This window comes from Chaetodon auriga, chromosome 20 (genome assembly GCF_051107435.1).
Source record: "Chaetodon auriga isolate fChaAug3 chromosome 20, fChaAug3.hap1, whole genome shotgun sequence".
Lineage (NCBI taxonomy): Eukaryota > Metazoa > Chordata > Actinopteri > Chaetodontiformes > Chaetodontidae > Chaetodon > Chaetodon auriga.
In genome coordinates, this window is record NC_135093.1 from 3,668,025 (window position 1) to 3,889,680 (window position 221,656).

Sequence of the window (221,656 nt, forward strand, 5' to 3'; positions counted from 1 at the left end):
ATGTATGCATGCAGATACTTATCAGTGTTTGTGCATTTGAAATGTAGATTGTATCATATCGACATTTCAAGCCGCTGCACATCTGGATATATTTAGCTCCATTCATAAGCTTCTTCCATAAGTAAATATCTAACCTTGCATTAGTCTTCCTCACAAAACTGCAGAGGATGCTAAAGTGAAAATGTTGTTGCTTTCTCGCTGCTGTTGATCAGAAACAAATGCATTCTTGTGCTTACATTCTCACTGCGCTCATGATTCATGTGTAAAGAGTCTAAAAATTGGCACTGACAACAAAGAGCGCTGTAATGTTGATCAATTGCTGTGCATTGACCCTGGACGTATTTGAAAGCGTTTCCTTATTGACAGCGGCTCTGCTCTGTATCAGTTCGTGTATCCCGCTGTAGAGAACACCAGAGCTAACCCCCTCAGCGCTTTCCAACACACAGTTCTTTCCAAATCGTATCTGTGCACTGGCATATAATGAAAATAATTTATCACTGTTCAGCTGAACAATAATGCACGAGAATAAACACTCCCTCGTTTTCAAGCACCGGATTAGCTTTGACAAATGTGGGCACGAGAGGAAGAGAAGAAGGGAAGACACTAAAGGCTCAGGATGCTGCCTGTGATTTGTATTTTCAGTCTCTTGACTTCTCACTGAAAGTACAATTTGTTTGTCTGCTGGCAGCCCGCATGGGTTTCTTCAGCAGAGCAGGAGGTCAATGGGAGGTGACCGACTCCTCCAGCTGAGCTGAAGCCGAGACATGATAAGCCTTAAAGTCCAAAGTAGGATTTCTCTTCGACTCTGATCTTTTATGTGGTTTCCACGCATGAGAACAGGAGAGCTAACCCTGGCTGGCTGTTGTAAATCAGACTCCAGCCATTTCTATTGTTTGTCTTTCGGCTTTTCAGAGAATCATCAAAATAGAAAGTACGCCCATTGAAACAGCCTTGCAGCCAAGTAGTAGGAACTGTGGGAACCAGTCTGGCTGGACTTCAGAGACCACACTAAGCTGTTTGCTAACCACCCTGAGCCTCTCAGCACACCGCTCACCACCAGCACGCTGCCTGCCAGCCGGCCGCAGGTGCTATTCTTAGCAGTGAGAGAAATTACCCAACAAATTATTCACCACACAAAGTGGACGACTGTCTGACATACATGCATCCAGTGTGTTGTTTTGTACGAGCATCCGTGTGCTGTATACGTCATGTCTGTGTTTCAGCCCTCATGTAACACAGGATGTGTTTAGTTTAAGAAACTGGCCCAGTTAAAGCCAGGCAGCAAATACATTTTTGTATATTTAAATCATATGTAAATAAAGGTTAGCTCTGATCTTTTCTGATGTTGGTCAATGTATTTTTTAACTTCACAGAAAGTCAAGCTAGCTGCCTCCTCCTGCTGCCAGTCTCTGTGCTAAACTAAGCTAAGCTAATCACCTGCAGGTTCTGGCTAAATATTTAGCAAACAGACATGAGAGTGGTATCAATCATCTCATCTCAGTCTCAGCAAAAAAGCAAAAAAGTGGATTTTCCAAACACTGTGTACTTTAGCTTCATTTTAGCCCAAACTCTATAACTATCTGGACATCTAAATACCAGCATCTGAGGTGTAAATCAGACTGATTTCAGTGGTCAGAGCGAAAACTACAGCCTTCTGGTTTTGAAAACCACTGCAGGATCCTGTTTTATATAAATACCTCTACAGAAAAGATCAATGTTTGTACACAAGACGGTCGTCAACCAACCACAGGAACAAAATTCGTCTCTGCGGGATGAATTAGGTAAATAAAACTTGTGATTTATGCGTACAACAACAATGATACTGTGTTATATAAAGTTGCAGGTTTATAAGACTGTACTATTAGCGTCTGTCTTTGTTTCTGTCGAGGTGCCTCTAGCTAGCAGCTCTCTGCTGACTCAGGATCTCACATCTTCCTATGCTTCACGTACTGCACCTTCCCTTCAATCTGAGCTGTATATTGTCAAACAGCAGCGCCATAAAATGTCTAAATATAACCTGTGTAGCAGACATGGAAGCAAAGAGGGTAATTAACACTGTTGCTGAGGCCAAGCAGATAAAAGACTGCTGTCTGTTCTTTTCTTTTTTTTTTTGTCATAAACTCAATATAGAATTTGTAGATTAACTCTTACTAACCAGAAACACACGTACATCATATACACATACACTGTATATTGTGAGCTATTTGTAATGTGCTATACAGGCTATCCATTGTGTTTAAGACAAAGGGCCTCACTATGGTTTGGGCTCCTCTGTGACTGTGCACATGCAGGTTTTGTCTGTGATATTCAGTATCATCAAAGTACATCTCATCATGTGCCGGCACAAGTTTTGTGATTATTGTTTTAAATGTATAGTGGGAAATACAAATACAAATACAAATACAATACAAATACAAAGCCGGACTCTGCCAAAGTTTCAAAACTACATCTACTAACACCTCTAAAGCTCACATATTAGCTTGCTTCTTTAACCCGTAAATAAACAGAAATATAAAAAACAATGATCTGTGGTTTTATGGGATGGTACCTGTTACGCTTTAGCGCATCTGCTGGTTGCCTGCAGTCTTATTGTGACACTTAACACCCACCAGAATCACAAACTGTTATTTTCACATTGTGAAATAAAGAAACAAGTTAGCTTAAAGGTGTTGGTAGGCATATTTTTGATCATAGCAAAGCTAGCTGTGCCCCCCCGCTTTCAATCTTTATGCTACGCTAAGCTAACAGCCTCCCAGATCCGGCTTCATACTTAACGCAAAAACATGAGAGTGCTATCAATCTTCTTATTTCACTCTCAGCACCAAAGCAAATATGTGCACTTGCCAAAGTGTTGAACTATTCCAGTAAGAGCTCTGTAAATTAGAGTCAGATTTAAACTTTTAACTTCAATTTATAGAGAGCTCAAGTCATCATTCATGCATGCTGTAATGTATGCTTGTTACAGTATACATTTATAACACGGTCAGGTGCCAAGAAGTGACTGAAAAGTGTTTTTGCAAGCTACAGGAAAAAAAATCTCACTAAAGCACCAGCTTATGAAAATATCAGCAGAAGCGATCTGTGATATATGAAGGTGGTGAATGAAAAATCTGGTGCCACATAAGCCTGAAAGCTCCACATTCTCCTGACTGTCCAAATCTCCCAGAATACTTTGCAAGGTGTGCTAATTAAGCATGAAAGTACAAACAGGCTCAGCTGCCGTGCACACGAGAACTCATACCGGCACTTCGAGTGCGGAGCCGGTTCTTCTCGGGGTCCGAGAGTCACTCACAACTTTGATTTTCTTTTACAAGATTAATAAAACAAGATAACAAGCATGTGAGAATAATCCGCCGCTCTTGTATTTAATCCAGTAAAGGCTAATTAAAAGCAGAGGTTTTAAAAGAGGTCGTGCCTCAGCTCGTCACGTGAAGGTGCTGCAGCCTGCTGACAGTTCCAGGCCCACCCACTGTGCAGCTTCCTGAGAAAGCCCAGCCTTTGTTTTATGCACAAATGTTGCTTTCTTGCATCTTTTCACGTAGCGTAACCACACGTAGCATGTTTGGGACACAAATGATCGCACGCTTTGTGAATAGGAGCACTGTCATGGTACAGCTGAAGGAGAAAAGCTTCGCTGGCATGAGACACATTTCTACATAAACAGGGTGGATGCTTGTGCTGCCGCAGCATGCTAATACTGAACATGATGTAAGAATGCATAAGGTGTACTTAGCAAAAATCAGCTCAGGTTTATAAGTATGATTTCTCATGAACAGGATGTCGCCTCACTTCCTCTGAAACCTTAAAAGGTGCACACACACACACACACACACGTTTTTCTGGAAAAACACTGAAACCATGCCTTGAAGAAAAAACCAGTAACACTCTTATTAATGAAGTGTACACTGCTACAGTATAAAGCCTGAGTGGTTAGTGTGTTATGAATATGAGGCCGTTAACTTTGAGCAGGTGATGCTAATTGAGTGGTACAGCCCATCTGGAGCTGATTATATAAAATGCATCAGTCAAACACGATTCCTGTAACAGGACAGGAACAATCGCAAGGCCGCAGACTCAGTTTATTGTATTTGCATGCTCATAATGAACAGATATTTCATGGTAATGGTTTGGGGAATACTTAATTTTGTGAGGCTGTGCTTGCGCAGTCACATATTCTGGTGACAATGGGTTGATAATGTGCAGCCCTTTGCTATTAGTGCGGCTGCAAAACCTGTTTTAAGGCCGAAAACGAGGCCTGTGTTTCAACAACGTCACCGACTGCTTTCCACGAGTATTCAGTGTCGCTCTGCAGCTCCAGCAGCTCTCCGCGAGGATGTTTTGGTTCAAGGATAAGGTCATGACATTGTTCCTCACACAGCAATCAACTGGTTCCCATTAAGCATTTTTCCATCAGTATTAAAATCAAGCGTTCATGACGAGACATATAAAGTCTAAAGCACCGGCCTGACATGGCAGCTTTATCTTCATATCTGTGTGTGGGTTCGATGCATAAACACTGGACCCGCAGGATCAACATGCAGCGCAGCAAGTGCAGTAAAACTTGAGAGACAGAGATTAAACAAGCAACACTACCACGGGCACAGGCACTTGGAAGAGGATCTGAGGATCTCTCAGCTCCAAAGCTCATTCTCTCTTTCTCCCTTTTCCCTTGTTCTCAATATTTCCCAATAATTAGCGCTGCACCACAGATGTGCATGTCTCCCTCCTCACCCTGCTGCCTTTCCACCCTCTCCATCCTCCGAACTTGAATGTGGGATATTAGGATGTGGACTTAAAGAGAGCATCATGTGCTTTCTATTTGATATAGCCATTAAAACTGAGGATGAAGATGAAAGCTGAAGGGCCCATATGAGTAAAAAAAAGCTGTGGAGAATTATAGGCCAGCGTATTTAAGCACTGTAATCATATTTTAAGTAGTCTAATGAACCCAAACATATGGGAGGAAAGAAATGAAAAATGCAAGTGACTCTGGAAGTTTGAGAATCAACTCACTGGTGTTCACGCAGCCGGAGGATAAAATGAGTCAACGAGCAATAAAAGTTTCAAAGGCGACTGATAACTTTATTTAGTGAGATTATGGGAGAAAAATTCAAGTTCATCAAGGCCAAAACTGATTGGATATCCTCTTTCTCATCAATGAATCATTTCCCCCATAAACAAGTATCAAACACCAGCTTCCACCCAGATTATTCAAACACGATGAGTGGCTCTGAGCTCATGGGAGATGGTGTATGAACGAGACAGTGATTCATCCTTCAGAAAAAGTTTTCAGCTAAAACACGACTTTTTAATTCACTTTCATTTGAAATGTAATAACATCTAAAACAACCCCGAAACCAAATCCATCTTGAATTTAAACATCCTTCCTTTGAGTCACTAATTAAAGTGTCACCAGCGCATGTGACCGCACCGTTACTGAGCACAGGAACTCGTCTGCTTTGATTCCGGCTTCGGCTATAAACATTTCCACGCTGCGCATACCACCGCTGCACATAGCTGAAATAAATGGCACTTCATCACACAGGGCCCGGTGCTGTTATTGATGAGATTTTGGGGAAAAAGCATCCTGGATTCCTTCAAATAAGCAGCAGAGAGGGACCTATAACCTGCTGCAACACGTAATCCCTCCATTTTACTCCAGCTACTTCCTGAGCCGGTTCTCCCTGGTGGGTGCTGTACCTGGCACATTTCTCCCTCAGACATCCTGGATGTGGAGTCACGGATGAAGGCTAACAGGTCTCATTTAAGCAGCGGTCTCATTTTTATTTCTACAACAAATGATTCGATTGTCCATCTTTTTCCTTCAGCAGGAATGAAATGGCCCCTTTCCTTCTACATTGATTGAAATTCTCTGCTTGTTGCGATGAATTCAGCCGCAGCAGGGAGGAGGTCCCTGGTTTCCAGGGGCCCGTAAGGGACCACACAGCTGGTCTGCAGTAATTGCTTGTGCAGGGGAGCGTGGAGAGAAAAGACCAGTGCAGAAGGTAGAGAGAGGACCTCCACTCGGTCGGAGCCTCCTCAGTGACCCTGCTGTGTGACGAGTCCATCCCAGGTGTGTCGGTCCAGTCTTGTGAAACATAAAATAGCATTTGCATCAACACATGGAGCCTCGGACTTGGAAGGCTTCCTTTTGTTCTCTCTGTCATCTCGTTCCCACTCTTGATGTCATTTCCCCCCTGACTTTCATGCTTTCTCTCTCTGCGGATCTATTTTTGACATTTGTGGCTCGTTGCTGTGTTTCCGTTGGAGAGTGTGAACAGGGATCTGCCTCCACCTGCTGGTGAAAATGCGTCTCTGTGTCTGGCCTCAGTGACACTTTGAAAGATGTGAGCAGTTCAGAGATAAAGTCACATACTTGAAATGAATTTTGACTTTTGTTATTTTTACGCAACCATATTATACAGGTCATTATTTCAATATATTGATCAGATGTCTGTAGATTAAAGTTATTTAATCTTGAATGAAGGTGTACAAGTAAACATATGCTGAGCCAACAACAACATGGCCGGAAGCTTGTTTTTCTGAGCTAACGCTAGTAAGCTAACTGTTAGCTTGCTAGCTCCTGGAACTGATGTCTATATTATCTCCTCTCTCTCATTTCCTTTAGCTCAGTGAGCTTGCTATTAGCTCATTAGCTAGTGGGACAATAAATTCACAGTTTATTCGGCATGTTTGCATCAACTTGTCTCATAACTCACGGCAAACGATTCCTCCTTTGTGGAGCAGTTCATGCTCCAACAGAGGAGGGTAAATAAAAGGTGATGGTGCACACAGCTAATTAGCTACGATAGCTTCCCGTTTTTTGGCCTCTCTGTTCTCCGTCCCATCAAAGCCAGCAAAGTTCACCAGAACTGAACATTCATGTGGGTTAATGCCATCTCCCTCAGTGGATCCTCTGATTGATTCCACCAGAATGAACTGATTTTTGATTTCTTTTGTCACCTGACTTGCTCCTCCCTGCACACCTGCTCCTCGTTATCTAAGCCACACCTTTCCCTTACTCCTGTTTCCTGCTCCTGAAAACTACCTTTTTACCCATCTGTGACCTTCCTGTCACTTTGGACTTCAAGCAGGACACTAGCCAGTCCTTTAAAACTAATGATCTTTTCATGAAAATACTTTGATTCCAGATATTTTTACATTTTAAACCTCCTTCAAAAAACTGATTAAATTGCATTCGCTAACATTAATAAAATGGATACCACAGCAGACAGAGCTGCTGTTCAAAGTTTATACTATTCATGTTTTGGTGCCTGGCAACAGTGTTGTTATTGAGGAGGAACTCTTCTAATGTCTATTAAAAAAACAGACTAAAGTACAAATGTGTGTGTGAATGCCGTGTAGCACTGAACAGGAAATGGAAAACACAGACGGAGTAAACATACAGTACACGTCAGCTGTCTGAAAGAATAAGCCACTCATGATCAGATGTTAATACCTCAGCCATTTATTTCTTAAACATAAGAAAGAAGGGGCTTCTCCAAGGTAAGAAAAATAACATCGCAATTTAAAATCAAGTGCACTTCAACAATGTCTCGTTCTGTAAGGGGGCTGGCCCTTCCTGCGCTGTGAAGTGAGATACTCAAACTGAAAAACAATCTAAAGAATCGGTCTTTCCTGTAAGGCTTTGGGTGGGGTGCTGTGTCGTCACTGTTGTGGTGCGTTTGTTGAGATGTCAGTGGCGGTGACCGATGCGAATATACCCATAGACAGCCGATCCAACAGCACAGCGATGTCCTCTGTGACGTGTACATGAACGGAAATGCAGCTACGAGACAAGACTGTGGAGCGGACTCCAGGAGGAGTCAGGCAGTGGGCTCATTTGTGCTAAAACTCCTGCTTTAAGCCGGTAATCAGGATGGGAGCAAGAGGGAGACGATGACGGCTGTGGTGTCGGCACCTCACCTGGGCCAAACGGTATTTGCAAGTAATTTCCGGTGTTTGTTTGAACGCTCTCGAGAGAACCAGATGGATGGAGTTTACTGCGTCATGGACACAGAAGTTCAGCCAGATGAGTTTCCATGACGTAAGACATCAGCTGTCAGTCACGGACGGTTTAAACATGTCAGCGTTTTGCCTACGTCGGCGCAGATGGCGGAGCTTCGCCACATGGGACTGCAAATTTGAAGGAAAGTCAATTTAACGTACTTTTCTGTGATAAAAGACTACCTGGCTCTCTCTGAGTGATTTAACAAGCCTCCTCTCCTCTCTGGTCACTCGTGTGGTTTTCAACAAGCACTGCGGATGAATTACAATCAGAGTCTGTTCCAGGTCTGACTACCATTACATCCAAAAACAACACAGATCACGACATCCTGTATTTAGCTTAATGGCTGAGCTGGAGAAGCAGGTAACAATCAGGAACCTTTGAGAGTTTCCTACTGTACAAAATACTTTCTTCTTTATTAGCAAAGCAAAAAGAATGAACCCATAATAAACTTACGTCCTGGTAATCGGACAAATTTAAAATATTACTTGAAGGAGAAAAGAAATAAATTATGTTTCATCTACAACTTCAACTCACTCGATCCAATATCAAACAATGTCCTATCTATACAGTAGGCCAGTTAAGACAGTAAAATGCAGCAATTCACAATTGCCTTAGTGCGTGTTACATACTCAGGATATATAACAATATACATTAATGGCATTTCACATTTGACATTCTCGATAACACATGATGTTCTGTACCTGGAGTATAACCCACAAAATGATGCTGGTACCGTGTTTGCTTAATCTTGACGTTACAGGGTTTGACATTTAGGAAGAAAACAACAGACTTTGTGGTTATTTATGATTTTAAAAAGAACTTGAACTAGATTTGTTGGACAGCAGGTGGCAGTGTTTATCTGTTACTCAACGCATAAAAGAGCGGGAAGCCAGCGGTGCAGCCGTCATAGACGCTTTCTTTTATGCAAACTTTGTCACACCCAAAAAGTAAGAGTTTTGTCCTGTAAACTGTGGCTCCAAACGGTGACAGAAAACGGTGGCTAATTCGGCTAGCACAGAGTGTTGATCAGACCCTCGATGACTCAATCAATAAGCAGGTTGTTGCAGACAGTTGAGGCTATAAAGGACAGACCAGATGTGGGCGTGGGTCGCAAACAAGTCTCAAGTCTTAACCTGCAAGTCTCCAGTGAGTTACTGTGTGAGAATAAAGTAAGTCGAGCAAGTCACAAGTGGAGTCAATTCAGATGATTTCCACGTTTAAATCAGTTAAACGACAGCAGTCATGCAGCAACACGGGCAGCAGAATGATTGGAGCAGAGCGGCCACATGATTCAAATTAATTAGGATTAAAGAGCTTAAACCAACAGAGAAAGAGGACTGACCTGACACCTGGAGCCGTTTAGTCATGAGTAACGTGGTCGCAAAGTTCAGTGTTCAAACAACCGCAACCAGTCCCCCGACATAGCTTTAGCTTAGCATTGCTAACGTCACACATTTATGTCTCAGGTCTAGGTCAAGTCTCAAGTCAAGAAGCCTTTTATCAGTGTTAATCAAGCAAGTCTCAAGTCCTCAAGTCATGTGACTCAAGGCCCCCAACTCTGGTATATACCCTCATCCTGGACTGATCCAAATTTAAAGATATACGCTCTGTAAAACTCAGCTGTGTCGAGTCAGTTGTTGCTTTTTGTGTGGTCAGTACTGAGCAGACGACTGAAACATAAACACTTACAAATGGTCACTTGGCACGGACAGTCTGGGTGTGTGATGCGCACAGATGGGCACAGAGGTAAAGCCGTTCTCTGCCTGTAGACTCACAGCAAGCTTCACTGTTGGGGGTTTTGGGTTCAGGATGAGGAGGTGGGAAACTCCAGCGTGACACATGTGCTAAGTCACACCTGAAAATGGTCTCAGACTTGACCGCCTGCACCTGATTTATCTTGCCAGACACTTCAGGAATCCCACAATGGGAAGCAGTGTTTGCAAGAAGATTGCTTTACAGATCTGCAACATTTTCAAGCGTATGAGATGACCAGATGACGGGCCGGGAGTGGACAGGAACAACCTGCGTATGAACCAGCACCGAGAGCCAGAATCAGTGCAACCTTGTGACGCCCCCCAGGAGAGACATCACAACCGCGTTCATGTTCTCACTCAGCAAACTTTGAGACAGTTTGCCCTCGTTTCTAACTCCCCGTGATAATATTCCCTCCTCTGACTTGTCTTCCTGGCCAATAATGAGTCAGAGGCTACAACAACACTTGACGTTTCAATGCATGTTTCAAGATTTTATTTAAAAGTTGGATGTTGGATCGGATCGCTGTATAAACACATGGCCTAAAACTGCCTCTTCTGGCTGTATTTATTTAAATTGGAGTCTGCAGAACTTGACCAGTGACCCTTAAATCTTCACAGTGGTTAGACTCACATTTGACTGAATTACTTCCAAGTTATGTAAAGCTGAAATCACACCACAGTATGAGGAAGCAACTAATTTGATAATTATTTCCATTACTGATTGACCTAACGACTATTTCCATGACTAATCTATTAACATTTGGACTATAAAACCTCAGGAAATAGTGAAAATAAACAGAATATCCTGAGTCAAAGGTGATGTGGTGATTTCAAATTGCTTCCTTTTCCTGTAGGTGGCGCAGGTCCTCATGTGTAGAACTGGAGCTTCATAAAGACTCTGACTATGTCTTAGATCTAACAGTCAGATAAACGTCTGTATTCATCTGCTGCACAAATCTGTGCAGTTGACTGCTCTGAAGGAGCGCTGATATGCAGTGAATTCTGGGTAAATTAAGGCTTTTGTTACCATTGAAACACTGGTATTTTTTCCTTATAGTAAAATAAGTCTTTATTTTCTGTGAAACTAATCTGAGAGCAAAAGGACGACCGGCCTCACGCTGCAGACCCCTGGCCCAACAATGACTGAGCAGCTCCCCCTAGTGGAGAGTCTGCAGCCTGCTGAGCGTTCCATGGAGCGCTCTGCAGCTCGAAACATTGCATTGAAATGGAAAGTGCAGCTGGAGAATCAGTCCACCCTCGTCCGAAGAAACCCAGATACTGATCTTAACAGAAAGCGTCCAACTCCTGTCCAGAAAGGAAGCGATGAACGGGCGATGGGACGAGATGCACGTGGTGACATGAACGCAGAAAGGTCACATGCAGGATAATCCACATCCATCTGATAAGCTGCCACCTGCATCTTGCTGCATATGAATAAAGTACCATGGAAACTGTACAAAAACACTCAGAAACACGACGATTAGCATGCCTCAGTATTCCAGCTAAGCGTGGAAGAACCCTGCTATCATCAGCAACTTCTGCACAATTGTGATGAGAAATATCACAATTACACACACAACATTTTACATGTACATTATATTTGAATATGAATGTACATGTAATCAACTGTGGAACAGAAAGAATGGAGGAGCATATACAAATATAACATGATATATAAGGACTTAAGACAAACTGACGATACCTACACGTTATAGACACATTGCTCATACATTCATATATGTCAACACTTAAATATGTATATACAGTATACATGTATATATTCATATGTATACAGATATATCAAAGGAGGAGTAAATAGTGCCATTAATGAGGTGAGACAACCTAGTTTCCATGTTCCTCTCTAGTGAGACGACGTTCCCCCCCGGACTCGTGCTAACACGCCCCGGGCCGATCGTTCAGGAGGAGGATGCGGTCCGACGTTTGGGACACGGCGTCTGAGCTACGGACGCACGCTGAGGCCACGCTGGTGCTCATCCAGCTCAACAGCTCTGACTTTCCATCAAACCGCCTACACACACTTCTTGCATGGGAATGTGTCTCAGAAGCAGCTCTGTGGAGGAGTGACCTGGTGCAGGTTTTGAAAACACTCCATCAGCGTCCTTCCTGGCACTAGGTCTAGTTTACAGTATTATGCCCAGTAATAAATACTTTCAAAATGTATTGTTTAACTACTGCTGCCTATATGTAACAACTACAGCCTGAATAGTCATATTTAGATGTGGTTACATTCTATATATCTGATGGGGTATTGACATATATTGCAATGCTTTAGTACACAGAACCAAAACAGGCTTTGCGGTTCGACCCTGTGTGTGCAGAAAGCCCGGCGTGACAAATTCCTGGATGACACACACACTTTGGAGTGAGACGGGTGACATGTCGTGTATGGACCTCTGACAAACTGTGTTGATGAAACAGTGGAACTGGATCCTGGTCGAGTGGCTGTCAGGGAATTGGCAGTGGTCAACTCTCTGGCGTGATGACTGGAACGTTCTGTTGAAAGCGGGTGGCATCCGTCCCCGTCGACGCGTTTGGCCTCTAGTTTGACGAAGGTAAACTGGTGAAACCTAATTTGAAAATGAGTCTTTTTCCGTCCATTTTAGCCGTCTGTCCGCACGAACCTGCGGGTTTCCTCTTTTTGGAAAAGGTTGTTTGAGTGTGGATCAGGAAAGTAACAGCAAAAGTCAGAAAATTACTTTCTGGCACCTTAAATCTGCTCTGAGATCATTTTAAATCACACAGCACACCAGTGCAGGGCTGACAATAAAATTTCGATTAATGGTTTAATCTATTAAATGTGTATTAAATCATGTTATTTATTTCTATAATATATTATCATATATGCAAAAAAAGCATCAAATCAGTTGTGGTTGGTGAATATTTGGCATTTTTGCTTGAAAAATAACTAATCGATTACCAAAATAACTGCAGCTTAATTATCTGTTGATCAGCTAATCAATTAATTGTCTTGCTGTTGAGGGGAGATCTTCACAAGAAGACCTGAAAACATCGGTGTGTTCAGTGTGACAGAGAAGATTAAAGGAGAATTTAAACTGCTGAGGTTCAGCGTCTGCACGGGAGCAGCAGCTTCAGTGCTCCTTGTGTTGACATGATGATGCATTCAGGAACACTACTGAGCGTAGGACACCAGCGCTTTGGCAGCGCACGGGGCCCAACACATGCAGTTACACATGAAAAAACAGACCAGATAAACAGAAGAGTGAACCTGAAGCTGAGCGGCGGCCTGTGCAGACAGCTGCACTGACTGAAATGGATTTGAAGCTGTTCTGTCGATTAAAAACACGTCCAGCGAAGATGCGCCGCAAGTCTGTTCACTGAAAGCAGATCTTACAGGAATCACACAGATCTTAAAACTACAAACAGTGTAAAATTACCCACTAAGCTCTGCCTCTTGCCTTTAACACACAACCTGAACCAGCAGATTGTGTCTAGATTGAGAATATTCACCAAACGTAAACCTGATGGATGTTAACCAGGTGATGGAGGTCAGCTGCAGCTGTTCTCACCTCCAGCTGCCTTCATACAAAACAACTTCAAATGACCGACGCAGAGGGAACCTGAATGTGTAAATAAGCCTGTTTAGAGGTGAAATACTGGAAATGAGAGGAGATCTGCAGTGTGCAGCTCAGTGACAAACAGAAACAGCATTCATCTTTAACGAACATTCGTCAAATCAGCTGAACGCGGCGGCAGCGTGAACAACCCGCGCAGCTCATTATTTTTAATGAGCTCGACCTTTGCCGTCGCTGTTGGCGGCTTCGGGGATGCAGCTGCTCTGCGTCGACCGGCAAATTTAATGCTACCTGCAGTCAAACTAGAGGCCGGAGAGGGAGGATGCCGACTGAAACGCTACACAGAGCTACAGCTTGCATTCGAGAGTGTGAATAATGTGTGTTTGTGCATTAAATACAGGTAGAAGATTTTGAGGATTGAGTGGGCAAACGAAGGTTTTTTTCCTGTTTTATGGAATGTTTGGGATTCACTTTCTGTGTTAGTCGTCTGCGTCATGTGTGGCCATCGGCTTTTTAATATCGAGGAGGTGATGCTGGCGGAGACATCACGGACATTCCCGGCAGTGGAAAACTATGGAATGATTGTGCTATAATCTTCTATTTCATACAACTATTTAAGGAGGTCTTAAAAATCAGGGCAACGTTTTCAGCGTCTCAGCTTGGGGGGGGGGTTGAAGGAATGCTTTGAGTAGCTCGGCTGAAAAACGCTGGTAATTTAGAGCTGTCGGGCGCTAGCAGCGAGACATCTGCACATCTGTGTGGCGTGGAGTTAGAAAAGGGGGATGTTCGGATTCGGGATGTGAGATCGCCGGCGGAGGACCGATAAGACGTCCTCTCACAGAGCAGCAGTGACGGACGTGAACTGAGCATCAGAAAGCATGTGTGTCTGTGTGTGTGTGTGTGTGTGTGTGTGTGTGTGTGTGTGTGTGCATGAGGAGTAATCATCTACACAGATAAATGCATGTATGTTTGTGTTTCAGAATACCCCTGGTGTGTCAGATGGGTGCTGGTTTGGTCTGGGTGGGGTCAGCCTCCGAGAGCAGCTGAAGCCTGTGAAAGGCATGATGGGAGGAGACAGGGCAGAGGGTCTCTTCGCGTGTTCCCTCTCCTGCTCTCACTTGGTCTTTAGTTTGCCCGCCTCCCCGTTCAGCTTGCCCTCCTTTGCCAGCTTCTCGTTAAGTTGGCACAGTTGGCGAAGGAAGCCGTCGTTAGGACCGATTTCTCTCTTATGCCTCACGGTGGCCACCGCCAGCCGGGCATCCATTTTATGGCGCAGCATGAGGTAAGCGACGACCATGGTGGGCGAGCGGCTGTAGCCTTCTCTGCAGTGTACGTACACCTTCCCTGCAGGGTGCAAGCAGAGAAATAGAGCAAGAAGTTGAGTCACATGTGGTGCAAAGCTGCTTTTAATACACATTCGGTGCAGCACGGTGCACCAAATGATGAAGAAACACATTTTACAAAAATTGTTTTTAATAGTTTTTTCTATTTAAGTCACAATCAAACTTTAGCAACAGATTTCTGAGGATTGCTCAAATATGACCACGGCTTAACAAATAAGGAGCGATATCATAACACACATGTAATTTAGATGGCTGTCGGCATCAACACATCATTAGCTCACTTTGTTTACGCTGTTTGGTGGTGTAACCAAACTTTTTGTGCTTTGCTAACAGCTACGAGCTACGAGCTAACGGTTGAGTGTTGTTTTATATATGCTGGGTAGGGTTAGCGGGTCACCCCTTTCTGACATGACAAGAGATATCTGAACAACTAACAGAGAGAAGCATGATCAGAACTCATATCACACTGTCTGTAAAGGACCAGAAAAGTTAAGAAGACACACAGGATTTCTGTTTTATGGCGTCTTTTTGGTCCAAGACTGTGGAGTGGAGGAAGAAAAATGAGGTAAGAAAGAAGAAACAAATTAAGAAAGAAAACAAAAAGGAGTCGGAGTCGCTGGGGAACATGTGCTGCGCCCAAACTTGCCGAGCGAAGCATCTTCTGTGCCAGGAGATGCAAATACAAGACCTGACCTCTGCTGCAGACTCGGCAAAGTCAATCATCTTCACTGCAGCCGCATCCTACAGCGAACCCGCATCCTGCAAAGAATGTGTGTGCGGACAGAAGGCATGAATCATCTCCATCTCTGTGTTTTCATGTCTGTATACCTATTTATCTCCATCAGACTCACACTTTCATTACTGACAACCAGAACCCCGTGAGGAATCTAACTTGGCAACGTTCACAGAGCAGCTGATGTGCCGGGCTCAGGTCGGATCTGCAGACTCGGCACTTTATTTGAAACCCAACACCTCCTCTGTGTCCCTCTCCCACTATTATCCCCGACATCTCTCTCTCTCCTCCTCTCCTCTGTTGTATAATCTCCTTCTATCCACTCCTCCTCTGTACTCCACCCAGAGCAGGCCGCTGCCAATAAAAGGACCTCTTCAATACCTAATCACCCTGCCTGCCACAGATCAATGTTGATTCTGCTGTATGCTCTTGTTAGACACGTCCGATCTTCACTCGCTCCATCACTCTTTCACTAGTTGGGCTGTCATTCATATTTTTGCACAGATGTGGAAAATAAATTCTATATTCAAACTGTTTTGACATGTTCAAATTCACAATCTACAGCAGTTTGTCTTGTGGTCCAGCAGGGGGACCTGTTGTGCGCCCTATTGATCATCACTAAAACATGCTAATAAATAAAAACGGGGGAGAACGCCAGCAAGCAAAACCATGCTGAGAAGCAGCAGGTGGAAGTATTTCGATAATCAGTGTCGCATGAGTCTTTTTTGTAGTCTTTTAAAAACCTAAAACTCAACAGCAAACGTGAGAGGAAAGGATTAAACTTTGTCTTCATCTGCTCTAACATAAGCTGCAAATGTTAGCATGTTTGGCTAACTGGCTTACGACCTACAGGAGAAGCCAAGCGTTGCGTTCAAAGGCACTCTGTATGTTATTAGCTTTTTCACTTTTATTGCTTTTGGGTCAAACCAGCTATACACTGATATACACAAACAATGCTGCTCCCTTGTGTACATTGCATGAATCAACAGCTGGTGAGGATGCTTAGCTTGTAGCTTTAGCCTCTGTCTTTTAGCATTACAATCATGCACCCAGCCATCAAGTACATATTTAAGACCCTTTTACAGGGCTCACATTTTAAAATTTGTTGCATGGAGACATCATTTGGAGATGGACTTCCCAGCTGACACACAGTTTAAGCATTAGCTTGCTTTAGTTAGCCATACATGCTAGCGAGCGTTGTCATTGTAGCCACAGGCTAAACGAGCCCGAGCGCTGTTAGATCATGTAAGTTATGGTTTAAACGGCAGCTGTAGGTATCTGAAACTGAGACGTTAAAGAGGCTCTGTGGAGCTGTGAGTGTGTTAAAGACCGACACCTTTCACCACATTGATCCACTGTCAATATAGAAAATATTGATTAGCGCAGTGTGCTGGTAATTTTGTAGATAGTTTCCGCCTGTAGTATTTAGATGAAAGCATGTAATCACGACCACTTACTGCACACACACACATTGACCTCATGGCTGGTTCATTTCATACACACAGGAGCAAATCCATCGATGCAGCTCCTCATTAAAATCCATGACCTATGACCTTTTGCTTGCAGCTAAAGGACGCTAAGTGTCAGAGAAAATGATTCACAAAGTCAAACAAAGTCTCCTCTTTCTGCTCCTTCATCCCTTCTCCTCCTCCTCCTCCACTGTCCTCCTTACAGTAGCTGATTTAGCACGGCGTCGGCGCGCCTTTTGCCAAACTGCCTGGAAGTTTAAATGCTTTTCTGTGTCAAAGCTGACAATAAATCCATGCCATAAAACACAGGGTTCAGCACGCTAATTAAACACATCCCTCATGTGCAGTGACAAATTAACTAAATTTAGCTGCAGCTTTGGGAGAGCTGGGGGACGAGTTCTTTTTTTAGGTGGGGGAGGGCTGAGGCCTCCTGGGATTGATTGTTTCTTTAATCTGAATCTTCAGCTTTCCAACACGGCACACCTGACCTGGAACTGTACACTGTAGGTAAATCGAAAGGCTGATTTCAGACTTCCTGGAGATTTCTGCATTTTGACTATTTCTCAAACATCGTTTCTTTACTGTTATTCTGCTACCTACTCTAAAAGTGTCATATCGCCTCAAACAAATTAGGCAGACTGGTGCTACAGGTGTATCATGCATGGAAAATTTTGACAATGTTGACGTCCAGGGACACGATCTGATAAAGGAATATGGAGCAGGGCTCAGGAGTGTGTCAGATTTAGCCAGAGATGCTCGGGGCCGTCCCATTACCTCCCGTCTCCGCTTTAAGACCCACAGCGACGAAGCGCGTTGAGATCGAATCATTAAAAGACGCCTTAAATCTTGTATCTTTTGTTGGACAAGCAACAAGAGGAGCTTGTTTCCGTGTCTCGACTTGTGGAGACAAATTACTTTCAAGTGGGAGCTGCTGAAGTGAGAAAGACTCCTCTGGTCTTTGCCTTGGAGCGGTTTTGTTAAGAAATAAACTCGGTTCTCTTTGGTTTTCAGGTGCATTTGCATGTACTGATACGTGATATTAAATTTTCTGCAAAAATCTTAAAATGTTTATGCTCATTTTGGCTGCACTGACGCTGATATCATCATGAAAATTTGTCTAATTTCAGTGTTTACAAGTCAAACTGTAGAAGTGCACACTTCAGGTCGATATAGTGAACTTTTAGCAAACAGTTGCTTATTTACACACCTAGCAGTTACGGCGCAACATTAGCATTCATTTAGATTAGTGTTTGTGGTCACCTGGTCAAAGTAAGCTCAATATTCACTCACCTCTCACCTGTTTTTCATCTCCACCTCAACTCCTGAGAAACATATCTGGCTCTCTGGCGGTAATTCTCCACTACGCTCGCCTGCTAGTGGCCCACTTTGCCAGCTGCTTGGTGCTGAGCGGGTAGTGTTCAGAGGGTTTTTTGTTAAAGGAAAATCTGCCTGCTGCAGCTGATAATGATGCTGTGAGAGCGATGAGAGTGAAGCAAAGCAGAAGAGTGCAGAAAAACAAACAAACTGAGCTGAAAGACGCTAAATGCTCCGTCGATCTGAGGGGAACTGCAGAGTCGGGTGATCCAGCGTTTGTGTAGAAATATTGATTATATCCGCTTTTAGCATTGAGCCCAGTACCCTCAGCCAACACATCTCACATTTCACAGCTCAAAATAGACTCACCTTTGCCGTTATTGTGTGCGAGGGCCTTGTCGATAAAATCAGCCCCCTCCTCAAAGAAGGCACTGAGGTTGAACTGCTCGGTGTCGTTGGCCTGGATGCCGTGGTACGTGATGCCCGTGCCGGCGTAGAAATCCGCACTGGTGTTGACGTGCATGAAGGAGGTGCCCTCGGCCACGTTGAGGACGTGCGTCACTCCAAGCTTCTGCAGACGCATTGCATTCTGGGCCACGAACCTGGGAGGGCGGGATGAGATTCAGGATCAGGATCTCATTTAATCACTTTAGAGAGCTGCTGATGTCCGTGACGAGCAGTTCGCACCCAAAGTTTGAACACCAGTAAAAGCTTTGAGTGCCTGTTGATGGTGAAAGATTTCGCTCTCTCACAGCATAAAATGATGAGCGAACAGCAGCAGAGCAAGACAACTTCGACAAATCACAGCGCTGATGATGACACCTGACAGACTGAGCGCACGGTTTATTTTACAGTCTTATTCTGACAACGAGGGACTGTTTGACAAACGGTGACAAAATTGAGTCGCACCTGCAAATCCTCACATTTGAGAAGCTGGAACTCGAGCATGTTTGGCTGTTTTCGCTTGATAAATAACATTCTTAAAGACTAACGCATGATTGATGGATGAATCACGTCAAACAGGATTTTCTGGAGGGAATTTTATTTCACTGAATTAGCAGGTTTATTCCAGTTACACACTTTTATTCATACAGCTACCTTGTAGTGAAGCCACAGCAGTATCCACTGAGTTCATCAGCTGCCCCTTTCCTCTGCCCCCCCCCCCCCCCTTCACTGTGTACTTTTGGTCTGAGCCTGTTTCTCATGGTTTACTCCCAAATACAGGATATGCTACAGCACGCACCGATATTTTAGACAACCGGGCGCTTCCACTAGTTTGTGTTTGGTCATTTCCTGTTTAAACATGGCGGTGCGTGCACAAAGTCAGGTCCAGAAAGAGACAGCTTTCCCAGTTTGGCGTGGAATAACTTGAACCTGAGAGAACCTGGACCTCAGCCCCATCCAACACATCTGGGATGAAAGCCAACTGCAGAGCTTATCGCCCCACATCAGTGTTTATTAATGCTATTGTGGCTCAAAGGGAGCAAAATCCAGCAGCCAGGCTCCAAAATCTCATGTTAAGGTGTCCACGTTGTTTGTTTAACCATGCTGTAAATCATCTCCAGCCACATTTGAATGGTAGAATCATTCAGTCATGAGAGAGATCAGTCAGGAAGTAGCGCAGCATATGGAGCACAGCAAGCGTGCGTACCGGAGAGATCGGCCTTATATCCACTGGACCTCAAAGCCACAGCTGCTAGAACAAATGTACACACTCCTGTGACATTACGCTGGCAAGCCTGATTATACAACGCTAAAAGCTGTGTACAGAGAAAAGTCTGGTGCTCTAAAACGGAGAAACAATAGGCAGGAAGTCTGACTGGGAAGAAAAACAAGAACGTGAGCAGGAGAGAGAAGGAAAGTGAGTATAAACGACGTGCAGAGCCAGAATTTTACATCTTTGAGCCACAACCATTTCCAGGCAGGACTCCATTCATCTCGATCTCTGCATCCAGCTCCAGTTTCATCCATTCAACCCCCAGCAAACCATTAATCTGCTGCTCTGCTTTGATTGTAAGAGCTACAACTCTGCATATTAGGCCTACACACAGCAAACGAGCCCACACAGCTAACGGCACAACAAAGGGACACCGGGTTTTGGCTGCTCCTGCTCGGCCTGCCTGGCTCAATGCCTGCATCCACTGCTGCCGTCCAACCTGGCCAAAGGCTCTGGGCATTGATTCTGGATAAAATGCATCTCTTGTATGTTATTTTAGTTTTATGGAACAGTTAGTGTCACTAATTAGCTGCACAGAATTTATGTTGGGACAACAAAAGCTGCACCGTGCTGTTGCTCTGCAGCTAACAGAGGCAGAAAAAACTCGACATCTGTCAGCTTTTTCACTATTTAAAGGCATCAAAAAACTAGAAAATCGTTCATAAAAGACGAACATGACTGGAATCATGTCAAAGCTGTAGTTTCCTGGAAATGCAAAAAGCAGAGAAATGTTTTAAATTCCATGAAAGCAAAGTGTCTCATCTGTGTTTGCTTCACTTTTATCCAGAGCAACCATTCATAAATCTTCATGCTAACTGCTCACCCTGACAGCGCTGTGTGCTTACAGTCAATATGAGGCTGGCGAGGCGAGGCTAGGTGACCCTGGACAGCTCCCTAGAGGTGCCGGCTGCGAAGCCTCCGCCTGCAAGAACTAATAAAAAATCCTCCCTGCCACCATTTTGCTTTACGGCTACAGGAGGAGGGATGAAGCGGGCCATCTGCTCGCGTGTCAGCTGCAGGACGGAGACTCCTTCAGATGCGGGGACGCAAATCTGTGCAGGATTATTCAGAATATGTCTGCAAATGTTTAGACATGAGCTTGTGTGCACGTACAGCATGAGCACCCTCCGTGCAGCACGCAGCGTGTGTGTGTGCGCAGGAGGAAGTGACTGCGCTGGCGTGTGTGAGCAGCACTCTCATCACTTACTGTACTTCTACACAACACAATGCAGAGGCACAGGAGGTTCAAGTGAGTTTGCAGCCAGCGGCTCTCTGTTCTATTTACCTGGCCGGTCCCAGCCTCCTCACCCTGGGATCTGCAGTCCCACAACATCCATTATTAAAGAGCAGCTTCACAAAGAGCCAAAGAGTTCCTCAAAGCAAACAGCCACACCTTAAGTGAGTCCCTGAGCTGCACACGGCGGTTTCATAGTGCTGACTGCGACTGATCTGAGAGCAGCGCGAGGGTCGGAGTTCGGAAAATGATCCATTTAGAGGATGGGAACATTTTAGTGACTGGTTCATCAGAGTGCTGGGGGCTGTTAACATGGACCAGATGATCAATTTTAAAGCTCTATTGAATTACTGGAGTGCTGTTGTTTCCCTTCCCTCTCCCAGATTTCTGTTTCTGTTCAACTCTTCTGGATAATTCCATGAGTTCAAGGATTGGTTGTATCTCCGAGGAGAACATACACGTACGCTAGCACTGAGTGATACGACAAGTATTTTTATAGAACAGTTAAAGGTCCAGTGTGCAGGATTTAGTTTATGAGTTTTCAGACTGCAGACAAACGAAGGCCCCTATGGTGGGAAAAAGACGCATGAGTTTGGTTTGTCCGCTCTGGGCTACTGTAGAAACATTCTAAGGTAACGAACACACAACGATTCTTACGTTCAGGTGAAGACACACCAACGAAAACATACGTGTGAATTTGACTTTAGGTTTCTTTTTCTTCTGTGTTTCTCTCAGTGGTATGAAGTGGGTGGAGCTTACGCGGTTCCGTGCACCAATCAGGATTTAGCAACGTTTAAAATGGAATCTGACCACAGCTGCAGGCAACTGTCAGTCAAACCTCATGAAACCAGACCCACGCAGTCCTGATGAAGAGTTACTGTCTTCATGATGACGACTACAGGACGATGTTTTACCTTCAGCTGTTGCTTATTTAGTGATGAATATTTAATGTTATATAAAAACACATAAGTGAAGCTGTGAGTTAAACTTGTCAGGACTTTCAGCATCTTGCTATGAGTGACGGGTCTCACATAAACATGTTTTTCTGGACAGTTTTGCTTATTTGGTTGCGACAGACGTCGTAGCTGTCAATCAAAAGCACTCCCTCCCACACAGTCCTGATGAAGCCTGTGTCCTTCATCAGCAGCTGAACCGTCAGTAAACATCACAGGTTATGAGAATAATCTGATTGGTCCTTTATTAACTGAGCTGTAGTGTATTTTCACGAGTGCCAGAGGAACAATCCTTGATCCAATTTTGTCCTGAAAAAGTAGTTTTAAACTATAGATCGGGGCCTAAAATGGGTCATGGGCCCAATTCCCTTTAGGATCCCATGATAAGAGACATTAATGAATGTTTTCAAGGACAAACCCGTCGTTTCCACATGAACTGTGATGGAATATGTGTGTGAACGGCACCATATATATACAGACATATACTCTGTGGACTTGTTTGGATCTGAGCGACGGCACAATGTGAGTTTAAACAGAGTTCAACAAACAGGACGCGTCAGCAGAAAGGATTAGTGGGTCTCCGCGGTGGACAGAGTGGACAAGGTGCAGGCTTTCATCAACAATCAATACCACCTCGCCCTGCCTGAGCCGCCTCATATCACATGACACGACGCTGCCCTTCCTCTTATCTGCACTATCTTACACTTTAACGGTAAAATGAATCTGTTCTTCATAATCAGCGAGCGTCAGATCAGAAATCAGAATCTCCTCCTCAAAAGAGGCCGGAGCGTCCGCAGCCTCTCCTCCAGGCCGGCGGCTGATCGGCCGCGAGTGCCAGCACTCTGTTTGGAGACTTGGTCGGGCGGGTCGGCATATTCAGATTGATTTCGTTGTAGCGCTGAGGTACAGTAATGTGCTTGTATCCTCCACCGCTCTCCTGGCAGCGGCTGGAGCCAAATGATGGACTGCACGGAGACACCACCTCTCTCAGGGGCGTCCCGGAGTCGCTCCTCCACCATGAATCCATAAAAGTGAGATTAAGAGCTGCTCGGCAGAAGCTTCTGTGACTTTACAGCACAGCAAAGTACACTTGAAAATTGTGTTTCCTGTTTTGCTGTGCTGACACTTGAAACCTTCTATTTGTGCCATTTAGGATATTTCAGATGTAAGATCACTTTGCTGGGTGACTTGATTAAATTCGCTCAGTATTTGTGAACTCAGAAGCGGCTCGTCTGCTTTACTTTGGGGTGTTTTTCCTCATGTTTCCTCAAAATCCAACAGTTTGTTTTATTTAAATGTGCTAAAACACAAACAAAAGCAGAAACCTGATCAGGGAGGGATCAGATTAGACTGATTTTGTTAAAAATGTGATTGTATTAGCGCAGCGCTAATCTGTAGAAAATGAAGTCCATGAAGAAAGTGTTAACCCAATTACATCATTTGTCCACAAGAGGGTGTTGAAAATGTGTTTTTCCACTGTAATTGTCCACCTTTGTATGTGTATCATTATCAAAACTAAAATAAACAGAACTGTATCAAGACTGTTTGTTTATGTTGCATGTTTACACCATAATTATGTGTAACTTTGAGCCTAAATATAATCCAAACCAGTGAGTTATGTCAAAATTCACCCACGCACAGATGTTATGAACGGTGAGATTAGCCATAAATACCAAAAATGTTTTTCGCACCCGGCTGTAAACGTGTTTTTCTGCTTTAAAGTCGAGCATTTTAATATGGGGCTCTACTGAGCCTCAAGTGGCCGTTTGAGGAACTGCAGTTTTTGGACTCTGCTGTGTGCTGATGAGGCCTGTTGTTTGTTTGTTATTTGTTTGTGAAGCAGCCACGTCGTTCATCTCACACTCCATCGGCACATCAGTGCAGGAAATACCAGAAGCAGCTTTCCTGGAACAGCGAGCGGTAAATTCCTGAAGAGTCGGCACGTTCATCACAAAGCCAATAACATCGAGTCACCAGCAGCGACGGATTTACAGTCCGGCCTCTGCCCGGTTTCATATACATATTCAGTTCATACACCGTGTGTGTGTGTGTGTGTGTGTGTGTGTGTGAGAGAGGGAGCTCGACACATTTCACCGCTTCATACAGGAAACTGGAAAGAAATGACATTCCATAATGAGATTCTACGTTTTGTGTATTTGAGTGACTTTTTGTGTTCAGTCTTCGAAGCTCTGCAGTCAGTATTTTAAATTTTCAGGGAAAAATGTCTCTTAAATCCTGTAAATCGTCAGTATTTCCTCTTTTCCTTTAAGCGACAGGAAACTGAGGAACTCTGGGTTTATTTGAGGACGTCTCCTTTTATAAACGAAATGATTTACTGGTTTATAAAGAATCTGGTGATCAATATTAATGAAAATAATTGTCAACTGCAGCCTTAAATCTAAACTTTAAGATGAGATAAAACGTTATTGATCCCATGGCGGGGAAATTTAGTTGTTTATATTAAAAACTCCCAGCTGATAGATTATTAACAGATTTAAAGCTGATTGACAGAAAATGAATCTGCAGCTCTTTTATTCAATCCAGTAATTATTTCAGTAGTTTTTCAAGCAAAAATGGCGAAAATGTCGAGTTTCCAGCTTCTCAATTAGGAGAATTTGCTGCTTTCTTCATTAACATCATTGTAAATTGATTGTTTTTGGGTTTTGAATTGTGATTAATGAGGGCAGATGAACCAATAATCAAAGTAATCATTAGCTCCAGCTGTAATCGGATTTTCTTAAAATTACACATGTAGCAACTATTCATTAGTCTCATAATGTGATTACACGAAAACAACATCCTGTCCTATTTTAATGAAGTGTGGCTGCAGCTAACGATCACTTTGAGGTATTGATTAATCTGCCCATTATTTTCTCAATAATTTTTTGGTCCATAAAAAGACAGAAAACTGAGAGAAATGTCCTTCAGATTTTAAATGAACAAGAATAGTTTGTTTTGTTGGATCATGGCGGTCACACCATGTGCATCTGCTTATCTACGGTATTGATCTCTGTGTTTAAAATAATTAGTTTATATCGAGTTTCATGTCTGTCAGGACTTAATATTTTGGGAAATTTTAATTAAATGTTTATTCAACCCCCCAGAAAAGTCCAAAAACTTTCATTCTCTCATTGTGTTAAGACTCATTATAACTGATAATAATAAAGATAATTGTGTGATTCTGCCCTCGTGGCAAGAAAGAAGCAGAAAATGCTCGTAACTGAGGAGCTGAACGGTGTAATATTTGACATTTTTGCATGAAAATCAAATAAAACAGCCGATTAGTTTAGTTTCTTTGAGCTGCAGGTAGAACAACAGGTACATCCTCTGCTCTCTGGTTTCACGCGCGCTGTGAATGCGGCTCGTGAAGGCGTCTGAACGGGACGTGAAGTTCAGCCTCACCTCAGCTCATCTCTGCAGGTGACTGACAGCATCTTCCCACGCACAGCGCACGTGCGCCTGTTTGCTCTGCAGGAACGCACGAGACGCACGTCTTTTTTCATTAATTTATCTATTTATGTAATTTTCAGCTGGTTTCTGAATGAGAACCAACATGTTGTGGGGGTGATGCTCGCGGAGTCCCTGCAGCCCGGCTCGAGATGGGAGCGGCTCGATGGAGACGTGATTACACGGCAGTGATTGTGATGATGGAGGCGCTCATTGAGGAAAAGGCAGCTCTTTGTGCGCATCCGTCACATCTCCATCCAGGCGTGTTTATCCTCCTTAACCCGAAACAAGAATCGATCACGCCTCCAAATTCTATTATTCTGATTATTTTCCGCCGTTACACAACATCCACCTGTCCAGCTGAGGCACGCGGGCACGGGCTGCTCTTTCGAAGAACACCATTTGTTGACAACAACAGGCTGCCGCCGCGTCCCGAACGCAAGCCCGCCCTGCGCGCGTGCTGGCCGGCATGCGACACTGTTGTCATCGTCGCGTCTGGATGAAGAGTTGAAAAACCTGTCCTACCTGTCAGCGCCGAACACCGACACACACCGCCCGAAACGGCGCCTGTGATGAGCTGATAAATGACTCACGCGTTGCCGATGTAAATCCTGGGGAAGACCTCGTTGAAGTGCTGTGTGGGGAGGCTGTAGAAGCCGCTGCCGTTGGACAGCAGCTCGTTGAGTTGTTGGACGGTCACCTCGCCGCCTGGAGCCGGGACGTCAGCCGGCGGCGGCGGCGGCGGCGGCTGCTGCTGCTGTTGTTTGGTGGGACTCAGGTGTTTCTTCATGGCTCTTCTTCTTCTTCTGCTTCTTCCTCTCCTTCTCCTTCTCCCTAACTGATGTTAGATTCCAGGCAGCTCCAGACTCGTGAGCCTCGTCCGAGTATCCAGCTGCATTTTACCTGCGCACGTGAATCGTGCGCGCGCTGTCTTCTCGTCTACAAGGTGTCTGGTGAGGCGGGAGCTGTACTGTTTTTCCCATCAACGTCAAAGGACGGGAGTGTGATAGTGGAGTTCCGGTCCAAACTTTCAAAATAAAGAGATAGCTAGCTCGATAGATAGATAGATAGATAGATAGATAGATAGATAGATAGATAGTAGAGCTGCAACAAACAATCAATTACTTGTCAAATAGTTCGATAATCAACTAATCAGAGTAATTCCAGCCTCTTAAATGTGAATATATTCTTATTCTTCTCTTCTCGATGACAGTAAAGCTAAAATCTTCAGGCTGTGGACAAAACAAGACATTTTAGGACGTCGTCTCAGGCTTTGGGAAATGCTGATCAATGGTTTTCACCATTTTCTGACATGGATATATGATGATAAAAGCATGAAAATCAATCATTAGGGAATAGAATAGGTGCATTGCACATCTAATAATTGATACCAGTCATGTCTTCATGATGACTATCGAAAAGCTAAAGAAGAGAGATGAGTCTTATGACATTTATGAAAAAAAGACAATGGAGTCTAATAAGGAACCATGCGGTACTCCACAGGAAATGAGGTCAGAGGAAGAGGAAAGAAGAAGAAGAGCGTGTTTTCCATTCCAGTATCTTCAGGCAGTTTTTCCTTGTTGCCCATTGGCAGAGGAAATGACAGGCTTTTATTTGTAAGTTGAAATCCTTCAACTTCCGGTATCACTGTGTCTGTTTGCGGCTCACTTGACGCAGCTGCCTGTCGCCACCACTATCTCCATCAGACACACCCCATCGGCAGGCAGACACTCCGGAGACGGAGCTGGACGGAGGAGGACGGCGGTGACACGCGCCAGCAGGAGAGGGTGGCGTGCTGCCTTCAGGTGCTGCTCGGAAGGTCCTAAAATTAGTCCCACCAACGCCCTTTTTGGCTGGGTTTCATAACAAAATGGGCAGCCTTTCATGAGTACCCATAAGTCCCTGCTTTACAGATCAGCTGTTTGTGGATTTTGGTGAATATAAACCATATGAACACAGTTTGGAGTCAGATTCATGGTTTCTCTTAGCTGAGCCTCCAACAAGTGGTTATATTTCATGTGCTTTACTAGATCAGAAATTACACTTTAAACATTCAGCTTATTACCTAATTTTAGATCTCATTTATTGGTCTTTTTTTTTTTTTGCCAATCACATCCTTCTGCCCCCTTTCTCAAGTCTTAATAATCAACATATCAAGAAGGTTTGTCTTTTAAGAGACTCCCTACACTCATAATCCCCACAGAATTGAGATGGGGGCCCATTGTCGGTGCTAATTCTTGGGCCGGATGGAAATTTAAGAAGAAGAAGAAGAATGTTCAGTGTGTTGCTGTGTATGGAGGTGTGAGGACGGCAGTGTGTGAAGTGACAATGTGAGAGACAAACTCAAAAAATATAAACCAAAATAAATAAAGAATGATCAGATAAAAGCTGAAGAATAATACACCTGCTAGTTTATTGTTTGTCACACAGCTGGAGTGAATAATTTCTAGCTATTTTCGAGCATCTTGGTGGATGCGCAGACTCTGCTCACCCCTAGAGGTCAGCACAAGCCTTCAGTGGACAGTCTGTTTAGCCTTTTGGTGGTGATGTTACTGTATGCTGGCATGAAAATGCTATTTTTAGCTCTTGTCAAGTGGGTGTCATGTCACATTAATGCAGATCTGAAAACAGCTGAAGTTAATGTGATTTCAGATTTTGGATATTTGATCAAACTGAGGGTGAAGACGGTCGGTTTGATGACTCATGATGTGTTTTTCACCGAAGCTGCGATCTGCAGATCCTGTGCGGCGTGCTGCAGGACAAATGTGAATTCATGTTACTGTGATCAAAAACAGTCTTATCCTGCTCAACCGGCCTGCACTGAACTTACTGTAACACCTTCAACCACAAGATGGAGCCACATTTCCAGCAAATCAACACACTGGAAACACAATTAAACACATTAAACTGTCATTTTAAGAGGCACAACACGGGTCAGTTTAACCAAACAATAATTAAAACATTGCACACAGTGAAAAGTCAGTAATAAACAGTCATGCTGAGGTAATATTAGGTTCTCATATGGCAGTATGTTGGGGGCTTAACTGCTCTCCTCTGTAACCCCTGATGAGGGTTTATGAAGTAGGTTAATGAGTCCTAACAATTCAGGTGCATTCAGTCATGATTAGCCCAGAAAAGACTGATCCAATATAAGTTACATGAAGATGATGAAAGGGTTTTTATCTCATCTGTCTGTCTGCTTCACATTTTTCTGCACAAAATTAGTTTTACTTTGATTATTTTCGTCTGCTTCTTCTTCATTCTTCTTCTGACACGGCAGCTCTTTCAGTGGGTGCTTAGAGTTATTCAGAGTGGATCAGCTGGACAAATAGACCACCTGTATGCAGCCTTTTGCTTCCTGATGCGTTCAGGGACTTTGGGGGAGTTTTCTCAGTGTGCTCTCACAGATCCTGGACCAGGTCGGTTGAGCTGTTTGCTGGTGTTGACATGCGAAGCCCCCTGAGATATTTCATGTGATACTGGGCTGTACGAATAAATTTGGCTTGACTTGACTCCGATGCTCTTGACCCACTTCACTTAAAGCCCCATGCCAGTCATCATTTTTGTGTTTCCATGGCAATGTAAGGGGATGCAGTGCAATACCATGGCAACAACAGATCTTGTGGAACGAAATTTGAGCTCCCTGTTGTGCACACACCTGTGTGTGTGTGTGTGTGTGTGTGTGTGTGTGTGTGTGTGTGTGTTCATTGTAATACAGCCCTGCACTTGAGATTTCTCATGGTAAATCAATGGAACTTGACACTGATTCACTTCTGCACAAAAGATGTTTTAATCTCCAGCAATGAGCTGCTGTGAAGTGCTGCAGATGCATTCAGGGGAGAACAGTACCTGAGGTTCATGATTTCAGTCTCAAATTTACATTTACAAAAGTTAACCATTCACTAAACCCCTCAACTTGTCCAATCATAGTTTAGCAAACGTGACATGACCTGCCAAGCTTTGGATTTCAGGACAAGGTAATACAGTAATACACGTTACCCTATAATCGTTAGCATGTCAGGCTAACTAGCTAGCTACATTTAACCCAGTGTTACATCCAAGGCCAATGAGCAAACTGACTCTTCATCATGTGGGGTTACAGGTTATTGTCTAAAAAGCATGTTTACGGCAGGGGCATCCGCCGTACGTAGGCTATGTTCCTGTTGTGTGGAAGTCAATCCTCAGTGCTATCAGTGTTAAGCTAAAGTTAGCAGCTCTGCTCTGCTCTTTGCTGGATTTGGGTGATCCATAGAAGTATCATAAGTGACTGAACTGGTTTATGTCTGAACAGTCTGATTTTACAGCTTTACTTATCGTACTTATAATACTGGAGCTAACAAGCTCGACACCACAGTAAAGGAACAATACTGTGTCTCTATTCTTTATTCCTCTGAATGGATCATTAGCTGGTGAGGATGACATTTATACCTGGGGCATTTAGCTTCAGGCTTTTAGTACAAAATCATCCATGCAGCCATTAAGCACATATTTAGTTTTAGTTAAAAAACTATATTTAGTTTAGAGTTTTTACAGGATTTTAAACAAGTTAGCAGGAAACATTATAATGTCAGCCAGTGACAACATTTTCAACCAAACCATGATGCTAACATTAGCTTAATTAGCTAGCTAGCTAGGGCAGGGCTTCGTGATTGGCCAAGTTATTCTAATTCTATGTACGGATGGATGGATGTATCGCCATGAATTACATTTAGTAAACATTTGCATTTTTCTCATTTGCAGTTTTCTTTTACAATATGCCATTTTTAAAAAAAATCTTTTCAGTTGCTGTTTTGCATTACAATCTACATAATGAGTCCTTTTTTTATAGCCCATTCAAGAAAACAATGGACAGCAGCAGGCATTGCAGCAATAATGTAACAAGGACACAGAATAAAACAAAAACAGAATAAATTACGGTGCACCACGGGCCCCATCTGGATGAGAGAAGTCAGGACTTAACATTGATTTAGTGGCATTTTTATTGACAGTTTCTCCTTCCTCGTGCTGCATCATGATGCAGTTAATTGGATGACCACCACCTGAGTCCTTCTGCAAATCAGCCATCAATGACAAGCAGTGGAGTTACACTACACGCTCAGATCTGATTTCGAGTGACCCCATTCTGACTAATATGTGATATTAGCTTTGTTATCTTAATATGAAAAACCCACATGGAGTCTGTGAGTGGCTGATTAGAGCAGCAACATCTGAGTCCCACCTGTGCAATATGCATAGATGATCCACTTATTTAAAACATTTGCTTAAGAGTGATTGTTTTTGCAGGAGCTGACAGAATATATGATATTAGATCCTTGCTAATGTTTGTTAATGCTAATTTATAATTAGAATTTGAGGGTCATGCATGGTTTCATTTGATTTCATGCTGGTGGAAGAGATTGTCAGTGGCTTAATTTTGTTTTACCTGCTTGGATTTATAAGAAAAACATTAAATAGCCTGATTATCATTGTCAAATCTTCCTCCTCATAAGCTTCACGTGCTGCTCCTGCTGCAGATTGAATACAGGCCCGCAATCAGGTTTTATAATATGCATACACTTTTTAATGTGGGATATTCCTCTGCACGTGCACATCCAGTGGGCAGATGCATTTGCATTTCCTGTCACTCTCAATCCAAAGCCTGCAATCCTCTTCAAAACTTGCGTGGGTTTTTCCTTCCTAAGTCGTTATCTTCTCAAAATATACTAGATAGTATTCCCCATTTTATTCTCATCACTGTCCAGTGGAGATCTACATGTGAGCAAATAAAACTCCAGTTCTGGTGTTTTTCAGGATTGTAGTTGAGTTTCATCTTATTTATGACCAATGGGTGAAGAAAATATTCCCCTTTATACACTCAGCATCTACTTTACGAAAGCCAGTGTCTTTTAAATATTAAACAAAGTTCTCTTTCTTAAATCTGGATGGAAGATCTCACCCAGCAGCAGCCTTTTGCTGAATTATCCAGATGGCCTCTGCATGTGCTGTACTCTATCATTGAAAGCTGCCTCTCTACATGCTCTCTCCATTGTAATGCATATCTGCACGTGGTGCCTTTTAGCCCTGAGCTCTTTTCATACCAGAATCAGTTCGTCTCAATCAATCTGAGCTCCTTTTATTCACAGTGACCACTGCTCGGTCCAGCTTTAGCCAGAAGCTTTTGTAGCCAGTGAGTAGAAGGTTATTTGTCTTATGTCAGAGGATGTTTAACAAAAGGAGTTTCTGCAGGAGGGCAATGCAACAATTGAAAAGTGTGATTGATATAACCATCTGCCTGACTGGCCACCTTGATTAAACTTAAGGAGAGGAGTGTAATGTGAATGCTGATGCCCTGAGATCACAAAATAATTTGCAGCATGAGAGTAATGAAAGCACCATCACAGTGTACAGGGCGCAGTGTTGTTTATGAATTCACTGGGATGGCTTCCAGTGTTTAATCAGTGCAGACGGGCCTGTTCGGTGTGGTGGTTGGCGGTGAGTCCGGCCTTGCTGACCACTCTGTGCCTCTTCTGGGTGGTCACTCTGTGCCCACATTAATCTCACAGCTGAGAGATGAGGTCCTGACCTTGAGTGTTTTTCATTCAGGGGAGGTCACGTTCAGTCTGCTCGTTCCTGATGTGACTTGTAAATGCTGAGTTTGGTGAAGGAGAAGCCTTCAGTCTGGCTGTGTGTGTTTCCTCTGTGGTTAATTAAAACGAAGGCCTGCCGTCAACTGAAAATAAATTTTTTTTTTTTTTTTAAAAAAAGAGTGAAAAGCTCAGAAATTGAATAGATGCAGAACGCAAACAACAAGCTTTGAGATGCCGTCCATATATCGAACCAACAGACCTACAGTCCAGAATCCAAAGATACTACATTTACTGTCACATCAGACAGAAAAAAAAACAATGGATCCTCACAACTGAGCAGCTGGAACAAGGTGAAATTTGGCATCTTTGAGTGAAAAATTACTAAAACAATTTAGCAGTTATGAAAATACTTTTGTATAAATACTTAAAGATCAAGATTTTGCAACATGACGGCATCATGACAAGTAGAAGTGTGAATTAACATAAAATGGAAATACTTAAGTAAAGTACAAGTACCTCAGAATTACAATTAAATACATTACTTGAGTAAATGTACTTAGTTGCATCCCACCACTGGAAACAAGAGTCTACAGAGACTCAGCATATATCAGCATATGGTCACAGTGACAACGCTAACCCTTGTTAGCAGGTAATGTTTAACACGGTAACCATCTCAGTTTCATGTGTTAGCGTGCTAGCATTTGCTAGTTAGCACTAAACACAAAGTACAGCCGAGGCTGATGGGAGAGTCTTTGGTCTTTAGACCTTTGGATGGTGCCGGATGAACGATCGAAACGATATGACTATGATTTGTAACACTACACAAAGCAGCCATTTGATTCTCTATATGAGACACAGTGGGTAGCTGTCCATGGGGTACATGTCTTTCACTGAGACCAGTAAAACACTGTCGGAGACACTCAGCTGGACATTTACCTGTCCTCTGCTGTCTCTCCTGTGCTCATCCATAAATTAACAGCAGCAGTAATTCTGTGTTTGTGTGAAAGTTAATTCTCTGTTCTTCAATTCTAGACTTTTTCTACGATGGCTGAGCAACCACATTACCCGTCCTGCCTCATTCCAATCATCTAAATTATTAACATTATAAATTAAGGCACATGAATGCATTATTTAGTAAGGTCCTTCATATTATGCAGATACTCTATAAAACAGAGTAGAGCTAACCCTAAGTGCATCCTCCTCCCTCTTACGTACAGTTTCATAACCTACTTTGTTCCATAACTCGCTGAAATAGCGATTAAACGCTGCCCAGATCAAGTTTAGAGTGATTACAAGGCTCTGCTCAGAGCTTAACCCATTAACACCTGGGAAAACTGATAAGTCCTTCAACAACAAACACTTTCCACCACAAACAAACCTCAGTCTTAGAAGCAGAGTGGCATGTTTGAGCAAAGGATTTCTCCCATTTTCTGAAATGCGATTTACAGCCGGCGTGTTAGTGTTTGACTCACAATGGCTTCTTTGTCACGCCGTGATTAGGCTTAACGTTGTTTCTACAACCCAGTGATATTGTGATAACCGCAGCCACTCTGTGTTGTCTTAGGTAATCAGTGTTTGGACGGGATCGAATAATGACCCCCAGGAAAAGAGTCAGCGGGTATAAAGACATGGCGAGCTGTTTGTCTGAGCTGACTGGGCCGCGGTCACTAATCACTTTCATGGAGATCTGGAGGAAACCGAGTAGCGTCCTGTGATTTGTAACGCCAATTTGGTCATATAGAACTCATGTATAATGCTTTCCCATATGATTTGCTTATGCTGTCGACTCCTTTATGTGTTACGTTCGGCTGGCAGAGCTCTATAAGCTCATGTTATAGCACAAAGGCTGCATTGTCTTTTTACATTGAACAGCAGCTTTGTCATGGTTACATAGGAACATGTAAATCCACAATGTCATGACCTGCTTTTACAGCTGATGTGTTTGTTGCGTGCTTGCTTTGTTTGTGAGTCTGAATCTGAGCAAATGTTTTATTTTGCCTCCAAACGCAATAGATGGAGATTATGTTTTAACTTATTAAAGGAATGCTAGCACTGTCATGTCTGTAGGCTAACTATGAAGCTAGAGCCAGCGGGCGATTAGCTTAGCTTAGCAAAAAGACTGGAAGCAGGGGGAACAGTTAGCCTGTCTCTGTCCAGGAACAAAAAAGCTCAGTAGTTAAGACATTATATCTCTTTTGTGTAATTTATACAAAACATGAAAGGTTAAACCACATCTTGTTTTTATATTCCAGTTTTTGTCTGCCTTCAGCCTAAATTAAGCTAATTGCCTCCTGGTTCTAACTTTATATCTAACTGTCAGCACGAAAGCAAATTAACCTTCTTTCTGAAGTGTCAAACTTTTCCTTTTTAATTGACTTTAATTAAAGTAGCTTTTGTTTCAGCGGGTCTGTTAGTCTGTCCACACTTTGGTAGAAGAACAAGCTCTTGACACGTACCAGCCAGACTGTGATGAAATTTGGTTTGCATATTCCCAGAAGACAGTTTCTAATGACTCTGGTGACCCTGTGAGCTCCTTCATCATTAGTCCAGGATCAGATGCACACTTTACATTTGTGTCTTTTGCTTATGCTGTTTCTTGAAGGAGAGCCATGAGGGGCTACACGCTGGAACCAAAGCAGTCATGGCTTTCTGTTTTCCAGGATGTCCATGATGTACATGGTGTTGGTGGTCCAAACACCAGCTTCACTGCTCCACCTGACAGCACCAACAACCAAATTTACATATGTAATTAAAGTTTTATGGATGAGGCTGAACCTGGAAGCGTTGATCATCACTGGATGGTGAATCTTTTTCTTTTGAGTGACACACAACAATGCTGTCACAAGACAAGAAGGTCAATATTAGACGATTCTGCAAAATACCAACTTTCTGTGACATCCAATGCCATTTCTTAAAAGTCTCACTTTCTATAATGTCTGGCAAGGCAACTACAGTGTGGTTAAAGTTAGGGATGGATTGTGGCTATGTGAAATACATTATTGTTGAGTTTTGGTAACTAAAACACTCAGTGAAGGTTGGAAAACAATGGGCTCTCAGTGGGCAGATATTAATTGCAGCTCTGTGATGGAACTTGGAGATTTGCCTCCTGTGTGACAGTCAGACTTAACCACCCCTTAATTTCTGTCTTACTACATAAAGCCAACACTCATTACTGTATTATCGCTGAACATTGGCATTGGACGTAAATCACGAGGTGTGGAACTGTCCAACTCCAGGGATGCTGGGCTGGATTCATTTCAAGTTCCTGGTCTGAGCGTGATAATCATTCCTCTTTCACTTCACCTTGGGAACATTTTGACATGCTTGTCCTTTTGAAAGGACACTGCGAGGCGTCCCAGTTGTCTTCCACTATGACACAATACAAGCTCATTTTCGTCCCACGTCTGATCCCATTGTGTAGTCATGAGGCAGAAGTGAGCCAGAGCAGGCTGTGTTTCAACACTGGAGAGGGGTCACATATGAAGTGTGGGGTCTGGGAATCGTCACCCAGGAAATTTTCAGCATCAAACACTTCACTTCCTGCATTCTGGTGAAACTTTATGCACCAATTTGTACCTTTTCTCCATTAATTCAGGCCACAGAATTCAGGCGCCAGGTGATTATTCAAATTATAGTGGATTATAATGCAGTGAGACTCTCAGTCATTCTGTCCTGCTTTCAAATATATGTATTCTCCTGTAGATCAGCTTCTAACATCTATTATTTAACATATGTATGAATCCATAGACAGCTGCTGAGTAGCTAATGCTAATTTAGCTTGCCTGCTGCTAGCTTAACTGGCTAGCAGGGTTTAATAAGGGGCAGGCAACATTACTTTAAGATTAGCAAACTAGCAAACCCCACTCCTCCTCCTTTTCCCTTCTTGGCTCCTCCGTGATTATCAACCATCAGCCGTGCATAGTCTCTTCTTCTTCTTCTTCATGTTTTATGGCAGATTGCAACCATTGCTTTTGAGGTTGCATACAGCCACTGACTACTTTACTACTTTTTACTGCATCTATGAGTCTCGTTCTAGCAGTTTGTTAAAATAAGAGTCAACCTCGTCCAAGATACGTGAGCGTCTGAGCCCATTCCTAAATAAAGCTGGTTGTGAAGGCCACTGCGATCACAGAAAAGCCACAAATCTACGACCCGAAGCTCCTCGGAGACTTAAACCAGCCTGTATGATGGAGTTCATGGCTGCGTGCAGTCTTTTGGACAATGTCCATTAATTCAGTTCTATCTTTAGACCCAAGCTATTAGTGAGCTGGATGGAGTTGGCGAGACGTATTGACATTTGGCTGAAGGGAGGTAGATCAACGTGTCACTGCTGGTGCTGATGAAATCTCTAACTAATTAACCACTTAATGCTCAATCTTAGCAGAGTTTGGTGTGCCAAATGGGATAAATTAGAATCTTCTCACGGTGCCTCTTCTTTCAGGAACTATGAGGCCGGACGGGGGAAACATCTCAAGCCTCTAGATCATCAGCCCCCAATGGCAGATGAAGTCAGGCCACTGGACCAGTCGATTGCTGACCTGCATGCAGTGAGAAGCTCTAAATCCTGAGAAATCTCAGATTACAAACATGGTTGATGAAGATCTTGTGTCAAGATAAGTGTAACGTGAAATATAGTGCTGCCGCTACAGGGCTGACAGGCCCCCAGGCAGTCTGCCATGTTGTTGTTGTGGTCTGCAGCATCATGAGTCATAAGTTCAACATAAGTTTCCCACTTTTAAACAGGTTTACCCAAACAATTTGTCAAGTTTACTGTAATCTGAAATACAGCAATATCAGCTGTGCAGAGAGGCGACATTAAATGAGAGGAGAACAAATTCAGATGTTCACTGAGCGGTTTGATGAGTGAGAAAATGATGTGAATCACATGCTGTGGACTCCACAGTCACCGATCTCAACTCACCTGAGCAGCTATGTGAAATCTGGGAGCGCTGTGTTAGACGACGCTCTGCACCACCATCAAAACACCGAATGAGAGAGTATCTTTAAGGGGAATTGTGTTCATTCCTCCAGTAGAGTTCTGTAGATTTCAAGAAGCTTTGAAGCTGTTCTGAAGGCTCGTGGCGTCACTGATCTATAGTAGGTCAATTAATTAAACATAATGTCAAGGTAAATGAAATGGAAATTAATTAATGCTATTCAAGTGGAGTACTTTTAATTTTTTGTGGTCATTTTTGGGATTTTTTCCAGATGATAAATGTTCACAAATTGGCATTGCTTCCATAATGTCCGTGCTACATTCAATACCACCAATTTTGCAGAATATTAAACTCTGTTTTAAATCATCAATATTCATTTTGCACATTTCAGGAAGGTCTGATCCAAACATTAGTGTAATGCATTAAGGACAATATCACACATTACCCCAGAAACTCTTAATAACCTGCGTAGCTGTTGTATGTTTTCTGTTGAAAAAGGGCCTCTCATGCACTCTCAGGGCCTCGCTGTGGTCCTCTGTGTGTGTGTGTGTGTGTGTGTGTGTGTGTGTGTGTAACCTTGTCAGGGTAAGCTAAGCTTCATTGAGTGCCTGCAAGCACTGTGCTATCTTTAGCTTTTGTTGAAGCTTTTACCACTGGCCTCCTCCTACTCCTCCACTCCCCTCAGCCCACTCACTGTTGGCTGCACATGCTAACATGCACGCTTATGCATGCTTGCACACAACCGAACGCCACACACACTACTGTAACATACATATGCACAGTGCATAACTGTTACTGGGCAGATTAGAGGACGCAACCTACTTCTGGGATAAAAACATGAGCCTGATGTTTGCTTCTCTGTGCAGAGTGAAAGACTGACTCTTGTTCCCTGAGCGGCCCTGATTCCTGCCTGAAGGCAAGTTATAAGCTACGGGCCTCACAGGATACACACTTGTGTTACTGTTGGCTGGAAAAATGCATGAAATTCACTCAGTAGCACGCTCAGTATTAAAAAATGAATTTGCTCCAGACCAAACTGTGCTTACACCAGTTATCATTTGTGTGTAATGGCCCGGTGCCTCTGCATCTTATCGCACATTTATATTTCATATTATGCACGTGGGCTATTGTTGGTGGGAAATGCATTCCTGGTTGTCTGAGTGTTGATATTTCAGCTTTTAATTAGTCATCTACATGTTGGTTTAGAGCTTGTTGATTTTGCAGTATTACTGCCCAATATTATGGCTATTTTCCAAGAGAGGATTTCTGATTTTACAGTAACTGTGGCAAAAACAAACATGGCTCTTTGTGAGGGATTCATTAAAACAATACAGTCTAATTTTTCTAATCAAATGATCCCAAATTAGCTTGGTCAATCAAGCTGGTTAATCATGTTAAATGAAGCCATACTGAGGCTAAAGGGAACACAGGCAAACATTGTAAATTGTAAAGAGACTGCAGGAACACAGATATAATAATAAGAATATAATGCATTAACAATATGACACTGTAAGATTTGTTTTGTGTTTTCTTTTAATGTTTGCATGTATGTTTGAAACACTATTGTTGCTATCTTGGCCGGAGCTCCCTGGTTGAATAAATATTACCCCTTTGAATCTTATAATGTCAAATTTTTGTTGATAATGATTTATGCATTAGATAAATGAAGTTATGATGTGTCTTGAAAATTGAAAATCTGGTTTCTCTTCATTGGTTATATGTCCTTCCTGTCCGTTAAATATACAGCCAGGAGATGGTTAGCTTAGCTTAGCATTGAGACAGGGACCAAAGGGAAAACAGCAGGGATGAATTTTTCCACTTGTTACCCTTGTATAGATTAATCAAGATACAGCTTTATTTGCACATTACTGAGCTGTTTCCCTCTGTTTGCAGTTCTTATGCTAAGCTATGCTAATTGCCAGCTAGCACTAGCTTCACATTTAGCATTCAGATATGAGGGTGGTATCAAACTTTCCATCCAGCTCTCAGCAAGAAAACAAACAAGCATGCTTTCAAGAATGTCAGTGAATTCTGACACAACTGCACAAAAACCAGCAAACGATTCAGTTTGTGTCTTACATTTGTTTTCTGCCTCGTCCCTTTAATTCTTTGCAGCATGCACACACCTGTGCTGGTGATTTAATTGGCCGACCGAGTGTGATGGGCTCCTTTTCTGTCACTGATGCTCATGAATAGGCCACATGTTGCAAAAGTTCACCTTCACGCTCAGTCTGCATCAAGTCTGCAAAGAGTTACTGCAGTAAACGCATGAGGACTGTTCGGTTAAGCTCGCTTTTCCCCTTTAATTCAAGCTTAAAGTTCAGTATCATGCATATATTTTGTATCATTTAAACTCTTTGATGTTGACATTGTGTAAAATATTCAAACCAAAGTGTTTTTTACTCATTTTTTCATTTCCTCCTCATCTAGCCTGCTACCTTTACCATCAACGAATGAAATAAGAGCAGCCCTGAGAGTGCGAGACTTTTTTCCAGCATGTGAACAAACTGAAGATAATAATTTTAATTTTCAAACCTCTCTATTACTCATCACACTGTAACTTGTCATCAGCTGAACATCTCTCCTCCCAGTGTGTGAAAATTACCTGGGAACCAGTCATGCATTATTAATATCTATTCAATCATGTCAGTGTGAGATTGTCTAATAATAGTCATTTTGCACCGCAGAATGAGAGTTATTGGTGTCAGGGTGCACCTGTAATTGTGTCCTCCTCCCACCTCCCCTCTCTCTCTCTGCATTGCAGCATCTGAAGCTGTCAGGAGAGCACATGCACCGGCTGTCACCGCCGGCCTCGGCCTGTCATCGCTGCCCCTGTGCGCAGACCGCCAGGCAACACATCCAGGCGTACGACACACACTTCCTCCGTCCTCCCCTCCTTTCTGAGAGGTCGTCCCGTGACACATGCTGAGCTGTGAGCTTTCCACTGCAGCTGACAGCGAGGAGAAAGTCCTGCTTTTGCCTTCTTCTCTGCATCTAGGGAGAGAAAAGGTTCATGTGGCCCTCCATGTTTGAAGGAGCATTGAAAGGATGAAATCTGGGTGGAAAGAAAATGTAATTCTCCCTCTTCTTAACAAATGTTTAGATATGCAATGTGTTTCCCCGCTAACCTCCTGCTGGTTTCCACCCAGCTGTTCCAGGTCCCAGTATGTGTGCTTTAACACAGCTGGTGAATAATGAATGGAAAGACAAGCCGAGGCTTCTACTGCCTTAACAGAACTACATCCAAGTGAAAGCAAACGCCACGCTCTAGTCTCAAATCCTCTCTGCATTTCCCTAAAATTGCAGCGCGCCCTTGACAGAATGACAGGGTATTTAGTCGCATTCAACTGATGCCTGAGGCGTTGTTTTTTTTTTTTTTTTTATACTGTCACACTCTCCGAGTTTCCATTCAGGTTTAATAAGTTCCTAATGAAAGAGGGCAGGCGGAAGCTGTTTGAGTCAATCTCCTCTGCACAGTTACAGATCATTGGATGCCCCATTTAGGGTGATTTAAATGTGTGCCATGGGACATATTCCAAAAAGCATTCACACAATGGCTTTCCATTTACTTTCCTCCTTCTCCTCTGCTATTATAGTAATGGAAGTGGGGGTGTCTCAGGCAACAGACAATGGAGAGCGCGGCCGTGGTGCCCCCTCCTCCTCTGCTGGGAAATGGCATGATGGTTTCAAGTGTGCACCCGGGTGTCATTGTAAAACAAATAAATAAGGCTGCACGCTCAATCGAGTAAGACAAACACTGCTGCTGCCAACTCTGCATTTCACCACGTTGCACCATGTGAGAAAACAATGAGGGAAATGAAGGACATCGAGAATTTTTTCTGTTCTTGCAGCATCCTCACAAGCGTTCAACCAAGGAAGTCATCCTGTGAACTGTGAACTGCAGTTATTGAAAAAGTTACAGCAGAAAATTAATTATATGTTGCTGCAACTAAGGATTACTTTCATTATCAATTTATCACCCGATTAACTTTTCCAATGGATTGAATAAGTCTTAAGTCTGTAAAAATTGAGAAAACTGCACGTAACAGTCGCAAACCCAAAGATATTTAACAGAAAAAAACACCAAATCCTCAGATTTGAGAATGAATTTTCAAAATTGTTTCAATAATTACATTTTCTGCTGATCAATTAGTCAACAAATCGCTTCAGCAGCAAAAGAAACATTAAAAATACTTAAAAATGTGTCCCTCATCTGCAGCTCTGCCTCAAACAGTATTGATCCTTCTTTGAAAATCCTAAATTCCTGAACTGTGCTCTGATTTGCTCTGGTCCTCGTCGGTAAAGCAGTCTGACTCAGCACACTCATGCTGTTTTAATTGAACTGGAGCAAAAACATTTTCATCAAAAACCCATTTTAACCACTCTGCCTTTGCATGCCCACATGCTTGGAGCTGATGTGGAGATTTGTGCTCGTCTGTGCAGAACATTTTCCACACTCAGCTGCTGGCTTTGACTTTCCGTCGGCAAGTGTGACGCTATGAAATCTTTCACATTCATGTGCACAGCCGATGAAAAGGTGCATTAACTGACACCGTAGATTAAAATGTTCCTGTTGCACGAATCCGTATCTCCTGCTTGACTCCTTCACACATCATTTCTTAATCATCTGGCCGGGCATGTGTCTGCACATGCAGGGTGTTACCATCCATTAGCTCTCCTGTCTAGACGGGACTTAGGGTTATTTGTGACCCGCTGGTCTCATTCCACTGGTGATTCCTGGCAACGGTCCCAGTTTTAGGTCTGTCTAACAGGATTAAAGCAACACTGGAGGACTCTGTGTATGTCACCTATGCACATAGGGGGTCGGGATACATGTGGTTAAACAAACGGCTGCAGTGCCTTTGATGCTTTATGTACAGCAGCTTTAGATAAAGCCTGAATGAGAACTCTATTGTTGGTCTCTGTAATTTATAATTCTCCTCACACAGGAGAAACACTTAGTCATTAGTCCTTCCATCGTTTGTATTAAAGCAAATCCTTGTCTATATAAAGCTAGAGACCTTAGAAACATTAGTGTTACGGTTCGTGTGGCAAAAGCACGGCCAGGACCCGGGATGCAGAGATTGAGTAATGAAGTTTATTATCAAAACTCAAAGTTCAAACAAAAGAGCAACGAAAACCTCCACAATGTGGGGAAAAAGACAAAGTTGCCTATAAAAAGGCTGAACTGAAAACGCAATACTGCAGCCTAAGGGAATAACTATTGAAAAACACAAAATCACCAATGATGGGCAAAACCAGAGTTTCACTAGGAACAAAAAGTCACCTTAACAGGGAAAAAAAGATTAAATGAAAGAATAACTAAAGAACTCGACAGGCACTGGAGCTGGAAGCGAGGAAGGAGGCAAGGCAGACAGCGTGGCGAGACACGTGTGAGCAGACCAAGGAAATCTTCCGACACTGAGCAGGTGGAAGAGCTGGCTGAAGTAACCAGCGGCTGATGAGCTGATGCCGCTCAGGTGTGTCTCCAAAGTGGCCTGGAGATCGACCCCGCCTCCTTCCACACTGCAGCGCTGCAGAGAAGGAGAGCGAGAGGAGAAGGGAAGGGAACAGAGGGAGGAGGGCGAAATGCAGGCAGGGCAGGAGACAAAACCGTGCACAAAATCGAGACCACAACGATTAGTTAAGGTTAGCATGGAAACAGGGAGGAACAGCTAGCCTGACTCAGCCTAAAGGCGTTAACGGTGACGACAAACCCCCAGAAAGTCCCTCCACTCAGCCAAGAATAAGTCCCCCGAATAACATACTCCAGTTTCTGTGAATTAAATAAACTATAACTTGAGTTTTACAGCAGTTGGGAGACATATTTTGTTACCTTTGGGCAAAGCTAGGCTAGCTGTTTCGTCCTGTTTCCAGTCTTTATGCTAAGCTAAGCTAACAGTATAAAATGGACAGATATGAGTGTGGTGTCAATCTTCTCATCAAACTCTTGTCAAGGAAGTGAATAAGTGTATTTTCCAAAATGTTCAACTATTCCTGTTCAATATTGAGAATTAGCGTGAACCTTCAGTGTTACATGATAATGATGGATGATGGAGAAGATTTCCATTCTCATTTAGTGTAGCCGTTTAGCCGTTTTGTTTTAGCCCTCTTTTGGAGATTGTGTGCTTCAGGAACAGCAGGGATACACAGCACAAAGTGGGGCACCAGCCTCTGAGCTGACAAAGTGCAGATGAGGCCAAAATATGAGCAAATGGAAATTTCATTTTATGACCAGCTGCTCTTTGTGCATTAGAAACTAATTTTAATCCAGGTTTATATAGATTTAGTGGATGACCACATCTCCTTGTGGGAATGAACTCACTGCTGTCAAATCAGCACTTTTGATTGGGTTGTCCTGTGTAGTCATGGCCGCTGGAGGACTGGGATTTCACTGCTGATTCTCAAAGCACAGCCTTTATCCAAGCGTGATGCCTGTTCTGAAGCACTCCGGTTTGGAGCGGTGGCCCGGCCAACAGAGCCTCACACAGTGAAATCTTTGATAAAATAACATGAAAAAGCAACAAAAGGAAAGCTGTGATGGCTCGAGAGAGACCAGAGCGTGAGCTCGGATAAACAAAAAGGCCACTATGGGTGCCTCATTTGGGAGACCAAGCCCCAAATACCAGATCTGATCCGCATGGGTTCCCCTTCACAACCCTGGTCAAGAATCCTGGGTCCTTCTCCACAATATGGTTTTCAGTCCATTGCACCCACATAATGAGCGTTCATAACTGAGATATTCTTTAACTGAGTGAGTTTCACAATGTTAGACGAGCATTTTATTAGAAACAAGGCTGATAATTAGTAATATGCATTATTTGGCCTTTACACCAATTAAAATCAATTTATTTGACTTTAAATTTACTGTAATCAGAATCAGAATCGGCTTCATTGGCCAAGTGTGCGCCCATGCAACGAGGACAAAAAGACAAAAACAACAAAAGACTGAACAGAGTGAAGTATACTGCATTGAAAACTCCTCCTCACCTGGTTATATTTACTCTGCTTTATTCAGGTTATTTTTTCTGCTTCTGCTTTTCCCCTGCAGGGAGATTATCTTTCCTCCCAGTCTTAAACAAAGCTGCAATGCCAGTAGTTCCATGAAAAATTTGTTTTGCAAATATCTGTCTGTCCTCTTTTGTGTGAAGGAAAGTGATTTAGAAAGGGGGGGGGGGGACACTGATGTACACCAGCAACCACTTGTCCACAGCCGGGAGAAAAACCTTCCCACCACGACGCTCAGTCCAGGACGTCTGTTTGGCCATGAGCTCCGAGGCTCACGTGCGCTCTCGTTCCCACGTGTTCTTCCTGTCTGCACAAGGCCGAACAAGAACCCCGACCCCGGCCACCGCAGCTGCTCCTGCATCCAGTGGAGAGCCACGGCCCGGGGGTCCCGCACTTGATGGAGACCCGGTCTTGATCTGCCAGGCAGGACGCCGTGTCAACAAAAGCCACGTGGAGAGAGACGGGAGTGTGTGTTTGTGTTTGAGTCTTCTTCTCTGCAGACGCAGCTGTGGTTCAATGCATTCACGAGGCACAGAGTGTCCTTATAGCTCTTCCCTTATAAACACTAATACACAATAAGCATTGCATGCTTTACTCTCTAACAGTGGAAGGTAGCAAAGTCCTCAAGTGCTTTCCTCAAGTACAGTTTGAAGTACTTGTACTTTACTCTGCATGAGACGTTGCATTTAATACTTCACTTTTCTGTTGCTGCTGTTTTTGGAGCCACTGTCATTCCAGTATTCACTCTCTTTTAGCTCCGTTTTGGTCTCCACCAACTCCCGAGGAGAATATCTGGCTGTTTAGCTGCTAAATGCTTAGTTCACGAGCTAGTCGCTAACTGTGTCTGCTGCTTGGTGCTGAGTGGGTAGAACAACGGAGCTATGAGAGCAGTGAGAGTGAAACGAAACAGTAAATCTGTGGGATGAACAGCGAAACAATGAGCTGAAACAGATGATATATATCTGTGTGAAGCTGAGGGGGGCTGCTGATTCAGGTGGTAATTCTCCATGCATTCATCACTACAAGCAACTCCCTTCACGTTGTTCTTTGACACATAAAAATATGGATCATTAAATAAGCGTATTTTCATAGACTGCATGTAGTCTTATAAGCAGCTCTGACTGCTCGGTGCTGCAAGTTGTGATCTCTGAGTGCGTCTTTAACATGGCAATTATTCATGTCACCCTCCATCACATTAAATCATTCTCTTCTATTAAATCAAGCCACATAATTCCCAAGTCAGCACATTCCCAGATCCACCCACTGCCAGAGCGACACAAATAAACAGCTCTGATCTTGATATAGCACCTCACAGCACGTCTGCTCCACAGCAATCTGGGTTGCAGCTCAGAGGCCTGTCTGCTTTTAAACAGCAGTAACAGTCAGGATTAAGAGGAGCTGCTGTTTAGCGGCCGCTGGGCTCCGCTCATGTATGCCCTGCTAGCTGGCATGTGCCAGATGGGTTTGTGGGTAATCCTAGCGTGGGATCAGGGGTAGACCCAAGGTGTCGGTGTGGGTGTGTAGAATCCACACTGGATTAAACGCTGCCAAAGTAAAGCATCTGCAAGGAACGTTGATTTGTGTTGGTTTTGGTGGCCCCTGTGGACAAAGCCGTAGTGTTTCCACCGTTTCGTGATATAAAGATCTTGATCAAAAGTGAATGTTTTTAAAGGACCTTTTCAAGCCATCCTGTGATGGCTAAATCAGGGTTTTCTGGGGCTAAACCTAACCAGACCTTAACCACAGTGTCGTCACAATATACAACTGAAATTTAAAGAAACATTGAGTTTGAACATAAATGTTTTGCAGAAATGTACAATGCCAACGTTTATCCCGCTGATTGGTCTGGTAATAATTAATGCTGTGTAATAATCCCAAACACAACAGCAGCATGATTGGCCAGATGTTTTAAAATGACATCATCATGCATCACTTCATGAGAACTGAGCATCAACAGAGCCCAAGAAGTTCATGAAAAGTGATTTAATCCCGACCCTTTGAGAGTCACTGTGGAAGCATGAAATCATCCATGAAGTCATATTTATTTCCCCCCTGCAGTTGAAGAAGTTATGGAAAAGTTTGGCCATTAAATTTAAATCACAGTAAATACGTGGCCCATAATTTCCTCATGGCTCCCATGAGCAATGAATCATCCCTGACTCCGAGTCTGCAGGGAAAAAAGTGTGTTTATGAAGATGAATAAAAGCTCCCTGACCCCTGATGTGATACTCTTTATTCACAAATAAAATAAATATGATTGCCGTCTTTCTGCCGACGGCAAAGGCTGAATGAAGCAGATGATCATACCCATATGTTCTGCTGCAGGATCACCTCAGAGGTAACAGCTCCACTCACTGCGTCCTTTCTCCAGCTAAGAAACACAGACTCTGAACAAACACTGGGGGTGGGTGAAAGACAACACTACGTGGTGAAGTCAAGCTTCAGTTTCCCTCACAATCCCTTCCCATCCATTCAATCCTACAGGCTCTAAATGAAGGCCAAGTGGCAGCTTTACGACCTTTCGGGAATAAAAGCTGAAGCAACTAATCCGCCCCTCCCACCAACAGTGTCCCCCCTGAACCGCAAAAAGACCTTCACTCTGCAGCGTGTTCACCGCTAACAGGCAACTCTCCTCTGCACAACCAACCCCCTCCGTCCACTGCAATGTCAACAAGGTCCATTTCCTAGAAAGACGCAGCCTGTGTGAAATCCGAGATACTTTCACAGGGATTGACATCGATGGCAACACATACAGGGCACAGAGGAGTGAAAGAGCAAACAAAACAGGTTGTCAACAACTGTAAAACCGAAGAAGATTAAGTTCAGACAGACGGAGGGGGATAAAGACGTGAAAAAAAGACAAAGGGACGGACAGAGTGAGGTGGTGGTCTCAGGATTCCACTATTGATCTGAGCTTCTTTTTCTAATCTCCCTGCCCGCTCGGTAACCTCAGCCGGATTGGACATCCGACCACAAAAAGCAATCTGACCCCCACCGCTGCCCTCACAGGTCACCCTTTAGTGACTGCTGACTTCAGGTTGCCATGGTGACAGAAAATTATGTCTAGACCCGGGTCCTGGTTGGACGTGTTAAGAGGCTTGGATTCGTGCCCAGCGCCCTATTGCTTTTCATCACAGGGGCTATAAAGAAGCTGCAGCGGAGCGTTATCGCTCTGTTGTTATTTATCTGGTATTCTGTATGTGGTTTCAGCGGCTGCCCCCGTTCGCAGTCATCGCTTTATGTTTTTGAGAGGAGGAGGAAAAAGCTGTGACCTGATCTGCACTTGGATCAGTCCCTCGGATCAGACTGATCAAAACCTGTGTGTTTGTGCTCCTGTTTTTAGCCACGTTAGCAGCCTTGTCGGTCGGTCCACCCCTGTGTTCCACATTAAAATATCTCAACAACTACTGGAAGGATCTCCGTGAAAGGTTGCACAGGCTGATTCTTCATATGGTCCAATCACGAGGTCCACATTTGTGATTTTGACTGAAATGTCTCTACAGCTGTTGGATGGCACGTGATGAATTTTGCTGCTGACATTCCTGTTCCCTTCAAGATGAATTGCCATCATCAGGCCAAACTTTAAATTAGTCCAGAATGTAGCAGTGCTGTACTTTTAGCCCTGTTTCACATGTGCTGGCTTGGCTTGACTCAGTTTGGTATGGCGCATTTACCTGCATGAAGGTGTGCTTTAAATTGATGATGCCTCTTAAGCACTGTTTACTATTGCACTGTTAGCATTGTTGGTTGCTAGCTTGTTAGCATCATGGCTTTTCAGGCTGTTTTTATGATTTTTTTGGTCATCTATCACTCAGTGCTTAAAAAACAGAGACAGGATATCTGCTGCTACTGCCAGACAGCAGTTACAGAGGTTATGTGAACATGTTGCTGAATGATGACCAAATCCAGGCAGTCCACCTCAGGTGCCACTCGGCATGACTCGGCACAACTCGGTTAAACGGGTAATGGAATCAACACAACATGGTTTGACTCAGTATGGCCAAAAGCGCCAATGGAAAAGCCATATTTGTCTAGAGCTAATTAGCAAATGTTAGCATGCAACATTGTGATCATTATGTTAGCATGCTGACGTTAGCATTTGGCTTAAGTATAGCCTCGCAGAGCTGCTAGCCTTGTTTATATCTGTCGCACTCATTGCTGCATGTTTTTTGAGAACCAGAAGAAACATGAGGTTTGTTTATGTCCCTGGGTTGCTGATAGAAATTTGTGTTTTTGAAGCCCAGTGATAAACCTGTCTCTGATTTATGTCAGATGATTCCAGGGGAAGACCGAGCTGTGTGCGATTCCCTCGCCTAATCCCTGACACACAATCCCCGAGGCTTCCCTTTTTTCTGTGTTTCTTGTCAGTCACCATTACGACTAAAACAGAAGAGGCAAGCCAGAAACACAGAGACTACCAGTGAGACTGCACAGCATGTGACAGAAACATGCAAAAAGAGAAGCCAAAAACACAATGCACATGCAGCCCCCTCAGGTTTTCACCCCACTGGATGGATCACAGCTCCAAATCAGCAAGTCAGTAGAGGGTGCAGCATAGTGTCAGCAAAACAGCACCTCAGCTGCAATACAGCGTCTTTTACACCTTTAATTCTCAGTCACAGAATGTTTTCCGCTGGCTGACCGACGCTTCCACATGCCCACAGTGTGTCTCAGCTGTTGAAAACGCCACATCATGATGCTAATTTATTCAGGGACCAGCTGCTGTGTCAAGATGATTCTGCAGAAGACACCCTTGAAAGTTTTAATGAGCTCACCGCCGTTAATAACGGGGACGGCGAGGTCGCAGGAGTCAAGATGTGCGTGTGTGCTCGTGTGCTCACATCATATGCGCATGCATTTATGTATGTTTTGACATTCAGCATTTAAGAAGTCTCAACAGGAGGCATCTGAGTGGGTAACGAGTCAGTGTCTCATCATCTGGAGCAGGACAAATGTGCAGCAGGGGCAAACCCACACACACACACACACACACACACACACACACACTGACAGCATGCAGGTCAACAATGAGTGACCTTCTGTTTGTTGCATAATGTCGCATTTGAGTGGTAACAACGTAACGCTGAAAAATCAGAGGAGATTCTGTGTTTGTTTGCATTTCAAACACCAGAAATCCAGTGACAGTACTTCTTTGATCAGATGGTGATTATCTGAGGTCATCGAACGTATAAACATGTCTCAGCTCAAACCTGCTGCACTTCATTCTATTTTCGGTTTGGAGGTCAGTGCAGGAGAGGGACCGTAAAGCAGAACGTCTGCTGATGATGGCCTCAATCCCACATGATCACACATGAGGACTAAACCACCTCACCTCTGAACCACCTCACCACTAATTGATGCAATTAGAATGTCAGCAGCTGGTAGACTGGAAGGTGGAAATCAAAGTGAATGGATTGTCTGGGCTTGTGTGGGGGGAGGAGGAGGAGGAGGAGGAGGGGACTCCCCCTCTCTGACTGCCTCATTTGCTGATTCAGTCATGAATGTGGAGGAGGGTCGCAACTCCAAAATTTGGATGAAAGTCATTTTATAGCCAAATTAAAACCAAAAAAAGGAAACGAGCTTTGAAAACAACACTAACATATTACCTTTTCTGCTGATACAGTGAATTTGTTAGCAAATATTTGCACATTTACAGATGCAACAGATGTGGAGCAGCATTAACATTCATTTGGAGTCGTGTGTCTGGCCACCTGATAGATTTAAGTGTAATATTCACTCTCTTTTAAGCTCTGTTTTTGGTTTCCACCAGCTTTTGAGGGAACTATCTGGATCTTTAGCTGCTAAAAGCTCCATGAAATTCACCACTGGGCTATCCACAGTGCGTTTTTCACTAAAAACAGGCTCCTGCTGCAGTCGAGAGTGAACCAAAACAGCAAAGTTGTGGGCTGAAAAACCAAAACAATTAGCTAAAAAAATGCTAAATTGCTCTGAAGAGGAACTGCAGAGTGAAGTGATAATTCTGTTACGGGTGAGACCTTCCACATGCACGTCATCTTACAAACCTTTGCTTATATAAAAATATTAATTTCAGCAGCTTTGAGCTCAACTCTTGTTGTAGATGAAGCCTAAAACATGAAGCTGATCGTTCATTCACTTCCATTAACTACAAGGAAAGCAGTGACGTTCTGTACAGTGATTCGATTTATTAAGTCTTCAGTGTTACAAAAATGTACAATTTGTATAAACACTATAGTCATAGTAACTGAAACTTAACCTCTGTGACCATGAAGGGAAAGCACTTAGAGCAGGATTACTGGGTCTGCGGCAATGAAATTTAATATCATTTGGTGCTGCATCACTGCTGAACTCATTTCATATCATTTACAAAAAAAAGGCCCTCTGTCCGACACAAACACAAGAATGTGGAATAAATATTTTGGGAAAGCATCCGTGGAGCAGAAACAGCCATTTAGAGGGGAAGTAAAGGATTATGGGAACATTTCTGAACGTATTTCATATCTTTATTCACCACAAACCTGCCACATGGATGCGTGTGCTCATATATTAGTCCTACAGCTAACAGGCAAACGTCTTGTTAGAATTCTTCTTTAAAACAAGTGTAAAAAGCACTTAGTGAAGACTAACTGCTATCAAGGTTCCCTTTAAATCTATAACTTAATCTTTCAAAGGGCAGCTGCACATTTGCAGAACAAAGAATATGTCAATACTGCTTCAGTTGTTATGAGCAAATCCATTCCTCCTGACCCCGAGGCCGTGTGTAATTGTTGTTCTGTTGGCACAAATCGCTCTCCCATTAAAAGGGACCATTAGGTTTGGAAGTGTCTCCACAGTGGATAAATCTCCTCAGGAAATGTCCGCCGTGTGAGCCGAGGGTTCATCTCTTTCTGTTCCTGTTGTGCTTCACCATCTTCTTCCTCTTCAGGATCATCTCATAAAGTTTCTCCAGGCCCGGCTGGAGTCCCTGACCGTCCACCGCGCTGCAGCTCTGCACGTGATGCAGCGTGTACATGCTCAGTTCGTGGACGGAAAGCAGCTTCTCCACCTCACTGACGGACAAGGCTGAATCCAGGTCCTGTTTGTTGGCCAGGATGAGCACGGGGACCCCCTGGTTCTCCGAGGTGCGGGTGATCTTGTGGAGCTCCACTTTGGCCTCCTCCATCCTCTCGAGTTCAGTGGAGTCCACCACAAACACCATCCCGTCTGTCCGCCGGGTGTAAGACTTCCACAGCGGGCGCAGCTTCTCCTGACCGCCCACGTCCCACACCTGGAAGTTTATGGTCCGCGACGGCCCCACGGCCACCTTGATCTTCTCCGTGTTGAAGCCCTTGGTGGGAATCGTTTTCACAAACTCCTTCAGTTTGAGCCTGTAGAGCAGCGAGGTTTTGCCGGCCGAGTCGAGCCCGATAACCACCACGTGCAGAGACTGGAAGCTTGGCAGGAAGGACGGCGTGTTGGGAGCCATATCGGTCAGCTGGTTCCCCATGACTGCAGCCAGCAATTCACACCTACTCTGGTGAGGTGACAGATTCCTGATTTAATCCTGTTTCAATAGATTGGCATTTGCTCCCTGTCCTCAGAGGCAGATGGGAGGAGATGGTGCAGGAGACCTTATCATAAACACACACACAGTTAACCGTTAATGAGAAGACCATGGTGCTTAAGGAATGTGTGTTTGCAAGAATCTCACAGCGTCAGCTGAGGAATACAGAACAAGAGATACTGATAATTATCAGAGGCAGTGCTGAAGTTTCATCAGCGTGGTGCTTCTTGTTGTGTGAACTCTTATTCAGTCTGTTCCTGCATGCATACCTGAGTAACTTCTCTGAAACAGTAAATGTCTTGGGCTTTCAGTGCCACATTACAGAGCCAAGCAACAGCTAATTGGGTGGCTGAGGTTATCTAGAGCTTAATCCTCTTAAGACTGCTAAACCTGAGAGGCTTTTCTTGGAGCAGATTGATTTCGATGCAGTGGATGGATGATATGTATTCACTGTATTCACTCTGCCTACTGTCTATGAGGACTGCTGCAGCAGCACTAATCCGGTTGTTGTTGACATCCTGATGCCCATCAAACAGCTGCCTTTGGACGGAATACAGTCGTTGCATGTTTGCAGGAGGATATTTATGATTTTCTCATGAGCCTGATGCTGCATAGTAAAAGTCAATTATTCATCCATTATTGTTTATACGGAGGCAAAACGCACAGTCATGTTTGAAGGTTTTTTAACACTTGACTGCATTTGAAATGATTCCTCAGGGAATAAGACACGTTAGTTTTCTTCCGCTCTTGCACGAAAGATATTCATCTATAGTTTGTATTCTATGTTGATAAAATGAAGTGTGCAAATGAATTAAAAAACTTCAAAACAGCGAGCCGAGAGGTCAACTTTATCCCGTCCATAAGCAGCCAGAAGGAGAGCTACAGATATTAAAATGCATGCAGGTTTAACCTAAACCAAAGACTGAAATGACCGCAGTCAAAGCTGTCCTCCAGCACAGTCGTTCATACCTTTTAAATGTGCGTCATCCACACGCGCTAAACGCATCCATAGCTGACTTGTAAACAACTGATGTTTGTCCCGACGGTCACATCCGCTCCGGTCCTCCTCCAGCAGCACTGAGGAGCCCCGGAGAGGCTCGAGCGCACAGCACCTCCAGCCCGGTGACGTCACGACCACCTGGCTAAGCTTCTCCACGCCCCCTGCCGCTCCAAAGGCGAACTGCACGCGCCCAGCAGCTGCACCTGGCTGACGAGTTCACACGCACAGGAGGTATTCAGATCTTTCACGTGACTAGAAGTAATGAAAAATAAATAAATAAATAAAGTAAAAGTCTCAGCTGCAAATTGTTCTGAAAGTTTGAAAGTAAAAGTACTTCTTATGCAAAAGTTACATTTATCACACTGCCTTTTTATTCATCATGACAGAAGCAGCATCAGAGTGCTGTCGAGGTACAGCTAATCCTTACAACTGTGAATACTGTTATGCTATAATGATGCAGATTTCATAAACTAAACATTTATTTTGACAAATAAAATCTTGATTTGAAAAGTAATTTGTAATTACAGCTCTCAGATACATGTAGCGCAGTAAAAAGCACAACAATCCCTCTGAGATTTAGAGGAGTTGAAGTAGTACAACATGTAAATACTCAAGAAAAGTACTTAGTTACACTCCACTGAACCATTACTGCCTCTGTGGATTGACAGGTCTCATTTAATTCTCGTCTATGGATAAATTGTGTCTTTCATATCATTTAGTGAATAAATATAAGGATTAAAGCAAACATTGTCCTGGGTATATTTTGTACTTTGTATGTTCTTGAAAATAGTAATGCTGACAGGGTTTCTTGATCCAAAGAATCTTGTAATTTACCACAATAAACATCACCGGCAGTCGAACAAAGCCTTGGCTCCACCGTGTGTCCACACTCAAGAACTTCAACAACTGGAGCTGCTTAACGTCTTGTTTGAGGGTCCTAACCCAGATGGTTTTTTGTGCTCATGAGGTGACCTAAAAAGAATAATTAGAGGGTAATTTTGAGTATTGATTTCTGGAGTATTTAACTCCACAACTTGCCAGAATAAAATGCGTTTTCCATCCGAGCTGCGAACATGTGATCTGTCTGCACACCTCTCTGCTCTGCTGGAGTTTAATCCAGCGTCTGCACAGTTCAACCACCAGTTACAGAAGAAGTGCTCATAATACACAACATAAAAATACATATTTACAGGTAAAAGCCCTGCATTAAAAATGTTAGATGTACACAAGCATTCTCAGCAAAGTGTACTTCAAGTAAAAGTACTCCTTATTCTGCAGAATCACTCCTGTTATTTTAATGTAACACTGGATTATTATTACTGATGCATTAACATGTAGGCAGTATTTTAATGTTTCAATGGGTCAAGAGCTAACTATAATGACCTTTTATACTGTAGTGTACTTTAAGATACTGCAGTGATTCATGTTTTGTAAAGTAATTGTGAGAAAAGGAGTATAATTTGTCATTTGGGAGTAGTTACAAAATGTAAATATAAATTGTGACACATCTGGATGAATGATGGTAGTGACCATCATGAGGTTTTCATGGGTTATGAATTGAATGAATGATACATGAGAAAATGCAGCGGCCATTAATTCAGCACCGCTTTAACACAATGAGGATCAATTTTCCTCCACAATGTGCTGATGGAGGAGGATTCACGGTGTCAAAAAAAAAAAAAGAAAATTTAACACACAGAACCTAAAATGCCACAGTTTAATGAAGTGCAAATGACATCAGATCAGATCAGAGATTAACATCCCATTTACACAACAAATGTCAAATAATAGGCTGCTGTGAAATGAGTTAAAATTTTACTTTCCATACTTTGCATTTAGGGAATTGTGCATGTTTGCCTATTATACAGATTTACAGGTGAATTTCACACAAATAAGAGCAGAAAACATTCATACACATACAGTATAAGTATCTGAAGCATCAATAGTTTTAAACTATAACATTGTAGTGACTGATTACAGTCTTCAGGTATGCTAAAACAACATACAGAATAGATGCATTTTCACAGTAGTCATCATTCACAAATTCACATCCCATACAGAAGAGATAAGGGCGCGATGCAACCAGAATATGCATTATTTCACACTCCCACTCGGGTGTTTTTCAGATTGATTTCATCATCTCACAGGATGTGGGATTGTTGAATTGGTGCCACAGTCAATATATTCAAAGGTGTCCACAGACAGCTGCTCCGTGTGAGAGAGATAGGAAATATTCATGGTCATTCTGGGGGAGAAAAGAAGGAAGAACATTATCAGAGTCTGCATCCGCTTCGTCATGTTTCCATGTATTCCAAATATGAATGCTGTGTTCATAAGTTTCATAATCAATTTTTAAGGTGATAATATGTCAAAGTTGTGTTTTCATCTTATTCTGCTGCCCCCTAGTGGCCAAAAAAAAATCACTTTACACATTTTCAAGTTTCATAACAAGTTGACCTGTTCAACGAGGCATGCCATGTCACCCCCAGTGGTACAGTACATAACAAAAACAGGCTAGTTTGCAGCATGAAGGGCCAACTGTGTCATAAATTAATAATAATCTGTTAAATTTAATTCACGTTGTGGCCTCTGACAGGTCATACATGGCCAATATAAGCTGACTAGAGGTTGAATGTAAGGTCGTCACGTCTTTTTGATTTATTAAAAACACACATTTCAAATTTAAATATCTGACTTTGATGGATAAGACCGCTCTTTAAGAGATGCTGTCGTGCACCTGCGGTTTTTTAGCCCTGCACAAAGTGATGCCTTTCACACCCAGTGGGTTAGAGATATGCTAAAGTTCCTGCCACATTTTTAGATTGAGATCGACACTTACTGCAGCTCCAGAAACAACGTGTGAATCTTGATAGTGCTCGACTTGCAGTAAGAGCTGAAAGAGACAAAGCAGCTGATGTCTGGATATGTGCTGGCTTTGGACATATAAACACTAGTGATGGAAGTCGTATTGAATCATTTCAACATCCGAAAACTGAGGTTATTTTAAACTTACTTTAAGCCTTTATCAGTGATGGGCAGGGAAATTTTAATGGTATACTGCAAAAGTTTGAGAAAGACAGGTCAGAAATTCACCGCATGACAAATACAATATGTAAATAATGCCGCACATTCTGATGTGATTCATCCAGTTTGAAACTCACCGATTTTTTTGAGCGGGACTGGAGGGTGGTCATATTAGATATCTTGGTCTTGCCCACAATGGCATCAGAGACCAGACCCTGGACGTTAAACGCGGCAATCTGAACTGGGACAAAGTTGTCATTGCTGATGTTGATGAGATTCTAAGAGAGGAGACAAAGAAGCCATCAGGTGCGACAGACGATAGGACGATGAGCTCTGTCATTAAAAAGTCTCACGGACCTTTGGCCTTCACGCACAGCAGCTGTTTACAGCCTGTCATGTGAACGACATGTACATTAAAAATACGGTGTCTAAGCAAAGCTACAGTGCATGTAGTACACATATATCTATTAATTTTTTCAGCTAATATTTTACACTTTATTTTTACTGCAGTCAGAGGCTGACTGCTAAGCTAGGCTACTTTAGCAATGCTATGTAAATGTAGTTACGTAAAAACAAAACGTTTTGAGGGTAGTTAGCCAAACTATGTGCTGTGTATTGTACACTGCATTTGATATATTATTACATGTTATTTTATGAAATTCAAAAAATTTCCCGAAAAGAAAACAGACCTTAAGATCTAACGTTTACCTCAGGGAACATGCAGTAAATACAAAGAGAATCTGTTTTGTTAGCTTTCTTGTTCATGTGACTTACTATAACTAATTAATATAATAAATCCATAAATAGTTTAAGACATTTAAATATATGACTAAAAGCTAGCTTAACCACAACAAATCACATAAATTTCCCTTGAGTCAGAATGTGACTGCTTTGCTAGGAAAGTTAGCTTTTAGCAGTATTAGTTTAGCTATAACTTTAGCATACTAGCTATGTTACTTTTTTCCTCCATCGTGTTTGGATTTAGCTGTTACCCTATTTACGTGGTGAATTAAGTGAATCATTAGCATGTTGAATCATCAATTATTTTTTTATTTCAATTAGGAAAAAGCATATAAATGTATCTTTAGCTAAGGAGCTAGCTTTGAGTTCACATATGCTAGTTAGCTTCATTGTTTAAGCTGTTTGGGTGCAGTAACTGCGTTTTGCTTAGTTTTAAGATATGTTTTGTTGTTAATGATAATTCATTCATTCATTCATTCATCTTCTTTACCCGCGCATCCCATTTCGGGGTTGCGGGGGGCTGGAGCCTATCCCAGCTAGCAATGGGCGAGAGGCAGGGTACACCCTGAACCGGTCGCCAGCCGATCGCAGGGCAACATACACAGACACACAGACAGACAACACACACACTCACACTCACACCTACAGACAATTTAGAAACCAATTAACCTAATGAGCATGTTTTTGGTCTGTGGGAGGAAGCCGGAGTGCCCGGAGAGAACCCACGCATGCACGGGAAGAACATGCAAACTTCACACAGAAAGGCCCTGCCCGACCCCCGGGTTCGAACCAGCAACCTTCTTGCTGTGAGGCACGCGCACTACCTGCCACCGTGCCGCCCGTTAATGATAATTTTACAGCATTATTTTCTCATTAGTTACGCATTTATTAAGCATAATCATTTTTGGATCCATTTTTGGATTTTGGATGTGTACTATATATATATATATATATATATATATATATATATATATATATATATATATATATATATATATATATTTATTTTTTTTTTTTTATTATTATTTTTTTTTTTTTAGTATAGCTATATGCATTTAAACTTTGTGGTTCCTTTTGTTACTGTACCACAGACACCAAACGATCCCTGCACACGTGATTTTAATACAACACCGAGGCATCACAGATTTGCATTGCTTGTGTTCCTACTACTCACTGTGACCTCCATTTCAACTGCATCTGGGGTGAAGTAGACCATGACTGACAGCACAGACACAGGCGTCAGGGTGACACTCCGGGGGAAGAGGAAGAAGAGGATCAGACAGCAAAGGAGGAGACACACAGCCATGGAGACACACACATACAGCTTCCTGAAATGCAACACAAACAGGCAAAAATGCTGATATCAAATGATGTGATGCAGCCACTACAAACATAAGCATGTGCTGTAATATGTATATCAGTATATATATGGCATATATCACTTACGTGCGTCTGGGTTTCAGCCTTACATCATTACATGGGATTACAGCAACGAGCTGGTTTTCCTGGCCTGTCAATGCAAACAAGACAACCGGAAACAATGTCTTCACCATAAAAATGATGTGAAAGTGAATGTGGTTAAACACAAAAGTTCCCTTAGTTGTCAAATGTGAAGTGAAAGGATGAGGATTTTGAGATTGATGCAACATGGTCTCCATTGACTACCTTAAAATACAGTCAAAATTGAGAAAATAGACAGTCCAGATATCCCAAAAACAGATTTTACATGGGAGAAAACCAACCTCTGGGAATTCGCCCGATGCCACGACATGTCGGGCAGGTGTCTCCTGTTGAGTTTCCATTCATGGCTCCATATGAAGGGAAGCGCCTCAGTGTTTTCACCTTCTCCGTCTCATCTGTCAGCTCAGGTTCCTCTGAGGTTTTGCTGTTTTTCGCCGGTGTAACCATGACACTGAAAAAGAAAAGCAAGACACCAAAACAGCTGAAATCTGCACCTTAAACGCACACTCATCAAGTTCAACTTCCAAATTACAGTATGCAGAGCCAGCAGAGGGTTTGCACAGAAAGCCTCCTGAGTGACCTGTAATGCCAGTTTTCCTGTCACAAACCTTTAAATGGCCAATAAAAGCTCATTTCTGTGCTACTCGAGCAGAGTCCGCAGTGTGGGAGTGACGGAAAATCAACCCAGTGACATTATTTTATGGTTTTTAAGTTCAAATGTGACACAAGTTATGAAACGAAATGGAGATTCTTCTGTTAGATATTCTGAATTTGGGCTTTCAGTAGTCAAAAGTACAATTACATCACTGCAAGTTAGTCATAAATGTGGTAATAAACAAAGGGGACTTTATATTTGAGTATTTGAACTCATGCATTGACATCTTTGGAGTCTACGGGTCTCGAGATCCTTCACACTTGTTGCCTGAAGGTGAAGATAACAGGAGCCTTGGAGGAGTCTGATAGCGCTGAAGGAGAACAAACTTTGACCCAGAGTTTAGCCATGTTTATGTCTTTGGTAGACGTGTGTGCACGCTAAGCCAAAACTTGTATTAAACTTACAAATTCAAGTACAAGTACAAATACCTGAGACTCATTGAGTTATTTCTTATGCTTTTACTGGAGTCAGAGGAAATTTAACGTCACATTCATTTCACGGCTGCAGTTACTACAGTAGTTCTTAGTTTACAGATGAGGATCTTATAGAAGATGACGCATTGCTGTTTATTAAACAACACAGCTGTATTTAATATAGTTTTAATTAGCTCCATGTACACATCGGTACAGCAGTAATATTAATCCAAAAACATCAGATATAAGAGCAAAACACTGCTTCATGACTGCTTTTACTTTGCTTTAAGTATATTTTGATAATTATGATACGCAGGACTTGTCCTTGTGTTGCAGTGTTTTTATTGCAGGACTTTTCCTCGTATTAGTACTCTGAGTACTTCCTGCACTTGCTGTCTGTGTGTATGACCTCAATTTGAGTATTACAGGCTCTCAAACCTGCGATTTGAATTTTGGTGGCGGGTTTAGACTTTCAATTACATTTGAAATACTTCACCATTAAAAAGTTTTTATACTGTGACGGAAACTTGAGAGCACGCTGCGTCAAACAGACTAAAAAGACAAACTTCCGCATTAAACGTCTGTGAATATCCCGCATGTCTTCAGCTGACAGAGGTGAGAGAAATGAGCTCTTACCTTTTAAATCCAGATGTCAGAGTCAAACATCTGCTGACTTCTCTCCCATGTCAGTGTGGAAACGCTGAATCGAGTCCTGATCAAACACACGCAGGTGGGAGCGACGCTTCCTTCTTCTGCGGCAGCCGCTGCGGATCACATGCGCTGCTTTTCATTAACTTTGCGTCTTTTATTGGCTGCAGCGTTGCGACACATTCATTCACAATGATATAAAATCAACTGCAGATAATCTTCATGTAAGAGACAGTACGAGTTAGATCATCTGACCCTCTTTTATTCACCTCAGCATGGCCGGATTCACCTGTTCTGGGGGCCAGAGGGGCAAAAAACTGCTGTTGGGCCCCTCGGGACCACCACCCCACATCCTGTGCATGGTGCGTGTACGCTGTCACTTCCTGTTGACAGTTGACTTAATTTCTTTCAACAATGGCTGCGATCATTTCCAAGCTCAAAGCAAAAGATTGACTTTTTTGGAAATCTGCTAATTAGCTATCAAGCTAATTTTACATAACAAGAGTTTCCACCCAGTTCCAGCCTTTGTGCTAAGCTAAGCTAGGCTAAGCTAAGCAGCTGCTGGCTGCAGCTTCACATTTACCGCAGACATGAGAGTGGTAATGATCCTCTTATGAACTCTGCCTCCCAAAAATGTTAAATATTTGTGTCAAACACAACTTCATTTAATATTGTGTAAGAATAATATAAAGTTCAATAATTAAGCTCTTAAAACAAGACTTCATAGCTCCTGTTCAAGGTGCGGTTTTGAGACTATACAATAATGCCAACTTAACTGTTATTGTGCCTTATTGTACTATTAAAATATGCCAAACCCAACCTCACCCTGTCAAAAGTGCAGTATAATCAGTACTCTGACCTCTGTACTTTTGACAGCATCCGGTTAACCTAGTAGAGAATTGACTATATGCTGTATGAAGACACAGTTTGTGCAGCATGGTGACCTACATCGAGACATATTTCACTAGCAGAGAGAAGAGACAACAGAGATGTGCAAATAGTTTATTGGCGGATTGAGAGTAGAAGGGTATTTAACGTATATACTCTGTGGCAGAAGAATAATTTGACAAGCATACGGTAGTAGATATATTCAGAATTACTCTGTAGAGCAAAACATGACACAAGAAAATATGGTTCAGAAACTCCTCAACCACACACACACAGACAGGAGGAATAATCCAAACGAACAGAGCGTACATGAACTCAAACCACACGTCAAATCACCACATGTGTATCTCAGTCGACTAATGATCATCTTTCGTAAAGGCAATGTAATGAAAGAAAATGTACTTGGTTCCACTATGAGATTGAGGAATGTGTTGTTAGAGACATCACGCCTTGGATTCGGGCTAAATGACTGTTGCTAGGTTTGGGTTTTGTGGTTGACCGGTGAAGATGCAGGCGGCGGGGGGGGGGGGGGTTCGTCGACGATGACGCAAAGCGGACATTTTCCACTGTGACTGTGCTAAGACCACAAGAACACGACTCATCTCTAAAGCCTCTACCTGTCATGCAGGTGTCACCTAAAAAGCGGTAGAAAACATCCGAGTCTGAACAGCGAGCCGTTCGGACAGTTTTGTATACATTCCACATGTCAACATCTAAAATAACAGTACTCTGATACAGAAGAAGATTGCATTGTTTAGGCAGATTTCACTACGATAATCGAGAAAGATCTTAAATATCTGTTCTTACTACTGCGCCGCCGACCCTCGACTCCCAGGACGTAGCTTCAGTGGCATCGTCTTAAAACGAGAGCTGGCTTTTCAGAACATTTCTATCTTTTTATGACATGGAACGATATTAATTTTCACTGCGCTATTCGTGAGAAGAGTCTAGCCAAGCCCTGTCAAAAGACGACTATTTTTCAGCGCCGAGGAAGCAGCTACAACAGCCACACGAACACTACGATGAAGAGCTGAAATGCACACTTTCGTCCCGTCAAAACTAGCTCCTTCTGACCAACACAAGAGGCTCTATGTTCCAGGTAAACAAGGCATTTTAACCACTATTCATAGTAATTTACAAGTGTGTTTATGGATTAGTTTCATCAGAACACTGAAGCTGAATTAAAGGCAAAGGCAGGAGAAGCCGTTCTTCCTCTCGAATGTTCAGGAAATAAATGCTCCTCTTGAATTTTTATACTTCAAGTGACATTGGCGTCTTATCGTCATGACTCTTGGTCCAAATAAACTATCCACCCTTTGGAAAATCAGTTGTATGAATCTTAAATAGGTTTTCTTTGTCTCTTCTTTTTAAATAACTCAAAATAAATCTAGACACTGGAGAGAGAGTGAGAGACACGCATCGTTATCTAAATATTCTCTTTACATTAGGTTTAAAAGTCAAATGATTTCCTTCGCGGGACTCTCCTCCAGCCTTACAGTGGCCTGTTCCCACAGCTTTCCCTCCCTCAGTGCTGAGTGTTGACAGCTTTGTTCTGGCTGTCCTCGGCCATCTGCACCAGCTCATTGACGGTGTGCAGCAGGCTGTAGCCGTGCTTCCTCAGCAGCCGCTGGTTGAGCCGCTGGTCTCTGAAGCCCATTTCCAGCAGCATCGCCATCATGGAAGGGTCCTGCCTGGTGGCGGGGTCGATGCCTCGCTGCCAGGGCGGGCGGGGGGGGCAAAACACAGGCAGTCAGACAGTGAACTGGCATTTTATTTCATACCTAAAACAAATCGTTTGGTTCACAGATCTCATTGGTTGTTCTGTGCCGTATGGCAGCGAGCACCGAGGTTGAGCTGTTAACACAGTTTAGGGTAAAATTTGGGTTACACCAATGCACTGAGCTTCCTGTCTAACTACACGGGCTGCACAGCTGAACTTTTACCCTCAGTGGATTAAATGTTATGATCATCATCAGGTTCTTTTAACAGTCACATGTTTTAACGTGGAGTTTCAATTAGGCTGCAGAAACAACCTGACATACAAGCTGTTATGACGAACTTGTTAAAAATGGTTATCTATTCATAAATCCAGCTAACACAGAGCAACATTAGCATTCATTAGTTTTGCTCTCAACCAACATCTGGCTTGTTAGCTGCTCACGGCTTCACCAGCAGGACGCCAACCTTAACCTCCTCTTGAGCTGATCTGTGTTAGATGGTTGTTTTTATGAGAATAATGAACTAACACACTCTGCTTCTTGTTGGTTAGACTTTAAAAATGTAGGGTGGCTGTGTGATGTTACCTGTATTGAACAGTTTGGTCCAGTGAAGAGAGCTTTATAAGCGGACGCTGCCACAGAAAGGGCCCCTTTGACAAGCCCCTCTGTGATGCCTCCTTGGCCCCTTGTAGAGAGACAATAACATGGTTATGCTGGTTTATAAAACAACACTGCAGAGAACAATGTGTTCCAGTTGCAGCACATTGCCTCATGTATTGATCAGGCTGTTGCATAAGAACCTGATGAAAACAGATAAAAGAGACACTAAAGTGCAGCAATTTCCTCCACAGAAGCGAATCACATCAAGTTTTACTCTTTGTTGTGTTGCACCTTGGCTGCAAAGCGTTGCTGGGTCTGGGGTTATACGTCTCAAAGGCACTGGATGCTGAGCCTGCTGATCTTGACAAACCAGATGATACTGCGGAGCAGACAAAAAAGGAAATAACGAAACATACCAAACATGCATAACAGTAGAGGAGGAACTGAGCATTTTGCTGAATCATCGAATTCTGAAAGCTTGCTTGCCATCTTACTTCCTGTCTTCCCACAAAGAGCAGAATGTGTTTCCCTTTCTCACCTCGACGGAGCCAAAAACTCCTCAAAATGCTGCTTATCCGGGGCAGCAGAGCAAGTCACACAGGAGGCAACACTCGAGTTTAACGATCTGAGTTTAAATCAAAGTACGTGTTTTTTTTTTTAACCAGTGATAAAGATGCTAAACTGACACCGCCGTGTCACAAACACATGCGCACTATGATACCGTCATGCATGTAAAACTCACCATTTAGATGGACCCTCGGTTGGTGTGGCTCATACGGATCACAGGCTGGAGGACTGGGGTCCTCAGCCAGGTACAGTGCCTCAGACCTGAAACAGACAGCACACAAAGAGGAATTAAACCACATGAGGATGGAGCAAGGAGATTTTTTTAAAAAAGAAAGGATCATTCTTAGGTTTTGCTCAAATCCAAATTAATTTGCTTATTTTAATTGAAAACGTGACCACATGAGAAAGAACTGTTGACAATCGGATGATAAAGACACCATTTAAGGGATTCTGGCTAACCTGCACCTTTAATGCATCTTTTCTACACTTCAAAATCATATTCAAAGCTGTTCGGCTGGTTTCATATCCAACTTTTGGCATATTTCACGATGTGTGCAGGAAGCACATCTGAAGTAGAGTAATGCAGTTTAAAATTCTCCTCTTCTTTTATAATCTCTCATATCATCATAAAATGTATATAAAATACCTGTAAAATCAATCATGTCAGTGTTCAGATATTTGTAAAAGTTTGCTTTATGCATGCTAACAGCGCTCTGACCCATCTAACCTGGGTGAGTAGAGGGCCGGTGGGGGCAGCAGGGGGTCAGGCAGCACCGGCGGTGCCACCACTTCAGGGGTGAGCGTCACGGCGTCCAGGGTTTGGGAGGCGCACAGCATCTGGGTCACACTGCTGTGGGTGGGAGGGACAGGTGGAGGCCACGTGTTCACGGATGGCTCCTCAGTGTCGACCACCTCCGTCCGCTCCTCCTGCCTGTCCCTCAGCGGCGCCGCACTGCCTGACTCAGAGTCCTCCTCCCTCTCCTGCAGTCCGCCTGGATCGGCTGAGGTCGCAGCAGCATCAGCATCAGAAGTGTCGGGCTGCGACATGGCGGAGCTGTACATGGACTCGCCCAGAGGCCGGCTGGTGTCGAAGCAGTCTGGGAGGACAATGATGTAATCGTCGCAGGAGGAGACTGAGGAGGTCTGGCTGCTGACCTGAGACACAGCAGGAGAAGACAGTGACAGTTATGGACTTCATCACATGACAAAGACTCTTAACCTCATCAAGTCTTTGTAAAACATGTATGAGAAGGTTAAAACCTCACCTCCTCCCAGTCTTCTCCTCTGGTCCCACCCTCCTCTTTCTCTTCTTGAGTATCCTTCATGTTTTGCACGTCATCTAAGCCCACGACCTCTTCATCCTCGTTATCATGATGTGAGCTGATATGCAGGTTTTCATTCGCTGGTTCCAGCAGAAGAACTTAAAGTGAGAAGGAAAACACCAAAATGAGCATCTTTAAAAATTGCAGGTGAGTTTCAAATGATTAATGACTAGAAAAGCTGAGACGTGGAGCTGAAATCTTCATGAACGGGACGCAGAGGATCCTGGACCCTGCTCTCTGACCTGGCTTTGTCTCGTCCTCCTGGGTGATCTGGTTGAGACCTGTGCCGGACGGCAGAGCTGAACTCTCAAGCCTGACGGCACAGATCTCCTCATTTCCTTCTTGCAGGGTCTCAGTCCTCTCAGCCTCTGCAGCTCGCTCGAAGCAAAAGCTGGGGCCCCGGGAAACGACTAATGAACATAAAAACAAGGTCTGAGTGCCTGTTTACACATGAATGTACTGGATTTCTGTTTCATGACTTTGGGCCCCTCACCCTGTGGTTTGTGGCTGCTGTGCGGGGCTCTGCGTAGTGGTCTGTGATCGGGGGCTTCCTCCAGGGTGAGGGAGCGGATGACGGTCTCGCAGAGGAACTGGGCTCCGCTGATCTCCTCCTCCCTGTCCTCCTCTTGGCTCACAGGCTCCAGCAGCTCCTTCTGATGCCTCAGTTTCACTCCTGGTAAAATTACAACAAAGATTAAAATAGATGCAGAAGAACCAGAGAAATCACCTTTTTTACTCCACATGTTCTTCTTTCGCACAACCCTGTGCCTACATTACCCACAATGCAACTCAACTGCTGACAGTTCCGCGCATTGACTGTATATAAAGATGGACGATGTGCCCTTACTGTACAGAAATAAAACCAAAATATCTCAGATACGGGCGCTGCCATTTTGCGCTGGTGACATCATCATGGTCTGGACGGTACTGATTGGGGGGGGTTGGAGCCTCAGGTCCCGCCCACACACTCAATCGTGAGCACAAATGAGCTGTCAATCGTGATGTCACACTCCCTTTTGATGGCATTAAATTACTAATTAAAACCAAACTTAGCTGAAAAATACTTGAATATACGATGTTTCATCCGCTAACATGGAGGGCTTGGAGTTTATGACCTGTACTGCCGTCAGCCACCAGGGGGCGATCAGAATGTTTACCACTTTTGGGGAGCTGTCACGTCGCCCCTCTTTACATACAGGGTCAGGGTTAGTTTGAGGCTGAGGTGCGTTATGCTAGCAGTGCTAATGTAGCCGCTAGCCTGCAGCAGAGATGAGGAGCAGGACACAGAGGTCTGAATTCTTTCACACATTAGTCTGGAAGTTTTACTATGTCTGTCTTACCAAAAAGTTTCCTGACCCCTGTGACCTCTGTGTCTTCTTTTAGCTGTGAAGTGACCGCCTTCTCCAGCACAGGTGCATCATGGGGCAGGGGGGATATGCAGGGTGTCAAATCTACAGATCAGGCAGAGCGGACACAGTTAACACACTCAAATATTAACATGAAACTAGAGCAATGTTTATGCAGTGAAGCCATAATTTTCCCAACGAAAGCCGAGGCAAATCTGGAAGGAAGGAAGCTGGATCAGAAAGCGGTTAAATCATCGTCTCCTGTGTTTAAAGCGTCATTATATTGCTTACCCACAGGGGTGTTGTTAGGAACCTTCTCCAACTCTTGCACAATATTTATATCCAGCAACTCAAATGACAGTAGATCCTAAAAAACAGAAGACACGCAGGGAGAATGAACGCTGACCGGCTGATCGCTGATCAGTTTACAGCACGTTTTCTTACATACTGTCATTTAGCATACGAGCAACAGCAAGATGAGGCTACACAAAAGCAGCTGTGACTGAAACGCGTCTTATGGCGCTGAACGCCAGAGCTCTCTGAGTGTGCACCTGTGCAGTCAGCAGGTCAACTGAGGGGAAGTAGTAGTCTTCATGGTTCAGGTCTACAGACAGGCCAGGGCCGCTGTCCTTGGACCTTACCTCCTTCTCCTTCTCCGCTGGCCTCACCTCCTCCTTCTGAAGCACACACAAGAATGGCATCATTACTACGACTGCAGCGTGCATTGACAGACGAGCCTCTGAGTTCCACTGATTCGATGGATCTGAGGATTTTCTTCGAATCCTAATCACAAACATCTCATTTACGTTTCATTTTTCCTTTATTTTCAGAAAGAAGGTGAAAGAAGCACTCAGATACTTAAATAAAAGCATTAATACAACAGTGAAAAAATACTCCGTTACAGGTAAAAGTCCTGCTTTTAAAATCAGCAAAACGTATTTAAAGTATCCAAAGTAAAAGCACATGTCAGCTGTGACCCAATAACTCTGTTACTGTTGTAGCTGGTTGAGGAGGAGATTATTTTACCTGCTGTGGATACAGTCAAGTATTGTCCTGTGGTTCTAAACCTAGGGGTCGGGGCCCTTCAATGAGCCACTGAATAAGTCTGAGGGGTCATGAAGTGATTAATGGGAGAGGAAAGAAGAAAAAACAAAGTTCTGCTCCACCAATCTGTTTACATTTCATTTTATTTTCTCTACTATTTGCTTTTTTTGTGAAATTTTGGAAAATTCTTCTTCTTTTGGCGTCAAAAATTATTTAAATGAAACAATCTGAGAAGAAAAATCACTCATCTCTTCTGAAGCGTGACAAAGGGGCTATTTTTTGAGCTTATCTAATGTTTTCTGTGTGAGATCTGTAATTCTGTACTGAAGCATAACAAAATATTTCCCCCTGAAACGACGTGAAGTAGAAAGTGACATAAAATGGATATACTCAAGCAAAGTACCACAAAATTTTACTTGAGTATATCTACTTAGTTGCTCAGGTGTCACAAACAATGCCGTAATGTAGATGCACATGTCAGCAGCTGATGTTCTGCAGCACAGCGTGTCATTGGTTAACAGACTTGCCAGTCGTTTGCTCTGATGCCCGAGCGCGTTGCGGCCGTCGCCGTGTTCGACCACGATGCTGCACCAGACACGCGGGCCAAACTGACACCCGCAGTGCGCCAGCCGCCAGTGGGAGGTGTACGTCCCCTCCATCACAGGAGCCACAAAGGCCACACTGACCACTCCCACTTGTCCGGGCAGCAGCAAGGGGACCGGCACCTCCCTCTTCTCCTCTGACGCCAGGCCGAGGTTCCCCCACATGAACACTAGCTGGGTGCACGTACACACATACACAAAACACAAAATAGGAATACACATGCGAAAAAGCACAAAGACGAGAGCATGCAACCAAAGTCACGCAGCAGAAAAAGAATACTCAGGTGAGGGATGCACACACACGCGCACACACGCACGCACACACGCATTCAAACGATGACAAAGACTTAAAAACTTAAAAGCACAACACAGATTCAACTGAATTTAAATAATAAACATCTCGGACAAAAGGGGCATTAGTTGTATCAGGCTGGCTAAGAAATCTTTGCTGGTGTTAGTGGATAAGAAGTAGGCAATGAGCTGAGTGGGGACTCGAGGTGGAAGTGAAGCGGGGGGGTGGGGGTGGGGGGGGCAAAGAGAGAGTGGAGCCTGTCCTCTCGGAGGGTGGGAGGGATACCTTAGTCTCTGAGGTCCAGCTGATAGTGCCCGAGTTCCTCATCTTCCAGTATTTGATGAACTTGGTACCAGGCTCCAGACGGGTGCCGTCCGGCAGATTTTCATCCAGAAACAAGGCAGCCATAGTGGGCACCAAGGACGTGTGCGAGACCCCGGGACCCCTAGTTTCAAGTGTACAGAGCATTGTTGAAAATAGCCCTGGTTTCTTATAATACCCATCTCTTTTGTTCTCTACGAATCAAAAAAGCAGGACCCCAGATTTTTTTCTCTTTTTTTTGCAGCTTAAAAGCAATTTTTCTTAGAAAATCTATGAAGCAGCAGCAGCAGTTTTCACATTGAGGTAGTTCCAAAATTTTCCACCACCCCAGAGCAGCCAGCGATACACTCATACAGACTAGATTACAAAGATGGCATATTTTGATTTCTTTTCTTGGAAAAAAAAGACTTTATTGCATCCATGCTGGGTTCGAGGTACCCAGCACTGTCGGACGCCCTTCCGAGGTGGCGCTTACTCTGGACTGGAGGCCTGGGGATCAGGGACCGGGGCAGGGATGGGACCTTGGGCTGGGGCTGGACCTGAGGCTGTTTCTGAGGCAGCAGGGGGGGGCAGGGCTGGGACCTGGGTTGACGCGGAGGTCATGTTAGTCAGGTTGGCTCTGCCTGAGGTAGAGGGCCCACTCCACTGCAGCCCCCTCTTCTCCAGTCTCAGTTTCTTCTTGATTTCCTTCACTTCAGCTCTTAACTGCCTCCTTTCAGCTTTGAGGCGCTGTCGCTCGGCCTTGCGCACTGTCCTGTCTCCTCGCCTTGGGAACCTGGTTTGAAATGTCATCAGGAACACCTATTTGTTGACTATCAAAAGTTTATTTTCCAAGAACAACACACATACACGCTCATAATTCAACGTTTACAGTAATCTGGCTGCTAAAACATTTTTGCAATCCTGCTTCACATCTAGTTATATTCATGTTTTCCTCCATTACTGCGGAAGAAGTCAAAGGGAAAATGGCTAGCACAGTCATCAGCAAAGAGATGTCTTAGTGTTTCCACAATTGGGAAGATTTATCCTCAGTCTTGGGGGTTTACCTCAACTCTCCCGACATTCCGTGCTCAGGGATGGAGAGAGGGGTCTTGGTTCTCACGAGGTTGTGGCTGGGGTCATGGCTATGTCTGCACATCTCACACAAGATGCAGGACGGGCACACGCTGGCCGGGAAAAACAAAAACATCAATACGGATACCCATCAAGCTGCTCAGAGAGCACAGAACACGAAAAGCAAGTCGAAATCCGTATTTAGAAATGCAACTTCCCTTTATTTTCCTCAAAATATGTCTTCTTAGATTAGAATGTGCACCATGCTGACCTGCACTTGTAGGCCCCTTCAGAGGTGAGCTTGTTGCAGCTGCTGCAGTTTGGGGTGTAGCCAAGAGATCCGTTCGAGGTGGAGGGGCCTGGTCTGGGCCCTATAGGACCACCACTCGCCCCGCCGGCCTCATGGTGACCATCAGGTGATTTGTGGGTGCAACATTGGCCAGAAAAGTCACTGCACATCCTCTCCACTACCTCTTTCACCACCTCATCTTTGAACTATGAAAAGAGAGTTTGATTTATGTTAGTAGAAGTTAAAATGAGCTTTAATTCAGAGACGGCAATGTTAAGCATCCAGTTTAAATCTTACTTTCTCCATGTACGATCTGAACCACATGGGAGGCGGCTCGTCTTCTGGTTTGTTCCCCTTGGTGTCCTTTACTGTCACCTGTGTCAAAATACGTCAGACTTGCATCAAAGCTTTGCTTCAGTTACCTTAAATATTTGAGCTGAGTCTGATTTAAACAATTAGAGAGAAGTGAGCTGTAGTAAAACCCACAAATCCTCAAAGGCTAAAAAGAGTGTCTAAGATGAGGAAGAGGAGGAGAATCTGTTTGGTTCCTTACAGCTTCTCTCTCCGGGGTGACCTGTGTGCCTTTATCCACTGTTTTGACCCTCGACGGATAAGGAGGAGCAGGCCGGAGGTCTCCTTTCAGCTCCTTCACCTCCGTCTTCAGCGGGCCCCCGCAGGCCTGCCCTTTCATCTTGTACACGTTCATGTGCAACTGGTTCCCCTGCTTCTCGGCACTCTGAACAAACAAGCATGAAACACACACTGCAGGGGACTGATGCAGAGATATACACCATGCAAGTAACGTGTGGCCCATTCAAGGAAATATACTGATATTATAAGACTTTTGAGAACATAAACTGTTTCCGATTATACATCAGAAGCTTTTCTATTTGATTTCCTTTAGTTTCTCTACAGCTGTGACTATGTGAGAGCTGCTACACTGTACACTGTACTACAACCAGTACACGCATACCTGTCATATTTTGTCACGTATGTAAAGACTAACAACACTTAACGAGAAGCATTTTCTTGTCTTGCTTCATATTTGCAGTGAATGTTGGACTACTGCGACAACAACAACGTTCGCTAAAGTTTCACATATTCTCTGCTTTTGTCGCTCTGTAATAACATTGACTTGTGCGGTTAAATGTAATCCAGCAGTACCTTGATGGCTTCCTCATATTCATCTGAAATAAAACAAATCAGCAGTTAGTTGCTTGGAAAATTGACGGGGAAGCCATTAAGCAAAGTTGCTATTTAATGTTTTTTTTTTTTTGTTATATTACACCTTAGAGGCTTCATTAGATTAAGATCAAGTAATTTCCTCACCTTGACTGTTTATGCAAATCTGAAATGAAGAGTGAAGGAGGTCAGAATGAGTCAAACAACCAAACATCACATTAAATGTGACTGTAAAAACACTGCAGCAGTACACACAGTCACACACTCTCTTACCTCTTCGTTGTCCTCATCAAAGTATTTGACTTGAAAGTGGTTGATCCCGAAAGATGCTTTGATCTGAAATATAATGTGAAAGTGTTGAGATCAAACCCTTAGCAAACACCATCTTGTGAAATCTGAACTTTTTTTTCCGCCTCACACGTGTTATGAAAACATCAATAATAATGGCACGCTGAGAAATACCTGTACAGCTAAGCTACTGTACAAACGCATCACAGCAGCCTGAGCGGGTTCCCCTTCCCCTCCGTATTTTACAACGTGCTGGCTGCCTTCAAAATAAACACTTATACACATTTTGTCGCGACTGTATCGGCTGTCCTTCAGGTGGTCTATTGTTTACGTGGCTAGGCCATGTCTGGGCCTGCTTTTCACCAAACTGCGCCAGCGTTTAGCCAACACGCTCTGCTAACAGCTTACCCAGGCTTCAACGGATTCCCACTCCAATTTATCCAAATCCTGGGCCAGAAATCTCTTCACATTCCCCCGGAAATTGACTTTGATAGTAACAGGCAGCCCCATGTCAGCCGTTTATGAGTATCTAATGGCTATCATTTGCGATGACACCGGCCTATTTGATCCCTGTTGCCCTCGACTGTCTTTTCTTGTTTACATCGTCAGCTGCGTCTAGAAAAATACGGTGACGTTTCGCGCATGCGCAGCGAAATCATCGCTCGCGTCGCATGTCAAAGACGTCATCATTAAGCTCACAAGTGTGGCTGACAAGGAGTAAGCCACACGTTTACAGGTGAATTTAATGTTGTCGGGACAATCGTTCTTCGCCTGTTTGATCACATAAGATGTCTTCACTCCTCAAGGTGGACAATGAAATTAAAACCAAGGTCAGGTTTGTCTTTTGGAAAGTCTTCTTCCGATTGTAGACGTGATGTTGTTTCTATTTGCTTGCTAGCATGTTAGCCACGTTTGGTAGCATGATGTGATAGCCCTGATAAGGCCAGGCTAATAGCAGCTAGCAGCGGCTAACCGGCTTGTTTCCCGCCGGGAACAATACACCTGTCAAACCCGCCAACAAATGCTGTGCCACCCAGATGTTAGTTTCGCGAGTAGTTACGCGAAGTTTATGTTACATTGCTTTGTGTGTAAATAACAGTTATTGTTGAAAGACCACATGAACAAAAAAGGCCTTAGCTGCCAAGTTAGCCAACTCAACAAGCTGCCGTTATCATACCTGCGTCATGTTACCTAATGTTTTAGCTTTTGCCTCTTGTACTGATGCACCAGCATTGTTCATAGAGTCATGGCGATGACTAAAGAAACCTACTTCATTTGTGATTAAACCTTCAACCGCGTTAAGCAAAGGAAAATTAGTGGTTTTGCATATGGTTATTTACAGCCGGTCTGATAAATGAACTCTTGTCTGATGTGTTTGCAGGTTGATGCTTTCAGGGAACGTATCACTTCAGAAGTAAGTATCTGTTAGCATGTAAAAAGAAATGTCCTGTGAGCACTGTTACACACACGGCTATCAAAAGCTGCTTGGTCTTTCAAGCCAGACTCGACTAAAAATTTGCATTTCTTTCAGGCAGAAGATCTAGTTGCGAATTTTTTCCCAAAGAAGTTACTGGAACTTGATCACTTCCTTAAGGTCGGTTACATTTAAGGCCTCACAGTGTAACTGTCATATCACCTAACCTGTAATCTTGTCAAGTCACAGAGAATAATTTGAAGAAAAGCACTACAGCTAGTATCCATTTTATTTTTCAGGATCCAATTATAAACATCACTGAACTGAAGGAGATCCACTCTGAGATAAACCTGACGGTGCCAGACCCCATCCTGCTCTCAAACCTGCATGACGGACTAGAAGCGGTGAGGCTCCAGTTTAGAGTTGAATTAAACCTTCAGTGCTCATGATAACTACTGTGTGCAGAGCAGAGGTGAGATCCCGCTTTTATGTGTTTTTTACAGCAAAATGCCAAAAAGAGAAAGCTTGAGGACGGAGCAGGAGAGGACATGGGTGAGTATAAGACTGTTGGATAGACAAGCACAATTTAAAGTCCAAGGATCAAGAACATTGATTTCTGGTCGAGTACTATCTGCTTATAAACCCTGTTTTCCCATGTTTTTGTGTCCAAGTGACTTTCGAGCGAGAGCTCTGCAGCCGGCAGCTGCAAAACGATCTGCAGTGTGATCCCTCCTGGTGTTTGCACACCGTCAATATAAATCCTCTAAAAGTGTTTGTTTTTGCCACTGAGAGGCTCACAAGTGTCTGACGGCATTATGGGAAGGATCCCAGCAGAGATGGACCTTTTTATTCAAGACCGAGATCCTTTCTGTTGGCGGTCAGAATTAGCGTGACCGCTCTGGCTAGCTTGACTTTAGCTCGTCCGTCTCCTCTCCAAAGTGTTTGTCGATGCGTTCCGTCACAGTAGATCTCGATGGCGTAAATAAAAAATCTTCTCAGTGGTTCAACGATTAACGGTTAATCATTGACATCTGCTGTAGCCTCCTTATGTTTGGGTATGAGCGATGCTTTGACTGTGTAGTATCTCAAATTATGGAAGCAAGTTTGCAAGAAAATGTTCAATTTAAAGATGTTTTATAGTCTTTTTCTTACACTGTTTGTTGGCATCCTCCACATATGACAATCATTCCTGGACCCTTTTATGTGTTTGAAACTGAATTCTTTTACCCTCCTTTCTGTCCGTCTTGTGTCGCCCAGTGACTGGCACCAAGGTCTTCGTCATGCCTGGTGGGATGATGAAGAGCAACGGAAACCTTGTTGATCTTATTGAAAAGGTCAAGCCAGAGATCAGGACACTCATAGAGAAATGTAACACAGTAAGTGATGTCTTTAACCACTGACCGTCCTCCTGCATCTGTAGTTTATCTCAGTGTTGTTATGACTTACGGGATCAGCAGCAGTGACTCGACACGAGTTCCAGGTCTTGAATTGTGTTGCTGCAGCTGGAAATTTGTAAAATAAGCGTAGGACTAATGAAGATGTGTTAATGAGCGTCTGTGCATCTCGACTCGACTGACAGCTTCCCGGATGTCGTATTCTCCTGACAGTTTTCTTTTCTTCTGCAGGTCAAAATGTGGGTTCAGCTTCTTATCCCCAGGATAGAGGATGGCAACAACTTCGGAGTGTCCATCCAGGAGGAGACGGTAGCTGAACTCAGGACAGTCGAAGGGGAGGCAGCCTCTTACCTCGACCAGATATCAAGGTTGGTCTGAGTCATGAAGGTGTTCGACGCAGCGAGCTGTGACGTCACCTGTCAAAGCCTAAAGTCTGTCTGTCTTCTTTACCTCTAGATACTACATCACACGGGCAAAGCTGGTTTCTAAAATAGCAAAATATCCACATGTGGTAAGTGAAGAGTATCTGAAAAGAGTTAAGCCACAAAGTTCAAGATGCTGAGAGAACAAAATACAGAACAGAGCAGATATGAAAGAAGTCGACACATCGATTTTTATAAGATGAGACTTTATTGATCCAAACCGGGAAAATTAAGTCGTTACAGCCAGAGAGTATTACAAAAAGCAAAAACGGTGGGACAAAAGGGGTCCTTTGATTTCAGTAATTTCAGGCCACAAAGCGGTAAAAGGAGAAGGAAAATGTAGTGTGGATGTTGGACTTTGACTGTGAGACTGTGGCTCACACGTTTGTCTTTCACCAGGAGGACTATCGGCGCACAGTAACCGAGATTGATGAGAAGGAATACATCAGTCTGAAGATCATAGTTTCGGAGCTGCGGAATCAATACGTACGTCACCTTCTTTATTCCTCATGTCTCGAACTGTTAGAGTTCGTTTCACAGAAGCACGCAGCTGACACACACTGTTGTCTTTTTCTGTGAAGGTAACGTTACACGACATGATCCTGAAGAACATTGAGAAGATCAAGAGGCCTCGAAGCAGTAACAGCGACGCGTTGTACTGATGTTCGTCCAACCATCTCAGTCTCCGCCTCCCATCTCCACCCCCGCCTCCCCGCCACGCCTGTTGAGCTGCAGTAGCCCGGCCCCGGTCCACAGGACTACATCTAGACATTCACCTTCGTCAGTACAATCAACTCAGCCCCATACAGAAACATAGCTTCCATAGATGGACACAACGCACATGTTTTTGTTTTAATTGTAAAATATTTTTCTTGTTTTAAACCCTTTGAAGACATAAATATTCTCTCAGAAAGTGGGGAGATAGGTCATGGACAACAAAACGCCCTATGTATTTTTTAATTTTAATTAAACGTTTCGTCCTCAGATATTTGTGAAATGGCTTCATTTGTAGCTCGTAAAGTGTTTTATGTTTGTCTTTGTGGGACTCCCGCTGCGTTTGGAGGACGGTGGTTTGCCGGACACGTGACTCCAAAGCTGCTTTCTCTGAATGTTTGTTACAGTTTAGTCGTAAACTAAATGAAAACTCGGCAGGTTTTAGGTCCGCAGGCTTCATGTTTTCAGTGAAAATTCATAAGTCACCAAAGCATCTCTTCTGTTGAGGCATTGATTCTATTGAATAAAACATTTTTTGATAAGAGATTTTCATTTTCCTTTTGGCCTTTTTGTGTTTGTAAAATACAAACTGTGAGAAGTGAAACGGGAGCCATGTTTCCTCGCGGCCTGCAGATGTCACTGTGGCGTTTATCCGCCGCTTCAGCAGGAAGAAAAACCGCTGACGACGCTGATGGAGACGAGATTCACTGAGCAGCACCCTCTCAGTTTGAAGGTTTGGCTTCTTATTCTTTGTACCAGTGGTGGAAAGTAACTAAGTACGTTCACTAAAGTCCAATTTTGAAGTAACTTAGACAAATACTCTCATTTGATGTTATATTCCACCACATTTCAGAGGGAAACAAGGTACTTTTCACTCATTTGCTCCAACTTTACCAGCTCAGACAGTAAAGTGATGAACACATGAATGCATCCATAGTTATAATCCAATATATATTTGAGTACTTTTGGTACTTTGAGTACATTTTGATGCTAAATATGCAGAACTTTTACTTGCAGCAAACACAAAGGTGTGACTTCCACTCTGTGATCCCCCATTTTTATTGTTTTAGCTTGATTTTCCCACTGAAATCTTTCTGAGCAGTGTCCAGATGAGAGAAGACTTGATAAAAAATATTGATGTGTTCCTCTGAGTCACCTGGTTTCACCTCTCAGGCTTCACACAGGCTGTCCCACCTCGTCTGTGGAGGTTCCTGTGACTGTACGGCGCCTGAAGGGAAGATCGTACAGAGTGCAGACATGCGGTCAAATCCCTTTAATAAGTTCACTTTGGGAGCGCTGCTCGACTGATGTGCTCCATGTCTGACTTCGTGTTGTCCTGAGGAGACCACTGATAAGATCTGGACATCCTAACTGAGAAAAACAGCCAGTTAGAACCGACTGTTGTAAATAAAGAGTGATGTAAACGGCGAGGTGTTACTCAATGTTCCTGATGCGGTCGTAGCGTCTGACCCCCCGCGCCGGAAACGTGTTAACAGGGCCTTTGGAGATAAGATGGCCAGAAAGGAGGCTTGTGACTCGCTGGTGGAAATGTCACAAGGCCACGTTTGTTATGTCATCAAAAGGGGTCTCACATTCCCCTTTGACCTTGACTCTGTCTGCTGTGTTGTGTACAGTCCGATCAATGCTTTTGTTTGTGAGATATGATGAAAACATGTCAAAGAAAAGTTGCATTTAAAAACTGACATGTTGAATTATAGGTCATAATTTTCCTATTTTTTAATCGTTACTTGGGTGGCATCAGGTGTTGTAACGGCACCAAGCTGCAAATTAGAGAATAGGATTTTAATGAATATCACATTTAGCAGCAGCTCTGATCTAATGATCAGAGCTGCTGCTGAGCTCAATGCCACACATCCCAAGTTCCTTTGATAAGTTGACTGAGCAATGTTCTACTTTTAGAGCCTGAGGGGACACACGTGTTGTCTGCAGTGCGTTCTGACCCTTGACCCCCCGCGTCTCTCCTCAAAGCTCATGGCTGCACTGAGCGGCAGTGGAACTATGTGGGACTGCCGAGTGACGGGAGCGTGCTCTGGTTAATATTTAACGGCTGTTCCTGTCAAAGAATCCGTCAGTCTGTCAGTCTGAGACACTGGGATAAGACCGATACGGAGGCACGTCCAATCAATGGGCTAAAATAAGCACCACTCTTTACAGAAGCAAATGGTTATAAAAACAGCTTTTATTTTAATTGCTGAGTCTTTTCCTACCATCGTTTATGCATCATTGAGCTGAAAAAGCACTTTTATTTTGAGTTGTTAAGTACATTTTTATAAAACTCTTTTTTTTACGTGTGCGTGTGTGCAGAGAAAAGACAGACAGGTTCGTCTGCAGTGAAGCGCCTGAAGGCCGAGCAAAGACAAAATAAACAACTCAAATTTGATTCCTAAGCTTAGCTTAGCATGAAGACTGGAAACAGGAGGAAACAGTTTGCCTGGCATAGCAAAATCTACCTACCAGCACCTCTGAAGCTCACTCGTTAACACAATATATCTCATTAACATGTTAACGAGTTTTACAAGCGCTGGCAGGTGGATTTTGTTAGCTTTGGACAGAACCAGGCTAGCTGTTAAGCTAAGCTAACCGGCTGCAGAGTGGTATCAATCTCATCGTCTAACTCTCTAGCAGACAGTGAATAAGCTCATTTCCCAAAATGTCAAACTACAGTACGTATTCCTTTGAGGAACTGATATCGAGGCCAGCATAGCGACTTCTAGTCATTGTCCTTGTGTATTAAGCATGAGAAGAAACTATCCAAAATATAGAAAATACAGAAAATTAAACTAAAGATTGACTTCAGACAACAAGTTGGTCCTGAATCACAGGTTCTTGTCTTCTCTCTTTTCTTTGCAAATCCAGCAGAGAGACCAGGGAACCAGAGTGGTCGGGATCAAAAGGGCAAATGCACTTTTACCAAAAGACAGGAAGTAGAAAGTCACAAGATTATCAGAGGAAAATGTCCATCCGTCCAGCAGCTGCAGCAGGAACAAAGAGACGAAAATACATCCCGCCTTGAAGCTGGTGCTCGATTTCTTCCTCTTGGTCTCGGTGTAGAGGGGCGAGTGCAGGCCCAGGCCCAGGCCAAACAGGGTGCCCATGTTACGCAGGAGGCTGGCGAAGGGGGTGGTGTCCAGGTGGACCCACTCGGGCCTCACGCACCACTTCTGGGCTTTCTCCATGGTCCACAGCAGGTCCACGCCCACAGCTTTGAGCAGGAGGTAGAAGCCAACAGCGAAGGAGGTCAAGAAGAGGGTGGTGTAGAAGTATTTCTTCATGGTGGCGCTGTAGATCCATTTCTCCTTTGAGACGACCTCAGCGACAAGAACACCTGACACAAAACCAGAGAACATGGCAACCGGGACATGTCTGCAAAGCCCAGTGGGCCAGTAGAGAGACCACATCCACTCAAAATGTAGCCTTAACTCTCCCAAAAAACAAACTTTCATCAGTACAAAATGGATCAATATTTGGCCAGACTAACCTGTGATGACCCCAGCAATGACCTGGTGTGGGAAGTGGGCCGCCATGTAGACCCTGGACATGCAGACCACCAGCTCCACCAGGCCCATCAGCACCCACAGGCCCACCTGCAAGAATCTAACAGAGAGTGAATGCTGGACATGAGTGCACAGGGATGCAAGGCGTAGAAAGAAATGGATGACTGTGTCACCGCAGACTCACTTGTATAACAAAGGGGGGCATCGCTTCTCTTTTGCTATGGAGAGCGTCGCTGTTACCATCACATACCAGACGCCGGCTGCACCCATAGCATGACCTGAAGGGCTTCCTGCAACCAACAGGCGTTATCAACTACAGCTTCATCCCCAGAGATGCAGTTTCAAAGCAATGAAGGTCGCATGATTTTCTGTCCAGATTTATTGTGGTTATTTTAAAATGAAAGCAGGAAGCATCACTTTATATGTTATTTAGACAAATCAAGAACATATATGCAGTGGTGATGCGAAGTACTAATACCACACTGGAAAAATACTCAGTCATGCCTTGATAATATTACTTAAATATGTGTATAAAACCTGTTCCGTGTGACTGTTATACTGCTATATATTATATAAGGTTATTAGTACTCATGCACGATTTGTAAGCAGAATTTTACTGTTGCAGCTGGTCGGTGGGGCTAATTAATATTTAACTACTTTATGTAAGACCGCAACTAATTATTATTTTCAGAAAAACACTGCAGAAAGAAGACACTGAAACAGTTGAAATAATTTGGAGGAAAAAGCAGCAAATTGTCATATTTGAGAAGAACTATTTGGCATTTTTACAAATGAGTTTAAGGATTATCAAATATAATCATTTCAGCTGTACTCATATGTATTGTTGGGTATTTTAATATAGAAAAGTGTCATATCTTATAAGCTCTTCATATGTTTTGCGTGCAAAAATGTGTAATCTAACTATTAAGTGAAGCTGCCAAATAATTGAGGAGTAAAAACTACAATATTTCCCTGTGAAATGCAGTAGAGTAAAAGTATAAAGTAGCAGGTTTGCACACAGGAAAGCAAACTGCAGCATATGCAATCGTCAGAAAGGAGTCATTTTATGATCCAAACTGACATTTCTTAGATGAAAAGATAAAAAAATCACTACAAAAGGCCAAAGGTGGTGGAGTTTATAACCCAGTTATCACCTCTGAGAAGATATTCATTCAAAGAAAGCCATGTGCACCTGCCAAACACTGTAAATATGATCTGTCGGTGAGGCGCTTCAGTGTTAACCAGGCTGATAGTTCACTGTGCCAGAGACGCCATCCTGCCTCATGAACTGTACCTGGTCCGGTCTCACAAGTGATGGGAAACTGCTGCAGAGAGGGGGCCGGTCCCGCTCCATAGAACCGGGTCTCGTGAACCCACCAGTACGGCCTCTCCCCAAACAGAACCCTGCCGTGCACAAACCAAGACACTCAAAACGCAACCGCTCTCTCTTTACTTGTTTCGACCGATTTCACTGTCACATTCAAACCGGTTACCATTTCAGGACCAAGTTGAGCCAGTCTCCGAGGACCGCCACCCAGATGAGCCTGAGCCCCGTGTCCCTCCGCAGGTGGAACCAGACCGGGAAGAAGCAGAAGAACGCGGTGTGCAGGTCGGCCACCGTGGACGCCAGGCTGAACAGGCCCTCGTGGCTGCTGTATGTGGTCTGCAGATGGACCGCCAGCTCGACCCCCCAGCTGTGGAGCAGATCCATGATATCACAGCCTCGGCCTGAGGATGATGCACCGAGTCTGGGGTGTTCTGTCTTTTTTTGCCTCTCTCCTCTGCCGCTGTGTGAGCCCCGTTGGACTTTACTCAAGGCTAGCACATTTGTTTGCCTTTGGGATGGAGAGACAGGTTCTCTAACCTTTACCCCCCTGAGGCCCCTCTGCTAAAATCCTAGGAAAACCTTTTTTTCTCTGATTATTCAAATGAAGACTGTTTGAGCCAGCTGCTTGTGAAATCCATTGATCCTGGCTCACGCTTTGTCCGCTGTGTCCCATGGATGGAGTGCATCCTTTGTTTCCTCCTGCAGAAGAAATGACCTTCGAAACAAGATGAAATATGAGCTTCACTGCCAGACCCGTTAGTCATGACGGAGCAGTAACTTGTACACGACCTCTAACCTTTTTCCCTTTTTTATCACCGACTATCTCCTCAGCTTCTACTCAGTCAAAACCCAATCATTTAATCATTGATCTTCTTATGTAACGTACATTTCCTTCAGCAGCGTGTCCCACCAAATCATCAGAAACACAATTGCATAACTGAGAAATTATTACTCAGCGGCTGTGTGAATGTGAAAGTCAGCTTTAGCCTGAACTAAAGCATCTGAGTGAGTTATTTTCTCTTAGAAATTAAGAGCCGATAGCTGATTTTTAAAAATATTTTGCAGTTTAATGAAAAGCTAATGTTATTCTGCAGCTTGTTTGTCACCCAATCTCTTGTTTAATTTGGGTCACACTTGTGAAACACATCCGTCAGTCGACCGGCTTCCTCTCTGTGCTGCGTACAGTGAGAAAGATACTGATTGACGTCTTGTTTTCCCGCTATCTTTCCAGCTTGTTTGTGTGGCAGAGCTCCCAAACTCTCCTGAAACCCAGTGTTTTATTACACATGTGCAAGGTCCAAAGATCAACGTGAGCATGCGTTTGGGTGGTGGGTCCCTCCGGTATAAAACAACCAGCTGTCTTACTGATAGTAGCAGTTAGTTTTTACTCCCTCTCACATCAGCAGACTGAGTTTCTCGCTCTCTCGAGGCTAAGATGAATGCTATCATGGACGCCATGCAGGGCTTTGGGGTGAGCACCACCCGCTACCTGCAGACCAACTACCAGGACGCCCAGGGCCTGTTTCTCTGGGTCTCCTGGGCTGCAGACCTCAGGAACACCTTCTTCATTTTCTTCCCGCTTTGGTTCCACCTGCGGCCTTCAGTGGGCATTAAGCTCATCTGGGTGGCCGTGATCGGAGACTGGCTTAACTTGGTGTTCAAATGGTGGGTAGATCTTTGAAGTGGAAGCTTTTGAGCGGAGTCACCTGAAATGTCCTTAAGACTGTAACCGAGTGCTTGTTTCTGTTGTCTTCTTCAGGATCCTGTTTGGGGAGAGGCCTTACTGGTGGGTCCATGAGACGGATCACTATGCACACACAGTTCGTCCTCACATCGAGCAGTATCCCATGACCTGTGAGACTGGGCCAGGTGAGAAACACTGGAGGGTTAGGGTCAGGGTTAGGGTTAGGCTCATTGTTGAGCTACTGGGCCCCTCTTAACCCCCCAGTCCTCCCTCTCTCCCTGCAGTGAATGCAGTTATTCCTGGGATTTAACATGCTGTGTCTAATCAGTTTACCTGTTTGAGTGTATATCAGCTGCAGATTAATTAATATGAGGTACAACCCTGATTCCAAAACAGGTGGGATGCTTGTGAACCGTAAATAAAACCTGCCAATCCTTTCTGACATAAACTCAACTGAAAACAGCACAAAGACAATAGATGTTTGAGCTCAGCAGCTTCATTGATTTGTTAATATCTGCTATTCTGAATCTGATGCAGCAACATTTCAAAGACTGAGAAAGATGTGGAACACTCCAAAAACACCTGTTTGGATCATTCCACAGGTAAACAGGTTGATAGGTAACAGGTGATAGTGTCATGATTGGGTATGAAAGGAGCATCCTGGAAAGGCTCAGCGGCTTACAAGCGTCTTTGGAATCAGGCCTGTAGCATTGTGTAATGTAATGGAGGAAAAAGAACAACATTCCCTCTGAATTGTAGTGAAGTAGAAGTATGAAAGTGCAGTATTTGAGTGAACAATGCCGTCCTTGTTGTCACTGAGTGAATCACTGATATGCCCCCTCTCTGCTGGTGATCCAGGCAGCCCCTCTGGGCACGCTATGGGAGCTGCAGGTGTCTACTACACCCTGGTGACCTCCATCCTCGCCATCGTGATCAGCAAGAAGAAATACGGAAGCAAGAAATCCACCAACAAGGACTGGTGAGTCTGAGGCTCTACATCCTCTACATCCTCTGCAGCACAGCTTTACTCGCTTGCCTCCACTTCTCTGGGTGTTGTTTACCTTTTTCCGTCCAGCGCTTATCGCTGTGGACACTATCTGCTGTGTGCTGCAGTTGATCATTGACTCCTGACAGCTATTGGTCTGAAAGAGGACATTATGCATGAGTTGTTTTGACGTCCAGGCAGTAAACAGTAACTGTGTTAATTGCTATATTGCTTTAGAAGGTTGACTCGCTTGTTCTGGGTCACCGCTTGCAGAGCCAACTGATTTAAAATCTGCCTCATAATAAAATAATCTGATTGGCCTGAATTTGTGCTTCGACAGGTATCTGAAGGCTGGTTTGTGGACGCTGTTTTGGGGAGTCCAGGTGTGTGTCTGTCTCTCCAGGGTCTTCATTGCAGCCCACTTCCCTCATCAGGTCATTGCTGGCGTCATCACAGGTCAGTATTAATTGTCAGTATAATTGTCAAGCCTGTGTTGTTGTGGTTGCTCTGTAACACCTGATACTGATCTGGATGTTTCAATGGATTCTAGGTATGATCGTGGCCGAGGCCTTCAACAGAACTCAGTGGATCTACAACGCCAGCATGAAGAAATACTTCTACACCACCCTCTTCTTGACCTCCTTCGCTGTTGGCTTCTACCTCCTGCTCAAAGCTGTGGGCGTGGACCTGCTGTGGACCCTGGAGAAAGCCCAGAAGTGGTGCGTGAGGCCCGAGTGGGTCCACCTGGACACCACGCCCTTCGCCAGCCTCCTGCGTAACATGGGCACCCTGTTCGGCCTGGGCCTGGGCCTGCACTCGCCCCTCTACACCGAGACCAAGAAGAGCAGCAGCACGCTGGTCAAAGCAGGGTGCATCATCAGCTCTCTGGTCCTGCTGCACCTGTTTGACTCCTTCAAACCCCCCACGCACACCGCCGCCCTGTTCTACCTGCTGTCCTTCTGCAAGAGCGCCACCGTGCCTCTGGTCACCGTCAGCATCATCCCGTACTGCGTGAACGGAGCTCTGGGCCTGCAGAACAAGAAGGGAGTGTGAGCAGTGAGCTCAGAGTGTACAGACTCATGAAGTGGAGGTGCAGACTCTCTTCTGGATCCAAAAACAAAACCTCTCCTCTGGTGGTTAATGCATTCATATGTCGAACTGATCCTCAGGGAAAGCTTGTGAGATCAAATGGAAATTGTCACTGGTGTCATTTGGACTCTGAACTCTGCGAGCACTGTGTGACACTCAGTGAAAGCACTATCCAGGAAGCCCAGGGACACTTACGAAGACTTTAAAGACAATAACTGTCACTAGGCTTTGATGTCTTATGTAAGCTATGATAATAATGTATTTTACATGTTCTAGAAAGTATTTTTGAAAGTGTTTTCAATATTTTTAATAAAAAATCTGTTATGTAAAATGTATGAAGTGACTTGGTTCATATTTTACTGCATCATGCATCATTATTTAGCCATTAATCAGCTTTTATTTATTCAATCACATACAGCCTCCACCTCCCAGTAAATGTACCTCAATGTAAAAATACTTCATTGCAAGTTAAAAATCCTACATTCAAAATAGCAGTAACACAAGGTAAGCAGTAACTGTAGCTGTCAGAAGATGTAGTTGTGTTAAAAGTACAATAGTACAGTTTCCCTCTGAAATATACTGCAAAATTAAAGTGAGAAGATTAGAAGTATTCAAGCAAAGTACAAGTACCTCAAAATGTACTCAGTACCCTAGTTATTTCTCACCACTCCTACTCTTGCTACGTATCCAAGTTTTGGAACTACAGCTCCCAGATTCATTTGGGGGTTTCGTGAGATGTAAACAGGAAGTATGTTGCCATGGAGCCACCTAGCTAATTAGCTATGAGCTACAACTTGAGGCTCGTTCTTTTTAACCTGTTTGTTTAAATTTAGGCAAAATAGTACCATTAGAAATATGCCGAATTAGCTATTATTAGTTCCTGTTTGCAGTGCATCCATCAATGTTCAGACAAATGTCGCTGAATTAGGTTGATACTGGAGAAAGGTTTAAAATATGACGATTCACAGGCGGAGTCTGGAGTTATACGAAGCGCCTTCTTTTCTATGGTTTCTACGCGGGTAATGGATGTTTAATCCGATTGACATGATATCGTCGGAAAGCACAAGTCACACTGAATCTAAAAACATGTCTTACATGTTTGCGTGTTCTGATTTTGACTAAGTGAAGGACTTAAGAGGAGTAGTACAAGTAAGCAGACCGAACCAGCGAGCCCAACTACCACAGCCAAACCGCCATTGTTTGTCGAACACCGACGCGAACCTGTCCGCCTCTACTTTTAAGCAGAACAACTTTTGATATTCAGTAATAAGATGGCAAACTTTTTTGATTATTTTAATAATAAGTTTAGCAGAACTCAAAACAGGTCATGCATTGAGTATATTTAAACTCAAGCTGAAACCTTTTTTGAAGATGGCTCAGACACGTGATGATGCAAATGCTTCTCATTAAGTTTGTATGCATATGTATTGTTATCGTTGTGTAACGGGGTTGAAACCCCTAATTGTTTTCTTTATAGTTCTACTGGGGAGCAGTCTGTTAATCAGCACACAGAGGAAGCCTTAGTAGGAAAAATTATTTGAATTAAAACACATAAAAAAAAATTGTTAAAATAGTCCAGGGCTAAAGCCTCACAAAAAACCCACAGTTCACCGGCCGCTAGAGTTCAGGGTCCTGGGGGGAAAGCCTCGTTTTGCAAGACAGCTGGCCCCGGCTGCATCCACAGGTATGGCGGCAAGGAGCCTATGTATAAAAGGGCTGAATTACTTCAGAGTCTGATAACCAACTGTAGATGGCTCCTAACAGTAGGTTCATCCAATAAACAGGGGTACAGTCATACACAACACACCTGTGTCCTTTAAGGGAAAAAACTAACCACCCCCATGTACCAATCACAGTCGCTGCCGTTCTGTGGACAGGTGCAGCTAATCACTGCAAATCAATTGGTGCCCTTAGTAAGTAATTGGCCTCACCAATCAGACCTTCAGACTATACTAAGACAAGAAATGCAGCAAGCTGACAATTCCAAAAAAATGTTTCAGAGCATCTTTTCCCAATATAGAATTTATGGTCCCATTTCCCATTTTAGCTGTTGTTTAACCTCATGAGATAGGGATAATGAGATTTTGGCAAACCCAGAGCGAGACATCAATCATTAACCGGGCACCAAAGCCCTGGCCTTTAGCCTGACTTGCAGCGATGACATAGATCCACTCGTCATGCAGCTGTCTGTGTGTCAGCCAGTGCACGTCAGGGAAACAGTTCAAGCTGAACATTCAATATTTGTCTATTTGTGTTTGCGGAAAACACACATGGCATCCCAGATGAACGCTGACGATTGTGTGTCACTGATGTGAGTTCAAAGCTGTACAGCAAAAGTGGGTCAAAGACTTAGTGCTGTGAAATTCACAATAAGTTCCAGAAAGCTTTAAAACAAACTCAGGACAGCAAAGATGTGATTCTCTGTGAAGCTGCGTGATTTTTTTTTTTTTTTTTTTATGCCACCACAGTTTTTCTGTGTCAGCGTTACTTGAAAGGTTTTGATGCTTTAGGTGAAGGAGAACAGACTGCGGCTATGCTGAGTGCACACAAACATGCAGACATTAAGGAAATATGTATGCATCACTGTCTTCATGTTTTCTTCCAAAGAACAACTACTGTTGCAAATTCTATGTATATAAAGCTGTCAGACAAATGCAGTGAAGTAAAAAGTGCAGTATTTGCCCCTGAATGGAATAGAAGTACGAAGTTGGATAAAATGAAAATACCAAAGGTATCTTCAAATTTGTACTTACATACAGTAATTGAATAAATGTACTAGGTTATATTCCACCACTGTTAACTGTTTATAAAGTGGTTCAAACTAACTCCACCTCGACCAGCTGCTGTGTTGTTGCATCTGTATTGAAATTCAGATTTATTGAACTTTTGCTTTTTAATGACCTGCTGTAAGTACATTTAACTCATAATACATCTGTACTTTTACTGAAGTAATGCAGGGCTTTTACTTGCAATTTGGTATTTTCACATTGTAGTATTGGTGCTTCTATGTAAGTAAAGTATGCGAGTGCTTCCTCCTGCACTGCTGGGACCTCACCAAGACGTGTGGTTGTAATAACGTTTACTAACACCGGGTGGCGGTATTTAGTCGTGACCGTAATATTTATCCAAATCAGAACAGAAGAAGAAGACGACCCCGGAAATAATATGGCGGAATACTCAACTGTTAGATTTCTTATGCCTGGCAAACTGGATTTGCGGGGGATGCTGAAACTTTAAAATGCTCCCAGATTCAACAAAGAGCTCATCGGAGCATCATGTCTAAAATGCAGGTTTTGAGGGCGCTGGTGGCCGAAAGACTGGCGGCCGCTGCGGAGGAGATATTCAGCGCGGTGGAGAGGCTGATGACCGCGAGGAAGACGCTGCAGACGTCAGGTTTGTCCACACGAGACACCTTTTACCTTTGAACAAGTGGTTTGATGAGGAGGATATTTTAGTATCACCTGCTCTCATGTATGAAAGTTTGTCTATTTATAACTTTATTATTCAGACAAAAAAATCTGGAATAATAATCAGGTTGTATCTTCAGAGACTGCAGGACACCATCTTTTCATATCAGTAGTTTTAAAGTTGACCATTTATAAAAAGTCATGAAGAAAGAAACAGGTGTGTTAGAAATTTAAAGACTCAGTTACTGTAAGGATGAATTTGTAAAAACACATATTTGTTTTTTTGTTTTTGTGCATTAAGGGAAAATCTTCAAGACTCAAGATAAAACTTTATTGATCCCACTCTGAGGATAATAAGTCGTTACAGCCAACAGCAAAAACAGCAGAACAGAAGGGTCAACATAGAAAAGTATACAGGATGTAGAATAAAAAACAACTCTGAAGGAGGTGCTTCAGCCCCCCACCGTCTCATGCAGGGGGTGGGATGGTGTCGACACTGTGAGGTTTTCTACTGATGTTTTGGCTGTAAATGAACAAATTAAGGATTTAATTTCTTCCTTCCTCAGAAATGTCACCTGAACAGCAGCGAGCTGTCGTACACCAGCAGCTGTCGGTGGTTGCTGACGAGATCTTCAGGGTCCTGGAGGTGATGATGAGTGAATATGAGGCGGAGGTCTCGGGTTCCCACGAGGAGATCCGACGCCATCGCCGACTGCCGGACATCACGTTGAAAACGGAGACGAACTCGCACAGAACAGGTACAATGTCTTCATTTAATAAGTGATTAGACACAGAACAACAGATGAAAAAGAAAGTAGTGAAGCACTGACTCCTGCTCTGCACCTGTTTTGCTGTTTGTATGCAAAATCCGATAAATACTGCTGTGGATTTTGTAGGAAAGGTTGTTATTTATGGCACTTTACAGTATTTTCATGCTGAATCTTCTCTTGGATCTTCTCCTCAGACCGGCTGCTGCTCTCTGGGTCCGACTGTGAGAAGGACGTTTCCTCTGAGCAGCTGAAACGTGAGCAGAGCAGGCGCTCCAGTCTGGTCCAGAAAACGTCAAATCCACCGCAGAGCAAAGACGCGTCCACGCAGACAGACTCCGAGTGTCTCCACGGTAAGACACATCCTCACCAAACACAAAGGGCAGAAAAGGCCACCTCAACTGTGGTGGACGCAGAGACACGAGGACAGCAGCGTGTGCCGCCACCTGGTGACCAGGAGGGTCTGTCATCAAACAATTCAGAGGCTGGCAGTGAGGATGATGATAGTGATGAAGAGCTAAATGACAAGCCTCTCAAATCCAACAAAAGAAAAAGGTTTCAGAGTCAGGGGGCAGATTGTTGCCAAACGTGTGGAACGTCTTTGAAAATGAAAAAACAAACAGGGAAAATGGTTCCAACGAACAGGAGTCAGACGGCAGGACAGAGCTGCTGCAGAGTGTGTGGGAAGTTCTTCCGCTACAGACGCTCTTTCCTGAAACACGTACTTCAGCACGAGCCGAGCTCAGGGCTGTGCGGCGCCTGTGGGAAACATCTGGACGCCGACGAGAGCTTGAAGGCGCATTTACAGACCCACAGCGAAGGAAACATCTGCAGTGATAAGACCGACGACAGACAGTCGGAGGCCGAGGGCTCCGACGCCGAGAGCAAAGCCGGAGGCAGCGACGAGGACTGGAGGGACAGCGAGGGGACGGAGAGTGACGATGGAGACAGCGAGAAAGATGAGGCCAAAGAAGGATCAAAAACAAAAACTCAAGGATCAAACAAACTGAAGGGACCAAAAAATAAGAATTTCAAGGACGTGTCTCACCTGAAGTACTGCTGCAAAGTGTGCAGCAAGCCGTTCTGCTACAGAGCGTCTTTTCTGAAGCACGTGCAGGAAGACGAGAGGGACGCGGATCTTTGCGGCGTGTGCGGGAAACGCTTCGAGTCCGAGGAGAGCTTGAGGCTTCACCTGCAAACTTACATCCGGACCAACGACTGCGAAGTCTGCGGCAAACACTTCGACGGCCACAAGCAGCTGGAGATGCACATGAGGACCCACACAGGCGAGAAGCCGTACATCTGCAGCGTCTGCGGCAAAGCGTTCGCTCAGAACGGGAACCTGATGGGCCACATGAGGGTTCACACCGGGGAGAGGCCGTACGTCTGCAGCGTGTGCGGCCAGAGCTTCAGCTTCAAGGAATACATGATGGCTCACATGAGGATCCACACGGGGGAGAAGCCGTTTCTGTGCAGCGTCTGCGGGAAGGGCTTCAGACAGAGGGGGACCCTGAAGACGCACATGATGATCCACACGGGGGAGTCCACGCACCGGTGCAGCGTGTGCGACAAGAAGTTCTACAAGAGCGGAGCGCTGAAGATCCACATGAGGTCCCACACGGGAGAGAAACCGTACCTCTGTAACGTCTGCGGGAAAAGCTTCACGGCGAGCGGCTCGCTGACCAAACACATGGGCGTCCACGAAGGCGAGCGAACACACCGCTGCGGCGTCTGCGGCAAAGGATTCTTGAGGAAAGAGGATCTGAAAAGACACGTTCAGACTCACCGGGACGAACCCACGCAGCTGACCACTCTTTAGTGATGAGTTCAGGTGCCGCCAGTTAAAGGAATATTCAGTGTTTTGGGAAATTTGCTAAGAGAGTGAGATGAGACGATATTAATAGTTTCATACTTTTCAGGCAAAATATGAAACATAGCATAATTAAATAATGGGAGGAGTCTCTGTTCTTCTGACATTTTTCACCGTTTTCTGTCATTGTTTATAGGATGTTTGTAGTCATCCTGATTATTGGCTTCATATTTCGATGGAGTTAAACATGTCTGGTTGACATGTCTCTCTGCTATCAGACCTTTTCCCAGATGCTGAACTATTCCTTTAATAATCAAATTTTACACCTCAAAGGGAAAAAGTGCTGAAACAAAGCTGGTTAGACACGTTTTTACTGGCATACAAACAATCTCATGTGTTTACAAGTTCAGAAACACGCTCATTTTTTTAAGATAAATATCAATAATGTGTCCTGCTGATAGAAAAGACTGAAAACTCACTCGGCTTGAGGAAGAAGTCTCTGTATGTTGTGCCTTATTCAGTTCTGTGGCACGCTGTAATAAACTCACAGGTCAGATTAAATACTGTGTGAAATCAAATAAAAATGAATTCTTTAGTAGTTTTTAATAAACATGCCGAGTCCAAGTTCAATAAAAACTGGTAACAGAATATTTTCCATGTTTTTCTAACAGCATGGCCAAGTGTTCAAATAAATTCTACTGATAAATATAGAATCACAAGAATCGTAGTTTTCTGCCGATATGTGGCTTTAGAGCAACGGAGAGCAGATAGATGATCAATTCCCCGTCTTATTTATTAATGTAACACCTAATCTTCATTTTAATTAGCCATTGTCTTGTTTTTGAATCGTTAAGTACATGAAATATTACCCAGTACGTTACTGAAAGATGTTCTGTGTACAGTCAAAAGCAGGAAGTCCGTCACGTTTGAGACCTGGATCCAGACCGTGTTCGATGTGAAGGAAGCAGACTGAGCCACAGGCGTTCAGTTTAAACACAATTTATTTTTCTGCTTAAATAATTACTTGGATCATCCAGTGTAGGCTATGTTGGTTCGTCATACATGTTGGTACCAGATTTATCATCAACAATGGATGCTTGCGGTGGTTTTGTATGAAAAAAGACAAAATAGGGGAAAAAAAAAAAAAATAGATTTACACAGGAGCAGATTTTAACAATGTGCGATCAATACTGTGATTTCTGTGATTTAGTAAAAATGACGTCGGGGCTAAAACCAAGAAACCAAGAATCTCAAGCTGTTAAATAAAGATAAAAGTCACCAAACGGTCAAAATGAAAACAGTCCCCTTTGAAAAGCACAGCAGACCTCAAAGCTTCAACTTCTAGTTTGCAGGATGAGATTACAGACACACACGCACACACACGCGCGCACACACAGGGGGGCTGCGAGCAGTTCGGGGATAACACAATGAGCCGGTCTGCAGGTTACATTCAGGGACCCTCCTGAAGCGTGGGAGTAAAGCGTTGCTCTCTGCGCGGAGAGTGTTTTCATTTCCGTAGAAAGTAAATAAAAACAGGTGGAGGTGACGGATGTTTGGGTTATTAGTGCGCACAAAGACAGAAGTACCATCAAACCCTCTCTAATCGTATTACAGTGCTTTTGAATTAGGAGAAGAAAAAAAAAAAGGAAAGCGTTAAAAATAAAGTGACGCCACATGCAGCAAAATATCTGAAGAATGTCCCACAGACGGAGCGGAAGAAGCTGTCGGCTTTAAAGAAACGTCCTCTGTTTAGATCGAGCAGTTTTTTTTGTTTTTTTTTTTTGTTTCTCCATTCGCTTCTCATTCGCGTACAGCTTTTTTTTTTTGTTCCTGTTTGTTTTCGTTTGGAAGAGCACGTCAGGCCGCACGCTCGAGGCTGCTCAAACAGTGTCGACCTCAATACAAAGTCTGCGAAGCTTCAACTCAAATCAGTGCAGAAACAATCCGTGAAGCTACTGATTTTCCTTTTTTTTTTTTTGGATTTTGTACAGTGTCATTTATATACAACAAAATCACCCATTTACTATTATATTTCATTTTAAAAAAGAACCACATGGTACACCCCGATACTGTGGGTCCAGGAGGAAAAAATAGACCACATAAGGCGAGTGTCTGAGAGTGAGTCGCACGTCTTTCCTGTCTGTCAGCAGGTCGCTTTTTTTTGTTTTTCCTGTTTGTGCCGTCTTTGGTCGCAGACGCCTTCGTTCATCGAGGATAAGAAAGCTCCGGCTCGCGTCCACGCGTGTCCCTCGGTGGCGTTTCCAACAGTGAGTGAGTTTTGGTGACATGCTCATGCGAAATCAAAGAAAATAAGTCTGTTTGCGTCGTCTTGCTGCGAAAACCATGCGTTGTAAGTGAAAGCTTCAGACACGTTTTGGCCGATCGACGAGGCTTCCAGTCGTTTTTTCCTCCCAGGGTGAGCGGGTGGTGTCGCAGGTGGACGTCGGTGGACCTGGAGGGTGACGGAGCACAAGCTAACGTTAGCGCCTGGTTCAGTCTGTTAAAAGGCTTCTGGCTGTGCAGTACACACAGTAGTGCTGAAGTGATTCATCAGTTTGCTGCTCGACTAATATTTTTTACTCCATCAATCATTTAATTGATTTGTCCAAGCAAAAATGTTAAAAAATCAGCTCTGAAATGTTTGCTGTTTTTTGGACATTAAAAATGGCACCTTTGCTAATCTAACAGATTAATCAATAATGAAATTAAAGAATAGTCATTATGTTTATTTGCTTTATCAGAGTGAGATGAGAAGTGCTTTGATACCACTCTGTTGTCTGTGCTCTAAATATGAAGCTAGAGTCAGCAGGCGCTTAGCTTAGCTTAGCATAGCATAAAGACTGGAAGCAGGGGGAAACAGCTAGCCTTTGGTTTGGATTACACAAAGAAGAAATAACTGGTTCATTAAGGTGGCTTTGGAGGTGTGTATTTTTGGGACTTTGGACCGAGCTAGGCTACCTGTTACCCCCCTGCTTCCAGTCTTTATGCTAAGCTAACATGCTAACCTAATGTTTTTGGCATACAGACATGAGAGCAGTGTCAATCTTCACAGTAGAAAGCAAACAAACTTCCTAAAATCTAAAACCTCTGATGCTTTGGTTTCAATTTAACATCTCTGAAAATACACTTTTTAAACATTTTTAACACTCAGAGTAGTACTACCACTACTACTACTACTACTACTACTACTACTACTACTGCTACAGAACATGTTTAGTTTTGTATTGACTTCATGAACGTATAAAAGTGAAGTTGCTGCGTGTCACCTGGTTTAGTTGAGAGCTCTGCTGTTACGACTGACTCTTCTTCCCTTGTTTCTTGCTGGCAGCGTCTCCGGGCTTCACAGAGAGGACGAGGTTCAACGAGAGGTGGCGAATAGACAAAAACAGAAAGTAAAGGGAGAGAAAGAGGAAATGAAAAGTTAGCGTTGCTCTCCGGCTGAATGTGACCTGCGTGTGTTAATGAAGCACAGCGGAGCTCTAATGTCGGTCAGACGATCACAGCGACATGCTGGAAGAGAGACGAGATCCAGGAGAGAAGAAAGGGGTTAAAATCACAACATCTGCAAACAAAATCACACGTTAGCATCAATTCATGTTAACAGAGAGGAAAGAGAAGTATATGTTCTATATTAGTTCAAACAGTGGTATTAGTAGGACAGTACACACAGTACACAGTACAAACACTGCAAACAGAAAGGCTGTGAGTATGCAGGTAAAGACGCTTCCTCACTGCTGAGATCAGAGCACACGGTGTGTTTCAGTTTAACCATCCTCACACAGGCTTCTGTGCAAATACAGTGAATATTTTTAACGACTTTCAGAAAATCAGCAAGTTGAATTAATGTGTGTTTCCATCCATTACTGTTGTGTGAATATTAGGAAGTTAGTTCATAGCTAAGCTAAGCTAAGCTAGCCTGCAGCCGTGACATGTCTGACTCCAGTTAAGTCTGGATCAGAAGAGCTCTGCAGGACCAGATCAACGCTGAGCTCAAAGCTGCAGAGTCGGGGGGCTGACGGAGGAGTGATTTGATTCAGTCTGCATCCAGTTAGAGCTGCATGCAGGTGGAGGTGAACCAGGACAACTCAGCTGACTAAGTTTGGCGGCCGGTTTTAACGCCAACCTCAGTTTTCCCTCTCTGGGTCTCCTCTCCACACTTCTCAGCCTTGTGTCGGGAGCGCTTCCCCCTCTTCTTGCCCTTTCCCCCTGTGGCTCCTGCTGTTGCAGCAGCGTCTGCTCCACCTGTGGACACACCACCACCACCACCACCACCAGCAGCTCTCTCTGTAACAGTCTCGCCTTCACTTTCCCTCCTCTCCTCCGTGTTGAACACACGGCGCACCACCTTCCTGATCACCTGTAGGGGGCAGAAGCAGGTCAGGGGGAGGAGGCGGGGGGGAGGCAGGAAGGAATTTTGTGAGGAGAAATGATGGAAAGGTGGGTGAGGAGGTGACATAGGAGTGTGTGCGTGTGTGTGCTGTAGGATGTGATGGAGGAGGGCGCGGGCGGTTACTTTTCTGGTGACCAGATTCCCGTCTTCGTCTGTGAACTGCTCCTCCGTCACAGACTCTCCAGGAATGTTTCTGGCCTCCTCTCCCTGAGGTGAAGGTTTAACGGGATGGAGGGAGGATGGAGGAGTGGAGGTTTGAGAGGTTATCTGTGAGATCGTTACTCATGTGGAACATTTCTGAGCAGACGTCAGCTGGCCTGTCGCAGCCGCTGGGTTTCACAGCATCAATAAAGATTTAAAACCCTAAAAAAACTGAGATCCCTGATTGGTCGAACAGAAATGTTTGCATTTTTCCTCTTTTCAGTTTTTATAGTAGAACTGGTGTTTTGATTTGCTTTGTTTTGATCCGACTGTGGGAAACCCAGCTGATGCAGCAGCGCAGACGCCGAAACATTTTAAAATATGTCTTAATTTACTGTAGAATCATGTCAGTCACTGTCCAGAGCAGAAAAACCAACAACAAGCTTCAAACTGTCAGCTGCAGACGACCACTTTTCCTCAAACCTGCACTGAGCACAGGAGAGAAATTCATTCAGCGAGAAACATGGAGCACCAGTTAAGTCAGTATTAAATAAATGAGTAAATTTACAGATGAAATAAAGCCTGAAATAAATAAATGAGGCAGTAAATGTATAAATGAGTTCAATAAATAAACAAATATAGAGTAGTCCTTTGAAAGACACCGTGTTTTAAATAAAAAAGAGTTTATGTATTGAGCCATACTGACTAAGTTGTATATTTATTGCCTCATTTATGTATTTAAGGATTTATTTCATAGGAATATTGATTGATTTATTGATCTAATATTGACTTAAATGGCGTTAAACCGACGGGCTGAGTTATTGTCAGCTCAACGCAGCCAACAGTCCACCAACCGGACGGCAAACACCACACAGCATCGCCGGGGGCGCCGTGGCTCACACCAACAAGCGGTGAGTCGCACTTCATGCTGCACGTACACACACACGAACACACACACACAGTCCTGTGACACTATGGTCAAGTTTCCATCCAAATGTAAACCAATTTTTGACAGAATTTCCACAAAACACACTTCAGAAATTTCAAATTAATGTGAGTTTGCATACACGACTGTGAAAGTGAAAATTTGCTTCATGTCATCACAGTTCAGTCGCCAACTCTTCCCCCTCAGTCAGTTAAGATACTAATTTTCAGTGTTTCCACTCAGATTTTAAACAGTTGGACGGAAACCTCTGCAAACACACGCCCATCTTTCGCTCTGTAGAACACACAAATGCTGCCAAATTCACAATCTGCCTGCAAATCTTATGCCAGTTCGCTGAGCGTCGAGCCGTCCACACGCCAGGCCTCACACACCTTGAGGATGACTCGTCTGCGGTACACCCTGGTGGTGACTGTGGTCTCCTCGTCGGAGTCGGCCTCGTCAGCTCTAACGCTCGCCTGACAAAGGCAGCCCGGTGACATCAGTGTGTGAGAGTGTGTGCGTGTGGCTTCTAGTTATTACTAAATAAAATAAAATGAAACACTGCACCAGAGATCAGAGTGAGGTTTGTGAATTTAAGGCTTTAAAAACTAAAGGAAACATGAAAAATGAATAAATATGAAGCTGACACATCCTGTCTGGAGGAGCGACTCTCACCTGGACTTTGTGCTGGGACCTTTCACCTGCCTCCTCCCGTCCTCTGCTTGGCCCCGCTGTGCTGCTGTCCTCCTGAGATCCCTTCCTCTTGGCCTCCTTCTCCTTTCCTTCCCTGGCTGCGTCACTGTGACCTCCATTCTGGCCGTCGGTCTGAGCCGGGGGCTGCTCCAGTGAATCGGCCGGGCTGTCGGGGCTGCGGGAGTGAGAGACAGGAGGAGATGATGGAGTGCAAATCTGTGAGCAGAAAAATGGCAGAGAAACAGACTAAACACACGTCCTACCTGCCCTCCTCGTCTTTGGGGCTGTGGCCAGGGGCTGCTGACTCGATTGCTCCAGACGTCTCGTTTCTCCAGCCTGGAACTGAACACATGTCCTTTTCTGCTTGCCGTACTTGTTCGAGGATGGCTTTCACCCCCTCCTCTGTCATCTCCACGTCCTCCAAGCCTCCCTCCAGGTTTATATCCTCCAGCAGACTCTGCAGCCTCTCCTGGGTCATCTCCTCCTCCTCCTCTTCTTTCTCCTGCCTTCCATTTCTGTGACCGGCGTCTGAGGCGGCGTCCTCTGTCTGGTTTCCTCCCTGATGCTCTGGACCAACGTCTTGCCCTGCCTTCACGTCTGCCTCTAAGGCCTCAGCGTCCCCGTCTGTTCCCTTTCCTGACTGCTCTACTGACCTCCTGTCGTTATCCGGCCTCTCGTAAGAAACCGGCCCTGTCTTTTTGTCCGTGGTCAAGGTTGTATCTTCAGCCCCAACAATGGGGGGTTCCGGGGCATCGGACCTGGGGGCTGGGGCGACTGTGATGGGCTCGCTGCTGGAGGTACTGGTGGTCTGAGTGAGAGAGAGGTCGCTAGGTCTAGTAAGCGTGGTCTTGCTAGGGGACTCTGCGCTAGCATCGCCCTCGCTAAAGAAGTCGTCACAGCGCAGGGGGGTGGGGGGCTCGTAGTTCAGCTCTGTGGGGGTTTGCAGCTCCAGATCTATATTGTGGTATCCTAGGTGGATGGCAGGAGTAAAGGATTAGAGGGTAACAGGGATTGAAGAGGGAGGGAGAGGAAAAAGAGGGGAGGGAAGGAGGTAGAGTGATGGAGGTGATGAAATGAGAGACACTTGTAACATCTAAAGGTAGCATGTGTTCAATAGTCACACAGGTGTAACCCAAATACGCTTTAAAGCTGCGTTAGCTGATGTTTTTGGCCACTTGGGGGCAGCAGAACAGGCTGTAAACACATATGACATATATGATATCACCTCATTTACCGTTATCATGAACTAGCAAACAGTTGCCTCCACCAGACACGGAGCAGCATTAGCATCCATTAGCTTCGCATCTGAGTCGTTGATGGATGTAAGTCTAACTTGTACTCTTGTTTTAGCTCTGTTTTGGTCTCTACCAACTTCTGTGTCTTTAGCAGCTGAATGCTCCACCATGCTCACCAGTGAGCTGTTAGCTTGGTCTGCCTGTCATTGGGTGCTGGGCAGGAAGTGCATATTCATTAATCTGCTCTTATTTTAGCTCCTGAGAAGATATGTTGAACATGTTTGACTCTTTACCGGCTAGTTAATACATTTGTCTGGTACTGGTTAGGAAGCATACAGCGAGTATTTTAGCCTTTTTAAATGAAAACAGCTGCCAGGAAATCAGTTGAGTGGAGTTTACAGGCCAAATATCCAATACTAGGTGCTAAAAGAGGCTACACAGCTTGACAGAGCTGAGAGGAAGTTAAGAGTGATTAGTCTCTGTGGACTTGTCCCTAAGCAAAAAAGCTCTGATAAACTCACTGTAGTGTACAAAATGATAGCCAGAACATTTGGCAGCTTAAAAAGCCAGACATTTCCCTCAGAGGCTGGTGGAAACCAAAAACAGAGCTTGAAGGAGAGTGAATATGGACTTACACAAGCTGCCACAATGAATGCTAATGTTGTTCTGTGCATGTTTGCTTTGTGACCCTTTGTTCTGCTGCCCCCAAGTGGCCAACAAAAGTAAGTTAACGCCGCTTTAGGGATTTCTCAAACAGGTGGACTCGTGTGTGACTCCTGAACCAGTGCTGCAGAGTAGACACATGACCAGTTCACAAAGAGATGGAAACAGAATATAAAGACAGAATATAAAAGGTAAGATAGAAACTTCACAGACGCTGTTTCTGTGTGAATTTTACATAAACGTTCAGGACCTGCTGAAGCTCCTGGTTAGGTTTCAAACTGGCACTCAAATCAGCCGAGCCTTTTGTAAAAGAACTCGGAGCTGCTGCTCTGAATGGAAATGCAACAGTAGTGAAATTACCGAGGGGGGGGGGTGTCTTCATTACAGCACTTTAAAACAAGCCTGACTTCAGCTCGTCGGCTCAATGATTACAGACAGTTAAGAGCAAAAGCACGAGGAGAAGTCAGGGAGGTTAGTCGTGTTGATTTCAACAAAAGGCAGAGAGGAGCAGAGCGCCATCTAAATGTAGACCTCAGGAACTGAAAGATCCCGTCTGAAGTGAGAAGGGACACCAGGAGGGAGAGGAGAGGGTGGAGGGGAGGTGGGAAGGACAGGAGGAGAAGCAGGAGAGTGATGATTTAAGGGAGGAGAAGGGAAACAATGAGGTGGTGGAGAAGGAAGGGAATCAGCAGGAAGGGGAGAGGATGAAGGGGGAGAAAAGGGAGGAAGCGGAGGAGGAGAGGAGATGCATATTAAAGAGGGAGAGGGTGGAGAATAGGCGGGAGGAGAGGGGAAGGGAGGAGAAAGGGGAAAATAAGAATGAGAGGGCGACAGGGGAGGAGGAGATGGAGAGGAAGGAGCAGACGTGTAGAGAGAGGCGCAAGAAGTGGGAGGAGAGGGAAGAGGGGGAGACGGTTGAACAGGTGTAGGAGAAGCAGAATGAGGAGGAGGGCGAAGAACAAGAGGAGAAATTGAGGAAGAGGGAGGAGAGGAGGGCAGACAGAGGGCCGAGGGAGAAAAGTGGCGAGGAATAATCAGAGGAGGAGAGAAGAATGAGGCGCAGCAGAAAGGGCTTTGGGGGGCGGAGGAAAGAGGTGAGGAGTAAGACAGGGTGAAGAAGTGAGGGAGAACAGGAGCGACAGGAAGGAGGTAAACGGGAGGTGTGGAAGGAGGAGATGGGAAGAGAAAGACAGAGGAGGGAGAGGGGACAGCAGGAGGGGTGGGGAAAGAGAAAGAGGTGATAACTTGGGGACAAAAGGGAGGGGAGGAAGAGGAGGGAGGAGTAGTGTGGAGAGGAGCAACAGGCTGAGGCATTTGAGGACACGGGGGGAATGTAGGAGATCTAAGATGTTTGGGAGCTTTTACACAGTTCACAAGAGACAGAACAGAAAAACACAGGACAGTCAGACGAGATGAGAAGACGAACAGCATCTAAAACTGAAGACAGATTAATGCACAGAGACAGTGAAGTGACCGAAGGCTCAATGTTTCAGAAGCTGCAGAAGCAAAGACTCATGGGATTGCTTATCTGGGTCGATAAGCAGGAAGTGGCGCCTTAGTCAACAGCGGTAGCTTCTTTCCAAACAGCAGAGGAGCGTTTAAATAAGTGAGAATAATTCACATTCTGTTTTTGTCCTGCATGGGGACAGACTTTGGGGTCTAAAGCTGCTCACAGTCTGGATTTTATAAACGCTGAGGCCATTAGACCAGGTTTCCTCAGGGTAACCCCACAGTCTCTTTCCGGCTAGCCTCCAAACAGCTGCTGTGTCCCAAATCCACACTACATACTAACTGTAAACAGTAAATACTGTATATATCACATATACAGCATTTACAGCCTAGTTGAACGTCAGTACCGATAAAACTGTCTTTCCTGATCATTTAATTCTTATTTTTCCACTTTCAAACTTCTGCTAGCATAACACACGTGAATCTCCAACCCTACTGTCAGCAGTGGAGTTGCATTGTGGGTAACGTAGGCAGCTTTTTGGAAGCTATGGAAGAACATCTTTCTACTGCCTTGTTTTAAACTGTCCTCATGACTGTTATATCAGTGCTGTACTCTTAGCACAATACACACTCAAAACCTATGTAAAATTAGTGTGGAGCTGGAACACATCTGAAGTCTAAGCCCCCTCCTCACTAGCATGGCTGTAATTCTATTGGAGAGAAACTAAACGCCTTTGATTAATTGAAATCAAGTTTAATGTCTCAAATCTTTAAAACCCATGAAAACCCTCATATTCACAGACATGGGTAACATAGCTGAGGGTATGCTAATGCTAATGTCTGCTATTTAGCTGTAGATGTCATCCAGTTTGTGCAGAGCTACATAGGAGAGATCTGCAACTCTCACTGACCAGGCTTCATGTTGCACCCCCCCACACACAAGACAGTTACTGCCAACAGGGGGCACTGTTGTACAGTCTAGTCAGCCAGAGCTCAGCAGCGAGGGGAAGAGCAGAAGCTATGATTGGATCCAAAGGTTAGCAAAAGGTAGACTTTGGTGGGAATTAGCCGGTTAGTGGTGCTTAGCGCTGACAGGGGAATTTGCTGTAGGAGTTAGTCACTCAGAAGCAAGAGGAGGAAGAGGAGGAGGCGAGCAGTCTGCTGGTCTCAAAGCAGGAGAAGCTACAGTGGAGCGTAGAAGCTGGGAGGCTCGGAGGAACCCAGGAGATGACAGGTACAGAACAGCTAACAGCAGTGACACAGAAGCATTGTTATAAAAAAAAAAAAAAAAAAGGTGTTTCATTTTCAACCAGTCTGTGGGCGTCGCCTGGGACACCTGGGACACCTGAGACATGTGCTGCCCAGAAAACACCCGAGGACGTGTTGAAAAGGCTCCACCCGCTTGAAGAGAGTTTAGATGTGGATTGTTGTGAGCCAACAACATCAGAGCAGGCAGCCTCTCACACAAAGCCATAGCCATGCATTTTGTAGATTTCCTTTATCTGTTAAATGTCGGTTTCACTTGAAATCATATTTGCAAAAAGATCACCTGTTATTCAGAGAGATAATAACACTGATCCTTGTGTTAAGATGACTTTCAGAAACCTGACCGGACAAACTGACGACGAGGCTTATTTCAGAAGTTTGTGCCCGGCTAACATCGGCTAAGCGTGTAGCTTCATCAACTGATTACTGCAGCGAGCTAATCTGATTGGACTGGGGCTCTATTAAGGAACAACAATGGAGAAGTGTTAATGTTAAACACTGGTTGTACAGCCTACCTTTGTTTAAATTATATGATAAAAATACTCCATAATAAGTCCTGCATTGAAATAGAGACATATTAACATCAAGTGGGGTCCCTGTCATTATTATATTATCAGATATTTGATTACTATTACTGCTTCCTAACCTGTAGCATCCTGTATGTTTCATAGTCAACTATCCGTAACGAAAGCCAAACGCTGTCGTCAAAGTTCTGAAATGTGCCTCACCGGGTCTGTCCGAGTCAGAAAACACTGGTAGCTGCCACATTTAATTTTCATTTCAGAGGAGAGAGAGAAAGTTAGAAAGAGAGAAAGACTTTCCAAACTGCTTAAAGCGAGCATGCCATTGTAATAAACTGGTTGTTATAATTATGTTTTTATGTATTTTCTAATAGCAAATGACACAACGTTGACAAAAGGAGATGTGCTGGGTATCTGTTAACATTTAAAACTTGTGACATACACATAAACATAACTATTGTTAAGCCAAACAATGAGCCAGTGCCCTGAGCCATCTGAAAAATGAGCTTCATACATCGATGATCAATACATTAATCAGAAGGGACAGAGACGCCAGTTCATTAATGGCTTACGTTTGCTTCAGAGTCATGCTTTTGAAACACACGTACTAAAAAGTGTCATGCACCCAAGATGGTACAGATTTTGTAGAAGTTTTAAAATCTATCAATAATCACCCAAAAATCTGTCACTTATCATTAACGTTCCAATGACTGATGCACTGCCCAGTGTTGGAAAACTAACAGGCCGACTGGGGTGACTGCTTGATAAAGGCGGCCATAATGCTATCACTACCCGATGGTCCATTAACCTGCTGCAGGCATGGCGCCATTTTGGTTCCACTCTAATCAATATTCATCGTTTGATCAAGCCTGATTGGTTCTGCATTTGTTTACACAGTCTGACTATCTGGCTGAGAGAGGAGGTGAAGAAGGGTGAAGGGACAGACTGAGAGATAGACTGAGAATTCAGCTAGCGTGGGCTACACTTTACCATCGGACTGATCCGGGAATACTGCGTTATCATCGGCAAAGCAGCGTGTGCCTGAAATGTTACCGTAGTCAAATATGGGCCCTTCCAGCAAAGTCACAATATCCAACCGATTGATCTTAGTCAGCACCGCGGTTAAAGCGTCCGCTGGAGAGGAGAGAGACACACATTTCATTCACACGTCATCTTGTAATGCCACAAAACCTTCAGACATATTGATTCATTCTGTCCATAAACTCGCAGCTGAAACATGTCATCAGTTTCTCCGTCACACACACAAACAAACACACGCTTCTTACTTGTGGCGTTTTTACCGTCCCTGTGCACCCATTTCTTTAGGAGCATGAAGCTCTGTGCTGTCAGGGAATTGGGGTTCTCCACTCTGATGAAGTTGATCTCATCCACAGAGAAATCCAGCTCCCTGGCCAGCTCTGCAACAGCAACAGACACCACAAACAAACAATGAGATGCAGCCTTTTGTTGCCCACAGGTCGACCTTGGTGCTGGTGATCGAGGTAGCCTGTGCTAAAAATGTCTGATTGATCATCTGTGTGAGATCTAGTGATGAAGCTGCAGACTGTAACCAGCTGAGTACCCCTCCATCAACCCTTCCTTTCCAAACCCGTAGGAGAACGTAAGGTGGGCAAGATAAATGGGCTACTGTAGATACATGGCGGTGCAACATGGTGGACTCTGATGAATATTCCATTTCTGCAAAGATAGCCCCATAAATCTTACACTTTGGTCTTTTAAGTGGCATGTGGCTCGTGTTACAAGCTTAAAATCCCCATGGTTTTATGTAAGTACTCATATTTTCATTCATTCCCTTAGTGCCAATATGGTAAACTCCTAAACACGGTGCCGAACACACTCTAAAGCTAACGAAGCGGTGAAATGCTGCCTGTGCAGGCAGACAGTGGCTATAAATTTAAAACCATGAGAACATAATGTTCAGCAGACCCGCCGGTTCACTGCAGCTCTGCAACAGGAACACACATTAAATATGGATCAGACTGCTTTTTCTCTGCCGAGCATTCGCACTGGACAGACACACTTCAGATGGACCTGTGTATGTGCACACGCACGCACGCACGCACTGGGTGACGCCCTCACACACACATGCAGGCAGGCGTGGGACAGTGCTGCAGTGCAGGTGGTCGGGCTTGGACCAAACTGCAGAGGCCACACCCTTATCACTGTCTACGAGAAGGGAGTATAAACATTAAGGTTCCACTCAAACACACACAGGCATGACGTGGAATAATACAAACACGCTGCTACAAAAGCTATTTGCTATTAAAATAAATTACACATTTATTACTGCATATATTTCCTGCCTCCTAACTGCTGATATGTCTCATCCTGAGGTGCGGCTTGTTTAAATTGTACAAGTTCAATTGAAAAACCACAATGCGATCCAAGTTCTGTGCATTTTCCTGCTTTACTGTTGTGTCATATGTGCAGTGATGAGGTGTTTGTGACTGCAAGTGCCACTGCAGTACTGCTCAGTGGAGACGTTTTTCTGCTGCGCGTCCACCAGATGGCAACAAACACTGTAAAACGAATGGTCTGAGAGCCAGGCTTCAGTCACACGTGGGCGTTCTTTAACATTCACACACTGAATGGTCTTTGTTGGAGGAGGGGTATCATATCTAAGTGTTTATCAGTGAATATTCTGAATATGATCGTAAGTGAATGAGTTATGGATTGAGATGAAAGTGATTTAATGGCAACATTTCAGCTGTTTCTCCATGTTGCACCAATTACTATAATAAAGACAGTATTCTTGCATTGTTTTATGCTGGTTTTGAATGTGTTTCATACAGTCAGATGTGCACAGACTCACCAGTCCAGCTGAGTCCGAGGTGGTCGGCTACTATTGCCATGCGGAGGTCTGTTCTCTCACAGGGACTCTGAGGGCCTGTGTGAGGAAGCAGGGAGGGGCAGGACACAAACAGTTAACGCGATATTATGACAATAATCCCCAAAATAATTAAGTGGTTCTCAGTAAGATGTACACAAAATGGCTCCTATAAAATGACCACAGAGGGATCAATGACAGATTGGGATTGTGAACTGAAAGTTTGTCTTCTTCGGAGATCAGTGTGGTTTAATTGTAAGACCTATGAAATACCTTGTTAATGACATCTTCTAAACTGAGTTTTTGTCTCTTTCTGCCATTTTTTTTGACAAATCTGCATATTAAACCACGTAGTGCTGGTGACTGGACAAACATAAAGACTAACTTTAGCTCACTGTCCCAGGTCTCATGTCTGAGGAAAGAAAACAAAAACAGAACAGTTTTTCTGGCCAGACTCTCCCCAGTGAATCGGTTTGGATGATGGATGGTCACTCAAGAAATGGCTCAGCATTTTGGGAAATAAGCTTCACTTTCTGAGAATTAGATGAGGAGATAAAAACCACTCATACATCTGTCCAATATGAAGCTGGTGCTAGGAGGCGGTTATCTTAGCTTAGCATAAAGACTGGAAACAGCTAGCCTGGCTCTACCCAAAAGTAAAAAAAAAAAATGCTAGCAACTCTAAAGCTCACTAATTAAGATGTTATATTTCATTTGTTTAATCCATAGAAAAAACAGTGTAAAAACAAAAACTTATGTTTTTATGTGGGGTTATGTGTCAGATAATTTCTTGGCCAGGAGCAGTATTATGTGCGTATTTCCCAAAATGGCAAACTTCCAATTAACTGTGTACAGGGCTACATTTTATTTCTTTCCTCTTAATTATTAAAGCTTGCGAAATGCAGATATGCCCTCTGGATGGGACATAACTAGCACTGTACTGTAATAGTGGAGATTTCCATTCTATCTTCACTAGACCAGCTTTTATACCCTGGCAAGTAAACATAGAGTAAACGTGAACTGTCAGTCTAATTAGATTACTTTCGGGCGAGTACTATTAAAGGACGTCAGAGACAACTGATAATACGAAATAAAATCAAACGCATGAGGATCTGTGAGGCCAGAAAAGGAAAAACAAAAGTCACATTTTCACGCTAAAATGATGTTCAGTAGAATTAGTGTTAATAATAAGTATTCAAAGAGTTAGAGTTTTGTATCACATCACTAACAGCAAACCATCTACCACCAGGCAACATTCCCTCCCACTCATAAAAGCAATTCATGGCTTCAACTTGAAATCAGAAGTAATCCAGCTGTACTAGTTTTCCACCAAGTTGCAAATGACTGACTACACTAACACACACAGCTGACGTTCATATGATTGTCAAGTTCAGCCGATGAATTGTTTTCGCAGTGTTTTCAGAGAGAAATAACCATCAAATGATATCTACAAACCAGGCAAGCAGACCAAAACAAACACAACCTCATATTTCCCCAAAACGCTCTTCTACATCTAAGTCTTGACCATGTCGAGGGAGGAAGTGAGTGGTGTGGTGTCATGTGGTGGGGTGCAAGGCTAACTTAATCTGTAGTGCGAAATGAAAGTGTAAATGTGTGTGTGTGGTAGCCTGGAGGACCCCACAGAAATGTGCATACTCACTCTTAACTTGGACCCTCAAATGTGCTTAATGCAAACCAGCACTGACAGCTAAAAAGTATTTGCTGATATTGAAATTGTAGCTTCTGTACCTATTTTTTCTGTGCACCACTATAGTCTGTTGTAGAACTAGCAATGAGGTAATTAATCAACTGTCACAAAACATTTACTCCAGGAACAGTTTTCTTCTTTGCGTTTAGCTCTTTGTCTAAATCAGACGGCACAGGACAGATAACAAGAATGACAGGAAGAAGAAGAAGTGACAGCTACACTTACAACGTCACATCACAAAGCACCCACAACAGCTACATGCATCTCATAGAGAAAGATAAAGTATAACAACGTTTAGAAAGAGTTTACAAACTAGTCTCGTTCTCCGTGACAGGAGCCGTGATTGGTTGATCAACCTGACTCCCTTCCTCCTTCTCCTTTTGCTCCTTCCCTCCAAGTGTCCGCCTACTCTTCCTTCTGCTCCTCCTCATCCTCTCACTGCTGGCCTGCTCAACCTCAGCTCTCGCATCTCTAGCAGATGGTGTTGATGTGGTGGTGCTGGTGGAGGTGGAGGTAGAGGTGCGTGAAGTGCAGGAACTTCTAGAAGCTCTAGATGGTTCTGACAAGGAAGTGTTCCTGGTAGTGCTGAGGCTGCAGCTCTCTTCGTCCTCAGTGGGCATTGTTTTCTCCTCTAACTTTGTTTCAGCCTTTTTGAGAATGGTTTGGTCCAGATGATTTGCTGCCTGGCTAACAACAGACCTTGTTTTAAATTTTTTCGAGACCACTTCACCGTATTTTCTCCCTGTCTCGTTTGTGCTACTTCTCCCGGGGGTTTTCACTAAACTGTAACTGTGTCCAGTATTGGATCTGCTTTTTGTTAGTTGTTTATTTTCCCTAGCAGTTTTAATGCTTCTATTACTGACCACAGATTTGGTTCTAACCTGCTTCTGATCCTGGGAACAAGAAGAGAATTTCATGGCTTTCATTACTGGGATTCTAGATTTAGGAAATAAATTCTCAAAAGGGTCTAATCTTTCCCTGACACTGTGTACGGCATGTTTCCTGCCGAGGGATATATCAACATTTGCTTGTTCCTTGTCTTTCACTATTGGTTGACTTCGGCTGCATAGTTTGCGACTGGGCACCTTCAGTGGTAACCTGGACTTGCATATGTTGCCTTTGACCTCTTTGGCTCCTGTGTTTGCTATTGCTACATTAGTAAAAGCCCTGCTTTCCCTGCTGTTGTCCTCTAGTTTGCTGAAGGATGCTTCTATCCTGCTGACCTCCTGCAGAGTAGGTCCTGAAGAGGACAATAAGTTGAACACAATACTGTTAGCCTGAATGACGTTTGAATGGGCATAATGGGAGTCAGGAACGTTGCTACTGGTATTGCTGCTCCATGTTTGAGAATTGCTTATCTGTTGTGAAGGTGCAGAAGAAGAATTTGTGCTTTGGTAATAAGTGCTCTGATTTTCTGAGGTCCAGTCCAAATGGTCCCTCTGTTTGGATGGACATGATGGAGTTCTGTGAATTGAATCATTATCTGTGAGGCCAGATGGTCTATCACTCAGATAGTTATGTGTCACGCCTGATGTATTAAAACTAGAAAATTCTGTACATTTTGAGGTTAGAGAATAAGTGCTATCTACAGTTGTTCCTGAGGTTATATCATTACAACCATCAAAGATGCCTGGTATTCTACATTCAGAACTACTATTTGAAGTATTTGAGGTTTTATCACATGCAAACTTGAATCCTGTTCTAAAAGTGGAGAATTTAGGCTCAGTGTTGGAAGTTGAGTCTCTGCATGTGGTGTAACTTCCACTCGCATTTGATATTTCTAACTGGACAGTAGTAGTTTGAATGGGGACTTGAGGGACTGTTAAGGTATCCTGAGTATCAAACTGATCCCTGTGTTGTGAGGAGGCATCTACCTCCGGGTCCCTGACCCTGTACCTGCCCGCCGAGTAGTAATGCTCACCAATCTGAAAAAACTGGAGTCTCTCCTCCACCATGTCCCTCTTGCTCATGTCAATCGCACCACTGCGTGTCATCTCAAACATCTTCCCTTCATGGAAGGGGAATGGATTTGGCTCGCTCGTTGGCGTGCTATCATCCGTTGGTGTTCGGGCTGGGGTAGTGTCTGGTGTTGTAGCCTGAGACTGGTCGTCCACTGCCAGTCCAAAAGGTTTAGGCTCACCATTGCTTTCCCGTGTCCCTCCCATGTCAACGACCTCTTCTTCTCCACCTTTACTGGGCCAAGGGTCAAAGTCCAGCCCTTTGGTGGCAACAGTCTTAAAAGGAGAGTTAAACTCCTCTTCTAACTTATAGCTAAAGTAAGTGTCTGAAAATCCTTCTTTATCTGAGTGTTTTTGTTCCTGACTTTTAACCCCATCCTTACTGACACCATTAGGTTTTTCATCATTTGATGGGGTATCTTTTTTGAAAGTGTCCTTTGGACACTCCTCTGGAGTTTTCTCCTCTTCAATAACTTCCAGTTTGGTTGGGGGAAAAGAGCGGTCAGTGGACCTAAATGTGTCTGTTGCCCACACATCTCTCCGACTGTCTGGAAGACCAAACAGCCGCAAATCTGCCTGCTCACACAGGCCATCATCCTCATCCTGAAGTTCATATCCATCTAGTGAGTCTATCTCTGTTGCATCCGTGTCATGGGAAAATTCAGCCGTTGTGGCTATTGAACAGTCTGTTATTGACTGGTCATTTCCATTTTGTTCATATTCATAGTCCTCTCCTTTGCCATTAGAACCTTTAGAACCATTGGAACCGTTGGAGCCATTGGTCCCACCATTAGGTTCTTTGCTGTTTCCATTTTTGTCATGTTTTTTGGATTTAGATGCCTTTTCCTTCTCCTTCTTCTTCTCCTCCTCCTCAGGAACTTTGAACGTGAATTTCTTACAAGGAATTGGCTGGAAGATTGACTCATCATCCTCTTCTGCCTCATCATCGTTTGATTGACTGTCATCTACCCCAGGAAGCACTGGGGTAGGGGGTTGGATACGTATAATTGGTTCAGTTAGCAGATGCCTGTCATGTTCTTCCTGTAAGTTCACCTCCATCATTTCTGTTTCAGTCTCTGAAGAAGCACAGGAACCTTTCCTTTCTGGATCTGAAATTTCTGAAGAGTCCAGAGGAGGAGGGGGAGGGAACTCAATATATGCGATACCTTTGTCCTTTGAGACTTCTTGCTGCTCCTGGCCTGTCATTTCATCATGTCTGCCATTGGCTGTCGTTTCTTGCTGGTTGAAATTATTACTTAATTCCTGCTGGTTATCATTCAGCTTTGTTTCTTCCTTATTAGCGTTAGCAAGGTCTGCTTGAATGGCATGAACACTAGTTTTGCCTTCTGGCAAGGCCTCTTTAAAAGAGAAAACAACTTTGCCTTGGCCATCTTCCTCTGATTCTTCAGACACCTCCATGATGGGGCTGGGTTTCCCTGGCATGAATCCCATAAAACAATCAGGGGTCCTTGATGTGAGATCATAGCTGACCTCCTCAGAGCTGGGGGTCTCTGGTGTAATGGGGCTTTTCCCTGAGCTATCTATGAAAGAGACCTGTTCCAGTGTGTCATCATCAGGGCTTATGGGGCTGAGTGCTGAGTTTGATTTTTGTTTGACTGTGTACAACGTCCCTTTGGCTTCCCTCTCTGCCTGCCTTCCTACCTGGACACTGACATAAACAGGTAATGTTTTGATGCCCTTGAAATTCTCTTTGGTTGTTATAGTAGCTGGAGGGGTTATAACTTTCTCCAGTGTTTCTCTAGGGCTGGGAAGGTTATTGGAGTTGGAATCCTTGGGTGCATTATCTAGAATTTCAAATGTCAGATTTTCATCTGTTTTTGCTGGGGTTGTCTCAAGACTTGTCAGTATTTTGCTCTTAGATAATGTAGGTATCTGCGAGGGTTTAGTTATTGTCTGTTTCTTCGTGAGGTCATTATCCAAAGTAGAAGATGACCTTACAGGAATTTGTGATTCTGTCTTTTTTCTAAGGTTTTTGTTTAGTGGTTCTTCTGTGCCCTTTCTTGACACCTCAGCTATTACTTCTTTGAAAGCAGACTCACTTTTTGCGAGTTCTTGGTATTTTTTCGCAACACTGTCTTTCTCTAGTAGTCCAGTAGTATCATGAACAACAGGTGTCTGAACTTTCTGACCTTTATTGTTTTCTTTAATTTCCTGAGTAACACTGGAATTGATATCTTTCCCTACAGTAGTTGCTTTGTGAGTCTCAGTTTCACTAATTTCATTTTGCAATGAGGCCTCTGGGATATTTTTGTTTGGCAACTTTTCTCCTGTATGTTTTGGGACTTTAGATGCTGCTGATATTTGAGACGGTTTACTGCTGTCTGTGACAGCACATATGTCCTTGTCAACATCCTTTCGCGGACTTTTTTCCTCCGATGTTTCAGATAATTTTGATGCTTTTCCTCCTGCAAAAAACTGATAAACAGGAAGTTTGCTCTCCTGTAATTTCTTTATTGAAGGTTTTGGCTGCACTGGAGGAGGAATTTTGGTTGGACTGGACTGACTTTGTTTCTGAGCCTCAGATTCAAACTTCATCCTCACAGCACTGACTTTGGATGTTGATTTTACGTGAGCGGGAGAAGAGGGTGCTGACTCACTGGTTTTAGTTTGTTGTTTAATTTTATCCTCATTGATATGAGAGAGCATGCTTTTCTGGGGACTGCTTGGTAAGCTAGAGCTTTTCTTTTCAGTTGTGGTAGTACTGCCAAATATTTTACCAACAGAAGGCTCCCTGAGTTTGCTTTTACCGAAGCCCTCTTCTCCTGCTTTAGATTTCTGCTGTGTTTTTTCAGGGCTACTGCAGGCTGAGCTAGGCCAGGACCTGGGTTCCTTTGGCTCTCGTCTCACAGGCTTTTTCTCAGGAGACTGCAGTTCATCATTGAGTTTCTCTGTTTTGTCACGGAAGAACTGTGATACCTCACTGAGTTTTTCTTCAGCTTCCTTTACAGTTTGGTCCACCCTATCCTCATAAAGGAGCTTATCCCTGCTCCTGTCATGTTTATCTTCTGTAAATCGCATCCAAACAGCATGTTTGGGACTGCCCTGTTCTGTGGAGTAATGAAGCACTGTCACTTTATCAAACTGAGATGGGTCATCCCTGTGCAAGAATTTACCAGATTTAGGTGAGCCCTCTTTTGATGACTTAGAAGCAAACTCTCTTTTGGGGCTTCCATGCTGCTGACTCATGCTCTCTGTACCACGGCTACCACTCTCCTCAGAAACTAGGTGGCGGTATTTGTCAGTCACCACTGCTGAGTCCTCTGTGTCTGAGTGAGATGAAGACACGTCAAGTTTCTCTGAGAGGAGCATTTTCTCAGCAAACCTGTATGACTCGCCTCTGATATCTGATAGCTCATCATCACAGTACTCTATGGAGTGCTGGCTCAGTAGTTTCAGGGCTTTATATGAATCATCTGCTATTAGCTGGGCAGAACTTGGGCGACTGTCCTCCTCCTGTGATACTGGGGTATTAACGCGAGATGTTTCTAGGAAGGAGGGCAGGGATTCTTCGGCAGTAAGCTCCTCTTCTTCCTGTTGGGCCTCATCGTAATCAGTAAGTTCCTTAATTCCGTGGTCCCCTTTGTAGACGTAAAGCTCAGGGTGTTTCTTGGTTTCCCTGATAATAACCTCAGTTGGCTCTGCTGTGCTGTGGCCCTTTTCAATATGAACCTCGATAATCCTTTCGACTTTGGGTTTGGATTTAACATCTCTGTCAAGAAATCTAGGAGTCAGTTCATCACCTTTAACAGAATCCTGACTAGCTTTGTGTTCAAAGAGGCCTGCCAGTTCTTTAGATGGGTCCCTACCTGACTGGAAAGCTTTCATGATATCTCTAACTGACATACCCTCCTCTATCATCTCTGTGCCATCGGTCAGTTGGGGCTTGTGATAAACCATTCTAGTAGTAGTAGTAATATGAGTTTCCTCTTTGAGACACACACTTTTATTCATAAGATCCTCATCTGGCATTTTCATCTGTAAAGCTTTGATGGAGCTCGCTGAAGCTGTATCTGGCTCTATAGAAGGTATAGGAGATGCAGCCTCCTCCATGAGTAGAGGCTCACAAAGATCATCAGGCTGCTCATAGCTCCTAATATGGACCACTTCAGTCCTGGTCTCAGTTACACAGGGCGGGATGGGGGAATCTGTGAATAATGGCTTTGGTCCTGTACTTTCTGCACTCTGAGGAGCAGAAGGTGTCTTTTCGCTCCTGGTCTCAAACCCGCTGTCTGACAGAGGACTCTTATCCTGCTCATGAGACAGGTCCTCAGGTGATTCCAAAATAGTGTCTGTCCCCTGATAGGATTCAGCAAGTTTGCTTAGGTCTTTCTCTGAGGGAGACCTGAGCATGCCAGAGACTGGTGGAGGCATTTTGAGTTTGTGCTCTTGTATCGACATAGATGGTTTAAGAACACGTTTCTGTTTCTCTTCCCCATCTCTTTTTGCCTCCTCCTCCTCGTACCTACATTTTAATTCTGCCATTTTCGAGAGAGAGCTAGCACCAATGTCATTTGTTAAAAAATCTACTACTTTAGCCAACTCCAAGTCTTTGCTTGACATGGACTGCTGCTTGAGCAGGAGTGTGTTTTCATCAAAAGGAGGGTACAAGTCTGGGAGGGCGCTTCTTTGTGCCTCCTCAATCTCATCTTTCGAAAATTCCTCCCATTCGTCCTCTGAGGCTTTCTCTTTACCTGCAATGGCCTTACCTTCACTCATGATATCTTTCTGTAATATCTCACTGACTTTCACTAAATCTTCTTTCACTTTCTCCACTAGTGTAAATGGCTCCTCGTCCTCTAACTTGGTCTCTTTAGGAGTGCCAGTATGTGATGTTTGGACAGTCTTAGCTGCCGTCTGTGTGTCTGTCTGTAGGATAGCGGTCATTCTGATCAGATCCTCTTTCATGTCTGCTACATCTTTTAGAATCTCCTGGTTGGAAGTTGCAGTAGGGTGGATGATGGGCGGTGTGATAAATGGAGGGGATTTCAGTTGGGAATTTATTTTTGATGTCGTAACACAGGAAGACAAAGACGAAGAGGAAGATGAGGCACGAGGAGAATCAGGCAGTGCCATTTTGAGAGACCCTGGCCCTGGTTTGACAGGAGTCTCTGGAATGACGTTGACTAAGGAATACACAGGTACAGTCACCGTATTAGATGAGACTGGCAAGTTGGAGGAGGCAGCTACAGATCTCAGAGAACCATAAGCAGAGCTTGCTGTTGCAGACCTACGCGACGAGGACAGTGATCTAAGAGTGCCATAGCCAGACACAGAATGTGAGTCTATAGCTTCATTTATGGCTGCACTGACACCCGAGGTTGCTGCCTGGGTGGTGGCCTGGATCCTCTCCTGAAGGCTGCTACTTCTCTCTGAGAGATGGCGAGAAGAAGGGGAGGATGGCGTGGAGGAGGCGGATGGATATTTTACAGGCGAGACTGATCCGTTCATCATGGACAGTTCTGAGGAAGGAATGGTTGTCTGCCCAGTTGAGGAGAGAGACGAGAGGGATGTCCTCCCTCCTCTGGATGAGAGTGTTGAATCTACAGAGGTTTTCAGAGAGGACAGGCTGGAGATGCTTTTAACAGAAGAGACATTAGGTGTATCTGTCGCAATTGTGGACCCAAGGGCGGTTTTAAAAGGCAGGTTAGAATTGTACATGCTGTAAGGTGTCTTTGGTGATGCTGGAGCAGTAATATGAGCTGAGGACCTCTCTGGTACAGAACCATTGGGTATCGAGTGAAGTGGGGAAGTCCTTGATGTGTATACTGAAGCTAGGCTTTTGATAGATGCTGCATCTGTGGCAGGTTTACTTGGGCTTCCAGAGGACATAAGGCTGGCAGAACCCTGGACAGGGTACTGACCCAGCTGGACGACAGTTTTGATGGGTGAAGGCATAGTCCTGTAAGACCTGATGGGGGATGTGGACGCTGTGTCGCTAATTAATTTAACAGGGGATGACGGAGTAGGTGCTGGTGGTGGAGTTCCCAGGGTGGTTTTGATAGTTGCAGGGCATGCAGGTGATGGGGAGGAAAGGGGCCAGGTAGTTTTCAATGGAGAAGCAGCTGGTGAGCCTGCCGGTGAATCGGTAGAGGTGAGGGAACACCCCACTCCGATGGGCCTTGTTTGGCCAGGGACGGTAATAGGAGCAGCCGACCATGGTGGGTAAGGTCTGGTTGGAAAGACAGGTTTGTGAGGGTAACCAGTAGGCAGTGTTCTTGCTGTTGTGCTTCGCTCAACTGCTGTTTCTTCAGATGAATTTGTAGAAATAATGATAAAGAATGAATGGAAAAAATAATCAAAAGAATGAGGAATATTAAGGGTAAAAGAAAAGTATGTAGGGGAAAGAAAAGGAAGAAAAAATGTGAAAGAAGAGATCAGAGGAGGAAGAGTTGGTCAGTGACGCAGTCCTGGTATCAAAAAGGGAAAAACAGCAGTTTTATGAAGTGCCGAGATAAGATACTTGAGTACTGATTGAAGATGGAGTTGTGAAAAGAAACACTTGTGATCCACTGTGATTCAGGATTGGGAGATGACCCAAACAGCAACAACAGCAATAACAACATAATGAATAAACTGAACAAAGCACATAGAGCAGCAAAGTAAAATTCCAAAGACAATGGCGTAGACTAACGACTGACAACAGAAAAATGGCAAGACAAATGCACCAGGATTAACACAAAAACAACTTCTCTCTTTGGACTTCAGATGCTCTAAAATCACATATGGATTCTGGTTCTGATTTCAATCCGCTTTTTAAAGTGCCTTTTATCTGTTTGGTCCAAAAATTATGCAATGACAGATTCCCCAAAACACAATTTAGACATAATGGTACAATAGAGCCAAGGGCTGCAGAAGTTTCCATTTTCCTTTTCTTACCTAACAAACAAAATATGACAAAATGTGTTTTCCAAGACTTATGTTTTGGCCCATTTTGTCATGCAAGATCCATAAGAACTGGTTACAAGCAGTGAATGTGACAAACTGAAAAGAAACGCCTGAAAGAAATGACAAACCAAGATCTCCTAACATGCATTTTTGTCCCACAAAAAGCTGCTACACCATCACAAAGCCAAAAAGAGCTTTAAACTCAGAGGGGACAAACAAAAATAAATAAAATTTTACTTTGACCTCACCAAATGCCTAGAACATTGTGTTGGTAAGCCAAAGAAAAATTTTGATGCATTTGGACTTCTAAAACTCAGCCGTGGAAATCAACCAAACAAACCCAGAAGAAGTACAACTCACATTGTGGGCAAGCACAGCACAAAAACTTAAAAAACCACTCACTGAACCATGCAGAAATATGTACCATGTTGTAAACAAGCATGTGCATGTTATGTAGGATGAGAAATATGCATTTATTACATTAAGTCACATCTATCGATAAACTGATCACGCATTTTACAGGCTAATTAAAATTGTTAATAAACTAAATTATCCACGAAAATTGGCATAATTATATTCATCAAAGGGTTTGTTAGTGAAAATGTCAAACTCACTCAGTGCAGGCTCGGCCAGATAGCTGTAGCGCTTACGTAAGGCTAGGGATGCAAAGGTATGACGTCGCTCTGGCTTTTCAGTCTGCAACAATAGCAAACAACACATCAGTTCTAGATCACCCTACATTGTATAGTGCTGCCAAATGAGCAACATTTGGAAGTTAGACTGTCAAATTAAAGCAAACCCAATAGTCTGCATTAGTTGTTATTAACATAAAAACAAAGCCCATATTTAACAGTTGCACAACACAGCAGCAAATTCTCCTTTAAGAGTATTCACTGCACTTCAATCATCTACTTTTGTAAGTACTGAGAGTACTACTTACAATCATGTGAAGCTAGTAACGTTATCTTAACTTAGTCCTGATAAGGCTACAATCTCTAAATTACTTAAAAGTACAAATAATCAGATTTAAGGTTAAATCTTAACTTAAGGACAAAGTCGGCACATCTAAACTCCAAAGCCACCTGTATCACATACTGTAGAGCGGAAGGGATAAGGATTGGACAAAAAACAAAGAGTTTTTCATATCTACAATATATCATGCAAAACTGCAGCTGAAGGTTGCTCTGAACAAGGAAAGCTCGTACTGCCCTTGTTGAAGCGGAAAGAATAAGGCTATGATGAAGAGAGCGGGGCCGCTAAGCAGGGCCGCTATAGATCTAGCGCAGAGGACAGCACATGGTGGGGAGGGTGTGGTTTACCTCATCCTCGGCATCTGACTCCATTTCCTGGTTCCCAAGATGCATTGCAGAAACAGGGGTAGTAACATAATGGAAAGCAGGGGGAAAAGAAACATCAGGGTGTGAAAAAGGAGTGATTGACAGAAGCTCAAACTTAGAAGAGAGGCCACTTAAGCAAATGAAAAAACAGACTAAGCAAACACAAAAAAAAGGATAAAGCGCCAACACTCAGTAGCAAAAACAGCAAATGAACCACGGAAAGCCAGCCTGATAATCAAAAAAAAAAAGAGCCTGTTGCGCAAAAGCCCTCAGCCAAAAGCATGTCATCCAAATCAAAAGGTAGGTAGGAACAGAATGAAACAGCCAATGGCGAGAATCCACTGCAAAGATAACCGATATATGTAAAAGAGAAGCTTTAAACAGATAAAAGACACAGTGGCGGCAGTTTGGCCAAAGTCTTTCTCTGTCTTTCATCTATCAGTGTTATTGGTGCCGAAAGTACCCTAACCATGAGTATGGTTATGGAGGTGACAACAGAGAATGGTGACTTCACACTACCTTACCTTTTTCACTGCGGGGAGGGTGATGTTCAGGTTGCACACAGCGGTTTGTGGGAGGCCTTTTGCGGTCTTACACTCTTTAAGGAACGTAAGACGACCGCAGGGCTCCTGGCTGGGATCTCTCACCTAGAGAGACAACATTGCTTCTTTATGTACCTTGTTCTGTTAGAAGGTAGTAGTCAGTAGTGATGTACTGCGATGCGAACATGTATGTCAACACTGTACACTTGAATACTACTATGTGAAAATGTGTACAACCCGGATTCCATACAGTTTGGACATATGAAACTGAATGTGATTTTGATCCCTTTTGACATTTACTCAACTGAAAATAGCATGTAGTGTGTTAGCTGTGTTCTGATAAATTGGCCGCTGATCTAGTTCACACGCAGCAAGGATAGTTTTTATAATAAGAGAGCACCAAATGACACAAGACGATTGATCATAGACAACGTGACGTTAATGGGTCGATCAATGCTGTGAGGTTATTTAGCAGTGGCAAAGGGAACCAGGTTATCCCCTGTGGACTCATTGTATTGGATGCCAGTGTGAGAAGTAGGGCAGTAAAGGGGAGTAGAGCTCAAACAATCATGACTTAGCACAGTATTTTAACAGCAACGGAGGTGTACGAGCTGCTGCTGTTCTCCAGCACTGTGTCAGGTACCCTTTTTGTTCTCACTTACAGTTTGACAACCTCGCTGTAGTTTTAGTAACTTTCAAGTTTTTTTTTGCCATGTTTGTTTATAGATCTTCCAACTGTTCACTCCAGACTGACATGGAGGTGTTGTAGGCAGTGTGGATGACAGAGTGTGTGTAGTACCTTTACACAGAAGGGCAAACGGTTTTCCTTGAAGGCGTAGAAGTTGAGAACTAACTGCTGACCAGCTTTAGTCAGAGGGGCCAAGTTTCCATAGCAATCCACATAGATGGGCCTGCCCTCCAGGACCTGAGAGCACGTCACAGAGGTGAGAACAGTCACATGCAAGAATGAAATGCATCACTCGCTGTTACAGAAGCACCATTTTACAAACATATTCATGCTAATGTCTGGAATACGGATACAACTTACAGTTTAAACCCTTTTGTAATAAACTAACAGGAGCACAAGCAAGTACGAATATTTCAGTTTCCCCTTTCTATTCTTAGCACTTTTTCTGATATCACTGGCTCCCAACCTGGGGGTCCCAAAGCTTCACAGTGGACCGTGAGGCCTTACTGACTTTAAGGGGTGTGATAAAAACTTCCTTTGTTCCAAAAAATATCAGCAAAACTCATCTCTGATGGAATACTCACAGGAAATAAACTTGTTTTACACTAACTTCCTGCAGATATTGTGTTTACTCTTTGGGTTAATTGTACAGTTTATCTGTACTGGTTTTGTTACACATTTAATATAATATGAAATTGGAGTTAGTTTGCTCAATATCACATACAAATAATAATAATAAAAAGTTGCGTATAATTTTAAAACATTTTCATCTCAAAAACTAAAGGTCTGTTGCAATAACCTATTAATATCCCAAGAAGGGACCTGGTTATGAAGTAATTTTGGATACTGCTTCAAAATGCCTAAAGCTCACCTTTCGATCAGATTATAATAGATAATATCCACGTACCTCTATGTCTTTGCTCCTGGCCACCTCCTCGAAGTTCTCCTGCTGCTCCAGGGTCTTATCCACCTTGTCGTCCGTCATGCAGAAGCACCTCAGTCTGGACTCCACCGGGTCGTTCATCTTGGCAAACACCACAAACTTGGCCATGTAGGGCACACAGATCAGCTCCCTGTACAGCTGCGTGGCCAAGCCCACCGTCTCTGGGATCTGGTGACAGTCTGCTAACCAGAACCTGCACAGGCGACATATGAAATGATCGACAGTCGCAAACAGTCGCTTCTCTAAAGAATCTAGTGTGTGTAGAGGGTCTCACCTGGCGGAAACATTGGTGGTGAAGGAGACGCAGTCATTGACGAAGGTCAGAGGAGTTGTGCCGGTGATGTCTTCCCACTGTGCCGGGGACGTGCCGCCTGGTGGACAGTCACATAAGAAACATCAAACACCCTGAAGTTTATTTTCAATGTCATGGAGGGACATTTTAAACAGAAGTCATCATATTTCCTTTGGACACGCTATTCTAGTTATACGTTGAATAAGGTAAGATTTGCTGTTTCCTGACACATACAGTAACAAGATAGATTAAGATTAGTTCAATGTTCAATGTTATTTTGGATTTTTGACATGTTTTATAGAAATACGATGCTTTAAATAATCAGTATTGTGTTTTTTATTCTCACAAAAGAGTTAAAACTGATCCAAATGACATCTATTCCCTCAAATGACGCATTGCTGACTGTACTGACAACAGACGACAGTTAAAATAAGAAATGTGTGAACCTCAAAGCGTCTCATGTCACTTTGAAAATAGAGCTGACGTAAAGTCTAACAAATCATTTAGAAAATAGTCTGTAAACAATGTTCTCATGTATTCTCCAGCCCGTAACCATAACCATCATAAATACATGTCAAACCCCAGACAGGAGCTAAAACGGCTCGTTTCAGACAAAGGCTGAACTGAGGGGCTGCATTAAGGGCCAGTTTTAGATAACTAAGGATTTATTTTTTTTTTACCATGAATCATGAAAAGCGACTCGAGTGCTGGAAATGAGCATCACTGGTCCCCTCTAACCCTTAAACAACACACACACACACCTGTGATGCTGCAGAGGAGGCGGAGACATGGAGTACAGTCTCCTTTGTAGCCGTTGGTAAGCCCCTCCCCTGAGAGGGGCGGGACTGGGATTGTCATGGTGATGGGCTTGTGGAACTTCCTTCTTCTGGGCTCCACGGTAACGATAGGGCTGAAGGTTGCTCGGTTACCAAGGATTTTCTTCACGGTCTCGTCAGGGACCGGCTGGGCCTGTGAGAGGAGTGGCAAAGATGAGTCAGTGATGTGTGTGTGTACACTTGTGTACACTGTGTATTTCCATGTACTTTTGTGTATATTGTTTGCAGCATCCCATGAGTGGGACAGATGAATCAAACGTCTCACCTGCAGTCCAACTTTGATCTTCTTTGTTAATGCTCCCTCAGGGAAGGAAGCTTGAACCAATGGGACGCTGCGACTGCACAGAGTCCCGCCCTCTGGTCCCATATGATTGGTCTCCTGCCTGATTCGAGACACGACAGCAAAGTACTGTGGGAAGTCCTTGGTGACGATGCGGCAGATTCTCTTCCTCTCCAGCTCCTCAGGACTGTCCAGTTCTACAGGGAAGGAGAACACATGAACCTACAGGAGCGGCTCAGCTCAGAATCTAGTATGATACCAGTGCAGGTGTCATACTAAATTGTGAACATATATAATTCTACACATAGGGGCTTTAAAAACACTTACAGGTGTGTGTCACTTGAAATACCAGGATGATTCAACAAAGTTTTGGCTAAATAATTAAAGTGCTTTACCTTCATCCATCCCACCGAGGAGCTGATTGAGGTCGTCGGTCTTGCAGTCGTACAGATGCTCCTTCCAGGATTCTCCGTTCTCGCTGCGCAGGAGTATCAGCTCTCTCTCTTGGCCCCGCATCGAGCCAAAATGAGGGATCTCCACTATCACAGGCCTATTGAGGTACACGTCGTGGAAGTATGGTTTAATTAATCACACTTTATTCATTTAAATGACAAACAGCAATTAAACCAAAATGTTGATAGAGCTGAAATATGAATAAGGAACATTGAAGGACACTGGTCTCAAAAGCACACTGCACGGGAGTGAATGAACTCTGCAGATGGAGAGTGTTGTTCATAATGACAGCTGTGGCCGTGCTGCAGGTCGATGGGACATTCACAGCGCATGTCATAGCTTAGCATGACCTGACGGGACACATGAAATGGAGTGAGGAGCGGGAGGAGAAAGCTGCACAGCCCTTACTCAAACAAGGCATGATAGCAACACAAGAGAGGGATGAACGTGCTCGAGCCTGAGGAGCATGTTTTTCAGAAACAGACAAAAATAACCACTGTGGGGGTAAGAGAGGAACTATATTCATTGATCATCCCCTTGAAAAAATCCTCTAAAAAATTATAATTTTTCTGAAAAGCTCCAACAATAAACTTCATCTTTGTAAAAAATAGTCACAAGCCTCTGCTCCATTTTACTTTATTACTTTTGGTCGCATTCTGGGCATTTTGCCAACAATGGACTGATTACATAACATACTAACATACTTTGCTAACTAACGTTTTCTGGCCAAAATCCCAAATTTACTATCTACTACTAACTGATTATTCCTTTATTAAATTGTTAAGTTCTTCAGATCATAATGCAAAAAACAAACAAACAAACAAACACACACACAAACAAAAACATTAAACTAGCAAGTAATTTCACCTGGGTTAAAGTTATGCTAGCTAACTTAAGCTAACGTTAAGCTAGCTAACTTAGGCTAACGTTACTCCACACAGAATTTTCACATGCAGACTGAAGGTCGGACAGAAGCGGTAAATTAATGTTGTTTTTTCTTAAACTCTGTGTCATAACCAATTTCAGACAAGTTCTTTGAGACACTTTAGATACCTTCATCTGCCAGAGAGGGCGACTGCTGACCATGAAATAACTGATATATTAGTGTAACGTTGTTTCATTAAAAAAACAAATCTTCTACGAACTGAACCCTTCATGGTGTCATTCAAGACACAGCCGACTGGAGCTGCAATGAATCGATAAGACTGATCGACTGCAATCCAAATATACAGTATGACATTATCTAGACTGATATTAACGCACAGGCTAATGTGCACGCGCGCGCACACACACACACACACACACACACACACACACACACACACACACACACACAGACGACTGACAATTGTTTTTTTAAGACCTCACCATCTTCCATCGTTAACAATGTTTAAACAAATATTTTAGGTAATAATTAGGTGCTGCGAGAATATATGCACGACATTATAGCAACATTTATAGCAACATCTTTAGGCTGGTTTTTGCTTTTGCTTTCTCATCTGTGCTCGTCTCACTGGTTTGAAGCGGATGAGTTTCATCCGGATAAGAAAAAGGCGACATCACATGTTTCCGTGCACCAATCAAGAATCAGAATCTGATGACATTTGGGCCCTTTGACTGTTGCTTATTCAATTAGATAGCTTTATTTAAACAGTTAAACCTGTCTCACGATTTAGAGTTTTATAAAGAAAAGCCTGAAGAGACAAACAGTCCTAATAAACAATAAATCTCACACCGTCTGAGGCACAGTGTGTTTACTGCTTGTCAATAAACATAATGAAAGAACCCTTCTGAGATGACCTGCAGCCCTCAAGTTCCACAGCACTGAAATGTGCTTTGTTTCTTTGTATAAACACCTGAAATGGATCAGTACAGCTCAGCCAGACTCGTTCTACTGATGGCTCTGGCAATTAATTACACAAAAACACTGTGGGATGACATAAAACTGATCTCAAAGGTGAAGTAAAGTAACAGCAGTCATGGGAAGCAGGATGATGCTCGGCTTGAGGAGGAAAAGGCTCATGCCCAACAAGCGCAGTCCAGTCCAAACAGCCAATCAAAACCTTTACTTTCAGTGACATCAGAAGCCCACTGAAAGCCTCTGAAATAAAAATACAATGGACTCTAAATGAAAGTGGCTGGAAAGTAACAGTAATGGATTTAAAGTATTATTGTGTAGTTTTAGGAAGAATTTTAAAATCTAAATGTAAATAAATAAATAAATAAATAAATCCACTCTGCTGTGGTGGACCCATCATCCAACTGACTCTAAATAAGCAGTAAGTCGTCGTCCTCCCTTCAAAAGCTTGTGCGAATCATCACTATGTCATTGATTTCTTCCCAAAACTACATGGTGGCCATGTAATCGTGATGCCGTATCCTAACAAATCAAAGTCAACAGAGATGGGTAAAATAATCCATCAGCATGAATCAGCCCCGGTCATGTCGTTTCCTTGGGAGTGGTGGGAGGTACAGAAGGGAGAGGAGCAGGGAGGAGGGGATGCTATATTTGGTTCCTACCCAACAAATCTAGTTCCTCTGGGTCCCAGCTGTAGCACTGGACTAACCAGGCTCTCGCCTTCATTAAGGGCTGGCAGCTTTCTGGGAAGATGTAGTTTACTGTGTCCGCAAAACAATGAAACACACACGCACCCACATACATACACAAAACACACACTTGGAAAGTCAGTAAAAGCACACTGAGCCACTGAGTTCTAGCTTTGGTTCATAAGATTCGTCCCTCCAGCGCTCTGCAGTGATGTCACGGTATCAGAGGTGCTGGTTTAGAGCTAATGTTGACGAACTGTGTTGCTAACTGAAGAATGTCTGTGGTTTGCCAGAGAGACAGAACACACCTGCACACCATCAATCCTTCTTTAATGTAGAGTACTACAGTATCCAGGAATGCAAATTATATTACTATCACTGAAAGAGTAACTTGTGTCTTTGCTGACCTCCACTGGATTCAACTTGCTGCAGTGATGAACAGGTTTTAAACTTTTAACCTGAGGGGGAAGTAAAACGCTGCTTTTCAGCCTGCTTTAAGTTAAACTTTACATCATTTACTGAGCAGAAATGCCAAACAACTGCAGCTTTCAGCTCCTCAAATGTGACCTCATACTGTTGTTTTCTGTCTTTCTCTGATTTTACGAGGGATAATTTGGGGTTTTGGAGTAAAACAAGACATTTTTAGACACACAACAGAGCATTTCCTGGAATTTTCATTTTTTTTAGTCATTGTTTCAGTGGGTTTGATCAAGGTGGACGTTTTCAACTGATTCATCGGTTAAAAAAAATTGGCATTCAAGATTTTAACAATGAACAAAATTATGGAAATAAATCAGAAATTGCAGTTTTAAGCCCTATTATAAATAACAGGATAAACTCTAGTTTAACATGTAATCCTTACCAACAGGCATACGTGTCCTATTTAATGCATTTTAATTCCAATCCAAATGAAAGAAGTCATCAAAGCCTCGCCATTCAGCTGAGCCAAATCTATCATTTCTGTAAGTTCCATCACAATAGGGATGTATATAGAACTCAACTAACTAGCACAGCTGGATTTGAGGCTTGAGGGTGAGCACACTGCAACAATTCCACTTAAACTGCAAATTAAACAGCAGGTATTACACCTCAACATGCAAATACACACAGTCACACCCCGAAATATCAACGCAGACGGTTGGAAATGGCGATGCAAGAAGCAGAAGGAAGGAGGTGTCAAGTCACTGAGCAAAAGTGAAGAAAAATAAGCAACTGAGCAACAATATTGGTGGGTTTAAAAAAAAAAGGCATCTTACCCGAGGAACTGAGCTCCGGCTGGACCGACTTCAACTAGTCGGCTCGCCAGGCCTTCTCCTTCCACCATCGGAGGAGGCGACGCCAGTTTGTGTCTCTTGACCAGTCGGCAGGTGATCCTGGTGGGCGCCGTGCACTTCCTGGGCGGGATGATGATGCGCATGCCGTTGTGACGACTCCCTCTCATGGAGCCGCCCCTGGCGTCGACCATGAAGCTGACCAGGAACCTGATGAGAGCGAGAAAGAAGAAAAGGAGGAGGAGGAGGCAAGGAGTGATAGGAGACAGAGAGACAGTAAAGTAGAGAGCGCAAAGACGGGAGAGTAGAAAGTGAAAGAAAGAGGAGCGTGTGGGGAGGAAAAGATAACCAGAGGGAGAAGAGAGGATATAGAAAAGGAATGGAATAAGAAGTAAAATATACATCAGTGTAAAACAATACTGATGGAGAGAGAAGAGCTTTAGTTGAGGTGAGGTCCCTTCTCATGCCGTGATCTTCAAAACACACACAAAGTAAGCGTGAGCAAAAGAGAAAACAGATTAAGAAAGAAGGGAGAACAGAAATGTGAAGAGTTTTCTGTGCTGGCGGCGGCTGCGCTTTGAAAACAGATTCTGCAACATCCATTTCCAGCAAATTCATGATCTTAAATGTAAATTCTGATACTTCAGAGGACGTTAACTGCTGCCATTTTGAAGGAATCAGCCAAGATGCCAACACAGGAGCCTCCAGTGTAACCTGTTTTATCCTTATTAGACGGAAGTGTAGTTCTGTGTGGAGCTCATTCTGACTTAAAGAAGGAAATCACATAACTCACACACACACGCACACACGCAGATCCACACCATGCAACGTGGTGAACGACATGTCATGTTAGTTTGAATGTAGCCGTTGATCAAATGGTGTGAATGTAAATGTAATTTTGCATAAATGAACCATTTGAGAAGTATGATTGACTAACACAAATGTTATCTGTGGTTGCAATGTATTCATCTTGAACAGGCCTGAATCTGCTGAAACTGATCTGTCAATTGGCTTATTGGAAAAAGGTAAAAGCGTTCAGATCCAGCTAGAACTAAAGTGCAGGTCCATGTCAGTCTCTACAAAGTCAACACAAACTCTTCCAGATCAGTTAGAGACTCGCAAAGATTTCCTCCAAACAAAAGGGATCAACACAAACCACTTTATGTCGAGTGTGTCGCGACACGGCTCATGTGTGAGGAGAGCAAACACAGATGTTATGAGTGAGCAGAGAGGGGAGGGTGCGTGACGTCACCGGAAACAGGAAGTAACACAAAGAAGGTAGAGGTGGTGATAAAGAGGACAACCAATCACAGTCAATCACCTGCTGTCGTACTGCGGGAGCGGAGAGGAAAAACTGCAGGATGGACGACAAAGCAACGCAGGAGTGACAGGTCAACAACAGAGCTTTGTCATTAGAAATACCACTGAGAAGACCATTAGCAAGGAGTCCTTTAAAGGAATAGTTCCACATTTTGGGGAATTCGCTTTTTTGCTTTCTTGAGTCGGATGAGGGGGATTCACTCTCACGTTTGTGTGTTAAATGCATGCCTACAGCCAGCAGCGGGTTAGCTTAGCTTAGCAGCAAGACGGGAGTTGTTGCTTTTACGCTTCAGTTTTTGTCCAGATTTAACAGGTGAGCGAGGCTAGCTGTTTCCCCCTGTTTTCAGTGTTTGTGCTAAGCTAAGCTAACGGCTGATTGCTGTAGTTTAATTTTCATTTTATTTACCAGACAGACGCAAGAGTGACATCGATCATATTTCCTCCAGAAAGCAAATTAACGTATTTCCCAGAATGTCAAACTTCTGCTTTAAACTACAGCTCCTTCATTTCCGCAGTTAGTGGCTGAATCTGCTGCTGGAAAGATTTACCTGATCTCAGGTGAATCCAGGTGAGCACTGGTCAGATTACTGGATTTGGATTTGACTAGATTTGGATTGCTGTCGCACAGTAATTACGGAAATGAAGAACGTGTAACTTCTGCTAACAGACTAGCTTTCAGATTTGCACAGAACAGACAGTCAGAGAGGATGAGGAGAAACCGCTGCAGATAGGAGCCGTTTCCTCGAGTGGACAGAAAATGAGAGAGAAGACAGACAGAGAATACATGACAGGCAGGTGGAAACAGAGACGAGCACTTGCCTCACAACTCTAATTCCTCTTTTCATCTAAAATCTGAAAACACTGTGATCACGTTAGCAAGTTTTCTCCCTCCATCTTCTGCTTTTCCCTTCATCCTTGCCATTAGATGAGATCCCACGACTGATATTATCCCCGATCCGTCCTCCCTCCCCGTCCTCCTGCTTTCATCCATTCATCTATTCAAACATGCTTACCCGGAGTGTATCGGTGAGGAGACGAGGTTGACATTATCCAGTGCGTCCGCAGTCCAGCTGTACCTCCTCAGAGAGTCGTTGTCAGCGTCCTTCGCCACCGCCAAATGCTGTGGAGGAGACAACGAGGTGAGAGCAATGCAAGAGACAAACCTTCTATGTGCAAGAGAAGGAAGCAGAGGAATGATAATAATAATGAAGCCATGCAAAAAATGATGAAATGTCAAGTGTTTCCAGCTAAAATCTCACAATAAAAAGTTTCTTTTACATCCAAAATGAGGACACACAAGCACTGACGCATAAATCCAGCAGTGAGCTAAGACATAACAAAAAGACAAGACACCTTATTTCAAGTTGCACCTCCTCTGGGGGAAGGAGGGCATTGCCACTAATACAACTTTCAGGATTTATGGCTGAGACGTAAAGTGATTTCTACTCATGAGAGACTTTGGCAGCTGCCAGTGAGAGAAAGTCAATCTGGAGATTGGACATTTCAGAAGGACACCGGCATTTAAAAACACTGTTTTTAAGGATGGTGACAGAAACGAGTGTCAGATGTGCCAGTGCTGAACAGTGAATAGATGCAATCACAGTATGATATTAAGAATCATCTTAAAAACACTGAAATTGTAAAATACTTAAAAATAAAGTTTGCTCTTAATTCATCCAACACATAATAAGGACGTTTTGATGTGGTGACAGCGTTACTGTAGCATCTCAGTATCATTATCACAACACATTTTTAAGGTCACTTTATAATGATGAATTAAAAAAATGATAAAATATATACATGCTGTGATGGTGGCAAACCTTAAAATAATATTGAAAGTACACATGACAAATAATAAAGCCTGAATGACATATTGTCACATGCACTGAACGTCTACCTTATTGTGCTGCTCTACAATGAAAGACCTTTCCTTACAGAGCATCTGGAGCAGCGTGAGAGGAGACAAGCTGTTAATACAATCATGCTACTCTGAAGTACTCTTCAAACTACTGCATTGTGTGTCTTACTGTACTTTAGCAGCACTGTTCATTAGCAGGCAAAAACTAGCAGCATTGAAGAGCATGCCCAGACTCTTGCTTGCTTGGAAACTCAAAATCTTTAAGTTTTAACCGGGCTGCACAACCAGTTAGGGAGTGTGTAATGACACTATTGAGCTGCATTATGGGAAGTGTTTTAGGGGCTGCAAATGAGGATAGTTCAGCCTTTGGTCCATTGGTTTTAATCACAAGCTGTCTGACTGAATGGAAGTGCAATGCTAAAAAGCTGGAGTGCCCATTTAATGCTAATGCATGGAGACGTTTGGCTTTATTACATGAAAAACATGTTTACATTCCCACAAAATAAGGGAGCAAAAATGTATTAGCAGGAAAATGTACATGTTCCAACAATAGCCATCAAAGCTGGACATATTTCTGCTTTGGTTACTTGATCTCTTTTGGCTTGTGGGATAGATAAAAGTTTCCCCTGACCTCCCACTTTACCTTAAGTGCCACCTTACGGCCTCCTTAAAGTAGGTGGGGTCATCACAGTAATCCCTTTTAGATGGCAGCACTGACCACTAATCTGATTTCCTCTTTCAGTAAAATGTAACAGGATTGGCCGTCTTTATGTCAACACTGACTCAGGTGGAAGAGGATTGGTGCATAGCCTGGCTTTTGGCACCTCACCAAGACAGCTTGGCACATTCCGAGACTTAACTGAGTCTCTCGTGAAGTTCATGACCTGCAGATTACTGACTAAGAGTGATGGAAGCCAGCAGGAGACACAGAGGCAAAAAGAGACTAAACGTGTGCACCTTTAGGCGTCCATACGTCCGGCCTGCGTACGTACCATCTCCTTACTGGGCGCCAGCATCTCCTCTATCATCATGCTGTCCCGCGTGAACGAGCTCCGGTTCAGCGTGTTGGACCTATCAGAACTGAAGGAACGCAGGCTTGGTGTGGTTGCCGTAGAAGTCACGGATTACCAAGACAACAGTCACAATGATGGAGAGGGGAGGTGAGGAGGAGGAGGAGTTGGGAGGGGGTTGGGTGTAAGGGGGGAGGTTTGAAAGTGAACAGAAAAAACAAACAAAAACACATTAAATGCATGCAGCTTCCAGGAACCTGACTGTATGCTACCAACAACAACCACAAGGCAAGAAAGTACACACAAGTGTTTCTGAGGCAAAACCCAGAGCGGGAAAGAAACGACTGTTGCACAAAGGCAACACAAAAACATCTTGAGAGACTAAACTCTGTAGGAATCCAGATGCAAACGCAGTCGTCAGTGATGTCTGAAAATAATCCTCCAAGTAATACCACCTGGGTGGTGAATGTTCAGAGCAAAAAACAAAACGTGTTGGGTGAAAAAGATGTGTGCGACCCTCTTTGTACTGCCTGTGGCTGTCTATAGCAAATGGGCTACTCGCACCATCATGCTGGCACACAATTGGAAAGCCCAACAAAGGCAAGCGGAGTAGCTTATGGACGTTAAGCAGATTACTGTATGGTGGACAATGGACGTGGTACTAAGACAGGAAACTGGCCATCATGACGAAACACTTGCAGATAATTAGCTGCTGCCTCAAGCTTCCTTTGACGACACATTAAACTGCATGTTGTTCATGAGACGAAGGTTCTGTCTCAGTACATTTGTCAGCGACTGTGTGCTGTGATGTTGTTTGTGATGGGGCTTTGAGAGACTTTTATGAGGCAAATTAAGAGCATTCCTGAGCGGTGACTTATGATGAATGTTTGCCTGCAACATCTCAACCACAATTACAACACTGCTGTTCACTAAGGGATGTGAATCAATTAGCTGTGCGCCCGGAGGAACTGCTCTGCAGCACAAAATGGCAAAAACACCACTCTGATTCTGAAATGGCAAATCTATGGAAGCAGAGAGTTTGTAATATGTATATGTATGAATGTATTTTTAAGCCCATTTTCTCATGATTGCAAAGGTATTTTGCTATATTGGAATTTCATCGCGATAACAGGGTTATTATGTCAAGAAATTAAAAGGTTGTGTTTTGAGGATAATGAGATAATAATCCTGAAATCTTGTTACTTTGAGATCACAGCATGATTTTATCAAGTCATTCTCTCTCATTTGAGGACGACACGATTTTGTCTACAACGGTTCATCGGATCGACTTCACAGTTGGTGGGTGTTCTGATGAGGAACTGTACTTTCGAGCCTGAAGTATTTTGGTGGAGCAGTTCTAGAGAGACATCCTACATTAACAAGTTTAAACAACAGTCTTCAGCGAATCTGAGTTTTAATGTTAATGTTTACTGACTACCTTCAATGAATAATGTCAGCCTGTCCTTTTTAACGCTCTGGGAAACAGCTGTAACTTGTGCTAGCTTGTTAGCTTCAACATGAGTTCATGAATTTTGCCAAAAGTAATTCATATAGATTTCATTCATTCCCTGTTATGTCTGGATGAAAAACTTTTCTTTCAGCAAATGCTGATAAAGTCAGTGTATAATCAAATTTTTAAATTGCATGTTTTGACATTTTTAATACATAAAATGGTACATTTTGCTTGTCATGTGTGCTGTGTGTCTTTGGCCTACATTCAGCCAATTAAATGTCATTTAACGAGGAAGCAGAAATAACAATAATCATTATTCTAATAAGTTAGGTGCTAATCGTAATATTACTGTTGTGAATAAAGTTTGCAAAAGGGGGAAAAAAACGGTGGCACATGCATATGTTTTGAAGGGTAGGTGTGGAACTGCGGGGGCTCTCCGGCTCTGCAGGTCGACATGAGGAAACTTCTTGTTTCTTTTAACAACATACAGTGGGTACTGTCCACTATTTATGGTCACTATACGACTCTAAACTGATGAAGGCAGTGACTACCGCCTGCAGATACATCAGCTCAGGTCCCTGGAAGCTCTATGAAGGAGCACTCCACACAGAAACCAAAATGATGCAAAGCCCCACCTTTATGTGGCTAACCCACAAAAACCCAAGCATTAATGATACAGTAACCACAGTCAAACACAAAAGCAAACACAGCTCTACAAGCAAGGAACACAGCAGAACAGTTTTCAACTGAAAGTAAGGAATCGGACATAAAGATCACACAAGTCAACCACGGGACACAAAACATAAAAAAAACTGGTCAAAATCATCAAGTTAGTTGTCAAACACACAGAGTAAATATGTATTACACTGGACCACAGAGTCATGGTATTGATAGTGACTGGAGTCCGGGGGTGTCAGGGGAGGGAAAGGGCTGAAATGGGTGGGGTGGGGGAGGTGTAGGGAGGCCTCTTCATGCCTTTAGCCTTACCTGACTTTGGGACTAACATTAAGAACGGACATGAGGAGAGAATAAAAGATCATGAACAAACAGGGGAGTGGACAGAGAGATGCAAAGAGGAGAAAAGCCAGAGCAGAGATGCAGGTTGGTAAAATGATGCCACATGCTGCCGACTCATTTTTGGACTAATATCAGAGAGGTTTACCCCCCGTGTGTTCACTCAATGAGCTCAGCTTCAAAGATTTATGACAGAAGTGTGAGGAGGGAGGAGTCATTTTCATTTCCTGACGTAAAAGTCTCCTTTGTCTTCTGTATTCATTAACTGATTTTCATGGCCACAACAGAAAAAGAGCAACATTAGCATTCATTTGTTTCTGACTGCCTGATCCAATGTTTAGCTCTGTTTTGGTCTCCACCAGCTCCTCAGGAAAATATCTGACTCTTTAGCTGCTAAATGATCCACTACTGTACTGCTAACTTTGTCTATCTGCCGTTTGATGCTGAGGTAGAGTACAGAGGTTTTATGGCTGAAAACAGCTGCCTGTTGCAGCTTCACTTGATGAAAGCTGCAAGAGTGAACCAAAACAATAAAGTTACGGGCCTTAAAACCAAAACGATAAGCTAGAAGATGCTAAAATGCTCCATTAACAACTACCAAGGAGCATGTTGGTAAGAAACATCCAGTCCTCTTAAAATGATATTACTTACACTGCTAATATCAGGCTGAGCTGAAGATTACACTCAATCCAGCAACCATGAAATGATTCATGCCTCTGATTGGCTTCTCTGCCATAGCACAAGCAGCTGTGGCTCATGGGTATTGTAGTTTTTAGAGCCATCCACTACACAAAGCTGATGCTTTGGAGACTTCTGTGTTATTTACAGCAGGAAAAGCTACTTCTTTACCAAGCAGCTCCTCCCACGTCACAACTCCATTGGGTCTGCATATTTTGCTTTTAAAAGGCTAAAGTATTAATGTTAAAATCCTCAAGTGACCAATACAAAAGTTTAATAGTGATGAATACAACAAACAACATATAACATAGCCTCCTTTCAACGCACTGACAGTGATTTTGTAGATAATTCACTTGCTAAATTGACTGAACTTACAGTGATTTGAACCCATTGCTGCAGTGAATCAGCAATTGGTTAAACCAATTCTCAGGTTGGGGTGACACACACACACACACACACACACACACACACACACACACACACACACACACACACACACACACAACCTCACTCAAACAGTGTGTGTTGATCTAACCCAGCGCTCAAGGCCACACAATCGAACATGTTTCTAATTTCCTGTGGCTCAGTGTCCATGTGTGTCACCCCACAGATATTCAATAACCCCCACCCTCTTCAGAGGGCTGCAGTGTGTCAATATTTTTGTGCGAGTCCAACAAGCCCTGAAAGTGAACTATGACCTCCCACTGGTGAGAGGAAAATGTGTATGTGTATGTGTGCCGATTCAAGGTCAGGATACTGTAAGGCCTCACTGGCATCTCACGTCGTCTGGATAATAAGAGAATAAATTTAAAAAAAAAGAAAAAGGCTTCAACAGAGTATTTTAATAGATTTTAGTCCCAACTCTCTGTGAATTGATGTTGGTTGTGTTGGTTTTCAGGTCATGAGTTTTCATTTGGCTTCTTTTGCAGGTACAGATTAGTTCATTTGCCTGCAGCGTAACCCTGCTACCCTGTTAATCATCGGATGATGATTAAGAACCAGCGTTTCTTGAAGCTTTGAAAAAGACTCTTCAGCACGCCTCAACTTCAGTGTATCTGTATCCGTCACAGTAATTGTGATACCTTGGTGTACTGTAATTATCATAAATAAAGGAGAGCATGGTGGGAATGTCTACCACATGCCAGCAATAAAAAAAAGACCACAAGAGTACTTCTCTTTTTTGGTAAAGAAGAGCAGGGCTAATTTCTTGTTTTGTACTGAGCGATTTCCTGTTGTGCTGAAAAGCAATTTACCATTTTCATGTGAAATCTACAAACAGCTGATCTGTGTTTTAAGACCCAGTCACACCAGAGAGTAGCACAGCCAAAGTCATCGACACATCTTCGATAGATATGTGGTTGTAGAAGCTTGCTTGGTTGCAGGGTTATTTGCTAATGTAGCTAGCAAGCTAACTGCTTACAAACTGTCCAGCCTGGAACATGCTAATGCTAATCAATCAAATAGGCTAGCAAAGCTTCTCTGTATCTGTATTTTCTCTTTCTCTCCAAGGATTGTAAGTTATCTCCATCAAATAAAACATTATTGAAGATTAGAAAAAAAGCTGTAGCTTGCAAACTGACAGTTAGCAAGCTCATTAGCCTTGTTGCTAACAAGACAATATGTTCACACGGCTTATTCAGAAGACAAGTTTTGTAATTTTCTCATACCATTTCTGCTATTTCATTAAATAAAGAGTTAATGAAGAACAGAGAAAGGAAGCTCTCACAGCCAACAAGCTTACTGACTGTCCGTTAGCAAGCTCGTTAGCTTTTTTGCTAATAGAACAATATGTTCACATGCTTATTCAAAAGACATACTTATACTTATACAAGCACACCTTATACATACTTCTAGGTCTTATAAGTGTCTTCAAACCATTCCTCTTTTAGCTTAGCAGTTGATACTGTAACACAGCTAACAAGCTACTACTAATCTACTAATTTTGGACTCTTTGGCTCTCTGTTTGCTCAACTGTCAGAAATGTCAAGATGGTTTGTTATTGGTCGACAGTTTGCGTTGAACCCTTGTTGCTAATTATTGCTCTTTCAAATGCTGGTGTGACTGGGCCTTTGGACATCTCGCTTATAGTACTGTATATAGCTGTAATGTAAGTGATAACAATTGATATTAAAATACTACATTTACCTTATCAAATTTAGAAAAACTCTTAATATAGATTATAATCTGGGGTGTGTCTTACCTCTGTGACCGTGCACCAACGCTAAAGCCCATGTAGCCCTCCTGAGGGAGCGAGTCGTCCCCCAGCTCCCGCAGGTCCTGGGGGGCCAGGTATTTGTCTGTGTCCCCCGTCATTGCATCATCACCTGCGGGTTGACAACACATAGGGCAGGAGAGAGGTTACAGAAAGAAAGCATCTTTTCATCAGAGAGAATGAATGAGTAAAGCTAACTACAGGCCGGGCACATATCCTGCTTCATCAGCTGAGATGCTTAACACTTAGCTGCACCAGACTAGCTGTTACTAGGTGGGACATCCTATGCAAGCACATTCAAAATGTTTGTCTTCTCTCTGCGCTCCCTGTTTTGTCGTCCGTGCAGACCACAACAGAGTGGCTCTTTTAGACAGACAGATCAATGCAGCCTCTACCCTGAGGCTGTTTCCAGTTCAGCCTTGGTCCAGCAAACACACACAAACAAAAGTCTTGCTGTCACTGAAAGGTTTTTGTCTCCAGTCCCCCGACGACAAACAATGTTAACAGCAAAGCTCGCGAACAACAAAGCGCTGCTGTCAGTAACTTTTCACGTCAGGTTAGTTCAGTGAGTAATAGAGTAAGAGCAAAAAACATCAGTTGAACAGCTTTAAATCTAATTAAAGGTTGGATCATGTAGTTTTACAGGAAGTTTTCACTGACCGCAGATTCATGTACAGCACAATTTTTCCAGTTAGGGCGAATGAAAACACTTTCGGCTCAGCAGAAGTCCGTGTCAGCACAGCAAACAGTCACTCAAGCTACAGAAAACTTGGTTACAGAGCTGAAACCTACAGTTAGCAGCATGTCACTCCCCTCAGAGGTACTGTAGATGTTAGCCTACTGATGAACCGGTGACCACAGAGTTGAAAGGGAGAAGGGAGGAGAGGAGGAGTTAAAAAGGGAGAGGGGAGCAAGTGCATGCAGGCGGAGAAAAGAAAGAAAAGGAAGGCATTCCAGCAACCACAAAGCACCGGAGACCCCCGCCCCACCCTCCTGTCCCCTCATCCCCTGCTGCTACGGCACCCCTCCCCCTAAACTTCTCCCTCACACACGTTACAGACGCGATGTGGCGACATTCCAGCTCGTTCTCCGGGACCCCCTACTCATTTCAGCCCCAGCGACAGCAAACCCCCGCCCCTCGAGCCGAGCAGAAACTCACCTCCTGCTTTGAAGCACTTCATTCAGGCCAGTTTGCAGGATTTCGCCCTGAGCTAACTTTCTCTGACTCCTTCAACTCTCTGTCGCTCTCTCCTGCATCTGTCTCTCTTTCACCGCCCGACGCTCACACAAACAGATCGGCTTTCTCCCGCCTACCCACCCTGCTCCAGGATTATCCAGAGTGTGTGTGTGTGAGTGTGTGAGTATGTGTGTGTGTGTGTGTGTGTGTGTGTGTGAGAGAGAGAGTTTCAGAACAGACACCTAGAGCTCAGTGCAGGACAGAAATAGTAAGTGGGTGACTCAGACTAAGTTGTCTAACATCTAAACTACCTATGCAGCGTCTATAGGAGTCCGTACAGGACAGCATATCCTCACAGCTCTCCTTAACTCTGTTGATCTTTGTATTTTGTACACTGGTTCGTTTCTTTCATCTGCCTTCTGTGTGTCTAACAGTGTGTTTTTATCACCTCCAGAGGGGGCAGTGATTGCAGAAACAGTATCCGTGTGACTGCAGCTGAAAGACCCTGATGTGCTCAGTCTGTCTTTACGGTTGTGACTATTCTCGCTGAGACAAATAAGACAGTTTGCAGAATTTTGCAGACAAAAGACAATTAAACACTATGCACAAATAACTGAGAGAAATTAGGTGCATCAGTCCAAAATGATCCTGAGGTGCACTGTCGAGCTTCAAAGTTCTGACAGCGTCAGAAATTTAAGTGCAGCTGCTGTTACACCCCATGTCACACCGACATGTAGAAATCTATGCATTTTTGAACCAAGATGGACGAGTGGAAGTTATTTTGCTCCCTCATATTTCCTTTTTTCTAGTTCTTATTTTTCACACTGGTCTAGTAGTGAAATTTAATTCTCGTATATGTGACAAATAAACCCTCAAATCCACTGAAACAGGCTGCAACCACATTTCATCAGATCCATCTCGCACAGGGAACTTTTAAAGGAACAGCCCACCGATTTAGCTCTGCACTCCCATAAAACTGTCGATGAGCAGAATCAGAGATATCATCTGTTTTAACCCTCATATTCTTCTTCTTTGCTAAAACCTGGTCATAATAATAGCACTTTATTTGTGCAGCACCTTTCATGCAGCTCAAAGTGGTGCCTCTATTACTTAAAAAGCAACTTGAGCACCAACAGTTCGGGTGTGTTATGCTACTGGCGGCTAATATAGCTTCTAGCTGTTAGCTTCAAGCAGAGACCTTTATTAGAGAATTAAATATTCAAGTTAGAGCAAAACAAGGCCTATTTATTGATGTCTTATTCGATTTCAAGTATATGTATCTTATTTTTTTAAATAATGTGTTATATTTACAATATGAAAAGCCAAAGATGGCATGAAAGGCCAAGGATGAAAACATACGACGGGTTTTGGATATTCACCTAAAAACAACATTGGAAACAGATTATTAACTGCATACATAACTGGATAATAATAGGCCAGCATATTGTGAATATGTTATGAATAGTTCAATTATCTCATGAATCAGATTTTATATCCATGCTGATTAAATATTCATTCTCCTCACAACATCGGAACTCTTTGGAAAGCCCAACAGTTTACAAAAGCCTGCAGCGGGTTTGTGGGCTGTCCTGATTTAGATCACGGACTGTGTGTGTTACTGGAGATGTTAATCATTGCTGTTACTCAGCTGGTATGTGGGCTCATGAGAGAATGTGTGTGTGTGTGTATTTGTGTGCCTAGAGTTACACTTCATGTATTTTTAGATCGGGATTGAAAGATGGACACTCTACTAAAGCTCTACAACGAAAACAACAACAAAGTGTGAGGGCAGATATGTGCACATTAGCACACAGACACTGCAAGAGTTGGCAACACACAGCGTTTAGTTGCATCAGTTCAGCTGCAGCACTTCAGACTGGTTATTGGAGTTAGTTACAGTGAGGTCACTGTTTGTTGGACTTACAGGAATAGCTGATGCAGATATTTCCAACATCCATCTCTGTTCAAATAAAGCAGAAAAACACCTTCAACCATTCATTTTTTGGAACATCTTTGCGCTCATGCATGCAGCAGGCTAGCCGCGGTAGTCGGAGGTACACGGTGTTACATGGTGATCGGACACACACCGATTACCAAACGCACCTATTTGGCAATATTTCAGACTTAAACTCAGCGCTCACAGGGGACCTGATAACGTCAGCTCGGTAAGTTGTAAACTCTGCCTGATGGAGGTGGCGGCATCTGCACACACCACATGTAATCTACACATAGACCTTCAAGAGCGCCACGAGAATGAGGCCCTGCAGCAACAGGAGATCAAAGCGAAAGCCCCACAGATACGGAGCATCGTCGACAAATATCTTGTAAACTGTCCGGAGTTGTCATGAGTTTATTAACTGGTGGGAAAATCACCTCACAGGATTATTGGTAGCTGGGACATAAGGCTGCATAATCTCATTATGTTATATAGCCTGTGTACATGTTCCACTTCATTTTGTAACTCATCCAGTTCCACCTTCTCTTTTTTTCCCATTCTGTCGTCTGTTTTCTGCCCATCTATAGACTCACTATGCGGTCACCTAAACATGCAGGCCAACAGACGTGACTCACAGCACAGAGCTGCACACGCCGCTCTATACAGAGATCTATGGTACATTATAATGCAGATACAAGCCTGATTCCAAAAAAGACGTGCAGTCTTGTCGCTTGTAAACGACTGAGCCTTTCCAGGACGCCCCTTTCACACCCAACATGACACTATCACCTGTTACCAATCAACCTGTTTACCTGTGGAATGATCCAAACAGGTGTTTTTGGAGCGTTCCACATCTTTCCCAGTCTTTAGCTGCTCCTGTTCCAACTGGTTTGAAACATGTTGCTGCATCAGATTCAGAATAGCAGATATTTACAAAAATCAATGAAGCTGATGAGGCCAAACTTTAAATATATTGTCTCTGTGCTGTTTTTGGAATCAGGGTTATATAATATAAATATAACGACAGCAGCAGAAGTCATCTCTGAGCGGTAGAAACAATGGCACAGCTGGTAATCTCATATCAGCGCATACACACACTGCACCACTGTGGGAAAGTGGACTCTTTCTGCTGACACTTAGCAGCTATAAAAAATGGGAAATAAGGGTAGAAATATGGGACTAACTGAAAATGAAAGCCTAAAAACACCAGAGAGCGAACGAAAATGAAACAAACTACTGATGGAAAAATCTCAATATATCAATCACTCCCTCCGAGTCTGCGACAGTCAGTGTAGAGCTCAAGTTCAGCCTTTTATGAGCCATGAGAAAAGAGACAACACACGCACGCACGCACGCACGCACTCCAGCAGCTGACACCATGTTTGCTTTGGCTCAAATGCGTGAAACTACAATGGAAGCGTCACCGACAAGCCTCCGGAGACAAAGGATCGAGTGTGTGTGCGTCTACTTCACGCCATGAAAAGAAATCTGTTACACACTCCACAACGCCATATGCAGACAGTTGGCATGGCAACCAGGAGAGAGACATATTTCCTGCATTTTGATGCATGAAAATACTGAAGGTTTTACAACAACGCAGCATGAGAGAGCCGAAGGGGGACGCAGCAGCTGAAAGGACTCAAGTGCAGTATGGTGCATCCGTCGTGTACAGTACGAGGGTTTGTGCATCCTATCTGACTACATTCAATTAAATAAAGTACATATAAATCAGGGTAGAAAAGGGTTCAGTTAAACATAAAAGACAGGCAGAGATTGGAAATGTTAAGAACAGAGGACAGAACAGAAAGAAGTGAAACAAAGAAATGAGGATTTAAAGAACAAAAAAAGTGAAGAAAGATGAAAAATACCTTCTTCCACATCAGATATATAGTCCTCTGTGATCATTTCGGGGACATTGGCTTTACAGACTGTGTGATTGGGATGGAGGAGAGGGTTAGAGAAAAAAGGGAACCAAAAATATGGAAAAATCATGTCTGTAATAAAACTAAAGGCAAAGAAAGAATTAACAATGAAGTGAGTGCTGTACATCTGGAAATAAAGTCCTTAAATCATCGTGACTGTGAGTAAAATGTCAAATGATGAAATAAAATAAGCTCATGATGAAAAAAATACTGTTGGCTTTTTTCACCTGAATTACTCAGCAACAACAAAATAACCGTTTCCTTGACAATAACGAGGAAATTTAGCAACCAAGGGAGCGACGCTGGGATCTCATCCTGGTCCAGCCCAAAAGCCAAATATGACTGAGTCTTTAAACACTGGCTGCCTGTACAGGATTTGACTGGTGCCAGGTCGTATGGGGAGAACTGTTCTGACGGATCTGAAGTAATAAACGGATTTACACATCAGTAAGTAAAGTGATTCCTCACCTTCGTCATCGGACATGTCCAACACCTCATTCATGGTCTCTGGAACGTTCATCTTGTGCTTCTCTATCACAGTCTGTCAAACAGAGACATGAATGAAAAATACAGTTCAACTTATTAGTTTTAATGGCAAACATGGTGCATTTCCACAACACAAACTCAGACAACTTTCAGCTTCACAGGTTTCTCTTTTTAACGCTGCTTTCGTTCAATACTTTCAGTTGCTTCGACTTCGACTTCCTGCAGATGTTTCACATTAAAAGCCCATCAGGAAAGGGAAGGATTGTGCCCTCGGAGCCACTGGGAGGCTTTTAATGTAAAGCTTTATTGCAGGAAGTCTTGAGTGTCAATGACAGTAACTTAACTAAGAACCCAACCGCAATCAATTAGTAAGTGAGAACAGTGTTTCTACTAAGAAGAGAAAATCAGCAGCGGAGCGGAGAGCATAAACATGAGGCGGAATTTATCAAGATATGAGTTCGGCATGGAGGAAGTGTCGCATTTGAATTTAACAGAGAGCAGATTAACAAAGAGTAGAGCATGAGGACACATTTCAGTCAGGAGTGTCTTATCAGCATAAAAGAGAAGGATTTGTTAAACTATACATTTCAGTCAACACACACACAGACACACACACTCACCTGGGTGGTCAGAGTTTCCTCTGTGACCACTTTGAGTGTGTCGACCACAGAGATGTAGCCGAGCCTCCTGGCAATGGAAAGAGCACTGTTCCCATTCTGGACAGAAAAACAAAAAATAACAAGAGGTGAGTATCAGGAAATCCAATCATCGTAGGATCACCCTAACAAGAGCATCTCGATCTAAACCTTAACCATCAGTGCTATCTCAGACTGAGAGAGAGAACAGACCACAAGCTGCAAAGGTCATGAGCCAGACTTAAAACATCTGGAGTGTGTGTGTACTAACAGCGGTGAGTTCGTTGGGCGATGCTCCATGATGTAGCAGCAAGTTGATGATGTGTGTGTGTCCCTGCTGTGCAGCCTGGTGCAGAGGTGTGTAACCGTTCTGCAGAGGAGGGAAAAAGAGAGAAAGCTGAAGAGTTAGAAAACACTTACACAGCAATCCAGTTCCATTTATTGTACACCCACTGACACACAGCCATTAGAATACACTGCAACGGCTCAAATATCTCCTGCACCAGGATATAAAAGAAAACACATGCACAATGACAGGTTACCTTGGTCTTAGCGTTGACTTTCGCCTGATTTTTCAGCAGGAAATTGACCATCTTCACATTGCCATAGTGACAGGCCACATGGAGAGGAGTGTATCCCAGCTGATGATGGAGAAAATCATTTGCAAACTGTGATTAGCAAAGAGATCCGGTCATTGGCGACAGCGCTGCCTACTCTTTGTCTGCCTCAGTGACCAAGGGTTAGTCCAAATAGCCACACTCGCAGTCTTAAAAACAGCAGATAGCGCTCGTGCATCCTATGTTGTAAAAATACGAAGACACAGTGCACTTAAAGATGTATTTCACTGCTGCAAGGACGGTCTTTTCAGAAGAAGATCTTCAGTTTACAATGGAATAAAACAAAGACAAGTAGGAATCGGCTGCAACCCGTGAATATTTGCTTATTTTGCAACAATAATCATGTGAGTCCTGAGACAACAAGAGGCTCGTTGTATCACCTTGGTCTCAGGGTCTATAGTAGCTCCATGGTTGACTAAGACCTCAGCAACGTTGACTTTATCCTCCTGGGCAGCCAGGTGGAGCGGAGTCAGACCAGACTGAGGACAGACAGAGAGACGGTTAAATATACAGACACACAGACAGAATTTAATACATGCATAGAGAGAAACAGAAACAAGACATAAGCTGGGTTTCCATCCAAATACACAGGAAATTTTAACTAAATTTCCAGAAAATCCGCAAAAGAAGAAACTTAACACTCACTGCAGATGCATCATACTAAAACCTAAATAACAGAGTCTTGGATAAAGACACTCTCATTTTTGAAGTAAGGCTCTGGCCATCAAACACAAGTTTATAGTACACATAAGTACACCATAAATATTACTCCCATGTCCCCTTGTGTCTGCCTGTGAGACACGTATACAGACACAAACATCTGCAGCAACGGTAGCGTTCGCGCACACATCTCGTACCTTATTGCCCGTGTTTATGGGAGCGTCTCGAGCCAGCAGCAGTGTCACTATGTCCACGTTGCCTTCCTGTGCTGCGAGGTGCAGAGGCGTGATTCCCTGGCGTGTCACCGTGCTGGTGGAGGCACCGTACTCCAGTAAGGTGGTGGTTATCTCCATCTGATTCTTCTTCGCTGCGATGTGGAGCGGCGTGTAACCGTTCTGGGTTCAGACAAACAGGGAGGGTTATTTCTTTGTCCACATGTTGCTTTCTTTTATTCCTTCACCTCCATTATCCAGTTAGGTCAACTTACAGAATAATCTGAAGTACACAGAAACAGTCACTGTATGAAAGCAAACTTTCGATTTCCTGTTTTATGCTAAGCTAAGCTAACAAGCTGCTAACAGGATGCAGCTCCATATTTAGCACACAGACATGAGGGTGCGGTCAATCTTCTCATCTAAGTACTGTGCATTCCCCAAAATGTGAAACCATTCCTTTAAATTAGTTATTTAAAGAAAAGTGTAATTAAAAACTAACAAGTGGTCGAATAATTCATTTTACACGTGAATCTTCATGACATCTTGCATAGCTACAATATTGCAGTATATATAATCATAAGAAAATATTTGTATTAATATCATAATATTACATTTAGGAATATCATCTAGACCAGTTGTCTTAATTTTGACATTTCGCTGTATGTACGATTCATATTTACACTTTAAAAACATTTGCAAAAATTCTTGTGTCGTCTGGGGTCGTGGCCCGAAAACTGGCTTATTCAGGGAATAAGAGTTATTGGGGCCTAGCTAATTTCAGTGGCAGCCCTTTCTGGATAGATGCTGTTAGAGTGGAACGGGTGCCCAACCAGCCAATCACAATGCTTCGCTCAGCCTGTTTGTGGGTGACTGAAACTAGGTCAGCCTGCTTTCACCCAGAGCCAGAGAGAGAGCGAGAGGTTTCGGTGCATTAACGCATCAAGGACCGTTCGACATAACCACTGTGACTGACTCCTACCTTTGCAGCAGCGTGCGGGGAGGCTCCCTGGTTCAGCAGGAGCAGCGCCACCTTCTGGTTATCATAGTGTGCTGCCACATGCAGTGGAGTTAGTCCGCTCTGAACACACACACAACCAGTGTTAGACGGTGACTCACGTATAGCACAGCGCAGTGAGCAGAGGTGATCAAGAGAGTAACGTGAAAGTGCAGCTACAAAACAAACATGTACACAGCTAACGGTGGTGTGTGACACGCGTGTGAGCTGCATACAAGAACGAGGACACGTTCACCGTGCCCTGTTCTTCATGGTGGAGCTCACACACACACACACTCTGTTTTTGTCATTGTTCCTTCACACTCCAGTGCTCAAACACGCGTTACCTTCCCGGCAGCATCAGGCGGAGCGCTTTTCTGCAGCAGCAGGTTGGCGACCTCGATCTTGCCGTACTTTGCAGCCACGTGCAAAGGAGTGAAGCCCTTCTGTGGAGACGCACGACAACGGAAGAGAATATTAAGATAAATTTATGGCAAAAATCTAATCTACTGACGTCCTGTGGCTGTTAAAAACACTTCTCTCATGACTCTCTACACAACACCGTATGTGTTTAATCCCTTATAATTGAGCCATTTACGGGATAGTGTCCTGACAACATGAGAGACTGATTATCTGGTGCTTAAAACTGATGAAACAGGGTTCAGGGTGTGGAAGTAAGATGTGTGTTGTGTGTGTTACATCAGATTCTTCATCTGTGAGGCGACACAGATCTGTGAACTGGCCGGACAGACCCAGCCGTGTGTGCGTGTTTGCATGTGTATACTGTGTGTGCAAACTGAGGGGTGACTAACAGTTACAGGGCTTGACAGAAGGCCTGAATTTCGTATATGAATGAATGGAGGCGGTGGACGGATGAATGATAATGATCTAAAATCATGCAGCTACCTGAACACTAGATCAGATTACTGCAAGTTAATCATATGTGACTTTACTGAAACATTAGGACTGTAGCTCCATCCATCCTTTAATGTCAAAGTAAATAATCTACGACCTTCACTGACCTGCGCTGAAGATTTAATCACAACACAATCTGTGAAGATGCTTCACTGACATTTTAAAAATGTTTTTCAGTCATTACAGGCAGGTCGGGCATTATTCAGTCAGTCACCTTATATTTATTGTTAATTAGCAAATGTTAGCATGCAAACATGCTAAACTAAGGTGGTGGATATGGTATGAATACACTGGCTGGTCGGACCTTCAAAAGGACCTCAAGAGATTTAATATGGAAGCAAAACACAGAGTCTGTGTCACGGCTGAAAGTCACCTGGAAACATCTCGTCTGTTCGACTGTATTTAGAGTTTAGGGACTTTCCTTCGTGTTGAAACTGTGGCCATCAAACGCTCTGCTACAGCCTGAATGGATGTTATGAAATGAGCAATGCACAAAGAAAGCCTGTCCAGGAACAGAGTCTTCAGACTCCGGAGAAGTTTTTCTGACCCAGCTCTCCCGCTGGCAGACAGTCAACTGTAACTCATGTTCCTCAGTCCCAAAGTCCCTGAAGGTTTGCCAACAGTTTAGCAGTAACACATCGAGTATGCAGCCTCATGTGGCAGATCTACAACTGTTAACTGTTATCATTGGACTACCCGGCAGACCACTCAGCTCTCACTGCTGATACAGGACTCAGTGCCATCCTGATGCTATCTGGACTCTGCTGCCCGATGCCCCATCCGTCTCCACACGTCACATTTCCTCATGTGTGTGATATTTACCTTGGTAATAATGCCCAAACTCGCTCCTTGGTCCAGCAGCGCTGCAGCCACATCTCTGTGTCCCTCCCTGGCAGCCAGGTGTAAAGGTGTGTATCCGGAGCTGGTGGTGGCATCTGGGCACGCTCCGTTTCCCAGCAGCTGGTGGACAATGTCTTGCTTACCGAGACGGCTTGAGATGTGCAGCGGGGTCTGGTCATCCTGGTGACAACAACCGAACAAGCATTTTTAGCTGATACCAAAGCACAGCGGCTAAGAGAGAAACTGAACTGAACCAATGATTTACACCCCAGAAGCCATCGATTTATAATATTCACACAAGTTGGGATGAAAAGTAAATAAGCAGTGGCTTTGCTATTATTCTAAATGGAGGTGCTCGTTAAAGTAAATTCAACACAAATATTAGCATGTCTACGTAACAAAGCAATTAATTTCTGTAATTACGTCGTGACAGTTTGCCTGCAAAAGGTTTTTCTATCACAGTGAGAATAAAAGGATAAACTGGAGACGAGGCAGCTGCTTCTGTACTGCAGTCACTCAGTAATTAGAAACGTGCAGACACAACCGCACGCTCACATGCAAACACACACTCGTTACTGCGTCTCAGACACACTACACACACACAAAAGCGTTGTGGCTGAATGGGTTCGACGTGTTTTCTGAGTGTCACACGTGGTCTACCTTGGCCTTGGCATCGACTCGTGCTCCGTTCTGGATCAGATATCGGACCACGTTCGACTGTCCTGCCCTCGCTGCCATGTGGAGAGCTGTCTCCCCCCTCTGGAACACACACACACACACACACACACACACACACACACAGGAAAGAGGGACTGATGTTTAATCCAAAGTTTTGCTTCTTCTTCCTTCCTCATGAAAACACACTCACACAGAATCTGGTAGAAGCTCCCTCTCTGTTGAGATGCAGGGAGAGAGGGAGGCAGAAAGAGAGACCCCCTCGCTCTCCACACCCAACTCACCATAATGACGTCCCATAATGTTCCGTTTCTACGGTAACCTGGCCACAGACACGGCGTGGGCGACCAAATACTTGGGGTTGAGGAGTTGACTGTGCAGCACTCTTTCCCCTCTTTCTTCCCTGTCTGTTCGCTCATTGCTCCTTTCTCCTCTTTCTCCTCCTTCTCCCATCGATCTCTCTCTTTCTCCTCGCTCCTCTTTTTCCGACAGAGGAGTTTAGATGGACACGGTGAGAGTGAGACGCCCTTTCCTTACGCACACATGGCATTAATAGACTTCCTCTGCTCCTTCCTTAACGACAGCAGATTTTGGAGGTTTTGCTCACTGTTCTTCGAGGTGATTCAGGGCGGCATGACGTCACTTTCTATGTTCAAACACAGCTTGTTTTTGGCCACTAGGGGGCAGTGTAAACAAGCTGTGAGCACAGCATATAAGTAGATATGGAACGAACGAACTTGTGGGCAAACGTTTAATATATTTTCCAAAGCTAAGGAGTTTATTTAGGAGCAATGCACACAGCGCCTTAGCTTGTCTCTGTGCCTGAATGTTTTTGTTACTGTCATTGTTAGCTAGCTCCTCCAAAATGGTCAAAATACAAAAAGAAAACTGGACAGAAGTTGAGAACACTGCTCTCCTCGAAGAAAAGCGCGAGCACAAAACCCAAATTTAATCCAGACATCAATACGCCCAAGGAGAAAATGTAGCATGAAGTAATGAATACTGATAAAATCAATGTGACAGATCTTGCTGTGAAATGAACCGCAGACGAAGCAACAGAGAAAGGAGACAAACACTGAGAAGAGTCAACAAGAACTGGTGAGATACAGTAAAATGATTACAGCTAACATGAGATCAGTTATGCTAATGATTGGCTAGCTAGCTGCTATTAGCTGCTACACGCTCCACTGTGTTCACACCGTGGTCCTGAGTAGGTAGTGTACGGTGGCTTTTTGGAGCTTTTTGACGCTATGAACCAAAAGGTTTTCCTCCATAAAACAGGGATGCCAGAAAGAAAGAAGAAACAGGACTTCCTGAACTCACCACATTGCTTGTGTTTGGTGAAGCCCCGTGGTTGATCAGCTGGTGGACGATGTTGTCATGTCCCATAAATGCTGCGACGTGGATCGGCGTCAGACCGGACTGGACAGTGAACACACACAGAGGAGGAGAGAAATGAATGAAAGCAACGAATAAACAAAGCGATGACTGCTGAGACACTTGTCATGTTTCAAAATACTGTGTGATACCTTATTTTGTTCATAAGAACCAGAACTACTAATATGTTGATTGACAGGGAAATAGACCGATCAGTTTGTGTACAAGCGTGAATTAAACAGCGAGCAGGAGGCCAGCATTCCACTGGGACTCAGGGTCAAATCAATAATAGATAAAAATTACTTTTTGCAGTGTGCGCAGTATTTGAGATGTTACTGCAGGTGTCAGATACCTGTAAAATTGCAGTATTTGTGGTGGAGCTGAAGTATAAACTAGAAGATGAATAAAACGAAGTATGTAAATGCAGGAAGTTACTTTCCTCTGCAATGACAACAAATGTAACCTCTGTGAAAACCTGCCCACGCTCTCCAGTGATGCTCGCAGCTCAGCTCCAGCTTTCTTTGCTGATTACACAAAAAGACACGCACGCACACGCACACACCTACCTCAGTGACTGCCTGTATAGACGCTCCATGCTTCAGAAGTAGCTCCATCACCTTGACTCTGTTTTTCTTACAGGCAATGTGCAGCGGAGTGAAACCATTCTAAGACACAAAAACACAAAAACATAAACATTTTAAAGCGTAAAAATAGTCCAAAAAGCTCTTTGTGTGTCGCTCTGCAGGTCTGCGGAGGTGGCGGAATACAAATCTGGAACGCCGAATGGAAAATACAGTACAAAGACGGCACCTTCTTCCCTTTTCCCCCTTCTTTCTTTCACTTTTTCTCTCAACCCCTCAAACCAGACAAGCATGTGTGGAAATAATTGACTCGACTCTGCGCTGTAAAAAAATAAATAAATAAAAAGTAGGCTGCACTGAAATAGATACCTTTCTTTACAACTCACTCTTCTCTCACCAACACGTACGCTCGGCCCCCTCCCTCCCCCTCGCTCTTGCTTTACTTTGAGGTTTCTGGCTCAATCCTATGACTTCATTTTCCTCTCTGTGTGCTTTTTTTCCTTCTCATTCTCTCTGGCTATAAAGTCCCAGTGCTCTAACCACACCCAGACTTCTCCCATTACAGAACGGAGATGGTTGTCTTACACCAAGACACCGGCCAGGGATAAAAAGTCCTTTTCCTTCTCCTTGTCTTGTTTGCTTTATTAATTTCCTCCACGCTCTCTCTTAAGAGAAAAGTCCTCTTTGCTGTAAATAAAGAAAAAGTGGGGATAACGAGGAAGATAAGGAAGAAAGGGAAGAAAGGAGGAGGAGAGGGACTAAAGGACTTGAAAGGAAGGAAGACATTTTTGGTTGGTTGGGAGATGAAATCATCAAGACCTGATTGCAACACAGAAACGTTCCACTGCCACAACCTCGATCCATCTATTTCATACTTGAAAGCATGTTCCTCTTCAAAGCACTTTCACAACATGCACACATGCATATTTTAAACCCTGCAGCAGCACACAGTAAACACACAGACACAAGGCACAGCTTGACACAAGTCTGTCATTTACTTATCATTATGAATCAGAAAGAAATAATATACTGTGAACCAGTCTCAGGTCAGACTGCTGTGTAAAAATGGGATTTAATTGATTTTTGTGGGACAAAATAAGAAATAAAACTTGAAAGCCATAGAAAAGCCACAACCTCATTTTTTACAGTGCTTTCCTTCACGCTTTTATTGCATCATTACAAACGATCGGTGCGACTACAGCTGCAGCGCCCCCCCCTCGTCGTCCTCCTCACTCACCAGTGCCTTGGCGTTGGGGTTGGCCTTCTTGTCCACGATGACCTTTGCCACCTTGTAGTGGCCGCAGTGGGCGGCCACGTGCAGCGCCGTCAGGTAGTCGTTGGTCACGTCGTCCACGGGCACCTCGTGGTGCAGCAGCAGCTGGACGCAGTTGAGGTGGTCGCCCTGCGTCGCCATGTGGAGGGGAGACAAGCCGTTCTGGAGCCAAGACGGGACGAAGACGGGTTTGTAAGACGAGGCAGAAATAAGCACAGACAACTTAACAAGTAATTAAAAAGATCAAACAGAAAGAGAGCACGACAGAAGAGAAACGAGAAGAAAAAAAAACAAAGGTCGGAGGTGAACCTTGGTCTTTGACAGTATCGGAGCTCCTCTGTCCAGCAGCATCTCCACCACCTGCTCATGGCCGCTCCTCGCTCCACAGTGGAGAGGAGTCAGACCGTCCTGTGAAGACAGACAGCACAGCACAGGTACAGTGGCTGAGTGTCTCCAGGCTGAGTTTATGAGTCATGTAAACAGCATGTTGTGACTGGATTTTCAGAATTAGGCCTTATTTCAAATGAAGCATTTTACAGTTCAGACATGTGGGACATGCGGATGTTATTCGGGTTTTAGCAGGAGTACCCCTTTAAATATTAACATCAGCTAAAAAAACATTGATTTTTTTGGTCAAAATAACGTGTGTGTGTGTGTGTGTGTGTGTGTGTGTGTGTGTGTGCGTTACCTTGGTCCGTGCATCTATCTTGGCCCCTCTCTCCAGCAGCAGTCGCACCATGTTGCTGTTCCCACGTTTGGATGCTACGTGCAGCGGCGTGATGTCGTTCTGGGGGGAGAGAGAAGCATCATTTCGTCAACAACACGACAGGGACCCAACACAGACCATCCTAACTCTGTCTGTTGGTCACAATGAAGACTGAAGACATCGTGCACACAGCTGGCTACAATTACACCATCAACAAATGCATTTGAAATAGAAATGAAGCTGCAGAACACAACTCAGAGAAAAAGGGCTATATTTGACAGCGCAGGAGGAAAAGTGATAAATATCTCCCTCTAGAGGAACAGAAACATTCCAGCAACCTGAGCTGCACAGTGTTCTGACTTAGCTGTTTTGGTTTTCCCTTGATCCTTCCTGAGAAACTGCCAGGAGCCATCAGTATCTCATACTGACAGAGTGTCTACTAGTGATTTCATCTTTATATCATCTGTTTGACTACAGACCACTGAAGACCCAAAACACCCTGTGCAGTGTTGTAGAGTAAATGTTAAAGGATATTGCTGCATCGTAATCAACAAATCTCACGAAAAGACAAAACCAACACATTGTTGCGTCTCTTAATATGTTCCTTCTTCTCATTCCCAAAAGTCTACATGGCCATAAAGAGCACAGACAACATGTGCATGTTTCCTCCAGCAGAGTGACGAGCACAGCTGTAAGATTACAGCCGTCAGTGTTAGATTTCTGCACTGACACGAGCGCATACACATCGTCCCACCTTCTCGTATGAGGGTCTCGGAGTGTGTGCCTGCAGCAGCGCTCACTTCAAAGGGTCTGCGTGCGTGTTTGCTATCTTTGAAGCAAAAGTACTTACCCTCGCCTTGAAGTCCACAGCCGCCCCTCTGTTAAGCAGGAGTGTTGCTACGTTGATATTGCCGTAGTGAGCCGCAATATGCAGAGGAGTGAAACCGCTCTGAGAGGGAGAAAGAGATGGAGAGACAAACGAGAGAATCAATCAAAGAGAGGAAAAGAAGTCCTGCATCTCTCATAATGAGCCATGGGCAAAGCATGATGGGACATTACATAGCAGTTGGCCAAAAGCAGGCTAACAGCGCGCAGCAGACCAGGGCTGAGCAGAAGCCAGACGTGCTTTGAAAGTCTGTCAAAATAAAAAGATTTGCCTTCTACTTTTCTTTCTTCTAACAGTTTGGGGGAGTGCAACCTGACAGTCTTCATGCCCCGAGTGGAAGCAATTGCAATATAAGCAAACATAAGCACATTAAGGTCCTGTCAAATGAAAACCATGCAAAGGTCTCAAATCTGGGGAACTTAAATCCTGAGTGTCCACTGAAGTTTCTGCGCTGCTCTGCTTCCATCTGACAGGAAATGCAAAAATCCAGACATGCAGGTGTGCATGCATCAGGGCACTCACTACTGCTGCATTTTAGTCCTCAACGACTCCATTAATCCTTCTCTAAATACCTGAAATTCTGCTTGTTTAACAGGGCATAATGTACAGAATGATGGTTCAAACAAATCTATGTCGGCTCGGGGTAAAGTATTTCCACGCTGTGACTGTAGTCCAGCGCTGGGACGTACAGCCACCTTTCTTTCTGCCTCTTGCTGCACGTCTGCTGCTTTAGTGACTCACACTGCAGTTAAAATCACGCATGACAGATATGACCTGTCAACAACTACCCACAGCCACCCCCTCCACAAACAGGAAAGGCCAACCTGCTACTGATCGTGTAATCAAGAGCAAAATCAAAAAGCTGTCCTAATGAACGCTGATGAAACTGCTTTCTGGGCACAGCAGCGGTAATTAGCATTATCTCAAAGGACGGTCAGCACAATGTCAAAAATAAAATCTATTGGCATGCTAAAGGTCAAGTAAAGCCACTACTATCACTTCAGCCCTCAAGTCTTTCCTCTCATTGACAGCTGGATGAGAGACAGATGGTCACATGCACAACCGAATTCAAGGTGTTTAGACATCAGCAGTTAACAGCATACAATGAATGCAAATATTCAAGACAACGCACATTACAAGCAATCACTCAAGCAGTGCAAGGAACAAAAGCACCGTTTGTTAGTCGACATCACAAATATTATTGGAACTCAAGTAGGATCACAAAATAGAAAGGTGCTCCTGTGGATGGAAAAGGGGAAGTGACGGGGAAAAGGGTAAAAACCGGCACTTGTACATTCTGTAGCAGCCAAAGACAACAAATGCGGATGCAAACTTTGATGTTCTGCAGTGAGTTTTTGCTCTGCAATGTGATACAGCTCGCATCATTTTGGCTGTTCTTCATGTTGGCTGGATAAACAGTAACAGCAAATTTGATGTTCCTTGATAACACCAACACATGAGAAAAATGTAGATATGCACCGAACCATTTACAGTAAATGAAGACAAAAAAACTTTTGGAGACTTTTCATAGATCAAACAGAGTATTTTTACACTAAAGCATTAAAAATGACAACTGTGCGCGCTATGTGTTAAACCCTCAGCATGTCTGTGGTCTCTGCTGCCTTTTTCACTAGAAAATCGCATAAAAAAAAAAAAAGGTTTTCTGAGTCAAAGCATGGATAAGTTTAAGTATGATGTTCATACCGTAAACTCTCAGATACGCCTTTATGCACCTCAACGGCAGAGAGAACCTGGCCTTTATTTTGGAACAGGCTTTTGTATTAGGCACATGTATATTTCCTCATATCTGCGCCGCTTTCTCTTTCTGTTTTCATTCACCAATTAATTCCAATTTTTCACTTTTATATTTTCTCAATCGATGTCAAGCTGCCTTGAACGCAACTCAACACTGACAGATTTTTCACAGCTGAAGTATTGCACCTTTCCCGTTTTTGGTGTTAACTTGTTCCTGCTAGAGACGGTGTTTGACTATTACATGAGAATTTACAGTACATTTCTTCTACATTACTAGCATATATCTACCAAAAAAGACCTAAGTCAGCCTATAACGAAAGAAAAATGGTTTCAAAAGCTTAAGGTAACTGAAATCTACTGAAATGTATTTAATCTCTGCCCAAAAGCAGGGAGCCACTGGATGCACACAAAGAAAAAGTCGAAACGCAATGCAGGTTTAAAAACAGGCACACAGGTGAGGCGCTGTCAGCAGCAAAAGCATTCATGCCAGCATTAGCGCTCATGCTAGCAGACAGAAGGCTTTGGCTTTGCAATGGTGACCATGAGTGAACAATGACAGGAGAGAAGAGAACAGAAGAAGAAGAAGAAGAAGAAGAAGAAGAAGAAGAAGAAGAAGAAGAAGAAGATGTACCTCTGTTGTTCTATTCACCATCATCTAGAAGGGAGAAGGGAAAACGGGGAAGCGGTAGGGTCAGAAAAAGGAACAAACAGAGGGGGGAGGAGGAGGAGCAGGAGGAGGAGGAGGAGGAGGAGGAGGAGGAGAGAATGGGGTGGTTAGTGCACCACAACAACTACAAGAGCAACACCAACACCATGGTTGCACGAAGCTGTAGGATGGGTATATGAGAATGTGGCCAGAAATCATGAAAAGAACTAAAACACAGAGGGACAGAGAACTGGACGATGGACTGACGCTGTCCTCACAGTCTGTTAGCTCTGCGCTGAGAGAGACTGTGTGCTGAATATACTGTATCTGCACTATTGTTTCAAATAGCAAAGACTCGACCCATCTTGCCCTGAGTGACACTCGTAAAGACTTTGACCAAAATATAAATGCTTGTTGCATTTTTGTGCCACAAAAACAAGTCCAGAACTTAAATGATTACTTAAAAGGGACCAAGAAAGAGCGCCATCAAGTTCACCATAAAAAACGAGTACCCACCTTATTCACCGAACCGGTGTCTGCAACAGAGTGTGCAGGAGTTAGCGCTATGCTACATGTGCATTTCCTTTTTCTTAGAGGTTTATGGGCAAACCATTGAGGGTGTCTGAGGTGTGTGTGTCCTTTATTGCCATATCTAATACTTAATATTTAAATCATGTCCAATTCTACCATATTTTAGAAGAATACTGAATATATATTACATTTTTCATAACAGAAAAAGCAGCCGTGTTAGCAGTTTTTTATTCAGGAGGTAAACTGAATGTAGCCTGAAAGACAAAACTCAGGACAAAATCAGCTTTAATTTACTCACAGCTGATTATTGCTGTAAAGTGTTAACTGAAGCCAACTCAGACAAGTGTATTAATAATTTTATCAGGTCCTCTTTCCCCTCGTCTGGATTCCTACAGATGCTAAGTTAAGCTAACTTATTGCTATCCTTCTCAAACCCCTAAGGAAAGGAAATATACCTGTAGCTTGAGGTATCACAATTTTGCTTCTAAATTGGAGAAATCGTGACACCCGTGACACAAGCTACAGGTGTATTTCCTTTCCTCCACCTGTAGCACACCTCTAACTCGCAGATGCCGGTTCAGAAATGAGAGAAACAACTAGAAGTCGTGCCCGTAACTCATGCAGGGTATCATGAGGCTCGGAATAAGCTGGATAGCATCTTAAAATAAAGAAAATCACTTCCTCTCTGTCAGTAGGTCACGTTGTAGTCCTGCCTATCATACAGAGAGCGTACCTTGGACTCCACGTCAGCGTTGTGGTCATTCTGTAGGAGGAGCGCGGCGGCCTTGGTGTCGTCTTTCCGTGCGGCGATGTGCAGCGCAGGCAGGCGAACTTTCCCCTTGGTGTCGTTTTCCAGTAGGAGGGAAACCACCTGGTCGTGGCCCTGCTGCAACGCCACCGCCAGAGGAGTAAAACCGTCCTGTGGACAAGCGGAAACAGTTAAGACCAGGAGGTGGCAGCGAGATGGTTCAAATACAAAATGATCATGTGTCCGACGAATGCTAGCTGCTAGCTTAAACTCAACAACAGCTGAACAAATAAACTTCCCCTGCATTCATAGCAAACCTTAAGTTCTGCAGAGACAAACATTTTGAGTGACTATTTCCTAAATTAAGGTTTTTCTTTCTTATAGGTCCAATAAAATGTGATTGTATAAAACAGTGACAGCACAACAGCATCAGCAAAACGCTCATTCAGTTGGCATGACTGAATGAACGAAGAGAGGAGATACTGAGTGTTGGTCAAGTTATTGTTTCCCAGTTTATTACTGCTTTTATTTTCTTTGCTAATTAGAGACAAAGACTGAAATAATGAATTTATTACAGTGATCTGATGGTCAGACATTTACATGCCGTCTTAATCTGAGAGTATCCAGTTCAGACTTTTTCCAGAAATGTTATTAGATCCAACACAGTAAAATAGAAATCCTCACAGGCCTTCAGATGAATGTAAAGGGATGAATGTCTGAAAGGGGCTTAACAAACACGGGACAATCTGATAGCCATTTGCTAATTTAGGCATTTTAGCTGATGCTCTAAAGATGTTTTAAGTGCTTGAGCAGAGGTTCAGTGGCTCTCAAGGACAAATCGAAAATAAATTTAGCTGCTAATGGACACAAACCGAGAAGCTGAGACGCACACATCCATCCATACGCATTCACACAAGCACTAAAATAAATGAGGGCAGCAGAGGCTACGATAAGCAGTACCCATGAGTCGCCTAAGAAAAGCAAAGATTTCTCCCAAGTAAAACAACACAGAGACAATGTTTGTGTGTGTTTGTGTGTGTGTGTGTGTGTGTGTGTGTGTGTGTGTGTGTGTGTGTGTGTGTGTGCGCAGGCGTGTGTTTACACAGGACGCCGACTGTCTGGATAAAACCGACTCAGCATCACTACACCCACACATCAAAGCAGAGCCTCCCCTCAGAGACCCTGCAGAGCTCACACACACACAAAACTGCACAGGCGAGAAACAAACAAGCAAACACACACACACACATGCTAACACACATTCATAATCAGATCCACAAGCATCTCTACAAGACACACATGCATGCACACACCCACAGCCACACAGCCATGCATAAATATGGCCTTTTTAAGAATTTCAAAAGTCATAAGCCATCCCTGAGCGCTACCCTCCTGTTTGATCTGCTCCATTATGGATTCGGGAAAAGACACAAAGTCACTTTAATGTCCTAAAAATACTTCAAGAGACAACAGCAAACAAGGAGGGATTAAAGGAGGGTTTTTGATCTCTATCTTCAAGATTTACTTGCAATGACACAGCATAATTTTGTCTCACTGAAACAACACAAGATAAAAACTTAAAAATGTTAAATTAAATCACACAAATCCAAACTGTGGAAAGTGGTGCTGCGTGCCAATTACATGACAGCTTATTTTCATTTAACTTCTGGAATTAAAAACTGCAAATCCATCACAAATAAATCTGACAGACAGGGCTGCAGTCCAGCTGCATACTAGCTTCAAATCATAAAGAAAACACTGAGATGGATATGACCGCAGAACATTTCTACACACACTGAATGTCAACATACACGCAAGCTAATACTCTAAAATACATGCAATAAAAAAGATCAAATGCAGACAAAAGATTAAAAAAACAAAGGATGACCTGATCCCTTCCGCCTCATGCTATGCTGAAATGGTTAAACATGAATTATTAAACAGGCGGAGCTGCTTCAAACATGGATATATATTTCCCTGCATGAATAATTCACCCTGTCTCCAACTGGAGGAGGAAAAGAAGGAGAACGGCGAGATGTGGTGGGAAAACGGGGAGGAGGCGGCAGACAAAAGGAGGAACGAAGAAGAGAAGGAAAGAGGAGGAGGAGGAAGAAGCTCTGTAAACAAGTACGCACACTGACGTTCAGAAAACACACACGTCGTCACTGCTTCCACGTTCTCGCAGCCACATGAAAACAATGAAAAACACGCCCCAGAGTACAACCAAACTACAGCTAAATACCTTAAAGGATAAGGATCATACAACAAAAACGATCAACCCTGTGACTTCTTGCTTGATGAACTCTTACTTATCATCACACTGGAGAGCCCGGAACAACGTGAAAATCGACCTGAATGGAAGAGAAACTGTTCTTTGTAGCCGCGGCGGTGTAAAAGTACATGTTTACAACTGTTTCGACAGAGCGAGCCGAGGTCTCGTGAATGTGCTTCAGACAAGAGGTTTGGCCAAAATGAGGGTGCGTTGTCACACTTCAGTGGCAGCTGGCCGTGTGCCGGTACTACGGCAGATGATGGATCGTCCTGACACACTCACAGCACAGTCACACTCGCTCACGCCTCAGACTTCAGCCACATCACTCGTTCCTCCCTCTGAGGGCAGCTGAACGCAGTCAAGGTCACTCTGAACGCTGCCGTGCTGCTGTCGCCTGCTCTCCTGCTAACTCTCTACCTGCTTCACTTTCTTTCACATTTAATCCACAGATTCATCTATGAAAATGTGATGATTTTTTACCTCTTACATCATAACAAACAATGACTTTATATGCAGCCTTTGTCTCCTTAATGGTAGCAGGCACCTGTGAAGCGTTTGCAGCCCAGAGTCTGTCGGTGGTGATGCTGCAGTGTGATTACAAATGAGGGCTGGGATGAAGGGTCGCTACCACTAACCATTATGGGCTCATGAGTGTGTGTGTGCAAGCAGGCCTGTGGACGGTGCACGTGGCCTGTACATTGTGTGTTTGCGCTTGTTTACCTACCTCAGTGGCGATGCTCTGACTGGAGCCGTTGTCCAACAAGAACTGCACGACGTCCATGTGGTTCTCCTGCGCCGCCATGTAGAGCGGAGTGAAGCCATTCTGGAAAAGAAAACACAGAATCAGACCTGAGCTGTCGTCCGTCGTTAACGGACCATTAAAACACTCCTCTGTGCTGCACTTTAACATTAGATGGAACCAACACATCTGCAGTGCATTGCATTCATCTTAAAAAGACATGATTACAAGGAAACAATTTCATAGTTATAATATAGTTTTGTCATACTTACTTACATACTGAGACATTTTTTCTAAATTTTGAGATACATCATAATTAAATCGTAAGTTCTAATTACAAGCTAAGGTCTTTAAACAGTTTGTGGTTCCTTAAAAAAACATTTTTTTTCTGCCTTTGCATGCTGAATGTTTGTACTTAAAATGCATTTATATTCACATTTTAAAAGAAAAATACAAGAAAATAAAAAATGAAGACATTGAAACGTCAAAAAGAGAAAGAAAAAAGTGAAAGATGAAATAGAAATGTATGTAAACACTAAATTAAGGGTTATGATGATCAGTCCCGTTGATTTCCCTGCTTGCTTTAGGTCATTGAAAGCACCGTGGAAAATCAATAAGAAGGCTTAGTGGGAATTAGTGGGAATTTTTGCATTAATGTGATAAAGTACCTCGAGTTGACAGATATTTAATTTACTTGTTTCTTAGCTGAATTTAAAGAATATTTGCCTTATCATGATATACTGTATCACCTCCTCCTACGTCACAGCAAGTGTTTTCTGACCTTTACACCTGCACATGAACGCACCGCTGCAGCAGACATATCATGGAGTGCATACTGTCACCTCAGCACATAGCACACACCTGATAACAGCAAGATAAAAGCTGATCTGGAGCTCGAGCTGAAGAGGACCGTGTGTGTGTGTGTGTGTGTGTGTGTGTGTGTGTGTGTGTGTGTGTGTGTGTGTGTGTGTGAGCGGTGCGACACTAGAACAAGGCCAAAAAAACACATCTCCATAGCAACACAAGGATCCAAAAATCTCTTCAGCATGCAAAAAAGCTCCTCCTCCTCCTCCTCCTCCTCCTCCTCTCTGCTTTGTATTTATTCTGGTGTCAATGCACCAAAAGCTTCACTCTCTCATGTAACATTTAAACTTCACAGAGAAAATGCAGCTATGACCAAGGACACAGCAGAAAAAAAAAAAAACCTCTGAGCTTTTACATAACTAAACACAATCTGAAACTGCATTGCAGAATTTAATAAGGCAGCTGGTTGTAATATTAAAAGAACAGTTTCACACGTTGGGAAATAAAGTTCTTCTCTTTCTGGTTGAAAGTTAGATGAGAAGATCGAAACCACCAGCCAGATGGTGGTTAACTTAGCTTAGCGTTAAGAATGGAGGAAAGGGAAGACGGCTAGCAAGGCTATGTTAGAAGGCTAAAATATCCATTGAATTGTATTGTTCAATAACTTTACATCAGCCGTTCCCGCAATCTGCTTTTCCTGAAAATAACATAAAATCAACCAAAGATTCAGCGCAGCACCAAAAGTTATAGCTCATCAACAGAAACTTAATTTTCTTCCTCTCTGCAGCTCCAACCAATGATTTGACATTGATATTATTATGGTGACCAGAGCAGCAGTGTGTGTGTGCGTGTGTGTGTGTGTGTGTGTGCTGTGTCAGCAGCTCTGCAGTGCTTCCTGGCCCACAATCAATCGTCAGGGCACACACACACACACGCAGACACACACAGACGGACAGCGTGTGTAGAATAGTTGTATATGCATTCATCTGCATGAAGGCACACACTCAAACATGGATTTCCAACAAAGGTGATTTCACAATTGTAGAGCTTTATGTGTGTGCGTGCGTGCGTCTGTGTTTTACCTGAGACTGTGCATTGACGTTGGCATTGTGGGTGACGAGCTCCTTCACCACTTCTGCCTGGCCAGCGAGTGAAGCTATGTGGAGGGCTGTGTTTCCTTTCTGTTTTGAGGAAAAGGGAAAACATTTTAGACATTTGAAAGTATTTTCAGTGTGTGTGCATCAGGCGAGACGTGAGGCAAAGATACTGCGTGAGACGAAAGAGACAGGTGCATGCTGATGCTCTGAAAGACTAATCTGAGAGTGAGTTGCGTATACTGAACTCATGGATGCAGCTGTTGCATGCGTGTCAGCTACAGCAGCCATGTTGTCATTCCTGCTGCCACTGGAAACTCCACATATACACCTCCCCTCATAAACTGGCCCTCAAACTCTGCTTCCCTAACGGTCACTGTGTTCACCTGTACTCAAACCTGAATTCACTGAATTTCTGGCGGCAGAAACAAGTTGTAAATTTTGAAAGACATACTTAAAAATCTTCCAGTGTAACTTAAATTATTATTAAGCAGCTAACACCATCAGGAAACAATAGCGTTAGCGTCATCTGGCTCTTTAGCTGCTAAAGCTAAATGCTATATTCACTAGCCTACTATTGTTAGCATAACATTGTGGTCATAAAATGTAACATGTAATTTTAAATACTTCCACTTTACTATTAAACAGCACTTTGATCAAATGTCACCTCAAATCAACCATATTTCATATCACCTGCTTTTAGGTGTTAGCTAATAATAGCTCTGTCAGTTAGCTAGCTCAGTTAGCTAATCCTATATGGCTGATTTTTGGCTGCGGAAACAAGCTGTGAACACAACACTGGCACATTATCACCTTGGCAAACATTAACCTGTTTACACATCCAGCATTTGCATTCATTTGGAGTTATGTTTCTGGCTATCTGGTGTACATCCTATATTCACTCTCCTTTCAGCCGTTTGTGGTCTCTCTGACTCCACTGCTGTGAAAAATACTTAGACGCTAAATGCTAAACGCTATGTTCACTGACAGTCATTTAGCCTGATACTTTTAGCTTAACATTTTATAACATTTGTAGACACTAGGGTTGAGCTGGATACTCGTTTCAGAAGAGTATCCGTTACGGAAAAAGCAATTTTGACGAGTACGAGCATGATACGACTAAAACTCGTCACTATCCGTGCTCGTGCTGAAGGAAAATCCTCATCGGGTAACTGACTTCTTCACGCTCTGTGATTGGCCAGTCACACACAGCGCCCGCCCTTCCCTACACAGACACGTCTCGAGCTCACGTTGCTCTCTTTAGTACTCCTTAGGCTTTCTTCAGCTCGCCTCTATTTCGGTTTGTATGATATTTTAAGTTACTCAGTGAACTTGTTTCGTAAGATACGCGGTGCATTTGACAAGACAGATCTGAAAACGGCTCGTGTCACGTCGGTCACTGTCGCCCCACCCATTTCCGTTAGACCCCGCCCACTCCGAGTACAGATACGGATACAGATAATTTAGATGGTTGAACAGGTACAGCTAGTGGTGTACTCGCTCGTCCCTAGTAGACACTGTGTTAATTTTGTAAGATTGTAAGTTAATTTTGCACTATTAAACAGCATTTTGATCAAAGATCAGATCAATATTTCAACCATATTACCAGCAGTCATATATTAGCTAACATTAGCTATGTCAGTTAGCTAGTTCAGTTAATCCTTTGGTCTACTGACTGATTAACCTTATCAAGTTGATATGGTGAATTTGTCAGCAAACAGCATTTTGATCAAGTATCGTATAAAATATTTTGACCATATTTCATATTACCTGCTTTGTTTGGATCACTTTTTTTTCACTTAGCTAGTTTAGTTAGCTACACAGCAGTTACATCTGGCAGAAAACAAATCTTTGTGTAAGAATCAGTTTGTGTGGTGCAACCTGTAGTAATTTAATGATGTGTGAATCTTCCTTTTAAAACACTAAAATTAAGTAGTTCTGTCCTAGGAAGCACTGTCATGCACCCAAGAAGGCAGATTATTTCTTTTCACTAAATCAGTTCTCTCAAGCTCTCTGCTAACAAACAGCCATTCGTCTCCTTCAGTGCTGCTTAATCAATGTGACTTTGGGAAGGAGCTGACAAAGCAGAATACAGTAAGTGTGTGTGAATTCATGCATACACTGTGAGCATGCATGAGTGTGTGTGTGTGTGTGTGTGTGTGTGTGTGTGTGTGTGTGCGTGCGTGACTCCTGGGTGGCACACACCTTGGTAGCTGCGTCCACGTTGGCACCATGCTTGATGAGCTCAGCCACCACTTCCACATGGCCCTCCTTCGAGGCCAGATGGAGAGCATTCAGACCATTCTGGAGCGAGAGAAAAAAGAGAGAGAGCGTTTAAAATCAAGACACGGGGAAAGATTAAACACTCTTATATTGAACCCCTCATTTAAATATCTGTCTACTAACACTGAACGTTATCAGATATTTAATCAAAACCTTTTGAACACAAAACACCCAAAACAAACAGTAAAGATGTCTACAAAACCCATGAAAAGACCAAAACCAACAATATGTCAATCCATCTGTCAATACTCCTTGAGTACTGCACTGTAATTTCTTGCAAACTGGAGTAATTAGCATGTTTGATGGATTATTTTCATACACCTTTAGTGCAGTGTGTGCATTCACCCTCTGGAGAGCATGAATGTCTGTAAAAATAGCAATCAGTCCAATAAATGTTGAGATATTTCACTAAACACACGAAACATCTTTTTCACTCCTTTCTTGTTAACTGTCTCATCTCCTGCTTCACCACGTAAATAAATGCACAAAGTTCAGCCGTTTTCAGAGAGCTCACCTGATTGCAAATATTAATGTCGACTCCATTCTTCAGGTAGTCCAAAGCTTTCTCTAGGTTCCCAGCCCGAGCCGATCGCAGGTAACAGGCATTTACATCCGTCTGCAGGAGGACAGAGAGAGAGGAACAGGTCATGTTAACTTCACTGTACAGCAGCGAGCTGGGGATAAAGGTTACTGCAGGTACATGAAAACCAGGGAAAGTAAGACAAATGTCATAAAAATCTCATTAAAAAGACACAAAACGGATTCCAAAATAGCAAAGCTTTTGCCGTCTCTGTGTGCAAAGCAATTACATATTTTTAATAACTCAGAGCTTATTCCAGGAAATTGATTATTTGGGAAAATAATCAAAATATTGCAGCATTAGTGAGAAGCTTTATGTGTCATAGCATCCCATGGATCCCCGCTGTGAGAGATAAGTTGAATAAATCCTTCCAGGCTTGTGTGTTATGAAGCTGAACCGGAGCCAAATAAGAAAACACTTGACGGGTGAAAGAAAGTGAGAATATACTGCCTTCAACATGCCTGCTGAGTTAAACAGCACAACACAGAGCCAAGAATAACCAGCCTGCCAAATCCAAGCCCAAAGGATTTACTATATCTGATGGATAAGAAGGCTTGCATGGTGCCAACATGTGTTCTTCAATGAAATCTTTGCATTAAGCTACAAGTCGAAATGCATCAGAATATTTAGACGAAGCTATAAAGTGCATGAGAAATTATGACATTGGTTGTTATCATTGTGCTTTCCATAACAGTGGTAGTACAATGAAACCAAAAACCAAGAGGGAAATGCTCTGTAAACTTCTGCAGTCCTGTTAATGCATTAAAAGTATTTAAAGTCATGTTTAGGATGTTATTACCTCCAGTGTTGAGGGCAGCCTGTGTGTAGCCTGAAAGGCGAAGCGCAGGGCAAACAAGCTAAAATTACGCTAGTTAAGATGAACGTTTCTGGTCTTTTACTCAAAATCAGACGAAAATATCACCGTTTTTATCACCTCCTCTCTTCTCTCAATCTGCAGTGATTAGACAGTGAGAGAAAGAACGTTCAGAGAGATTTTAGAAAGAAAATCAACCTGAAATTTCCAAATTAAAGGCAACAAGAACGATGCAAATTACAGCTACTTGCAGAAGATGACAACATCAAGCCTACAGACACAAAAACATGAGGGAAAACAGTTTGTCTTTGTTTTGAAGGCACACTGGACTGACTCCTGACAACCACCGGGGGCCGTCCGCATCCAGAATCATTGTTTATAAGTGCTGTAGTGCATTTTCTCTGTAAGGCAGCATGATTGGTCCAAACAAACACAGACAATCCCAAAGCACCTACTGCGTGCACCACCCTCCATGACTAAAAGCCGTTTTTCTCAGGGGAGCAGCAGCAACCAAAGCACAGCAAATTGCAGTGAACCCTACTGAAGACATGTGCCATTATCAAGCTGAGGAGGAGGGAGATAAACATGCAGTGTGTTTACGTGTGTGTGTGTGTGTGTGTGTGTGTGTGTGTGTGCGAGGACTTGTTTGTGAGGAAAGAGCGACAGAGCGAGCGGTGGCGTTGGGTGTTGAAGCAGAGCGACAGAGCGTGTGGAGGCGAGGTGAAGGGTTGTAAAATATGTGGAAGGCAGATAGGCAGATACTCTCCCAGTGTGCGTCTCCAGTTTCATGATTTCAGTGCAGCGCCACACTCTGCCACACCCATGTTCGCTAACATACCCACACAGTGCTCAGGATAAGCACTCTCCAATTAGCCTTTGCTCATGTGCCCATTAACCTACAATATTCTCTCATTTACGCACAAAAAAAGGCATCATAGAGTTACTGACAGGCTGCTGGTGCAATGTCAGAGGTGGTTTCTCTTAGATTTGCTATTTGGCTCACTCACAAACCCATTTTTACGCAAAACTCATATTTGATGCAGGATACTGAGCATGCATTACTTCAAGAAACGCAAGAAAAGGTAACTGATGACACATATCCAACTATCGCTGGCACTGGTGAGAGCAGAATTTATGTTTGAGCAGGCTACAAGTCGATGCTAATATCTACTATGAGGCGATTATTTACACTCCCATAATAATTCTACAGTGACCAGATAGTAAAACAGCAGTGTTTCAGCTTGATTCATTCATGAAAAGACAAACAGACCGTGTCCTCTTACTGTCCTGCTGCTGTGATCCAGATGTGAGAAGCTGTGAGCTGATCAAAATGCTGTAGTGCTCTACAGTGTCTTTTAGCCCTGGATTTTGCCTCTCAGGCAACATACGGGGTGTCTACCTTCTTCTAACCCATAGATGACGTGAATTTATATCAATGAAGAATATAACATAACTTGTCTGTTGTTATACAAATTTAAGTTATACAAATGTTATTTTCTACTTTCTTAAAGTCAGTAATCAAAGTTACTTAAACATAAATCTACAGTTTGCTAACACTAGCTCCAGCATTGTTTGCCAGACCAGACCAAGTAAAGCTGCACCAGCAAAACCCCTGAGTGTATTAAAGTGTTTAAGGGCGTGTTTTACTTCTAATGAATTCAGCTTTCGTTCCCACCGATCCAGGCTTCAGGTACAGCTTTAAAACCATCGTAACACGACATGTCGGTCTGTAATTTAAAGGGTTGTCTTGTGCTGCAGAAAGTCTCGTCGCGCTCACTGCACCATGATCTCTGTTATTGTAGACGGACTGCCGGCTGAAGCCGATCGCTGAGCTCATTTCCCATCAGTGAAAGGATCTTATCTGAGTTCATCATCGTGAACACAAACACGGGAGCGTTTCTGGTGTCAGCATCCAGCCTGTGGGGCAGAGACCGGGGGCTCACCGGACGTCAGGCGGCCACATGTACTCATACAGACATATACTTCATTATTACTGCATTTCAGCAACATTTTTGAACCATGTTACTTCATTCAGGCGATATAACGACATCCCTCTTGCCTGACCTTGCTGAACTGAGAAAAATCACAGCATAACACTGCACACACAATGTGCAACCGCACTGAATACTGACACAGTATATTATCACAATTTCTATCAAATACTGCAGTGCAGTACTTTCTTCCCCCTGAATATAACATCTACATGATACATGAAATCATCTCACACTGATCCCGCATGAACTGCACCTGGTTCTGGGCCAGACAATGCAAACATTAGCATTAGCATGGTGCTTAAGCAACATCTAATAAACCTAATAAATCAGAACAGCACAAATTAATAATATAAGTCATTTAATTTCAGTGAAGCAAATTCCAATTCAAAATAGTTTTAACTCCTGTAGTCTTGCAGTGCAACACAGAACCTACATTCATACAGTATATGTACTGTATATGTTTACTTTTACTATTTTGCAAAATGAACATTAACATAACCTGCTGTAACTCTCTTAGCTGACTTACTAATGGGAAAAATGGGATCTGCTCTTGAATATAATCTTAAAACAACCCCTTTTGGATCATTTTTTTCCCCTTAATTTACTTAAACCAACAGCTGCCGTCACTGTTAATACCAACAGCCTCATCAGTCCTTTGGTCTTCAATAATTGTGCTTGAAACTACAGTTCAGTAGTTTGAGGGTTTGGGGCATCTAAACAGGAAGCATGTTGTTGAGTCAGCTTGTGTTACAAGTATTCAGAATTTGTTGTTTGCAACGTACTCACTAACATACAAACAGCTATCACTGTATTACTGTGATACTGAAGAAACCATAAACACATGATGATTCTCAGGCAAGCAAACAGCATTATTTAATGTTTCTTATCAAAAATAAAAGACTTCCTGAGGATGATGTCTGCACTGTTTTAAGGAAGCACTACGCAGTAAGATGCAGTGTGCTGTGGAGGTTTTTCAGCCCTCAGAGGGGCTGGAAGGCACGATGCCAAACCTTTTAAGTTAAATGTGGCACCAGGCTCGGCTGCCCATAGCTCAGAGCATTATCAGGATTCCAGTTCAAAGCATCACGCTGGCCAGAGAGCGCTGAAGTCCAGCCGAGCATTTCGCAAACTTGACACCAATAACTGCACATCGCACAACAATCGCACACAAAACCAGCTCGTCACAGCCTTTATCATCACGTGACAGGATAAAACTGGAGATATATGTTTGTGCCACTTCTTTATCTTTGGCATAGCTGATGTTTGAACTGGAAAAAGACTCAGTTTTTGGCTGCATTTATAATAGAAATGCACAGCCTGACGCTCTAACATCCACCTGGAGAGATGTTTATACATGTCAGATAAAACAAGGTCGTCTGGCAGGTAAACACTCTACAGCAGTACCACTGTATCTCCAAGCCCGTGTGAGTGATTAAACTCCTGTTTGGTTTCTCTGCTGAAAGGAAAACCCTTATGTTCTGTTCCATATTAAAGCAAAAAATGAGAAAAGAAAGCTTACTGCAGCTTCCCTACAGCCGTGCAACAAACATGCAGTACAGTGTAGTACATGCATGCACAGAGGAATGTCACTGACAGCACTGCAGGGAGGACTACAGGATTAGAATCAATAAAAGTGTCTGTTGAAGCGAACGTTCATGCCTGCAGCTCCGGCCGTCAGCGCCCACCGGATTCATTATCAGCCCTCTCGGGTTGCTGCAGCTGTGTGTGCAGCGCTGGCCGGTGCGAGCCGGGAATGCAGTTGTCACTATGTTGTTTATCACACTCCTTCCTGCGTCCACGTCTGAGCTGAAACAATTAAACGATCGATCGATCAGAGGATCGATAGAAGATTAATCTGCAATTAGAAATGATGATCGATGAATCCTTCAGGTGCAGTGAAAGTCACATTCACCGGCTGCAGAGGATTTGCTGCTTTTATTGTTGTAAACTGAAGGTTTGAGACTGTTAGCTGGACAAAACAAGCAAATTAAAGACGTAAACTTGGGCTTTTCACTACTTTCTGATATTTCTTAGACTCAAAAATTCAGCGATTAATGAAGAAAAGAATCTGAGGATTAAGTGAAAATAATCGCCCTTATCCGCATTATGGCTTGATACAAAGTAGTGAGCAGACTTTTAATCTGAAAATATGTGGGAACACTGCAAAAAAAACGTAAGATGAAACAACTTAAATCAAAGCAATAAGTGCTTTGAAATAGATCTTCTCTCCAGGCAGGTTTTATGTTTATGCTTGAAACTAGATTTTCCCAAATAATTAAGCTGTTTGATCAACGCTGACAAGTAAAAAACTGCTTTGTCAAAGTCAGAGTTTCTTTCTATGCAGACAAATGAGCTTGTTTTCTGTCTGGCTGCAGTTCTTTAAAGTAACTGTGGCTTCTCTGAGACTAGCCGGCTAACATTTGGATGGATTTGTTGGTGACAAAATGAAGGCAGATGCTACAAAGATTCAAAGTCCTAATCTTATTTTTAGATGCCTGAAACCAGTTCAGCCTGAAATTTGTGCCATTCAAGTTTAAAGACGTGTCGGGGTTGTACCGGCAGAGCGGAGGCTGGTTCAGCTTTGGCCAAGCGTCACTCCGGTGTAACTTTATTTATTCATGACAGATATGCAAAGAATGCAACAGCCGCTCTTCTTCCAGAACACACTCGTATGGTCACACACATTCCAACATGGGAGCTGCCCCCCGCAGCCGGCGACGACGCCGAGGGACCAGAGAGCGTCAGTCAGACATATCTCCAGCTCGCTTTAGAAGAAACACCCATTCAGTGCAAGAAGCCAGACTGTGTTTTTAACACTATCATACATAAGATTCACGTCCTCCTGCTGGGTTTTATTTGCAGTTCTGAGCTGGTATCTCCTCAATTACCATAAAACTGCTGCTTGGGTCCTGCAGTAAGCCAATCATGCGTTCTGTATATCACATATCTGCAGGTTAAGGCTCTCCATCCAGCTCACTGAGCGGACTTCAGTTAATGAGACGATTAGCTAATTAACAATGTCAATTTCTCTCCTCGTTCTCCTCATTTATAATGTCTCCTTTTTGCTCTCTCATTCAACAATTCCCACAAACACCAGCACATACGGAGCATGCGCTGCTGTCCAAGGTCAGGTGCTTCCACTCACATCCCTGTGCAACATGGACCTGCACCCGCAGAACACTGCATGTACACAAACACACGAACGTAATCAGCAGGAATTAAAAATGCACAATCACAGCGAAGCAGTTAGGAATGCAAACAGACACACGGACGTGCGCACACACGCACACAAATACACACACACACACACACACGCACACACACACACTGCAGCAGAGTGGTGCTGCAGAGTTGCCACTGCGACCCGTCCCATCAACGACCCCCTAACGTCCCACCTCTGGAGCCGGTAACCACCACAACATCACTAACACCTACTGGCTGTAAATTCCTCAGGCTTGTTAGCATTGATTCAAAGTAGCAGGAGAGAGGAGGTCAAGTCCACTGACAGTCAGTGAGCTCAATGACTTCACAGTAAAGTACGGACAGTAAAGACTTACTTCTGCCAAATAGTCTGCTGCCTCCTCCACTGCCATGTTCCTCAGCCTGCAGCTGAAAGTGTGAAACCTGAGCACTCAATTACTGTAGCAGCTAGCCCTATAGCCTGGAAGCTAGGGAGCGAGGGATGGGTGAGGACAGGGGGAGGGACGGTCTGTGCGTGAGGGGGGAGAGAGAGAAAGAGTGAGAGAGAGACAGAGAGAGAGAGAGAGAGAGAGAGAGAGAGAGAGAGAGAGAGAGGGTGAGAGGGTGAGGGAAAGACAGAGAGTGACAGAGTGTGAATGAGATAGAGAGAGAGAGGGAGGAGGGGGGAGATAGGGGCATTATGTCACAGCTATAAATACCTGGCTTGCAGTGAGAAAGTCCAGAGTATGGAGGAAGAGGAGGAGGAAGGGTGAGGGAGGGGAGGGGGGGGGACAGAGGAGTTCCGGCGTTAATCTCAAACCAGCTCTCACTGGAACAACACGGGATCAGAGGACGCTGCTCCGAGTGGAATCATCAAAGTTCCTCTCCGGTTTGTGGTACTTTCAAGTTGAATAGCAGCTGTAGTTTCAGGTGAAGGTTTTACCTCCAAACACATCTGATAACAAGTGGTTCCCTACCTTTTTTTTTTTTTTGGCTCGTGTTTAAAAAAGCAGCATGTAGTTGAGGCCAAAAGATAAATACACTTAGTTCTTTCCTCTGCCATTAATCATCAGATTTATCTCTGGAGGGACGTTCTTGTATGAAAGGTGCTTTACAAATAAAGTTTATTACTATTGTAAAGGAGTACTTTAACATCCTTGTATTGATTACTGAAGTAAAAGCCTGGAAACTTCTTCCTCCACCAGCTTCTCAAATATGAGGATTTGCTGCTTTTCTCTGTTGTAAATGGTTGTAAAGTGAAGATCTTTGAGGTTTGGACATTCGTAGACGTCCCCTTTGGCCCTGAGAAATTGAATCATTAGTTTTATTGGTTTAACTTGCAGCCGCTGAGGGAATCCCTGCCTGACTTACCATATCTGAATCCACCATGTCCTGCTCCCACTGCGCTGGGCTGGTGGCTGCATCATGAACACAGAGGCCTGTGCAACCAAAATAATCTCCAGCCAGAAGGCTTCGTCTTCAAGGATCGACAACCTGTCTGCTCCTAAAGGTGCCTGTGGAGACCCTCATGTGACCGTACCATACTGTGGAAGTCACATCTGCCAAAGTGCTCAAACTATTCTCTTCTAGCAGAGAAAACTAGCGAGTACAACACATCAAGGTTACTCAAACAGAGACAAATACACAAACACAGATCAGGCTTCAGGGCCCAGAGCCCAGGAGACAGATTAGCAGGATCCTGATGGTTCCTCAAGGATTAAAGAAGCAGACAGCATCCGTTAAGTTGGTACTGTTGAAGGCCAGTCAAACTGGAGCTAATCAGGTGATCAAGTAACCAGAATCAAGTGCTGGACGACTCATCATCGACTGTCCGAGCGCACAAACCAACCAGTTCTCCAAATTACACAAGAACCTCGTTCGCAGCTTCCCTTCAGAGCAATACGTGGCAGCCGCTTCAGATCAGACGTCATGTGACTGAAACAAATCCCTGCTGAAAAATGAATGAGACTGACAGCAGTGGGACTTTCCATGAACAGAGGTTTTTTTAAAATGACATAATACAAAAGAAGGACTGTTTAGGTACACTACATGAATGGCTTCTGTTTATTTGATGCGCCAGCACTGACTGTAACACGACAGAAAATCAACACTGTGTTACTTATTGTTGAGGGAAAATACTGAGTGTCGCAACAGGCAGAGGCGCACTAACATTAAAGGATCTGCTCACGTCAGAAACACACTTTTCTCACCGGTGAGTTCGTACGCGGCCTCATCAAACTTTAAACTGCTCTTATTTTAGTGTTAAATGGTGGAAATACCTTTGCTTTCTTTTCAGGAGAACCACGCTGCCTCTTCTTTGCAAACCACTCAAGCTGCCGACAGAATGATGGTACGTAATGAAACAACAGCGACTGATTCGCTGCATGAGAGGGATGTGTTTGTGTGTAGGACACCACGGTAGAATAATTCACATCTCACAAAATACATTTTACTGACAAAACTTTACTCATTTTAAGACGTAAAACCTTGTTTAAACCACCGCAAATGCAGCTCCTTCAACACTGCGAATCACTAGTTTAATAAGAAGTAATAATGTTGGATATTTTCACTATTTTTGGACAGTTTATAAAAAAATGTAATAATTGATGATGAAAACAATTGTTAAAATAGTTGCACACATGTTATTGTTTTTGGTTGTTGCTCCCTCTGCTGCAGTGATCAGTGATATTTGCTTTGTACCTTCATGACTTCTTCTTTAGCTTTTTATTGGATGTTAAATTTAGCTTGTGACTGTCGACCATAAACAGATAAGATGCTTTGCTCTCTCACCAGCCTCTTAAAAAAGGCCTCCGCTGGTTAGCTGTTAGCTTCAGTCAAAGCTACCTTCTTCTTCCCGGTTTTTCTGACACCAGTAAACAGACTTCAGTGTGTTAAACTCCCCATTTAAACTGCTCAGATAGCGTCAGAATGGATTTAAAGACTCAGATCATCAAATTGCATCCCTGCCGCTTCCTTCTTCGAAAGGACAAAGTGGTAAAATAATCCTTCATCATAGTACGAGTGCAGATCTGAGTCTACTTGCTGGACACGATTACTCATTGCCAGAAAGTCTAAAAATAGGACAAGGACAGACCTCTTCATCGCCACCTGATAGCCAAGTATGAACCCTGGACTATCACATACAGTGGTACCAGAGCCTGACTCATGGCTGCAGCAGATTACAGGGTCAATCCAGACGGTCCTGTTAAAGTCTCCCTGAGCCTGATGCTGAATCCCGACCTTATCACTTAATGTCTGTCAGTGCTGCTCGTAGAACATGATGCATAGAGACACACTGGGTACAATACTCATGCATTCACGAAAGGAGCTGCAGAACAACCTTTCAGTGCGAACATTCAAATGCCATTTACAGCAGACTAACACAGGCTCACCTGCTCTTGATATGAAAGCGTATTAAGATAAAAGTGACGGTGAAATAACGCAGGGTGTTGTAAACACATTTGTCTTATTTTTGGCACATATATCTTGTTTCTTCTCTGTGCTACAGCTCAGACTTGTGCTAGCGGTGCTGCTGCCTGTCGCAGCTCGTCTGTCTCCGCTGCCCACAGACTGCAGTGACGTCTACAGAGCCGGATCAGGCCTGGACGGAGTGTACACCATCTACCCAGCCGGCCCCACCTCTCCTGTGCAGGTTTACTGTGACATGAGCAAAGACAGCATCGACAACTCTGAGGAAAAGTGGACGGTGAGGACGGAAGAACGAGACACTCTTCATCCAAACCTCATCCACATAGACCTGAGTCCACTTCGATCTACTTTGGCTCTTTAGCTGCTAAATACTCCATTATGTTCACCAGCTAGTCGCTAACTTTGTCTGTCTTGGTGCTGTGCTGGAAGTGTATGAAGAGATTATTAGAAGCTAATGAGAGTGGCAGGAAAACCAAAACAATGACCTGAGGGGATCTGTCTTTTTCATTATAAGTGACACCTCTAATTTTACACATTTAATCTGTTGTTAATACAATAATATGAATTAGTGAGGCTTTAATTTGCCTTTGCTGGACGGTTTCCTTTGTGTTTCATCCTGTTTGCTGAACTTCTATCTAAAAACCAGGTCATTCAGAGAAGACAGGATGGGACAGTCAACTTCTTCATGAAGTGGGATCACTACAAAACTGGATTCGGCAGCGCTGCTGGAGAGTACTGGCTGGGTACGCTCAGTCCTTATACATGTACAGTGCACATCACAAACATAAATTCTTTTCCTGACGAAATAATCACTCGAGCAAAATCCTGCAAAATGAAATCTGAACTCTTCGGTTTCTTTCGGTCACTTCATTGTTTATCCTTCAGGCCTGGAGACGATGCACCTGATGACACAGGCCAAGAACTACGAGCTGAGGGTGGACATGGAAGACTTCGAGGGCCAGAGCGTCTTTGCCCAATATTCTTCTTTCGCCGTTGGTCCGGAGGCGGAGGGATACAAGCTGAGCCTGGGCAGTTTCACCGGGGGAGCAGCAGGTGGGACGTTTCTTCAGGCGGTTCCCCCATTCAGCACATTATGACTCCATCTTAACACGTATTTATTCACCACTAATCGGTGTTTTCTGTGTTTTCCCACTAGGAGACTCGTTAAGTGTTCACAACGGAAAGAAATTCACCACCACTGACCGAGATCAAGACACTCATGGCTCAAACTGCGCCAGGCTGGCCTATGGAGGTTTCTGGTATGCGGCGTGCTTCGGGGCTAACCCCAACGGGATCTACACCTGGGGGCCGTCGCCCCGTGCAGCCGGTGTGCAGTGGAACAGTTTCAAAGGGCTCGAGTACTCCCTAAAGACCATGGTGATGAAGATCAGACCGGTGGCTGCATAAAACGTTCAGCTTCGTCTAACTGATGCATCACCGCTGGCAGACGTGGAAATAAACCTTTAAGGACAAGACTGCTGATATTCTGTATTTTTCTGGAGACCCCAGCCAGCAATGAATTGATCTGACCACTATCTTCTTCTCTTCTGTGATCATTTAGGTCAATTTTTGTGTCAAAAACTGTCAAAAATACATAAATGAGCCACAAATTTGCACTGGGTTACTTGTTCCTTTATCACAAAGAACATGACCACTTCAGTTTACGTTGACTCAGTCTCACAGACAGCGTCCCCGCGGCTGGAAACACTCACTGGAGCACCAAATGTGTATGAATCCGCTGCTGAAAATAGTCCCAAACAAATGCTCTATTTAGTCCTGTTTGAGTAATGTTATCATCATGACAGGCGGAGAGTCCCCACAGCATCTCTCTCACACACACACACACCAGTTTAATGATCCGTCTTTGGTGTTTTATGACATCTGTGAGGGGAGGGGGGGTGGAGACAGAGAGTGGTTGCCATGGTAACTGAGGCTCCTAAATTTGCAGCACTGCACTGGGTTCATCGACTCATCGCTGACATCTGGATTCACCTGTACAGAACGAATGGGACGGGACTGTCAGCACGGCAACCTCTGGGCCCCCAGGGGACAGATGTTAACGGCCAGTGAGGGTCCAAACGTTAGAGACAAAGGACTCTTCATCATAGATGGATCTGCCAATCATTTTTTGGATTAATCGATCAATTGTTCACACGGTGTTGACTTTGCCTGAAACCTTGAGATTTTACATTTACTGTCATATATGTCAAAGAAGAACAGCCAATCACCATGTGAGCAGCTGGACCGGGGAATGTTTGACAGCCAATAACGTCCCGTCTAGATGTGTGTGGTGGACAAAACAAAAGCAGACTGCAGTGCTGGCGGGTGTGAAGTACACACACACACACACACACAGACACACACACACAAAGCTCTGAGCTCGCCTCGTTACCGGTCATTAATTTTCAGGTCCTGTGTCAGTCCCTAGTGGTCAGTCAGTAGTACTGCACCGACCGCAGCAGCAGAGAGAAGCATTTGCAGTGTGACGGATGTCCTTAAACATAAACAATAAGAGCCAGCTGCCCCAGTTTGTGGTAAACAAAAGTGATAAAAGTACACAAAAGACATATTTTTATACAGGATCAATGCTGTTATCAATACGGTATCAAGAACTGGTCGCACAGAGGGAGCGTGTGTTATGAAATCAACAGAGAATGTGCAGCCTGTGTGTGTGTGTGTGAGACTGTGTGTTGAGTGCTGCAATCTGATTGGCCGCTTGGCTACTGCAGTCTCAGTACTCTCTCAGCACTTGAGGAGGATGAAAACACAGCGTGCGAACTCTTCAGCTCCTCTCCTCCGTCCTCACTTCCGCGTTTTGCTGCAGTCGAATGTGAGAGGCTCAGAATCTGTGCTCTCTAATTTTCGTACGTTTTCTGCGCCGCGTCGCAGTTTGGACGTATTTTTAGCCTCTTTTAAAGAAGCTGAAACTCCAGACATCAGACACACGCGCCGTGCGTCAGGAAGCCCTCCCTTCAGCTGTCTCTCAGTGTCAGCTGCAGGCTCTCTCCCTCATTAGGGCTCCTTGCAATTGGCTGGCAGGTCTACCCCGCTCTCTCCTCATTGGACGGCAGCAGATGACGCCGCTCTGCTGCTGGATTATAGACACTGTGCTGATATCAGGCTGTGTGTCCGTGTGTGTGGCGACTGTAAAGGTAGACACAGGGGAAAGGGAATAAGACAGGAAGACCTAAAGACAGACGTCGAGCTCAGTTTGACTGTAAGACAACGAGTGAGGAGGACGGAGGGCATCAGGGACCGAAGCACTGCTCGGTTAATCTCTTCTGACAGAGAAAGAGTCCCGGTCATGAATAAATTAACATCTGGCCGAGACCTGCAGCACACACAGCACAGCAGCATGTGCAGCGAGTGTGCGGTGAATGTGAACAAGCAAGCGGCCCTCCACGCAGACACAGAGCCCTGTTTACACCACATGTGCAACATCTGCTTTGCCTCATTACACAGAGGAAGTGAGACAAAGAGACAAACGAGCAGGAACGAGCCGGGCCGACGCTGGATTTTTGAGGCGACGGCGATTTTTGAGAGTTTAAGAAGAGTCACGGCAGCAGCTCCGAACAGCTTTTACATCATTACTAATTGAATGTTTTGGCGTTTGATGATGTCACCTGGGGGTTATGGGAACATGTAGATGAACATTTTCTCACGTTTCTTAGACTAAAAGTTTCATTAATTCATAAAAATGTCATTTATTATTCTTTCTGTGTGAAGCTTTTGATTTCTGATGATTCCACCCTCCAAGTGGTGAACGTGACGGGATGAAACATTTCAGCCGTTACATCATATTGTTACTCTAATGATTTTGCAGCTGCAGCACCTGCGTGACACACTAAATGTTTGTTTTTCACTTGATGGCCAGAAACACATTAAACAGGCGGACGAGGAAATGATGAAATCCACAGCGAACGGAGAGAACAGGAGCGCCGTGCGAGCAGAGGCTGTTAGCGTTACAGCTCACAGTCCAAAGGCTATTAAGGAATTGCTCCGAAAATCAATAGAGCACTTTCGATGTATGTACTACATCAGCATGGCTGTTTCCCCTCTGCTGACTCTCAGGCCTCATGGCCACGACCAGCCGACACCGGGCTGCGGTTGCCATTTTCAGATCCTACGTTCTGTATTCATACTTCTTTTCTCAGCTGTGAGTAACTCGACATCAGGTGGCTTCACTGAGTTACAGAAGCTGGTGGAACAGAGGCTTTAGCTACGGCTCTTTTCTTGTTGTTGTGATGGAAGTGAAGTTATCACAGAAGTAAGTGATGAGAGGGTGGATAGTTTACTGCAAGCTAAAGAGAAAGAAACATGGATGCATGGGAGGGGGAGCAGGGAGTCGTGTCAAATGGGGACAGTGTTTCCAGCTCACACCAAACGCTCCACGATTCCTCAGTGATCTCAGTTGCTGCAAACCTCTGCACAATGTTAGTGGGCCAGGACATAAATAAACCGAGAAACCCTTAAAGCCTCTCAGCAAAAAGCAGGAATGCAGCATGAGTTCACCAGAGTCATACAGCAGCCCACTGCAGTCCTGTACAGCCAACTGGATGAGTACTGCGAAAGTCACACAGAATACACGCTCAGTACACCCTGTACTTATTCAGGCTGAGACTTGTCCCAGCATGCACTGGGGAAAAGGCAGAGAATCACCCAAAAACTGTTTTCTTTATAAAAGAAACATCTGTAAAACCAACTCAACAATCCTGCTGGTGAAGCTCTCATTGAAATGACTGGGTTGCCATCTTGGAATCCAGTTTTCGTACATCCACATCCTGGACTGGTTTCTGGTCTTTGTTAGGTCGTATGCAAGTATTTGGTGCGTGAAACAAACACAGATTTTATAGCTGAACTAGCAGTTTTTATGTGTGTGGTCTGTGTGGCATTAAAACATGAATAAAATACATGACTTGACATGTAAAGCCGGGCATCTGTCTCGCATTTTGAGCTGATCCACAGTGTGATTTCCCTCATGAGGGCTGACAAAAGCACTTTATAACATCACTGGAGCAGTGTTTCACATGTTGGGGCTAAAGCTGCGGTCCTGATTGAGACCACCGTGATGCAGACACCACGCTCTCCAGGATCCACACTTGTCTTCTTACTTTCTGGTCATAGTAGAACTGCACTAAGTCATGCCGCCTCTCTCCGCTCCAAGCCAACAATGTTGAGGCTGCGATCGTGTAGGCTGCTTACATTTCCATGCTTACACCACGTCTGTCCATTGATCTGCACAGTCAGCATTAAAGTCGGACTTTCCGGATGTGCAGAAAGGTCAGTGTAAGCGTGCAGCGTGAGTTAAAGGAGCGTACGAGCTTAATGAAAACGTCTGTCCAGCTGACGATGTAACAGGAGTTCAGAGTCGGGCGGTGAGCTGGACTGAGCCTCAGTCACACACATACACACACATTCAAGACGATCCAGTGAAGTGTGTGCGAGGTCTGTCTGTCTGTCTGTCTGTCTGTCTGGTCTGATCCAGGCCGGCCTCCTGCCTGCTGCTCACCTTCAAAATGTCCGCTCCACGCTGAGAGTACAGCAGTGGAAACGACTCGTTTTTTCCCTCTCTCACACACAAACACACATCCAGTGTGTGTCGTGACTGTGTGCTGGACCCGAGCCACGCATCAACACCGCAGGGAGGACACGCCGGTGTGTTGCTCCCAGCCGTAGATTCATCCACACCAGAGCTGCAACTAACCATCATTTTCACTGTGGATTAATCCCTTATTGATTCATCAATTGGTCTATAAAACGTCAGAACGTCGATCAGCGTTTCGCAAAGCTCAAGATGACGCCCTCACACACACACACACACACACACACACACACACACACACTACAACTTCCTAACTCACTGACAATGAGCATTAATAAGGAGGTGACTGAGGTAAAAAGAATGTGGTCATGCAGAATGAGGCATGAATAATTGCTTTATGATGACTAATAAGAGCCAATATGCTACTAATAAGCACCTACTTAATGGTGAGTCCATTAATTTAAAGCGCTACCTTAATTTTAGTTGCAGTTATGAGAAAACGTGCGAGCCGAGCAGGACTTCAACGTACGACGGCGACGTGAACACACAGAAACATGAGGCGTCTCATCTCTGTCAGATTAATTCGGTACGTTGTGATTTCTCTGTGCTGAACACTAATCTGCCTGTAGAAAAGGCAAAAAACAAAACCAGCGCTGTGAAATGAGGATGTGCTGATATGCCAGTGTGTGTGTGTGTGTGTGTGTGTGTGTGTGTGTGTGTGTGTGTGTGTGTGTGTGTGTGTAAATGAATGGACTGTCCCAGTTCTTAGTGTCAATCTTCCAGTTTAGAGAAGAGAAGAGAACAGCGCTGCAGGGAAGCAGAGGAAGGAGGATAAAAGGCCTAACTAACAACACCCTCGTCTTCGCTCCCCCTCTCTGCCCACTCTCCTATTTCCTCCTCTTTTTCTCCCGCGAGTCAGCTCTTCATCAATCGCTCTCCTCCATCTAACTCCTCATCTCTCTGCATGCGCTCTCTAATTCCCCTTCATTTTAATTTGATTTCACCCTCCTCTCGCTCTCTATCTCTTTTTCGCAGCATGTTGGGGATGTGTTGTGCGCTACCTCTCCCCCCACATCCACCCCACAACCCCTCCTTGTCGACCCCATCCACCAATCGCGACGCTCGTCGGGCTCTGCACCAATCCTCCGGCCCGGCAACCCCCTCGACAGCTATATTACGGTGAAGCTCGCAGCCTGGTGCCGTGAGGGTGGCATGAAACACGCTACCTTTACAGACTCCTATCCAACACCTCCTCTTCATCTCCACAGTCTCTCTCCTCTTCATCCCTGTGCTTTCCTTTCACATTTCATCTTGGCTCTGTCCTCTGCCTCCCCTCCACTCCAGCTGTTTCTCCTCTGCTCTGTAATGGAGTCATTCTATAATTCATAACGCTCTCTGCTCAGTTAGACTACCCGTTTCTGACTTTATCGTCTTTGCTGAGTGCCGTCAGAGGCTCAGTCTCGGCATCTGGTCCTCCAGCTTGAGGACGTGTTCGGCTCTTTCCTTCCTTTTTTACGAATGACTCTGTGTTCTTCTGATGACGGAAATAAGTCGGTTATCTTTGGCTTGTCACTGTGTGATGAGTAAGAAAACCATCAACATGAATCTGCAACAAAGGAGAGAGTGAAGGCGAGGGAAGAGTCGACGAAGATCAAGTTTCATGTTGACGAGTCCCTGATGACAGAGTTTTATAGATCTTTGAATGAGTCAGTTCTCATGTTTTCTTTTATCTGTAAGGACGTTTCTCTCGCTGTCAGACAAAAAGACAATTAACAGTTAATACTAATCAGCTCCTTCACATTAACATGTAATGTGACAGGTTGCGACAAACCAGAGAAAACATCACCCAACAGAGCATTTCAGCATCTTATAGCTCATTGTTTTGGTTTCTGAGTCGCATCCTCATAACTGTCGCTCTCATTAGCTTCGTTTCCGAGCCCCAGGCAGCTGTTTCCAGGAGTGTAACTCTAATAAACCCACTGTGCACCAAACTCCAGACACACAAAGCTAGCAGCTAGTGAACATAGCGGAGCATTTAGCTGCTGAAGAGGTGGTGGAGACCAAAGACAGAGCTAAAAGGAGAGTCATTAATGACGTTTTAGCTGCTAGCATAAACATACATAAAAATATTAATTTATAAGGATTATAGTTTATATTGTGTTTAATCTCCATTTGACTGCTGTACAGCCAAACGCCTTCAGGGGACACGGTGATTGATTAATTGAATTGGACTGTAACGAGCTGCAACTAATTATTATCTCCATTATCGACTAATCTGCCAATTGTTTTCTCGAGCATGTCTTCAACAAAACCATCCAAAAACAAAATATATTCAGTTTACAATCATGAAGGAAAGCAGGAAGTTATTAACAGATGATTCAAATTCTAATCGTTTCAGCTCAACACCTCAAATGCAAAAAATGTAATAAAAACAAATTTGTTTTAAACTTTTTAATGACGATAAAGGCACAAAACGACTCTTTTTGGAACAAATGAACGATGCTAGGACAAAACGAGGGAGATGTTCACTCGACATTATCTTTTCTTAAAGTTGTCTGAAAAGGAAATATTTGGTTATTTTTAACAAATTTCCCACAAAAATCTTCAGAGGAATTACATTTTTCCTGCAAACAGATAAATTTTCTGTCTTAAAACCTTCGTGCAATCTTCTGCATACAGACTGATGAACCCGTCGGTATATTCAAACACAAAGGACGGAAAGAAAATGAAAATGTAAGGATTGAATATTTATATGTGCAGCAGGTCCAGAGGAGGGAACAAAGAGATAAAGACACACTGGCTGTAGAGCAGGAAGAGTGAGGAGGCTTCAAATATGAATCTTGGCTTAAATAAGTGTCAGGGGATTAATATGGTACAATGCCCGGTCACAAGGGACCTCTGTGTGTGTGTGTGTGTGTGTGTGTGTGTGTGTGTGTGTGTGTGTGTGTGTGTGTGTCGTACACTGCTTCCTCCCCCCAGTCCCAGAAGCAGAAGTGTGGCAGAACAATACAGCCCTCTGCCAGCTGACAGAGATGCAGGGAGGGAGGCTGAAAGGGAGAGCGGTGGAGGGAGGGAGAGGGGGAGTGGCGGAGGGAGAGGAGGCTGCAGATGAACAAAAAAAAGAAAGAAAGAAAGAAGGCAGAATCGAGTCCTTCCCAAAAATAAACCTCAGAAGAAGAATAAACCTCATCTAATCCACCCCTGTGTACAATCTTTGTGGATGATGCCCCCCCCCCCCACACACACACACAGTGCAAAAGCTAAACCTGCACGTCTGCTCTTCAAATGAATCTGATCTTCAGTTCAAGACCTACTTCCCTTTTCCATTTGGCTCTGTGAGGCTGCACAGTGATGCGCTCTGAGCTAAATGCTAACATCAGCTCGGAATGAGAACGCTAACATGGCGATCTTTAGCAGGTACGCTAACATCAGCTAATTAGCACGAAAGACAAAGTGCAGCAGAGGCTGATGGGAGCCTTGTTTGTTCATTAAGTCATAAAATAAAGTATAAACTAACTAAAATGTCGACCTGATGATGGCGCTAGAATCACTACATATCATTGAGACATTTCACTACAAAAAGCTACTATTTCTAGCTAAATGAAAAAGTCAGAGGACGGCCAGAGTAATCAGGATAAATCATCTGGAGACCATGGATGTCTTGTTCAGAGATTCATGGCAGTCCATCCAATAACTGTTGAGATATTTCAGTCTGGAGGTGGACCAGCTGGCAGGATCAACATACTGTCACTGCCATCCCCAGAGCCAAGACTTTACTGGCCCACCTTCTTTAATTGTTATTTTGAGCACTCTGATATTAAATTGTGCATAAATCAGCATATAAGCATGTTGTATTTTAAGGTTACCGCTCGCTGCTGCTCTTTAAATGTCTTTATGTCTGAGTCTGTGTGTGTTATCTAAGACAAAGGACAAAGTGGAGGTGAGATGAAGCCGCCACCGACTGCTTCAGAGTCTGGAGTCACGCCATCAATAAAAGCACCAGATCCAAAGTGATAAAGGAAAAACCCGACGCCAACAATTCTGTTTTCACTCCACTTCTCTGCCTTAAAGCCCCGTCGGTTGCACACACTGATTTTGTCCTGTTGCCAACCAGAAAGAAATATTACCCTCTTCTACTGCCTTGGAAGGTCAGCCCACAGATGGCGTTTCGCACAAATATCAATATTGGTGTTACACTTTTCAAAATGAATGATGCTTCAGACACACGGTGGCTCAACATGCACAGCGTATTAGCAGCTTTGCTAAGACAAACAGCGTTTCAGTCAAACAGACTGAAGTGCTGCAAGAGACTCAACGTGTTCATGCGTCGCAGCTTAAAAGCACAGCATGGCTAAGTAGCTAATAGCTTTAATGGCAGCCTCACTGCGAATTGGTCTCAGAGGTGCTCGTAATACACGGCTTTTGTTTTCTTCCTGTAAGAACCATAAACGCAACGCACGGTACACGGCGTCGGCCGGTGGATGAAGGGCCTGCATTACTAAATCAATTTGAAATGAAAGGTACAAGAGACAGGAGAGATATTTCATAATGAAGCCGGGGTGTGACTCAGTTCAGACGGGTGATGAGCTTCAGAAATTTCCCCTAAAACCACAAACTGTTGTTCTTACTTTGCCATTTGTGTTTAATTTTAAGCTAGCTGAGTCCTCCTGCTTCCAGTCTTCATGCTAAGCTAAGCTAATCGGCTCAATCTCCACACTTAACTTTGTATCTTCATTGTTTATCCGTATAAAAACGTGGAAAAGTTCTAATTTGTGATTTCAGTGGGAGTCGGACAAAAACCAGCGCTAACCAGTATGTTCAAACGTAGAAACGCTGATTATGGGAAACGAAAAAATACTTAAAAAAGATGTGTAGCAAGCTAACCTCCCTATCTGCCTATTCTGAATCTGACGCAGCAACACGTTTCAAACACGTTGGGACGGGAGCAACTAAAGACTGACAAAGACACCTGTTTGGAACATCCCACAGGTAAACAGGTGAGAGCAAATATGCATATTTCCCAAACTGTTGCGGGAGTAAGAGAAAGAAAAGGTATAAAAGAAAAAGGGGACACTGACATCTAGTGTAGATCAGTGTCTGTTCAGTCCACATTGTCTGAGAGGGAGACAAAAAACCAGCCAGGCACAGAGACGGGAGGTGGGGTGAGGTAAGGTGAGGCGAGGGAAAGGAAAGACGGTAATTGAGGTGATGTGATCCGAGGAGGAGGAGGAGGAGGAGGGTTTTTTTTTTTTTTTTTTTTGCCCACTGGTGCCAAGAATTGGCCCAGGCCAGACGGTGCTATAGATCTACCTTGAGTGAGCCGAGGATAGCTGATACCCTGAATACGACAGCACGCTACAAACAGAGAAAGTGCCAGTGTCACCAGTACTCCAGCAACACGTTCGCCTCACCTGTTGCCTTTGTAGGGAAACCGCCGACCCGTCATCACACAGGCTCAAATTCCAGTTTGTGCCTTCAAGGTCAAACCTCCATCTCTGATCGAGCTGTTCTGATTCCTCAATGTCAAGATCCAAACAGAGGTCGGCCCCGATTCCCCGTCAGTGTCACTACGCCGGAGATCGAGCGCGCATCCAGCGTGGCGAAGAGGATCGAAGCCTCCTGATGGCTTCGAATCGAAACCGGTGACAAAATTTGGGTGTAATGTAATTTGCAATACTGGTGGAAACCATGTCAGATACACAAATGGGATTTATCACGAATGCATTATTGTTTTCCTGTCTGGAAAATATCGATATTCTGTGCATCACTAAGCCATAAAAGCTAAAAATAATTAACCGTCATTAGTTGTCTCTCAGTAGCAAAGGCTGAGAGGTTAGGCTTCATTTACATTTAGTGATCAGAGAGAAACGACGCTACAGAACTTGCCTGACAATCATCGCATTTTTAAGTTTTTTTCAGTGTCACCGTCATCCTGCGATAGTTGTCTGTACTGTATTCATGTCTACACTGCCAGCAGGACCTGCTAACAGCTTATTCGGCACACTTTCAATGACAACAGTTTGCTTTGCTAGAGCGCGACCATTATGATAATCTAGGCCAATATTTTCTCAACATATCCAAGCTAATTTTCACTTACATAATCCATCCCAAAGCCGCAAAATTGGGAAGAAAATTGCCCAATCTGGCAACACATCTCAGGCATAAAAGGTTTCTGTAGATATAAATGCATTATTATTGATATTATACCGACACGGCCCAGCAAACAAGAGTCACCTGAAGGTAAATCTTAATTATTGCTCAAATGACTGATGCTCTTCTTTTTCCTCAGAGGAAAATCTACCATTGTGAGGTCTTCAAAGACGGCCGTCCAAGAGCATTCCTCGTTGTTGGCGCAACGACAAGCTCACGCCAAACCCGACTTCCTGTGACCACAGGAAGTCACCTCTCTATCCATTTTGACCTTGATGCTAATGAGGTCAGTCGTATTGACTCATGTGACAGGTGGCTAACCCCCGGACTAATGAAGGCCTCAGGCTAGTCAGCATGTACATACACACACACACACACACACACACACACACACACACACACACACACACACACACACACACGCCCAAATGTCAGCATGCACACACTCAGGCAAACACAAATGATTTTAAGCACCGAGCCAATCACAGTCAGCCGAATAAACACACACACGCAGGTCAACAGAGTCATCCAAACACATCAACGTCCACTTCAGCTGAAATGTTTTGTCAAACGCTGCCACTGAGGTGAAGACGATTATTGATTTCAAGTCAGACCTATTGATCATTTTATGGATGTCTGCGAGCGTCCGAGATCAAGTCTTAACTTCATCCTTGCACAATGACGCATGTGCACACACACACACACACACACATATGCAGAACAACAGCCCACACCTAACCGCAGGGTGTGACTGCCGACGCTTCGGGCTCCGGCACCGATTCCTCGCCTGAATTTACAAAACGCTCGCATCGAAACGTTGAATCACACACTTTATTCTCAGCAGAGGGGGATGAAACAGGGGAGGTGGGATGCTCAGCGCGACGGCACCGAGAAAATGTTCCACACAAGAAAAGTTAAGATGGAAACTGAGCGGGGTGGTTGAGGACAGGCGCCACACACACGCACATGCACACGCACACACACACACACACACACACACACACAGGCAGAAGGCAGCGTTCCATCAAAGAGGAGCATGTGAACAAATGAGTTTTCATCAGGAAACAAAGTGAGAGAGATTTTTTTGACATGAAGGTGCGATTTGCTGATTTCTTTTTGAAGAGTTAGACACACACACAGCGGTGGGTCAAACATTTCATTCTCACTCACGCACACACACAACATATTAATAGCAACGCCGCTGCCTAAAATACCAATCTGTCCTCTATAGCTGATTCCTGTTATCTTTCCCTCCGTGCTCTCTACCCATCCATCTTTCTCTTTTTCACCCTCCCACCCCCCTCAGTATTCCCAATGGGACCACCCCTCTTATCGCGCTGGGTGTGTGTGTGTGCATGCATGTGTGTGTGTGTGTGTGCGAGGAGGCTGCATCATGACAAAAGGAAGCCCCTAGACTCCCCCAGACCGACACGTCTCCAGCCTTTCTTTCTCCCCAGTGTCAGCTCCAAGCTCCCATTACTTTCCCTCTTTTCTCTTTCAGCTGTTTTTCTTTTCATTTTTCTCCTCCTCCTCCTCCTCTTTCTCTACCTTTTTCTTCACTTCGCGGGAACGCTTCCTCGCCTTCTTCTTCTCCTTCTCATCCTCCGCTGCGTTGAGGTTCTCATCAGCCTTCTTCTTCAGCTGCGAGGCGGCATGCGCCATGCTGCTCCGGTTCAATTAATCCTCACAGGTGGGAATGGGAGAAGGAGGGATGAATGGAAGGATGCAGCGTGGACCAAGAGTCTCCTCTTTAGCCTTTTCTCCTAATTATCTCTCCTTGGTCTCCTCACAGGTGTGTTGTCTACGAAGAATCTCCCTCGCTTTGTTTTCAAGACTTCCTCCTTCTTTTGTTCTTTATCTCCCTCAGCGGCTATCAGCACTGTGCAGATGCAAAGGTCCAGTCTGGGGCAGGACAGAGGCAGCTCATACTCCTCTGTTTCACCTCCTCAAGCTCCACCGCTGTGACGGCAGCTGCTTCCACAGCTCAATGCTCAAAGTGCAAAACAAGCGCCAATTACAGCAAATACAAAAACTGTTTAATTATATGGTCCACAGTCAGGTGAAAATGTCCTCCTGATTAAGAATAATGTATAAAAAACAGCTCAATTACAGGTTCGTTAGAGCTCCAGGGTTGGAGGTCCAAGAAAGGGCTCAAGCTCCAGCCACTAGCCCAGCAGAGTGCTCTGTCCTCTGGGTAAATAAACTGGTCCCGCTGCCTGCTTGACTGGTTCCCAGCGCCTGCTGCCTGCACCTGAGCTCCGAGCCATCCTCTATGTACACACACACGCTCAGCCCGAGACGTCTCGCCGGGACATATGAACAGGATGGAAATGACAGTGGAAAGGAGGCTGAGATAGGAGGAGGATGACGGGGGAGGAGAAGGGAGGGGTGAGGAAGGAGGGGGCAGAGAGAGGTAGAAAGAGCAGCTGGGACAGCAGAAAAAAGGAGGGAGCAGGGATGGATGAATACCTCTGCTCAGGACCAGCTGGTTACGGCTGAGAGATAAAGACAGAGACAGGGGGGGGGACACGTCACACCGGGTACATACAGTACACACACGCTGGGCGTCCAGCAGAGTGCAGCGTGCAGCCATGATGCTCCGGTTATGAAACTTGGTGAATCTCTTTCTGAGCTAAATTTACTTCCTTCATGGTTTTCATTCTGAAAAAATGTCTGAATCACTCGAAGTTAAAGGGAGACAACAATAAACGACAAACATGCAAATGTTCAACTGACCAATCAGCGTAAAATCGAGTGCACGAGTCTTAAACTCCCAGACTGCCCAGACACACCCAAAAAAGGTATATTTATATTTTATATTTATAAAAACAAAAATCTAACATTGATTTGTTTTTCGTTGGCAGGTCTGTGCCTCACTGATAATTAGCATTTTCAGCCATGCTAGCGTCTCAATATCTCCACAAATACTGGCTGGAAGGACATAAAATGACTGTTATGGTCCCCAGAGGACGTATCCTAAAAGTGATCATCTCACTTTTCCTCTGGCGCCACCATGAGGCTGACAACAACAACAACAACAACAACAACTAACGGTCTCAACGGCTGCTGGCTGCACCACCATGAAGTCTGGTACACACAGTCATGGTCCCCTCAGGCTGAACTGTAACTTTAGTGACCAAACACTTGCAAAACGAACTACACTCCCATCAGCCTTTGCTATATTTTCTGTTTACTGCTCATTTGCTAAAGCTAGCATGCTAACACACTATACTCAGATGGTGAGTAAGGCAAACCAACCTACTAAACATCAGGTAGCATGTTAGCATGCTGATGTTAGCCTTTAGCTCCAAGCAACACAGTGCCTTAGTGTTAGCATGGCGATAGATTTCTTTATTGTCACTTTTCCGGTGGACAACCTGAAAAGAAAAATCCATGGCGCTGTTACACTGGCACAGGGTGAGGCCAGCGTTTTAACCTGATTGAAATCAGCATCACTTTAAGTGAGCAACCGACCATTAATGGCGACAGTGAGGGCGCCAGCTCACTGAAGAAAACAATTACAGGAAGTCACTGAGAATAAAGTGTCTCACCTTCCTCTCAAAGTCTGGCCAAAAGGCAAAATCCTGCATTAAAGGATGAGCCGAGGCCGTGTACAGTGCACACTGTAAATGTCTCGATTCAAAATAACGATTTGCAAAAACCCCAAATATCTTCATGAGTTTTAAAAATAAATGAGAAAGTTGCATGCACACTGCTGTGCACTGATGGATCAATTATTAAGATCCTAATGTATTATTCATGACAAATCCAGACACTCACATATGGGAGAATCATACCTTAAGGGGATGCCATTGTGATATTTGTGCAATTAGCTGCTTTCAAGGAAGTTGTACTAATCAGCTTTAAATTAATGAGCAAAAAATCCAGGTTGTTGCCTGAGGTGACAAGAAGGGTTTAATCCTACGCTCGACCACAACAAAGCCAGATGAACTAATACCACACAACAATTTAAAATGTCTACATGTTCTCAGAGGATCTGTAATGTTTTCCTCAATGTTTCACAAGGACGTGATTCACAGCTGTTTGCAGATATCGATGCACCTCTGCAGGTCTTATGACCCATTTCTGTGTTTCCAGTGTGTCTGCGTGATGAGTGCTGGTATGAGCTCATGTCGGTAGACTGCAGCCTTTGAATATTAACAACACGGGTGAGGGGATGGGATCGTAGGCCGTGACAGGGACATGTGACAGCAGAGCGGGCTTGCCATTGGCCGTCTGGGATGTGAGACGGCTGTAATTGGCTACCTGGACAGAGAGATCCCACCCTCAAAATGAGATTAACAAAGAGGAGAGGAGAACAGAGGAAACAACTTGCATTTATTTCACCTCTAATGATGTTTCTTAAGCTTCAGTTTGCACACAAAAGCAGGTCAAAGGGCCGGAGATGACAGGACCTGATGACACCTGACATGCTGTATTTACTGCAGAATGCCTGAGGATGTGGCAAATGTGGTACTGTCACATACTGGTTGGTGTTTTGTGTGTTTTACTAATGTAACCTTTAAGTGTAACAGCCAAGCTGCTCTACGGCTCGTGCCCCAGATATTTCCCTCTGGGTACGAGCCAATGAGCGAATGAACACTTGGACCTGACCTGACTGGCATTAACTGCAGCATCCAGTGTAAACAACACTCTATATTTAATTGTATGTGTGTGTGTGTGTGTGTGTGTGTGTGTGTAACTCCTGTAAATAAAATGTGACTGATGTAGCACCGAGTGTCGTAAACTGACGGTTACTGTGCAGGAGCTTGTGTTTAGACACGTTTTAGCGACGTGGCTCTGCGGAGGGGGGCGTCAGGCCACCACTGTGTGTCCACGCTGAAATGTCTCCACAGCTTCTGGATGGATTGACTTGAAGTTTAGTGCCAACATTCATGTTCCCCTTACAGTGAATCGTTCCGACTTTATAAATGATATAATCATCAAATGTTAGCACGCTAACATGTTATCACACCTGGATAAGCATTATATTGTTGAACATCGGCATGCTAGCATTTCCCTGCGGTTGTTAGCAATTAGCTAAAAGCACTGCTGAACATTAGAGGACCCTCACAGAGGTGCTAGCATGGCTGTAGACTCTTAGTTGTGTTAAATTAAAAAGGGTTTTGTCAAACTTATCATATCTGCACTAGCCTTAAATATAGCCAAAGCATTGCTCTCACTAGGAGGATTTAACGGTAGCCCTATAATGGTACAATAACTAGAAAGGAGTGGAATCAGCCTGTTTCTCGTTTTCTGGCTGCAGAAGTTGTCCCAGACTGCACAGCTGCACACTGCAGCTGTTAAAGGTTACACTAATGCTGAGGAGGAAATCTACTGTAGATGTTATCAATCTGTTCAAACCTGCAAGGCTAAAACATATCATGTGTTTGTGAATGCTATCACCACTGATCACTCACTGCAAGTCCTTTTTTTAAACAATGTCAGCTGGTTGCACGTCTATAAAAATCCACCAGTTGATCGCGACAAACAGCCTTAAAAACAGAAGATATTTAGACGAAGTGGAAAGCCCACCTTACATCTGAGGCTAATCACAAACCAAACTCCAGTTAAGGCACTGTAATAAGTCATCAGTCAGAGAGCGACTTCAGATAGGATTTATTGGACTAATCCTCCATTATCTCCATCTGTAAGAGGAGCTTATGAACTGGATGTGCTGGCCCTTAAAGGCCTTCTGTCTGTGCTCAAACTGGGATTAACAGCAGGTGATTTCTCCGTACATGGATCAGAAATTTAAAACGAGCCTGACAAAAGATGATGATGTCTAAAGGTGTAAGAGTTTGTCTCGCTGTCTCTGGTGGCGTCTCTGCAGCGACATGACTCTTCTCTTACTTTACTCCCAGCCGTCCCAGCGTTTGTGCTCGGAGAGGAAACGGCACGCTCAGGAGGAACGTCAGGCTCGAGATGTGGGTCAGCAGCAGAGATGCCAGTCAGGTGCATTATTTCCTCCTTTGCTCGTTCATCATCTGCCTCTTTTTCCATCTCTGCCGCGCTTCCTTTTATCAGACTTTCTGTCGCTCTGCTGCTGATCTAACCACCGCTAATGCTAACCACCGCCTGCAGCAAACCGCTCAGCGCACACAACCATGAAACTGCAGTTAATCAAGTCATGGATAAGTGTGTGTTCGTGGCCCCCAGAGGGTCGAAATAATATTGCACTCCGGAAGGATGAACACAGCGAGCCCTCGGGGGGTAATCAGAGGATTGAGGCTCATTTCATGAGTGAAAACATGAATATCACAACATAAAAAACATCATCATGTTATTGACCAAGGTGAGCTGTTCACCTGCAACCACAATTAAAACCAAAGTCCTTCGGGATTTGTCTGAATTAGAGCTATTCTGATGGGCAATTTTTAATATTTTTGTGACTAATCGTTAATACACTGCTGACGGATGGAGGCTTTAAACACACAAGTGAGCGCGCACACACACACACACACACACACACACACACACACACACACACACACACACACACCTCATATACAGGCATAAATCCAAATGTGGGCCGTTGGTTGTGTTTGTTTGAGCCTAATGGATCAGGGACGGCAGTAAAAGCCCAACGATGGGAGGGGAAGAGAGGAAGCAGAGAGGGTGAAAGAGGACGAGTGAGTGTGTGTGTGTGTGTGTGTGTGTGTGCATGTGTGCGCCAGTTTCCCAAGCAATAACCTGGAGGAAGTTTATCTCCCTCTGAGGAAATATGATGAGGTGAAAGAGAGGGTAGTGATATTAAAACAGTAAGTAATCCTGGTTATGATAATGTTCAAAAACAAAGAATTCACATAAGAACCTGCTGCTCCACTAAGAGACAGATCATATTTCAGAGAAAAACTGCCTTCACACACACAAACACTGACATTCAGTCACTATTCCTGTGGTGTTTGGCTCCCTCTAGTGGCAACCTCAGACTTCACAGTTTATAGAGTATTTGTTAAATCTCTCAGGAGTTCACCAACACAGTGAATAATTTATTTAAACATGACTGGGAAGATGAGTGTAAAGCAATTTCAGCCACTGGAGTTACAGCCCTAATAAATGCTCTCGAAGTTATTGTGAAAATGTGAAATTAACACACAGTGATGCGAGTTTTCTGCCTCTGAGCTGAGATCAGAGCAATACAAGGAAACACTGAGGTGAGAACAGGTCAGAGCGGGGCGTTGGGGTGTGCTGCTTCCAGACTGTGATGGTTTGTCTGTGAAACTTAACACAAACCCTCCGCTGATTCAGCGCTAGAGGCACAAGCTGCAGTTCTACTTCTGTCCACTCGGGGGCAGCATCGCGCCGAAAGAAAAGAGAATCACAGGTGTTTGTAGGCAAGTTGATGCCTTTTTAACTCACGTAAAAAGACAAACAGGGGGTTTCATGAAGTGATAATACCGACTGAACCAATGGTACTAGAGTAAAGTATGTTTTTCAGGAAATGTGGTGTCTTCTTCCACACCAGCCTGCTGTCAGTCAGGCTACTTTTCTACAACCGGCTGCACCAATCCGACTGAAAAAAGACATTTTCATGCACCACCAGCACTCCCTCATTACTGATGTACCATAAATACATTTTAAGTGCATTGGATGCCAACTTTAATTTGACATGCGCTGCAGTTAGTGCTTCATTAGAATATAGAGTTCAGACCTACTGTATATCAATAAAGTCTGCACAGCACTCCAGTTAGCGCCGTCCAGCTGGACTGAAGCCCAGCTGACAAGAACACAAAGTGAGCAAACAGTGGAGCGCAGAGCACCGGCGGTCTACAGCGTTTTGTCCTTTTTTGTTCTTATATCTTACTCTTCTTCACGTGACACGTGGAACATCCCCTGCAGCTGTGTGTATATTCTCCTCACATCTGTTTTCTTCAGTGTGAACTGACGGGATCTTTACTGGACATTGTGGGTTTTAAAGCCATGAACATGCAGCTTTCTGTAATTATACTACTTGACTTGAATGTCATAGAAGGATCATTGGAAACGCTGTTTTTTCATAAAATGAATGGCAAATGTTTAATTTTTTACTGTTTTTTTGCATGCAGTAGCCATTATTTCTATTATTAAGCACAGAAAGTTGCTCCTGGAATGTGTTTCCACCTGCACAGAGCACCAGGTGGGTGAGGATTACAACACTGGGACATTAGCATTGTGTAATTTGATGTTCCATTAAAGTATACCTCGTGGAATTACTGCATTGTGGTTTCCTGCACTTCCGGGGGCTCGTGGTGTAGCCCTGTGTGGTGCCCTTAATCCAAATGGAGCTCGATGGAGTTAAAAACATCTCCATCTTCTCGGTCAAATTTCACTAATTTACCCTCCATTATGTCGCACCACAATATCTTGAATCAATAGGAAAGTACATCAAATTAGATTGATTGGATAATTAAGATCCACATCTCACCACGCGAGCAGAGATTCTTCACTCCCTTTAAGAAAAGCAGGATTTTAAGAGTCTCTATGAGTCTTGTTCGCTTATGTGGCCGATATCGAGCTCCGTTTGTTCCTTATCTTGTCAAAACACCAGTGAACCTGCTGATTGTTGAGGGACACACGGATGTCCTGGTGCGTCGGTCAAGCCTTACACTTCATCTCACTGGCAGGTGAGTGGCAGGTAACCCTTATATTTATACATCACGACGTGAGGGCGTAGACAGCCCTGCAACTGATATACTAATTAACAAAAACAAACATTTTAGGCCAATCTAAAGGCATTATAAGGCTGTGAGATGCTTCTGCTCTGCAGCCTTCAAACCCTAAATTACTGTAAAACTGTGTGACATTTCATGAAGGAAAACACGGCTGGAAACGAGCCCTTCACCTGAAACGACGTCTGAAGCGACGTGTGTGAGAGTCCGTGGAGGGCGGGGCCTCAAACAAAGCCAGACACTGATGCAGAAACTACACTGACGTCTTTAAAACACTTTCAAATATCAGTATCGGACTCAAACATGTCTGAGGATTGTCAGGCTCTCATAAATACAGAAATAAGCGGCTCAGGCCTGGAGGTGACGCTCTGCCATCACGTCTAAGAAGTGCTCTCATTGTTCAGACATAACATGGCCTCGCTCTCCCCTGGCTGTCTCTCTGCTCTGTCTGATGCAGTCACACGCTTCATATCTCCGGCTCTCAACACTGACAGAGCACAATCCCGACATCCAACGCAGTAAAACCAGATCAGGATACATGTAAGTGCATAATGTGGCACTTATATGTGCCTGCTGGATGCCGGCTGCAGTCTGCCGGCCTGCAGGATCACATTAGGACGGGAGGGAGTTTGGGTGTGGCTCGCCCATAAAAAAGATAAACGTCCATTAGGAACATGGTTGAGTTCATGTGGGCAGACGGATATAACGGCAGCCATAATGCACGCAGCCTCCCCGGGTCCTCCATTAGTACCGCAGCCGATGGCTTCTCAAATGTCAAAGCAGAACCGAATAATCACATCTGAACCAGAAAGTCCTGTTTCTCCAAAGACCTTTGGCCAAAAGCCTTCGCTGTGACGTGAGATGTAAGGATGGAGGAGGCGGCGCAGGTTACGTCAGGTGGCGAGAAATGATGTGCGGTCTCATAAACTCATGTTATACGAGCAGAGTGCTTATTGTTAGCCATCATTCATACATAATAAAAATGGCTCCTTGCCGCAGCAGAGCTGCCAGTAAAAATGATTTGCATTATTGACGAACATGCTGATTATTTTCTCGATGGATCAAGTATTCAAAACAGTCTGAAAGCTGATCAGATTTATCATCTCAAGCACTGATTCTTTCATCAGACAGTTGCTAGTGTAAATTAAAATGATAGGCTACAAAACGTGTTCATGTTTCTTTAAATAAGGTACAAACAGGTATCGTTCTTGGACTCCGTACAGGTGTCGAACGGTCACAAGGATCAATCAACTTCAAACAATATGCGGCGCTAATGGAAAAGGCGTGAACGCAAGGAAAAACGTCAAACTCCCCCTCACACCGAGATCCTGCTAACTGTTTCTAATTGGCCTCAGATCTCATCAGGACCAATCGAGGAGCTCCGCTCAGTGGCGACTAAGGTGCTGGTGAAGGTTAGTGTGTTATCACCACATTTCTCAGCACATTTCACCGTAACACACACACACATCCCCTCGTCTGTCCTCTGTCGTGAGAGCAGAGGGTTCATGGGACACGACGGAAAGGTCGGCTCCACCATAACGACGCCGAGCCCGGACTGAACCGCCCGTCAAGTACCTGCAGACGTCCCAGGTCAAAAGAGAGCAGGCCGAGGACAGGGGACGAAGGAGGGTTAACTGAGGGGCTGAGACCACAGTCAGGGGGAGAGAGACCATGACAGCCACTTACCTAAAAGAGAGAGAGAGAGAGAGAGAGAGAGAGAGAGAGAGAGAGAGAGAGAGAGAGAGGGGCCGATCAGCAGTGTGATAGAGAAAACGACAAATGACCGTCGGTCTGTGATGTTTACATCTGCCTGTTTATCGGTAACTGTCCGTCCGTCCGTCCGTCCGTCCGTCGGAGGTCAACTTCGGTCTCCTGCTGGCACTCTGCCAGCTGTCTCCACGGCAACCAGATACACGAGCCACAAATAGCTCCTCCGAGCAGAGCATCCCTCCGCTGTGGCGGGGCCATATCAAACCACATCACACCCCTTCACGTTTCACATCCCTCCGCAGCGGCAGATAGAGCTCATTCACGAGGGAAAACTCCCCTTTGCCATAATTCATGATATCTGCTTATTGTGAGCTTATATTTATTACAGAAAGGCCATTTTGGTGACATGTTAGATTGAAGTGTGCATGAATATTGATGCATATTAATGAAACCTGACTCTGTATAACCCAACCGCATTCTCCCTCAGCAAAATTCAATACGCACACAGTGACGCCGAAGCACAACCGCAACCGCACAAGTCATAAAGATGTCAAATAAAAAGTCACTCCTGTTTACATTACATCACACATGAGCAGTGGATTACACTGTGCTCTTATGTGAATCTCCGTTAGCTTTGACCAGAGCAGCAGCTACAGCTACTCGTCCTGCGGTCCACAGAAAGAAATCAGTTCATTCAAAGATTCATTTGGATAAAAGTGAAAAATAAGACACAGAACTTTGTTTTGGCGTTTTCTCGACTCCCAGGTTGGGAACTACTAAGTGTAAAGCTGCAACGATTAATCTGCAACTACTCTCCTGATAGATTTATTGTGTTGGTAATTTTGTAAATATTCCACATATTTCCTGCTTGCAGCCTCTCAAACGTGAAGATTTGTTGCTCGTCTTTGTTATTATGATTGGAGACTGAATGCCTTCGGGTATCAGACAACTGGTATCAAACAAACAACAGAAATCAGCTCATCTAAACGGATCATCTTGGGTATACAAGTATAAAATAATCAGCAGATTAATGAATAATGAAGATAACCATGAGTTGCAGCAGTAGATCTATGTACTAAAACACTCATGGAAGCAAAGGATGTTGTGTTTATTTTATATTTTACAACCACAGCTCGTCCTCTAATGAAAAAATGATGCAAGCTTCATAACTGCTGGGCGCAGACGGCAGGTCTACTGGGTTCCCTCGTAACAAGAACAAGCGCGGTCCAAGTAGTATATTTTTATTTTCAGCCTCGTAACGAGACGACATTCAATAAATGTTTCAGGCTCAGCGACGCAGCAGAAGCCCGACTGATCACTCGATTAAACCTCAAAAATCCTCCCTGACGATCATCTGAAGTGACACTTTCATCTGGTCGTGAGCAAATCTTGAAGCTGTACTTTAATCCATGCGGAATGATAACCCTCCCTGACATTATGAAGGTTAATTAGACGTGAACTTTCCATTATAGACTCTGATGGCTCATCCTAATCCATGTCTCCACACACATACAGCATGTATTTTCCATACACACAGAGAGCGTACTCGAGCTCAACAGGATGCAGCCACTTCAGGACGGGTATCCTGACCTAACTCTGGTGGGCATGCTCAGTAGAGATATGCAAATGACCCTGGCGATGACACTTTGGCAGGCTGTCATGGCAACACATCAAGTAGCAGGCATGTGGCCACTGGCAGGAGACAGAGGGAGGAGGAGGAGGAGGGAGAGGGGTGAAGGATGGAGGGAAAAGAGGAGTAGCAGGAGGTGAAAAAGCAATGAGAAATGGGGGAGTGAAAGGAGAACGGAAGCACCGGTGATGAGAAAAAAGATGAAAGAGAGGAAAATGTCAGGCGAGGGAGGTGAGAAGGTGATGAAGGAGAGCCAAAAAAGCAGCTTGTAAACTAGGCTAATGGGTCTCCAGGTGTCAGCCAGCATCTTTTTTCCCCATCAGTCAGGGACAGGTGTGAATAATAGATTAATCAATTACTAATTGTACCTGATCGATCTTTTTGTTTCCACCTATTCAATCCCTTTTCCTTGCAAAGTGTCTTTAAGTCTGTTTATGTGTGTCGTTTCTCCTAAAAGCCCAGTTGAACCTATGGAGGGCTCGTGTCACGTACGTCTCCAGACATCGTCGACACGCCGAATCATCCGTTAAATAGCCCCGAATTGGCCGTGTCACAGATGATGAAGAGCTCAGTTGAGTAAATTACATGATGATCTGAGAAAAAGCAGCATCTTTCCTGTCCGTCATGTCTCTGAAACATCAGAATGTGTGTGCAGAAAGGATGAAGTTGGGCCAAATTCAGACACAGATGCTGCACTGACATTAATATTATTGGTGGTCATGATATAATAATCAGCATCATAATATTATTGTGGGTTTTTTTACACTCGGCTCAGAAATGTGGTGTTTGCACCTATTTGTGCTTGAACTGTGCGATGAAACCGATCCTGTTATTGTGCACGTGTGCAAATTTTGTGCTTATCTTACATAGTGAATATTGGTGTGTGTGTGTGTGTGTGTGTGTGCGCATAAGTGACAGAGACAAATAGACCGAAACAGTGAGGCAGTCAGAGGGCACGCTGCCGTCTTTGATGATGTTCTGTGAGGTGTTCTGTTCGTTACGAGGATGCTGTTCGCACTAAACAAGCAGATTGTGTGTGTCTGTGTTTAGCTTAGCTGTCGTGGTGTAGCATGACATTATTGTCGATGGCACGGTTCACTGTAAGCACACACTGTCTTCATCAACAGTGTGCGCGCGCGCACACACACACACACACACACGCACACACACACGCAGACAATGATGACGTGCGTCTCAGTGTGTGTGAGGAACAGTCTGGGTATTTCCAGCAGGCGACCTGCCAGTACTCTCAATGTTCTAGTTCAGAAACCCCTCTGCCTTCTGCCTTTTCTCATCCTCCTCACATCATTACTGCACTTGTTCCTCTGCCTTTCTTCCTTTCTTTAGCTGTCATTTGTACTCTTCCATCTGCTTGAGGCGTTAACCCTTAAAGCAGCATCTGATTGACGTACGTCATGTCAGAAATCACCCCCCCCCCCCCCCCCAGTCATTACTCAGTCAAACCAGAACACACAGATCAATTTAGTGACTCCATGGCCACATAACACTTCCTGTTTACATCACCCAAAGCATGATGGGAACCACAGCGCAAAAAACATACCTATTCAATATGGAAATGAAATAAAAAAGAAGAATAGGGGTGACAAAATCAGTCCACTACTGAGGCTCAGACTGTCCACATTTTCCAGGAAAGCTGGTCGCTGTTAGCACTAAATGGGAAAACTTGAGTTAGCTAAAAACAACGGATAATGGTTAAATAGTTAGCTAAAGCTAATGGATAACAGTTGAACAGTTAAGTTACCTATTTATACAATGGATAAATGATAGAAACAGTTAGCTAAAAGTGATGGATAACAGGTCAAATAGTAGGCCAAAAGTAAAAGATAGTTGAAAAAATTTGCTAAAAATAGCGAATGAATGACTGAAATATTTGGATAAATGGTTGAAATAGTTAGCTAAAGGTAACGGATAACAGTTGAAATAGTTAATGTTAGCTAAAAGTAGAGGATACAGTTAAAATAGTTAGCTAAAAGAAAAAAAAAGGTAGTTGAAATACTTCGCTAAAAATATTCAATTAAAACCATTGAAATGTTCGTTAGCTAAGATTAATGGATAAACAGTTGAAATAGCTAGCTAAAAGTAATAGCTCGTTGAAATACTTAAGCTAAAACTATTCGATAAACAGTTTAAATGTTAGTTAGCCAAAAGTAATGGATGAGTGGTTCAAATAAATGCCAGTATCGAGGAAGGGGTACTTATCTGACAGGGCTTTGGGAGTACATGGTAGATAGATGAGTAACCTAATTTAACCCCATATTTAATAACCTAAGATACTGAATGGTGACTGTGCCACAAGCCTGCAAATAAAGGAATCAAAAACAGATGTTGACGTCCAACCTACATAACCTTCTGTCCACATTTCTACCACGTATATTTCTGCCTTTGTCTGTCTGCCCACTTTACTGTAATGACAGCAGACACAAGCAGCAATCAGCTTCTCGGCAACTGAAAATTCAGAGAGCAGGAAGAGGCAGCGACAGAGAGAAAGAGGAGGAGGTAATGGTGGACGTATGAGACAAAGGATGAGACGGAGTCAACAACGCACATGAATGAGGGACTGAAAGCGAAAGAGAAAATGAACACGGGGCTCAAAGGAGAGGAACAGAAAGAGAGAGCGAGGGAGCGAACGAACGATCTACAGGAACAAATATGACGGAGAAGAGATGGATGTTTTTCCCGAAATGATTACATCACCTTCTGCACAATCCTGTTGCCATGGCTACAGAGTCACATTAGCCTAATCATACTACCGTCTGACACCTTCACTCAGCCTTCATCCATCCCTGAACTCCAGGCTTTGTGTGTTTGACTGTCTGCCTCTTCCTGTCATCTCATTCGAATAAACGATCTATTTTCTGACTGCAGCCCCAAGGCCAGCGTAAGACCGCTTCACAGATATGATTTAAATGCACTTTGGAGATTGAGTTGGTTGCTAATTAGCTCTGCTGGGCAAGCTTCATTACAGGAGCACAGTTTGGTGAGATGCCAGCGTTGCAATGCACAGACTGTCCATGTCTCTGTGTACAGATCTCTTTTCAGCAGGGATGCTTTTAAGAGCTGCACAAATCTCCAAAGTGGTTAAAGAAGCAGTTCTTTAATCTAATTTATTTAGTAATCTAAAAACCAATAAGTAAAATATGCCTCTGATGTACGTTGATATTATATCATCGACACATATAGGTACAGGTCAGACAAAATAAGCATAATTTTGACTCCATCGCTGGGAAGAAATTAATCAGATAGAGCTGCTGTACTGCTGTACTGCTGTACTGCTGGTGCAGATGCTCAACGGCAATCTATAGCTGAAGCTATGCCAGCTTTTCTGCTACCGCGGCTCCTCCTGAGACCGCCGCCGCTGCTTACTCAGTCACTCCAACATTAAGCTAATTCACCAGCTATATGGCGTTTGTGCACATTTCACATTTCACTACAGTCTTTGACACAAAGTAATACGAGAGGAAGCTCACACTCAGCAAAACCCCGTTCAGCGATGGGATTTATTGCTCTCATACGTGCTGCACCGGCTCCACACATCAAATATAGATCAAAATTGAAGCTGTATGTTTGTTTTTAATACACTGAAACGAGCCTCGGGAATAAGCTATAAAAATGACGACTTGCTTAATATGTTCACCACTGCAGAACCGTACTCGCCTTACCTTCCTGATGTAAACTTATGTAGTTTAACCGGCTTTTAGCCCTGCTTGGAAAATGAAGTAAAGGGTCCCTAACTCCACTGCACACTACCTGCACAGCACCAAACAGCAGACAGGTACTGTTAGCGAGTAGCTGGTGAACACAGCAAAGCATTTAAAGCCAGATATTTCCTTCAGGAGCTGGCGGAGACCAAAAACAGAGTGTTAAAGTGAATACTGGACCACAAAAATGACTCCAAGTGATGCATTGTTATTCGCAATTGTTCAGATATTATCCTCATAAAGGTATCATTTGGGCTGTGTAAGACAAGTGCAATTAAATAACCATCATATATAATATATGAAGTGTTGGTCCAGCATCCTCAGACCTATATAGACATTTTTCTTTGCTTGGTTATTTAAGCATTGTTTAACATGGAGACCAATAAAGCCAAATAATTAAAACATGGCAGGCTGTTAATTGACTTTACATTCATCTGAAGATGAGCTAATCTATGGGATTACAGTTGGATATGGTACAGATATCTGTCTTGCTGAGGATTAGGAGTTGATTAAAGCGAAGATCTTGAAGAAACAATGTCTGCAGTCCTGCGTCCAAGTCAACTGCTGAGCAAGGCAAACACAGCAATGTACATTTGGAACTGAATCATCGAGCCCAGGCAATAAGCGCTACTATCTCACTTTATCCGCTCACCTCGCTCAACCCTTTCACCTCATCATATCCACTGAGCTCTGTCTCTGAATGTGTATGCGGTGAGAGAGACGGGGGGTAAAGATGAGAGACCTGTACATTGAACAAACCATGCTAACAGAGCAGGGCTTCATCCTGTTCCTGTGAAGTGTGAGAAATAGAGCCAAGCGCAGCATTCTGCTCCACGGCTGCCTCAGCAAAAACACAATATGTTGGCTCTAAAGGACCACGCTGGCAGGAACTCTCACCCCAAAGAATATCATCAGCTTCATTATACTGTGTGTACTCTGCTTATTTGGCTACAATATCCACCAGGACAATATAGAGGGGAGAGGGTGAGAATCACTGCATGATGAATAGGAAGGAATTGCAGCACACTGCAGAGTCTGCTTCTGCTTTACTGGAGAATTTCCAGCATGTGTACTTTTCTTACCATCCAGTCATCAAAACCAACTGGTTGCTGAAAGACGAAAATGAAGTTACGGCCGAGACTTTTTCATGTTCAGCCTTAAGTTGTTTTTTTTTTTATGATCGCATTTTGTGTGTGGGTTTTCTTCAGAGATTCACGGGTTGACTCAGCGGGCCAAACTGCAAACTATACTCTCACCAGGCAGAAAGCTTGAATTAAGCTCTTGAACTTTGATATGTATTATTCCAGCTTCTGTAACCTCTGCCATACAGACAAATCTTTCACTATCTAAATACTCTTTAGAAAACGTAGCAAAGCATTTAGACTGAATGGCCATTTTGTTTCCACTCCATTATTAGTTGAAGTCGCTGCCTTCTTCTCAGAGGCTGGACATCACATGTACAGATTCCTTCAATACACAAGTTATTTTATTTCTTCTACTAAAGCCCAGATCTTAAATGCATTAATGCAAAAGCATCTTCTAATGAGGAAGCCCATCAGCAATATTATAGATGTGAGAATACAGCAAACATCTTTACTAATTATTTTCCACTGATTTGTAACCATTTTAGCAAATCTGACAACTGATTGGCTCAGTACTCTCATTCACGAGCGCAACACCAGAGCTAATTAAGATGACTGACAAAATTTCAGATGTGGGCAGCGAATCAGAAGTCTAGAACCAGGCTATACAAATGGGTCTGATGATCTCCTGGGATCTCACTTTTCATTCAAAAATTAGACTTAGAAAAAGTTAAATATTGGAACTGTAATGGCCTGTGTGCATTCAAAATTTACAGCCTATAAGAGCAACAGACCATTTGAGGAGGTTTGCAGAGTGGCCCAGCATCTTGACACACTGCACGCCTTATTGACCTAAAAGGAAATGTACAGTAGCTAATTAATAAAAAACGAGGAGGACACCAGCAGGTTAAGTCGTGCCAACTGGATAATCACTTCACTGGAGCATCTGAGAAGCAGCGTGTGGAAGTATTTTGAGTTCCACAGCACAGATGGCAAAGTTGCAGTTTTAAGACTGTTTGCCAACTTTGTAAAAAGCAGCTGCTGTGCCCTACAACCACTACAAAAAGCCTGATAGTCACCACCCGAGTGGAAGCAGAGGCACCAGAAGCAAGTGGAGCAACGTCAAACAGGACAGCCTCATGTGCCTGCTGGTGAGCACGTCCATGCGCTTTGTTCCAGGAGAAAGTTTGCAGGATAAAGAAATGCAGCCAAGATATAAAATCCCAAGTGACACTTGGTGAAAAGGTGAAAGGCCATGCAAACACTCGTTTTCCACCTGTGTTTCTACTTCATCTCCACCAGAATATAAGACCAAAGCATGGGGAATAAAGTGCTGTCTGCCCTAACATATATTCAGTACACGGAGAACCAATAATGTACAAACGTCCCTGGTGGCTGCAGTGCCTCCTGGTGGCGCCAAATGGTTCCCCTGTTTTCACTCCAGTGGTACATCCTGCTGGGGGTGTTACTTGAGGATAACATTGCCGCGTTCACGAGCAAGCCAGCAGAATTTTAGAATGGAAATGTCATCAGTTAATGTTACACTTTGCAGCCAACACTTCCTGCTTTCTGAGAAGGGCCTGCAATATGGCACCCATAGTACAACCCGGCCAAACTCTATCAATGGCTTGTGATAGTGCCCAAAGTGTAATCGGGTTTCCCTGGCAATGTCTGTCAGGAGTGATGAACTGTAGCAGAGGGCGGCCAGCTCCATGCTCGCGAAATGCTGTGCACCGGGCATTCCAGCTGGGATTAAACCCTGGTATAGAGTAACCTGTCTGACTCCACCCAGCACCACCCACTGGAAGAAGAGGAAGGTCTGTCCAGCACAGTGTAAGAGCAAACATCGTTCAACTGCATAACAGAAAAACAATGATTCCACGTGCTTTCATCTGCCTGAGATATGTGACCATCTCTGCCTCACCAGGCTGGGAAAGATGCCACGAGACAGGACCAGAGACAAACTAAACTCTGCAGGTGCATTAGCATCAATATGTCAACTAGCCTTATGCTGAACTTTGTATAAACACTACTGCACGTTGTGAAGAGGTTGAAATGAGTACAGAACATTTAAAGGGAACAGAGTTCACACATCAGAGTCTGTTAACTGCTGCATGATATGTAGAAAATAAAAGTAAATAAAAATAGAAAATAAAAGTCCGGCCGAAGCTGCGTGAAACCTGATAAACTGCCTTGAGTGATGTCACTTGAGTCAACGTCGGAGTCAAAAAGGAATGAGCTATATCGGACCTCCGCAGCGCTAGGCTACATTAGCCAATACTAGCATAAAATACCCAAATCTTAGCGGCCAAGTTGCACAGTGGGTAATGTAGGCATTCAGTTTTATCAGCAAAGAAGAATACGTGGTACAAAAGGATGCTATCGCTGCTTCTGCTGCATCAATTTTTGATTTTCTTTAACTGCCCATCATGAGTCCATCGAGATTATAGGAGCTAACTGGTGAAGTACTTGTTTACTGACATTTTAGACAAAGTAATTCTCTGCTGTTGTCGCCAGTCCAACCTTACTGACCACGACCTCAGCCCCTTGAGAAGGACTGTCCTACAGCAGACTTTGTACGTTCACACAAGACAGCGAGATTTTCATATTCAAAACACAGATTTTGGGTTTCAGCACAACTGTTCCTGTTGAGAGTACGTGAACAAAGCTTCACATAGTAAAAAGAATGAATGACTGCAGGTCCATTGGCCACATACATATAAAGAGAAACCAATAAATATTTCTGTATTGATCTGACAAAGCATAATTTTCAGCTAATAGCCCTTTTTCTTACTCTGCACTTCGGATAAATCAGATTGCCAGTGTGCTGGAGCTACCACTTCATGCCTATTGAAAGCATTGACAGTATTGACATTGGAGAGGGTGTGGGTTGAAAATGACTGAACGTGGGCAGTCATGTTACATAAGCAATAGTCCACTTCTCTTACTAAAACAGCACAAAAACACTGATACACCATGCATATATGTGCTGCTCACCTCCCTCTAACAGATGGGATGTTTTACTGAAGTGGAGTTGTCATTATTAGAGGGCAGAGAGCTGCTTCTGTTAGCTGCTCACAGGAGTAAAAACAGTTCGAAATAATCACCAATTCTGATCATTTTGATTATATCGCATCATACTCAGATTCTGATTCTAATTATTAGCATACACTGGTACTGTACCGGTGTTAAAATAAACTTTTCATCCATTTTTAGAGCAACATGCAACGGTTTTGGGCAGATTATTTGGCATTTGGGTGTCACCTACACCTCCACACTCTCTTGAGGTATTTCTCAGTACCAGCGGTTTGCCTGAAAGGGTCCTCTGTCCCCGTCTTCCTGTTCCCCTCCTCGGTTACAAGACTCAGCCGGACGGGCTTTGAGTTACACAGTAAAAATGTAAAAGGCATACCGGGCCTGTGCATGCGTGTGTATACTGCACACACACACACACACACACACACACACACACACACACACACACACAGAGCGCAGGGCGTGAGAGCCCATATCAGTTTGTTTTCATCCTCTTAGTTCAGTCTGAGAGTCTGTTTACATGAAGCACTCCAGCTAACACTAAGACCTCCAGCTCGAAACCAACTTCATATTCAGCGTTGAGCTGAATGCAGCTTCTCCACCTGATGACTAACTTCCACAGCTCCAAACTGGTTCTCTCACTTCCTCCTTCTCCCAGCGGGTCTCTGGTTGTCATAGCTACATCCATTAACACACCTGCCAAGCTCTAAGGTCCCCCATGTCTCTCTCCTCCTTTCTCCCTCCCCTCGCTCCTGTTTCTGATAGTCGAGAATGGTGGCATGTGATTTCAGCTCCAGCAGACAGACGAGGAAAACAAAAATGCAAATGAAGGATGTGTCATATTTTCTGCGCCACTCACATGAATTTCTGTCCTCAGAAGCGAAATAACAGGATTCAACTTTTGTGACCAAGTGATAACTTATTGATTTATGTTGGCCATGAGAGCTAATACACAGAAAACACAACCAAATACAGAAAACAACCGTGTCCATCACTCTTTAGTGTCCCCTGGAAACAGCTTCCATGCCGCCTGTATTTGGTTGCGTTTCCAGTTTTCACTGCAGGTTTCTGTGTTGTCCAACTGTAGATAATATTTTTTTTAAATTTGCTTGTATTTTCTCAGTTTGCATGTGTTTTCTTAAGTTGCAGTGTGCTGAGCGCTCAGGGCCACCGTACTTGTTACTAAGAAAGCACTCAGAGATCATCACCAACACCCCCGCGAGGGCGAACCATTTCTAATTTTACAAAGAACAGATAGCACACTTCATTTCATTACAGTTAACAACAGATCATTTTGTTCTGCATTCTGCATCTCAAGTTAGGCTTGAAAACATCTAATATCTAACAGAAATTAGCCTTTAAAAGGGCCTAAATTACAAATTAAGGATGTGAATTAAGACATGGGGTAAGGAGGATTAAATAGTCTTGTGTTGCATAATGGGAAATGTAGGATCCAGTGTTTCTGGAGCTTGACCAGTAGGCTATCAGGGAGGAAAAGTCAGGATATCTCGGCCTCTGCTGCTTTGATTTTATCAGCCTTTTCTTTTAATCTGCTCTTTGGACGTTCACCAACTTTAAAAATGCTGGCCGCACACCAAAATTCATGACTTCGCTTTCAACTAAATTGCATTTAAAAGCTCAATTTTTGGAAGTGGAGCAAAAACATAATGTCCACGGTGGGGCTTCACTACTCTCATTATTGTCACCTTAAACACATCAAGCGTTCAGCTGTTCCTTTGTGTAGGATGTGATGGTTCATCCACATCAGTGCTGCTGTGTGCTTAGCAACAGGTGGAGAGAGGAGGCAACACCTCAGAGCAAAAACACGTTCCTCTCCTCCCTCTTTCAAATCACTTTCCCTTCTCCTGATCTCACTACTTATCTTGTCTGCTCGCTCCTTTAATAGCCTTCCTCTATTTTTCCTCCTCTTCACTCTCTGCCTACCCTTCTCTTCATCTTCCTTCCTGCTTCTTCCCTAAAATAGAGCCATCAAGCTCCTTTTCGTCTACTTTACTTCCCCGTGCACTCGTCTTTTTCATCTGCTTTTGCTGTCTTCTCTCCTCTCTCCCTCCATTACTCCCTGACTGTCTCTTCTCCACAGGATCACGGCGACACAACCGTCATCCCTCATCAGTCGAGACGCCGTCTCACAACACAATCGTTCCAGCTCTCTTTTGTCTCCTCACTTCATCATTCCCTCTCTTTCTCCTCTCCTCAGCTCCCATTCATCCTCACTCTCTCTGCTCCTCTTTGCTTTTGTTTTACTCCTCCATCTCTTCTTCCCCACCCTTTTAGACTCCTCCTCTACTTTTCTGGTCCTTTCTCTCCAGCTCCCTCTACCCCCTCCTGCATCCTCCAAAAAGAATAATTAATCTCCAATGTGATGGCGAAACATAAACAGATATAAGCCAAAGGACAGAGCATCAATATCAAAAGACGCACTAAATCATATAGACTGTATGTCGCCTTCTTTGTCTGCGGCAGCCAAAAACACCTGTTGCACAGAATAAACAGAGAGGACTGCAGCGTGTGTGCAGGGAGACAATTAAGAACAGCTGACTAAACATAAGGCTGAATCTTATAGAATCAAGGTGCTTAGCCAGCAGCCTCTTTCACAGCAGCAGGCTCTGCAAAGGAGCACACACATACTGTATATACAGAGCCATCAGGGCATAGAAACACACACCACAGACACAGGAGGACAGCAGGTTACTGTCCTCATGAGGCATCAGACTTGAACACCTTCTTTTTGGTTTTGATTGATTGAAATGGATCCAAAAATTGACAAGACCTGAACGCTAGCGAGAAATGTGCAGTCAGTCTTCTTTTAATCAGTTTTTTGTAAAAAAAAATTTCAGAATTCTGCTCATTTGGAGGCACTTAAAACAGCTAAATTAATGAAGTGCCAAATGTCACTTTGCATTAATCTTTTCAGTTATACTTTATTGAACTTTGACAAGCAAACTGGCACATAGCCCTGTTGACAGCGCTAACCTTTCAGGGAAGGGAGTCAAAACTGGGACGCTATCGCAGATTTTTTTTTAACTTTGCTGGAGTATAAAGTGTTTCACAATAGAGAGGCAGTTTGAAGATAGTTATAAGAAAACGTAAAGAGTTTGTAGAGCGAGTACACCTTTTAAATAAACACCATATAGTTCAAGCCAAGCTAGCTAAGGAGCTAACGTAGCTAAGATAAGAGTCAGACACTTTTTTGCTAACACTGTATTGAAATTTAATTTTAACTAGTAATATTTCTTCTCTCCTGTCTAACTGAACATCGTTTTTATAAAATTCTTTAGCTTTGTTGTCATTAGAGTCAGCAAAAGGACGCTATCGTGTTAGCATGTTCCCGGCAGACTAGCGTGGTAGCATGTCAGCAGTTAGCCCACCGGCTAGCCCTGTGGGGAGTCACCGCGTCACTTTTAGACAATTGTATGTCAGCCAAGATCATGTAAGGATGTTTGTCTTCAGGCAACATCTAAAATCAAAGGAATTAAAAGTAAAATCGAGGGAGGGTTGGTACCTAAACAACACTCAACCCTTGACCCAAATACTAATCTTATTCTCATATTATCCCAAACATCTTATTCCAAACACAGGAACCTCCTTTTTCTAATGAAATCCAGCAAATATACCCCAAAAATGATGACTTTTTTCAGATTCTCTTTCTCATACAGACGTGTTTTTGTGGCATAAACAAAGGCGACACACACACACACCCACTCATCCAGACAGCCAGCTAATGTAAAACCATAAATCTAACGTCCTTGCTAAGCGCAGGAAAACCCATTTTAATCACGGACTGGCTGCCGAGAAGGCATTTTCTGCATGATCATCGCGACGAATTGTGGCTCATTCATGTTGTCACGCTGCCAGATGTTGCTGTGGATTCATCATTTCCCATTTTGCCGTTACCATGAATTTGAAGGAGATGTTATCAGAGCAGCTGAAACAATGAGAGAAATATCTGTGGGAAGATGTTGATTCATCCACAGACACATCAAGTGTCTCTTTCACACTCTGATCGTGACCTCCCCTCTTTGCTCCCACTTTCACCTCCTGTCCTACTTCTTCTTCTTCACCTCTCCAGTCCATCCTTCCCTCCTCTCCCCTCTCTTTTCTCCCTTTTTCATCCTTTTATTTCCTGTTTGGACCTCGTCTTTCATTGCTCTCACCGGGGACATTACCAGGTTAACAGGTGCTTGATGCCTGCCGTCGACAAAAACTTCAAATGAACAAAAGGAGGAGATGCTTTGAAATAAGAGGCAGGATTTTACATTTATTTCTGGATATATCTCCCATGAAAAGCATCATCGCATCACAAATGTTTGTCCTCTGTATGAGTTTCTCCAATAGGCAACCTGCACACAATGAGCATTTCGACAAAAACTATTATATTTAGAGGGAATAAGCTGCCATTTTTTATTAAATGAGTGGAGAACAAAAGCCCAACTAGCCATTAGAGTCCCTGCTATGCCGTGATAGTGCTCGGTCATCAAGTCGCCAGTTAACAAAGGCTGACAGCGACCACAACAAAAGCTGCTCTCCATCAACAAAATACACAACTTTCAGCGAGGAAATACGTCCGAAACACATGAAAAGAATCGAATGATCTTCCCGTGGTGTCAAAACAGACACAGATTCTCTAACTTTTGTGTGACAGATGCATTTTATCAGCTGAAGCAGCCTCACCATGTTGTTTACAAACCCAGCTCAGGCTTAATGAATCCTTTTACCTTCTTTCCTTTCTTCTTGCGATGAGCGGACTTCCCCGTAGACTTCTCTTTAACCTCCTCGCTCATTTCAGCAGCTGTCAGAGTGTGTGTGTGTGTGTGTGTGTGTGTGTGTGTGTGTGTCCCAAACAGCTGTGTGTATGAGCCCAAAAAAAAAATAAAAATGGGGTTTTAATCCAGCATGGATGAGCGGAGAAGAGTGGAGTGGCGGCCACTCTCAACGTGCACAGCGACCAACTCGCTCAGCTGCTCACACCCACTTTCACACACACACACACACACACACACATACGTGCGCACACACACACACACACATACACACACACACAGTCCGCGAGGAGAGGAGCCAATGAGGCTGGCCGGCTGAGCGATGGAGACACACATTCTAGTTCTTTCTCTCTGTCGTTGTGTATTTCTTTTTCTTTCTCCTTTACACACACACACACACACACACACACACACACACACACACACACTTCTACCTGTCCGTGGCTGTGGTTGCCTCCCACACACTCCACAAGTGAGAGCAGAGCTGCAAAAAGCTACGGGGGCTTGAGTATTAATAGCAATCAATATCAGCTCATCGGCGCTTGCTAATGTGCATGCGTGTGTGTTTGTGTGCGCATGTGTGTGTGCATGAGTGTGCGTGTGTGTTACTGTAGAGCACAAAGAGAGAAAAGATGGTGTGTTTCTTCAACAAGTTAAAATGGAGAGAGGTTTGTTTCTGCAGATTAATTTTGTGTTTACGTTTGAAAATGTGCGTTTGTTATCATGTCGGATATATTCTGAACGATTTTGAATTAAAAAAAAGACATTCAATAAACCAATTTCTAATTAAATTATCTTTATTAGATGCAAGGGCTGAACAAGTAATCATGTGACGGCCCAACAGCCCAAACTTCACAATGAATAAAAATAAAATAATTCAAAGGAAAGGAGGGACTTGTATATACTGTTGGGGGGTTCATTCACAATAAATCATCTTATTTTAAAGGCTCTTCAAATGTTTTTGTTTGCAAAACTTCTATCTGTAAAGCGTTGGCTCTAAAGAAGTCAAACATTCGGCCATGAATTTTTAATCTGGCCTCTAATCTGGTCACAGACAGACTTTCAGACATGGAGGGGGACGAAGAGCAGTGAGGTGACTTAAACGCTCCTGATGAGTCACTGGACTCCCCCTCAGTCTGTCTCGCCTGTGAGTCGGTCAGTGGCTGGCAGCGACAGACGAGTCCATACGTTTATCAATAAGAGTAATGTAAGAAGAGAAAGGTGAGGAAGAGGGCGAGAGAGTGATGGATTCACGTTGGCCAAGCAGGCTGAACATGCCTGAACAGCCCCCCATCACACCCCCCTCTGCCTCTCCCTTATCAATAATGAACAAAGAGAGGAAGACCCCTGGTGGCAGATCACTGCTGTGGATCATTGCTCTTTGTGTGTGTGTGTGTGTGTGTGTGTGTGTGTGTGTGTGTGTGTGTGTGTGTGTGGAGATTATGCCAGCGTGAGCCAGTTTGCCCAGTACAATTATAACTGTATGATCCATTGAGAAGCACAGGGATTCGAGGATTGTGTTCAGGGCTTTTCATTATTGTTATTGCTCTCTATGGAAAAAGGTGCACACACACACATGCACACACGCACACACACACATGCACACCCACACACACACACACACACTTAGCTGAAATAAGTGCAGACTTGTGTTATATTTCACAGGAGCTCAGTAGAGATGATGTTAATCATTGCTTCATGTGCTCTTAGTGTCAGAAGTTTTAGTGCAACACTTCCTGTTTGAACTGAACAACGCAGCCTGACATCTAGTGGCCGTGGTTCGCCACGACAACAACAACCATCTGCCGTCTCTGCATCCTAAAAGCCTCAAAAGCCACAATGAAATGGATGTTCTGACCGAACTGATACTAGACAGTAATTGTACACAGTATGTGCTGCATACTTACTGTCATAGTGCACCATTTTTGCAGTTAGTATACAAGAAATGTTCTGTCCTACCTGAGAAAGAGCACAAATTCCTCCAGTTATTACTGCATTTCTGCTGCATTGTCAGACTGTCTTTTTTAGTTCCACACATGCTTCTTGAGCAAAACATGCTGCCTACATTACCCACAATCCAATTCTACCGCCAGGAGATCTGTTGCAGATTCAGGTGTATTATGCTAGAGGTGGTGCAGACACAGGAAAGGGGTCACTTTCTGTTTGCAGTCACGTGACGTTAAATTCAGACGCAGGGCAGGAAGCGAAAACTGCAAATGACGAGATGGCGGTGAACCACTCGCAAAGGTCCGATGAAACGCCACTAAAGACGTGGATCACTGTAAAACAAGACAGGGTACGTTATGTGTCCACTTCACTGCATCATGGGTTTCCTTTAAAACCAGCTTCAACAGGAATTATATCATTATAAAGAAGTAAAAAGGCCATTTAATGGGGTATGGCGGCACCTTAAAACTGCTGGTCTCCACTCTGCACAGATACCGTTTGGCTTAACATGTCTTTGCTAGTGTTCAATTTCCGCTTGTGCATCATCAGCAGACATCCACCAACATCCACCTCCCTCCCTGTCTCTTTTCCAAGCCCTGTCTCTCTGATGTGTCTCCTCATCTTACAGCCTGAATTCAATACGACAGCCCCAAACGCACACACACACTCACGATAACGAGCCTCCAAAACGTTTACATCCACGCACCCAGAGGTAACACGATACTTTTATAGCTAATTTTCTCTTTCGGTCATCCATTAAAGGCCTACTGGAACAGGGAGTGGCTTTATAAGCCCTCAGCGAGGCCTCCATAACCGTAAATTATAACAGGCAAAAAGAAGCGGCGGTTACAGGAGATAGGGGATTGCTAAGCACCAGCGGGTTGCTAATGGGACCCATCAATCAGCTCTGTAGTGAGATATACAGTACAAGCTGGTGCATATTTAAATTATTATGGAAATTTTAGATATGAGACAGAATGAGAGAGAGAAGATGAGACAGCCTTCTTTCAGTTGTGGTTCATGTGATGTCTCAGAGTGAGAGGAGACAGATGGGGAGGATCAGAGAGGAGGGAGACAGCGAAGAAGAAGGCCTCCGGTCTATATTTAGCTGCATGTTTATACTGTGAGATTTGCATGTTACATTCCTCACGGCAGCGAGGACGATCGTGTGCAAGCCGGCGGCGGGCGAAAGCGCTGATGTAGTCCTGCGCTGACTGGTGGTTTCACGTCGGAGAGGGTGTGAACTTTGACCGCAGAAGCTTTTCAGAGACGGCTGGTTTGTGTGTCAGTAAGCACAGTTTGTGGCTTTAAGCCTCACAGCGAGGTTAGCTCAGCGCCTGGAGACTTTCCAAAACACCGAAAATCAATGATTACTCCACTTTCGCATAAAATCAATGAACTGCTTCCCATAAGCTGGTCGGTGGACTTTAGGACTGAATAATGGTCATTTCCGTATTTAATTTTCACTGAAAAACAAGCGTGTTCTCTTAGTGCGGAGAATAGGAGTTGTTATCTGGAGCATCTCTGTAGCACAGATGCTACTGAATGATCATAGAGATGTTTTAGGGATACTACAGGCAGCAGTGCGCCTCTATGATCCTCCCGCTCTTCCACGACTACATGAAGGCAACACTCCTCTACAGAGTATTCATTGTATTGAGCGGAGGGGGGCTTTAAAATGTGCTCATGCGCAGGTGGAAAATTTCTTCTAATCACCAACTGATGACTTTACAATCACACTTTCACTCTTGCTAGTACGACCTGTGCCAAGTCCAAAAGTTTATCATGCTAATAGCCCTCCTTCATTGTGATAAAAAGGCGGCGTACCGCCCTCAAGAAGTCAACAGTCTTATTTGCCAGGTGAGGGCTGGATCCAAAATGTTTGAGACTGCCAACATGACTCTACGGCATGTGCAACCAATGGGCTTGTGTCTGCTTGTCTGAGTGGGAGTTTTCACCACCGAACACTTCATTATCGCTGCCAGTGAAAGACAAACTGTGATACAGGATGAAGGCACAGGCACTGACGGGGTTGAAGTTTCTTTAATGGATCCTGACAGTTATTCTATTTGTGTGTTTCTATTATTTTGTCAACAGAAATCATCTCAGCTGGTGTCCACTGTCTGACACCATCGAGCTGCAGCCGTCTGCAGACACGCACTCAGCGTTTTTAGTGAATGCTGGTCGTACGTGTGTGTGAGCCTGCAAACATGAAGCTTGTGATTTGTGTTTCTGGGAGGCAAAGCCTAACGAGCCATGGGTTTGTGGTGACATAGATGCTGATGTGAGTTAATGAGCTGCTGGCTGCGATACATGGGAAAAAAGCCAGGCTTGCACTCAGTTATACTGTAAATCACCATTCTGTGATGTTCTTTGCTTTCCAGTGATTACTGTAAAATAAAAAGCCGTCACAAAGAGAGAAAAAACAGCCATGCAAATGTCAAACTTCCAACTTCCAACAAACCAAAATGCATCCTGCAAGGAAACTGTGAGATCTAATTGTTAAAAAGTACAAATCAGGAAGCACTGGATGAACCGTGGAGCACTGTCAGATCCATCATCGGGAAAAGGTGGCAGCACAGGAGACAAGGATCAGGACGCCCCTCCAAAGGTGATACGAGAACACTGAAGGAACTCCAGGAACTTCTTCACTGGAACTTCATGCATGTGACCACCCACCACCTCCTGCAGTCTGCATGCCGTGGCACAGGGTGGCAAGATTGAAACCCTGAACATGCAAGCCTGTCTCAAATATGCCAAAAGATGCATCCAATGACCCAAAACCGTGTGGGAAAATGCGTCATGGTCTGACGAGACAAAGGTTGAACCTTTGGGCCTTAATTCTAAAAGACACGTTTGGTGCGAAGCCAGAAGAGCTCATCCTCCAAGGAACACCACAGAGACTGAAGCATGGCGGCGGATCAGGATATCAGCACGACAATGACCCAAAGCACACATCCAAGTCGACCGCGGCAGAGCTTCAGATCGATTAAAATCCCAATTAAAACACGCGGAATGACCTAAAAGAGAGGCTCCTCGCGACTGGAAGGAACTCTTTTACAAAGAAGTGTGGAACAAAAGAACGTTAATACAGACTTCATCACAAAGGCTCGCTGCTGTTTCGCAGAGCGTTAGCTGGGCAGGGTGTGCAAACGTGCAGTCAGGTGATACTTAACTGTTTTTTGCTTATTGGAAGGTTGCGCTGAAGGTGGAACACGTCTGACATTTACCTTGTTGTTTCTGTCTTTTCATTTCAAAAACATGCACTTTAATAAGGGCGTGACTTTTTCCATCCTCTCTGTTTTGTTCCTGTGATTAGATTTAAGGTCTGTGCGCTTTCCCTGCCACTCGTAAGCCAAGCTCTGCTTCACTATTTGATCCGGTGCATCCTGTTTCCCAGAATGCCTTCTGTTAAAGCCTGCAGCTCAGGTATGGGCATGTTGCACCCAGCTGCGGGTCACGCACGCAGATTGTGAAACCCAGCAGTAAAAATAGAGTGATGAGAGCACAATAAAAACAATCAGCCCCAGTTTTCCGGCTCACAGAGAGCCGGTCATCCCACTTTGGAAAACACAAACGCTGCGGCGGCTACGTTTGCTCCAGATGAGGCGATGATCAGATTTGCAAGTTTCTAACAGTTTATAAAGGAAGTGAAAGCCAAAGACAAACAACATGTGTCTTTCTGCAAAGGGTTTGGTCTTCATCTGCGGTATCTCTGCCTGCCTGACATCCAGGAATGCCGAGCCAGCCACATCCAGCTGATAAGATCAGCGATTCATGTGAAGGATGCCAAAAAGACAAACCTTTTCTCACATCAAGCTACATCTTTCCTGTAATCTGTCCCCTGCCTCCTATCTGCTCTTCTTTCCTTTCACCTCTTTTATTCATTTCCTTCACTTCTCTCCTATCTCCTTCGTTCCTGTCATCATTTGCTTCTTCTCCTGAAGGAGACAGTAGCTTCACTCAACAGATCAGACCTGAATGTCCAAATATTTGAGCAAAGAAAATGTCTGTATTCAACTGTAATCCATGCAAATTATCAGTGATCCTCGCTGCATGTTAATGACATCCTGATAATGACCAGCCAGGAGGAAATGAGTCTGAATTCATCCTCGTTTGCCAAGGCAGAGCCATGGCGATAGATGAATCCCCATGGAAACGACCATAATGTGGCATGATTTCTCCATGGCAACCCCGTAAACTGTGAGGATTCCACCGGGCGAACCAATCAGGGCTTTGCAAAGGAAGTTTGGCACGACCACCATCAACAGAGCCACTGGTTTCTGTGTGTCCCAGTCTTTCTCACACACATTCAGCTCGACCCGCTGTCTCACAGAGTTCATGTGAAGTACGGGCTGAAGGTCTACAGGGGTCTGTGGACCCCCACCAGACCTGGGATCAGAGCTGGAAACGACAGACCAACCACAGGAACTGGACAGGTCATGAGTCAAGTTTTCAGCCATAACTGGAGCTTAAGGTGGACCACGAGCCAAAAGAAGACGCCTGTTGTTTTGTACTGTTAAGACGCAAGTTCCCTTTATCGACTGACTTCCAGCACAAAGTCTAACAGATTATGAAAAACGATTGATAATTAGGGATCCTACATATTTTAAAAGCATTTCTACCTCCCAAAACACAACATAAATAGAATAAAGACTTCCAACTTTTCGGGAGTCGTGCTCCGTCGCCTTCAACTGACCAATCAGAGGGATCCGCTTCTGCAACGCCCCACATCAGCACAAGTCAAGCGTCGCATGAAAAGGTTAACAAACACTCGTAAAGTAAAAGAGGCTAATTTACACCGAAGAGGAGGCGAGAAGGAAGCCCACACACACACACACACACACACACACACACACACACACACACACACACACACACACACACACACACACACGACTATTGAGAAAGAGCAGACACACAAAGAGACGGACTTTCCAGCATCCCCTTGATTTACAATCCGTCTTTGTCTCGGCACCAGCGCGCTCGCACAATGCTTATGGCAGCAAAGGGACACAGTTCCACGCCTAAAATGGTCTCAACGCCACCCCGAGTGGGCCGCACGGCGAGAGCAGCAGAGCTGGAAAGTTTCTACCACCAAGCTGCCCCACTTCAGTTTGTAGACGATCAATCACACGGTCGTTATTTCATCATCAAGTCATCTATCCCGAAAGGGCCAACAGCTGAGGCGATTTTTGAAGCCTCTCCCGTGACTGTTAGAGAAACATATGACGCTTAAACTGTCTTTGAGGCACTTTAACATCAGTTTATTCAACAGGTCTGGGAGCAGTTGAGGCCTGGGTGATTCGGTTTGTTTTACGTCCAGACAGCGGGCCGTGCGTCTGCTTATCTGATGTTTAAATCAGCACTTTCAGATGGTTGAGAAGTTGTGTAATGCTTCTGTAAAGCCCACCCACGTGTCTTAATCTGTTAAACGTAGATTGCTGGTGAGGTAACGGAGATGCTTTATGCCAGATATTAATCTTATTTTCCTAATTAGAAGACGTCACACAAATACAACATACAAGCAAAATAAAATGCTGACTGTTCAGCCGGATTAGAAAGATTTCAAGTGGTCTACTTCCATCATACAGCATGTATGATTCAAAAAATCTCAAATAAAAACCACAAATAAAATCCCATGAACAAAACAATTGAGAAAATGTGCCAGATATTAATAAAAATGCTGCCAATAAAACTTGTATTTTAGCTCTACAATATTCTCTTTGGCACATTTGCTGATACCGGTGGCGAATATCATCCCACTGACGCACCAGTCAACTGTTCCTGTGTCTCTGCATCCAAATATAACTGGAAAATTTTTCACAGAAAAGGTGGGAAAATAGCGATAAACTGGGCATACATACAAGGCATCAAAACATAATACACCATAGAGTTTTCTCCAGCTGTAATGATGCCCCAGAGAAAAACAGGTCTGTGGTTAATACAAGACTTTAACGACACTGCGGGCAAATCTGACAACACGTCATGTAATGTGACAGCAAGGTGTACCACAAGGACACAGACGGGACCTTCAGGTTGCAAACTGTGGTTAACCATCGCAGTTTTACTCAAAGACAGATGAGTGTGAGAAGGGCAGGCCTGCATGGAAAACTGGCCTCAGGCAGGAAGTGAGCCTCAGGTGAGCGACACCTCAACAAAAGCCCCGTCAAAGCAGAATTTCTAACAATTCAAAGTCAAAATGCCTTTAAATAGTCACAAGTTAAAGGGAATCAGTCAGCGTTCATGGTAAATGAAGCAATAAATTCTCCTGCTCTTGGAACAGGCGTTGCCTACATGTACCAGAATGCATTGCACTCCAGCTTCTGATGCCCACACCCACAAGCTAGCAAGCAAGCTAGCTGCTGGGCGCTAATCAAAGTTACACAAGCAGATGAATACATGCAGTTTGACCATTTCTTTTTCACATGTAGCTATACTGTTACCTTCAGGACATGTCAATCAAGTAAATTTACGTACACACACACACACGCACACACACACCAGCAAGGATCTGAACAACAAAGCTAGCGCTAGAGCTAGCACTGAAATATAGTTTTCCACAAAAACAGGATAAAAAAAGCTGTTATTCCACCTACTACTCTGGCTAACGTTCACACAGTTTCCACTGACTTTCTCTCAATATTACAAGATTAGCCCAACCTCTGCGCAACATGCTAACTCCAAGTTCAACAGGGTAGATAAGATAAGACTTTATTGATCCCACACCGGGGAAATGTAGTGAAAATTCCAGCTGTCAGAAGTGGGATTCGAACCCACGCCTCCAGGAGAGACTGCGACCTGAACGCAGCGCCTTAGACCGCTCGGCCATCCTGACTGGGATCAGTTTTCAACCTCCATGTTTAATCCACTCAGAGAGATCGGTTGTACACTCTGGCTCAAATAAAAATGACTGAATATCTAATATCAGGAACTTATAGCTTAAATTGACTCCATTTCCCATCAACTCTGATTGGACATCAATACAAAATGTGACGAATTGTTCCTTTAAAGGGCCACTATTCTCCCGGAAACCCTCTCCCCCGACACCTTACCGATGCTGGATCGGGGCTTTCTAACCATTTCTAGAACTTTCACACCCTCTTCCATCATGATTGGCCAGCTGTGCAGAGGAGCCATAGCTCTCTGGTTCCATAACTATTTGTTTCATGTGAGCAACACGACATTCAAGCGTTCATAACCTCTGATTGTCAGCGTCTGCAGTGAAGACAAACCTTAAACAGAATTAGACTGAAAAATGCTTCTATTCAGACATACACCCCCATCCCCATCAACACCACTGTTCATTTCCATCCGCAGTACAATCAGACAGTCCTGGATGACCAACGTGGACCAACATCAGACCCACATTCAGCTCAGGGAAGCGGATCAGCTGATACGTATTCACCCATTCATATAACAGAAGCACAGAATACACACTACTGTTTAACACCCTGGTGTCAGTCAGTGCAACGACCCTGCATGTCGTGTATGAGAGTGTGTGTGAAATCAGTGTCTCTGTCCTATTTTCAGTCGTTACTGCTTACACACTGGTACTCATTCATTCATTCATTCATTCATCTATTCTGTGAATGTGCAGACGTTCAGACAGTAACAGTCACGATGCTGCAGCGTCCTGCTCATTCAAAAACAAACTTTCACTGAAACGTTGCTGCAACATAATTTTAGCATGGCTGAAAATGGTCAACACCGCTGAAGTTAATGGGCTAAAACAGGCAAAATCACACGCATCTATCTTCCTTTAGACGTGGCGTGGTGTCACTTTTAGCACCTAAATTTCGTCATCACATCCACAGCGTATCAGATGAGCTACCTGGAGCTCTGCCGACTCACACTTGTCCTTTTGACCTGTGGTATCATAAATTCAAAGCACTCTGGTCATGACAATGTATGTTAGAGGTGAGATATGAGTTCATCCGCAGCGTTAGACATTATGAGCTTACAATCTGTAAGTATAAAACATGGCGTACTTGAGGAGGCACCAAAAAGCTCTTGTTACGGTGTAAATACGTTTCTTTGGAGTGAAAACCTTCCTTATTTGTGCAGCCAACAAATGGAATAAAGTAGGTTAATAATTACTGTCTTTTATGAGCTCCTTTTATTGGTGGAATAAAACACTTGACTGTGATGCCGAGCGGCAGATGAGGTACTGCAGGTATCTGTACTCATTTCCAGTCTCTCCTCAAAGACACGACACCTTAAACTGACCTTTCAGTAGAACATCTGCACAAGATCACAACCTGCAGTGACGTGAAGCAGGAGACACAACCGCTTTATTAATATTTAACTGAAACCCTATTTAACTCTAAGCTTTTTCCCTTTTTGCTGCTGGACTCAAAGTCCAGCACTGTGAACGCCAACCATCCACCAAGATCCCCTTCCAGCAGGTCCAGCATGTGCATAAATGTACTGTTTCATCGACTCAAAAAACAAAACAACAACAACAAAGGTAGTTATAATACATATTGTTTGAGCTCAAACACTCATTTCACGGGTGCAAAAACACTCAGCGTGGCCCTTTAATAAGTCAGGACAAACACAGTTTGGCTGTTCGCTGCCTAAAAACAGTAAATATCCCCTAAGACTTCATATACTGGCATCCTTCGTTCTATCTGCGAGTCCTTGTCAATAGCTGCCGTTCAGTCATCACAGGCCCTGCTTGTCTCACTGTGGCCTGCTGTGTGTCTGGCTCAGCTAGTCACAGACCAGCACACACACACACACACACACACACACACACACACACACACACTGAGGAGATACACGCTAATGCTACGAGCCGCATATCCGCTGCTACAACACCGTGTTTGTTTGCCACAACCAAAGCTGCTGTCTGGTGTGTTTACCAAATAACACTTTGCCTTCTCCACAAACACACACTAACTCACTGACTTGACGTTACCTCACTGCGGCTGAGGTCATGTTTACTCGCCACAATCCCCGGCACTGAGCGCCAGAGTGAGTGGATCAGTAAGCTCGCCCCCCCCCCCGCACCCCCTGCAGCCCGCTGACTCAGCTCAACTGGACTGTTCTCATTACAATGAGGCGGGCGATGAAAAGCCTCACGCGGTATAAATTAATACAAACACTCGAATGATTAAGCAGACTGGGCGAACCTTTTGTGCTCTCCCGACCTTTCGCAGCTCTTATTAATCATTACAAAAACCGCTGTGTGCATACGTCAAGCTCAGCCGCAGTAAAGATGCACTTATATGATTAATAAAATGACAGAAAAACAGTGAAAAATGTGCATCACAACTCCACTGATGAAAACTGTGAATTCACCGTGTGTTGACGGACTAGCTCAGCCAGAAGCGGTTTTCCAGCCTCGTCCTGATCCTTGGCACGAGTTCCTGCATGAGTCACTCCTGTTTATTCGAAATCTAACTCTTCCAGGCTGTGATTAATGTTTGAGGCTTTAAGCATCAGATCAGCATTAGAGGAAGAAAGAGCCCGTCAGGTGTCTGTCACGTGTTCGCCATCGAACGGCGTTTTGTTCGATCAGAAGCTTCTGAGGAGGGAAAACAAACGAGCCTCCAAACAGTCAGTTAGCAAACTCTGACAGGGGAAATAAAAGCTAATGGTGCAACACAGTTAATAAGCGACAATAGCTTCCTCTGTCTTAGACTCTCCAGCTCTCCGTCCCCTCAAAGGTCAGCGCAGTCACGACGGCTTGCCATTGGTCGACAGCATGAATTCGTAAGTTCACTGAAGTTGAACTCTATTTGCGCAGATTTGTTTCGTCTCCTTTGGTGAAACCTCTGATCCTTTGTTAGGCCGCTTTAAACCCTGGTTTTAATGCTGAAGCTAAAGCAGGACTGATCATCACACACGCGGATAAGTTAGCTAGTAAGAAGGAAGAATCTCCATATTTGTCCCCTTGATACACAGTAAACAATGTTTTTTAAGGCAAAAACATCCACATGTGATGATCTGATGCTCTTTGTCTCGATGCACGATCGGAAACTGAATGTCCTCGTCTTCTGGAGTGTTTGCAGCACAGGACGGGACATTTGAAGACTGAGAAGATAATCAGCTGATGAAAACGGTCAGGTGCACGACCAAATTTTAGAAACTCTCACATATAACTCTCGGCATGGGCCTCATAAATCTAGATTCGTTGTGGGTGCGGCTGAAACCTAATGCTGACTGGGACTGCAAGCGGCAGAATCAACAAGCCATGGCACCACCGGAGAAGACATCGAACGCCTGCTTCGACCTCTGATCACACCAAGCTTGTTTATAATTAGCTGTAATTACAAAGCAAAATTCACTGCATAGCTTGTCCCAAACACCTGGATGCTGTGCCCTCTTCAACCTGTCCGACCGCTTCGAGCAGACGCACACACCTCTGCAGGTGGATTGTAATCACTGCGGTTTTTTCACTTTTAACCAGGACACGAGGTGGAGTGTTTGCTCTGCCACAGTAAACCTCCTGCACGGCGGCTTCACAACCACCACCACTGAGACACTGACCCGCCCGCCATTTCCCATTACAGACCGTGGTCAACCATTAACGGACAGAGGGGAGGAAGCGCAGACAGGCAGGAAAACACACAGACCAACTCAGACAGGCTGCAAGGAGTCATCATGTACACCTGTTACTTTCAGGCAGGCCCAGCCTTTAAGAAACATTCACCTGTTTAGAAATCATTGAAAATATACTTTATGAATACAAAAATGTAATTTACACTGAAAAAAAGTGCCACCTCATGTTTTCACCTCTACAAACCAAAGACAAAACCTCACATTTCTACACATTCTTGCCAATTGTCGACCCCTAAATGTTGGCTCGGTTTACGCTATGATTTGCATTAATGACACCGACGCTGGAGAAATGACAACAAACAAATACCAGTGAAATTAAAACAGCATTGGACACGTTCGCGTCACTGTGCTCGTGCCAAACCATCTGAGGTTGCTGACAGCTTTATGTGTGCCAGTGCACACAATATTTCCAGTACACCAGCTTTTTTGTACACTGACAGCCAAAAGTCTTGCAGAAACACACAGTAAGCGTCTGTGCTTCATGGTATCAGCACATAGAGCTGAACTGAAGCAGTCTGAAGGCTTGAACGGGCAAAACCAGGATGGGACTTTTCTTCTCTGATGGTAGAATAAGAGGAAGAGTAAAGACAGGCGTATCACGACGGACGATCTGTCACACTGACGGAAAGACACCTGAGCAGACAGACAGACGGGCGTTTGCTATTTGCAGATGGGCTGTGACATGTTTTTGATTATTTGGCCTGATAACAGGACCCACTCATGTTTCAATCATGCTGTCTTCCACTGGGTCAAGGTCGAGGTCTGGGGCTCCTCAGACAGTCTGCGGTGATACACTTGTCCAACGTGAAGGATTTATGTTCAGTAGTTGCAGACGGTGATCTGAGTCACCTCAAATGCTCTGCTGATGTACAGCGGGTTCAAAAGAAAAAGTCCAATGACAGGATACATGTAATAAAAGAGAAGGACAAGTCCTTCAGTCAGCTGCGTGAGTGCATTCAATGAGAAAATGGCTTGACCCTGCAAAATGCATAGTTTTAATTTGACCCAATCCAGATGGACAAAGTCCACATGGACATAGGACACAGATTATGAGACACCAGTCACATTTAAAGTACCTAAAGAACATCACCACTGGTTTCAATAAGTGACTGCCTGGAAAAACACAAAACCGACAGATAAAACCAAAAAATATATAACTTAAAATAACATGAAAAATGCCTAATTTAGCCTCTGAGACCTAAACGTCAGGCAACAATAATGTCACTCTGACAGAAATGAATGCAGATTTGATGAAATACGCAACTCAAGCAAGTCTTAAGAGTTTGCTAACAGTGTTTTATACCATACAGAAATGAATGGAAACCAATGGCTAAAAAACTAAAGCTGCATTCATAAAGAGTGAACTAAGTGTCATGTACACCTGATGTGCAGTTAAAGGGCTAACCTAGGTCAACAAAAACACCCTGATGTGGTCCTTTAAGGTCATTATTCCAATCAATATATAAACCTTTCATAGAGTTTCTCTGGGTAACTGCTATCAGGACGTGTGTGTGTGTGTGTGTGTGTGTGTGTGTGTGTGTGTGTGTGTGTGTGTTCCAGTAACTCAGGTGAGGAGTCAGGCGTCAGTTGGTTGAGTCTTATCAGAGGTTTTCACTCCACCGCTGACTTTCATGTCTGCCCTCACTGATATGAATGAACCACAAACTAACTTTAACCATTAAAACTTTAACATGAACAGTGGAAACACAGCGAGACTCCCCCGAACAGTTAGAGGATCCCACTGTTTGCATACTGGAGTAAATGAGCCACACAGGTGGAGTTAAACCGGACACATTTTTCACTTTCTCCTCACAGGAGGTGAAACTTTCCGCCGACAGAAAACGTGGAGCGAACAGCTGCCCTGCGTTTGTGTTTCCCCACAAACGACAGCAAAGCAAACCAGCAGATGAATCGTGACATGAAACCTGGAAAAGTGAAATTCCGCTTACCTGCTCCTCGCGGTCACCTGTGGCGGAAGAAGCCATGTTGAAGGAGTGCGCGCGGGCTCCTCAGGTGAGTTCACAGGAGCTGAGGAGCGACGAGCCGAATCCTCGCACCGACTGTCAAATAATGTCTGTGTAAACGCATAAAAGGAGGGGACACCTGCCCGCAGCTTCCTCTCTCTGACCGGCGGAGGGACGCACAGGGCGGCCGGTGAGAGCGTCGGTCAGTCCCGCTGGAGACTCCAGGTGGGGCGGGGGAAGATCCAGCTGCTGCCCGGAGCTCCACCGACTGTGACACCGAGCAAAGCCAACGCAGGGTGGCAGCATTGTCCTCACTGAAAAACCCACTGAAAATGAGCTGGAGACCGATGACTGTGCAACGGTGTACCTGAAGTACTTGTACTTGAGTATTTCCATCTGTATACTTCTACATCTCAGAGGCACATGTTCTGCTTTTATCAGACAGCTTCAGTTACCGTTCAGATTACTTTCATACTCTTCCTCTCCAGTGAAATCCGTCCCCAAAATCTGGTGATTTTGAGTGATAAAGCAGTTCCTTTATGGGCTGAGAACATTCTCCTCCTGCTAAAGCTTTAAATATCAGCCGAAAATGCATCGTCGCAGGATATAAAGTACTTCAAAAGAGCTTAAACATCTGCAGCAGTAAAATGCAGCAAACACGTGAATGCAGCAGGAATATTAATCCGGTAATATTTCGTTTTTTTTTAATTCAGCTTCCATTTCTGCTAAGCAGGAAATATCCAAGAGTTAGTTCAGTCATTTCCATCCGTCCCTTCCTGTAAGGAGACGCTGAACTTCAGCACCTGCTGTGTCTGGATCGTAACACGTGAGGGCAGTGCAGACAAACAAGAAGCAGACCTGTTGCTCCAGTTAAGACCAGTCCGACCATCATGCCTGCACAGACTCTGATCTGTGGATGTGTGGATGTTTGTCTGCTCTCGTATTCATCATGAACACAAAACTGGTCCATTAGTTTCACTGTAGTGTGGATGTGAGACTCATATCATCTGCTTTTATGCACCTTTTATCATGTAATGGCCTGATAACAGTAAAATAATCCTGATTACACCAGCAGTTATGTATATTTTCTATAAAATTGGCTCCATGGTAAACATTTAAAGGGCCATTTC

The 221,656-nt window shown here is 43.9% G+C and overlaps 11 protein-coding genes and 1 non-coding gene across 62 annotated transcripts; 4 read left to right on the forward strand and 8 right to left on the reverse strand.

Moving 5' to 3' along the window:
• Positions 1–7,445: 7,445 nt before the first annotated feature.
• Positions 7,446–26,516, reverse strand: dusp3a (dual specificity phosphatase 3a). Its single transcript, XM_076760010.1, has 3 exons — positions 26,123–26,516; positions 18,548–18,780; positions 7,446–14,663 (listed from the first exon to the last, which is right to left on the reverse strand). The coding sequence occupies exons 1-3, from the start codon at positions 26,317–26,319 to the stop codon at positions 14,434–14,436; spliced, it is 660 nt and encodes a 219-aa protein (XP_076616125.1). The 5' UTR covers positions 26,320–26,516; the 3' UTR covers positions 7,446–14,433.
• A 23,670-nt stretch (positions 26,517–50,186) lies between these two features.
• On the reverse strand, positions 50,187–52,641 carry arl4d (ADP-ribosylation factor-like 4D). Of its 2 annotated transcripts, none has more exons than XM_076760839.1 (2): positions 52,532–52,641; positions 50,187–51,629 (listed from the first exon to the last, which is right to left on the reverse strand). In XM_076760839.1, the coding sequence occupies exon 2, from the start codon at positions 51,503–51,505 to the stop codon at positions 50,897–50,899; it is 609 nt and encodes a 202-aa protein (XP_076616954.1). In that variant the 5' UTR covers positions 51,506–51,629; positions 52,532–52,641; the 3' UTR covers positions 50,187–50,896. The 2 variants fall into 2 exon arrangements, with proteins under 2 accessions (XP_076616954.1, XP_076616955.1); XM_076760840.1 differs by lacking the exon at positions 52,532–52,641 and adding an exon at positions 51,953–52,161 and having other exon boundaries at positions 50,757–51,530.
• A 1,638-nt stretch (positions 52,642–54,279) lies between these two features.
• On the reverse strand, positions 54,280–59,702 carry tmem106a (transmembrane protein 106A). Its single transcript, XM_076760343.1, has 8 exons — positions 59,493–59,702; positions 58,070–58,239; positions 57,774–57,837; positions 57,502–57,655; positions 55,724–55,864; positions 55,576–55,619; positions 55,402–55,455; positions 54,280–54,807 (listed from the first exon to the last, which is right to left on the reverse strand). The coding sequence occupies exons 2-8, from the start codon at positions 58,233–58,235 to the stop codon at positions 54,699–54,701; spliced, it is 732 nt and encodes a 243-aa protein (XP_076616458.1). The 5' UTR covers positions 58,236–58,239; positions 59,493–59,702; the 3' UTR covers positions 54,280–54,698.
• A 790-nt stretch (positions 59,703–60,492) lies between these two features.
• On the reverse strand, positions 60,493–71,673 carry nbr1a (NBR1 autophagy cargo receptor a). 2 transcript variants are annotated; one of them, XM_076759299.1, is made up of 22 exons: positions 71,425–71,631; positions 71,002–71,064; positions 70,876–70,894; positions 70,711–70,733; positions 70,100–70,282; positions 69,844–69,921; positions 69,529–69,752; positions 69,251–69,370; positions 68,680–68,979; positions 68,169–68,328; positions 67,517–67,765; positions 66,497–66,622; positions 66,237–66,312; positions 65,940–66,050; positions 65,093–65,272; positions 64,842–65,009; positions 64,543–64,697; positions 64,005–64,432; positions 63,453–63,538; positions 63,002–63,089; positions 62,696–62,795; positions 60,493–62,106 (listed from the first exon to the last, which is right to left on the reverse strand). In XM_076759299.1, the coding sequence occupies exons 1-22, from the start codon at positions 71,524–71,526 to the stop codon at positions 61,918–61,920; spliced, it is 3,228 nt and encodes a 1,075-aa protein (XP_076615414.1). In that variant the 5' UTR covers positions 71,527–71,631; the 3' UTR covers positions 60,493–61,917. The 2 variants fall into 2 exon arrangements, with proteins under 2 accessions (XP_076615414.1, XP_076615415.1); XM_076759300.1 differs by lacking the exon at positions 70,876–70,894 and having other exon boundaries at positions 70,992–71,064; positions 71,425–71,673.
• A 22-nt stretch (positions 71,674–71,695) lies between these two features.
• Positions 71,696–75,506, forward strand: psme3 (proteasome activator subunit 3). Its single transcript, XM_076759301.1, has 10 exons — positions 71,696–71,846; positions 72,398–72,430; positions 72,548–72,610; positions 72,730–72,834; positions 72,934–72,982; positions 73,688–73,806; positions 74,056–74,192; positions 74,281–74,335; positions 74,646–74,732; positions 74,828–75,506. The coding sequence occupies exons 1-10, from the start codon at positions 71,805–71,807 to the stop codon at positions 74,906–74,908; spliced, it is 771 nt and encodes a 256-aa protein (XP_076615416.1). The 5' UTR covers positions 71,696–71,804; the 3' UTR covers positions 74,909–75,506.
• Positions 75,507–76,602: 1,096 nt separating this feature from the next.
• g6pc1a.2 (glucose-6-phosphatase catalytic subunit 1a, tandem duplicate 2) lies at positions 76,603–83,524 on the forward strand. 2 transcript variants are annotated; one of them, XM_076760037.1, is made up of 6 exons: positions 76,603–76,614; positions 81,232–81,467; positions 81,562–81,671; positions 82,345–82,465; positions 82,812–82,927; positions 83,022–83,524. In XM_076760037.1, the coding sequence occupies exons 1-6, from the start codon at positions 76,603–76,605 to the stop codon at positions 83,522–83,524; spliced, it is 1,098 nt and encodes a 365-aa protein (XP_076616152.1). The 2 variants fall into 2 exon arrangements, with proteins under 2 accessions (XP_076616152.1, XP_076616154.1); XM_076760039.1 differs by lacking the exon at positions 76,603–76,614 and adding an exon at positions 82,504–82,538 and having other exon boundaries at positions 81,250–81,467; positions 82,345–82,415.
• g6pc1a.1 (glucose-6-phosphatase catalytic subunit 1a, tandem duplicate 1) lies at positions 77,798–80,186 on the reverse strand. 2 transcript variants are annotated; one of them, XM_076760064.1, is made up of 5 exons: positions 79,969–80,186; positions 79,770–79,879; positions 78,660–78,765; positions 78,460–78,575; positions 77,798–78,306 (listed from the first exon to the last, which is right to left on the reverse strand). In XM_076760064.1, the coding sequence occupies exons 1-5, from the start codon at positions 80,184–80,186 to the stop codon at positions 77,798–77,800; spliced, it is 1,059 nt and encodes a 352-aa protein (XP_076616179.1). The 2 variants fall into 2 exon arrangements, with proteins under 2 accessions (XP_076616179.1, XP_076616180.1); XM_076760065.1 differs by lacking the exon at positions 78,660–78,765 and having other exon boundaries at positions 78,460–78,592; positions 79,765–79,879.
• Positions 83,525–86,683: 3,159 nt separating the features above from the next.
• On the forward strand, positions 86,684–91,269 carry LOC143339241 (uncharacterized). The gene is made up of 3 exons (XM_076760402.1): positions 86,684–86,953; positions 87,534–87,725; positions 87,932–91,269. Exons 1-3 carry the CDS (start codon positions 86,836–86,838, stop codon positions 89,551–89,553), a joined length of 1,932 nt encoding a protein of 643 aa, XP_076616517.1. The 5' UTR covers positions 86,684–86,835; the 3' UTR covers positions 89,554–91,269.
• Positions 90,528–220,709, reverse strand: LOC143339237 (ankyrin-3-like). 47 transcript variants are annotated; one of them, XM_076760363.1, is made up of 49 exons: positions 220,512–220,709; positions 160,263–160,364; positions 159,671–159,769; positions 157,454–157,552; positions 155,553–155,651; positions 152,542–152,727; positions 151,263–151,286; positions 148,841–148,939; positions 147,973–148,071; positions 147,594–147,692; positions 147,249–147,446; positions 145,997–146,095; positions 145,377–145,475; positions 144,039–144,137; positions 143,361–143,558; positions 141,971–142,069; positions 141,609–141,707; positions 140,612–140,809; positions 140,135–140,233; positions 139,680–139,778; positions 139,409–139,507; positions 139,123–139,218; positions 138,485–138,557; positions 137,963–138,022; positions 136,083–136,118; positions 132,970–133,093; positions 127,607–127,709; positions 126,654–126,698; positions 125,770–125,876; positions 124,758–124,790; positions 123,422–123,646; positions 122,139–122,237; positions 119,561–119,715; positions 119,151–119,362; positions 118,811–119,018; positions 118,032–118,128; positions 117,722–117,950; positions 116,926–117,051; positions 116,109–116,231; positions 115,567–115,593; positions 114,862–114,943; positions 105,697–113,607; positions 103,661–103,735; positions 102,114–102,245; positions 101,818–101,961; positions 95,957–96,662; positions 95,676–95,868; positions 92,811–92,882; positions 90,528–91,996 (listed from the first exon to the last, which is right to left on the reverse strand). In XM_076760363.1, the coding sequence occupies exons 1-48, from the start codon at positions 220,545–220,547 to the stop codon at positions 92,835–92,837; spliced, it is 13,797 nt and encodes a 4,598-aa protein (XP_076616478.1). In that variant the 5' UTR covers positions 220,548–220,709; the 3' UTR covers positions 90,528–91,996; positions 92,811–92,834. The 47 variants fall into 47 exon arrangements, with proteins under 47 accessions (XP_076616478.1, XP_076616474.1, XP_076616496.1 ...); XM_076760359.1 differs by lacking the exon at positions 220,512–220,709 and adding an exon at positions 206,002–206,284; XM_076760381.1 differs by lacking the exon at positions 220,512–220,709 and adding an exon at positions 182,986–184,035 and having other exon boundaries at positions 95,957–96,035; positions 101,881–101,961.
• Positions 92,890–95,668, reverse strand: LOC143339243 (uncharacterized). The gene is made up of 3 exons (XM_076760405.1): positions 95,393–95,668; positions 94,058–94,141; positions 92,890–93,901 (listed from the first exon to the last, which is right to left on the reverse strand). Exons 1-3 carry the CDS (start codon positions 95,498–95,500, stop codon positions 93,638–93,640), a joined length of 456 nt encoding a protein of 151 aa, XP_076616520.1. The 5' UTR covers positions 95,501–95,668; the 3' UTR covers positions 92,890–93,637.
• On the forward strand, positions 168,486–171,262 carry LOC143339242 (microfibril-associated glycoprotein 4-like). Its single transcript, XM_076760403.1, has 6 exons — positions 168,486–168,528; positions 168,613–168,666; positions 169,825–170,022; positions 170,392–170,488; positions 170,631–170,798; positions 170,902–171,262. Exons 2-6 carry the CDS (start codon positions 168,661–168,663, stop codon positions 171,150–171,152), a joined length of 720 nt encoding a protein of 239 aa, XP_076616518.1. The 5' UTR covers positions 168,486–168,528; positions 168,613–168,660; the 3' UTR covers positions 171,153–171,262.
• On the reverse strand, positions 214,749–214,831 carry trnal-cag (transfer RNA leucine (anticodon CAG)). The gene has a single exon. It is a non-coding gene; the product is annotated as a tRNA-Leu (tRNA).
• Positions 220,710–221,656: the final 947 nt, after the last annotated feature.

Coding starts and splice junctions, on each gene's coding strand:
- g6pc1a.1 (XM_076760064.1), bottom strand. CDS start 80,186: ATGGATCTGCTCCACAGCTGGGGGGTCGAGCTGGCGGTCCATCTGCAG. Junction 78,576..78,659: donor TGCCCCCCTTTGTTATACAA/GTGAGTCTGCGG, acceptor ACTCTCTGTTAG/ATTCTTGCAGGTGGGCCTGT. Junction 78,307..78,459: donor CATTGCTGGGGTCATCACAG/GTTAGTCTGGCC, acceptor GTTTTGTGTCAG/GTGTTCTTGTCGCTGAGGTC.
- psme3 (XM_076759301.1), top strand. CDS start 71,805: ATGTCTTCACTCCTCAAGGTGGACAATGAAATTAAAACCAAG. Junction 74,336..74,645: donor TAGCAAAATATCCACATGTG/GTAAGTGAAGAG, acceptor GTCTTTCACCAG/GAGGACTATCGGCGCACAGT. Junction 74,733..74,827: donor CGGAGCTGCGGAATCAATAC/GTACGTCACCTT, acceptor TTTTCTGTGAAG/GTAACGTTACACGACATGAT.
- dusp3a (XM_076760010.1), bottom strand. CDS start 26,319: ATGAAGAAACACCTGAGTCCCACCAAACAACAGCAGCAGCAGCCGCCG. Junction 18,781..26,122: donor AGGATTTACATCGGCAACGC/GTGAGTCATTTA, acceptor CCGCCCTCCCAG/GTTCGTGGCCCAGAATGCAA. Junction 14,664..18,547: donor CGCACACAATAACGGCAAAG/GTGAGTCTATTT, acceptor TGCACCCTGCAG/GGAAGGTGTACGTACACTGC.
- LOC143339242 (XM_076760403.1), top strand. Junction 170,023..170,391: donor ACTCTGAGGAAAAGTGGACG/GTGAGGACGGAA, acceptor TCTAAAAACCAG/GTCATTCAGAGAAGACAGGA. Junction 170,489..170,630: donor TGCTGGAGAGTACTGGCTGG/GTACGCTCAGTC, acceptor TTTATCCTTCAG/GCCTGGAGACGATGCACCTG.
- LOC143339237 (XM_076760352.1), bottom strand. CDS start 183,099: ATGGCGCATGCCGCCTCGCAGCTGAAGAAGAAGGCTGATGAGAACCTC. Junction 139,219..139,408: donor CGCCCAACGAACTCACCGCT/GTTAGTACACAC, acceptor TTTTCTGTCCAG/AATGGGAACAGTGCTCTTTC. Junction 125,877..126,653: donor TTGTAGAGCAGCACAATAAG/GTAGACGTTCAG, acceptor TCTCCTCCACAG/CATTTGGCGGTGGCGAAGGA.
- arl4d (XM_076760840.1), bottom strand. CDS start 52,128: ATGCAACGACTGTATTCCGTCCAAAGGCAGCTGTTTGATGGGCATCAG. Junction 51,531..51,952: donor CTCCAAGAAAAGCCTCTCAG/GTTTAGCAGTCT, acceptor ACCTCACCAGAG/TAGGTGTGAATTGCTGGCTG.
- LOC143339241 (XM_076760402.1), top strand. CDS start 86,836: ATGTCTAAAATGCAGGTTTTGAGGGCGCTGGTGGCCGAAAGACTGGCG. Junction 86,954..87,533: donor GAAGACGCTGCAGACGTCAG/GTTTGTCCACAC, acceptor TTCCTTCCTCAG/AAATGTCACCTGAACAGCAG. Junction 87,726..87,931: donor GACGAACTCGCACAGAACAG/GTACAATGTCTT, acceptor TCTTCTCCTCAG/ACCGGCTGCTGCTCTCTGGG.
- nbr1a (XM_076759299.1), bottom strand. CDS start 71,526: ATGGGGCTGCCTGTTACTATCAAAGTCAATTTCCGGGGGAATGTGAAG. Junction 68,329..68,679: donor CCCCAGGCCTCCAGTCCAGA/GTAAGCGCCACC, acceptor ACTTGAAACTAG/GGGTCCCGGGGTCTCGCACA. Junction 65,010..65,092: donor CAGCAGCCACAAACCACAGG/GTGAGGGGCCCA, acceptor TATGTTCATTAG/TCGTTTCCCGGGGCCCCAGC.
- tmem106a (XM_076760343.1), bottom strand. CDS start 58,235: ATGGTTACACCGGCGAAAAACAGCAAAACCTCAGAGGAACCTGAGCTG. Junction 55,620..55,723: donor AGTCCCGCTCAAAAAAATCG/GTGAGTTTCAAA, acceptor AAACTTTTGCAG/TATACCATTAAAATTTCCCT. Junction 55,456..55,575: donor ATCACTGATAAAGGCTTAAA/GTAAGTTTAAAA, acceptor TGTCTCTTTCAG/CTCTTACTGCAAGTCGAGCA.
- g6pc1a.2 (XM_076760037.1), top strand. Junction 81,468..81,561: donor CTTAACTTGGTGTTCAAATG/GTGGGTAGATCT, acceptor TGTCTTCTTCAG/GATCCTGTTTGGGGAGAGGC. Junction 82,928..83,021: donor CATTGCTGGCGTCATCACAG/GTCAGTATTAAT, acceptor AATGGATTCTAG/GTATGATCGTGGCCGAGGCC.
- LOC143339243 (XM_076760405.1), bottom strand. CDS start 95,500: ATGTCACCGGGCTGCCTTTGTCAGGCGAGCGTTAGAGCTGACGAGGCC. Junction 94,142..95,392: donor GCAGACGAGTCATCCTCAAG/GTGTGTGAGGCC, acceptor CCTTCACCTCAG/GGAGAGGAGGCCAGAAACAT. Junction 93,902..94,057: donor GGAATCTGGTCACCAGAAAA/GTAACCGCCCGC, acceptor TGCCCCCTACAG/GTGATCAGGAAGGTGGTGCG.